The 288358-nt window shown below is 38.1% G+C and overlaps 2 protein-coding genes and 1 non-coding gene across 3 annotated transcripts in view; all 3 read left to right on the top strand.

Annotated features, from left to right (window-relative positions):
• The first annotated feature begins 236141 nt into the window (after positions 1–236141).
• LOC110630413 ((S)-hydroxynitrile lyase-like) lies at positions 236142–237945 on the top strand. The gene is made up of 3 exons (XM_021777906.2): positions 236142–236577; positions 236717–236851; positions 237433–237945. Exons 1-3 carry the CDS (start codon positions 236218–236220, stop codon positions 237712–237714), a joined length of 777 nt encoding a protein of 258 aa, XP_021633598.1. The 5' UTR covers positions 236142–236217; the 3' UTR covers positions 237715–237945.
• A 43215-nt stretch (positions 237946–281160) lies between these two features.
• On the top strand, positions 281161–281266 carry LOC122721632. Its single transcript, XR_006348336.1, has one exon. It is a non-coding gene; the product is annotated as a small nucleolar RNA R71 (small nucleolar RNA).
• A 6608-nt stretch (positions 281267–287874) lies between these two features.
• Positions 287875–288358, top strand: part of LOC110629067 ((S)-hydroxynitrile lyase) — a 1110-nt gene continuing 626 nt past the window's right edge. The window contains exon 1 of the mRNA XM_021775917.1: positions 287875–288267. Within this exon, the coding sequence (XP_021631609.1) occupies positions 287875–288267 (393 nt within the window). The remainder of the gene's footprint in view (positions 288268–288358) is intronic.

The following is a 288358-nucleotide window of genomic DNA, read 5'->3' as shown; positions in this document are numbered from 1 at the left end:
ATATTTTGCAGTTGATCATTGGTTAGAAACAAAATATTTCATATTATTATCTATTGCTTGGTTATAGTGGTCAAACACGCGAATCCCACCAATTCTTCCTTATGAATAAATTAATCCGCTTCACGCTTAAATTAATTCCTAGTTAACTAACAATCCTAACACGCGTGTAGATTTAATTAGTCAACTATATTAAGAGAGAAGAACCCAAACTTGATCAATAAAAACACGCATTTTATTTAAATCAAATATACTAATTTCTTAATATAAACTAATATATTAATTGCTACTTATTATTAACCCAATTAAACAATTACGGATTTAATTAGATTAATTAGCAATATGTTCAATGGGCCCCTTGAATTCTCAAGAAAACAATAATGGATGTAGTATTCCTCGAATTCAGAAATTAATAGAAAATAGAAATAAGATGAAGACAGTTGTAGTGGATAACCTCACAACTTGAACAAACCTTAAATTAATTTAACCTTCAACTGAAAAATAATTGTTTAGCCACTCATAGCCATAATAAAATTATAACAACTAAGCAAAGGAAGAAGAAAAAAATGGAGAAGAGAGTGGGGGCAGCAAGAGAGGAAATGAGAGTGAGAGGTAGAATATTATTCTCCAGGTTGAATGCTAGGAGCCTTTATATAGGCACAAAAAGATAAAATTTAAAATAAAATATATTATCCCTATCTTATCTCTATCATAATCTTATCTCTATCCTCATCTTATCTCTATCCTAATATGATCTTTATCCTCATCTGATTGAGTTTGATTCAATTTGACCCCACTTGAAGCTGATCTTATCCTTGCTTAGGTGGCAAAATCTATCTTATCTCCCCATCGCCTCGGGTTACAGGTTTGGTCAAGATTGTAGCCTCCCAATATAAAAAAAAAATCCTTTAATTCAGCATTTTTTCTTCCTTTTCTCAACTTTTGCTCACTAACCTGTCCAAAATCAAATTCAAATTAAAATTAAATATTTATATCAAAATTATAGTAAAATCAAGGAATTAAATAAGAAAAAAATTGTGAGTTTTTGCAACTCATCAGCAGCTCGTCCCTCCAATCACTCATTCTGCCAATAGCTCTCACTTGCTCCACAACTCATCTCGCTTGGTTTGGCAGATTGTCTTAGCCAATCCGACTTTAGCTGACTAACTTGTCTGCTAGATTCCAAAACCTTGCCCTGTCTATAAATTTGCCATGAATTCATAGTTATTCTATTTCAATCCTTTCTGTAGATGTGAAGGCAAAAGCCACAATCTTATCCTCATTATATCTTGAAGGAGGTGACTCGCGGTTGTCGAAGCTGGTCAAAAATAACCTCTACGGTTATCAACAATTTTACAACTGCAGATAGTGGTAAAGGATCGAATCCACAAAGAATTGAATACTTATCTATTTTTCCCAAACAAGATCAACTGAAAGCACAATTGGAGGTAAGTAATTGAAGGCAGATCAAAAGTAAAATGCAATAAAGTAAAAAAAGGGGGGTTTTGAGATTGAATTGACTAACCACTATTGAAAGCAATTAAAACAGCAAGTAATTAAAATAAAAGAGGAAATCAATATGAGAAAGGTCTAGTTGAAGATATGAATCCACTTTGGTTGTTAGGGTTGATCATTGAAACTTATGTTCTTCTTGATTGGTTCAATAGATTAGTTATGGGGACGGAAAACGCTTCTCACCACCAAGTCTCTCCTTATGATTAAATCAATTAGGGAACGTCCTCTAATCAATTACTAATTAACAAATTGCCAAGGAACGTCCTTGGGCCTTAGGCATCAAAACAATTATCAATTGCATGAAGAATGAGAGAGATCCAACCCTAGCTACTCAAACTCATGAGATGTTGCTAGATCATACAATTCCTTAGTTTTTACACCAAGTGTTCTTAGGTCAGAATATTTCCAGCAATTACGGACTAACAAATATCCCAACTAACAATCAATTAACTTTGTAATTAAGAATCAAGTGGCCAATTTGATCAAAACAACAAAGCAATCTTAGATTTAAGCACACAATTGCATGAATATTGAACAAACCAAAAGCAAACACTTTATGTTCAGATCTCACAACCCTTTAAACAACCTTAGTTTCAACCAAACTTCAACTAGAATTAGGGGTTTCAGCCACTCATGGCTGAACCAAAACATAAAATAGAAGAAGAGAAGAGGAGAAGGTGGAACCGGCGGTGGCACAAGTTGGAGGAGTTCGGCGGCCGAACCCTTGGAGAGGTGGGGATCTTGTATTCTTGAAATCTGCCACTTCTTATCTTCATAAGGCCTTTAAATATGTCTTGAGAGGTTGCCTAGGATTTCTTGGGTGTCCATGCATCTTTTAGAGGTTCCCCAAAGTGCCCTTGGTCTTATATGTGCCTTCTAGGTGCATGTGTGGAGTTGCAAGGACTTTTTAGTCTTTTTATTGCTGCCCAAGTGTGTTCAAGAAGACTTTTTCACATTATTCTTGCCATTCATGCACTAAAGAGGAAGGTGGAGCCTCCTTTTGAATTTTGAATATGCATGGCATGAAGTGGGAAACATGTGATCTCTAAGATTTGGCTTCTTAAATAAGGAAGAGGCAATTCGGGGGGACTTTCGGCCGCCTAAGCTTAGTTTCGGAGGCTGGACTATCGGCTCTGGAGCAGACTTTCGGCCGCCGAAGGTGTCGCCGAAGATGGGTGACTTTTGGTGTAATACCCGGTTAGAGTCCGGCACCGGAATTCCTGTTGTCTGGTGGACTCCGGGGTGTTGGGATTCTATCTAAGGGTAGGAGTTATGTTTTCTAAGTGTTATGAGGTGTTTTATGGTTTACAGTTTTACAGTTTTGAGTTGAAATGAACCAAGGCAGAGGAGCCAAGTTCGGCCGCCGAAGAGAAGTTCGGCCGCCGAAAGTGCTCAATGTTTGGCTTCCGAAGTTCAGGTTCGGCCCCCGAATGTTGCATGGTTTTGCATGCGATTCGGCAGCCGAAGCTGTGTTGGTCAGCCAGCTTTTGAGCCATCCTTAGTCAGCATTGTGGACAGGTGTTATGTCCAACTTGTTGCCAGAAGTTGGCCACGTCTCCCTTGGTTTATTTGCTGAGTTTGAGCAGCTCATGCAGGAGTTTGCTCGTTTACCAAGTTTTGAAGGTTGTGAAGCAAAAAGTGAGTTTGAGAGAGTTTGAGAGTGTGAGAGGAGGTGATCCGTTTTCCCTTGTTCAGAGTGTGTAGCTTCTTACTACAGGAGGTAAGTGATGCTCTTAAATATGTTTTGATGTGTTCTGAAGGTTTTAGTGGGATTTGTGGAAGGAGATGCATGTTTAGGTTTTTAATGGGAGTTTAGATGATTTATGCATGTATACATGATGATGTGTTATGTTGGTTTTGTTGTTTGGGGTTATTAGATAGTTTTGGACCCCTGTGATCATATACATGAGTATATGTGTGTTGAGGAGTTGGAGTAGATATGGTTTGAGAGATTGAAGGGAAGGAGAAGATGGTTTGCCGTTGAAGCTGAGTTCTGGATGAACTCAGGTTCGGCAGCCGAAGGTTCATTCGGCCGCCGAACCTCTTGCATGGTGGCTTAGGCTGCCACAGCTTGCCCCCGCGAGTTGTACATGTTCGGCTCTGTGTGGGGGATTCGGCCGCCGAAGGTGCCGCCGAAGGTGCTTGAGTTTCGTCTCTGGAGAGGACATTCGGCCGCCGAACCTGCCGCCGAAAGTGTTCTGTCCAGCTTTTCTTTTGCATGGTTTGCATGAGTTTAGAGTGAGATTAAGGGGTTTCTTGGGTAGTTTAAACGAGTTATGCTTAAGATAAGTTGGTCCCGCATGTGAATCTATCTGTATAGGTACAGACCAGAGGAACCAGAGAGAGCAGCAGTGAGTACTGCTCCAGAGGTTCAGAACCTGCAGAGTCAGTCAGTCCAGATAGCCAGAGGTGAATGGAACTAAACTTATGACTTTTAATTGAACCACAAACTGCTTTTAGCATATCTCATGCATCATGTTTATGCCATAGGTTGATTGCATTAGTATTCACGAATATGTTGCATTGCATCGTTATTTGGTAATGTGAGTGAATGCTGAATGATCCAATAGTCTCAGACAGGAAGTCCAGGAGCCTTTGACTACGCCCTGGCAGGTATAGTGAAGTCCAGGAGCCTTTGACTACGCCCTGGCAGGTATAGCAAAGTCCAGGAGCCTTTGACTACGCCCTGGCAATGGTAAGTACAGAGGTGTTATATACACATATACATATATGACAGGAAGACCAGGTGCTCGATTCTACGCCCTGGCACAGAGTTACTGGGACTATGTGGTGACAGGTTTACTCTTGATGTGGCTTGTCTGTGATATGGTGCATTCCATGAGATCATATTTTACTGAGATGTTTTACTGTTCTACTCACTGGGCTATAGAGCTCATCCCACTCCCTTAACCCCAGTTTTGCAGGTTCAGTGTACAGTGTACAGGGACATTCCAGCAGAGTACAGGAAAAGTGAAGAGATCTGTAATAGCTTAGAGTGGACATGTAATAGTAAAGAGATGTAATAGTTGTTGCTTGCCCTAGTGATGTTTGATTTGTACATGATCTGTATATGTATATATGTTTTCCTGTATGTGAAAACCAGGCTTAACAGGTATGAGTTAACCCATCTAGAGCAAGCTCTAGTCAGGGATACAGAGTACAGAGTACATGAGTACAGAGTACAGAGATAGTGCATGCACAGGTTAAGCCTTGGTTCAGAAAAGAGTTTTATTTTCACAGAAAATGTATGATCATGTATGAGGTTTACAAGGACACAGAGAGTATAGCAGGCTTGCTACGGGTTCTGGCGGCCTTAAGCCGACCTGAATCCTAGCGCCGGTGACGGTCCATTTTGGGGTCGTTACAGATTGGTATCAGAGCCCTAGGTTCACATGATCGGACCTATAGAGACAGTGTTGGGCTCAGACAGGTTAGAGTGGTCAAGCACAATAGGAAATCATGTCCACTAGGATAGGGTCGTGAGTCCTATCTGCTATGATATGCCATGAGTGTTGCTTATGTATGATTGATATGTGATGTTTATGTGCTAAGTGGTATGTTCTATGTTGTGTGTCCAGAGTAAAGATGCGAGGAACTCGTCGATCAGCTCGATTGACTGGAGTCCCATCAGAGAATGAGAGACCAGCTGCTCATCCTCCTGCATTGCCAAGGGCAAGGTCTCAGAGATCTAGCAGGGAAGGTATGTCAATAGACCCTAGAAGGTCTGTCGACGAGAGCAGAAGAGGAACAGCTAGGGGAGGAAGATCAGAGGAAAGGAGGGAAGCTATGGAGATTGATCAGTCTAGAGATGATAGTATGGGTATAGGCAGTTTTGAGGAAGGTATGGGAGAGTCGCAGGGAGGTGCTCAGACCTCAGGTTTTCGCTATCCAGAGTATCCGATGGGAGGTATGTCGGAGTACTCGAGTTTTGTGCCATATCCTCCTTATATGCCTTATATGCCTTATCCTTACTATCCACCATATCCTATGTATCCCTCTTCCCCTATCCATCCAAGTGCAGCACACCTAGAGCCAAATGAACCAGTACTACCACCAGAACCAGTAGCCCCTGTTGTTGATAGACATGAACCTAGCTCATCTGGAGGTAAAGTCCAAATGACGGAGTACTTGAAATTGGATGCTCCTAAATACAACACGGGAGATGATCCATTTGATTACCTCAGAGCAGTTAGGATGATAACGAGTGAATTGGGAGCGGATGATAGGAGAGCCATTGAGATGGCAGGTTTCACATTAAAATGCAAGAAAGCCAGAGAATGGTTTAAGAATTATGTGGAGCCTAGAATGGACAGCATGTCATGGGGAGAGTTCGCCAATGAGTTTGCAGGGTGGGCTTTTCCTGACAGTTCGAGGGAGATGAAAGTAATTGAATTTGAACAGTTGAGACAGACAGATGAGATGAGTGTTGATGAATTCACAGATAAGTTCCTGGATCTGCTTCAGTACGTGGGTCAAGCCTATGATACTGATCAGAAGAAAGCAAGGAGATATACTATGAGACTGCATCCCAGGTATGCTTCCTTGATTCTTCCAGCAGAAAAGGAGAGTTTCCATACCATAGTAGACGCAGCCAGGAAAATGGAAGCTAGTGCCAATATTCAGAAACAGTCAAAGGCACAGGCTTCGGGTTCTAAAGCCCCCACACCAAGCAGTAAAAGATGGGATAGAGCAAAAGGAACAAAGAATAAGTTCTGGAGTAAAGTCAAGTCAGGTCTGGGAATAGGTAGTGGCTCAAGCTCTGGCACAGCTCCAGTCTGCAGACGATGCGGAAAACCACATGGAGGAGTTTGTCGGTTGGGATCTACAGCTTGTTTTCGATGTGGACAGGAAGGGCATATTGCTCGGGATTGTCCGCAGATGACTTTTGCACCATCCCAGCAGATGAGTTCAGGCAGTGTGGTACAGCCAGTTGTACGGCCAGCAGCTCCAGTCATGCCTCAGACTAGTGGCAGAGGTAGAGGGAAAGGGGTAGCCTCTACTTCAGCAGCAGGTTCCCGAGGTGGAAATCCGGTAGCCCCAGCACGGATTTTCACAGTGACACAGGAGGAGGCTAACACGTCGAACACAGTGGTGTCAGGTAATCTCATCATTGGGTGTTCAGATGTGTATGCTTTGATGGACCCCGGTGCTTCTCATTCCTTTATTGCTTCGAGAGCCATAGAGCGGTTGGGTTTGATCAGTTCTGAGTTAGAGTATCCTCTCTGGGTCAATGGACCTAGATGTGACCCATCAGTGGCAGTGTCAGTCTGTCGTTTCAGTCCAGTGTTTATCGAGGGTAGATGCCTTCCAGCTGACCTTGTGGTTCTAGACTTGACAGATTTTGATGTCATTCTAGGGATGGATTGGCTATCTGCATATAGTGCTACGTTGGACTGTCGAGAGAAGTTAGTGAGTCTCAGAGACCAGGGTGGGTCAGAGTGTGTCTTCAGAGGAGACAGGAGAGGTACACCCAGAGGTATGATTTCAGCCCTTCAGGCTCGTCGTTTGCTTAGGAGGGGGTGTCAGGGGTTTCTAGCTCATGTGAGAGAGCTAGATAGTCAGGTTAGGGAACCAGCCACAGTACCAGTAGTCCGAGAGTTTCTCGATGTGTTCCCAGACGATTTGCCAGGACTACCACCTGAGAGGGAGATAGGGTTTGAAATTGAATTACTGCCAGATACTAGACCTATCTCTATTCCTCCCTATAGGATGGCGCCAGCTGAGTTAATAGAGTTGAAAGAACAGTTGCAGGACTTGGTAGATAAGGGTTTCATCCGCCCTAGTACCTCACCTTGGGGTGCTCCAGTGCTCTTTGTCAGAAAGAAGGATGGCTCCCTTAGACTTTGTATCGACTACAGACAGTTGAACAAGGTCACTATCAAGAATAGGTATCCTTTACCTAGGATTGATGATCTATTTGACCAGCTAGCTGGAGCAGGTTGTTTCTCGAAAATAGATCTGAGATCTGGGTATCATCAGTTGAGAGTCAGAGAGGCAGATGTGCCTAAGACAGCTTTCCGGACCAGATATGGGCATTATGAGTTCTTAGTGATGCCGTTCGGGTTGACTAACGCCCCTGCAGCATTTATGGATCTCATGAACAGGGTATTCAGTGAGTTTCTGGATCACTTTGTCATTGTGTTTATCGATGATATCTTAGTGTATTCCAGAGATGCAGAGGAACATGCCCAGCATCTGAGGATTGTTCTGCAGACACTGAGAGAGCATGGTTTATATGCCAAGTTCTCAAAGTGTGAGTTTTGGTTACGGAGCATTGCCTTCTTGGGACATGTGGTATCAGCAGAGGGTATTGAGGTAGACCCCAAGAAGATAGAGGCTGTAGCTAACTGGCCCAGACCCATGACAGTGACTGAGATTAAAAGCTTTCTGGGACTGGCAGGTTACTATAGGAGGTTCGTTCAGAACTTCTCAAAGATAGCAGCTCCTATGACCAAATTAACTCAGAAGAACCAGAAGTTTATCTGGTCAGACCAGTGTGAAGAGAGCTTTGAGGAGCTCAAGAGGAGATTGACAACAGCACCAGTGTTAGCTCTGCCTGTCAGTAATGAAGAGTTCACAGTGTTCTGTGATGCATCTCGAGTAGGATTGGGTTGTGTATTGATGCAGAGTGATAGAGTAATAGCTTATGCTTCGAGACAGTTGAAGAAGCACGAGTTGAATTACCCTACCCATGACCTAGTGATGGCAGCAGTTATCTTTGCACTTAAGATGTGGCGGCATTACCTCTACGGGGTTAAATGCGAGATCTTCACTGATCACAAGAGTTTACAGTACATCTTAAGTCAGAGAGAGCTGAATTTGCGGCAGAGAAGATGGGTCGAATTGCTCAGTGATTATGATTGTAAAATCCAGTATCATCCGGGTAAGGCGAATGTTGTCGCAGACGCCCTAAGCCGGAAGTCACTAGGCAGTTTAGCCCATATAGCAGCAGAGCGGAGACCAGTTGTGATGGAGCTTTATAAGCTCTTTGACGAGGGATTACAGCTAGAGTTGTCTGGTACAGGTGCGTTGATAGCACAGATGAGAGTGACACCTGTGTTTCTGGAGCAGATAGCTCAGAGACAGCATGAGGACCCTGAGTTGATGAAAATTGCCAGAACTGTTCCGTCAGGCAATAATGCAGAGTTCAGATTTGACAGTAAAGGGATCCTTCGCTATGGGAGTCGACTTTGTGTACCAGATAGGGGCAGTGTGAAGAAAGACATTATGAGGGAAGCTCATAATGCGAGGTATAGTGTTCACCCAGGAACCACCAAGATGTATCAGGATCTGAAAAGGGTCTATTGGTGGCCAGCCATGAAGAAAGAAGTGGCGCAGTTCGTGACAACCTGTGAGGTTTGTCAAAGGGTGAAATTAGAGCATCAGAAACCAGCCGAAATGCTTAACCCATTACCGATTCCAGAGTGGAAATGGGAGAACATAGCCATGGATTTTGTAGTGGGTTTACCAGTAGCATCCAACAGGATAGACTCGATATGGGTGATTGTGGACAGACTCACGAAATCTGCTCATTTTCTTCCAGTACGGAGTAACTATTCTGTGGATAAGTTGGCACAGGTCTATCTGGATGAGATAGTGAGATTACATGGAGTTCCAGTGTCTATAATTTCAGACAGAGGACCTCAGTTTACCTCTCGCTTTTGGCGGAGTCTGCAAAGTGCGATGGGCACGAGATTAGATTTTAGTACTGCTTTCCACCCACAGACTGATGGACAGTCAGAAAGGACCATCCAGACCATAGAAGATATGCTTCGACTATGTGTGTTAGACTTTGGCGGTTCTTGGAGGCAGCATCTACCTTTGGTGGAGTTTGCCTACAATAACAGCCATCATGCTAGCATAGGGATGGCTCCTTATGAAGCTTTGTATGGGAGGAAGTGCAGATCCCCTGTTTGCTGGGAAGAGGTAGGAGAGAAGGCTCTTGCAGGGCCAGAGTTAGTAGACATTACCAGTAGAATGGTGCCCATGATCAGAGAGAGAATCAGAACAGCTCAGAGTAGACAGAAAAGTTATGCAGACGTTCGCAGGAAGCAGTTAGAGTTTCAAGAGGGTAATTGGGTATTGCTGAAAGTGTCTCCAATGAAAGGAGTGGTTCGGTTTGGGAAGAAAGGTAAATTGGCTCCACGGTACATTGGACCCTTTGAGGTGTTGCAGAGGATCGAAAATGTGTCGTATAAGCTGGATTTACCTGCTTCTATGGAGAGGATTCACCCGGTATTTCATGTTTCTATGCTACGACAGTTTGTGTCAGATCCGAATCAGGTTCTGAGTGAGCCTGAGGTAGAGATTCATACAGATCTCACCTATATAGAGCAGCCAGTGCGGATTCTGGACACGCAGATCAGACAGCTAAGGAACAAGGAGATTCCGATGGTGAAAGTCCTATGGAACCACCACAACCTAGAAGAGTGCACGTGGGAGACGCGGGAGTCTATGCTCCAGCAATATCCATATTTGTTTTAAGGTTCGTTTTCTCCGTTTCATGTGTTCATTGTGTGTTTTAGGAACATCTGAGGACGAATGTTCTTAAGGAGGGGAGAATGTAATACCCGGTTAGAGTCCGGCACCGGAATTCCTGTTGTCTGGTGGACTCCGGGGTGTTGGGATTCTATCTAAGGGTAGGAGTTATGTTTTCTAAGTATTATGAGGTGTTTTATGGTTTACAGTTTTACAGTTTTGAGTTGAAATGAACCAAGGCAGAGGAGCCAAGTTCGGCCGCCGAAGAGAAGTTCGGCCGCCGAAAGTGCTCAATGTTTGGCTTCCGAAGTTCAGGTTCGGCCCCCGAATGTTGCATGGTTTTGCATGCGATTCGGCAGCCGAAGCTGTGTTGGTCAGCCAGCTTTTGAGCCATCCTTAGTCAGCATTGTGGACAGGTGTTATGTCCAACTTGTTGCCAGAAGTTGGCCACGTCTCCCTTGGTTTATTTGCTGAGTTTGAGCAGCTCATGCAGGAGTTTGCTCGTTTACCAAGTTTTGAAGGTTGTGAAGCAAAAAGTGAGTTTGAGAGAGTTTGAGAGTGTGAGAGGAGGTGATCCGTTTTCCCTTGTTCAGAGTGTGTAGCTTCTTACTACAGGAGGTAAGTGATGCTCTTAAATATGTTTTGATGTGTTCTGAAGGTTTTAGTGGGATTTGTGGAAGGAGATGCATGTTTAGGTTTTTAATGGGAGTTTAGATGATTTATGCATGTATACATGATGATGTGTTATGTTGGTTTTGTTGTTTGGGGTTATTAGATAGTTTTGGACCCCTGTGATCATATACATGAGTATATGTGTGTTGAGGAGTTGGAGTAGATATGGTTTGAGAGATTGAAGGGAAGGAGAAGATGGTTTGCCGTTGAAGCTGAGTTCTGGATGAACTCAGGTTCAGCAGCCGAAGGTTCATTCGGCCGCCGAACCTCTTGCATGGTGGCTTAGGCTGCCACAGCTTGCCCCCGCGAGTTGTACATGTTCGGCTCTGTGTGGGGGATTCGGCCGCCGAAGGTGCCGCCGAAGGTGCTTGAGTTTCGTCTCTGGAGAGGACATTCGGCCGCCGAACCTGCCGCCGAAAGTGTTCTGTCCAGCTTTTCTTTTGCATGGTTTGCATGAGTTTAGAGTGAGATTAAGGGGTTTTTTGGGTAGTTTAAACGAGTTATGCTTAAGATAAGTTGGTCCCGCATGTGAATCTATCTGTATAGGTACAGACCAGAGGAACCAGAGAGAGCAGCAGTGAGTACTGCTCCAGAGGTTCAGAACCTGCAGAGTCAGTCAGTCCAGATAGCCAGAGGTGAGTGGAACTAAACTTATGACTTTTAATTGAACCACAAACTGCTTTTAGCATATCTCATGCATCATGTTTATGCCATAGGTTGATTGCATTAGTATTCACGAATATGTTGCATTGCATCGTTATTTGGTAATGTGAGTGAATGCTGAATGATCCAATAGTCTCAGACAGGAAGTCCAGGAGCCTTTGACTACGCCCTGGCAGGTATAGTGAAGTCCAGGAGCCTTTGACTACGCCCTGGCAGGTATAGCAAAGTCCAGGAGCCTTTGACTACGCCCTGGCAATGGTAAGTACAGAGGTGTTATATACACATATACATATATGACAGGAAGACCAGGTGCTCGATTCTACGCCCTGGCACAGAGTTACTGGGACTATGTGGTGACAGGTTTACTCTTGATGTGGCTTGTCTGTGATATGGTGCATTCCATGAGATCATATTTTACTGAGATGTTTTACTGTTCTACTCACTGGGCTATAGAGCTCATCCCACTCCCTTAACCCCAGTTTTGCAGGTTCAGTGTACAGTGTACAGGGACATTCCAGCAGAGTACAGGAAAAGTGAAGAGATCTGTAATAGCTTAGAGTGGACATGTAATAGTAAAGAGATGTAATAGTTGTTGCTTGCCCTAGTGATGTTTGATTTGTACATGATCTGTATATGTATATATGTTTTCCTGTATGTGAAAACCAGGCTTAACAGGTATGAGTTAACCCATCTAGAGCAAGCTCTAGTCAGGGATACAGAGTACAGAGTACATGAGTACAGAGTACAGAGATAGTGCATGCACAGGTTAAGCCTTGGTTCAGAAAAGAGTTTTATTTTCACAGAAAATGTATGATCATGTATGAGGTTTACAAGGACACAGAGAGTATAGCAGGCTTGCTACGGGTTCTAGCGGCCTTAAGCCGACCTGAATCCTAGCGCCGGTGACGGTCCATTTTGGGGTCGTTACATTTGGCTCTGGACGAGACTTTCGGCTTCCGAAGGTGCTTCCAAAGGTGGTTGAGTTTCGGCTCTGGATGAGACTTTTGGCTTCCGAAGGTGCTTCCAAAGGTGGTTTTTCCAGATTTGGCAATTTTTGGCATTTTTGAGAGCATTTTTTCTTGATTGTCTCTTTACATCTAATATCTGCAAAACATGATTAAAACCACAAAATTAGGTAGGAAAGGTGTAAATAAACATCAATAAGATCATGATAATATTGACTAAAATATGCTCTATCAAATACCCCCACACTTAGCCTTTTACTTGTCCTCAAGCAAATAAACACAGTCAAATAAGCTTTCTTTGCTCTAGATCCTTATTTCCACTTAAGCTCTTACTCTAAACACCTATTTTGAATCATTGCAGTGAAGAATATATGCATGAAGATTACTTACCTTCTTTCCTTGTTTCCCTTTGCTTACCACGACTAGGATTTGTTTTCCTCAAGAGAGACCATACATGCACATTAATTTGTTTAGACTTTTTCTAGTTTTTGGATTGACTTGCCCTTACCTTGAAGTACTTTATTCAGGCTTTTGCACTTAGATTTTCCTTGAAAAAATCACCAACCTTTTGACGTGAAGGTACATATTTGTGATACCCACCCCCAGTTACTCAGTTGGTCACCTTTCCAAGTGGCTACTAGCTTTGTTCTTAGTCTTTTGACCATTGGAACAGTTTTTGATTTTGTGCTTTTGAGATCTTTGCCTTTGCTGAATTTTCTTTCTCTCAATGATTTGGGCAAATCAACACCAATCGCTAAAACAAGTCACATTAAGTTTATTCACACAACTTTCAATTTATTCTCTCTAATGAGGGTCATCAATATATTTTTTACCATGGCAAACTCAAAGATTCAATTCAGAAGGCAATTCTCAAGCATGAATACAACTCACTGCAATTGATTTAACATAAGTTTAAAGAGTCATCACATCAATGGGGTCATGGAAAGAAAAACTCATCCAACATAGTTCATCAGTTTGAGTAGAGCAAAACAAAAAGAGAAGAAGGTTGTGGTTGTGTGTGTTTTATTGAAAGCATAGATAACAAAAAAAAAAATTTGCCTAATGCAAGCAAACTAAAGATTAAAGCAAAAATAAACTTAAAAGTAAAAATTCAGAGATATGCACCCCCACACCTAAATCATGCATTGTCCTCAATGTATAAGAAACATAAAAGAACAAAGGAAACTGAGTACTCCCCTGGGTGTGGTGTGCACGGTGCAATCTACTTGATAAAGGCTCAAGTAATTGGAGAAGGGAAAAGGGTCCCAACTGAATTGAGTAAAAAGTGTAGCACTCCTTTTGATTTGGTCATAGGCCATCCTATTTTTTCCATGTACTCATGAACCAACATGATTAGCCTCTCCTCTTTTAGATAAGGTGTGCCTCTAGCCCTTATGTTTGCATTTTTGAGATGATTGGGCAACATTTTGAACTCCAATTGATGTTTCTCTATGGCTAGCTGCAATTTAGTACTGAATTCAGGCAAAACAAACTCTACCTTATCCGGAGGTTTGGGAAGGCATTGATCCGCATGGTCCTTTGGTTTAGGTGCTTGGAATACCATTTGTTCCTTGTGAGCAAGGGCTATTTGCATTGGAAGGCTGAAAGGAGTTTCAGGCGATGGAAGCTGTGTTGAGAGGTTCGGCGTCTGGAAGGTAGTCATGTTCGGCGGCTGAAATTTGTCTGTATTCAGCGGCCGAAAGTCTTTAATCTGCGCAAGGCTGATCTGAAGAGGTATGATTGGCTCTCTTTTATTCTGCGCATGTTTGCAGTCTACCTGTTGGATGCAATAGTCAGTTTCTTTCAGTTCTGGCTCTTTCTGGCTCTCTTCCCTGCAAAGATTATTGTTTATAATATCATCTTGATTCCTATAAAAAATATCTTTGCTCAAATAATCAATGACATCTAAATCAACAACATGTTCTGTTTGACCAGTTTGTTTGGACAAACAGTTTTCTGGTTGTTTCTCTTCAGCAGCTTGTTCTTGAACTTGTGAACTTTCATCATCTGTCTCATCATCTTGAAACTCTTCCTCTCCTCTCAATATGATTGCATTCATTGAGGTGACTACTTGATCCATCTGCTGTTGGAGATTTTGCACAGAATTTGCCAATGATTTTATCTTCTCCTCAAGGTGCGTTTCGGAACTCGGAGGTTCTTCTTGGGCTTGATTTCCTTGATAATTTTGGTAGTCGTTAGCCTCTGCATAACTGAAGTCTGGATAGTCTCCCCAATCTGGATTGTATGTGTGATGGTAGATATTTTGGTTGTTCGTAGTATCCTCCAAATGCATGTACTTGTTGGTCATCCTCATAAAGTGTAGGACATCGGGAAGTTAGGTGTCCCACATGTGCACAGATCCTACATGGCTGGGATTGCTGAAGTCGTCGAGCCTGTAGAGCTATGACATAGCTTTCCACAATAGAGGTTAGGTCAGGAATTTGAGGAGGGAGATTATATGTACTTACCTCATCCATGATTTAGATCTGCAATGGTGACTGTGCCATTTGGTGAGGTGTTCGGCTGCTGGAGAAGGGAAGGTTCGGCAGCCGAAGGTTGGGCAGAATGCCCGGCAGCTTGCTTTCCTAGTCTTCTGAGGGTGTGTTCAATTTCTGGATCAAAGGGCAGAGTGTCCCTGTGTTCAGATCTGGTCATGAAAGAAAAATAAATAAGTTAAATCAATTCCCCGGCAACGGCGCCAATTTTTTGACTCGCGGTTGTCGAAGCCGGTCAAAAATAACCTCTACGGTTATCAACAATTTTACAACTGCAGATAGTGGTAAAGGATCGAATCCAAAGAAAATTAAATACTTATCTATTTTTCCAAACAAGATCAACTGAAAGCACAATTGGAGGTAAGTAATTGAAGGCAGATCAAAAGTAAAATGCAATAAAGTAAAAAAAGGGGGGGTTTTGAGATTGAATTGACAAACCACTATTGAAAGCAATTAAAACAACAAGTAATTAAAATAAAAGAGGAAATCAATATGAGAAAGGTCTAGTTGAAGATATGGATCCACTTTGGTTGTTAGGGTTGATCATTGAAACTTATGTTCTTCTTGATTGGTTCAATAGATTAGTTATGGGGATGGAAAACGCTTCTCACCACCAAGTCTTTCCTTATGATTAAATCAATTAGGGAACATCCTCTAATCAATTACTAATTAACAAATTGCCAAGGAACGTCCTTGGGCCTTAGGCATCAAAACAATTGTAAATTGCATAAAGAATGAGAGAGATCCAACCCTAGCTACTCAAATGCATGAGATGTTGCTAGATCATACAATTCCTTAGTTTTTACACCAAGTGTTCTTAGGTCAGAATATTTCCAGCAATTACGGACTAACAAATATCCCAACTAACAATCAATTAACTTTATAATTAAGAATCAAGTGGCCAATTTGATCAAAACAACAAAGCAATCTTAGATTTAAGCACACAATTGCATGAATATTGAACAAACCAAAAGCAAACACTTTATGTTCAGATCTCACAACCCTTTAAACAACCTTAGTTTCAACCAAACTTCAACTAGAATTAGGGGTTTCAGCCACTCATGGCTGAACCAAAACAGAAAATAGAAGAAGAGAAGAGGAGAAGGTGGAACCGGCGGTGGCACAAGGTGGAGGAGTTCGGCGGCTGAACCCTTGGAGAGGTGGGGATCTTGTATTCTTGAAATCTGCCACTTCTTGTCTTCATAAGGCCTTTAAATATGTCTTGAGAGGTTGCCTAGGGTTTCTTGGGTGTCCATGCATCTTTTAGAGGTTTCCCAAAGTGCCCTTGGTCTTATATGTGCCTTCTAGGTGCATGTGTGGAGTTGCAAGGACTTTTTGGTCTTTTAATTGCTGTCCAAGTGTGTTCAAGAAGTCTTCTTCACATTATTCTTGCCATTCATGCACTAAAGAGGAAGGTGGAGCCTCCTTTTGAATTTTGAATGTGCATGGCATGAAGTGGGAAACATGTGATCTCCAAGATTTGGCTTCTTGAATAAGGAAGAGGCAATTCGGGGGGACTTTCGGCCGCCTAAGCTTAGTTTCGGAGGCTGGACTTTCGGCTCTTGAGCAGACTTTCGGCCGTCGAAGGTGCCGCCGAAGATGGGTGACTTTCGGCTCTGAACGAGACTTTCGGCTCTGAACGAGACTTTCGGCTTCCGAAGGTGCTTCCGAAGGTGGTTTTTCCAGATTTGGCACTTTTTGGCATTTTTGAGAGCATTTTCTCTTGATTGTCTCTTTACACCTAATATCTGCAAAACATGATTAAAACCACAAAATTAGGTTGGAAAGGTGTAAATAAACATCAGTAAGATCATGATAATATGGAGTAAAATATGCTCTATCAGGAGGTTTGATTTCTCTTCTACATTTATCCCTTGCAAGCATATAATCACTAAGATCTTCTTGCTTGGAATCCACCTCTTCCTCTAGCCTTTGTCCCGATTTTTTATATTCAGTGTTCTCAGATTCATCATCTAAAGAGATGTCCTTCTCTTTAGATCCGGATGAACTCTCGATTGTTCTCTAAGGAACTCTACCTTGATCTTTAGTCCAGTTAGTGTTCTTAATATGCGCAGCAGGAACATGAAGAGTAACCGTCTCTTTTCCCGAGATTTGCGTTGTAACCTCTTCCTCTTTCTCTTCCTCCATATCCTTGAACATCTGTTCTTCATTGAATCTAACATCTCTGCTAATGACACATTTCTTCTCCTCCAACAACCAGATCCTGTAACTCTTGACTTCTTAAGGATATCCAATGAATATCCCCTTCCTTGCTCTCAGCAATAGTTTACCCTAATCTGTATGAATGTAAGCCACATAACCAAACCTCCTCAAGTGTGAATAGAAAGGCTCAGTCCCTGACCATATTTGTTCTGGAAAATTCAACTCAATAGCAGTAGATGGTGACTTATTAATCAGGTACACACACGTAGATGCAGATTTAGCCCATAAATTTTGAGATAAACCCGCTCACTAAGCAAGCTTCTGACCTTTTTCATTATTGTCCTACTCATCCTTTCTGCAACACCATTCTGCTGTGGTGTACAAGCATATGTTTTGTACCTCTGGATTCCCTGCTTCCTACAAAATGAATCAAACATTTTATTACAGAATTCAAGACCATTGTCTATCCTCAATGTCTTGATCTTCTTTCCTGTCTAATTTTCCACTAAACATTTCCATTCCACAAACTTCTCAAAAGCTTCATCCTTTGATTTCAGAAAAAGAATCCAAATCTTTCTCGAGTAATCATCAATAAAAGAGATGAAATACTGACATTTTGACAGAGAGAAAGGAATATTTGGTGATCCCTATAAATCTGAGTGAATGTAGTCAAGAATTTCCTTTGTTGTATGCTTTCCAGTCTCAAGGGACAATCGGTGAGATTTACCAAGATACAATTTTCATAAAAACTTACAGATGATAGATTGGTACCTTGAAGCAAACGCTTTTTGACTAGAGTCTCTATTTCCTTCTGACTCATGTGTCCAAGCCTGCTGTGCCAAAGGTAGGTTTGATCCCGAGTAGCCTCGGATGGATTTGCTTCACCAGAAACTATTTTGTCTTGCAAAACTTATAGACCTTCTATTAGCTCTCCTTTCATGATAACTCTACAACCTTTGACAATCTTCATTGTACCCTTCTGAGCCTTATACTAGCAATCCTTCCATTCAAGTGCACAATGAGAAATGAGATTTCTTTTGAGTTTAGGAATATACCTTACTTGAGTTAACATCACAATCGTGCCATCATGTATCATGATCGATACTATTCCGACTCCTTTGACGTCGGAGGTTATTGTTTTCCATCTTGACTCTGCCTTCATCTTTTTCTGCAAATGTGGCAAACCATTCTTTTCTCAGGGTCATGTGGAATGTGTAGCCTGAATCCAATATCTACTGTTCTTTAATCTTTGACTCGATGATGGACAATACCTCTGAAGTTTCTACAGTTAAAACTTTAGAATCTTACATATTGCTATTTGCAATTGCTGCTTCACCCTTGTCATTCCAAGAAGCCTTCTGATTGTTTTTGCTCGAGTAGTAGTTCTTCTTAAAGTGACCTTTCTTGCCACAATACCAGCATTCTGCTTTGCCCTTGGTCCCTCGATTTGCTCTTTCCCCTCTTCTTGTTGTCTCTATACTCAGATCTTCCTCTTACTATAAGACCTTCACCCTGATTTCTTGTACCCTTCTGAGCATTGAGCTCTGCTTCTTTGGACCTTGGTATAGTCTTTACCTCTTCAATCGTGATACTGGTTCTTGAATATTTTAGAACCTCCCTCAACTGTTCATAAAGGGAAGGCAAATAATTCAACAGATACATTGCTTTGAATTCTTCCTCCACTTTAACCTGAAGATTCTACAAGTTGGACAATATCTTCTAGAAATTGTCCAAGTTCTCCTCAATGGTCTTACCCTCGTCCATCTTGAAGGCTGAAACCCTCTACATCAGGTAACATTCTATTAGGCAAATATTGTTCCAGGTAGAGTTTCTCCAAAGGTCTCTAGATTTCAAAAGTAATCTTCTCATTGTTCACTTTTTTGAGAATCTAATCCGAGAGCTATAGAACTATCAAGTTCTTGGCCTTTCTACTCCATTCTCTTCTTGACCATTTGATCGGCTCCTCAATCTTTTTCTTTTTGGATCTTGCTTCTTGATCCGAGGTGATGATTGAAGCAGCCTTAGAAGATCCTGTGGTTTCAGGAATTAAATAAAGAATTCTTTTCTAGACTGGAGTTCTTGGTTCCTTTAATTCATTTTTTTCCTTAAGATTCCATGTTTTTGGATCATAATTGAGAGCATCTTGCAACCCCATGATCTTGAGACTTATCTCGATCCTTTCTTTCCAAAGCATGAAATCTCCTCTCCCATCAAACTTTTCAACATCAAGTTTCTACATTGTGAACGTCATTATTTTCTCAACTAGACTTCAAGAAAACTGACCAGCAACGAACCTCGCCGCTCTAATACCACTGACCGGTGATGATCTTCCCTATTTGCAACCGCAGCTTTGATACCACTTGTTGTTACTGGAGGCTTAAACTCCAATCTCCGGTGAGTGACGTAACAAAAAATAAGAAAAGAAAGAAAAGAAAGAAAAGAAAGAGGAAACAAATAGAGAAGAAGAAGAAACACAGAGGTTTAATGAGTTCGAATCGATTTTTGTGGATCGTCCTACATCTCAGAAGAGGGAATCATTTATTCACGATGAGTTACAGAGAGAGAACAACCACACATGAGCACAAGCTTGATTATAGATCAGCAATGACAGAGAAAAACAATCTTGGCGCTCTTTACACTTTGCATACTTCTTCACACTTAAAATAAAGGGATGACTATTCCTTAAATAGCAGACTCAATGACCTTGGCCCTTAAAATAAAAGACTGAAAAATCCCTAAAATCTTTTAAATGAAGGCAGGAAAACAATACGCTATCGTTCTTTTTAATCCTCTCAAACATTCCGACTTCTTTAAAGGATCTGCGTGTCAGAAGAGCACTTTGAGAAATCTGTGCATTTTGAACTTTCGAACATTCTGAACTTTCGCATTCGGACTACTCTTGCCCTTGCGAGTCCTCAAGCTTCCATACTATTTTTGGCCTCTAGCCTTTTGGGCTTCCGAGCTCTCAAGCCTTAGCGAGTCTTCAAGCCTCCGGACTTTCCTTGTTGCCTTGCAAGCTTCCGAGTATCCGAACTATTTTGGACACCTGGCCTGCCTTGATGAGCATCTGGGCTCCACCAGCCCTACGAGCATCTCGGGCACTCCAACTCTTCTTTCATCAGGCCTACCTTTCTTAGCCCTGCTTCTATCAGGCAGGTCGGCCCTTTCTTCAAGCAGGTTTGCTCTTCAGCAAATCACCCCATCAACAGGTCGTCATACCTCGTCATAGGTTGTCACCTCGTTTGACAATCTATCAAGCCATCTACTGATCGTCTGATTTCTCTATTTGTTTTTACTCAAAAGTTTTGAGCACTTTTGAAGAATTCGAGCATCAATCCTACTGTAATGGTCAGCTGTCTGCTTGTGGAATTCCGTCCTACATTGGCGAAATACGGCAAATCCAAATTGTATAGAATAGCTAGCACGAAACTACTAAATAACTTGGATTAACCATTTTGGGTCAAGTAGAAAGTGGCTCCAAAAGTTATTTGGGTCAGTTTGGGCCGGCTTGTTTCAATTGGTATCAAAACCACCCGGGTCAGAAAAATTGTACAGAGCTAGTGGACCTGCGAGGAAAGGACTACCCACGTGAGACGAGATGGGGCCGCCCGAGGTGCTAGCGAACCACAATACCCAAAAGTCTGATCCCGGTTTAGCAATTGTATCCGATTCAATTGCGATGAGAATGTCGCAAATTTAGCAGGATATAGTGTAACGGTCAGCTGTCTGCTTGTGGGATTTCGTCCCACATCGGCGGAATACGGCAAACCCGAATTGTATATAATAGCTAGCACGAAACTACTAAATAACTTGAGTTAACCATTTTGGGTCAAGTGAAAAGTGGATCCAAAAGTTATTTGAATCAGTTTGGGCCGGGCTGTTTCACCTACAATGGAAAATGCTAATGTATGCATCGTTCCGTATAAACTCATTTTGAACTCTAATGATAAATAAATTTAACGAAAATTGCTATATGTGTGCAATTCATCACTTTATCTAAACACTTCTTGTGATCCTTTTGAAGCTGCATGATCCTTTTTAAAATTATTCACAATGCAAACAGTATCTCTAGATTTTGGCTGTGATGCAAACTGATCGATGAGAATTTTCAGAACCCATTTACAAGTGGACTATATTTGTACTTGCATATTGCTGGGGTTTAGATTCACCATAAAAAATGGACTATCAACGATGGATTTAGCGACGGAAATTACTTCCGTCGAAAAAAAAATTAGCGACAGATCAGCGACAAATACTTTATGTTTATATTTCTAACGAATTTGCGACAGATTAGCGACGAATTTTAAAAATATTAGCGATGGAATTTATTCCGTCGCTAATCCGTCAGAAAATGTGAAGAATATATTAAAAAACCTAATCCATCTCTTTTGGGACTCTTTAATTTCAGCCGCACTCTCTTCTCTCCTCTCCCCTCCCCGGCACCACACCCTTGTCCTTGCCACTGTCGCCGCTGCTGTTGCTACTGTTGCCGCTGCCACCACTGCCGTCGCCCGTTGCCGCTACTGGACGCTCATTTCAGAATACGCCGCTGCCGCTGCTAGAAGTTGGAGCATTTTTGTTTTGCTGTTTCGTACACACAGGAGATATTCTCAGGTGTAGATTGAGAAAGAAAGGTAAAAATGGACATGACTTCATCTGTCTTAGCTACTTATTCTTTATTGTTGTTAATTTTTGTTCTTCTGTTTTCTTTTTTTTTTCGCTAATAGATCTGTCATTAGATTGGTATGATTTGTTAGCATTATATTACTGCATCTGATCCATTTTCCTCTTGCTTGGATTTTCTTTGGTTTTGCTCTAGATCTGAACTTTTGCTGGCAACTCTTTGTTTTCTTTCCTTTTTTGATTCCCTAATTATAATTTTGCAGAATTTCTCTAGTTATTTTCATGTTATTGTTGTGCATTTTTTGCATGCTGCTGCACAGCAGCAGCAGTAAGCATGCTGCACAGGTGCAGTAAGCATGCTGCACAGGTGCAACATGCTTGTGCTGCAGAGCTTAATTTAATTGAATACAATTAAAATTAAAATTACACTTTCATGGCTAAACAAGTCAATTCAAAAATACTAAATCAACACAGTAATATAGCTTAATTTAAAAAATACTATAATCATGAAAAAATCTTAAAAGGTCTTTAAAAAAAAAGGTATTGTTTGTTTTACACCTTAATTTAAAAAATACTATGATCATGAAAAAATACTATCAACACAGTAATATAATTATTTTTTTTTAAATTATTGTAAACAATAAGAAAGAAAATGAGCTTTCTCTTTATCAACTTTCCTTTCCCATTTACAACATTGGCTTTCTTTATTTCCATACCTTCAAAATGATTTCAAATGTGCTTTTGGATGCACTTTTATATATATATATATATATATATATATATATATATAATCAAAGATAGCTTGTTATTGTCCAATATTATATTCCTTTCTTATACTGCCTGTGACCTTAATTCATCTTAGATTCTCTAAAATCATCTAAGATTACAGTACTTTCACTCGCAAAAATTTTAACTTTTATCTATTTTTTATTAGTAAACAAAAAAAAAATCAGAACAATCTTGTGTCATCCCCCTTTATATGAAAAATAATTACATTTTATTTCATGCATAAAACTTTATAAAATACATTTATTTAATTAATTACATTTATATGAAAAATTATTCAGTTTTTTTATAACTCATTTTTATAACTTTTGATATGTATAGTTCGGCTTGGTCGATTTACTTTACATGCCTTCATTCAACTCTACTTTGATATGTATTGTTAAATTGATTAGTGTGTTTGATTTGTTAAATTAGTATATAATTAGAGTTGAATTTGTTTATATTTTAGAATATATTTATCATGTCGGTAGATCGTAGTTGGATGTATGAGCGACTAGATCAAAATGGCTTCCTTAATTCTGAATTTGAGATTGGAGTAGAGATATTTCTAAATTTTGCCTATGCACAAGTACAATTTACATGCCAAGATAAAATTCATTGTCCATATTCTAAGTGTCAGAATAGAAAATTTCAAAATAGGCAAGATGTTACTTATCACCTTTGCAAAAATGGATTTGTTGGAGGATATACTAAGTGGATTGCGCATGGTGAATCTATCACTCATGAAATAAATTCTGAACAACTTGAGGAACAGTCTACTGATTATCTTGCTACAACCAACAATGTTAATGATTATAGAAGCATGGTCATAGAAGCAATGGATATAAATTGTGGTACATTTGGAATTGGTAGTTCTGAAATGAACAATCAAACTATGGAGCCGAATTTAGAAGTTTCAAAATTCTATGAATTGTTACATGATGCAGATGTGCCATTATGGGAAGGCTGCAATAATCATACCAAGTTATCTGCTGTATCTCAATTATTAAACTTAATGTCAGAATTTCACATTAGTCATAGTTGTTTTAATAAGTTTATGGGAACAGTAAAAAGTATGCTACCAGAAGGAAACCTCTTACCAGATAATTTTTATAATACGAAGAAGATGATGTCCACTCTAGGCCTTGGTTATACAAAAATTGATGTTTGTGTAAATAATTGTATGTTGTACTTTCAAGAAAACATCGACAGAACATCATGTACAATATGTGGTCACCCTCGATATAAACCAATACAATCATTTATGGGGCGATGGAGAAAGAGACCATTTAAAGTGTTGCGATATCTGCCTTTGATTCCCAGACTCTAAAGACTTTTTATGTCATCCAAAACTGCTCTGCATATGGTTTGGCATGCTTCTAACCAACATGTAGATGGTAGTATGGTGCATCCTATTGATAGTGAGGCATGGAAACATTTTGATTGCACCCATTCTTGGTTTGCATCTGATCCAAGAAATGTTCGGCTTGGATTATGTACCGATGGATTCAATCCTTTTGGGCAACTGTCTAGGCCATATTCTTGTTGGCCTGTAATTGTTGTAGTTTACAATTTACCTCCATGGATGGCAATGAAAAAACCTTACATATTTCTGAATATGATAATTCTAGGTCTTAAAAGCCCTGGAAAAAGTTTGGATGTTTTTTTGAGACCTTTGATTGATGAGTTGAAATTATTGTGGCATGAAGGAATTTGGACTCATGATGCTAATTCTAACCAAAACTTTCAAATGAAAGCAGCACTATTATGGACAATAAGTGATTTTCCTACATATGATATGTTATCTAGATGTAACACACATGGTAGAATGTCATGTCCATATTGTATGGAAAATAGTAAGGCTTTTGTACTTCAACATGGTGGAAAGCCATCTTTTTTTTACTGTCATCATCAATTCCTTCCTATTAACCATCCATATCAAAGACAGAAAGATAAATTTAGAAAAGGTTTCATTGAAAAAACTCCTCCTCCTTCTCGTATGGTAGGTGATGTTATATAACATCGAGTTAATTTGTTGAGTGATGTTGTGTTTGAAACAACTACTGGCAAGCAAACAATACCGGGGTTTGGAGTACAGCATAATTGGGTAAAAAAGAGTATATTTTGGGAGCTTCCATATTGACAGTCAAATTTACTTCGACATAATTTGGATGTTATGCATATAGAAAAGAATGTGTTTGATAATATATTCTACACAGTTATGGATGTGAATGGAAAATCAAAGGACAATATCAAGGCAAGACAAGATTTGAAAATCTATTGCAATCGTCCTGAGTTAGAATTGTTGTATAATAATGGTAAAGTATAAAAACCTAAAGCCACTTATTCTTTGAATAAAGAATAGAAACGGTCAATTTGTCAGTGGCTTAAGGATTTGAGGTTGCTTGACGGTTATGCTTCGAACATTGCTCAGTCTGTTAGTGTGAATGATTATAAATTTTATGGATTAAAAAGTCATGATTACCACATATTGATGCAAAGACTGATACCAATTACATTTCGTGACATATTGCCTAAAGCAGTTTGGGATGCTTTGACTGAGTTGAGTCATTTTTTTAGACATAATTGCAACCACACTCATAGAAGAAAATATGAATATCTTAGAAAAAAAATATTGTTGAGAGCATTTGCAAGATGGAGAAGATATTCCCACCCGATTTCTTTGACTTAATGGAGCATTTACCTATTCACTTGACATACGAGGCAAAAGTAGATGGAACTGTGCAATATCGTTGGATGTATCCCTTTGAATGGTAAATGCAAGACTAAATTTTTACATATGGTGTATTGTAAATAAATGTCAAATAAATCAACTAACAGTCTAATTATTCTTTTACTAGATACCTCTTTGACTTGAAGAAAAAAGTAAAAAATAAAGCTTCTGTTGAGGGTTCAATTCTTGAGGCATATCTTATTGAGGAAATTTCATCTTTTTGCTCACACTACTTTGAGCCATCTATCTCGACAAGGCTAAATAGAGTTTCAAGAAATGATGATGGTGGACATGTAGAACCTATGGGACGCCTTTCGATTTTCACTTATGCAGGTCGGCCTTTTGGGCATTTAGAACATGGCAGAATGTTGTCAAATTAAGAGTACTGTGCAGCACATTTATATGTGTTGTTGAATTATCCTGAAATTGATCCACTTATTGAGTAAGTGATTTAAATTAAGTATTAACATATTAATCATATAAAATAAATTATGATACAAAAAAATTAATTTTTTTGTGTAGGATTTTTTATTCTCATTTACGAGAAACAATACCAAATATCAGCAATCAACAAATTGAGTGAATGCGAGAGCGAGAACTGGCTAATTGGTTAAAAGACTATGTAAGTATTGCAAGTGATGATTTTAACATGTGCATTATTGTTGACTTCTAACTTAATGTTTCAACATTAGGTGGGAAGGAAAGAAGTTGATAATTGCATTTATCAAATAGCTCAAGGGCCCAGCCAAAAAGTACATTCATATAAAGGATAATTTGTGAATGGATTTAAATTCCATCGACATGATTACGGCAGAGAGCGAAAAATATTAAATAGTGGTGTATGGGTCAAAGGAAGTTGTTATAATGAATATGAAAGTGATTACTATAGCTTGCTGAATGAGGTATTAGAATTAGAGTACTTTGGAGAGAGAAACAAGATAATCCTTTTCAAGTGTGAATGGTTGGACACTAATAAAGGGGTAAGAGTCCATCCTCAACATAGTCTTGTGGAAATCAATGTCAAATTAAGGCTAGCATCATCTGATCCATTTATTTTAGCTCAACAAGCTCATCAAGTTTGTTATATTAAATATCCTAAAATCAATAAAGTCAGAGTTAATTGGTGTGTGGTTTTCAAAACCAAAGCTAGGAGCACTTACAATATTGGACCTTCCATGGTTAACAACAATTCAAATGAGCAAAACTCCAATGATGTTGCTTATCAAGATGATGATGTCTCAAGACCTCAAGAAATTGTACCAACAACCGAACTTGATGATCCCACAATGTTACTTGATTCAAGTATTATAGTTGAGGTGGATGTTAATGAATTGCAACAAGTGCAACAACCACTTGGAGTGGTGGAAGATGAAGATGAGGATGTAGAGGAAGAGGATGAGGAAGAGGAAGAGGAAGAGGGCACTGAAGAGTCAGATGACGATTTAGAAGTTGATGGTGTTGATAGTGATGATGATGTCAACTTAGAAGATGATTCTGAATGATACATTGTAAAGTATATCATATTTTTATATATATTCATAGACTTAATATTTGATTAAGGTTTTATATATTGTTTGTCTTTATTGTTAATTGAAACTAATGGACAATTATTTTTTCAGATGCCTCGAAGAGCAGTATCATCTAGAGGTAGAGGACATAGCCAGCAGCTCTCTATGAATGAAACAGATGAGGCAGTACAGGTGCAAGAGGAAACACTATAGCACACTCCACAAGCATTAGGGGGGCAAGCAAATGCATCCTCATCATCATCAGTTCGAACTAGAGGTCCGAACTTGGGACATCCTATCCCATCAAACCCGTCTGATCGACAATTGATTAGATTAAAAGGAAATGTGTAAGTCATATACAACTTCTTGCTATTGATTTAATATGTATTATTACTTACAACTACTCATTATATATAAAAATATTGTAGTTTTTTAGATTCTACAGTTACTAGATCAATCACTAATGATATTAAGATGCGCTACACTGCTCCATGGAAAACTTGGTCAGAAATACCTTTAAAGACAAAAGACGAGCTCTTAGGACTTTTTTGGGTAAATACAACTTATATTCTAAAATTTCTAATATGCATTTTAAGTTTTTTAAATTTACATAACACTTATTGTTATTTGTAGAGTCGATATATATGGGATGAGAGTGAAGAAGATATGGTTTGAATTGCTTGAGAAAAGGTAGGTAAAGAAAGACTGCGAGACATTCTTAATAGAGTTAGGAGCGAATTGTTGCGCAAGCACAAGAAAACAGATGTTGCTTATCTATACAATTTAGGACCAGATTGGATGGAGGCAGAGATATGGAATGAACTTATTGCATATTTGTAATACCCGGCTAGACCCCGGCATCGGAATTCCTGTTTTCCGGTGGAATCTCGGATGTCGGAACCCTCTAGAAGGGTAAAATCATGTTTTTCTAAAATGTTTTCATGTATTTTAAGGTTTTAAGTAAAAAAGAAATTGAGTTTTTGAAAGAAAAGCACCAAGGAAGGAAAGCCAGGTTCGGCAGCCGAACCCCAAGTTCAGCCGCCGAACATGGTGAAGTTTAGGAAGCACCTTTGGCCTCCGAGGGTGGTCTGGGCAGCCACTTATAAAAGGCCCCATGTCCGAAAATGGACGAGTTTTCTTCCCCATTTTCGGGCAAAGGTGAGTCCATACCCTTCCATGGTTAGTTTTGATGTTTTCCTTCAAATCTTTCCACCTTTTAACAAGCTTTCATCTTGTTTTGAAGTTTTAAGCTCAAAATCGAAGTTGTGAAGCTTGGAGACCTCCGAAACTCGTTTTCTCCAAATCTCCAAGTTGGGTCACGCCTTCTCTCGATCTTCAAGAGGTAAGCGTCGATCCTCACCGTCTTTGATGTTTTGAGCAAGTGTTATGAAGGGTTATGGGGTAAAGATGCATGATTAGGCTAGTTATAAAAATGGTAGGGTTTATGGTAGTTTAAGGATAAATGCATGTTAAATGTGTTGCTATGTTAATGTTTGTGGGGGTATAGGCTAGTTTGAGACCCCTATATGCTTGAGAATGTGTTTATGCATGTTTTTGCATGAGTTGATATGAGTTTGGAGGGTTTGGAAGGCAAATGTGCCTGTGAGGCTTGAGTTCTACCATTCTGGAAGAACTCAGGTTCGGTAGCCGAAGCCATGTTCGACCGCCGAACCTACCTGTGGAGGCAAATTGGTCGCCTAAACTTGCCCCCGAAAGTTTGGACTTTCAGCTCTAGAGAGGAGTTTTCGCCGCCGAACCTGTCCCCGAAAGTGGGTGACTTTCGGCTTTGGAAGCACTTTCGGCCGCCGAAAGTGGCTGACTTTTGGCTCTGGAGGCACTTTCGACCGCTGAACCTGCCGCCGAAAGTGCCCTGTTCAGCCTTTATTTGCATGTTTTCTATGAGTGTTTTATGATGCTTTAGGGGGTTTTTGGGGAGATGTTTAGAGTCATGTTAGTTTATGTTTGGTCCCTCATTTGAGTCCACCTGTGTAGGTTCGAACCTGAGGAACCGAGGACCCCAGTAGTGAGATAGCTGCTTCAGAGTCAGTCCAGTATCTGTCAGAGGTGAGTAGAACTGAATTATGTTTCAAAGTAAACTAAATTGTTAAGCATGTTCATGCATCATGAATGATATGTTATGTATTAGGATGTTTGCATTAGAAACTCACGAAGATGATGCATTGCATAATATGATTGTTGATGTGGATGGATATTGGATGACCCATTAGCCCTCAATATGCTAAGAAAGTCCAGGGCTGTCCATGCCACGCGTCCTGGCATAGTGTAAGAAAGTCTAGGGCTGCCCATGCTACGCGTCCTGGCACCATGTAAGAAAGTCCAGGGCTGCCCAGTCCACGCATCCTGGCATTTTGTTACGAGTAAGAGTAAAGAGGGTTATTGGTGACAAGTCCATCTGTGATGTGAATTATTTGTGATGTGACGCATTTCATGATGGCATATCTATATAAACTGTTTTATATGTTCTACTCACTGGGCTCTAGTAGCTCACCCCTTTTCCTTAACCCCCAGGTTTGCAGGATCGGGATAGACGAGGGAGTCAGTAAGAGTAAAAGTGTTCTGTGTGTAATAGTTAGCTGTGGACATGAAAGATAATGTAATGTAATGTAATGTAAGATATTTTACAGTTTTATATTGAAGATTAGTATTGTGCTTGACCCTAGAGTTAATGGTTAATCCCTATGATACATGATCTTTATGTAATGTTTTATTAATGTAATGTAAACCAAGCTTGATGTATGTAATATTGACCTAACTAGAGCATTTGATGAGGGCTCTAGTGTGGGGTTTTTATGTATCCAGTTTCAGTGCATGCACAGGTCAGGCTTGGTAAATGGAAAGTTTAAAATTTTATATAAATGTTTGATCATGTATGGGATTTATCATGTATGACAGGTTGTATGTTAGGCTTGCTACGGGTCCCGGCGATCTTAAGTCGATCTGAATCCTAGCGCCGGTAGCGGTTCGATTTTGGGTCGTTACAGATTGGTATCAGAGCCCTAGATTCATATGGTCGGACCTAGAGAGTGTCGGGCTCATAGAGGTTCTAGAAGGGCAAGCACAATAGGAAAATCATGTCCACTAGGATAGGATGTAGAGTCCTATCTTGAATGATGATGTGAAATGCCATGAATTTATGCATGTGCATTAATGTTATGCTATGTATGTGATGCGGGTTCATGTGTTTCCACATGAACAATATGATGCTGATGTTTTGTGTATGTGTTGTTTTTCAGTATTCAGGATGAGAGGCACTCGTCGATCTACACGATTGACTGGAGTCCCACCAGAAAATGAGGGTATGGATGCCCGTCCCACTGCATTGTCAAGGGCAATGTCCTGTAGATCTAGCAGGGAGAGAGTGTCAAGGGACCCTAGAAGGTCTTTTGATGTAAGCAGAAGGGGAGTAGTTCAGGGAGGAGAGTCAGCTGAGGGGGATGAAATGGATGTTGATCAGAGAAGGGATGGAAGTTTAGGAGTGAGCATGTCTGAAGAGGGCATGGGAGAATCTCAAGGAGGCACTCAGGCCTCGGGGTTTGTTCAACCACCCCAATACCAACCCTTTCCACAGGGCCCCGGGTATTCGATGGGAGGTACATCAGATTACCCCAGCTTTAACCCTTATCCCTCTTTCATGCCATATCCTCCTTTCTACCCACCATACCCCCAGTACCCCCATGTATCCACCCTCACCTTTCTATCCAAATGTAACAAACCCTAATCCAGGGAATGTTGCACCTCCTCCACCACCCCCTGAACCTGTAGCTCCTGAAGTCCAAGTACCTAAACCTAGCTCATCTAGAGGGAGCAGAGTTAAGATGACAGATTACTTAAAGCTGGATGCTCCCAAGTTCAAGATGGGAGATGATCAATTTGAGTACCTGAAGACAGTAAAAAATGATTACAGATGAGCTAGGGGCAGATGATTGTAGAGCCATTCAGATGGCGGGGTTCACTTTTAAATGCAAAAAGGCTTGTGAGTGGTTTAAAAACTACGTGGACCCGAGATTGGACAGTTTGACCTGGGAAGAGTTTGCTAATGAATTTGCTGGATGGGCTTTCCCTGATAGCTCAAGGGAATTGAAGATAATTGAGTTTGAACAGTTGAGGCAGACTGAGGAGATGAGTATGGATGAGTTTACAGATAAGTTCTTGGAGCTGTTGCCGTTTGTGGAACAAACTTATGATACAGATCAGAAGAAGGCCAGGAGGTATACCATGAGGCTCCACCCTAGGTATTCCTCCCTAATTCTTGCAAAAGAGAGGGAGAGCTTCCACACTATAGTGGATGCAGCACGAAAGATGGAGGCTAGTGCCATTATTCAGGGGACGGTCAAACAGTCAGTGGCACAGTCCTTGGGTTCTAAGACCCCCGGCTGGGAAAGTTAGATCCCTCTTCCCTGAGTGCAGCAGCTTCAGGCAGTAAAAAGTGGGGCAGATCCAAGAACAAGAAGAGCAACTTCTGGAACCGTTTGAAATCAGGTCTGGGACTCGGTGGTGGCTTGAGCTCGGGTTCAGATGGTTCAGAATGCATGAGGTGTGGAAAGCTGCACAAGGGAGTGTGTCGATTTGGGACGACAGCCTGTTTCAGGTGTGGGCAGGAGGGACACATGGCTCGGGAGTGTCCTAGGGTACCTTTTATAGCACCATCCCAGCAGACAGCTTTTGGTAGTGTGGCTCAGCCAGTAGCTCCAGCCGTGGCACAAGGCAGTGGCAGAGGCCGAGGGAGAGGGACAGCCTCTTCTTCAGCAGGTTCCTGAGGTGAAGGTCCATCAGTTCCAGCTCGGATCTTCACTATGACTCAGCAGGAGGTGAACACATCCAACACCGTGGTGTCAGGTAATCTCATCATTAGTTGTTCAGATGTGTATGCTTTAATGGACCCCGGTGCATCTCATTCTTTTATTGCTCCGAGAGCCATTATGAGGTTGGGTTTGATAGTCTCTGGGTTAGAGTGTCCCCTCTGGGTCAGTGGATCCAAGTGTGATCCATCAGTGGCAGAGTCAGTCTGCCAGTATAGTCCAGTGTTTGTGGAGTGTAGATGCCTTCCAATCGACCTTGTGGTCCTAGACTTGATGGATTTCGATGTCATTCTAGGGATGGATTGGCTATTTGCTCATGGTGCTACCTTGGACTGCAGAGACAAGGTAGTCAGGTTCAGAGATCGGGATGGGTCAGAGGTTGTCTTCAAAAGTGACAGGAGGGGTACGCCTAGAGGTCTGATATCAGCCCTACAGGCTCGTAGGTTGCTCAGGAGAGGTTGTCAGGGGTTTCTAGCTCTTGTGAGAGAGCTGGATAGTCAGGTTAGGGAGCCCGCCTCAGTGCCCGTGGTCAGAGAGTTTCCAGATGTCTTCCCAGATGAGCTTCCAGGACTACCACCTGCTAGGGAGATAGAGTTTGAAATAGAATTGATGCCTGGAACCAGACCAATCTCTATCCCTCCCTACAAGATGGCACCAGCAGAGTTGAAGGAGCTAAAGGAGCAGTTGCAAGAGTTGGTAGACAAGGGTTTCATCCGACCGAGTACCTCATCTTAGGGTGCTCCAATGCTGTTTGTAAGGAAGAAGGATGGATCCTTGAGACTTTGTATCGACTACAGGCAGTTGAACAAAGTCACTACCAAGAATAAGTATCCGTTACCTAGGATCGACGATCTATTTGACCAGCTAGCAGGAGCAGGTTGTTTCTCCAAGATAGATCTGAGATCCGGGTACCACCAGCTGAGAATAAGAGAAGAACATGTGCCGAAGACGGCTTTCAGGACCAGATATGGGCACTATGAGTTCCTAGTGATGCCGTTCGGGCTAACCAATGCCCCTGCAGCATTCATGGACCTCATGAACAGAGTTTTTAGCCAGTATCTGGATCACTTTGTTATTGTCTTCATTGATGATATCTTAGTGTATTCCAGAAATGCAGAGGAGCATGCCCATCATCTGAGGTTAGTTTTGCAGACCCTGAGGGAGCACGGCTTGTATGCCAAGTTCTCCAAATGTGAGTTCTGGTTAAGGAGCATCTCATTCTTGGGGCATGTTGTGTCAGAACGGGGAATTGAAGTGGACCCCAAGAAGGTAGAAGCTGTAGCTAACTAGCCCAGACCCACTACAGTAACAGAGATCAAAAGCTTTTTGGGTTTGGTAGGTTACTACAGGAGGTTCGTTCAGGACTTCTCTAAAATTGCCGCTCCCATGACCAGATTAACCAAGAAGAATTAGAAGTTTGTGCGGTCTGATCAGTGCGAGGAAAGCTTTGAAGAGCTGAAGAAAAGATTGACGTCAGCACCAGTGTTAGCTCTGCCTACCAGTAATGAAGACTTCATAGTGTTTTGTGATGCATCCCGTGTGGGACTGGGTTGTGTGTTGATGCAAAATGAGAGGGTAATTGCTTATGCTTCTAGACAGCTGAAGAAGCATGAGTTGAATTATCCTGCACATGACCTAGAGATGGCAGCTGTGATCTTTGCACTCAAGATGTGGAGGCATTACCTGTATGGGGTCAAATGTGAGATCTTCACAGATTATAAAAGGTTGCAATACATCTTGAGTCAGAGAGAGTTGAACCTGAGGTAGAGAAGATGGGTAGAACTGCTCAGTGACTATGATTGCAAGATTCAGTACCATCCGGGTAAGGCAAATGTTGTGGCAATGTAATACCCGGCTAGACTCCGGTATCGGAATCCCTACCGTCCGGTGGGACCTCGGATATCGGAAACCTCTAGAAGGGTAAAACTATGATTTTATGAAATGTTTTCATGTATTTCATGTTTTTAAGTAAGAAATTAAATGAGTTTTTGCATGAAAAAATCTTTGGAGGAAAACCCAGGTTCGGCCGCCGAACTCCGAAGTTCGACCGCCGAACATTCATGCTTTCGGAGGGACTTTAGGCGCCCGAAAATTTTGAGTGAGGGAAATGCAGGTTCGGCCGCCGAACTCCAAGTTCGGCCGCCGAACCTTGCATGCATACGGAGGCACTTTCGGCCCTCGAACGTGGCCTGGCCAGCCACCTATAAAAGGGGCACTTAGCCGAAACGGGAGAGTTTTCTCCCATTTTCAGCCACAGCAAGCTTCCGACCTCCCTCTCCCGAATCTTGTGTTTTTCCTTCAATCCCCACCATTTTCTTTGAGTTTTAAGGTTCCACAAAAGTTTTTGAGTGTTTTTAAGCAAGTTTGGAGCTTGGAAGTCTTGGAGCTAAATCCCTCCATTTTCCGAGCTAGGGTCGTTCTTCCTCTCGATCTTCAAGAGGTAAGCTTCGATCTATGCTTCTTTTATGTTTTATGAAAGTTTTATGCAAGTTGATGGGGTAGAATGCATGTTTAGGCTTGTTGTTAGGTTTATGGGTTTATGTTGTGATTTGAACAATGTATGTTGGAAATGTGTTGTTTGAAGTGTTGTAGTTGGGGTATATTATAGTTTGAGACCCCTAGGTGTGATGTATGATGTGTATGCATGTGTAGAAACAAGTTTATGCATGTTTTGAGGCGTTTTGGAGGCTGTGGACACAAGGGAGCCAAGTTTCTGCCCTTCGGCAGAAACTCAGGTTCGGCCGCCGAAGTGACTTTCGGCCGCCGAACCCCCTTGTGGAGGCAGTTTCGGCTGCCGAAGCCTGCCCCCGAAACTCAAGTTTCGTCTCTGTCTGGGAGGTTCGGCCGCCGAAAGTGCCGCCGAACCTGCATGACTTTCGGCTGCAGAGGGACTTTCGGCCGCCGAACCTGCCGCCGAAAGTGCCCTGTTCAGCCATTTCTTGCATGTTTTCATGTGATGTTTTCATGATATTTTAGGGGGTTTTTGGGGAGTATTTTAGAGTCATATTCATGTATGTTTGGTCCCTCATTTGAGTCCACCTGTGTAGGTTCGGACCCGAGGAACCGAGACCCCCAGCAGTGAGCCAGCTGCTTCAGAGTCTCTTCAGAGCTAGCCAGAGGTGAGTGGAATAAACTTTAAGTTTTAAAGCAAATTAATGAAATGTTTTAGCATGATTCACGCATCATGAATGCCATGAGATATATTAGGTTGTTTGCATTAGAATTCACGACTATGTTGCATTGCATACTTTGTTGTTGATGTGGATGAATGTTGAATGATCCATTAGCCCTTGTATGTCATGATAGCCTATGTGAGTCCAGGTGTGCCTGCTACGGCTCTACGCCCCTGGCACTATGACAGATTATGGAAGTCCGGGTGTGCCTGCTACGGCTCTACGCCCCCGGCATGTATAAGTAAGAAAGATAGGGGCTAAATGGTGACAAGTTCATCCTTGTTGTGAAATGTTTGTGTTATGGCGCATACATGAAAGCATGATTTAAATTGATGTTTTATTATTCTGCTCACTGGGCTCTAGTAGCTCACCCCACTCCCTTTATCCCCAGAGTTGCAGGTACAGGATAGATCAGGAAGTCGGCTAGAGTGAAGTTAAGTCATGTATGTTGTAATAGATAGTAGTGGACATGAACATGATGTAATGAGTATTTATGACCATGTAATGTAATGAATGATTTGATGATGTATTGAGGATTATAGTAGTGCTTGACCTAGAGGTGTGTGAATCCCCATTATGTACAGAGTGTTTAATGAGTAATGATGTTAATGACCATGATTATCCAAGCTGATATGTATGGTGATGATACCCCATTGGAGTATTTGATGAGGACTCCAGTGTGGGGTTTATGTATGATTTTGTGCATGCACAGGGTTTGCTTGGATAAGAGAAAAGAAAATTTTTTACAGATCATGTATATGTTGTTATGTATGGGATTCCACAGGTTTACAGGAGGTATGTAGGCTTGCTACGGGTCCCGGCGGCCTTAAGCCGATCTGGATCCTAACGCCGGTAACGGGTCGGATTTCCGGGTCGTTACAGAGTGGTATCAGAGCCCTAGGTTCATATGGTCGGACCTAGTGTGTCGGGCTCATAGATGTTCTAGAATGTCAAGCACACTAGGAAAATCATGTCCACTAGGATAGGATGTAGAGTCCTGTCTATATGATGATATGATATGCCATGATGATATGCATGTGCATAAATGCTATGTATGTGATGAGGGTTCATGTGTTTCCACATGAACCATATGATGCTAATGATTGCTTATACTATGTGCTGTTTTTCAGAAGATAGAATGAGAGGAACTCGTCGATCTGCACGATTGACTGGAGTGCCACCTCAGGACGAGGGCGCTGATGCCCGTCCTCCAGCATTGCCTAGGGCAATGTCCAGTAGGTCCAACAGAGACAGAGTAGCTAGAGACCCTAGAAGGTCTTTGGATCTGGGTAGAAGCAGATCAGTAAGGGGAACAGTGCAGGGAGGAATGTCTGAGGATATGGAAGTAGATCAGAGGAGGGATGGCAGTCTCGGTGTGAGCATGCCGGGAGAGGGCATGGGAGAATCAGAAGGAGGCACTCAGGCCTCGAGTTATGTCCAGCCACATCACTACCCACCCTATTCACACCATCCAGGGTATTCGATGGGAGGTACATCGGATTACCCCAGTTTTAGCCCTTATCCTCCACATATGCCATACCCACCTTACTACCCACCATACTCTCAGTACCCCATGTACCCACCTCCACCTCCCTATACCAGTACAGCAAACCCTACCCCAGGGGATGTTGCACCTCCACCACCACCAGTACCTACTGTCCCGGAAACACAAGTACCCAAACCTACCTCATCTGGAGGGAGCAAGGTCAAGATGACCGATTACATGAAGTTGGGTGCTCCTCAGTACAAAGCAGGCGATGACCCATTTGAGTATCTGAGCAGGGTCAAAACTATTACAGATGAGATAGGGGCTGATGACAGTAGAGCCATTCAGATGGCTGGGTTCACACTGGAGTGCAAGAAGGCACGTGGTTGGTTTAAGAACTATGTGAACCCGAGAGCGGACAGTATGTCCTGGGAGGAGTTCGCAAATGAGTTTGCAGGATGGGCTTTCCCTGAGAGCTCTAGAGAGCAGAAGATGATAGAATTCGAACAGTTGAGGCAGACTGAACAGATGAGTGTGGAGGAGTACACAGACAGGTTCCTGGAGTTGTTGCCATATGCTGGGCAGAATTTGGACACAGATCAAAAGAAGTCAAGGAGATATATTATGAGGCTACACTCCAGGTATTCCTCTTTGATACAGTCAGCAGAGAGGGAGAGTTTCCATGCCATAGTGGATATGGCTAGGAGAATGGAGGCTAGTGCTATCGTTGAGGGGAAGGTAAAACAGTCAGTGGCACAGTCTTCTGGTTCCAAGACCCCAGGTGGGGAAAGGTTAGACTCTTCTTCTCTGAGTGCAGCAGTTGCAGGCAGTAAGAAATGGGACAGAGGCCACAGAAAATCTAAGAAGAATAAGTTCTGGAACAAGATCAAGTCAGGTCTGGGTTTAGGCAGTGGCTCAAGCTCTGGCGCAGAGGTTACAGCATGTATGAGATGTGGGAGACCACACAAGGGAGTATGTCTGGCAGGGACAAACACCTGTTTCAGATGCGGACAGGCGGGTCATTTGGCTCGAGATTGTCCTAGAGCAGCCTTTGCAGCACCGTCTCAGCAGACAGCCTCCGGCAGTGTGGTGCAGCCAGTAGCTCCAGCCGCAACACAGGCCAGTGGCAGAGGCAGAGGGAGAGGGTCAGCCTCTTCATCAGCAGGATACAGAGGTGAAGGTCCATCAGCTCCGGCACGGATCTTCACTATGACTCAGCAGGAGGCCAACACATCCAACACTGTGGTGGCAGGTAATCTCATCATTGGTTGTTCTGATGTGTATGCCTTAATGGACCCGGGTGCATCTCATTCTTTTATTGCTCCGAGAGTCGTGGAGAGGGTAGGATTGATGGTCTCTGGGTTAGAGTGTCCCCTATGGGTCAGTGGACCCAAGTGTGACCCGTCAGTGGCAGAGGCAGTCTGCCAATGTAGTCCAGTTTTCATAGAGGGAAGATGCCTTTCCGCCGACCTCGTGGTTCTAGATTTGACAGATTTTGACGTCATTCTAGGGATGGATTGGTTATCGACCCATGGTGCTACCTTGGACTGTAGAGACAAGGTAGTCAGATTCAGAGATCAGGATGGGTCAGAGGTTGTCTTCAGAGGAGACAAGAGGGGTACACCTAGAGGTCTGATCTCAGCTCTTCAGGCTCGTAGGTTGCTTAGGAGGGGATGTCAGGGGTTTCTAGCTCATGTGAGGGAGTTAGATAGTCATGTCAGAGAGCCCGCCTCAGTGCCTGTGGTGAGTGAGTTCTTAGATGTTTTCCCAGACGAGCTGCCAGGGTTACCACCTGCTAGGGAGATAGAGTTCGAGATTGAGTTAATGCCTGGAACCCGACCGATCTCTATCCCTCCCTACAGGATGGCACCAGCTGAATTGAAAGAACTGAAGGAATAGTTGCAAGAGCTGGTAGATAAGGGTTTCATCCGACCGAGTACTTCACCTTGGGGTGCTCCGGTTTTGTTTGTGAGGAAGAAGGATGGATCCCTCAGACTTTGTATCGACTACAGACAGTTGAACAAGGTCACTACCAAGAACAAGTACCCTTTGCCGAGGATCGACGATCTATTCGACCAGCTAGCAGGAGCAGGTTGTTTCTCCAAAATAGATCTGAGATCAGGGTACCATCAGTTGAGGATAAGGAATGAAGATGTACCGAAGACAGCTTTCAGGACCAGGTATGGGCACTATGAGTTCCTTGTGATGCCGTTTGGGTTGACCAACGCCCCTGCAGCATTCATGGACCTCATGAACAGAGTATTCAGTCAGTATCTGGATCACTTCGTTATTGTCTTCATAGATGATATCTTAGTGTATTCCAGAAATGCAGAGGAGCATGCCCATCACCTGAGGACAGTTTTGCAGACCTTGAGAGAGCATGGCTTGTATGCCAAGTTCTCCAAGTGTGAGTTTTGGCTTAGGAGCATTTCATTCTTGGGGCACATTGTGTCAGAACAGGGTATTGAAGTAGACCCCAAGAAGGTAGAGGCTGTAGCTAACTGGCCTAGACCCACCACAGTGACCGAGATCAAGAGTTTTCTGGGTTTAGCAGGTTACTACAGGAGGTTCGTTCAGGACTTCTCAAAGATTGCTGCTCCTATGACCAAATTGACAAAGAAGAATCAGAAGTTCATATGGACCGATCAGTGTGAGGAAAGCTTTGAGGAGCTTAAGAGGAGGTTGACTTCAGCACCGGTGTTAGCTCTGCCAAAAAGTGATGATGACTTCTCAGTATATTGTGATGCGTCCCGTGTGGGACTGGGTTGTGTGCTAATGCAAAATGAGAGGGTGATCGCTTATGCTTCTAGGCAGCTGAAGAAGCATGAGCTGAATTACCCCACACATGACCTCGAGATGGCAGCAGTGATCTTTGCACTCAAGATGTGAAGGCATTACCTTTATGGGGTAAAGTGTGAGATCTTCACAGATCATAAGAGCCTGCAGTACATCCTGAGTCAGAGAGAACTGAACTTGAGGCAGAGGAGATGGGTAGAGCTGTTGAGTGACTATGATTGCAAGATTCAGTACCATCCGGGTAAGGCGAATGTTGTGGCAGACGCCCTAAGCCGGAAATCACTCGGCAGTCTATCTCACATTTCAGCAGAGAGGAGGCCGGTGGTGAAGGAGTTTCACAGACTTATGAGTGAGGGATTACAGTTGGAGTTGTCTGGCACAGGTGCCTTAGTGGCTCAGATGAGAGTGACACCCGTGTTTCTAGAGCAGGTAGCTCAGAAACAGCATGAGGACCCAGAGTTGGTCAGGATAGCCAGAACGGTTCAGTCAGGCCAGAGTAATGAGTTCAAGTTTGATGATAAGGGGATCCTCCGCTACGGGAACAGATTATGTGTGCCAGATGACATTGGTCTGAAGGGAGATATTATGGGGGAAGCCCATAATACCAGGTATAGTGTTCACCCTGGAGCCACCAAGATGTATCAGGATCTGAAGAGAGTGTATTGGTGGCCAGCTATGAAGAAGGACGTGGCACTGTTCGTGTCAGCCTGCGATGTGTGTCAGAGGGTGAAACTAGAGCATCAGAAGCCGGCTGGAATGTTGAATCCACTACCGATTCCAGAGTGGAAATGGGAGAATATAGCTATGGACTTCGTAGTGGGGTTACCGGCGACGTCCAACAGATTGGACTCCATATGGGTGATTGTGGACAGACTCACCAAATCTGCTCACTTCATCCCTGTCAGGAGTGGTTACTCTGTGGACAAGTTGGCGCAGGTGTACGTAGATGAGATTGTCAGACTGCATGGGGTCCCGGTATCTATAGTGTCAGATAGAGGGCCCCAGTTCACCTCCAGGTTTTGGCGGAGTCTGCAGAACGCTATGGGTACCAGATTAGACTTTAGTACTGCCTTCCACCCACAGACAGACGGACAGTCAGAGAGGACCATCCAGACAATAGAGGATATGCTCAGAATGTGTGTGCTAGATTTTGGCGGTTCTTGGAGGCAGCATCTACCTTTGGTGGAGTTTGCCTACAATAACAGCTATCATGCTAGCATAGGGATGGCTCCATATGAAGCTTTGTATGGGAGGAAGTGCAGATCACCTATCTGCTGGGAGGAAGTAGGAGAGAGGACTCTTGCGGGTCCGGAGTTAGTAGAGCTTACCAGCAGGGTGGTACCTATAATCAGAGAGAGGATCAAGACTGCTGCTAGTCGGCAGAAGAGTTATGCAGATATCCGCAGAAGACAGCTAGAGTTTCAGGAGGGGGATTTGGTTCTGCTCAAGGTGTCTCCTATGAAAGGAGTGGTTCGGTTCGGGAAGAAGGGTAAGTTAGCTCCACGGTACATCGGTCCTTTCGAGGTGCTTCAGAGGGTCGGTAATGTGTCGTACAAGCTAGACTTGCCTGCTTCGATGGAGAGAATCCACCCGGTTTTCCATGTTTCTCTGTTACGGAAGTTCGTGTCGGATCCTGGAAAGGTTCTTAGTGAGCCTGATATGGAGATCCATGAGGATCTCACCTATGTAGAACAGCCAGTGTGGATCCTAGACACTCAGATCAGAAAGCTGAGGAACAAGGAAATCCCGATGGTGAAAGTCCTTTGGAACCACCACAATATTGAAGAATGCACCTGGGAGACACGGGAGTCCATGCTCCAGCAATACCCCCATCTGTTTTGAGGTGAGTGTTAGTTGTTCTATGTGTTGCATGTATGATATATTGTATGCTATGTTGTATGTTATGATTGATGCCATGCTTTGTATGTTAGTTGAGGAACATTCGGGGACGAATGTTCTTAAGGGGGGGAGAATGTAATACCCGGCTAGACTCCGGTATCGGAATCCCTACCGTCCGGTGGGACCTCGGATATCGGAAACCTCTAGAAGGGTAAAACTATGATTTTATGAAATGTTTTCATGTATTTCATGTTTTTAAGTAAGAAATTAAATGAGTTTTTGCATGAAAAATCTTTGGAGGAAAACCCAGGTTCGGCCGCCGAACTCCGAAGTTCGGCCGCCGAACATGCATGCTTTCGGAGGGACTTTAGGCGCCCGAAAATTTTAAGTGAGGGAAATGCAGGTTCGGCCGCCGAACTCCAAGTTCGGCCGCCGAACCTTGCATGCATACGGAGGCACTTTCGGCCCCCGAACGTGGCCTGGCCAGCCACCTATAAAAGGGGCACTTAGCCGAAACGGGAGAGTTTTCTCCCATTTTCAGCCACAGCAAGCTTCCGACCTCCCTCTCCCGAATCTTGTGTTTTTCCTTCAATCCCCACCATTTTCTTTGAGTTTTAAGGTTCCACAAAAGTTTTTGAGTGTTTTTAAGCAAGTTTGGAGCTTGGAAGTCTTGGAGCTAAATCCCTCCATTTTCCGAGCTAGGGTCGTTCTTCCTCTCGATCTTCAAGAGGTAAGCTTCGATCTATGCTTCTTTTATGTTTTATGAAAGTTTTATGCAAGTTGATGGGGTAGAATGCATGTTTAGGCTTGTTGTTAGGTTTATGGGTTTATGTTGTGATTTGAACAATGTATGTTGGAAATGTGTTGTTTGAAGTGTTGTAGTTGGGGTATATTATAGTTTGAGACCCCTAGGTGTGATGTATGATGTGTATGCATGTGTAGAAACAAGTTTATGCATGTTTTGAGGCGTTTTGGAGGCTGTGGACACAAGGGAGCCAAGTTTCTGCCCTTCGGCAGAAACTCAGGTTCGGCCGCCGAAGTGACTTTCGGCCGCCGAACCCCCTTGTGGAGGCAGTTTCGGCTGCCGAAGCCTGCCCCCGAAACTCAAGTTTCGTCTCTGTCTGGGAGGTTCGGCCGCCGAAAGTGCCGCCGAACCTGCATGACTTTCGGCTGCAGAGGGACTTTCGGCCGCCGAACCTGCCGCCGAAAGTGCCCTGTTCAGCCATTTCTTGCATGTTTTCATGTGATGTTTTCAGGATGTTTTAGGGGGTTTTTGGGGAGTATTTTAGAGTCATATTCATGTATGTTTGGTCCCTCATTTGAGTCCACCTGTGTAGGTTCGGACCCGAGGAACCGAGACCCCCAGCAGTGAGCCAGCTGCTTCAGAGTCTCTTCAGAGCTAGCCAGAGGTGAGTGGAATAAACTTTAAGTTTTAAAGCAAATTAATGAAATGTTTTAGCATGATTCACGCATCATGAATGCCATGAGATATATTAGGTTGTTTGCATTAGAATTCACGAATATGTTGCATTGCATACTTTGTTGTTGATGTGGATGAATGTTGAATGATCCATTAGCCCTTGTATGTCATGATAGCCTATGTGAGTCCAGGTGTGCCTGCTACGGCTCTACGCCCCTGGCACTATGACAGATTATGGAAGTCCGGGTGTGCCTGCTACGGCTCTACGCCCCCGGCATGTATAAGTAAGAAAGATAGGGGCTAAATGGTGACAAGTTCATCCTTGTTGTGAAATGTTTGTGTTATGGCGCATACATGAAAGCATGATTTAAATTGATGTTTTATTATTCTGCTCACTGGGCTCTAGTAGCTCACCCCACTCCCTTTATCCCCAGAGTTGCAGGTACAGGATAGATCAGGAAGTCAGCTAGAGTGAAGTTAAGTCATGTATGTTGTAATAGATAGTAGTGGACATGAACATGATGTAATGAGTATTTATGACCATGTAATGTAATGAATGATTTGATGATGTATTGAGGATTATAGTAGTGCTTGACCTAGAGGTGTGTGAATCCCCATTATGTACAGAGTGTTTAATGAGTAATGATGTTAATGACCATGATTATCCAAGCTGATATGTATGGTGATGATACCCCATTGGAGTATTTGATGAGGACTCCAGTGTGGGGTTTATGTATGATTTTGTGCATGCACAGGTTTTGCTTGGATAAGAGAAAAGAAAAATTTTTACAGATCATGTATATGTTGTTATGTATGGGATTCCACAGGTTTACAGGAGGTATGTAGGCTTGCTACGGGTCCCGGCGGCCTTAAGCCGATCTGGATCCTAGCGCCGGTAACGGGTCGGATTTCCGGGTCGTTACACAGATACCCTAAGCTGGAAATCACTTGGCAGTCTATCCCATATTACAGCAGAAAGGAGACCGGTAGTGAGGGAGTTCTATAAGCTCATTAATGAAGGGTTGCAGTTAGAGTTGTCTGGTATAGGTGCTTTGATAGCCCAGATGAGGGTGACACCTGTGTTTCTAGAGCAGGTGGCTTAGAAACAGCATGAGGACCCCGAATTGGTGAAGATAGCAAGAGCAGTTCAAGCAGGCAAGAATGAAGAGTTCAGATTTGACAGCAAGGGGATCCTTCGCTATGGGAGCAGATTATGTGTACCAGATGACGTGAGTCTAAAGGGAGACATTATGAGGGAAGCTCATAATGCTAGATACAGTGTTCACCCTGGAGCTACCAAGATGTATCAAGATCTGAAAGGAGTGTATTGGTGGCCAGCTATGAAGAGAGAAGTGGCACAGTTCGTGTTCCCCTGTGAAGTATGTCAGAGGGTGAAGCTGGAACATCAGAAGCCGGCTGGAATGCTTAACCCACTGCCGATTCCAGAGTGGAAATGGGAGAATATAGCTATGTATTTCGTGGTGGGGTTACCGGCAACGTCCAATAGATTGGACTCCATATGGGTGATTGTGGACAGGCTGACCAAATCTGCTCACTTCATCCCTGTCAAGAGTGGCTACTCTATGGATAAATTGGCGCAGATGTTTGTTGATGAAGTGGTCAGGCTGCATGGGGCTCCTGTTTCAATAGTGTCTGATAGAGGACCCCAATTCACCTCCAGGTTTTTTCGGAGTGTGTAGAATGCTATGGGTACCAAACTGGACTTTAGCACGGCTTTTCATCCACAGACTGACAGACAGTTAGAGAGGACCATCCAGACAATTGAAGACATGCTCAGAATGTGTGTGCTAGATTTTAGCGGTTCTTGGAGGCAGCATCTACCCTTGGTGGAGTTTGCCTACAATAACAGCTATCATGCTAGCATAGGGATGGCTCCATATGAAGCTTTGTATGGAAGGAAGTGCAGGTCACCTGTCTGCTGGGAAGAAGTTGGAGAAAGGGCTCTGGTAGGGCCTGAGTTGGTAGAGATCACCAGCAGAGTAGTGCCCATTATTAGAGAAAGGATTAGAACTACTGTGAGCAAGCAAAAGAGTTATGCAGATGTCCGCAGAAAGCATATAGAGTTTCAGGAGGGAGATTTGGTGTTGCTCAAGGTGTCTCCTATGAAAGGGGTGATTCGTTTTGGGAAGAAAGATAAGCTGGCTCCACAGTACATCGGACCCTTTGAAATCTTGCAAAAGATTGGGAACGTATCGTACAAGCTAGACCTACCTGCTTCAATGGAGAGAATCCATCCGGTTTTCCATGTTTCCATGTTACGAAAGTTCGTGTCAGATCTGGGTAAGGTTCTTAGTGAGCCTAATGTGAAGATCCTAGGAGATCTCACCTATGTTGAGCAGCCAGTGCGGATTCTAGCCACGCAGATCAGAAAGTTGAGGAACAAGGAAATCCCGATGGTGAAAGTCCTTTGGAATCACCATAATGTAGAAGAATGTACCTAGGAGACATATGAGTCTATGCTCCAGCAATACCCTACCTCTTTTAAGGTTAGTATCTATGTGTTTTTATGTCTTTGTGTGTGCTATGTCATGCTTAGTTTGTTTGTTGAACATTCGGGGACGAATGTTCTTAAGGGGGAGAGAATGTAATACCCGGCTAGACCCCGGCATCGGAATTTCTGCTTTCCGGCAGAATCTCGGATGTCGGAACCCTCTAGAAGGGTAAAATCATATTTTTCTAAAATATTTTCATGTATTTTAAGGTTTTAAGTAAAAAAGAAATTGAGTTTTTGAAAGAAAAGCACCAAGGAAGGAAAGCCAGGTTCGGCCGCCGAACATGGCGAAGTTTAGGGAGCACCTTTGGCCTTCGAAGGTGGTCTGGCCAGCCACCTATAAAAGGCCCCATATCCGAAAATGGGCGAGTTTTCTTCCCAATTTTCGGGCAAAGGTGAGTCCATACCCTTTCATGGTTAGTTTTGATGTTTTCCTTCAAATCTTTCAAGCTTTTAACAAGCTTTCATCTTGTTTTGAAGTTTTAAGCTCAAAATCGAAGTTGTGAAGCTTGGAGACCTCTAGAACTCGTTTTTCCCAAATCTCCAAGTTGGGTCACGCCTTCTCTCGATCTTCAAGAGGTAAGCGTTGATCCTCACCGTCTTTGATGTTTTGAGCAAGTGTTATGAAGGGTTATGGGATAAAGATGCATGATTAGGCTAGTTATAAAAATGGTAGGGTTTATGGTAGTTTAAGGATAAATGCATGTTAAATGTGTTGCTATGTTAATGTTTGTGGGGGTATAGGCTAGTTTGAGACCCCTATATGCTTGAGAATGTGTTTATGCATGTTTTTGCATGAGTTGATTTGAGTTTGGAGGGTTTGGAAGGCAAATGTGCATGTGAGGCTTGAGTTCTGCCATTCTGGAAGAACTCAGGTTCGGCAGCCGAAGCCATGTTCGGCCACCGAACCTGCCTGTGGAGGCAGATTGGCCGCCTAAACTTGCCCCCGAAAGTTTGGACTTTCGGCTCTGGAGGGGAGTTTCGGCCATCGAACCTGCTCTCGAAAGTGGGTGACTTTCGGCTCTGGAAGCACTTTCGGCTCTGGAAGCACTTTCGGCCGCCAAACCTGCTGCCGAAAGTGGCTGACTTTCGGCTCTGGAGGCACTTTCGACCGTCGAACCTGCCGCCGAAAGTGCCCTGTTCAGCCTTTATTTGCATGTTTTCTATGAGTGTTTTATGATGTTTTAGGGGGTTTTTGGGGAGATGTTTAGAGTCATGTTAGTTTATGTTTGGTCCCTCATTTGAGTCCACCTGTGTAGGTTCGGACCCGAGGAACCGAGGACCCCAGCAGTGAGATAGCTGCTTCAGAGTCAGTCCAGTATCTGCCAGAGGTGAGTAGAACTGAATTATGTTTCAAAGTAAACTAAATTGTTAAGCATGTTCATGCATCATGAATGATATGTTATGTATTAGGATGTTTGCATTAGAAACTCACGAAGATGATGCATTGCATAATATGATTGTTGATGTGGATGGATGTTGGATGACCCATTAGCCCTCAATATGCTAAGAAAGTCCAGGGCTGCCCATGCCACGCGTCCTGGCACCATATAAGAAAGTCCAGGGCTGCCCAGTCCACGCATCCTGGCATTTTGTTATGAGTAAGAGTAAAGAGGGTTATTGGTGACAAGTCCATCTGTGATGTGAATTGTTTGTGATGTGACGCATTTCATGATGGCATATCTATATAAACTGTTTTATATGTTCTACTCACTAGACTCTAGTAGCTCACCCCTTTCCCTTAACCCCCAGGTTTGCAGGATCGGGATAGACCAGGGAGTCAGCAAGAGTAAAAGTGTTCTATATGTAATAGTTAGCTGTGAACATGAAAGATAATGTAATGTAATGTAATGTAATGTAAGATATTGTACAGTTTTATATTGAAGATTAATATTGTGCTTGACCCTAGAGTTCATGGTTAATCCTTATGATACATGATCTTTATGTAATGTTTTATTAATGTAATGTAAACCAAGTTTGATGTATGTAATGTTAACCCAACTAGAGCATTTGATGAGGGCTCATGTGGGGTTTTTATGTATCCAGTTTCAGTGCATGCACAGGTCAGGCTTGGTAAATGGAAAGTTTAAAATTTTATGTAAATGTTTGATCATGTATGGGATTTATCATGTATGACAGGTTGTATGTTAGGCTTGCTACGGGCCCGGCGACCTTAAGTCGATCTAGATCCTAGCGCCGATAGCGGTCCGATTTTGGGTCGTTACAATATTGGAGTACACCAGAGTAGAGAAAGAAACCATAAGCTAGGAAAGCAAATAGAAACGTAGAAAAAGATGGGACTATTACGAAATACTCTGGAGGTTCATGAGAATAGATTGGTATAACTCTTTTATTTCTTACTTTTATTTATACAATTCGATTTTTATATAGATGGCTAGAAATTATTCATGCATCTTGTGTTGTGTGATTATTTTTTTTATAGGCAAAGAAGTTAGGTAGGCAACCAACTCAACTTGAACTATTTCGTGCAACTCACACAAAAAAGGGGAGTCAAGGTGTTTTCATTGATGGAAAATTACGACGAGTTGATGTAAGTTACTTTTTGCTTATTTTTTGTTATCATATTATTTTTCTATTTGTTATGTTATCATTAGTTGTGTATAGTTAATGAAATGTTTATTATGATTTCTTTTTTTACTTAGGGAGCTTATTTGAGTGTCATTGCTGAAAATGTGAATGACAATTGTGAGAGTCAGTCTGCTTTTGATTTGAATAAGTGGATTGAAATTTCTAGAAGTAGTAAAGGGAGGGTTTATGGTTTTGGATCTTTTGATATTGCAAAATTATAAACTCCAACTACTTCTTTCTCATGCACATCAGCTCATCCTGGAGGACCTTCTCAAACTATGTTTTTCTTTAGATGAAGTTGAACAAATATTAGAGCAAAACCGGATCAAAATGAAACAAGACATGGAGCAAATGCAAGAGCAAATGCGAGTGCAGATAGAAAAGCAAATAAAAGATCAGATGAAATCATTGAAGAACAAAAAAAGATCTTCACCGCATAACACAACTGCAGATTCTACTTCTCTATCAGATGGTTCAACAAATTCATATATCAGGTTTAAATTTTATGAATATTGTTAAGTATTATGGATTTATTTTAAATTTTATGACCATTGTTAAGTATTATGAATTTATTTTAAATTTTATTACCATTGTTAAGTATTATGAATTTATTTTAAATTTTATGAATATTATTAAATATTATGAATTTATTTTAAATTTTATGAATATTGTTAAGTATTATGAACATTAATTATAATTATTATAAATGATATTTGATTTATATGCAAAATGATTCTTAATTATAAATTATTTGATTATACAGGAAATATTTAAATAAAAGTAGGAAATTATTTTTTGTGATCGAATTTTAATAGATTAGCGACGGATTTGTGAGAATATTTTGTTAAAATGTGTTAACATTTCCGACAGATTTCCGACAGAAAATTTTCATAGCTAATTATTTCAGACAGATTAGCGACGAATTGTTCATAGAATGAATTTGGAATTTCCGACGGAGTTGTTCGTCGCTAAATTTTTTCGACGGAATTATCTATCAGAAAAGCTATTATAAATTTATCCGACAGAGTTCAAATCTGTCAGAAATCTATCACTAATATTTCTAATGAAATTTTGATTCATCGGAAAAAATTAGCGACATGGCTTTAAGCGACAGATTTGAGTCCATCGGAAATCCATCACTAAAAGTTTTAGCGACGGATTTCAAACTATCAGCAACCGAAAAAGTGTAATTTTACAGAGGGGAGAGAGATAAGGGTACGAAGAAAATGCCTCTAATGGGATAAGAGATAGAGAAAGGTAATTTAAAAAGTAAATTTAAAGTAGAGATTTGGAGTTAAAATCCGGACAATGAAAAGCAAATTTTTTGAAAAAGGGTAAAGAACGAAGAGGAACTAAACTCTATGATGTGCATAATTCAAAATATATAAATTAAATAATATAAATATTTAAGACCGCTAATAAAAAAAAACTAATGGGTTTAATTTTATAAAATGTGAGACATTTTAATTAATTAATTTTAAAATAAGAATAAAGTAATAAATTTATTAATATTACAAGGACTTGATAATAATTTTTTTTATTATTTATATTTTTAAAAAAATAATCTAATTGATCTAAATAATTTAAAAAATTTTAGGTGATCATAATCTCTTCGCCCATTGCTACTTCTGCGACGACCTTAGAGGATGATATGAATTAAATTAAGTGGGGTTGTGAAAGATCATAATCCAATTTTGTACACTGATATTTCATTGTTGTGATTATTGCTTGGTCATCCCTACATAATTTCTTCTACATATTAAATGTCACCCATGAATTCTACTCTCTCTTTAATTTTTTTTTTTCTTTTTACTTTAACTCTTGTCTTCAAAATTGTCTATACATTGTTTTTATATTTAAAAAGGAAAAATTAATGCTTTATTACTGAGAACTAGAGTTTAATTATAATGAATATAGTTTAGCTATAATTTATTTGTTTTATGAAAAAAATATTTTTTATATGAAAAATGTTTTTAAGAAAAAAATTGAGATTTTTTATGCTATACTAATCTTAAATGTTATTCAATCACTTATGAAACTTCTAGACATTCTTTTGGAATTTAAAGTGTTATTGCTAATAATTAAGATTGAGCGTAGTCTAATTTTGTTAATTAATTTTATTTTTATACATAATCATTTATTAGTTATATATTTAAAGCTAAAAAAACTAATTATTCTATGTTTAGAAAAAAAAAATAATGCATTATAAATGAGAATAGTGCTTTCTTCGAGGATTAATGTTGCCTATAGTGCTTAATTAAAAGACATTAAAAATAAGATATATAATGTATTAGTTAAAATTATAATAATTTTTCAAAATTTTTTATTTTTTATTTATTTATTTTTCTTCCATTAAAATTAAACCATATACTTGCGTTCTTAATTGCCAAAGATTTTAATTTCTACAGCCAGCCCATACGTGCAATTACGTACGAAGCTAGGAACAGCCATGGCATTATTTCTACTGAAGCCCATGACATTAATTATTCTTTTAATTTTGAAAAATTTATAATTTAATTCCTAAATATTATCATTATTAACAAGACAGTATCTATATTTTCAGAAATTTATTAAAATATCCTTATCTTTTCTCTTTGTCAACAAAATAATTATTTCATCTATTTCTGCCGTTAAAAATATAGCAAAAGATCAAATTACTCTTTTTTTTTTTTTCTTCTCCAACTCCTTTTTCTTTTTCTTCTTTTTAATAGATTCTTCCTTCTCTTCTTCTTCTTTAATTCTTCTTTTTCTTCTTCTTTTTCTTTGATTCTTTTTCGATTTTTCTTTTTATTCTTTTTTTTTAAAAAGGAGAAGGATGAGACGATTTTGATTCTTCTTCTTTTTCATCATCATCATCTTCTTTTCCTTCTTCTTCTTCTTTTTTCTTCTTCTTCCCCTTCATCATCATCATCATTTTCTTCTTCTTCTTCTTCTTCTTCTTCTTCTTTTTTCTTCTTTTTGGAGGTGGAGGAGGAGGAGGATGAGGGACTATTTCGTTGACGAAAAGAAACGATAAGAACATTTTAATAGATATAAAAAAAAATAAGAACGTTTTAATAGATTTCTGAAAATGTAAGAATTGATTTGTTAATAATAACAATATCTAAGAACTAAATAAGGGGTTTTATTTGAGAGCAAAATTAGATTTTAAAAATTTTCTCCCTCATCCTTTATCTATTTTTAACGGAAAAGACGACAAAATGACTATTTAGTTGACGGAGAGAAAAGATAAGGACATTTTAATATGTTTCTAAAAATGCAGATACTAACTTGTTAATAATGATAATACTAAGAGACTAAACAGTAAATCTCTCTTTATTTTTTTTCTTATTTATGATATAAATAAAATTAATTATTTATGCGAAAAACAGATCAATAAGCGTTGGTATGAGTGGTTCGATAATTTTTTTCTCAAGTGAAATTGATTGAGATAAAATAAATACTCGTTGAAAATATTTTATCTTTTAATGAGTAGATCTGTTTAAAATATAATAATAATTATAGTAATATTAAAAATAATTATAAAAAATATAATATAAAAGATTTGAAAGATACGATGAAACTAATCACTTGTTATGCAAAGGAAAATTTTAAATTTTTATCAATTTGATCCTAATTATTTGTATTTATTTCATTTTTAATGACTTATTTAATAAATTAAAGTATATGAAATAACTCACATGTCATGCTGATTTTGAAAAAAAAAATATTATTGCGTTTTCGTATATAATTATTAGTTAATTTTTTAATTTTAAAAATTATATTAAAATATTAATTTATTATTTAATTTATATAATATAAAAAATATATTAATAGTTAGTTCTTTATTCTAAAAGCATTTTAAACTTTTCACTCCCATTTAAAGGTATTAATAAAGAGAAATGGGAGAATCACTTTTGATCTGTCACTCTCTCCTTTCCATATCTACCTCAATTTGTTTCTCTGACTTTTTATAATAACCTGATTTTTTAAAATTAAAATATTATGATATAAGTATTAGTTTTATTAATTGTATGATTATTGGGAATTTTTAAATTTTAGTAAAATTAAATTAATCTTTGAATTTAATAATTTGTTTATTTTATCATTTTATTATGTATTTATTCTATTTAATTTGTAATTTTAATATTTTAAATATAATAATTTTTAAGAAACTAGTCACCTATAAATAAATATATTAGATCTCTACAAGAATAAATAATTTGTTCTAGTATTTTATTATAATAGGTTAATTATATTCTTTAGTTTCAATTTTTATTAATAATTTCAATATTTATTTATTTATTTTATTTAAAGTTTATTTTATAACTAATTTGTGAATAAATAAATTTTACTTTTATTTTTAATTTCATATTTATTATTTTAAAGTTTAATTATATTTCATTTCATTTATCTCTTATTTATTCCTGCCATTAACTTTTATCATTTTTCCTTTTATTTTCTCTAAAAGTTCTTTATTATGTCTATTAATTCAAATTTATATGGAGTATATTCACTAAAAAATAAAATATTATTTTTCTAATTTAAAAATTATCCATAGCCATAACTTAAATTTAAATCTTTAATTAAAGGAAAACGTGCCATAACATATTAAAATAACTTTTTTAATTTTATTATTTATTTTTATTAATATTTTTCTTCTTATTTTTCTTATTTCACTCTTCTCTTGCTTTATATCTCATTATCTTCCTTTTATCTTCATATCATTAGTCTCTTATATTTTCTTTTCATTATTCTTTTTATTTGATTTTTCTCTCATTTCAATTTTTTGCATACATTTTCTTTCATTTCATTTTTTGTATTTTTAGATAACCCTTTCTCTATTTAATTTCTTTTGTAAGTTTCTTTTAGTAATTTTATTATAGTATATTAATATTTTCCTTTCCTCTATTTTATTTGTAATTTTAAAATAATATTTTTTATATTTATTTAATTTATAGTAATTAATGTGCTCGAAACGAAACTATGCTGCGATTGGTCAACCTGCAAGAAAAAGAATGCGAAGTGGTTATTGCATATAATAGCCACTCAAATGTTTAAGTCAGTAAACTGAAAACAATGACGAATGTAAAGAATTGCTTAGAATTCAAGAGTAGTTGTATTAAAATTGCATACATTAGTCCCTTCGATTATTAATTTTTATACTATAAGAAGATAGAGTTAATGATAGCATTTCCTAAAAATTCGGTGGGATCATCGGCTAATTGATAGGGGATCCCGCCGACTAGTTGATCAGGGATCTTGTGATCATAGACGTAATGGGGATCTCCTAGATTATTTATTGCTAACAGTAACTTTATGTGAAGACTCGACTTATTCAGGAGTGGGCGAGTCTTAATGAAGTACCGAGTGCTATGGTGTTTGGGTCTTTCTTTCCATGGGTAGGACCGCATATCAGCTTATTAGATTCTTGTCATGTGGCCCTGTCTTATAGTGACAGCTCACGGCTTACTTTGGGCAATTTTTGTGTAGCATCAGAGGTCCTCCTGCTGGTCTTCGATTCTTCATATTCGAAGGTGATAGTTGTCTTTACAATATGGGGCACGTGTCCTGTTTAGATTTCACTTCCATGCTCGTGTCGCTTTATCTGCTCCTGCCCATAGATGAGGATTGTCCTATTTTTAATAAAAAAAAATTTTTGTGTCTTATTTAGATTGCACTTCCATGCTCGTGTCACTTTATCTGCTCTACCCATAGATGAGGATTGTCCTATTTTTAATAAGAAATCTTTTTTTCTATACTTTTCGTCATTATTTTCGCTAAGTGTTTGTATGCTCGATGCTCGACCATAACCCTCATTCGACCATAGCCAAATAATAATTTATAAAAAATTGCTAAGGGGTTAATACTCGGCCAAAAGAGAACTTGGTAATCGTTGTCTTTACCAGAAAGTGACTAAAACAGATTTGCTATCTAGATATATCACTCGGTCACTAGTCTAATTAGCGACCGTAAAATAAAATAAATAACTTGAAAATTTTGTAGAATGGGATTAACATCTGGACATGTGGCCTAGCGATTTTCCGTCTCGTAACAATTTTCTATAAAAACTCGCATCTGTCTTTTGGGACTAGTGTCTAAAGACTTGCTTAGTAGTTACCCGCTTCGTGGCACTTTTTGGCAGAAACTTATCTTTGTCTTTTTGGACTAATGCCGGAAGGCTCGCCTAGCGGTTACCCACCTTATAGTGTTTTCCAGCAGAAAATTATCTTAGTCTTTTAGAATTAACATCTGGAATATAGCTTGGCAGATACTCACCTCGTGGCCTTGGCATGAAATGCCTTAAAAACTTTTTGTGAAATGGCGCTAACACTCGCCTCATGGCTCGGCTAACACTCGCCTCGTGGCCTTGATATTAAATGTCTTAGAAACTTTTTGTAAAATAGCATTAACACCCGATCGCGTGGCTTGGCTAACACTCGCATCGTGGCCTTAGCATTAAATGCTTTAGAAACTTTTTAAGAAATGGGACTACTATCTGGTCGTGTGGCATGGCTAACACTCGCCACGTGGCCTTAGCATGAAATGTCTTGGAAACTTTTTGCGAAATGGAACTAACACTCACCTTATGGTCTGGGCATAAGATGCCTTAGAAACTTTTTGCAAAGTGAGACTAACACTCGGTCATGTAGCCTGGCTAACACTCGCCTTATTGCATGGACATTAAATGATTTAGAAATTTTTTGTGAAATGGGACTAACACTTGATCGCGTGGCCTAGCTAACACTTGCCAGCCCTACCATAGGATGCTTGAAAAACTTTTTGTGAAGCGGGACTAACAGTTGGTCATGTAGCCTGGCTAACACTCGCTTTATGGCTTGGGTATAAAATTTCTTAGAAACTTTTTGTGAAATGGGACTAGCACCCGATCATGTGGCCTGCCTAATACTCGCCTTGTGGTCTGACATAGTATGCCTTGTTTAGTGGCACTAACACCCATACTATAGCCTGATGGATTTTTCATCTTATGGTCTAGCATAGGATGCCTTGTTTAGCTGGACTAACACCCGAATTATGGCCTGATAGATTTCCATCTTGTAGCCTGGCATAGAATGCCTTGTTTAGTGGGACTAACACCCGTATTATGGTCTGTTCGCCTTATGGCCTTGAATGCTCTTTAATCTTTTTGAAAAAGGTAACCCCATTATTCCTTGTCACTAGATAACACAACATATGAAAAAATATATCGTTAACTGTTATTGATAAAATATTCTCAGATTACAAATATTCTAAAAGTAGAGAATAACTCAGCCATCTAATTTGGCCTGTTTATAAGATCCTGAATGAATAACTTTCAGGACCTACCCTAAATGGTCTATTTCAGTTTTCACTCAACTTACTAGACCTGAAATTACTTTCTGTTACATTTATTCTTTTAAGGACTAAGTATTACCCATTAAAGACATGACTAACTTAGCTGTTTGATCATTCTAGACATCTTATTTCTGTAAACTGTCATTCTGATTGCAGCCTATCCATGTAAAAACTCGGCTTGATCCAATTTGAATTGTATTTCTTTAGGGTTTCCTGAGATTTAAGAGTGTTGGTTCAGGTTTTATGTGAGAATCAGGTTTCTCCAGCAAGTCGATGGACATCGTCCTTTTTTCTAAGGCCTTTTGTGGAGTGTCTATAGCATTCCTAGGCTGACCTATGTTTACCTTGAAAGACCGCCAATCCTCTTGGAGTTGGCAACTTAAGACACATAGCATGCATATTAATAACTATACCATGGCAGTTCAGGACTAGGCGACCTAATATTACATTGTATGTGAGCGGGATATCTACCACCATGAACTTCGCATATAGCTCCCGCGTTTGCTTTTCATCACCCAACACATGGGGGAGGTTGATGGTACCTAGTACTGTCACGGTAGTGTCTCCTAATCCCACTAACGGATAGGAGACCTTGGCAAGATTATTTTTATTCAAGCCCAATTTATTAAAAATATTTAAAGCGAGGAGATCAACGAAACTACCTGTATCCACCAAGACTTGCCTTACCTCATACTTGTTTAGATGGATATTGACGACCAACGGGTCATTTTGAAAAAATCTTATCGCCTTATTTACAGGTCTGAACCTTACCTCTTGTTTTGTCCATGGTTCCTGCCCAACTGAAAGGACATCTTCTGCGACACATTTATGTTTTTCCCCTGTCATTGCTAGGTCCTTCTGCAATTACATGTATAATCCCTACAATTCACTGTCAATGGTAGTTTCAGAAATTGTTACCTTGGGTTCGGCCCTCCTTTTTTCACTATTCTTTCTTGGAAACTTACAAAGTGTGTCGTCTTTTATTAATCTCTCGATCTTATCTTTTAATTATTGGTAATCCTCCATTGTATGTCTATGGTCTTCATAAAGCGGCAGTACTTGGTCTTGTCTCACCTTTTGGCTCTCTCAGGGTTGAGCTTAGGAGGCCACCTAATCTCCTTATTGTTTTTTCTAATCCACATTAGAATACATGTTCCTGAGTTATCTAATGGAGTATAGTTCTTATACTTACTTCGGTCATCCCTTCTTCGGGAGACTGGGTAATTTATGTTATCTTCTTCATATCCATGCCTCTCTTTGTCTTTTCTCAACATTTGGACTTTTTTATATAGCCTGATGTACTTTTGGGATTTGTCCATTAGCTGTTGGTATGTAGCGGCTGGATTCTTAATTAGGAAATCCATGAACTTGATGTTGTATGTTCCTTTCTTCAATGCTTCACATGCTATCTCATTATTTAATTCCTCCACCTATATTGCTTCTGCATTAAACCGTGAGATAAAACTCTTTAAAGACTCGCTCTTTCTATGACAGATCTTCTGCAAGTCAAAGGAGAGCATTTTAGGAAGTATATAAGTAATAAACATGGATTTAAACAACATAGCGAATTACTTAAAGTTCTATATTAAACCTGAGCTCAAATGTTAGTACTATTTCTGAGTCAAACTTGTGAGTGTTAATAGAAACACTCAGCAAACATGAAGTTGTTGACATCCTGAAGTTGCTGACATCCTGAAATTGCATGATTGTCTTAAGATCGTCAGGTGACTCCTGGGATCTATTGTCCCATCATATTTGTCCAAACTTGGGAGTTTGAACTTAGCGGGGAATGTCTCTGCTAAGATTTCTTCTAAAAGAGATGAGGCATCATCCAGGCTAAAGTCCTCTTCTTGCTCCTTTTGGTACCTTTGAATAGTTCGCATCAGCTTTCAATCGACATCCTTCGGAGCATCGTCTGATGAATCTTCTTTCTAGAACTTGACCTTCCCTTTATACCACGTCTGGATCACCTCTATCTGAGTCCTTAGGGTATCAACAGAGGCTTCCTCCCTTCCTCTGGGAGCCATAAATAAGGCCTTCTCCTGGGCCTTATACTGTCCGAGAGTGGTCTGCAATCTTTTTATGTATTGGAGCATCTACTTATTATTTAGGTTGCTCAGATCAGCCTCATAGACTATCGATGGGGTATTTTGTCCACTACTAGGAGTGGAGAAAATAATTACGCTCTTGTTGGCAGCAGTCTTAGTAGTAACTCGTGAATTATCAACCATTTAGAGAATAGAATAGGGAATAAGAGATCGGTTTTCATCCAAATGAATAATGAGAATTAAATGGATTTTGCAGCAACAGAACCAAATGTTATGACCAAAACAAAACTGTGCTGTGATTGGTCTACCTGCAAGAAAGAGAACGTGAGGTGATTGGCGCCTATGGCAGCCACTCTGACGCTCAAGTCAGTAAACTGAAAATAAGAGCGAATGTAAGGAATTGCTTAGAATTCGAGAGTGATTATATCAAAATTACATACTTTAGTCTCTGCGATCATTGGCTTTTATATTGTAAGAAGATAAGTTAATTATAGCATTTCGTAGAAATCCAGTGTGATCACTAGCTAATTAATAGGGAATCTCGTCGACTAGTTGATCGGAAATCTCACGATCACAAGCGTAATCGGAGTCTGCTGGATTATTTCCTGCTAACGATAATTTTATGTGAAAACTCGACTTATTTAAGAAAGGACGAGTCTTAATGAAAAAATCAGATGCTACAATGTCTGGATCTTCCTTTTTACGGGAGAAATCGTATATCAGTTTATCAGACTCTTGTCACATAACCCTATTTTATAATAACAACTCCGATTTACTTTAAATGACTGTTGCATAACATCAATATTTTATTTTTTAATTAATTTATTACTAATATTATTGTTTAAGAAATTTGCTTGTCGTATTTTGCTATAATAGCTTAATTATATTATTTAGTTTCAATTTTTACTGATTCCATTATTTATTTATTTTATTTAAAGTTTATTTTATAAAAATTTGTAAATGAATAAATTTTACTTTTATTTTTAATTTCATATTTATTATTTTAAATTTTATTTATATTTCATTTCATTTATCTCTTGTTTGTTCTTGCCATTAACTTTTCTCACTTTTCCTTTTATTTTCTCTCGCCTTTATGTTTAATTTGCATTTTTTTACTCCATTTGTCTTTTCTAAATCATTCTAGCTTTTTTATATGCTTATTAATTTGAATTTGTATCGAGTAAATATATTTAAAAAATAAAATATTATTTTAATAATTTTAAAATTATCCATAGCTATAACTTAAACTTAAATATTTAATTAAAGAAAAACGTATCATAACATATTAAAATAACTTTTTTAAATTTTATTATTTATTTTTATTAATATTTTTCTTCTCATTTTTCTCATTTCACTCTTATATCTCACTCTTATAATTATTATTATTCAAATACTAATTATAAACTTTTAATTAATTATATAAAATATATTTAATATAAGATTAACGATATAATATACTAAATTTAATAATTATTTATTTAAATATTTATATTACATAAAAAAATTAATTAAAATATATATAATAAATATATAAATATATATATAAATAATTTATACAGGCGTGGAAAAGAATTTTTTTAAATTATATAATTCTTTTTAAATTATATAATTCTTTTTAAATTATATAATTTTAATTAAATCTATATGATTTTATTGTTAGTATCAATATATATTTTTATATAAAATTTATTAATATATTATTATGAATTATTCATATATTATCATTTTATTATTCATATATCATTATTTATTTTCATTTAAATATATAATTTATATTAAATTATTTTATTATATAAAAAATATTATACATATAATATAAATATAAAATATAAAATAAAATAAATAAAATAAATATATTAATATAAGTATAATCAATTTAAATTATATAATTATATATATATATATACATTACACTTAAATTTTATCAATACAATTATATTGATTTATATTTAAATTATATAAAAATTTTAATTTATAAAATTAAACAAATAATATTAAATAAGAAAATAATCATACAAATATATATATAAATATATGAAAGTAATAATAATAACAATAATTTATTAAGAGATTTAATAGTTTAAAAAGAGTCTACACATATAGTGAAAAATAAATATATAAATTAATAATATAATTATATAATTAAGGGATAGAAATATAAAAATTAATAATATATATGATAAACAAATTAAGTGGCTTAAATAGGGGTGTAATCGAATCGAGCCGAGTTTCTTAATAAATCAGCTCGATGAACATCTTAACGAGTCTGTTCACGAGTCTCTTAACGAGTCTATTCACGAGTCTGTTAACGAGTTTGTTCACAAGTCTTTTAATGGGTCCCTTCACGAGCCTCTTAACGAGTTCGTTTACGAGTCTTTTAACGAGTCAACGTACGAAACTTAACGAATTGAATGCTATGGAGTTCAAGTTTATCTTGTTTAATAAACGGGTCTAAAAATTAAGTTCGAGTTCGACTCGTTTAGAAATCGAATCAAGCCCGATCAATATTTTATCGAGTCTTTTATCGAGTTGAGTCTCGAATTGGCCACGAATACAGGGGCGGAGGGAAGGTACGGCAAGGGGGGCACGTGCCGTACCGGCGACCGGAAAATGCTTTGAAGGGGGATGAAGGTGCCGCAGCGTCGCAGCCGGTACCCTACCAAAGGGAAGCTCCTGGCTCCGCCACTGAAATAGATTGGTTCGTTTACAGCTCTACTTCAACTCTTATCTTCAAAATTGTAATACATTGTTTTTATATTTAAAAAGGAAAAATTAATGCGTTATTACTGAGAAATTTAATTATAATAGCTATAGTTTAGCTATAATTTATTTATTTTATGGAAGAAAATATTTTTTATGTGAAAAATATTTTTAAGAAAATAATTGAAATTTTTCATGCTATACTAATCTTAAATGTTATTCAATTTTTTTTTGAAATTTAAAGTGTCATTGCTAATAATTAAGATTGAGCGAACTCTAATTTTGTTAATTAATTTTATTTTTATACATAACCATTTATTAGTTATATATTTGAAGTTAAAAAAATTAATTATTCTATGTTTAGAAAAAAAAATAATGAATTATGAATGAGAATAGTGCTTTCTTCGAGGATTAATGTTGCCTATAGTGCTTAATTAAAAGACATTAAAAATAAGATATATAATGTATTAGTTAAAATTATAATAATTTTTCAAAATTTTTTATATTTTATTTTTTATTTATTTATTTTTCTTCCATTAAAATTAAACCACATACTTCGTTCATCTCAGGATTGCGTTCTTAATTGTCAAATATTTCAATTTCTACGACCAGCTCTTTCTTTAATTTCTTTTTCTTATTTTTGACATAAATGAAATTAATTATTTATATAAAAAATAAATCAATGAATATTGATACAGTGGTTGGATATTTTTTTTAAATAAAGTCGATGATTCAATCTCGATAAAATAAATACTTTTTGAAAATATTTGATTAGCCAATCTGTTTAAAATATAATAATAATTATAATAATACTAAAAATAATTATAAAAAGTATAATATAAAAAATTTGAAAAATACGATGATATTAATAAAGCATGTAGATCCGCAAATATTCTAAGACGAAACTAATCACTTGTCATACAAAAGGCAAATTTTAAATTTTTATTAATTTGATCCTAATTATTCCTATTTATTTCATTTTTAATGACTTATTTAATAAATTAAAGTATATGAAATAACTCACATGGCGTGCTGATTTTGAAAAAAAAAAATATTGTTGCATTTTCATATATAATTATTAATTAATTTTTTAATTTTTAAAATTATATTACATAATTTTAATGATTAAATATTTATTTTTTAATTTATATAATATAAAAAAATATATTAATAGTTAGTTCTTTATTTTAAAAGCATTTTAAACTTTTCATTACTGCACTCACAAATTTAATTTAGTACTAAAATATATTTAAATAAATAAATTTGATAATTCTCAAATTCTACTCCTATCTCCATTTAAAAATAGAAAAAAACCTTTTCAATACCATTTAAAGTATTGATAAAGAGAAATGGGAGAATCACTTTTGATCTGTCACTCTTTCCTTTCCATATCTACTTTTTTATTAATAGTATGATTATTGGGAATTTTTAAATTTTAGTAAAATTAAATTAATCTTTGAATTTAATAATTTGTTTATTTTATCATTTTATTATGTATTTTATTATAATAGGTTAATTATATTCTTTAGTTTCAATTTTTATTAATAATTTCAATATTTATTTATTTATTTTATTTAAAGTTTATTTTATAACTAATTTGTGAATAAATAAATTTTACTTTTATTTTTAATTTCATATTTATTATTTTAAAGTTTAATTATATTTCATTTCATTTATCTCTTATTTATTCCTGCCATTAACTTTTATCATTTTTCCTTTTATTTTCTCTCTATTATATTTTGAAAGTTCTTTATTATGTCTATTAATTCAAATTTATATGGAGTATATTCACTAAAAATTAAAATACTATTTTTCTAATTTTAAAATTATCCATATTCATAACTTAAATTTAAATCTTTAATTTAAATATTTAATTAAAGAAAAACATGCCATAACATATAAAAAATTTTAAGGTAAAAATACAAATTAGAGAGGGATAAGGAAGAGTATGATCAACACAAAGATTTATAGAGGTTCAGCTATCTCAAACCTACGTCCTCTCCTCAAGGCCCACCTTGAGAGTTCAACTCCACTATCAAATTTTTTGGGTGAATATTAAAACCCTTACAATCTTAGAGCAAGCTTTTGTGTTAGTAAGGGACCTACAAACTCAACACAAACACTTTTGAAGATAATTAGTAGCACACCAATTATTTATTAATCATCAAAACAAGGATTAAGACATTTAGATTCAACAATATTAAAATAACTTTTTTTTTAATTTTATTATTTATTTTTATTAATATTTTTCTTCTCATTTTTCTCATTTCACTCTTCTCTTGCTTTATATCTCATTATCTTCCTTTTATCTTCATATCATTACTCTCTTATATTTTCTTTTCATTATTCTTTTTATTTGATTTTTCTCTCATTTCAATTTTTACTCTCTTATATTTTCTTTTCATTATTCTTTTTATTTGATTTTTCTCTCATTTCAATTTTTTCCATACATTTCCTTTCATTTCATTTTTTGTTTTTTTAGATAACCCTTTCTCTATTTAATTTCTTTTGTAAGTTTCTTTTAGTAATTTTATTATAGTATATTAATATTTTCGTTTACTCTATTTTATTTGTAATTTTAAAATAACATTTTTTATATTTATTTAATTTATAGTAATTAATGTGCTCGAAACAAAACTATGCTGCGATTGGTCAACCTGCAAGAAGAAGAATGTGAAGTGGTTAGCGCTTATGATAGTCACTCCAATGTTCAAGTCAGTAAACTGAAGACAATGACAAATGTAAAGAATTGCTTAGAACTCAAGAGTAGTTATGTTAAAATTGCATATATTGGTCCCTCCGATCATTAGTTTTTATACTATAAAAAGATAGAGTTAATTATAACATTTTCTAGAAATTCGGTGGATCACCGGCTAATTGATAGGGGATCCCGCCGACTAGTTAATCGGGGATCCCGTGATCACAGACGTAATGGAGATCTGCTAGATTATTTCCTACTAACAGTAACTTTATGTGAATACTCGACTTATTTAGGAGTGGGCGAGTCTTGATGAAGAACTGAGTGCTACGGTGTTTGGGTCTTTCTTTCTATGGGTAGGACCGCATATTGGCTTATCATACTCTTGTCATGTGGCACTGTCTTATAGTGACAATTCATGGCTTATTTTGGGCGATTTTTGTGTAGCACCCAATCATGTGGCCTGGCTAATACTCACTTTGTGGCCTGACATAGTATGCCTTGTTTAGTGGCACTAACACCCAGATTATAGCCTGATGGATTTTCATCTTATGGTCTAGCATAGGATGCCTTGTTTAGCTGGACTAACACCCAAATTATGGCCTAATAGATTTTCATCTTGTAGCCTAGCATAGAATGCCTTGTTTAGTGGGACTAACACCCGTATATGGTCTGTTCGCCTTGTGGCCTTGAATGCTCTTTAATTTTTTTGAAAGAGGTAACCCCATTATTCCTTGTCACTAGATAACATAACATATGAAAAAATACATCGTTAACTGTTATTGATAAAATATTCTCAGATTACAAATATTCTAAAAGTGGATAATAACTCAGCCATCTAATTTGGCCTGCTTATAAGACCCTGGACGAATAACTTTCGGGACCTACCCTAAATGGTCCATTTCAGTTTTCACTCAACTTACTAGACCTAAAATTACCTTCTGTTACATTTATTCTTTTAAGGACTAAGTATTACCCATTAAAGACATGACTAACTTAGCTATTTGATCATTCTAGACATCTTATTTCTGTAAACTGTCATTCTGATTGCAGCCTATCCATGTAAAAACTCGGCTTGATCTAATTTAAATTACATTTCTTTAGGGTTTCCTAAGATTTAAGAGTGTTGGTTCTGGTTTTATGTGAGAATCAGGTTTCTCCAGCAAGTCGATGGGCATCATCCTTTTTCTAAGGCCTTTTGTGGAGCATCTATAGCATTCCTATGCTGACCTCTGTTTACCTCAAAAGACCGCCAATCCTCTTGGAGCTGGCAACTTAAGACACATAGCATGCATATTAATAACTATACCATGGCAGTTCAGGACTAGGCGACCTAATATTACATTGTATGTGAGCGGGATATCTACCACCATGAACTTCGCATATAGCTTCCGCATTTGCTTTTCATCACCCAACACATGGGGGAGGTTGATGGTACCTAGCACTGTCACGGTCCTATCTCCTAATCCCACTAACGGATAAGAGACCTTGACAGGATTATTTTTATCCAAGTCCAATTTATTAAAAATATTTAAGGTGAGGAGATCAATGGAACTACCTATATCCACCAAGACTCGCCTCACCTCATACTTGTTTAGATGGATATTGACGACCAATGGGTCATTGTGAAAAAACCTTATCGCCTTATCTACAGGTCTGAACCTTACCTCTTGTTTGGTCCATGGTTCCTATCCAACTGATAGGACATCTTCTGCGATACATTTATTTTTTCCCTTATCATTGCTAGGTCCTTCTGCAATTACATGTATAATTCACTGTCAATGGTAGTTTCAGAAATTATTACCTCGGGTTCGGCCCTCCTTTTTTCTCTATTCTTTCTAGGAAACTTGCAAAGTGTGTCGTCTCTTATTAACCTCTCGATCTTATCTTTCAGTTGTTGGTAATCCTCCATTGTATGTCTATGGTCTTCATAAAAGCGGCAGTACTTGGTCCTGTCTCACCTTTTGGCTCTCTCAAGGTTGAGCTTGGGAGGCCACCTAACCTCCTTATTGTTTTTCCTGATCCACACTAGAATACATGTTCGTGAGTTATCTAATGGAGTATAGTTCTTATACTTACTTTGGTCATCCCTTCTTCGAGAGACTGGATAATTTATGTTATCTCCTTCATATCCATGTCTCTCTTTGTCTTTTCTCAATATTTGGACTTTTTTATATAGCCTAATGTACTTTTGAGATTTGTCCATTAGCTGTTGGTACGTAGCGGCTGGGTTATTAATTAGAGAATCCATGAACTTGATGTTGTGTGTTCCTTTCTTCAATGCTTCACACGTTATCTCATTATTTAATTCCTCCACCTATATTGCTTTTGCATTAAACCGTGAGATAAAACTCTCTAAAGACTCGCTCTTTCTATGACATATCTTTTGCAAGTTAGAGGAGAGTATTTTAGGAAGTATATAAGTAATAAACATGGATTTAAACAACATAGCGAATTGCTTAAAGTTCTGTATTAAACCTGAGCTCAAATGTTAGTACTATTTCTGAGTCAAACTTGTGAGTGTTAATGGAAACACTCGGCAAACACGAAGTTGTTGACATCTTGAAGTTGCTGACATCTTGAAGTTGCTGACATCCTGAAGTTGCATGATCGTCTTAAGATCGTCAGGTGACTCTTGGGATCTATTGTCCCATCATATTTGTCCAAATTTGAGAGTTTGAACTTAGCAGGGAATGTCTCTGCTAAGATTTCTTCTAAAAGAGGTGAGGCATCATCCAGGCTAAAGTCCTCTTCTTACTCCTTTTGGTACCTTTGAATAGTCCGCACCAGCTTTCAATCGGCATCTTTCTGAGCATCGTTTGATGAATCTTCTTTCTAGAACTCGACCTTCCCTTTAGACCACGTATGGATTACCTCTATCTGAGTCTTTAGGGTATCAACAGAGGCTTTCTCCCTTCCTCTGGGAGCCATAAATAAGGCTTTCTCCTGAGCCTTATACTGCCCGAGAGTGGTCTGCAATCTTTTTATGTATTGGAGTATCTACTTATTAGTTAGGTTGCTCATATCAGCCTCATATACTATCAATGGAGTATTTTGTCCACTACTAGGAGTGGAGAAAATGATTACGCCCTTGTTGGTAGCAGTCTTAGTAGTAACTCGTGAATTATCAGCCATTTAGAGAATAGAATAGGAAATAAGAGATCAGTTTTAATCCAAATGAATAATGAGAATTAAATAGATTTTTCAGCAACAGAACAAAATGATATGACCGAAACGAAACTGTGTTGTGATTGGTCTACCTGAAAGAAAGAGAACGTGAGGTGATTGACGCCTATGACAGCCACTCCGACGCTCAAATCAGTAAACTGAAGATAAGAGCGAATGTAATGAATTGCTTAGAACTCGAGAGTGATTGTATCAAAATTATATACTTTAGTATCTGCGATCATTAGCTTTTATATTGTAAGGAGATGAGTTAATTATAGCATTTCGTAGAAATCCGGTGTGATCACTAGCTAATTGATAGGGAATCCCGTCAACTAGTTGATCGGGAATCTCACGATCACAAGTATAATCAGAGTCTGCTGGATTATTTCCTGCTAACAATAATTTTATGTAAAAACTCGACTTATTTAGGAAAGGACGAGTCTTAATGAAGAATCAGATGCTACAGTGTCTGGATCTTTCTTTTTACAGGAAGAATCACATATTGGCTTATTAGACTCTTGTCCCATAACCCTATTTCATGGATAACAATTCCGATTTACTTTAAATCACTGTTGTGTAACATCAATATTTTATTTTTTTCAATTAATTTATTACTAATATTATTGTTTAAGAAATTTGCTTGTAGTATTTTACTATAATAGGTTAATTATATTATTTAGTTTCAATTTTTACTGATTTCATTATTTATTTATTTTATTTAAAGTTTATTTTATAAAAATTTGTAAATGAATAAATTTTACTTTTATTTTTAATTTCATATTTATTTTTTTAAATTTTAATTATATTTCATTTCATTTATCTCTTATTTGTTCTTGCCATTAACTTTTCTCACTTTTCCTTTTATTTTCTCTCGCCTTTATGTTTAATTTGCATTTTTTTTACTCCATTTTTCTTTTCTAAATCATTCTAGTTTTTTTATATGCTTATTAATTTCAATTTGTATCGAGTAAATATATTTAAAAAATAAAATATTATTTTAATAATTTTAAAATTATCCATAGCCATAACTTAAATTTAAATCTTTAATTAAATATAAACGTGCCATAACATATTAAAATAACTTTTTTAAATTTTATTATTTATTTTTATTAATATTTTTCTTCTCATTTTTCTCATTTCACTCATATGAATAATACTAATTATAAACTTTAATTAATTATATAAAATATATTTATTATAAGACTAACGATCTAATACTAAATTTAATAATTATTTATTTAAATATTTATATTACATAAAAAAATTAATTAAAAAATATATAATAAATATATAAATATATATATATAAATAGTTTATACAGGTGTGGAAGAGAGAATTTCTTTTTAAATTATATAATTTTTTTAAATTATATAATTTTAATTAAATCTGTATAATTTTATTGGTAGTATCAATAGATATTTTTATATAAAATTTATTAATATATTATTATGAATTATTTATATATTATTATTTCATTATTCATATATCATTATTTATTTTTATTTAAATATGTAATTTATATTTAATTATTTTATTGTATAAAAAATATTATAATATAATAGAAATATAAAATATTACATAAAATAAATATATTAATATAAGTATAATAAATTTAAATTATATAATTATATATATATACATTATACTTAAATTTTATCAATATAATCATATTAATTTATATTTAAATTATATAAAAAATTTAATTTGTAAAATTAAATAAATAATATTAAATAAAAAAATAATCATGAAAATATATATATATATATATATATATATATATAAAGATATAAAAGTAATAATAATAATAATAATAATAACTTATTAAGAGATTTAATAGTTTAAAAAAAGTGTCTAAAATAAATATATAAATTAATAATATAGTTATATAATTAAAGAATAAAAATATAAAAATTTAAGTGGTTTAAATAGGGGTGTAATCGAATCGAATCGAATTTCTTAACAAATCTGCTCGATGAGTTTCTTAACGAGTCTGTTCATGAGTTTCTTAACGAGTCTGTTCACGAGTCTTTTAACGAGTCCATTCACAAACCTCTTAACGAGTCCGTTCACGAGTTTTTCAACGAGTAACTTACGAATGTTAACGAGTCGAATGCTACGGAACTCAAATTTGTCTCGTTTAATAAACGAGCCTAGAAATTAAGTTTGAGGTCGACTCGTTTAGAAATCGAATCGAGTCCGATCAATCTTTTATCGAGTTGAGTCTCAAATAGTTCACAAATAGCTTGATTCGTGTACGGTCGTACTTCAACTCTTATCTTCAAAATTGTAATACATTGTTTTTATATTTAAAAAGGGGAAATTAATGCATTATTAATGAGAGTTTAATTATAATAGCTATAGTTTAACTATAATTTATTTATTTTATGAAAAAAATATTTTTTATGTGAAAAATGTTTTTAAGAAAAAAATTGAAATTTCGAGACATTCCTTTCGAATTTAAAGTGTCATTCCTTTCGAATTCAATCACTTATGTTTTGTTAATTAATTTTATTTTTATACATAACCATTTATTACTTATATATTTAAAGTTAAAACAATTAATTATTCTATGTTTAGAAAAAAAAATGCATTATGAATGAGAATAGTGCTTTGTTCGAGGATTAATGTCGCCTATAGTGCTTAATTTATTATTACGTTTTCGTATATAATTATTAGTTGATTTTTTTATTTTAAAATTATATTAAAATATTAATTTATTATTTAATTTATATAATATAAAGATATATTAATAGTTAGTTCTTTATTTTAAAAGTATTGTAAACTTTTCACTACCATTTAAAGGTATTGATAAAGAGAAACGGGAGAATCACTTTTGATCTGTCACTCTGTCCTCTCCATATCTACCTCAATTATTTCTCTGACTTTTTTTATAATAATCTTATTTTTTTAAATTAAAATATTATGATATAAGTATTAGTTTTATTAATAGTATGATTATTGGGAATTTTTAAATTTTAGTAAAATTAAATTAACCTTTGAATTTAATAATTTGTTTAATTTATCATTTTATTATGTATTTATTTTATTTACTTTGTAATTTTAATATTTTAAATATAATAATTTTTAAGAAACTAGTCACCTATAAATAAATATATTAAATCACTATAAAAATAAATAATAAATTTATTTATTAAATTATAAAAAAATTAATTAATAAAATAAATTATTAACTATTTATCAATCATTTAAAATATTAGCTATTGAATTATAAACTTACGAAATTTCATGATTATATTAAATCACTATAAGAATAAATAATAAATTTATTTATTAAATTATAAAAAAATTAATTAATAAAATAAATTATTGACTACTTATCCATACCTAAAATATCAGCTATTGAATTAACAACTATTTACTGACGAAATCTCATGACTATATTTTATTTTTTTTATTGAATTAAATATAACTTTAATTCTATGAAATTTTAGGTGATTAAACCATTGATTTTTTTAGAATATATTTACTTTGTATTACTTTTGACAGACTAAATGATTTGATAAGATTAATTGAATTATTTACAAAAAATTAATATTATTTTAAATTATATTTTCGAAAAGATATTTTCAGTTTATTATGAGAAAATGATTTTTTGAATGGGACCTAATAAATAGTGGAAGTATTTGAAATTTTGCTTAATAAAATAAAAAAATAAAAACTATTAAAAAAATAAATAGGCACATCCCCAGCCTGAACGTTTTTAGTAATAATTTATTTTTATAGTTAATTTATTACTAATTTTTAAAATAATTTGTAATAATAGGTTAATTATATTCTTTAGTTTTAATTTTATTAATAATTTTTAATATATTTATTTTATTTTAAATTTATTTTATAATTAATTTGTGAATATACTCATAAATTTAGTCTGATGATAAGTATATATGAATAGATCCGAGAGATTTAAATTCTATTCTCCTAATTTTTGATTTTCGGTTAAAAAAAATTAATTTGTGAATAAATAAATTTTACTTTTATTTTTAATTTCATACTTATTATTTTAAAATTTAATTATATTTCATTTCATTTATCTCTTATTTATTCCTGCCATTAACTTTTATCATTTTTCCTTTTATTTTCTCTCCAAAAGTTCTTTATTATGTCTATTAATTCAAATTTATATGGAGTATATTCACTAAAAAATAAAATACTACTTTTCTAATTTTAAAATTATCCATATTCATAACTTAAATTTAAATCTTTAATTAAAAAAAAACGTGCCATAACATATTAAAATAACTTTTTTAATTTTATTATTTATTTTTATTAATATTTTTCTTCTTATTATTCTCATTTCACTCTTCCTTTTATCTCCATATCATTAGTCTCTTATCTTTTCTTTTTCATTATTCTTTTTATTTGATTTTTCTCTCATTTCATTTTTTTGCATACATTTTCTTTCATTTCACTTTTTGTTTTTTTAGATAACCCTTTCTCTATTTAATTTCTTTTGTAAGTTTCTTTTAGTAATTTTATTATAGTATATTAATATTTATGTTTACTCTATTTTATTTGTAACTTTAAAATAATATTTTTTATATTTATTTAATTTATAGTAATTAATATGTTCAAAATGAAACTATGCTACGACTAGTTAACGTGCAAAAAAGAGAATGTGAAGTACTTGGCGCCTATGATAGCTACTCTGATATTCAAGTCAGTAAACTAAAGATAATGGCGAATGTAAAGAATTGTTCAGAACTCAAAAGTAGTTGTGTTAGAATTGCATATATTGGTCTCTGCGATCATTAGTTTTTATACTATAAGAAAATAGAGTTAATTATAATATTTTCTAGAAATTCAGTGGGATCACCAGGGGATTCCGCCGACTAGTTGATTGAGAATCCCGTAATCATAGACGTAATAGGGATCTGCTAGATTATTTCCTACTAACGATAACTTTATATGAAGACTCATGTAATACCCGGCTAGACTCCGGTATTAGAATTCCTACCGTCCGGTGGAATCTCGGGTGTCGGAAGCCTCTAGTGGGATAAAAACATGTTTTATAAAATGTTTTCATGAATTTTAATGGTTTTAAGTATGAAATTAAATGAGTTTTTGCAAGAAAAGTCCTTGGAGGAAAACCCAGGTTCGGCCGCCGAAAGTCAAGTTCGGCCGCCGAACATGCATGCGTTTTGGAGGCACGTTAGGCCCCCGAAAGCATGAGTGAGGGAAGTCCAGGTTCGGCCGCCGAAACTCAAGTTCGGTCGCCGAACATGGCATGCATGCGGAAGCACTTTCGGCCCCCGAACGTGGCCTGGCCAGCCACCTATAAAAAGGGTCACTTGGCCGAAATGGGCGAGCTTTCTCCCATTTTCGGCCACAGCTAGCTTCCGACCTCCCTCTTCCAAATCTAGTGTTCTTCCTTCAAATCCCCACCATTTTTCTTGAGTTTTAAGCTTGCATTGAAGGTTTTGAACTTTTGAAACAAGTTTTGGAGCTTTGGGAACTCAGGAGCTCATTTTCATGGATCTCCAAGTTTAGGTCGTCTCCCTCTCGATCTTCAAGAGGTAAGAGCCGATCTTAAGCTCTTTATGTGTTTTAAGTAAGATTTTATGAGTTCTTTGGGTAGAAATGCATGTTAGGTTATATGTTGAGTTATGGGTTAATATTGAGGTTTTGAACAATGTGTGTTGATTGTGTGTGTTTGAAGTGTTGTAGTTGGAGTATTTGATTGTTTGAGACCCCTAGGAACTTGTATGCATGTCCTAGTTAAGCTTTATGCATGATTTGAGGTTTTGGGAGGCAAGAGGCTCATGTGAACCAAGTTTCTGCCCTTTTGGGAAGAAACCAGGTTCGGCAGTCGAAGGAACTTTCGGCCGCCGAACCCCCTTGTGGAGGCAGCATTCGGCTGCCGAAGCTTGCCCCCGAAAGCAGACTTTCGGATCTGTCTGGGACTTTCGGCCGCCGAAGGTGCCGCCGAAAGTGCCTGACTTTCGGCTCTGGAGGGACTTTCGGCCGCCGAACCTGCCGCCAAAAGTGCCCTGTTCAGCCATTTCTTGCATGTTTTTATGTGACGTTTTCATGATGTTTTAGGGGGTTTTTGGGGAATAGTTTGTAGTTATGTTCAGGTATGTTTGGTCCCTCATTTGAGTCCACCTGTGTAGGTTCGGACCCGAGGAACCGAGGACCCCAGCAGTGAGTCCAGCTGCTTCGGTGTTGTCAGAGTCTGCCAGAGGTGAGTGGAACTAAACTTAATCTTTTAAATTAAATGTTTTATCATGTTTCATGCATCATGATTATGCAATAGGATGATTGCATTAGTATTCACGAATATGCCGCATTGCATCGATTGTTGTTGATGTGGGTGAATGTTGGATGACCCAATTAGTCCATGACAGGAAGACTAGGACCCCATTCTACGGCCTGGCACGGAAATGAAAGACCAGGACCCCATTCTATGGCCTGGCACGGAAATGAAAGACCAGGACCCCATTCTACGGCCTGGCACGATTGTGGACTCGAAGACTAGGAGCCCAGAGGAGGCCCTGGAATAATGGTAAGTAATGTATGTATGACAGGAAGACCAGGACCCCATGCTACGGCCTGGCACCATGTTAGCTTGGACTAATTGGTGACAAGTTCACCCAACCTTTATGTGAATTGTCTGTGTTATGATGCATTTCATTAAAGCATAGTGTTAATATGTTTTATAGTTCAGCTCACTGGGCTTTTAGCTCACCCCTCTCCCTTTACCCCCAGGCTTGCAGGTACAGTATAGTGCGGGAGTCCGGATAGAGTAAAGAAGTCATGCTTATGTAATAGCTAGCAATGGACATGATCAAATTGTAATGTAAAAGTACAATATAGTTATGTAATGAGATTTATGGATGTTAGTGTGTGCTTGACCATAGATTGTGCTATCCCTTTAACACATGATCCTAGAGATTTTTTTGATGTTTATGTAAACCAACTCAACGTATGTTATGCCACCCCTTGGGGGCATTGTTGAGATTCCACAGAGGGATCAATGTTATGTTAATGTTTATGCACAGGTTGAGTTTGGTTGATGTTCATGAAAAGAAAAGTTTTAATTTTTTTTATGTATGTTGTGGATCATGAATGGGATTATACAGGTTTACAGGTTATATGTCAGGCTTGCTACGGGTCCCGGTGGCCTTAAGCCGATCTGGATCCTAGCGCCGGTAGCGGTCCGATTTTCGGGTCATTACAGAATGGTATCAGAGCCCTAGGTTCATATGGTCGGACCTAGAGTGTCGGGCTCATAGATGTTATAGAAGGTCAAGCACAATAGGAAAAGATCATGTCCACTAGGATAGGATGTGGAGTCCTGTCTTGCATGATGATGTGAAATGCCATGATAATATGCATGTGCATTAATGATATGCTATGATATGTGATGTATGTGATGCGGGTTCATGTGTGCCCACATGAACCATATGATGCTAATGTTTATGTGTTGTGCACTGTTTTTCAGAAAACAGGATGAGAGGAACTCGTCGATCAGCAAGATTGACTGGAGTACCACCAGAGGATGAGGGCATGAGCGCCCGTCCTCCAGCATTGCCTAGGGCAATGTCTAGTAGGTCTAATCGAGAAAGAACAGCAAGAGACCCTAGAAGGTCTTTGGATCTGGGTAGAAGCAGATCAGTCAGAGGAACAGTTCAGGGAGGAATGTCTGAGGGCATGGGGGATGATATGGATGTAGAACAGAGAAGGGATGGCAGTCTGGGAGTTAGCATGTCAGAGGAAGGTATGGGAGAGTCCCAAGGAGGCACTCAGGCCTCGGGATTTGTTCAGCCACCTCACTACCCACATTTCTCACAACATCCCGGGTATTCGATGGGAGGTACATCGAATTACCCTAGTTTCACCCCTTATCCCACACAGATGCCATACCCACCATACTACCCACCATACTCTCAGTACCCAATGTATCCACCTCCACCCTACTATCCAAATCCAGCAAACCCTACCTCAGAAAATGTTGCACCACCTGCAGAACCAGCAGCCCCAGTTGTTCAGCCACCTAGACCTAGCTCAGCCAGTGGGAGCAAGGTTAAGTTGACCGACTACATGAAATTGGGTGCTCCTCAGTATGAAAAAGGGGATGACCCATTTGTGTATCTTGAAAGGGTTAAAGTAATTACAAATGAGATTGGGGCTGATGATAGTAGAGCCATTCAGATGGCCGGGTTCACGCTTAAGTGCAAGAAGGCACGGGAGTGGTTCAAGAATTATGTGAACCCGAGAGTGGACAGCATGACTTGGGAAGAGTTTACAAACGAGTTTGCAGGATGGGCTTTTCCCGATAGTTCAAGGGAGCTAAAGATGTTAGAGTTTGAACAGTTGAGGCAGACGGACGAAATGAGTGTAGAGGAGTACACCGACAGATTCTTGGAGCTGTTGCCTTTTGCTGGGCAGAGTCTGGATACAGATTCGAAGAGGTCAAGGAGGTACGTCATGAAACTCCATTCCAGGTATTCCTCCTTGATTCAGTCAGTGGACAGGGAGAGCTTCCATGCCATAGTAGATATGGCCAGGAAAATGGAGGCCAGTGCCATCGTTCAGGGGACAGTTAAGCAGTCAGTGGCACAGTCTTCCGGTTCTAAAACTCTGGGTGGGGGAAGATTAGATCCCTCTACTCTGAGTGCAGCAGCTTCAGGCAGTAAGAGATGGGGTAAGCCCAAGGGTAAGAGGAACAAGTTCTGGAATAAAGTCAAGTCTAGTCTGGGATTTGGGAGTGGCTCAAGCTCTGGTGCGGATAATGCAGTTTGTGCGAGGTGTGGTAAGCCACACAGGGGAGTATGTCGGTTTGGGACAAACGCCTGTTTCAGATGTGGTCAAGAGGGGCATATGGCTCGAGATTGTCCAAGAGCAGTCCCGATGGCTCAGTCCCAGCAGACAGCTTCAAGCAGTGTAGCGCAGCCAGCAGCTCCAGCCATGACTCAGGCCAGTGGCAGAGGCAGAGGGAGAGGGGCAGCCTCTTCTTCAGCGGGCTTCAGAGGTGAAGGTCCATCAGCTCCAGCTCGGATCTTCACAATGACACAACAGGAGGCAGATGCATCTAACACCGAGGTGGCAGGTAACTTAATTATTGGTTGTTCAGATGTATATGCCTTGATGGACCCTGGTGCATCTCATTCTTTTATCGCTCCAAGAGCCGTGGGGAGGTTGGGTCTGATGACTTCTGGGTTAGAGTGTCCTCTCTGGGTCAGTGGACCCAAGTGTGATCCATCAGTGGCAGAGTCAGTCTGCCAGTGTAGTCTTGTGTTTGTTGAGGGAAGATGCTTGTCCGCCGACCTAGTGGTTCTAGATTTGACAGACTTTGACGTCATTCTAGGGATGGACTGGTTATCTACCCATGGTGCTACCTTGGACTGCAGGGACAAGGTAGTCAGGTTCAGAGGTCAGGATGGGTCTGAGGTTGTCTTCAGAGGAGACAGGAGGGGTACACCTAGAGGTCTGATATCAGCTCTTCAGGCTCGTAGGTTGCTCAGGAGGGGATGTCAGGGGTATTTGGCTCATGTGAGAGAGCTTAGCAGTCAGGTTAGAGAGCCCGCCTCGGTGCCAGTGGTTAGAGAGTTCTTAGATGTATTCCCAGACGAACTGCCAGGTTTACCACCTGCTAGGGAGATAGAGTTCGAGATAGAACTGATGCCTGGAACCCGACCGATCTCTATCCCTCCCTACAGGATGGCGCCAGCAGAATTGAAAGAGTTGAAGGAGCAGTTACAGGAGTTGGTAGACAAGGGCTTCATCCGACCGAGTACCTCACCCTGGGGTGCTCCAGTTTTGTTTGTGAGAAAGAAGGATGGATCCCTTAGGCTTTGTATCGACTACAGACAGTTGAACAAAGTCACTACCAAGAACAAGTACCCATTGCCAAGGATCGACGATCTATTCGACCAGCTAGCAGGAGCGGGTTGTTTCTCCAAAATAGATCTGAGGTTCGGGTATCATCAGTTGAGGATCAGGGAAGAGGACATACCAAGGACAGCTTTCAGGACCAGATATGGGCATTTTGAGTTCCTTGTAATGCCGTTCGGGTTAACCAACACCCCTGCAGCATTCATGGACCTCATGAACAGAGTGTTTAGCCAGTACCTGGATCACTTCGTTATTGTCTTCATAGATGATATCTTGGTGTATTCCAGGAATGCAGAGGAGCATGCCCATCATTTGAGGTTAGTTCTACAGACCTTGAGGGAACATGGCTTGTATGCCAAGTTCTCTAAGTGTGAGTTCTGGCTGAGGAGCATTTCATTCTTGGGGCATGTGGTGTCAGAAAATGGAATAGAGGTAGACCCCAAGAAGGTAGAAGCTATGGCTAACTGGCCTAGACCCACTTCAGTAATAGAGATCAGGAGTTTCTTGGGTTTGGCAGGTTACTACAGGAGGTTCGTTTAGGACTTCTCAAAAATTGCAGCTCCTCTGACCAGACTAACCAGGAAGAATCAGAAATTTGTGTGGATCGACCAGTGCGAAGAGAGTTTTGAAGAGCTTAAGAAGAGGTTGACTTCAGCACCAGTGTTAGCTCTGCCAGCTAGTGATGCAGACTTTACAGTCTTTTGTGATGCGTCCCGTGTGGGACTGGGTTGTGTGCTTATGCAGAATGGGAGGGTGATTGCTTATGCTTCTAGGCAGCTAAAGAAGCATGAGTTGAATTACCCCACACATGACCTTGAGATGGCAGCAGTAATTTTTGCACTCAAGATGTGGAGGCACTACATCTATGGGGTAAAATGTGAGATCTTCACAGATCATAAAAGCTTGCAGTACATCTTGAGTCAGAGGGATTTGAACTTGAGGCAGAGGAGATGGGTAGAGTTGCTGAGTGACTATGATTGCAAGATTCAGTATCATCCGGGTAAGGCGAATGTTGTGGCAGACGCCCTAAGCCGAAAGTCACTAGGCAGTCTATCCCACATCACGGCAGAGAGGAGACCAGTGGTGAAGGAGTTTTACAAGCTCATTGATGAAGGTCTACAGTTGGAGTTGTCTGGTACAGGTGCCTTGGTCGCTCAGATGAAAGTGACACCCGTGTTTCTAGAGCAAGTGGCTCAGAAACAGCATGAGGACCCAGAGTTAGTGAAGATTGCCAGGACTGTTCAGTCAGGCAATGGCAGTGAGTTCAGATTCGACAATAAGGGGATCCTCCGCTATGGGAGTCGTTTGTGTGTACCAGATGACATAGGGCTAAAAGGAGACATTATGAGAGAGGCTCATAATGCAAGATACAACATCCACCCCGGGGCCACCAAGATGTATCAAGATCTGAAGAAAGTTTACTGGTGGCCAACTATGAAGAGAGAAGTGGCACAGTTTGTGTCAGCCTGCGAAATATGTCAGAGGGTGAAGCTGGAACATCAGAAGCCGGCTGGAATGCTTAACCCGCTACCTATTCCAGAGTGAAAATGGGAGAATATAGCTATGGATTTCGTAGTGGGGTTACCGGCGACGTCCAACAGATTGGACTCCATATGGGTGATTGTGGACAGACTCACCAAATCTGCTCATTTCGTCCCTGTCAGGAGTGGCTATTCTGTGGACAAGTTGGCGCAGGTGTACGTTGATGAGATAGTCAGACTGCATGGGGTTCCTGTTTCTATAGTGTTAGATAGAGGACCCCAGTTCACCTCCAGGTTTTGGCGGAGTCTACAGGATGCCATGGGTACCAGGTTAGATTTTAGCACTGCCTTCCATCCACAGACAGACGGACAGTCATAGAGGACCATCCAGACCATAGAAGATATGCTAAGGATGTGTGTGCTGGACTTTGGCGGTTCTTGGAGGCAACATGTAACAGCCCGGAAATCGCCACCTCCTGTAACGGCCCGAACCGCCACTGGCACTAGGATCCAGATCGGCTTAAGGCCGCCGGGACCCGTAGCAAGCCGACTCTACTCTCCGTGTACCTGAAAAATCCTGTACATGATCCCACATAACTATAAAAAACTGTAAAACTTTTCTATGACTAACCAGGCTTAACCATAGCATACACTCAGATGTACAAATCTGGAACAGCCCTCAGGGCTTACACTAGTGGATACTGTCCACCTAGGGTCAAGGGAATAAAACCCTTTCTTCCCATCACACTCTACATATGCCATACATTAAACCTGGTTCAGCACATTCCTCATCAAAACTGTACAACAGGATACATGTACAAAGGGATTCTCCATACACTAGGGCAAAGCACAACTCTATCCATTATATGACATAACATAACTATACATTATATTACTAACAAATCTTAGGATACATCATGTCCACTATTCTATTACAAAGATACATGCATATCCTTCCTCATTACTCTTGCTGACTCTGACGTCCCATAGCTATCTCAGCACCTGCAAAACTGGGGTTAAGGGAGAGGGATGAGCTCTATAGCCCAGTGAGTAGGAACAATAAAACAGTTCATTAATTACATGCTGTCATGAAATGCATCACATCACAAACATATCATCAAACGGATGAACTTGTCACCAATAGCCCTCTACTATATACCCTGCTTGCTAGGGAGGCGGAGCCTTCACCTAGACTTCCATGCCCAACTATGCTAGGGAGGTAAAACCATCACCTAGGCTTCTCTGGATTATCTGTCTATTTGACTCATCTGTCTATCTGTCTCATAGTACCAGGAGCGACCTGGACTATCCAGGTGCGACCTGGAATGGCTATCTCATGCCATATCTCTATCATAGTGTTTCATTTCCTATCAAGGGCTAAGGATCATCCAACAGTCATCCACAACAACAACAACTTGTGCAATGCATCAGATTCGTGACTTCTAATGCAACACAACCTACTATATATAACATGGCATTTAATGATGCATGGATCATGCTAAGATCGTGTCATTTCTCAATTGAAAACATTAAGTTTGGTTCCACTCACCTCTGCTCTTCAAGCAGTTACTGACTGACTCTGCAACTACTAATCCTGACGACTTCCTCGATCTCTCGGGTCCAAACCTACACAAATGGACTCGAATGAGGTGCCAAATATCCGCTAAACAACACATAAACAACTCTTAAGCAACTCCCCAAAACCCCTCTAAAAGCTCATAAAACCAACACATAAAGCATGCAAAAGAAGGCTGGACAGGACACTTTCGGCGGCAGGTTCGGCGGCCGAATGTCCTCTCCAGAGACGAAACTCGCCTACTTTCGGCGGCCGAAACTTCTCTTTCGGCGGCCGAACCCCTTCGGGGCCACCTTCGGCGGCCGAACCTCCCCTCCAGAGACGAAAGTCCAATCCTTCGGGGGCAGGCTTAGGCAGCCGAAACCACCTCCTCAACACCTTCGGCGGCCGAACCCTTCTTCGGCGGCCGAAGCTGGGTTCTCCCGTTAGGCAGAACCTAGCTCACCTCATGTACAACTCCCCCAAATCTTGCTCAAACATGCATACAAACACTCCACAACACACATATACTCAGGTATATGCACAAAGGGGTCCAAAACTAGCCAACAAAACACACTCAAAACAACAAATAGCACATAATCACCTCCAAACCCTCAAAACTCAAAACATGCAACTAACCATGAAAACTCCTTAAAACCTTCAAAATCATGAAAACATGTGAGAAAGCTCCATAATCCTCTTGTAAACAAAAGGATAGAAATTTCTCACGTGAAGAAATGGAGGAAACCCTCTCCAAATCATCACACCTTCAAAACTCACCCTTTTTACTTAAAACCCTCAAAACTTCCATAAATCTTTGTAAAACTCTCAAAGATTGGAAAGAACACATAAAAATCACTTAGAGGAGGAAAGGAACGCACCTAAGGCGGCTGGGGATCAGAAAACTCTACCTTGACCGACCTAAGGGCCTCCTTAAATAAGAGCTGGCCAAACCACCTTCGGCAGCCGGACGTGCCTCCTAAACCTCGTTCGGCGGCCGAAAGTCCACTTTCGGCGGCCGAACCTGGCAATTCTCCTCTATGCAATTTCTTGCCAAAACGCAATTCCTTTAACATCGTAAAATACATTTAAATACTTAAAACCTCTGAAAACATTTACAAATCTTTTAGAAAACCTTCATTCTACCCTTCTAGAAACCTCTGACATCCTTGAATCCCACCGGACGGTAAGAATTCCGATGCCTGGTCTAGCCGGGTATTACATTCTTCCCCCCTTTAAAAACATTCGTCCTCGAATGTTAAAACTAAACAAACAAACGAGCAAACAAAATCTAACACTTCCTTCGAAAGAAAGAACTCCTGGGTCTCCTTATCACACTTCTCTATCCGAACTCCTTGCTCCTTAACTTTTCTGATCTGTGTCATAGGGGATCTTTCCTAAACTTCTTATCTCTGATTATTTAAAAACTGCATTTCGATCCCACACAACTTCTATACTCAAAATCCTAGCCTTTTCCTGAACTTCACAGCTTCCGCTGCACTACTCTGATCTTTACTCTTTTCCCTTCTTGTCTGCTTTGACTCTTCTCTTCTACCTTCTTCTATTCTTACTCTTCTCTTCTCTACTCTTCTTTTCTACTCTTACTCTCCTCTTCTCACTCTCTTCTAGCTTTCAATCTCTAACTCTTAATAGGTAGTATCCTCATCTCTGCTCATACTACAACCCTAACCAGTTTTTCCTAGCTGTTTTCCTAGATCATCAATCTTACCTAGGAAAACCTAGCCTTAGTAGTGACCTTGTTAACTGCGTACAGTCACAACAAAGTCTGCAAGATCTATCCTTCATTTCCCACAACAACACTGGAACCTTCCAGGGTGAGGTACTAAGTCGGATAAAATCTTTATCTACTAAGCTTCTACACTATTCTAACTATGCTCTTAACTCTGCAGGTGCCATCCTGTAGGGTAGAAGGAAATAAATGGTTCCGCATCCAGACACCACTCCTATTCCATACTCTACTTCCCGAACAGATGGAAAACCTGACAGGTCGTCTGAGAAACATCTAGAGCAATGGGCACTGAGGCTAATTCCCTGTCCTGACTGCTACGCTCGCTCACAAGAGCTAGAACCCTCGGACAACCTTTCCTGAGTAACTATGAGCCTGCGGGATTGATACTAACTTCTAGGCAGTTATACTATACTCTGTTCCCCTAACAGTTTTCCTCTGATCCATCCTGAGCTCTAAACTCTCCTACCTTGTCTCTGCAGACACAGGTAGTACTATGAGTAGCTAGCCAATCCGCCCTAGAATGACATCAAACAGTCAACTCTAGAACCATAAGGTCAGCTGGATCACATCTACTCACTATAAACTCTGAACTGCACTAACTAACTAACTCTGCTTCAGATGGATCATACTCAGGTCTAGTGACCCAACAAAACATTAGAAGCCCAGAAGTCATCAAACCTACTCTATCAACGGCTCACAAACAACAAGGAAAGCGAAACACTGGGGTCCAAACAATAGCATACACATCCGAACACCCTCAAGTGAACGTCTCTGACGTCACCGTGTACGATGCGTTAGCCTCCTACTGAGTCAGGGTGAAGATCCAAGCCACAGCTAATGGAACTTCCCTCGGGAATCTTCTGAAGAAAAGGCTTACCCTTTTTCCTCTGCCTCAACCACCACTAAAACCCAGACTACTTCTAATCTCTTTCTCAGCTCCTTCTTCCTTCCTCTTTTACTTTTACTCTGATCTATCTTATTCGTCTGCTTTATCTTACTTCTTACTTTTTTTTATCTAATTCACTTACTCTTTTGTTCTCTCTCATTTTCTTTCTTCTCCTTACTCTTTTCTTACTTTTCTGCTTTTTTTTCTCTTATCTTTGTACTTACGCTATCTCTTCTTCTTCTTTCTCGTATCTTATACTTACTCTTTCTCTTCTTTATTCCTTCTTCGGCGCTATCTTACGTCCTCTTAGTCTTACTCTTCGTGAGAAATCAATTCTCACTATACCTGGGGCCATGAAAACCTGAAACCATAATATCTCATAACAACTCTCTCTCTAGTTCTCTTCGTTCATTCTCTAACCTCTCTTCTCTGAACCTGCATCTCTTAACGTCCATTTTGAACATCTAACTCTCTTACATTCTACGATTCTCATATCAACTTCCTCGAGCTCTTCTCTCGTTGGCTAACCTCTTAGCTACTAATCCTTTTCTGAACTTCTATCCGACTATCTCACTATGCTATTCTTACCTTAACTGACATCCTCCTAGAGTCCACAAAACATACACATCAGAATACTAAAAACAAAAAATGAGCATACCTGGTACCACTGGGTCTGATGTGGCTGCCTCCTGCTGAACAGCTCTCCCTGAAAATGTCTGCTGGGACTGTGTTCTCCGAGGCGCAGTAGGACACTCACGTATGAAATGCCCCTCTTGTCCGCACCCATAACAAGCTGTTGTCCCATACCGGCAGACTTCTCTGTGTGGTCTTCCACACCTCGTACATCTAGAACTGCCCCTACTAGACCTCACATCATCACAAAAACTCAAACCAGACTTTAACCTATTCCAAAACTCCTTCTTCTTTGACCCTTTAAGGCCTCTGACTTTCTTTTTACTCCTTGCAGCAACCTCACTTAGAGGGAAAAGATCAATATTCGCCGTATATTCATCTACACTCTTGTTTTCTGTCTGCCTTAATTGTTCAAATGCACTTTCCTTACACTCTCTTGAGCGATCTGGCAAAGCCCATTCTACAAACTCATTGGCAAACTGCTCCCAAGATAAACTTTCTACCCTCGGGTTCACATACTGATTAAACCATTCCCTTGCCTCCTTACATTTCAATGTGACCCCTGCCATCTGAATGGCTCTACTCTCACTGGCTCCTAACTCATCAGTTAACATCTTAACCGTTCTGAGATACTCCAAAGGGGCATCACCCATTTCAAACTTAGGGCCATCTAACCTCAAATACTCTATCATCCTTACCTCACTTCCTCCAGATGAACTAGGCTTAGATGGTTGCACAACTGGGGCTACTGGTGGTGGAGGATGTGCAACGTTTCCTGGATTAAGGTTGGCTGAACCTGGGTAACAAAAGAAAGGTGGAAATATGGTATACTGTGGATATGGATAGGGCATAAAGGTGGGATATGGGGTATACTGAGGGAAATCCAATGTACCACTCATCGGATACCCTGTCCCCCACGGGTAGGGTGGATACTGAGGTGGAACAAATCCTGAGGCCTGAGTGCCTCCTTGGGACTCACCCATATCCTCTCCTAACATACTCATGCTCACGCTACTATCTCTTCTCTGCTCATCCTCCTCTACTGCCCTCATATCTGCTGACCTACCACCTTGAACTACTCCTCTTCTACTCTCATCAAAAGACCGTCTAGGAGCCCTTGATGTACCTTCTCTACTGGAACTACCAGACGTTGCCCTTTGCAGAACAGGGAACTGGGCATCCATGCCCTCATTCTCTGGTGGAGCTCCTGTCAATCTCGCAGATCGACGGGTTCCTCTCATCCTGGTTCTGAAAAGCACAACAGCACACAACACATCAAATGATCCATGTGTGAACACATGAATCCCTAACACATATATAACATATCAATAATGCACATGCATCTCATCATGGCATTCCACATCAGCATGCAATACAACACGCCACATCCTATCCTAGTGGACATGAGTTTACCTATTGTGCTTGCCCTCCTATAACCTCTAAACCAACCTCTTTCCGATGTGGGTTCTCTCTCATCCTTGAACAACTTGACTGACCACACCGTACTTATGAGGCCCTAGGCTCTGATACCACTCTGTAACAGCCTGGAAACCGCCACCCTCCTGTAACGGCCCGAACCGCCACTGGCACTAGGATCCAGATCGGCTTAAGGCCGCCGGGACCCATAGCAAGCCGACTCTACTCTCCGTGTACCTGAAAAATCCTGTACATGATCCCACATAACTATAAAAAACTGTAAAACTTTTCTATGACTAACCAGGCTTAACCATAGCATACACTCAGATGTACAAATCTGGAACAGCCCTCAGGGCTTACACTAGTGGATACTGTCCACCTAGGGTCAAGGGAATAAAACCCTTTCTTCCCATCACACTCTACATATGCCATACATTAAACCTGGTTCAGCACATTCCTCATCAAAACTATACAACAGGATACATGTACAAAGGGATTCTCCATACACTAGGGCAAAGCACAACTCTATCCATTATATGACATAACATAACTATACATTATATTACTAACAAATCTTAGGATACATCATGTCCACTATTCTATTACAAAGATACATGCATATCCTTCCTCATTACTCTTGCTGACTCTGACGTCCCATAGCTATCTCAGCACCTGCAAAACTAGGGTTAAGGGAGAGGGATGAGCTCTATAGCCCAGTGAGTAGGAACAATAAAACAGTTCATTAATTACATGCTGTCATGAAATGCATCACATCACAAACATATCATCAAACGGATGAACTTGTCACCAATAGCCCTCTACTATATACCCTGCTTGCTAGGGAGGCGGAGCCTTCACCTAGACTTCCATGCCCAACTATGCTAGGGAGGTAAAACCATCACCTAGGCTTCTCTGGATTATCTGTCTATTTGACTCATCTGTCTATCTGTCTCATAGTACCAGGAGCGACCTGGACTATCCAGGTGCGACCTGGAATGGCTATCTCATGCCATATCTCTATCATAGTGTTTCATTTCCTATCAAGGGCTAAGGATCATCCAACAGTCAACCACAACAACAACAACTTGTGCAATGCATCAGATTCGTGACTTCTAATGCAACACAACCTACTATATATAACATGGCATTTAATGATGCATGGATCATGCTAAGATCGTGTCATTTCTCAATTGAAAACATTAAGTTTGGTTCCACTCACCTCTGCTCTTCAAGCAGTTACTGACTGACTCTGCAACTACTAATCCTGACGACTTCCTCGATCTCTCGGGTCCAAACCTACACAAATGGACTCGAATGAGGTGCCAAATATCCGCTAAACAACACATAAACAACTCTTAAGCAACTCCCCAAAACCCCTCTAAAAGCTCATAAAACCAACACATAAAGCATGCAAAAGAAGGCTGGACAGGACACTTTCGGCGGCAGGTTCGGCGGCCGAATGTCCTCTCCAGAGACGAAACTCGCCTACTTTCGGCGGCCGAAACTTCTCTTTCGACGGCCGAACCCCTTCGGGGCCACCTTCGGCGGCCGAACCTCCCCTCCAGAGACGAAAGTCCAATCCTTCGGGGGCAGGCTTAGGCAGCCGAAACCACCTCCTCAACACCTTCGGCGGCCGAACCCTTCTTCGGCGGCCGAAGCTGGGTTCTCCCGTTAGGCAGAACCTAGCTCACCTCATGTACAACTCCCCCAAATCTTGCTCAAACATGCATACAAACACTCCACAACACACATATACTCAGGTATATGCACAAAGGGGTCCAAAACTAGCCAACAAAACACACTCAAAACAACAAATAGCACATAATCACCTCCAAACCCTCAAAACTCAAAACATGCAACTAACCATGAAAACTCCTTAAAACCTTCAAAATCATGAAAACATGTGAGAAAGCTCCATAATCCTCTTGTAAACAAAAGGATAGAAATTTCTCACATGAAGAAATGGAGGAAACCCTCTCCAAATCATCACACCTTCAAAACTCACCCTTTTTGCTTAAAACCCTCAAAACTTCCATAAATCTTTGTAAAACTCTCAAAGATTGGAAAGAACACATAAAAATCACTTAGAGGAGGAAAGGAACGCACCTAAGGCGGCTGGGGATCAGAAAACTCTCCCTTGACCGACCTAAGGGCCCCCTTAAATAAGAGCTGGCCAAACCACCTTCGGCAGCCGGACGTGCCTCCTAAACCTCGTTCGGCGGCCGAAAGTCCACTTTCGGCGGCCGAACCTGGCAATTCTCCTCTATGCAATTTCTTGCCAAAACGCAATTCCTTTAACATCGTAAAATACATTTAAATACTTAAAACCTCTGAAAACATTTACAAATCTTTTAGAAAACCTTCATTCTACCCTTCTAGAAACCTCTGACATCCTCGAATCCCACCGGACGGTAAGAATTCCGATGCCTGGTCTAGCCGGGTATTACACAACATCTACCCTTGGTGGAGTTTGCCTACAATAACAGCCATCATGCTAGCATCGGGATGGCTCCATATGAAGCTTTATATGGAAGGAAGTGCAGGTCACCTGTTTGCTGGGAAGAAGTTGGAGAAAAGGCCTTGGCAGGGCCTGAGATAGTAGAGATCACCAGTAGGGTGGTACCCTTAATCAGAGAGAGAATCAAGACTGCTGCAAGCAGACAAAAGAGTTATGCAGACATCCGCAGAAGGCTAGTAGAGTTCCAGGAGGGGGATCTGGTATTGCTCAAGGTGTCTCCAATGAAAGGAGTGGTTCGGTTCGGGAAGAAGGGTAAGCTGGCTCCGCGGTACATCGAACCCTTTGAAGTCTTGCAAAAGATTGGGAATGTATCGTACAAGCTGGATTTACCTGCTTCAATGGAGAGAATCCATCCGGTTTTCCATGTTTCTATGTTGAGAAAATTCGTGTCAGATCCGGGCAAGGTTCTTAGTGAGCCTGATGTGGAGATCCAAGAGGATCTCACCTATGTTGAACAGCCAATACGGATCCTAGACACCCAGATCAGGAAGCTGAGGAACAAGGAAATCCCAATGGTGAAATTCCTTTGGAACCACCACAATCTGGAAGAGTGCACTTGGGAGACACGGGAGTCTATGCTCTGGCAATATCCTCATCTCTTTTAAGGTTAGTCTCTATGTGTTTTATGTGTATGATATGTTGTTTGCCTTGCATATGCTAGTTGAGGAACATTCGGGGACGAATGTTCTTAAGGGGGGGAGAATGTAATACCCGGCTAGACTCCGGTATCGGAATTCCTACCGTCCGGTAGAATCTCGGGTGTCGGAAGCCTCTAGTGGGGTAAAAACATGTTTTATAAAATGTTTTCATGAATTTTAATGGTTTTAAGTATGAAATTAAATGAGTTTTTGCATGAAAAGTCCTTGGAGGAAAACCCAGGTTCGGCCGCCGAAGATGCATGCGTTTTGGAGGCACGTTAGGCCCCCGAAAGCATGAGTGAGGGAAGTCCAGGTTCGGCCGCCGAAACTCAAGTTCGGCCGCCGAACATGGCATGCATGCGGAAGCACTTTCGGCCCCCGAACGTGGCCTGGCCAGCCACCTATAAAAAGGGTCACTTGGCCGAAATGGGCGAGCTTTCTCCCATTTTCGGCCACAGCTAGCTTCCGACCTCCCTCTTCCAAATCTAGTGTTCTTCCTTCAAATCCCCACCATTTTTCTTGAGTTTTAAGCTTGCATTGAAGGTTTTGAACTTTTGAAACAAGTTTTGGAGCTTTGGGAACTCAGGAGCTCATTTTCGTGGATCTCCAAGTTTAGGTCGTCTCCCTCTCGATCTTCAAGAGGTAAGAGCCGATCTTAAGCTCCTTATGTGTTTTAAGTAAGATTTTATGAGTTCTTTGGGTAGAAATGCATGTTAGGTTATATGTTGAGTTATGGGTTAATATTGAGGTTTTGAACAATGTGTGTTGATTGTGTGTGTTTGAAGTGTTGTAGTTGGGGTATTTGATTGTTTGAGACCCCTAGGAACTTGTATGCATGTCCTAGTTAAGCTTTATGCATGATTTGAGGTTTTGGGAGGCAAGAGGCTCATGTGAACCAAGTTTCTGCCCTTTTGGGAAGAAACCAGGTTCGGCAGCCGAAGGAACTTTCGGCCGCCGAACCCCCTTGTGGAGGCAGCATTCGGCTGCCGAAGCTTGCCCCCGAAAGCAGACTTTCGGATCTGTCTGGGACTTTCGGCCGCCGAATGTGCCGCCGAAAGTGCCTGACTTTCGGCTCTGGAGGGACTTTGGCCGCCGAACCTGCCGCCGAAAGTGCCCTATTCAGCCATTTCTTGCATGTTTTTATGTGACGTTTTCATGATGTTTTAGGGGGTTTTTGGGGAATAGTTTGTAGTTATGTTCAGGTATGTTTGGTCCCTCATTTGAGTCCACCTGTGTAGGTTCGGACCCGAGGAACCGAGGACCCCAGCAGTGAGTCCAGCTGCTTCGGTGTTGTCAGAGTCTGCCAGAGGTGAGTGGAACTAAACTTAATCTTTTAAATTAAATGTTTTATCATGTTTCATGCATCATGATTATGCAATAGGATGATTGCATTAGTATTCACGAATATGCCGCATTGCATCGATTGTTGTTGATGTGGGTGAATGTTGGATGACCCAATTAGTCCATGACAGGAAGACCAGGACCCCATTCTACGGCCTGGCACGGAAATGAAAGACCAGGACCCCATTCTACGGCCTGGCACGATTGTGGACTCGAAGACCAGGAGCCCAGAGGAGGCCCTGGAATAATGGTAAGTAATGTATGTATGACAGGAAGACCAGAACCCCATGCTACGGCCTGGCACCATGTTAGCTTGGACTAATTGGTGACAAGTTCACCCAACCCTTATGTGAATTGTCTGTGTTATGATGCATTTCATTAAAGCATAGTGTTAATATGTTTTATAGTTCAGCTCACTGGGCTTTTAGCTCACCCCTCTCCCTTTACCCCCAGGCTTGCAGGTACAGTATAGTGCGGGAGTCCGGATAGAGTAAAGAAGTCATGCTTATGTAATAGCTAGCAATGGACATGATCAAATTGTAATGTAAAAGTACAATATAGTTATGTAATGAGATTTATGGATGTTAGTGTGTGCTTGACCATAGATTGTGCTATCCCTTTAACACATGATCCTAGAGATTTTTTTGATGTTTATGTAAACCAACTCAACGTATGTTATGCCACCCCTTGGGGGCATTGTTGAGATTCCACAGAGGGATCAATGTTATGTTAATGTTTATGCACAGGTTGAGTTTGGTTGATGTTCATGAAAAGAAAAGTTTTAATTTTTTTTATGTATGTTGTGGATCATGAATGGGATTATACAGGTTTACAGGTTATATGTCAGGCTTGCTACGGGTCCCGGTGGCCTTAAGCCGATCTGGATCCTAGCGCCGGTAGCGGTCCGATTTTTGGGTCGTTACAGAATGGTATCAGAGCCCTAGGTTCATATGGTCGGACCTAGAGTGTCGGGCTCATAGATGTTATAGAAGGTCAAGCACAATAGGAAAAGATCATGTCCACTAGGAAAAGATCATGTCCACTAGGATAGGATGTGGAGTCCTGTCTTGCATGATGATGTGAAATGCCATGATAATATGCATGTGCATTAATGATATGCTATGATATGTGATGTATGTGATGCGGGTTCATGTGTGCCCACATGAACCATATGATGCTAATGTTTATGTGTTGTGCACTGTTTTTCAGAAAACAGGATGAGAGGAACTCGTCGATCAGCAAGATTGACTGGAGTACCACCTGAGGATGAGGGCATGAGCGCCCGTCCTCCAGCATTGCCTAGGGCAATGTCTAGTAGGTCTAATCGAGAAAGAACAGCAAGAGACCCTAGAAGGTCTTTGGATCTGGGTAGAAGCAGATCAGTCAGAGGAACAGTTCAGGGAGGAATGTCTGAGGGCATGGGGGATGATATGGATGTAGAACAGAGAAGGGAAGGCAGTCTGGGAGTTAGCATGTCAGAGGAAGGTATGGGAGAGTCCCAAGGAGGCACTCAGGCCTCGGGATTTGTTCAGCCACCTCACTACCCACATTTCTCACAACATCCCGGGTATTCGATGGGAGGTACATCGAATTACCCTAGTTTCACCCCTTATCCCACACAGATGCCATACCCACCATACTACCCACCATACTCTCAGTACCCAATGTATCCACCTCCACCCTACTATCCAAATCCAGCAAACCCTACCTCAGAAAATGTTGCACCACCTGCAGAACCAGCAGCCCCAGTTGTTCAGCCACCTAGACCTAGCTCAGCCAGTGGGAGCAAGGTTAAGATGACCGACTACATGAAATTGGGTGCTCCTCAGTATGAAAAAGGGGATGACCCATTTGTGTATCTTGAAAGGGTTAAAGTAATTACAAATGAGATTGGGGCTGATGATAGTAGAGCCATTCAGATGGCCGGGTTCACGCTTAAGTGCAAGAAGGCACGGGAGTGGTTCAAGAATTATGTGAACCCGAGAGTGGACAGCATGACTTGGGAAGAGTTTGCAAACGAGTTTGCAGGATGGGCTTTTCCCGACAGTTCAAGGGAGATAAAGATGTTAGAGTTTGAACAGTTGAGGCAGACAGACGAAATGAGTGTAGAGGAGTACACCGACAGATTCTTGGAGCTGTTGCCTTTTGCTGGGCAGAGTCTGGATACAGATTCGAAGAGGTCAAGGAGGTACGTCATGAAACTCCATTCCAGGTATTCCTCCTTGATTCAGTCAGTGGACAGGGAGAGCTTCCATGCCATAGTAGATATGGCCAGGAAAATGGAGGCCAGTGCCATCGTTCAGGGGACAGTTAAGCAGTCAGTGGCACAGTCTTCCGGTTCTAAAACTCCGGGTGGGGGAAGATTAGATCCCTCTACCCTCAGTGCAGCAGCTTCAGGCAGTAAGAGATGGGGTAAGCCCAAGGGTAAGAGGAACAAGTTCTGGAATAAAGTCAAGTCTAGTCTGGGATTTGGGAGTGGCTCAAGCTCTGGTGCGGATAATGCAGTTTGTGCGAGGTGTGGTAAGCCACACAGGGGAGTATGTCGGTTTGGGACAAACGCCTATTTCAGATGTGGTCAAGAGGGGCATATGGCTCGAGATTGTCCAAGAGCAGTCCCGATGGCTCAGTCCCAGCAGATAGCTTCAAGCAGTGTAGCGCAGCCAGCAGCTCCAGCCATGACTCAGGCCAGTGGCAGAGGCAGAGGGAGAGGGGCAGCCTCTTCTTCAGCGGGCTTCAGAGGTGAAGGTCCATCAGCTCCAGCTCGGATCTTCATAATGACACAGCAGGAGGCAGATGCATCTAACACCGTGGTGGCAGGTAACTTAATTATTGGTTGTTCAGATGTATATGCCTTGATGGACCCTGGTGCATCTCATTCTTTTATCGCTCCAAGAGCCGTGGGGAGGTTGGGTCTGATGACTTCTGGGTTAGAGTGTCCTCTCTGGGTCAGTGGACCCAAGTGTGATCCATCAGTGGCAGAGTCAATCTGCCAGTGTAGTCCTGTGTTTGTTGAGGGAAGATGCTTGTCCACCGACCTAGTGGTTCTAGATTTGACAGACTTTGACGTCATTCTAGGGATGGACTGGTTATCTACCCATGGTGCTACCTTGGACTGCAGGGACAAGGTAGTCAGGTTCAGAGGTCAGGATGGGTCTGAGGTTGTCTTCAGAGGAGACAGGAGGGGTACACCTAGAGGTCTGATATCAGCTCTTCAGGCTCGTAGGTTGCTCAGGAGGGGATGTCAGGGGTATTTGGCTCATGTGAGAGAGCTTAGCAGTCAGGTTAGAGAGCCCGCCTCGGTGCCAGTGGTTAGTGTAATACCCGGCTAGACCCCGGTATCGGAATTCCTACGTTCCGGCGGATTTTCCGTTGGAAGTCGGGATTCGAGGATGTCGGAGCTTGCCCTAAGGGTAGAAGAAAGGTTTTTAAGATGTTTTTAAGTGTTTTTCTCATGTTTGCATGTTTTGAGTTAAGAAAATTGAGTTTTGAAATGAAAAGGCCAAGGGGACAAAAGCCAGGTTCGGCCGCCGAAGGTGAAGTTCGGCCGCCGAAAGTTGCATGGTTTCGCATGCACGTTAGGCCGCCGAAGGAAGAGTCGGTTGGTCACTACAAAAGCCCCTTTGCCCGAGACTTGAGTGTTAAACACTCTGTTTTTGGGTCAAAGGTAGGTTCAAGCTCTCCTTGGTGTGATTTCTCATGTTTTCCTCAAATCTTGCATGTTTTAACTTGATTTGAGTTTTGTTTTAGAGTTTTGAGCAAAGTTGAGTACTTGGAGATTTTGAGTGAGTTTTCCCCCATCTCCAAGCTTGGATCATCAATCCTCTAGTTCTTCAAGAGGTAAGCATGGATCCTCACCTCCCCTTATGTTTAAAGCAAGTTTTAAGAGTTTTAGAGAGTTTTTTGGCATGTTTTGGGGTATAAGCATGAGTTTGAGCATATGTTAATCATATGAGTTCGTATGAGTTTTGTTGTTGTTTTTGGGGTTTGAGCTAGTTTTTAGGCCCCTATATGCATGAGATATGTTGTGTGTTAGTTGAGAAGTGTTGGTATGCATGTTATGGGTGTTTGATAGGATTTTGGAGGCTGAGAGCATGAGTTGTGCTCGGATTCTGCCTTTCTGGAGAATCCAGGTTCGGCCGCCGAAGCAAGGTTCGGCCGCCGAACCCCTTGTGGAGGCAGTTTCGGCTGCCAAACCTTGCCCCCGAAAGCTAGGCTTTTGGGTGAGAAAGAGGCTTTCGGCCGCCGAAAGAGGGAGTTCGGCCGCCGAAAGTGCATGAGTTTCGTCTCTGGACGAGACTTTCGGCCGCCGAAGGTGCCGCCGAACATGCATGAGTTTCGTCTCTGGAGGGAGGTTTCGGCCGCCGAACCAGCCGCCGAAAGTGCCCAGTCCAGCCTTCTTTTGCCCATTTTTCCATGCATGCCTATGATGTTTTAGAGGGGTTTTGGGGAGATATTAAGAGTTATGTTTAAGTAAGTTTGGTCCTCATTTGAGTCCACCTGTGTAGGAACGGACCCGAGAGACCAAGGAGGCCCACAGAGTTAGAGTTACAGAGACTGCCCAGCAGTTGACAGAGGTGAGTGGAACAGAACTTTATTTTAAAAAGTTAAGAACTGTTTTAGCATGATTCATGCATCATTAATGCCATGTTTATGTAGGATGCTTTGCATTAGTATTCACCAAGTTGAGGCATTGCATTATTACTTGTATATGTGGATTGGACCGAGGCGATCTCAATAGCCCATAAGTCTGTCATTATTGTATGTCCTGTGTGAGCTCCTTTGGGGGCCGGGCATTTACCTTGGATGAGTCCTGTGAGAGCCCTTATAGGGTCGGGCACCATGAGTAGTTAGTGAAAGACCTGTGTGAGCTCCTTTGGGGGCCGGGCACTGACAGAGGGAGTTTTGGGATCATGTCTAATCCGAGATGTGAAATGTTTGTGCAGTGATGCATCATATGATAGCATGTTTTAAATGTGATTTTTTATAGATTCCGCTCACTGGGCTTTAGCAGCTCATCCCTCTCCCTAACCCCATTTTTCAGGGCCTCAGAGAAGAGAAAGAGAAAGAGAAAGCAAGGGTAAAGGCATATGTAATAGTATAGAATAGTGGACATGATAATGATGTACAGTACAGTGTTTATGTAATGTATAGAAAGGATGTAATAACCAGTTATGTATTGAGTTATAGAATTGTGCTTGGCCCTAGTGTATGTTTATCCCTTTGCACATGATCATTGTATGTTTGAGATAATGTTGTTATGATGAGCTAAACTTGGTGCATGGTAGTTTCTCTATCTCTGTAGTTACTGTATGGTACCATAGCAGGTATCACTCTTCGAGTGCATACAGACAGAGCATGCATAGTCCAGGCTTAGTGAAAGTTATACAGAAAGAAAAGATAGTCAAGCAAAGAAAAAAAAAAATAAGTAACAGTTTTAAGCTTAAGTATGATCATGTATGGGATTTATCAGGTACACAGAGTTAACAGTAGGCTTACTACGGGTCCCGGCGGCCTTAAGCCGATCTGGATCCTAGTGCCGGTGATGGTCCGGTAAGCGGGCTGTTACAGATTGGTATCAGAGCATAGGGCCTCTAGAGTACGGTGTGCTGAGCTAAGATGCTCAGGGATTAGAGACATCTCACATCGGAAAAAGGTTGTTTTAGAGGGCAAGCACAATAGGAAGATCATGTCCACTAGGATAGGATGTTGAGTCCTGTCTTGATGTGTAATGCCATGATGTTATGCATGTGCATTTAAATGCTATGATATGCTATGCTAAGAGTTGAGGGTTCATGTTGTTACATGGATCATATGATGCTAAAGTTTATGTTATGTTTTCAGAAGCTAAGATGAGAGGAACCCGTCGATCAGCTAGATTGACTGGAGCTCCGCCCGAGAATGAGGGTATGGAAGGGCGTCCCCCTGCTTTGCCAAGAGCTATGTCCCAAAGGGCAGGCAGAGAAAGATCATCAAGGGACCCTAGAAGGTCTTTTGATGAAAGCAGGAGGGAGACAGAACAGAGAAGAAGATCTAGTGATACAAGGGAAGAGATGGATGTGGATCCAAGAAGGGATGGAGGGTTAGGTGTTGGCACTACAGAGGAGGATGTGGGATCATCACAGGGAGGCGGTCAGGCCTCGGGGTATGGTTATCCACCCCATTATCAGCCCTACCCACAGGGCCCAGGATATTCGATGGGAGGTACATCGGATCATCCTAGTTTTCACCCATATCCCACATATATGCCTTATCCACCGTATTTCCCCCCATATCCACCATATCCCATGTATCCACCCTCACCTTTTTACCCCAGTCCAGCATACTCTACACCAGAAAGTTCTGCACCTCCCCCACCACCACCAGTGGTACAACCAGAAGCCCCAGTTATCCAAACACCTCAACCTGGCCCATCTGTGAGGAGCAAGGTAAAGATGACTGATTACCTAAAGTTAGATGCTCCTAAGTACCAATCAGGAGATGATCCGTTTGAGTACATTAAAGCAGTCAAGATGATAGCAGATGAGTTAGGGGCAGATGATACCAGAGCCATTCAGATGGCAGGGTTCACTTTAAAATGTAAGAAGGCGAAGGAATGGTTTGGCGTCTATGTGGACCCTAGGTTGGATAACATGTCTTGGGAGGAGTTTGCTAATGAGTTTGCCGGATGGGCATTCCCAGATAGTTCGAAAGAGCTAAGGATGATAGAGTTTGAGCAGCTCAAGCAGACTGAGGATATGAGTATTGATGAGTTTACTGACAGGTTTCTGGAGTTGCTGCGGTATGCAGGACAGGCCTATGATACGGAACAGAAAAAGGCTAGGAGGTATGCTATGAAATTGCATTCCAGGTATTCCTCTTTGATCCATGCAGCCGAGAGGGAGAGTTTCCACACCGTGGTGGATTTAGCACGGAGGATGGAGGCTAGTGCCATTATACAGGGTACAGTGAAACAGCAGCCAGCACAGTCTTCAGGTTCTAAGACCCCAGGTAGGGGTAAGTCAGATCCCTCTTCACAGGGTGCAGCAACTTCCAGTGGTAAGAAGTGGAGTGTTTCCACGCAGAAGTCGAGGAAGAATAAGTTCTGGAACAAGATTAAAGCAGGTCTGGGATTGGGCAGTGGCATGAGTTCAGGTTCAGAGGTTCCAGTGTGTAGTAGGTGCGGTAAAGCGCATAGAGGAGTTTGTCGCTTTGGGATTACAGGATGTTACAGGTGCGGCCAGGAGGGACACATGGCTCGTGAATGCCCTCAGGCAGTTTTCACGGTACCATCCCAGCAGACAGCTCCAGCTAGCATGCCACAGCCACCAGTTTCAGTTATGACGCAGGGCAGAGGCAGAGGGAGAGGGTCAGCCTCTTCATCTGCAGGTCCCAGAGGTGGAGGTCCGTCAGCTCCGGCGCGGATTTTCACGATGACACAGCAGGAGGCAAACACTTCTAACACCGTGGTGTCAGGTAATCTCCTCATTGGGTGTTCTGAGGTATATGCTTTGTTAGACCCTGGTGCTTCGCATTCCTTTGTTGCTCCCAGAGCCATAGAGAGAGTGGGTTTGATGACGTCTGGGTTAGAGTGTCCCCTATGGGTCAGTGGCCCTAAGTGTGATCCATCGTTGGCAGAGACAGTCTGTCGACATAGTCCAGTGTTTATAGATGGTAGATGCCTTCCAGCTGACCTTGTGGTTCTAGAGTTGACAGATTTTGACGTCATTCTAGGGATGGATTGGCTATCTGCATATGGTGCTACCTTGGACTGCAGAGACAAGGTAGTTAAGTTCAGAGATGAGGATGGATCTGAGTTTGTCTTCAGAGGAGACAGGAGGGGCACGCCTAGAGGTCTGATATCAGCCCTACAGGCTCGTAGGTTGCTCCGGAGGGGATGTCAGGGGTATCTAGCTCATGTGAGAGAGCTAGACAGTCAGGTTAGGGACCCCAGTTCAGTGCCCGTAGTCAGAGAGTTCCCAGATGTGTTTCCAGATGAGCTTCCAGGACTACCACCTGATAGGGAAATAGAGTTCAAGATTGAGTTAGTGCCTGGTACCAGACCGATCTCTATTCCTCCCTACAGGATGGCACCAGCAGAGCTTAAGGAGTTGAAAGAGCAGCTACAGGAGTTGGTAGACAAGGGTTTCATCCGTCCGAGTACCTCACCCTGGGGTGCTCCAGTGTTGTTTGTCAAGAAGAAGGATGGATCCCTTAGACTTTGTACCGACTACAGGCAGTTGAACAAAGTCACTACCAAGAATAAGTATCCTCTACCCAGGATCGATGATCTATTCGACCAGCTAGCAGGAGCAGGTTGTTTTTCTAAGATAGATCTGAGATCGGGCTATCATCAGCTGAGAATCAGGGAAGAGGATGTACCTAAGACAGCTTTCAGGACCAGATATGGGCATTATGAGTTCTTAGTGATGCCGTTCGGGTTGACTAACGCCCCTGCAGCATTCATGGATCTCATGAACCGAGTTTTCAGAGAACACCTGGATCACTTTGTTATTGTCTTCATAGATGATATCTTAGTGTATTCCAGGAATGCAGAGGAGCATGCCCATCATCTGAGGATAGTCCTGCAGATCTTGAGAGAACATGGTTTATATGCCAAGTTCTCCAAGTGTGAGTTCTGGCTAAGGAGCATTTCATTCTTGGGGCATGTAGTGTCAGATCAAGGTATAGCAGTGGACCCCAAGAAGATAGAAGCTGTAGCCAATTGGCCTAGACCCACCACAGTGACAGAGGTCAAGAGTTTCTTGGGTTTGGCAGGCTACTACAGGAGGTTCGTTCAGGACTTCTCCAAGATAGCGGCTCCTATGACCAGATTAACCAGAAAGAACCAGAGATTCACATGGTCTGACCAATGTGAAGAGAGTTTCGAAGAGCTAAAGAGACGATTAACTTCAGCACCGGTGTTAGCTCTGCCTACTAGTGATGAAGACTTCACAGTGTTCTGTGATGTGTCCCGAGTGGGATTAGGTTGTGTGTTAATGCAGAATGACAGAGTAATAGCTTATGCTTCTAGACAGCTGAAGAAGCACGAGCTGAACTATCCGACACACGATCTTGAGATGGCAGCTGTTATCTTTGCACTCAAGATGTGGAGGCATTACCTCTATGGGGTGAAATGTGAGATCTTTACAGATCATAAGAGCCTACAGCACATCCTGAGTCAGAGAGAGTTAAACTTGAGGCAGAGACGGTGGGTGGAATTGCTTAGTGATTATGATTGCAGGATCCAGTATCATCCGGGAAAGGCAAATGTTGTAGCCGATGCCTTGAGCCGGAAATCACTAGGCAGTTTATCTCACATTACAGCAGAGAGGAGACCGGTGGTGAAGGACTTCTACAGGTTAGTCGAGGAAGGGCTACAGTTAGAGGTAACTGGTACAGGTGCTTTGATTGCACAGATGAGAGTTACACCCGTGTTTCTGGAGCAGGTGGCTCAGAAACAACATGAGGATCCAGTGTTGGTCAAGATTGCCAGGACTGTTCAGTCAGGCAAGAGCGAAGAGTTCAGATTCGACGACCAAGGGATTCTCCGCTACGGGTATAGACTATGTGTACCAGATGACATTAGCGTGAAAGGAGACATTATGAGAGAAGCTCATAATGCGAGATATAGCATTCACCCTGGAGCCACCAAGATGTATCAAGATCTGAAGAGAGTGTATTGGTGGCCAGCAATGAAGAGAGAAGTGGCACAGTTTGTGTCAGCCTGCGAGATATGTCAAAGGGTGAAGCTAGAGCACCAGAAGCCGGCTGGAATGCTTAACCCACTGCCGATTCCAGAATGGAAATGGGAGAACATAGCGATGGATTTTGTAGTGGGGTTACCGGCGACGTCCAACAGACTAGACTCCATATGGGTGATTGTGGATAGACTGACTAAATCTGCTCACTTCATTCCTGTCAGGAGTGGCTACTCTGTGGACAAGCTAGCGCAGGTGTATCTTGAGGAAGTTGTGAGGTTGCATGGGGCGCCTATTTCTATAGTGTCTGACAGAGGACCCCAGTTTACCTCCAGGTTTTGGCGAAGTCTGCAAGAGGCTATGGGCACAAGATTAGACTTCAGCACTGCTTTCCATCCACAGACTGACGGACAGTCAGAGAGGACCATCCAGACCATAGAAGATATGCTTCGAATGTGTGTGCTAGATTTTGGCGGATCTTGGAGGCAGCATCTACCCTTAGTGGAGTTTGCCTACAACAATAGTCATCATGCTAGCATAGGGATGGCCCCATATGAAGCTCTGTATGGGAGGAAGTGCAGGTCACCAGTGTGTTGGGAAGAGGTTGGAGAAAGGTCCCTAGCAGGGCCTGAGTTAGTAGAGATCACGAACAGGGTAGTGCCCATTATCAGAGAGAGGCTCAAGACTGCTGTTAGTCGGCAGAAGAGCTATGCAGACGTTCGCAGAAAGCACATAGAGTTTGAGGAGGGGGATCTGGTCTTGTTGAAGGTGTCTCCAATGAAAGGGGTGGTTCGTTTTGGGAGGAAAGGTAAGCTGGCTCCGCGGTACATTGGACCTTTTGAGATTTTGCAGAAGGTCGGAAATGTATCGTATAAGCTTGATTTGCCTATGTCTATGGAAAGAATCCATCCAGTCTTCCATGTTTCGATGCTAAGGAAGTTTGTGTCAGATCCGAGTAAGGTTCTCAGTGAACCAGATGTGGAGATCCTAGGAGATCTCACGTATGTAGAACAACCAGTGCGGATCATTGACACCCAGATCAGAAAGCTAAGGAACAAGGAGATCCCGATGGTGAAAGTCCTCTGGAACCACCATAACATCGAAGAGTGCACCTGGGAGACACGGGAGTCTATGCTCCAACAGTACCCCCATCTCTTTTGAGGTTAGTTCTAGTTTCTTTTGTTCTTTATGTGCCCTATGTTATGTTATGAGTATGTTTGAGTTAGAGAGGAACATTCGGGGACAAATGTTCTTAAGGGGGGGAGAATGTAATACCCGGCTAGACCCCGGTATCGGAATTCCTACGTTCCGGCGGATTTTCCGTTGGAAGTCGGGATTCGAGGATGTCGGAGCTTGCCCTAAGGGTAGAAGAAAGGTTTTTAAGATGTTTTTAAGTGTTTTTCTCATGTTTGCATGTTTTGAGTTAAGAAAATTGAGTTTTGAAATGAAAAGGCCAAGGGGACAAAAGCCAGGTTCGGCCGCCGAAGGTGAAGTTCGGCCGCCGAAAGTTGCATGGTTTCGCATGCACGTTAGGCCGCCGAAGGAAGAGTCGGTTGGTCACTACAAAAGCCCCTTTGCCCGAGACTTGAGTGTTAAACACTCTGTTTTTGGGTCAAAGGTAGGTTCAAGCTCTCCTTGGTGTGATTTCTCATGTTTTCCTCAAATCTTGCATGTTTTAACTTGATTTGAGTTTTGTTTTAGAGTTTTGAGCAAAGTTGAGTACTTGGAGATTTTGAGTGAGTTTTCCCCCATCTCCAAGCTTGGATCATCAATCCTCTAGTTCTTCAAGAGGTAAGCATGGATCCTCACCTCCCCTTATGTTTAAAGCAAGTTTTAAGAGTTTTAGAGAGTTTTTTGGCATGTTTTGGGGTATAAGCATGAGTTTGAGCATATGTTAATCATATGAGTTCGTATGAGTTTTGTTGTTGTTTTTGGGGTTTGAGCTAGTTTTTAGGCCCCTATATGCATGAGATATGTTGTGTGTTAGTTGAGAAGTGTTGGTATGCATGTTATGGGTGTTTGATAGGATTTTGGAGGCTGAGAGCATGAGTTGTGCTCGGATTCTGCCTTTCTGGAGAATCCAGGTTCGGCCGCCGAAGCAAGGTTCGGCCGCCGAACCCCTTGTGGAGGCAGTTTCGGCTGCCAAACCTTGCCCCCGAAAGCTAGGCTTTTGGGTGAGAAAGAGGCTTTCGGCCGCCGAAAGAGGGAGTTCGGCCGCCGAAAGTGCATGAGTTTCGTCTCTGGACGAGACTTTCGGCCGCCGAAGGTGCCGCCGAACATGCATGAGTTTCGTCTCTGGAGGGAGGTTTCGGCCGCCGAACCAGCCGCCGAAAGTGCCCAGTCCAGCCTTCTTTTGCCCATTTTTCCATGCATGCCTATGATGTTTTAGAGGGGTTTTGGGGAGATATTAAGAGTTATGTTTAAGTAAGTTTGGTCCTCATTTGAGTCCACCTGTGTAGGAACGGACCCGAGAGACCAAGGAGGCCCACAGAGTTAGAGTTACAGAGACTGCCCAGCAGTTGACAGAGGTGAGTGGAACAGAACTTTATTTTAAAAAGTTAAGAACTGTTTTAGCATGATTCATGCATCATTAATGCCATGTTTATGTAGGATGCTTTGCATTAGTATTCACCAAGTTGAGGCATTGCATTATTACTTGTATATGTGGATTGGACCGAGGCGATCTCAATAGCCCATAAGTCTGTCATTATTGTATGTCCTGTGTGAGCTCCTTTGGGGGCCGGGCATTTACCTTGGATGAGTCCTGTGAGAGCCCTTATAGGGTCGGGCACCATGAGTAGTTAGTGAAAGACCTGTGTGAGCTCCTTTGGGGGCCGGGCACTGACAGAGGGAGTTTTGGGATCATGTCTAATCCGAGATGTGAAATGTTTGTGCAGTGATGCATCATATGATAGCATGTTTTAAATGTGATTTTTTATAGATTCCGCTCACTGGGCTTTAGCAGCTCATCCCTCTCCCTAACCCCATTTTTCAGGGCCTCAGAGAAGAGAAAGAGAAAGAGAAAGCAAGGGTAAAGGCATATGTAATAGTATAGAATAGTGGACATGATAATGATGTACAGTACAGTGTTTATGTAATGTATAGAAAGGATGTAATAACCAGTTATGTATTGAGTTATAGAATTGTGCTTGGCCCTAGTGTATGTTTATCCCTTTGCACATGATCATTGTATGTTTGAGATAATGTTGTTATGATGAGCTAAACTTGGTGCATGGTAGTTTCTCTATCTCTGTAGTTACTGTATGGTACCATAGCAGGTATCACTCTTCGAGTGCATACAGACAGAGCATGCATAGTCCAGGCTTAGTGAAAGTTATACAGAAAGAAAAGATAGTCAAGCAAAGAAAAAAAAAAAAATAAGTAACAGTTTTAAGCTTAAGTATGATCATGTATGGGATTTATCAGGTACACAGAGTTAACAGTAGGCTTACTACGGGTCCCGGCGGCCTTAAGCCGATTTGGATCCTAGTGCCGGTGATGGTCCGGTAAGCGGGCTGTTACAGTTAGAGAGTTCTTAGATGTGTTCCCAGACGAACTGCCAGGTTTACCACCTGCTAGGGAGATAGAGTTTGAGATAGAACTGATGCCTGGAACCCGACCGATCTCTATCCCTCCCTACAGGATGGCGCCAGCAGAATTGAAAGAGTTGAAGGAGCAGTTACAGGAGTTGGTAGACAAGGGCTTCATCCGACCGAGTACCTCACCCTGGGGTGCTCCAGTTTTGTTTGTGAGAAAGAAGGATGGATCCCTTAGGCTTTGTATCGACTACAGACAGTTGAACAAAGTCACTACCAAGAACAAGTACCCATTGCCAAGGATCGACGATCTATTCGACCAGCTAGCAGGAGCGGGTTGTTTCTCCAAAATAGATCTGAGGTCCGGGTATCATCAGTTGAGGATCAGGGAAGAGGACGTACCAAGGACAGCTTTCAGGACCAGATATGGGCATTTTGAGTTCCTTGTAATGTCGTTCGGGTTAACCAACGCCCCTGCAGCATTCATGGACCTCATGAACAGAGTGTTTAGCCAGTACCTGGATCACTTCGTTATTGTCTTCATAGATGATATCTTGGTGTATTCCAGGAATGCAGAGGAGCATGCCCATCATCTGAGGTTAGTTCTACAGACCTTGAGGGAACATGGCTTGTATGCCAAGTTCTCTAAGTGTGAGTTCTGGCTGAGGAGCATTTCATTCTTGGGGCATGTGGTGTCAGAAAATGGAATAGAGGTAGACCCCAAGAAGGTAGAAGCTGTGGCTAACTGGCCTAGACCCACTTCAGTAACAGAGATCAGGAGTTTCTTGGGTTTGGCAGGTTACTACAGGAGGTTCGTTCAGGACTTCTCAAAAATTGCAGCTCCTCTGATCAGACTAACCAGGAAGAATCAGAAATTTGTGTGGACCGACCAGTGCGAAGAGAGTTTTGAAGAGCTTAAGAAGAGGTTGACTTCAGCACCAGTGTTAGCTCTGCCAGCTAGTGATGCAGACTTTACAGTCTTTTGTGATGCGTCCCGTGTGGGACTGGGTTGTGTGCTTATGCAGAATGGGAGGGTGATTGCTTATGCTTCTAGGCAGCTAAAGAAGCATGAGTTGAATTACCCCACACATGACCTTGAGATGGCAGCAGTAATTTTTGCACTCAAGATGTGGAGGCACTACCTCTATGGGGTAAAATGTGAGATCTTCACAGATCATAAAAGCTTGCAGTACATCTTGAGTCAGAGGGATTTGAACTTGAGGCAGAGGAGATGGGTAGAGTTGCTGAGTGACTATGATTGCAAGATTCAGTATCATCCGGGTAAGGCGAATGTTGTGGCAGACGCCCTAAGCCGAAAGTCACTAGGCAGTCTATCCCACATCACGGCAGAGAGGAGACCAGTGGTGAAGGAGTTTTACAAGCTCATTGATGAAGGTCTACAGTTGGAGTTGTCTGGTACAGGTGCCTTGGTCGCTCAGATGAAAGTGACACCCGTGTTTCTAGAGCAAGTGGCTCAGAAACAGCATGAGGACCCAGAGTTAGTGAAGATTGCCAGGATTGTTCAGTCAGGCAATGGCAGTGAGTTCAGATTCGACAATAAGGGAATCCTCCGCTATGGGAGTCGTTTGTGTGTACCAGATGACATAGGGTTAAAAGGAGACATTATGAGAGAGGCTCATAATGCAAGATACAGCATCCACCTCGGGGCCACCAAGATGTATCAAGATCTGAAGAAAGTTTACTGGTGGCCAACTATGAAGAGAGAAGTGGCACAGTTTGTGTCAGCCTGCGAAATATGTCAGAGGGTGAAGCTGGAACATCAGAAGCCGGCTGGAATGCTTAACCCGCTACCTATTCCAGAGTGAAAATGGGAGAATATAGCTATAGATTTTGTAGTGGGGTTACCGGCGACGTCCAACAGATTGGACTCCATATGGGTGATTGTGGACAGACTCACCAAATCTGCTCATTTCGTCCCTGTCAGGAGTGGCTATTCTGTGGACAAGTTGGCGCAGGTGTACGTTGATGAGATAGTCAGACTGCATGGGGTTCCTGTTTCTATAGTGTCAGATAGAGGACCCCAGTTCACCTCCAGGTTTTTGGCGGAGTCTACAGGATGCCATGGGTACCAGGTTAGATTTTAGCACTGCCTTCCATCCACAGACAGACGGACAGTCAGAGAGGACCATCCAGACCATAGAAGATATGCTAAGGATGTGTGTGCTGGACTTTGGCGGTTCTTGGAGGCAACATCTACCCTTGGTGGAGTTTGCCTACAATAACAGCCATCATGCTAGCATCGGGATGGCTCCATATGAAGCTTTATATGGAAGGAAGTGCAGGTCACCTGTTTGCTGGGAAGAAGTTGGAGAAAAGGCCTTGGCAGGGCCTGAGATAGTAGAGATCACCAGCAGGGTGGTACCCTTAATCAGAGAGAGAATCAAGACTGCTGCAAGCAGACAAAAGAGTTATGCAGACATCCGCAGAAGGCTAGTAGAGTTCCAGGAGGGGGATCTGGTATTGCTCAAGGTGTCTCCAATGAAAGGAGTGGTTCGGTTCGGGAAGAAGGGTAAGCTGGCTTCGCGGTACATCGAACCCTTTGAAGTCTTGCAAAAGATTGGGAATGTATCGTACAAGCTGGATTTACCTGCTTCAATGGAGAGAATCCATCCGGTTTTCCATGTTTCTATGTTGAGAAAATTCGTGTCAGATCCGGGCAAGGTTCTTAGTGAGCCTGATGTGGAGATCCAAGAGGATCTCACCTATGTTGAACAGCCAATACGGATCCTAGACACCCAGATCAGGAAGCTGAGGAACAAGGAAATCCCAATGGTGAAATTCCTTTGGAACCACCACAATCTGGAAGAGTGCACTTGGGAGACACGGGAGTCTATGCTCCGGCAATATCCTCATCTCTTTTAAGGTTAGTCTCTATGTGTTTTATGTGTATGATATGTTGTTTGCCTTGCATATGCTAGTTGAGGAACATTCGGGGACGAATGTTCTTAAGGGGGGGAGAATGTAATACCCGGCTAGACTCCGTTATCGGAATTCCTACCGTCCGGTGGAATCTCGAGTGTCGGAAGCCTCTAGTGGGGTAAAAACATGTTTTATAAAATGTTTTCATGAATTTTAATGGTTTTAAGTATGAAATTAAATGAGTTTTTGCATGAAAAGTCCTTGGAGGAAAACCCAGGTTCGGCCGCCGAAAGTCAAGTTCGGCCGCCGAACATGCATGCGTTTTGGAGGCACGTTAGGCCCCCGAAAGCATGAGTGAGGGAAGTCCAGGTTCGGCCGCCGAAACTCAAGTTCGGCCGCCGAACATGGCATGCATGCGGAAGCACTTTCGGCCCCCGAACGTGGCCTGGCCAGCCACCTATAAAAAGGGTCACTTGGCCGAAATGGGCGAGCTTTCTCCCATTTTCGGCCACAGCTAGCTTCCGACCTCCCTCTTCCAAATCTAGTGTTCTTCCTTCAAATCCCCACCATTTTTCTTGAGTTTTAAGCTTGCATTGAAGGTTTTGAACTTTTGAAACAAGTTTTGGAGCTTTGGGAACTCAGGAGCTCATTTTCGTGGATCTCCAAGTTTAGGTCGTCTCCCTCTCGATCTTCAAGAGGTAAGAGCCGATCTTAAGCTCCTTATGTGTTTTAAGTAAGATTTTATGAGTTCTTTGGGTAGAAATGCATGTTAGGTTATATGTTGAGTTATGGGTTAATATTGAGGTTTTGAACAATGTGTGTTGATTGTGTGTGTTTGAAGTGTTGTAGTTGGGGTATTTGATTGTTTGAGACCCCTAGGAACTTGTATGCATGTCCTAGTTAAGCTTTATGCATGATTTGAGGTTTTGGGAGGCAAGAGGCTCACGTGAACCAAGTTTCTGCCCTTTTGGGAAGAAACCAGGTTCGGCAGCCGAAGGAACTTTCGGCCGCCGAACCCCCTTGTGGAGGCAGCATTCGGCTGCCGAAGCTTGCCCCCGAAAGCAGACTTTCGGATCTGTCTGGGACTTTCGGCCGCCGAAGGTGCCGCCGAAAGTGCCTGACTTTCGGCTCTGGAGGGACTTTCGGCCGCCGAACCTGCCGCCGAAAGTGCCCTGTTCAGCCATTTCTTGCATGTTTTTATATGACGTTTTCATGATGTTTTAGGGGGGTTTTGGGGAATAGTTTGTAGTTATGTTCAGGTATGTTTGGTCCCTCATTTGAGTCCACCTGTGTAGGTTCGGACCCGAGGAACCGAGGACCCCAGCAGTGAGTCCAGCTGCTTCGGTGTTGTCAGAGTCTGCCAGAGGTGAGTGGAACTAAACTTAATCTTTTAAATTAAATGTTTTATCATGTTTCATGCATCATGATTATGCAATAGGATGATTGCATTAGTATTCACGAATATGCCGCATTGCATCGATTGTTGTTGATGTGGGTGAATGTTGGATGACCCAATTAGTCCATGACAGGAAGACCAGGACCCCATTCTATGGCCTGGCACGGAAATGAAAGACCAGGACCCCATTCTACGGCCTGGCACGATTGTGGACTCGAAGACCAGGAGCCCAGAGGAGGCCCTGGAATAATGGTAAGTAATGTATGTATGACAGGAAGACCAGGACCCCATGCTACGGCCTGGCACCATGTTAGCTTGGACTAATTGGTGACAAGTTCACCCAACCCTTATGTGAATTGTCTGTGTTATGATGCATTTCATTAAAGCATAGTGTTAATATGTTTTATAGTTCAGCTCACTGGGCTTTTAGCTCACCCCTCTCCCTTTACCCCCAGGCTTGCAGGTACAGTATAGTGCGGGAGTCCGGATAGAGTAAAGAAGTCATGCTTATGTAATAGCTAGCAATGGACATGATCAAATTGTAATGTAAAAGTACAGTATAGTTATGTAATGAGATTTATGGATGTTAGTGTGTGCTTGACCATAGATTGTGCTATCCCTTTAACACATGATCCTAGAGATTTTTTTGATGTTTATGTAAACCAACTCAACGTATGTTATGCCACCCCTTGGGGGCATTGTTGAGATTCCACAGAGGGATCAATGTTATGTTAATGTTTATGCACAGGTTGAGTTTGGTTGATGTTCATGAAAAGAAAAGTTTTAATTTTTTTTATGTATGTTGTGGATCATGAATGGGATTATACAGGTTTACAGGTTATATGTCAGGCTTGCTACGGGTCCCGGCGGCCTTAAGCCGATCTGGATCCTAGCGCCGGTAGCGGTCCAATTTTTGGGTCGTTACAACTCAGCTTATTCATGAGAGGACGAGTCTTGATGAAGAACCGGGTGCTACGGTGTCTTGGTCTTCCTTTCTATGGGTAGAACCGCATGTCGGCTAATCAGACCCTTTCATGTGGTCATGTCTTATGGTGACAATTCATAACTTATTTTAGGCAATTCTTATGTAGCATCAGGGGTCCACTGCTAGTCTTCAATTCTTTATATTTGAAGGAGGCAGTTGTCTTTACAATCTAGGACACGTGTCCTATTTAGATTGCCCTTCAATACTCATGTTGCTTTATCTGCTCCTGCCTATAGATGAGGATTGCCCTATTTTTAATAAGAAATCTTTTTTTTTGTACTTTTTGTCATTATTTTTGCTAAATGTTTATATGCTCGGTACTCGACTATAACCCTCGTCTAGACTTTCCTTCCTGCCTTGTAAGCTTTCGAGTATCCGAGCTCTTTTGGACACCTAGCTTTCCTTGATGAGCTTCTGGTCTCCACCAGCCCTACGAGCATCTCGGGCACTCCAGCCCTTCTTTCATCAGGCTTGCCTTGCTTAGCCCTACTTCTATCAGGCAGGTCGGCCCCTTCTTAAGGCAGTTCTGGCCTTCAATAAATCACCCCGTCAACAAATTGTCATACCTCGTCATAGGTCGTCAGCTCGTCTGACTATCTGCCAGGCCATCTACTGATCGTCTGATTTCTCTCTCTATATTTACCCAGAAGTTTCAAGCACTTTTAAAAAATTCGAGCATCAGTCCTACAATGGGAAACTTTGATGTACGCATCGATTCCATGCTTTTCTTTGTGTAAACTCACTTTGAACTCTAATGATAAATAAATTTAATGAAAATTGCTATATGCAGGCAATTCACCACTTTATCTAGCTGCATGATCCTTTTTAAAATTATTCACAATGTGAACAATATCTCTAGATTTTGGCTGCGATGCAAATTGATCGATGAGAATTTTCAAAATCCATTTACAAGTGGACTATATTTGTACTTGCAGATTGCTGGGGTTTAGATTCTTTGGGTTAAGATTTATAAAAAGATAAAATAACTACAAACAAATAAAAGAAAATTTTAGAATGATTAGGTTTAGATTTCAGTAGAGAATGAATGTGAATATTGAGGGAGAGAAAGATGGTGGAGAAAGGAAAGGAATGTGTAGTTTTACAGAGGAAAGAGAGACAAAGGGTAAGAAGAGAATGCCTCTAATGGAATAAGAGATAGAGAAAGATAATTTAAAAAGTAAATTTAAGTAGAGATTTGGAGTTGAAATCTTGACCACTAATAAAAAAAAAAAACTAATGGGTTTGATTTTATAAAATGTGAGACATTTTAATTAACTAATTTTGAAATAGGGATAAATTAATGAATTTATTAATATTACATAGACTTGATAGTAAATCTTTTATTATTATTTATATTTTAAAGAAAATTATTTAACTGATCTAAATAATTTAAAAAATTTTAGGTGATCCATAGCCTTTTCACCTATTGCTAGTTCTGTGAGCGACCTTAAAGGATGATATGAATTAAATTAAGTAGGGGATGTGAAAGATCATAATCCAATTTTGTGTTGTAAAATTAATTTAGATTTTAAAAGATTTTGTGGTCGTTGAAGATTTTATTTATGAGATTTCTTGGCTGTTGTAGGTTTGATATTTAAATCTAATATTAAATCTGACTATTATGATTTTATTATATTATCTCAAGATTTTTATAATCGCTTACAACAACCACTTTTTCTACTATAAATAGCCTCTATTTTTACAAAGAAATATACTCCCATGTTTTTTACTTTATTCTTTATCTTCTCTATATTTTCTGCTGGGTATAAATTAGAGATAAATTCTTATTGTTCTGATCCTGTGAATTAAATTTCAGAAAAACCTGTTTAATCCTGGAGGATTACAAAATAAATCCTTAAGGATAGTGTTCAACACGACTTAGATTTTATTATTTTATCCTATTTTCCCAACAATCTTAAGGATTTTCAAATTTTACACAAATGGAACCAAACGTTGTCACTATCTCTGCTTCTGCACTGCCTGCTTCCAATGACATTGTCACTGCCTCTGCTTTTGCTGTGCTTCCTGCTACCACACTTCCTGCTACTGTAAATGGTGGGCTTCTTCTACCTGCTGTTTTATATGTCAAACCTTTTCCTGACATATCGAAGATTGAAGATACAAACAGGAGGGAACTTAAAGCTGCAAAAGGTAAAGAGTTGGCTACAAGAGCAAATATTGTACAAGGAAAAGCACACAAATCAAATAACAGGTATGAAAATAAGAAACCTGATTACAAACCTAAGTTTAATAATCCCACCTTTAAAAACAAAGAACATTGTTTTGTATGTAGTAAACCGGGTCATCATGCACCTCAGTGCAGGAAAAGAGTGATAAATGACAATTCTCCTAAACCAAAAGTGAATTTAGTTGAAGGAGATGACATTATTGTTGCAGTCATTTCTCAAACTTTTCTTGTAGCTAATGTGCACGAATGGGTAGTAGACTTTGGCACTACTAGCCATATTTGTACAAACAGAAATGCATTTACCTCCTACACTACAATGGAGGAAGGAGAAAAACATGTGTATTTAAGTGATTCTAGGACTGTAAGTGTCCTTGGTAAAGGGAAAGTTCTTCTCAAACTCACATCTGGCAAGACCTTGGCACTTAATGAAGTACTTCATGTGCCTAATATAAGAGCTAATTTAATTTATGTAACTCTATTGAAAAAGGTTGGGATTAAGGTGTATTTTGAGTCAGACAAAATTGTGCTGACTAAAAATAATATTTTTGTTTGAAAAAGTTATTGTAATCAGGGACTTTTTGTTCTTAATATTTCTGCAATAACAAATGAAAATGTATCTTTTTATGCTTATTTGCTTGATTCTTTTGATTTATGGCATGTTAGATTAGGATATGTTAGTACTTATTATATTAAAAAAATGCAATATCTTGGTATAATATCTGGCACTCGTAATACATATTTAAATAAATGTGAGATTTGTGTAGAATCTAAGTCAACTAAAAAATCATATACAATTACACATAGAGAATCTGAATTGCTTAGGTTAATATACACAGACTTGGGGGATTTAAAACAAACTATGACTAGAGGTGGTAAAAAATATTATGTAACTTTTATTGATGACTATTTTAGATATACTAAAGTATAATTCCTTAGAAACAAAGATGAAGCATTTGATATGTTTCAATTATATAAAGCTGAAGTAGAAAATTAATTAAATAGGAAAATGAAAAGAATTAGATCAGATAGAGGTGGAGAATATATCTTATTTAATGACTTTTGTGAAAAAGAAGGAATAATTCATGAATTTACTCCACTTTATTTACCTGAATCCAATGGAGTAGCGGAAAGAAAAAATAGAAAATTAAAAGAAATGATGAATGCTTTAATAATAAGTTTTTCCTCACCTGATAACTTTTGGGGGGAAACTTTATTATCTACTTGTCATCTACAAAATATGATACCTTATAAGAAAACAGATAAAATCCCTTATGAACTTTGAAAAGTTTATAATGCTATCATAAGAGCATTTTGTTTAGAAGCTTCTAAGGAAGTTTGGACATTTCAATGTCAAACCAGTGAGTACCCCTTATGATCCTAACTGTCAATTAAAGAAAAATAGAGATGACTCTATTGCTCAATCTGAATATGCACAAATCATTGGGAGTCTGTTGCATTTAATGAATTTTTCACAACATGATATAACTTATGCTGTCCGTAGATTGAGTAGGTATGCATATAATCCCAATAACGATCATTGGGCTGCATTAGTTAGACTAATAAAATATTTGAGAGGTACCATGAACTATGGTATCTTATATAGTGGATTTTCCCCTATATTAGAAAAATACAGTGATGCTAACTGGATTTCAGATTCAGATGAGATAAAATCCACTAGTGGTTATATATTCACTTTAGGAGGTGGTGCAATTACATGGAAATCAACCAAACAAAATATCATTGCTAAATCCACTATGGAGTAAGAGTTTATTGCTCTGGAATTAGCTGGAACTGAAGCTGAGTGGCTAAGAAACTTCTTGGCAAACATTCTGTTAGGAATAAAACCAACACCATCTGTATCAATGCATTGTGATTGCCAAGCGGCAATAGCAATTGTAAAGAATAAAACTTTCAATGGTAAGAATAGACATATTCGTCTAAGACATAATGTTATTAAACAGCTGCTGAAAGATATAACCGTTTCCATTGATTATATGAAGTCAGAAGTGAATTTGACCGATCCTCTTACTAAACCTTTGAGGAGAAAACTAATAGATGAAACATCAAGGGGAATGGAACTTGAGCTAATTTGAAATTAATAGTGATAGAAACCCAACCTTTGTGATTGGAGATCCCATAAAAAAGGTTCATATGGGTAATAACATGTCACTTGCTAGTTCTGCTAACACTATTTGTCGTTGTCCCTTCCTATGGTGTGAGAAGTGCTAGACTGCATTAATGAGAGGATGAGATGAAAGCTTTTAATGATATTTATATCCCTTATAGATGGTGTATAAATTGCAATATACACTTAATGATATCACCTATATAAGTGTGGAGTGGGGCTGCTTCTATGATATTGTGACATAATCTCTAGAGCACTTATGTACTACCAGGCACGTGCATGGCCTATTAGTGCAAAACTACATTGACAGCAAGATTTATAGAGTGTTATGAGATTGATGGGATATTTGCATACAAAAAAGAGTTTTTTATTCATAGAAATAAAAGTTTCACCGATTGCTCTATATGTTAAGTCTTATTAATATAGGTTTGGTTCATAGTCCAAAAGACACAAGATTCAAAACATATACACTAAATTAAAATTTTATGGTCGTTGAAGATTTTATGATTATTAAATATTTTATTTATGAGATTTCTTGACTGTTGCAATTTTGATATTTAAATCTAATATTAAATCTGACCGTTATGATTTTATTATATTATCTCAAAATTTTTATAACCGCTTACAACTACTATTTTCTCCACTATAAATAGCCTCCATTTTTACAAAGAAATATACTTTCATTTTTTTACTTTATTTTTTCTCTTTTTTATGTTTTCTACAGAATTATAAATTAGAGATAAATTCTTATTGTTATGATCCAGAAAATTAAATTCCAGAAAAATGTATTTAATTCTGAAATATTACAAAATAAATTTTTAAGGATAATGTCTAACACGACTCAAATTTTATTATTTTATCCTATTTTTTTAATATTTTATACAATGAAATATCATTGTTGTGATTATTGCTTGGTCATCCCTACATAATTTCTTCTACATATTAAATGTCACCCATGAATCCTACTCTTTAATTTTTTTCTTGTTTATGACATAAATGAAATTAATTATTTTGTTTAAAATATAATAATAATAATTATCGTAATACTAAAAATAATTATTAAAAGTATAATATAAAAGATTTGAAAGATACGATGATATTAATACAGCATGTAGATTCGCAAATATTCTAAGATGAAACTAATCACTTGTCATGCAAAAGGCCAAATTTAAATTTTTATTAATTTGATCCTAATCATTCCTATTTATTTCATTTTTAATGATTTATTTAATAAATTAAAGTATATGAAATAACTCACATGGCGTGCTGATTTTGAAAAAAAAATATTATTGCATTTTCGTATATAATTATTAATTGATTTTTTTAATTTTAAAAATTATATTACATAATTTTAATGATTAAATATTTATTTTTTAATTTATATAATATAAAAAAATATATTAATAGTAAGTTCTTTATTTTTAAATTTTTTATCACCGCACTTGGACCTTTAATCTGATAGTAAAATATATCTAATTAAATTTGATAATTTTCAAGATTTTATTTTTTTAATTTCCGGTTTTTTTAATAAAAAAAAAAAAAAAAAAAAAAAAAAAAAAAAAAAAAAACTTTTCACTACCATTTAAAGGTATTGATAAAGAGAAACGGGAGAATCACTTTTGATCTGTCACTCTTTCCTTTCCATATCTACCTCAATTTGTTTCTCTGACTTTTTTATAATAACCTGATTTTTTTAAATTAAAATATTATATATAAGTATTAGTTTTATTAATAGTATGATTATTGGGCATTTTTAAATTTTAATAAAATTAAATTAATCTTTGAATATAATAATTTGTTTATTGTATCATTTTATTATGTATTTATTCTATTTACTTTGTAATTTTAATATTTTAAATATAATAATTTTTACTATAAATAAATATATTAAATCACTATAAAAATAAATAATAAATTTATTTATTAAATTATATAAAATTAATTAATAAAATAAATTATTAACTATTTATTCATCATTTAAAATATCAACTACTGAATTAATAACTATTTGTTAAATCTCACCGAAAAGAAAGAGATAATGTACCTCTTATTTGGGTCGTAAATACTCCTCCCCTTTAAATTAGTTTTTAGAGTGAGTTAGGTCTGTCCTAAATTTAATATAGTATCGAAGTCTCCTCATTCGATATTAAGACTCCCATAAATATATTAAGCACCAATAAAATTTTTGGTGTGAGGGATGTGTTGAATCACACGTCGATTGTAGAAAGGGGTAATATAACCCTTATATGAGTTATAGACACTTCTTCTCTTCAATTAATTTTTAAGATAAATTAAAACTAATATAAATTTAACATTATTCATTGACAAAATCTCATGACTATAGTTTAGTTCTCTTTTTATTGAATTAAATATAACTTTAATTCTATGAAATTTTAGGTGATTAAACCATTTTTTCAATGTTATATACTTACTTTTTATTACTTTTGACGGACTAAATGATTTGATAAGATTAATTGAATTATTTAAAAAAAATAAATATTATTTTAAATTATATTTTTCGAAAAGATATTTTCAGTTTATTATGAGAAAATGATTTTTTGAATGGGACCTAAAAAATAGAGGAAGTATTTGAAACTTTGCAACAAAATAAAAAAATAAATAGGTACATCCCCCGCCCGAACGTTTTTAGTAATAATTTATTTTTATAGTTAATGTATTACTAATTTTTTAAATAATTTGTTCTAGTATTTTATTATAATAGGTTAATTATATTCTTTAGTTTCTATTTTTATTAATAATTTAAATATTTATTTATTTATTTTATTTAAAGTTTATTTTATAACTAATTTGTGAATAAATAAATTTTACTTTTATTTTTAATTTCATACTTATTATTTTAAATTTTAATTATATTTCATTTCATTTATCTCTTATTTATTCCTGCCATTAACTTTTATCATTTTTCTTTTTATTTTCTATCTATTCTATTTTGAAAGTTCTTTATTATGTCTATTAATTCAAATTTATATGGAGTATATTCACTAAAAAATAAAATATTATTTTTTAAATTTTAAAATTATCCATATCCATAACTTAAATTTAAATCTTTAATTAAAGAAAAATGTGTCATAACATATTAAAATAATATTTTTTAAAATTTTATTATTTATTTTTATTAATATTTTTCTTCTCGTTTTTCTCGTTTCACTCTTCTCTTGCTTGATTTTTCTCTCATTTCAATTTTTTGCATACATTTTCTTTCATTTCATTTTTTGTTTTTTTAGATAACCCTTTCTCTATATAATTTCTTTTGTAAGTTTCTTTTAGTAATTTTATTATAGTATATTAATATTTCCGTTTACTCTATTTTATTTGTAATTTTAAAATAATATTTTTTGCATTTATTTAATTTATAGTAATTAATGTGCTCCAAACGAAATTATGTTGCAATTGGTCAACCTGCAAGAAAGAGAATCTGAAGTGGTTAGCGCCTATATAGCCACTCCAATATTCAAGTCAATAAACTAAAGATAAGGACGAATGTAAAACATTGCTTAGAACTCAAGAGTAGTTGTGTTAAAATTGCATACATTGGTCCCTCTGATAATTAGTTTTTATACTATAAGAAGATAGAGTTAATTATAGCATTTCCTAGAAATTCGGTGGGATCACCGGCTAATTGATAAGGGATCCCGCCGACTAGTTGATCGAGAATCCCATAATCACAGACGTAATGTAGATCTGCTAGATTATTTCCTGCTAATAGTAACTTTATGTGAAGACTCGACTTATTCAGGAGTGGGCGAGTCTTGATGAAGAACCGAGTGCCACGGTGTCTGGGTCTTTTTTTCCATAGGTAGGACCGCATATCAGCTTATCAGACTCTTGTCATGTTGCCCTGTCTTATAGTGACAGCTCACGGCTTACTTTGGACGATTTTTGTGTAGCATCAGGGGTCCTCCTGTTGGTCTATGATTCTTCATATTCGAAGATGATAGTTGTCTTTACAATATGGGGCACGTGTCCTGTTTAGATTGCACTTCCATGCTCGCATTGCTTTATCTGCTCCTGCCCATAGATGAGGATTGTCCTATTTTTAATAAGAAATCTTTTATGTTACTTGTTAGATTGCATTTCCATGCTCGTGTCGCTTTATCTGCTCCTATCCATAGATGAGGATTGTCCTATTTTTAATAAGAAATCTTTTTTCTGTAGTTTTCATCATTATTTTCGCTAAGTGTTTATATGCTCGATACTCGACCATAACCCTCGTTCGACCATAGCCAAATAATAATTTATAAAAAATTGCTAAGGGGTTAACACCCGACTAAAAGAGAACCTGGTAATCATTGCCTTTACCAGAAAGTGACTAAAACAGACTTGCTAACTAGATATATCACCCGGTCACTGGTCTAATTTGTGACCGTAAAATAAAATAAATAAATTGAAAATTTTGTAGAATGGGATTAACATCCGAACATGTGGCCTAGCGATTTTCTGCCTCGTAACAATTTTCTATAAAAGCGCGCCTCTGTCTTTTGGGACTAGTGTCTAAAGACTCGCTTAACAGTTACTCGCTTCGTGGCACTTTTCAGCAGACTTGTCTTTATCTTTTTGGACTAATGCTGAAAGGCTCGTCTAGCGGTTACCCACCTTGTAGTGTTTTCCAGCAGAAAATTCTCTTAGTCTTTTGGAATTAACATCTAGACATGTAGCTTGGCGGATACGCACCTCGTGGCCTTGGCATGGAATGCCTTAGAAAGTTTTTGCGAAATGGCGCTAACACTCGCCTCGTGGCCTTGGAATTAAATGCCTTAGAAACTTTTTGCAAAATGGCACTAACACCTGATCGCGTGGCTTAGCTAACACTCGCCTCGTAGCCTTAGCATTAAATGCCTTAGAAACTTTTTAAGAAATGGGACCACCATCCAGTCGTGTGGCCTGGACTAACACTCGATCGCATGGCCTGGCTAACACTCACCTTATAGCCTGGGCATAAGATGCCTTAGAAACTTTTTGTAAAGTGAGACTAACACTCGGTCATGTAGCCTGGCTAACACTCGCCTTATTGCATGGACATTGAATGCTTTAGAAACTTTTTGTGAAACGGGACTAATACTTGATTGCATGGCCTAGCTAACACTTGCCATATGGCCTACCATAGGATGCTTGAAAAACTGTTTGTGAAGCGGGAGTAATAGCTGGTCATGTAGCCTGGCTAACACTTGCTTTATGGCTTAGGTATAAAATTTCTTAGAAACTTTTTGTGAAATGGGACTAGCACCCGATCATGTGGCCTGACTAATACTCGCCTTGTGGCTTGACATAGTATGCCTTATTTAGTGGCACTAACACCCAGATTATAGCCTGATAGATTTTCATCTTGTGGTCTAGCATAGGATGTCTTGTTTAGCTAGACCAACGCTCGAATTATGCCCTGATAAATTTTCATCTTGTAGTCTGGCATAGAATGCCTTATTTAGTGGGACTAACACCCGTATTATGGTATGTTCGCCTTGTGGCCTTGAATGCTCTTTAATCTTTTTGAAAAAGGTAATCCCATCATTCCTTGTCACTCGATAACACAACATATGAAAAAATACATCATTAACTGTTATTGATAAAATATTCTCACATTACAAATATTCTAAAAGTGGAGAATAACTCAGCCATCTAATTTGGCCTGCTTATAAGACTCTAGACGAATAACTTTCGGGACCCTAAATGGTCCATTTTAGTTTTCGCTCAACTTACTAGACCTGAAATTACCTTCTGTTATATTTACTCTTTTAAGGACTAAGTATTACCCATTAAAGACATGACCTAACTTAGCTGTTTGATCATTCTAGACATCTTATTTCTGTAAACTGCCATTCTGATTGCAGCCTATCCATGTAAAAACTCAGCTTGATCCAATTTGAATTGCATTTATTTAGGGTTTCCTGAGATTTAAGAGTGTTGGTTCTGATTTTATGTGAGAATCAGGTTTCTCTAGCAAGTCGATGGGCATCGTCCTTTTTCTAAGGCCTTTTGTGGAGCATCTATAGCATTCCTAGGCTAACCTCTGTTTACCTTGAAAGATCGCCAATCCTCTTGGAGCTGGCAACTTAAGACACATAGCATGCATATTAATAACTATACCATGGCAATTCAGGACTCGGCGACCTAATATTACATTGTATATGAGCGGGATATCTACCACCATGAACTCCGCATATAGCTCCCGCGTTTGCTTTTCATCACCCAACACATGGGGAGGTTGATGGTACCTAGCACTGTCAGAGTCCTATCTCCTAATCCCACTAACGGATAGGAGACCTTGGCAAGATTATTTTTATCCAAGCCCAATTTATTAAAAATATTTAAGGTGAGGAGATCAATGGAACTACCTGTATCCACCAAGACTCGCCTCATCTCATACTTGTTTAGATAGATATTGACGACCAATGGGTCATTTTGAAAAAATCTTATCGCCTTATCTACAGGTCTAAACCTTGCCTCTTGTTTGGCCCATGGTTCCTGCCCAACCGACAGGACATCTTCTGCGACACATTTAATTTTTCCCTTGTCATTGCTAGGTCCTCCTGCAATTACATGTATAACCCCTACAGTTCACTGTCAATGGTAGTTTCAGAAATTGTTATCTCGGGTTCGGCCCTCCTTTTTTTACTATTCTTTCTAGGAAACTTGCAAAGTGTGTCGTCTATTATTAACCTTTTGATCTTATCTTTCAGTTGTTGGTAATCCTCCATTGTATGTCTGTGGTCTTCATAAAGCGGCAGTAATTGGTCCTGTCTCACCTTTTGGCTCTCTCAGGATTGAGCTTGGGAGGCCACCTAACCTCTTTCATGTTTTTCCTGATACACATTCGAATACATGTTCGTGAGTTATCTAATGAAGTATAGTTCTTATACTTATGTTGGTCATCCCTTCTTCTGGAGACTGGGTAATTTATGTTATCTCCTTCATATCCATGCCTCTCTTTGTCTTTTCTCAACATTTGGACTTTTCTATACAGCCTAATGTACTTTTGGGATTTGTCCATTAGTTGTTGGTACGTAGTGGCTGGGTTCTTAATTAGGGAATCCATGAACTTGATGTTGTGTGTTCCTTTCTTTAATGCTTCACATGCTATCTCATTATTTAATTCCTTCACCTATATTGCTTCTGCATTAAACCGTGAGATAAATCTCCTTAAAGACTCGCTTTTTGTATGGCAGATCTTCTGCAAGTTAGAGGAGAGCATTTTAGGAGGTATATAAGTAATAAACATAGATTTAAACGACATAGCGAATTGCTTAAAATTTTGTATTAAACCTGAGCTCAAATGTTAGTACTATTTCTGAGTCAAACTTGTGAGCGTTAATGGAAACACTCGGCAAATACGAAGTTATTAACATCCTGAAGTTGCATGATTGTCTTAAGATCATCAGGTGACTCTTGGGATCTATTGTCCCATCATATTTGTCCAAACTTGGGAGTTTGAACTTAGCGGAGAATGTCTCTGCTAAGATTTCTTCTAAAAGAGGTGAGACATCATCCAGGCTAAAGTCCTCTTCTTACTCCTTTTTGTACCTTTGAACAGTCCGCACCAGCTTTCAATCGACATCCTTCGGAGCATCGTCTGATGAATCTTCTTTCTAGAACTCGACCTTCCCTTTAGACCACGTCTGGATCACCTCTATCTAAGTCCTTAGGGTATCAACAAAGGCTTCCTCCCTTCCTCTGGGAGCCATAAATAAGGCCTTCTCCTCAGCCTTATACTATTCGAGAGTGGCCTGCAACCTTTTTATGTATTGGAACATCTGCTTATTATTTAGGTTGCTCAGATCAACCTCATAGACTATCGATGGGGTATTTTATCCACTATTAGGAGTGGAGGAAATGATTACGCCCTTGTTGGCAGCAGTCTTAGTAGTAACTCGTGAATTATCAGCCATTTAGAGAATAGAATAGGGAATAAGATATCACTTTTAATCCAAATGAATAATGAGAATTAAATGAATTTTTCAACAACAGAACCAAATGATATGACCGAAACGAAATTGTGTTGTGATTGGTCTATCTGCAAGAAAGAGAAGGTGAGGTGATTGACGCCTATGGCAGCCACTCCGACGCTCAAGACAGTAAACTGAAGACAAGAGCGAATGTAAAAAATTGCTTAGAACTCAAGAGTGATTGTATCAAAATTACATATTTTAGTCTCTGCGATCATTAGTTTTTATATTGTAAGAAGATGAGTTAATTATAGCATTTCGTAGAAATCCGGTGTGATCACTAGCTAATTGATACGGAATCCCGTCGACTAGTTGATCGGGAATCTCACGATTACAAGTGTAATCGGAGTTTGCTGGATTATTTCCTGCTAATGATAATTTTATGTGAAAACTTGACTTATTTAGGAAAGGACGAGTATTAATGAAGAACCGGATGCTACAGTGTCTGGATCTTCCTTTCTACAAAAGGAATCACATATCAGCATATTAGACTCTACATGACCCTATTTTATGATAATAACTCCGATTTACTTTAAATGACTATTATGTAACATCACTATTTTATTTTTTTTCAATTAATTTATTACTAATATTATTGTTTAAGAAATTTGCTTGTAGTATTTTACTATAATAGGTTAATTATATTATTTAGCTTCAATTTTTTACTGATTTCATTATTTAAAGTTTATTTTATAAAAATTTGTAAATGAATAAATTTTACTTTTATTTCTAATTTCATATTTATTATTTTAAATTTTAATTATATTTCATTTCATTTATCTCTTATTTGTTCTTGCCATTAACTTTTCTCACTTTTCCTTTTATTTTCTCTCGCCTTTATGTTTAATTTGAAATTTTTTACTCCATTTGTCTTTTCTAAATCATTCTAGTTTTTTTATATGCTTATTAATTTGAATTTGTATCGAGTAAATATATTTAAAAAATAAAATATTATTTTAATAATTTTAAAATTATCCATAACCATAACTTAAATTTAAGTCTTTAATTAAAGAAAAGCGTGCCATAACATATTAAAATAATTTTTTTTAAATTTTATTATTTATTTTTATTAATATTTTTCTTCTCATTTTTCTCATTTCACTCTTATAATTAGTATTATTCAAATACTAATTATAACCTTTTAATTAATTATATAAAATATATTTAATATAAAATTAAGGATATAATATTAAATTTAATAACTATTTATTTAAATATTTATATTGCATAAAAAAATTAATTGAAATATATATAATAAATATATAAATCTATATATAAATAGTTTATATAGGTGTGTGAGAGGGAGTTTTTTTTTTAAATTATATAATTTTAATTAAATCTGTATAATTTTATTGTTAGTATCGAGAAATATTTTTATATAAAATTTATTAATATATTATTATGGATTATTCATATATTATCATTTCATTATTCATATATCATTATTTCTTTTTATTTAAATATATAATTTATATTAAATTATTTTATTATATAAAAAATATTATACATATAATATAAATATAAAATATTACATAAAATAAATATATTAATATAAATAAAATCAATTTAAATTATATAATTATGTATATATACATTAGACTTAAATTTTATCAATACAATCATATTGATTTATATTTAAATTATATAAAAATTTTAATTTATAAAATTAAATAAATAATATTAAATAAAAAATAATCATATAAATATATATACAAACATATGAATGTAATAATAATAATAATAATAGCTTATTAAGAGATTTAATAGTTTAAAAAGAGTGTCTAAGCATATAGTGAAAAATAAATATATAAATTAATAATATAGTTATATAATTAAGATATAGAAATATAAAAATTAACAATATAGATTAAGTCGCTTAAATAGGGGTGTAATCGAATCGAGTTGAGCCTCTTAATAAATCTGATCGATGAGTATCTTAACGAGTCTGTTCATGAGTCTCTTAACGAGTTTGTTCACGAGTCTCTTAACGGGTCTGTTCACGAATCTCTTAATGGGTCTGTTCACGAATCTCTTAACGGATCTGTTCATGAGCCTTTTAACAAGTCAACTTACAAAACTTAACGAATCGAATGCTATGGAGCTCAAACTTGTCTCGTTTAATGAACGAGATTAAAAATTAAGTTCGAACTTAACTCGTTTAGAAATCGAATCGAGTCCGATCAATTTTTAATCGAGTTGAGTCTCGAATAGTTTACAAATAGTTTGGTTCATTTATGATCCTACTTTAACTCTTATCTTCAAAATTGTAATACATTATTTTTATATTTAAAAGGAAAAATTAATGCATTAGTACTGAGAAGTTTAATTATAATAGCTTTAGTTTAGCTATAATTTATTTATTTTATGGAAAAAAATATTTTTTTTGTGAAAAATATTTTTAAGAAAAAAATTGAGATTTTTCATGGTATATTAATCTTAAATGTTATTTAATTTTCTTTTTGAATTTAAAGTGTCATTGCTAATAATTAAGATTCAGCGTACTCTAATTTTATTAATTAATTTTATTTTTATTCATAACCATTTATTACATATATATTTAAAGTTAAAAAAAATTAATTATTCTATGTTTAGAAAAAAAATAATGCGTTATGAATGAGAATAGTGCTTTCTTCGAGGATTAATGTTGCCTATAATGCTTAATTAAAAGATATTAAAAATAAGATATATAATGTATTAGTTAAAATTATAATAATTTTTCAAAATTTTTTATTTTTTATTTATTTATTTTTCTTCCATTAAAATTAAACTATATACTTCGATCATCTGGTTCTTAATTGTCAAATATTTCAATTTCTACAACCAGCTCTTTCTTTAATTTCTTTTTCTTATTTATGACATAAATGAAATTAATTATTTATACGAAAAATAGTTCAATAAATATTAATACGAGTGGTTCGATATTTTTTTAAAGTAAAATTGATGATTCAATCTTTATGAAATAAACACTAATGAAATTCATGGCATTAATTATTCTTTTAATTCTTTTTTTATGACATAAATGAAATTAATTATTTATATGAAAAATAAATCAATGAATATTGATTTGAGTGGTTGGATATTTTTTTTAAATAAAATCAATGATTCAATCTCGATAAAATAAATATTTTTTTGAAAATATTTGATTAGTCAATCTGTTTAGAATATAATAATAATTATAATAATAATAAAAATAATTATAAAAAGAATAATATAAAAGATTTGAAAGATACGATGATATTAGTAGAGCATGTAAATCCGGAAATATTCTAAGATGAAACTAATCACTTGTCATACAAAAGGCAAAATTTAAATTTTTATCAATTTGATCCTAATTATTCGTATTTATTTCATTTTTAATGACTTATTTAATAAATTAAAGTATATGAAATAACTCACATGGCCTGCTGATTTTGAAAAAAAAAGTATTATTGCATTTTCGTATATAATTATTAATTGATTTTTTTATTTTAAAAATTATATTACATAATTTTAATGATTAAATATTTATTTTTTAATTTATATAATATAAAAAAATATATATTAATAATTAGTTCTTTATTTTAAACCCATTTTAAACTTTTCACTATCGCATTCACAGGTTTAATCTAATTACAAAATATATATGAGTAAAACTAATTATTCTCATATCCTATTCCTTCGATTTTTGGCATTATTTCTCAAAAAAAAAAAAAAAAAAAAACTTTTCTCTGCCATTTGAAGGTATTGATAAAGAGAAATGGGAGAATCACTTTTGATCTGTCTCTCTGTCCTCTCCATATCTACCTCAATTTGTTTCTCTTACTTTTTATAATAACCTGATTTTTTTAAATTAAAATATTATGATATAAGTATTAGTTTTATTAATAGTATGATTATTGAGAATTTTTAAATTTTAGTAAAATTAAATTAATCTTTGAATTTAATAATTTGTTTATTTTATCATTTTATTATGTATTTATTCTATTTAATTTGTAATTTTAATATTTTAAATATAATAATTTTTAAGAAACTAGTCACCTATAAATAAATATATTAGATCACTACAAGAATAAATAATTTGTTCTAGTATTTTATTATAATAGGTTAATTATATTCTTTAGTTTCAATTTTTATAAATAATTTCAAGATTTATTTATTTATTTTATTTAAAGTTTATTTTATAACTAATTTGTGAATAAATAAATTTTACTTTTATTTTTATTTTTAATTTCATATTTATTATTTTTAATTTTAATTATATTTCATTTCATTTATCTCTTATTTATTCCTGCCATTAACTTTTATCATTTTTCTTTTTATTTTCTATCTATTCTATTTTGAAAGTTCTTTATTATGTCTATTAATTCAAATTTATATGGATTATATTCACTAAAAAATAAAATACTATTTTTCTAATTTTAAAATTATCCATATTCATAACTTAAATTTAAATCTTTAATTAAAGAAAAACATGCCATAACATATTTGTTGTCCCCTAACGCAACCCAAGAGGGGATAAATTGGGTTTATAAAAAATTTAAAAGCAAAAACACAAATTAGAGAGGGACCTACAAGCTCAAGCCTACGTCCTCTCCTCAAGCCACACCTTGAGAGTTCAACTCCACTATCAAATCTTCTTTGGGTGAAAATTAAAACTCTTACAATCTTAGAGCAATCTTTTGTGTTAGTAAGGGACCTACAAGCTCAACACAAACACTTTTGAAGATAATTAGTAACACACCAATTGTTTATTAATCATCAAAACAAGGATTAAGACATTTAGGTCCAACAATATTAAAATAATTTTTTTTAATTTTATTATTTATTTTTATTAATATTTTTCTTCTCATTTTTCTCATTTCACTCTTCTCTTGCTTTATATCTCATTATCTTCCTTTTATCTTCATATCATTAGTCTCTTATATTTTCTTTTCATTATTCTTTTTATTTGATTTTTCTCTCATTTCAATTTTTTCCATACATTTTCTTTCATTTCATTTTTTGTTTTTTTAGATAACCCTTTCTCTATTTAATTTCTTTTGTAAGTTTCTTTTAGTAATTTTATTATAGTATATTAATATTTTCGTTTACTCTATTTTATTTGTAATTTTAAAATAACATTTTTTATATTTATTTAATTTATAGTAATTAATGTGCTCGAAACAAAACTATGCTGCGATTGGTCAACCTGCAAGAAGAAGAATGTGAAGTGGTTAGCGCTTATAATAGTCACTCCAATGTTCAAGTCAGTAAACTGAAAACAATGACGAATGTAAAGAATTGCTTATAACTCAAGAGTAGTTGTGTTAAAATTGCATACATTGGTCCCTCCGATCATTAGTTTTTATATTATAAGAAGATAGAGTTAATTATAACATTTCCTAAAAATTAGGTGGATCACCCAGCTTCATGTAGTCGGTCATCTTGACCTTGCTCCCTCCAGATGAGCTAGGCTTAGGTATTTGAGTTTCTGGAACTGTGGGTCCTACTGATGGTGGAGGAGGTGCAACATTTTCTGAGGTAGGGTTAGCTGGATTTGGATAGTAAGGTGGGGGTGGATACATTGGGTACTGTGGATATGGTGGGTAGTAGGGTGGGTATGGCATCTGTGTGGGATAAGGGGTAAAGCTAGGGTAATTCGATGTCCCATCGAATACCCGGGATTTTATGAGAAGTATGGGTAGTGGGGTGGCTGAACAAATCCCGAGGCCTGAGTGCCTCCTTGGGACTCTCCCATTCCCTCTTCTGACATGCTAACTCCCAGACTGCCATCTCTCCTCTGCTCTACATCCATATCATCCCCCATGTCCTCTGACATTCCTCCCTGAACTGTTCCCCTCACTGATCTGCTTCTACCCAGATCCAGAGACCTTCTAGGGTCTCTTGCTGCTCTTTCTCTGCTAGCCCTACTAGACATTGCCCTAGGCAATGCAGGAGGACGGACGCTCATGCCCTCATCCTCAGGTGGCACTCCAGTCAATCGTGCAGATCGACGAGTTCCTCTCATCCTGTTTTTTGAAAAACAGTACACATCACATAAACGTTAGCATCATATGGTTCATGTGGGCACACATGAACCCGCATCACATACATATCATTCATATCATAGCATTAATGCACATGTATATAATCATGACATTTCACATCATCATACAAGACAGGACTCCACATCCTATCCTAGTGGACATGACCTTTCCTATTGTGCTTGACCTTCTATAACATCTATGAGCCCGACACTCTAGGTCCGACCATATGAACCTAGGGCTCTGATACCATTCTGTAATGACCCGAAAATCGGACCGCTGCCGGCGCTAGGATCCAGGTCGGCATAAGGCCGCCGGGACCCGTAGCAAGCCTAACATTCAACCTGTGAACCTGTTTAATCCCATACATGATCAACAACATACATAAAAATTTGAACTTTTCTTTTCTTTTACCAAGCCCAACCTGTGCATGCATATAAACATATACATAAACATAAACATAAACATAAACCTCACATTGGAGCTCTCATCAAATGCTCCAATGGGGTATCTCATCATACACAAGCTTGGTAGAACATAACCATCATAAAACATCCTATAGATCATGTATCAAGGGGGGATAACAATACTCATAGGGTCAAGCACAATTTCTAATCCTCATTATCATTATACATAACATGTCTATTCAAAACTTTACATTACAACTTTTTACAATTTATCATGTCCACATTCTAACTATTACATACAACAGACTTTACTCCTACTGACCTCCTGGTCTACCCTGTACCTGCAAACCTGGGAGATAAGGGGAGAGGGGTGAGCTACAAGAGCCCAGTGAGCAGAATAATAACAATTAAAACACATGCTATCATGTAATGCATCACATCACAACCATATCACATCAAGGATGGACTTGTCACCAAGGGTCCTCTACATAGTCCAACTGTGCCAGGGGCGTAGTGCAGGCCACACCTGGTCTTTCCCTTACATATCTCATAACATACATGTCCAACTGTGCCGGAGGCGTAGTGCAGGCCACACCCGGACTTTCACTTACATAGTGCCAGGGGCGTAGTGCAGGCCACACCTGGACTTCCATATCATATCATATCATGTCTCATCATACTGAGGAGCAATGGGCCATCCAACATCCATCCACATCAACATCAAGATATGCAATGCAACATATTCGTGAATTCTAATGCAAGCAACCTAGGATATCACATGGCATTTATGATGCATGATTCATGCTAAAATTTTCATTTATTAAAAGATAAGAGTTTATTCTACTCACCTCTGGCTAGCTCTGACACTGACTGAAGCAGTTGACTCACTGCTGGGGTCCTCGGTTCCTCGGGTCCGAACCTACACAGGTGGACTCAATTGAGGGACCAAACAACTAGAACATAACTCTAAAAACATCCCCCAAAAACCCTCTAAAACACCTCAAACATCCATGCAAAAACATGCAAAGGAAGGCTGAACATGGCACTTTCGGCGGCAGGTTCGGCGGCCGAAAGTCCCTCCAGAGCCGAAAGCCAGACAGGTTCGGCGGCACCTTCGGCGGCCGAAAATGCCCTCCAGAGACGAAAGTCTCTTTTCGGGGGCAGGCTTCGGCAGCCGAAAGGCTGGCCTCCCAGGCAGGTTCGGCGGCCGAAAGTCCTTCGGCTGCCGAACCTGGTTTCTACCAAAGGGCAGAAACTTGGCTCCTCATGCACATTTGCCTCCCAAAACCATCCAAACATGCATTTTTCCTAATCTACAACATACATACTCAAGCATACAAGTTCCTAGGGGCTTCAAACTATCTTAAACCCCATCTACAACACATCAAACATCCACATTGTCCAAAAACATAACATAAACCCATAAACCTAACCATAAGCTAAACATGCATTCTACTCCATAGATCTACTTAAAACTTACTTAAAACATGCCATAAGCTCAAGATCGACCCTTACCTCTTGAAGATCGAGAGGAGAATGACCCTAGCTCGGAAAATGGGAGAGAGAGAGTTCCTTGAACCTCCAAGCTCCAAAACTTGCTCAAATGCTCAAAATCTTCAAAACAAGGGTAAAACTAATGAAAATCGAGAAAGATTTGAAGGAAGGAACTCAAAACCGGCGAGGGATGGCGGAGAGCTCACCTTGGCCGAAAATGGGGAGAAAAGCTCGCCCGTTTTCGGCTAAGGGACCCCTTTATAGGTGGCTGGTCAGGCCACGTTCGGGAGCCAAAAGTGCCTCCGCATGCATGCCATGTTCGGCGGCCGAACATAAGGTTCGGCGGCCGAACCTGGTTTCCCTCACTTATGCTTTCGGGGGCCTAAGGCACACCCGAAACGCATGCATGTTCGGCGGCCGAACTTGAGGTTCGGCGGCCGAACCTGAGTTTTCCTCCAAGGTTGTTTTCATGCAAAAACTTATTTTCTTTCATGCTTAAAACATAAAACACATTAAAATATTTTATGAAAACATAGTTTTACCCTTCTAGAGGTCTCCGACACCCGAGATTCCACCGGACGGTAGGAATTCCGATACCAGAGTCTAGCCGGGTATTACAGACTAGTTAATCGGGGATCCCGTGATCACAGACGTAATGGAGATTTGCTAGATTATTTCGTACTAACAGTAACTTTATGTGAAGACTCGACTTATTTAGGAGTGGGCGAGTCTTGATGAAGAACTGAGTGCTACGGTGTTTGGGTCTTTCTTTCTATGGGTAGGACCGCATATTGGCTTATCATACTCTTGTCATGTGGCACTGTCTTATAGTGACAACTCACGGCTTATTTTGGGCGATTTTTGTGTAGCATCAGGGATCCTCCTGCTGGTCTTCGATTCTTCATATTCGAAGGTGATAGTTGTCTTTACAATCTGGGGCACGTTTCCTATTTAGATTGCACTTCCATGCTCGCGTCGGTTTATCTGCTTCTGCCCATAAATGAAGATTGTCCTATTTTTAATAAGAAATCTTTTTTTGTGTCTTGTTTAGATTGCACTTCCATGCTCGTGTCGCTTTATCTGCTTTGCCCATAGATGAGGATTGTCCTATTTTTAATAAGAAATCTTTTTTTCTGTACTTTTCGTCATTATTTTCGCTAGGTGTTTATATGCTCGATACTCGACCATAACCCTCGTTCGACCATAGCCAAATAATAATTTATAAAAAATTGCTAAAGGGTTAACACTCGGCCAAAAGAGAACTTGGTAATCGTTGCCTTTACCAGAAAGTGACTAAAACAGACTTGCTAACTAGATATATCACTCGGTCACTGGTCTAATTAGTGACCGTAAAATAAAATAAATAACTTAAAAATTTTATAGAATGGGATTAACATCTGGACATGTGGCCTAGCGATTTTCTGCCTCGTAACAATTTTCTATAAAATCTCGCATTTTTCTTTTGGGACTAGTGTCTAAAGACTTGCTTAGCAGTTACCTGCTTCGTGGCACTTTTCGGCAGAAACATGTCTTTGTCTTTTTGGACTAATGCCGGAAGGCTCGCCTAGCGGTTACCCACCTTGTAGTTTTTTCCAGCAGAAAATTATCTTAGTCTTTTAGAATTAACATCTGGACATGTAACTTGGTGGATACTCACCTCATTGCCTTGGCATGAAATACCTTAGAAACTTTTTGCGAAATGGCACTAACACTCGCCTCATGGCTCGACTAACACTCACCTCGTAGCCTTGACATTAAATGCCTTAGAAACTTTTTGTAAAACAACACTAACACCTGATCGCGTGGCTTGGCTAACACTCGCCTCGTGGCCTTTGCATTAAATGCCTTAGAAACTTTTTAAGAAATGAGACTACTATCCGGTCGTGTGGCCTGGCTAATACTCACCACGTGGCCTTAGCATGAAATGCCTTGGAAACTTTTTGCGAAATGGTACTAACACTCGATCGTGTGGCCTGGCTAACACTCACCTTATGGCCTGGGCATAAGATGTCTTAGAAACTTTTTTGCAAAGTGAGACTAACACTCGATCATGTAGCTTGACTAACACTCGCCTTATTGCATAGACATTAAATGCTTTAGAAATTTTTTGTGAAACAAGACTAACACTTGATCGCGTGGCCTAGCTAACACTTGCCATATGGCCTACCATAGGATGCTTGAAAAACTTTTTGTGAAGCGGGACTAACAGCTGGTCATGTAGCTTGGCTAACACTCGCTTTATGGCTTGGATATAAAATTTCTTAGAATTTTTTTGTGAAATTGGACTAGCACCCAATCATGTGGCCTGGCTAATACTCACCTTGTGGCCTGACATAGTATGCCTTGTTTAGTGGCACTAACACCCAGATTATAGCCTGATGGATTTTCATCTTATGATCTAGCATAGGATGCCTTGTTTAGCTGGACTAACACCCAAATTATGGCCTAATAGATTTTCATCTTGTAGTCTAGCATAGAATGCCTTGTTTAGTGGGACTAACACCCGTATATGGTCTGTTCGCCTTATGGCCTTGAATGCTCTTTAATTTTTTTGAAAGAGGTAACCCCATTATTCCTTGTCACTAGATAACATAACATATGAAAAAATACACCGTTAACTGTTATTGATAAAATATTCTCAGATTACAAATATTCTAAAAGTGGAGAATAACTCAGCCATCTAATTTGGCCTGCTTATAAGACCCTGGACGAATAACTTTCGGGACCTACCCTAAATGGTCCATTTCAGTTTTCACTCAACTTACTAGACCTGAAATTACCTTCTGTTACATTTATTCTTTTAAGGACTAAGTATTACCCATTAAAGACATGACTAACTTAGCTATTTGATCATTCTAGACGTCTTATTTCTGTAAACTGTCATTCTGATTGCAGCCTATCCATGTAAAAACTCGGCTTGATCCAATTTGAATTACATTTCTTTAGGGTTTCCTAAGATTTAAGAGTGTTGGTTCTGGTTTTATGTGAGAATCAGGTTTCTCCAGCAAGTCGATGGGCATCGTCCTTTTTCTAAGGCCTTTTGTGGAGCATCTATAGCATTCCTATGCTGACCTCTGTTTACCTCAAAAGACCGCCAATCCTCTTGGAGCTGGCAACTTAAGACACATAGCATGCATATTAATAACTATACCATGGCAGTTCAGGACTAGGCGACCTAATATTACATTGTATGTGAGCGGGATATCTACCACCATGAACTTCGCATATAGCTCCCGCATTTGCTTTTCATCACCCAACACATGGGGGAGGTTGATTGTACCTAGCACTGTCACGGTCCTATCTCCTAATCCCACTAACGGATAAGAGACCTTGGCAGGATTATTTTTATCCAAGTCCAATTTATTAAAAATATTTAAGGTGAGGAGATCAATGGAACTACCTATATCCACCAAGACTCGCCTCACCTCATACTTGTTTAGATGGATATTGACGACCAATGGGTCATTGTGAAAAAACCTTATCGCCTTATCTACAGGTCTGAACCTTACCTCTTGTTTGGTCCATGGTTCCTGTCCAACTGATAGGACATCTTCTGCGATACATTTATTTTTTCCCTTATCATTGCTAGGTCCTTCTGCAATTACATGTATAACCCCTACAATTCACTGTCAATGGTAGTTTCAGAAATTATTACCTCGAGTTCGACCCTCCTTTTTTCTCTATTCTTTCTAGGAAACTTGCAAAGTGTGTCGTCTCTTATTAACCTCTCGATCTTATTTTTCAGTTGTTGGTAATCCTCCATTATATGTCTATGGTCTTCATAAAGCGGCAGTACTTGGTCCTGTCTCACCTTTTGGCTCTCTCAAGGTTGAGCTTAGGAGGCCACCTAACCTCTTTATTGTATTTCCTGATCCACACTAGAATACATGTTCGTGAGTTATCTAATGGAGTATAGTTCTTATACTTACTTTGGTCATCCCTTCGAGAGAGACTGGGTAATTTATGTTATCTCCTTTATATCCATGTCTCTCTTTGTCTTTTCTCAATATTTAGACTTTTTTATATAGCCTGATGTACTTTTGAGATTTGTCCATTAGCTGTTGGTACATAGCGGCTGGGTTATTAATTAAAGAATCCATGAACTTGATGTTGTGTGTTCCTTTCTTCAATGCTTCACATGTTATCTCATTATTTAATTCCTCCACCTATATTGCTTTTGCATTAAACCGTGAGATAAAACTCTCTAAAGACTCGCTCTTTCTATGACACATCTTCTGCAAGTCAGAGGAGAGCATTTTAGAAAGTATATAAGTAATAAACATGGATTTAAACAACATAGCGAATTGCTTAAAGTTCTGTATTAAACCTGAGCTCAAATGTTAGTACTATTTCTGAGTCAAACTTGTGAGTGTTAATGGAAACACTCGGCAAACACGAAGTTGTTGACATCTTGAAGTTGCTGACATCCTGAAGTTGTATGATCGTCTTAAGATCGTCAGGTGACTCCTGGGATCTATTGTCCCATCATATTTGTCCAAACTTGAGAGTTTGAACTTAGCAGGGAATGTCTCTGCTAAGATTTCTTCTAAAAGAGGTGAGGCATCATCCAGGCTAAAGTCCTCTTCTTGCTCCTTTTGGTACCTTTGAACAGTCCGCACCAGCTTTCAATCGGCATCTTTCAGAGCATCGTCTGATGAATCTTCTTTCTAGAACTCGACCTTCCCTTTAGACCACGTCTGGATTACCTCTATCTGAGTCTTTAGGGTATCAACAGAGGCTTTCTCCCTTCCTCTGGGAGCCATAAATAAGGCCTTCTCCTGAGCCTTATACTGCCCGAGAGTGGTCTGCAATCTTTTTATGTATTGGAGTATCTGTTTATTATTTAGGTTGCTCATATCAGCCTCATAGACTATCAATGGGGTATTTTGTCCACTACTAGGAGTGGAGAAAATGATTACGCCTTTGTTGGTAGCAGTCTTAGTAGTAACTCGTGAATTATCAGCCATATAGAGAATAGAATAGGAAATAAGAGATCGATTTTAATCCAAATGAATAATGAGAATTAAATGGATTTTTCAGCAACAGAACAAAATGATATGATCGAAACGAAACTGTGTTGTGATTGGTCTACCTGAAAGAAAGAGAACGTGAGGTGATTGGCGCCTATGACAGCCACTCCGACGCTCAAATCAGTAAACTGAAGATAAGAGCGAATGTAAGGAATTGTATCAAAATTATATATTTTAGTCTCTGCGATCATTAGTTTTTATATTGTAAGGAGATGAGTTAATTATAGCATTTTGTAGAAATCCGGTGTGATCACTAGCTAATTGATAGGGAATCCCGTCGACTAGTTGATCGGGAATCTCACGATCACAAGTGTAATCAGAGTCTGCTGGATTATTTCCTGCTAACAATAATTTTATATAAAAACTCGACTTATTTAGGAAAGGACGAGTCTTAATAAAGAATCGTATGCTACAGTATCTGGATCTTCCTTTTTACAGGAAGAATCACATATTGGCTTATTAGACTCTTGTCCCATAACCCTATTTTATAGATAACAACTCCGATTTACTTTAAATCACTGTTGTGTAACATCAATATTTTATTTTTTTCAATTAATTTATTACTAATATTATTGTTTAAGAAATTTGCTTGTAGTATTTTACTATAATAGGTTAATTATATTATTTAGTTTCAATTTTTACTGATTTCATTATTTATTTATTTTATTTAAAGTTTATTTTATAAAAATTTGTAAATGAATAAATTTTACTTTTATTTTTAATTTCATGTTTATTATTTTAAACTTTAATTATATTTCATTTCATTTATCTCTTATTTGTTCTTGCCATTAACTTTTCTGACTTTTCCTTTTATTTTCTCTCGCCTTTATGTTTAATTTGCATTTTTTTTACTCCATTTTTCTTTTCTAAATCATTCTAGTTTTTTTATATGTTTAATTTACATTTTTTTTACTCCATTTTTCTTTTCTAAATCATTCTAGTTTTTTATATGCTTATTAATTTCAATTTGTATCGAGTAAATATATTTAAAAAATAAAATATTATTTTAATAATTTTAAAATTATCCATAACCATAACTTAAATTTAAATCTTTAATTAAAAAAAAACCGTGCCATAACATATTAAAATAACTTTTTTAAATTTTATTATTTATTTTTATTAATATTTTTCTTCTCATTTTTCTCATTTCACTCTTATAATTAGTAATATTCAAATACTAATTATAAACTTTAATTAATTATATAAAATATATTTAATATAAGACTAACGATCTAATACTAAATTTAATAATTATTTATTTAAATATTTATATTACATAAAAAAATTAATTAAAAAATATATAATAAATATATAAATATATATATAAATAGTTTATACGGGAGAGAAATTTTCTTTTTAAATTATATAATTTTTTTAAATTATATAATTTTAATTAAATCTGTATAATTTTATTGTTAGTATCAATAGATATTTTTATATAAAATTTATTAATATATTATTATGAATTATTTATATATTATTATTTCATTATTCATATATCATTATTTATTTTATTTAAATATGTAATTTATATTAAATTATTTTATTATATAAAAAATATTATACATATAATATAAATATAAAATATTACATAAAATAAATATATTAATATAAGGATAATCAATTTAAATTATATAATTATATATATATACATTATACTTAAATTTTATCAATACAATCATATTAATTTATATTTAAATTATATAAAAATTTTAATTTATAAAATTAAATAAATAATATTAAATAAAAAAATAATCATACAAATATATATATATAAACATATGAAATTAATAATAATAATAATAACTTATTAAGAGATTTACTAGTTTAAAAAAGTGTCTAAAATAAATATATAAATTAATAATATAGTTATATAATTAAAGAATAAAAATATAAAAATTTAAGTGGCTTAAATAGGGGTGTAATCAAATCGAGTCGAATTTCTTAACAAATCTGCTCGATGAGCATCTTAACGAGTCTGTTCATGAGTTTCTTAACGAGTCTATATACGAGTTTCTTAACAAGCATGTTCACGAGTCTTTTAACGGGTCCGTTCATGAGTCTCTTAACGAGTCCATTCATGAGTTTTTTAACGAGTCAACTTACGAATCTTAATGAGTCGAATGCTACGGAACTCAAATTTGTGTTGTTTAATAAACGAGCCTAGAAATTAAGTTCGAGGTCGACTCGTTTAGAAATCGAATCGAGTTTGATCAATCTTTTATCATGTGGTCATGTCTTATGGTGACAATTCATAACTTATTTTAGGCGATTCTTATGTAGCATCAGGGGTCCACTGCTGGTCTTCAATTCTTTGTCTTTATAATCTGGGACACGTGTCCTATTTAGATTGCCCTTCAATACTCATGTTGCTTTATCTGCTCCTGTCTATAGATGAGGATTGCCCTATTTTTAATAAGAAATCTTTTTTTTGTACTTTTTGTCATTATTTTTGCTAAATGCTTATATGCTCGGTACTCGACTATAACCCTCGTCCAGACTTTCCTTTCTGCCTTGTAAGCTTTCGAGTATCCGAGCTCTTTTGGACACCTAGCTTTCCTTGATGAGCTTCTAGTCTCCACCAGCCCTACGAGCATCCCGGGCACTCCAGCCCTTCTTTCATCAGGCTTGCCTAGCTTAGCCCTACTTCTATCAGGCAGGTCGACCCCTTCTTAAGGCAGTTCTAGCCTTTAACAAATCACCCCATCAACAAATTGTCATACCTCGTCATACGTCGTCAGCTTGTCTGACCATCTGCCAGGCCATCTACTGATCGTCTGATTTCTCTCTCTATTTTTACCCAGAAGTTTCAAGCACTTTTAAAAAATTCGAGCATCAGTCCTACAATGGGAAATTTTGATGTACGCATCGATTCCATGCTTTTCTTTGTGTAAACTCACTTTGAACTCTAATGATAAATAAATTTAATGAAAATTGCTATATGCATGCAATTCACCACTTTATCTAGCTACATGATCCTTTTTAAAATTATTCACAATGTGAACAATATCTCTAGATTTTGGCTGCGATGCAAATTGATCGATGAGAATTTTCAAAATCCATTTAAAAGTGGACTATATTTGTACTTGCAGATCGCTGGGGTTTAGATTCTTTGGGTTAAGATTTATAAAAAGATAAAATAACTACAAACAAATAAAAGAAAATTTTAGAATGATTAGGTTTAGGTTTCAGTAGAGAATGAATGTGAATATTGAGGAAGAGAAAGATGGTGGAGAAAGGAAAGAAATGTGTAGTTTTACAGAGGAAAGAGAGACAAGGGTAAGAAGAGAATGCCTCTAATGGAATAAGAGATAGAGAAAGATAATTTAAAAAGTAAATTTAAGTAGAGATTTGGAGTTGAAATCTTGACAATGAAAAAGCAAATTTTTTGGATTGAAAAAGAGTAAAGAACAAAGAGGAATTAAATAGTATGATATGCATAATTCAAATTATATAAATTAAATAATATAAATATTTAAGACCGCTAATAAAAAAAAAAACTAATGGGTTTGATTTTATAAAATGTGAGACATTTTAATTAACTAATTCTGAAATAGGGATAAATTAATGAATTTATTAATATTACATAGACTTGATAGTAAAATTTTTTTTATTATTTATATTTTAAAGAAAATTATTTAACTGATCTAAATAATTTAAAAAATTTTAGGTGATCCATAGCCTTTTCGCCTATTGCTAGTTCTGTGAGCGACCTTAAAGGATGATATGAATTAAATTAAGTAGGGGATGTGACAGATCATAATCCAATTTTGTGTTGTAAAATTAGTTTAGATTTTAAAAGATTTTGTAGTCGTTGAAGATTTTATTTATGAGATTTCTTGGCTGTTGTAGGTTTGATATTTAAATCTAATATTAAATCTGACTATTATGATTTTATTATATTATCTCAAGATTTTTATAATCGCTTACAACGACCATTTTTTCTACTATAAATAGCCTCCATTTTTACAAAGAAATATACTCCCATGTTTTTTACTTTATTCTTTCTATTCTCTATATTTTCTGCTGGGTATGTTCTGATACTGTGAATTAAATTCCAGAAAAACTTGTTTAATCCTGGAGGATTACAAAATAAATCCTTAAGGACAGTGTCCAACACGACTCAGGTTTTATTATTTTATCCTATTTTTCCAACAATCTTAAGGATTTTCAAATTTTACACAAATGGAACCAAACGTTGTCATTATCTCTGCTTCTGCACTGCCTGCTTCCAATGACATTGTCACTGCCTTTGCTTTTGCTGTGCTTCCTGCTGCCACACTTCCTGCTACTGTAAATGGCGGGCTTCTTCTACCTGCTGTTTTATATGTCAAACGTTTTCCTGACATATCGAAGATTGAAGATACAAACAGGAGGGAACTTAAAGCTGCAAAAGGTAAAGAGTTGGCTACAAGAGCAAATCTTGTACAAGGAAAAGCACACAAATCAAATAACAGGTATGAAAATAAGAAACTTGATTACAAACCTAAGTTTAATAATCCCACCTTTAAAAAGAAAGGACATTGTTTTGTATGTGGTAAACCGGGTCATCATGCACCTCAGTGCAGGAAAAGAGTGATAAATGACAATTCTCCTAAACCAAAAGTGAATTTAGTTGAAGGAGATGACATTATTGTTGCAGTCATTTCTCAAACTTTTCTTGTAGCTAATGTGCACGAATGGGTAGTAAACTCTGGTACTACTAGGCATATCTATACAAATAGAAATGCATTTACCTCCTACACTACAGTGGAGGAAGGAGAAAAACATGTGTATTTAAGTGATTCTAGGACTGTAAGTGTCCTTGGTAAAGGGAAAGTACTTCTCAAACTCACATCTGGCAAGACCTTAGCACTTAATGAAGTACTTTATGTACCTAATATAAGAGCTAATTTAATTTCTGTAACTCTATTGAGAAAGGTTGGGATTAAGATGTATTTTGAGTCAGACAAAATTGTGCTGACTAAAAATAACATTTTTGTTGGAAAAGGTTATTGTAATCAGGGACTTTTTGTTCTTAATATTTCTGCAATAACAAATGAAAATGTATCTTTTTATGCTTATTTGCTTGATTCTTTTGATTTATGGTATGTTAGATTAGGACATGTTAGTACTTCTTATATTAAAAAAAATGCAATATCTTGGTATAATATCTGGCACTGGTAATACATATTTAAATAAATGTGAGATTTGTGTAGAATCTAAGTCAACCAAAAAATCATATACAATTACACATAGAGAATCTGAATTGCTTAGGTTAATATACACAGACTTGGGGGATTTAAAACAAACTATGACTAGAGGTAGTAAAAAATATTATGTAACTTTTATTGATGACTATTTTAGATATACTAAAGTATAATTGCTTAGAAACAAAGATGAAACATTTGATATGTTTCAATTATATAAAGCTGAAGTAGAAAATCAATTAAATAGGAAAATGAAAAGAATTAGATCAGATAGAGGTGGAGAATATATCTTATTTAATGACTTTTGTGAAAAAGAAGGAATAATTCATGAATTTACTCCACTTTATTCACCTGAATCCAATGGAGCAGCGGAAAGAAAAAAAATAGAACATTAAAAGAAATGATGAATGCTTTAATAATAAGTTTTTCCTGACCTAATAAATTTTGGGGGGAAGCTTTATTATCTACTTGTCATCTACAAAATATGATACCTTATAAGAAAACGGATAAAATACCTTATGAACTTTGGAAAGTTTATAATGCTATCACAAGAGCATTTTGTTGAGAAGCTTCTAAGGAAGTTTGGACATTTCAATGTCAAACCAGTGAGTACCTCTTATGATCTAACTGTCAATTAAAGAAAAATAGAGATGACTCTATTGCTCAATCTGAATATGCACAAATCATTGGGAGTCTGTTGCATTTAATGAATTTTTCACAATATGATATAACTTATGTTGTCCATAGATTGAGTAGGTATGCACATAATCCCAATAACGATCATTGGGCTGCATTAGTTAGACTAATAAAATATTTGAGAGGTATCATGAACTATGGTATTTTATATAGTGGATTTTCCGCTGTATTAGAAAGATACAGTGATGCTAACTGGATTTCAGATTCATATGAGATAAAATCCACTAGTGGTTATATATTTACTTTAGGAGGTAGTGCAATTACATGGAAATCAACCAAACAAAATATCATTGCTAAATCCACTATGGAGTAAGAGTTTATTGCTCTGGAATTAGCTGGAACTGAAGCTGAGTGGCTAAGAAACTTCTTGGCAAACATTCTGTTAGGAATAAAACCAACACCATCTGTATCAATGCATTGTGATTGCCAAGCGGCAATAGCAATTGTAAAGAATAAAACTTTCAATGGTAAGAATAAATATATTCGTCTAAGACATAATATTATTAAGCAGCTGCTGAAAGATAGAACCATTTCCATTAATTATGTGAAGTCAGAAGTGAATTTGACCGATCCTCTTACTAAACCTTTGAAGAGAAAACTAATAGATGAAACATCAAGGGGAATGAAACTTGAGCCAATTTGAAATTAATAGTGATAGAAACCCAACCTTTGTGATTGGAGATCCCATGAAAAATGTTCATATGGGTAATAACAAGTCACTTGTTAGTTCTGCTAACACTATTTGTCGTTGTCCCTTCCTATGGTGTGAGAAGTGCTAGACTGCATTAATGAGAGGATGAGATGAAAGGTTTTAATGATATTTATATCCCTTATGGATGGTGTACAAATTGCAATATACACTTAATGATATCACCTATATAAGTGTGGAGTGGGGCTGCTTCTATGAGATTGTGACATAATCTCTAGAGCACGTATGTACTACCAGGCACGTACATGGCCTATTAGCGCAAAACAACATTGACAACAAGATTTATGGAGTGTTATGAGCTTGATAGGATATTTGCATACAAAAAAGAGTTTTTGGTTCATAGAAATAAAAGTTTCACCGACTGCTCTATATGTTAAGTCTTATTAATATAGGTTTGGTTCATAGTCCAAAAGACACGAGATTCAAAACATATACACTAAATTAAAATTTTATGGTCGTTGAAGATTTTATGATTATTAAATATTTTATTTATGAGATTTCTTAACTGTTGCAGTTTTGATATTTAAATCTAATATTAAATCTGACCGTTATGATTTTATTATATTATCTCAAGATTTTTATAACCGCTTATAACTACTATTTTCTCCACTATAAATAGCCTCTATTTTTACAAAGAAATATACTTTCATTTTTTTACTTTATTTTTTCTCTTCTTTATGTTTTTTACTGAATTATAAATTAGAGATAAATTTTTATTGTTATGATCCTGGAAATTAAATTCCAGAAAAATATATTTAATTCTAAAATATTACAAAATAATTTTTTAAGGATAATGTCTAACACGACTCAAATTTTATTATTTTATCCTATTTTTTTAATATTTTATACAATGAAATATCATTGTTGTGGTTATTGCTTGATCATCCCTACATAATTTCTTCTACATATTAAATGTCACCCATGAATTTTTTTTTTTACTTCAACTCTTGTCTTCAAAATTGCCTATATATTATTTTTATATTTAAAAAGAAAAAATTAATGCATTATTACTGAGAACTAGAGTTTAATTATAATAGCTATATGAAAAAAAAAAAATTTTATGTGAAAAATATTTTTAAGAAAAAAATTGAGATTTTTCATACTATACTAATTTTAAATGTTATTCATTCACTTGTGAAACTTCGAGACATTCGTTTCGAATTTAAAGTGTCATTGCTAATAATTAAGATTGAGCTTACTCTAATTTTGTTAAATAATTTTATTTTTATACATAACCATTTATTAGTTATATATTTAAAGCTAAAAAAATTAATTATTCTATGTTTAGAAAAAAAAAATGCATTATGAATGAGAATAGTGCTTTCTTCGGGGATTAATGTTGCCTATAGTGCTTAATTAAAAGATATTAAAATAAGATATATAATGTATTAGTTAAAATTATAATAATTTTTTAAAATTTTTTATTTTTTATTTATTTATTTTTCTTCCATTAAAATTAAACCACATATTTCCATCATCTCTGCGTTCTTAATTGCCAAAGATTTCAATTTCTACAACCTGCCCATACGCTGCAATTACGTATGAAGCTAGGAACAGCCATGGCATTATTTCTACTGAAGTCCATGGCATTAATTATTCTTTTAATTTTTTTTCTTGTTTATGACATAAATGAAATTAATTATTTATACAAAAAATAGATCAATAAATTTTTTTTAAGTGAAATTGATAATTTAATTTTAATAAAATAAATATTAATCGAAAATATTTTATTTTTTAATAAATTTAGAATATAATAATAATAATTATTGTAATACTAAAAGTAATTATTAAAAGTATAATATAAAAGATTTAAAAGATACGATGATATTAATACAGCGTGTAGATCCGCAAATATTCTAAGATGAAACTAATCACTTGTCATACAAAAGGCAAAATTTAAATTTTTATTAATTTGATCCTAATTATTCCTATTTATTTCATTTTTAATGACTTATTTAATAAATTAAAGTATATGAAATAACTCACATGGCGTGCTGATTTTTTTAAAAAAAATATTATTGCATTTTCGTATATAATTATTAATTGATTTTTTAATTTTAAAAATTATATTACATGATTTTAATGATTAAATATTTATTTTTTAATTTATATAATATAAAAAAATATAGTAATAGTTAGTTCTTTATTTTAAAAGCATTTTAAACTTTTCATTACCACACTCACAAATTTAATTTGGTATTAAAATATATCTAAATAAATAAATTTGATAATTTTCAAGTTCTACTCCAATTCCCCATTTAAAAATTAAAATAAAAAAAAACTTTTCACTACCATTTAAAGGTATTGATAAAGAGAAACGGGAGAATCACTTTTGATCTGTCACTCTTTCCTTTCCATATCTACCTCAATTTGTTTCTCTGACTTTTTTATAATAACCTGATTTTTTTAAATTAAAATATTATATATAAGTATTAGTTTTATTAATAGTATGATTATTGGGCATTTTTAAATTTTAGTAAAATTAAATTAATCTTTGAATATAATAATTTGTTTATTGTATCATTTTATTATGTATTTATTCTATTTACTTTGTAATTTTAATATTTTAAATATAATAATTTTTAAGAAACTATTCACCTATAAATAAATATATTAGATCACTACAAGAATAAATAATTTGTTTTAGTATTTTATTATAATAGGCTAATTATATTCTTTAGTTTCAATTTTTATTAATAATTTCAATATTTATTTATTTATTTTATTTAAAGTTTATTTTATAACTAATTTGTGAATAAATAAATTTTAATTTTATTTTTAATTTCATATTTATTATTTTAAAGTTTAATTATATTTCATTTCATTTATCTCTTATTTATTCCTGCCATTAACTTTTATCATTTTTCCTTTTATTTTCTCTCCATTCTATTTTGAAAGTTCTTTATTATGTCTATTAATTCAAATTTATATGGAGTATATTCACTAAAAAATAAAATACTATTTTTCTAATTTTAAAATTATCCATAGCCATAACTTAAATTTAAATCTTTAATTAAAGAAAACCGTTGCATAACATATTAAAATAACTTTTTTTAAATTTTATTATTTATTTTTATTAATATTTTTCTTCTCATTTTTCTCATTTCACTCTTCTCTTGCTTTATATCTCATTATCTTCCTTTTATCTTCATATCATTAGTCTCTTATATTTTCTTTTCATTATTCTTTTTATTTGATTTTTCTCTCATTTCAATTTTTTGCATACATTTTCTTTCATTTCATATTTTGTTTTTTTAGATAACCCATTCTCTATTTAATTTCTTTTGTAAGTTTCTTTTAGTAATTTTATTATAGTATATTAATATTTTCGTTTACTCTATTTTATTTATAATTTTAAAATAATATTTTTTATATTTATTTAATTTATAGTAATTAATGTGCTCGAAACGAAACTATGCTGCGATTGGTCAATCTGCAAGAAAAAGAATGTGAAGTGATTAGCGCCTATAATAGCCACTCCAATGTTCAAGTCAGTAAACTAAAAATAAGGACAAATGTAAAGAATTGCTTAGAATTCAAAAATAGCTTTGTTAAAATTGCATACATTGGTCCCTCCGATCATTAGTTTTTATACAATAAAAAGATAGAATTAATTATAGCATTTCCTAGAAATTTGGTGGGATCACCGGCTAATTGATAGGGGATCCCGCCGACTAGTTGATCGGGGATCCCGTGATCATAGACGTAATGGGGATCTGCTAGATTATTTCCTGCTAACAGTAACTTTATGTGAAGACTCGACTTATTCAGGAGTGGGCGAGTCTTGATGAAGAACCGAGTGCTAAGGTATTTGGGTCTTTCTTTCCATGGGTAGGACCGCATATCAGCTTATCAGACTCTTGTCATGTGGCACTGTCTTATAGTGACAGCTCATGGCTTACTTTGGGCGATTTTTGTGTAGCATCAGAGGTGTTGGAAAATCCCGAGATTATTGCAACCCAAATTGCACAGCGAAAAAATAAAAATCTCGGATTTCCTTTTCCCAGAATCCGAGTGTTTCATTTATTTTATAAGAAAGATGTGAGACTAACCTGTTAATCTCGTCGAGAAGATACAATGACGGACTGATGGTGCTGCTTTTCCAAACGAACACCCTCTATGGTATCTACACGAACGTCTTCTATCCTTCTAGAGTGCTAGCTCTCTCAAAGATGGATAGATTATGTGCTTCACAATCTGCAATAGTTAGACTGAATTTTTCTCAAAAATTAACATTACCACCACAATTCGTAGAAGGAGTATTTATATATTTTAGTCTTTTGTTTTCCCACAACTCTTTTCCCAAAAGAGTTGTGTTCAGAACCCACTATCACAATCTCGCAGATACTCAAATATCTTATGTGATAGAGTCCTTTATCTGTAACAGTTACAGATAGATTTGTAGATCTTTTAAATATTATTATCTCATAATAATAAATAATTAATAATTAATATTATTAATAATAATAACACTTTATTATTATTAATTATATTAATAATTAATAATAATAACGCTTTATTATTATTAATTATATTAATGGGCTTTTAGCCCATTAATATGTCATAGCACATCAACAACGTTCTTTTATGTGTGACCCAATAGGCTCACATTAATTGGTAATAGGCCCAGTCCTACAAGACCCATAAGTCATAAGTGGCATCTAGCAAAACATTATGACTATCCAACTAATATGAGGATCAATAGTCCGATAAAGCCTAATAAATAGAACATGTATTAATCCCTTTGTCACACGATATCTAGTTTGAACATAAGTCATGGTCAATGTCAAACTTATAATGTTCAAACTTCTGATTTCTCGATCTCTAAATAGACTGATAAATTCAAATGATATTGATCTCACTATCAATTCATTTGAGCACGGCCATGCATTTCTCAGTCTCACTTATCGAGGGGCCCAGAAGATATCTATCTCAGAGAGAGGGACAATGTAACGCCCCGGAAATTCGGACCGCTACCGGCGCTAGGATTCAGGTCGGCTTAAGGCCGCCGGAACCCGTAGCAAGCCTACATACATCCTGTTTACCTGTTTAATCCCATACATGATCAACATACATACATAAGAATTAAAAACTTTTCTCTTTCTTCATTCACCAAACTCAACCTGTGCATGCACTATACTCGTCATATACATAAACATTAATCCCTCTGTGGGATTTCAGCAAAGCCTCAATGGGCAATATATATATCCTGTGTTGAGTTGGTTCACATATACATCATAAAATAAGATCATGTACATACCAAGGGATTAACATATACTATGGTCAAGCACAACTCTATCCTTAATAACATAATTACATTACATTCTTATCACTTGTCATGTCCACGTACTCTAGCTATTACATACATATGACTTTTCTCTTCTTTTCTTCTCTACCAATCCCGTACCTGCAAACCTGGGGTTAGGGGAGAGGGGTGAGCTAAAAGCCCAGTGAGCAGAAACTAAAAACATTATATTAAAGTTCATGCTTTCATGAAATGCATCATATCACAGACAATCCACATCAAGGGTGAACCTGTCACCAATTAGTCCCAACATAGTCTCGTGCCAGGCCGTAGCATGGGGTCCTGGTCTTCCTGTCATAACATACATAAAGTCTCGTGCCAGGCCGTAGCATGGGGTCCTGGTCTTCCTGTCATATCATATATAAAGCCTCGTGCCAGGCCGTAGCATGGGGTCCTGGTCTTCCTGTCATATCATATATAAAGCCTCGTGCCAGGCCGTAGCATGGGGTCCTGGTCTTCCTGTCATATCATACATAAAGTCTCGTGCCAGGCCGTAGCATGGGGTCCTGGTCTTCCTGTCATATCATACATAAAGTCTCGTGGACTAATTGGATCATACAGCATTCACCCACAACCACAAAGTAAAATGCAATGCGACATATTCGTGAACTAATGCAATCAGCCTATTACATGTCATCATGATGCATGAAACATGCTCAAAACATTTAATTGCTTGATTTAAAACATTAAGCTTGTTTCCACTCACCTCTGGTTAGCTCTGACCAGACACTGAAGCAGCTCACTCACTGCTGGGGTCCTCGGTTCCTCGGGTCCGAACCTACACAGGTGGACTCCAATGAGGGACCAAACATATATAAACACAACTCTAATATATCCCCCAAAAACCCCCTAAAACATCATAAAAACATCACAGAAAATATGCATGAAATGGCTAAACAGGGCACCTTCGGCGGCACCTTCGGCGGCCGAAAGCCCCAGACAGAGACGAAACTCAGCTAGGTTCGGCGGCACCTTCGGCGGCCGAAAGTGCCAGACAGAGACGAAAGTCTCTTTTCGGGGGCACCTTCGGCAGCCGAAAGCTGCCTTCACAAGAGGGGTTCGGCGGCCGAAACTCCCTTCGGCTGCCGAACCTGGTTTCTGCCAAACGGCAGAAACTTGGTTCAAATGAACCTCCTACCTCCCAAAACCATAGATCATGCATATTTCTCAACCAAAACACACATACAAGTTCCTAGGGGTCTCAAACATGCATATACCCCATCTACAACACTTCATTCACACACAATCAAGCTACATTGCTCAAACATCATCAAAACCCATAAACTCAACATATGTCCTAACATGCATTTCTACCCATAGATCTTGCTTAAAACTTGTTTAAAACATAAAAAGGGTTCAAGATCGACCCTTACCTCTTGAAGAAACGAGAGGAAAGCGATCCTAGCTTGGAGATGGAGAGATTAAGCTCTTTGAACCTCCAAGCACTCAAAACTTGCTCAAAGCTCACAAATCTTCAAAACAAAGTTATAAACTTGTTAAAACCATGAAAGATCTAGAGGAAACACTCGAGATCGAGGGAGGAACGGTGGAGACTCACCTTGGCCGACAATGGGAGAGAAAAAGCTCGCCCGTGCGGACCAAGGGGACCCTTTTATAGTGGCTGGCCAGGCCACGTTCGGGGGCCGAATGTGCCTCCGCATCCATGCAATGTTCGGCGGCCGAACCTGCACTTCCCTCATTTAGACTTTCGGGGGCCTAACGTGCCTCCCAAAGTCCATGCATGTTCGGCGGCCGAAAGTGAGTTTCGGCGGCCGAACCTGAGTTTTTCCTTAAAGAATTTTCATGCAAAAACTTATTTAAAATCATACTTAAAACATTAAAATACATGAAAACATTTTATAAAAACATGCTTTTACCCTTCTAGAGGTTTCCGACACCCAAATTCCACCGGACGGTAGGAATTCCGATACCGGAGTCTAGCCGAGTATTACATTCTCCCCCCCTTAAGAACATTCGTCCCCGAATGTTCCTCAACTAGTACATGCATAGCGAAAAAAGCATAACATACACACATATAGCACATGGAACACATCTCAACTAACCTTAGAAGAGGTGGGGGTACTGCTGGAGCATGGACTCCCGGGTCTCCCAAGTGCATTCTTCCAAATTGTGGTGGTTCCAAAGGACTTTCACCATCGGGATTTCCTTGTTCCTCAACTTTCTGATCTGAGTGTCAAGAATCCGCACTGGCTGTTCAACATAAGTGAGATCCTCTTGGATCTCCACATCAGGCTCGCTAAGAACCTTGCCCGGATCTGACACGAACTTCCTCAACATGGAAACATGGAAAACCGGATGGATTCTCTCCATAGAAGCAGGCAAGTCCAGCTTGTACGATACATTCCCAATCCTTTGCAGGACTTCAAAGGGTCCAATGTACCGCGGAGCTAGCTTACCCTTCTTACCAAATCGAACCACCCCTTTCATTGGAGACACCTTGAGCAATACTAGATCCCCCTCCTGAAACTCTACCTGTTTCCTGCGGATGTCTGCATAACTTTTCTGCCTGCTGGTGGCAGTCTTTATCCTTTCTCTGATAATGGGCACCACCCTGCTGGTGATCTCAACAAGCTCAGGCCCTGCTAAGGACCTCTCTCCAACCTCTTCCCAGCAAACGGGTGACCTGCACTTCCTCCCATACAAAGCTTCATATGGAGCCATCCCTATGCTAGCATGATAGCTGTTATTGTAGGCAAACTCCACCAAAGGTAGATGTTGCTTCCAAGAACCGCCAAAATCTAGCACACACATTCTGAGCATATCTTCTATGGTCTGGATGGTCCTCTCTGACTGTCCGTCTGTCTGTGGATGGAAGGCAGTGCTAAAATCCAACCTAGTACCCATAGCACTCTGCAGACTCCACCAAAACCTGGAGGTAAACTGGGGCCCTCTATCTGACACTATAGATACCGGGACCCCATGTAGTCTGACAATCTCCTCAACATACACCTGCGCTAATTTATCCACAGAGTAGTTGCTCCTAACTGGAATGAAGTGAGCAGATTTGGTGAGTCTGTCCACAATCACCCATATGGAGTCTAGTCTGTTGGACGTTGCCGGTAACCCCACTACAAAATCCATAGCTATGTTCTCCCATTTCCACTCTGGAATCGGCAGTGGGTTAAGCATTCCAGCCGGCTTCTGATGTTCCAGCTTCACCCTCTGACATATTTCGCAGGCTGACACGAACTGTGCCACTTCCCTCTTCATAGCTGGCCACCAATAAACCTTCTTCAGATCTTGATACATCTTGGTGGCTCCAGGGTGAACACTGTATCTTGCATTATGAGCCTCTCTCATAATGTCTCCTTTAAGCCCGATGTCATCTGGTACACATAGTCTGTTCCCATAGCGGAGGATCCCCTTATCATCGAATCTGAACTCACTATCTTTGCCTGACTGAACAGTCCTGGCAATCTTCACTAACTCTGGGTCCTCGTGCTGTTTCTGAGCCACCTGCTCCAGAAACACGGGGGTTACTTTCATCTGTGCAATCAAAGCACCTGTACCAGACAACTCCATCTGTAGACCCTCCTCAATGAGCTTATAAAATTCCTTCACCACCGGTCTCCTCTCTGCCGTGATGTGGGATAGACTGCCAAGTGATTTCCGGCTTAAGGCATCAGCTACTACATTAGCCTTACCCGGATGGTACTGTATCTTACAATCATAGTCACTGAGCAGTTCTACCCATCTCCTCTGCCTCAAGTTCAAATCTCTCTGACTCAAGATGTGCTGCAGGCTCTTATGATCTGTGAAGATTTCACATTTTACCCCATAGAGGTAATGCCTCCACATCTTGAGGGCAAAGATAACCGCTGCCATCTCCAGATCGTGTGTGGGGTAATTCATCTCATGCCTCTTTAGCTGTCTAGAAGCATAAGCGATCACCCTACCATTCTGCATCAACACACAACCCAAGCCTACTCTGGATGCATCACAGAATACTGTGAAGTCCTCATTGCTGGTTGGCAGAGCTAACACTGGTGCTGAAGTCAACCTCTTCTTGAGCTCTTCGAAGCTTTCCTCACACTGGTCGGTCCAATCGAACCTCTGATTCTTTCTGGTCAATCTGGTTAAAGGAGCTGCAATTTTGGAGAAGTCCTGTACGAACCTCCTGTAATAACCAGCCAAACCCAAGAAACTTCTGATCTCCGTCACTGAGGTGGGTCTGGGCCAGTTAGTCACAGCCTCTACTTTCTTGGGGTCTACCTCTATTCCATTCTCTGACACTATATGCCCCAAGAATGATATGCTCCTTAACCAGAACTCACACTTGGAGAACTTGGCATACAAGCCATGTTCCCTCAAGGTCTGCAAAACTATCCTCAGATGATGGGCATGCTCCTCTGCATTCCTGGAATACACTAGGATATCATCTATGAAGACAATAACGAAGTGATCCAGGTATGGTCTGAATATTCTGTTCATGAGGTCCATGAATGCTGCAGGGGCGTTGGTTAACCCAAACGGCATTACAAGGAACTCATAGTGCCCATATCTGGTCCTGAAGGCCGTCTTTGGCACGTCCTCCTCTCTGATTCTCAACTGATGGTACCCGGATCTCAGATCTATTTTGGAGAAACAACCCGCTCCTGCTAGCTGGTCGAATAGATCGTCGATCCTTGGCAATGGGTACTTATTCTTGATGGTGACTTTGTTCAACTGCCTGTAGTCGATACAAAGCCTGAGGGATCCATCCTTTTTCTTTACAAAGAGTACTGGAGCACCCCAAGGTGAGGTACTCGGTCGGATGAAACCCTTGTCTACCAGTTCCTGCAACTGTTCTTTTAACTCTTTCATCTCGGCTGGTGCCATCCTGTAGGGAGGGATAGAGATCGGTCTGGTACCAGGCATTAACTCAATTTCGAACTCTATCTCCCTAGCAGGTGGTAACCCTGGCAGCTCGTCTGGGAAAACATCTAAGAACTCACTCACCACAGGCACTGAGGCGGGCTCTCTAACATGACTATCCAACTCCCTCACATGAGCTAGAAACCCCTGACATCCCCTCCTAAGCAACCTACGAGCCTGAAGAGCTGAAATTAGACCTCTAGGTGTACCCCTCTTGTCTCCTCTGAAGACGACCTCTGACCCATCCTGACATCTGAACTTAACTACCTTGTCCCTGCAGTCCAAGGTAGCACCATGGGTAGATAGCCAATCCATCCCTAGAATGACGTCAAAGTCTGTCAAATCTAGAACCACAAGGTCGGCGGACAAGCATCTTCCCTCTATAAAAACTGGACTACACTGGCAGACTGCCTCTGCCACTGACGGGTCGCACTTGGGTCCACTGACCCATAGGGGACACTCTAACTCAGAGACCATCAATCCTAACCTCTGAACGGCTCTCGGTGCAATAAAAGAGTGAGATGCACCCGGGTCCATTAATGCATACACATCAGAACACCCAATGATGAGATTACCTGACACCACGGTGTTGGATGTGTTAGCCTCCTGCTGCGTCATGGTGAAGATCCTGGCTGGAGCTGACGGACCCTCACCTCTGAACCCTGCTGAAGAAGAGGCTGACCCTCTCCCTCTGCCTCTGCCACTGGCCTGTGTAGCAGCTGGAGCTACTGGCTGTGCCACACTTCCTGAAGCTGTCTGCTGTGTCTGTGCCGTAGGAACTGCTTTAGGACATTGCCATGACATATGCCCCTCTTGCCCACATCTGTAGCAGGTCGTTGTCCCAAACCGGCATAAACCCCTGTGTGGCCTACCACACTTCGCACAAGCTGCATTATCTGCCCCAGAACTAGAACCACTGCCAAACCCCAGACTAGACTTGACCTTGTTCCAGAACTTATTCTTCTTACCCTTGGGCTTACCCCATCTCTTACTGCCTGAAGCTGCTGCACTCAAGGTAGAGGGATCTAACCTTCCCCCACCCGGAGTTTTAGAACCAGAAGCTTGTGCCACTGTCTGTTTGACTGTCCCCTGAACGATGGCACTAGCCTCCATTCTCCTAGCCATGTCTACTATGGCGTGAAAACTCTCTCTATCTGCTGACTGTACCAAGGAGGAATACCTGGGATGGAGCTTCATGATATACCTTCTCGACTTCTTCTGGTCTGTGCTAAGGTCTTGCCCAGCAAAAGGCAGCAACTCCATAAACCTGTCAGTATACTCGTCTACACTCATGTCATCGGTTTGCCTCAACTGCTCGAATTCTATCATCTTCAATTCCCTTGAACTATCAGGGAAAGCCCATCCTGCAAATTCATTAGCGAACTCCTCCCACGATAGGCTATCCACCCTCGGCTTCACATAGTTTTTGAACCACTCACGGGCCTTTTTGCATTTCAAGGTGAAACCAGCCATCTGAATGGCTCTACTATCGTCAGCTCCGATCTCCTCTGTGATCATCTTGACCTTCTCCAAATACACAAACGGGTCATCACCTGACTCAAACTGGGGAGCACCCAACTTCATGTAATCTGTCATTTTAGCCTTACTTCCCCCAGATGAGCTAGGCTGAGGTATCTGGGTATCTGGGCATGTAGGTGCTGGTGGTGGTGGAGGTACAGCATCCCCCGGAGTGGGGTTTGCTGGATTTGGATAGTATGGTGGAGGTGGGTACATTGGGTACTGTGGATATGGTGGGTAGTATGGTGGGTATGGCATCTGTGTGGAATAAGGGTTAAAACTAGGGTAATCCGATGTACCTCCCATCGAATACCCGGGATTTTGGGTGTAGGGCGGATAGTGAGGTGGCTGAACAAATCCCGAGGCCTGAGTGCCTCCTTGGGATTCCCCCATACCCTCTTCTGACATACTGACGCCCAAACTGCCATCCCTCCTTTGATCAACATCCATCTGATCCCCCATATCTTCTGACATACCTCTCTGCACTGTTCCTCTGACTGATCTGCTTCTTCCCAGATCTAAAGACCTTCTAGGGTCTCTCACTGCTCGGTCCCTGTTGGACCTACTTGACATTGCCCTAGGCAATGTTGAAGGACGGGCATCAATGCCCTCGTCCTGAGGTGGTAATCCAGTCAATCGTGCAGATCGACGGGTTCCTCTCATCCTGTTTTCTGAGAAACAGTAAACATCACATAAACATCAGCATTAAATGGTTCATGTCGGCAAGCATGAACCTCACAGCTACATTACACACATAGCATATCATCATGGCATATCATACAATCATAGCAAGACAGGACTCTACATCCTATCCTAGTGGACATGATTTTTGCCTATTGTGCTTGACCTTCTATAACATCTATGAGCCCGACACTCTAGGTCCGACCATATGAACCTAGGGCTCTGATACCACTCTGTAACGCCCCGGAAATCCGGACCGCTACCGGCGCTAGGATTCAGGTCGGCTTAAGGCCGCCGGAACCCGTAGCAAGCCTACATACATCCTGTTTACCTGTTTAATCCCATACATGATCAACATACATACATAAGAATTAAAAACTTTTCTCTTTCTTCATTCACCAAACTCAACCTGTGCATGCACTATACTCGTCATATACATAAACATTAATCCCTCTGCGGGATTTCATCAAAGCCTCAATGGGCAATATATATATCCTGTGTTGAGTTGGTTCACATATACATCATAAAATAAGATCATGTACATACCAAGGGATTAACATATACTATGGTCAAGCACAACTCTATCCTTAATAACATAATTACATTACATTCTTATCACTTGTCATGTCCACGTACTCTAGCTATTACATACATATGACTTTTCTCTTCTTTTCTTCTCTACCAATCCCGTACCTGCAAACCTGGGGTTAGGGGAGAGGGGTGAGCTAAAAGCCCAGTGAGCAGAAACTAAAAACATTATATTAAAGTTCATGCTTTCATGAAATGCATCATATCACAGACAATCCACATCAAGGGTGAACCTGTCACCAATTAGTCCCAACATAGTCTCGTGCCAGGCCGTAGCATGGGGTCCTGGTCTTCCTGTCATAACATACATAAAGTCTCGTGCCAGGCCGTAGCATGGGGTCCTGGTCTTCCTGTCATATCATATATAAAGCCTCGTGCCAGGCCGTAGCATGGGGTCCTGGTCTTCCTGTCATATCATATATAAAGCCTCGTGCCAGGCCGTAGCATGGGGTCCTGGTCTTCCTGTCATATCATACATAAAGTCTCGTGCCAGGCCGTAGCATGGGGTCCTGGTCTTCCTGTCATATCATACATAAAGTCTCGTGGACTAATTGGATCATACAGCATTCACCCACAACCACAAAGTAAAATGCAATGCGACATATTCGTGAACTAATGCAATCAGCCTATTACATGTCATCATGATGCATGAAACATGCTCAAAACATTTAATTGCTTGATTTAAAACATTAAGCTTGTTTCCACTCACCTCTGGTTAGCTCTGACCAGACACTGAAGCAGCTCACTCACTGCTGGGGTCCTCGGTTCCTCGGGTCCGAACCTACACAGGTGGACTCCAATGAGGGACCAAACATATATAAACACAACTCTAATATATCCCCCAAAAACCCCCTAAAACATCATAAAAACATCACAGAAAATATGCATGAAATGGCTAAACAGGGCACCTTCGGCGGCACCTTCGGCGGCCGAAAGCCCCAGACAGAGACGAAACTCAGCTAGGTTCGGCGGCACCTTCGGCGGCCGAAAGTGCCAGACAGAGACGAAAGTCTCTTTTCGGGGGCACCTTCGGCAGCCGAAAGCTGCCTTCACAAGAGGGGTTCGGCGGCCGAAACTCCCTTCGGCTGCCGAACCTGGTTTCTGCCAAACGGCAGAAACTTGGTTCAAATGAACCTCCTACCTCCCAAAACCATAGATCATGCATATTTCTCAACCAAAACACACATACAAGTTCCTAGGGGTCTCAAACATGCATATACCCCATCTACAACACTTCATTCACACACAATCAAGCTACATTGCTCAAACATCATCAAAACCCATAAACTCAACATATGTCCTAACATGCATTTCTACCCATAGATCTTACTTAAAACTTGTTTAAAACATAAAAAGGGTTCAAGATCGACCCTTACCTCTTGAAGAAACGAGAGGAAAGCGATCCTAGCTTGGAGATGGAGAGATTAAGCTCTTTGAACCTCCAAGCACTCAAAACTTGCTCAAAGCTCACAAATCTTCAAAACAAAGTTATAAACTTGTTAAAACCATGAAAGATCTAGAGGAAACACTCGAGATCGAGGGAGGAACGGTGGAGACTCACCTTGGCCGACAATGGGAGAGAAAAAGCTCGCCCGTGCGGACCAAGGGGACCCTTTTATAGTGGCTGGCCAGGCCACGTTCGGGGGCCGAATGTGCCTCCGCATCCATGCAATGTTCGGCGGCCGAACATAAGGTTCGGCGGCCGAACCTGCACTTCCCTCATTTAGACTTTCGGGGGCCTAACGTGCCTCCCAAAGTCCATGCATGTTCGGCGGCCGAAAGTGAGTTTCGGCGGCCGAACCTGAGTTTTTCCTTAAAGAATTTTCATGCAAAAACTTATTTAAAATCATACTTAAAACATTAAAATACATGAAAACATTTTATAAAAACATGCTTTTACCCTTCTAGAGGTTTCCGACACCCAAATTCCACCGGACGGTAGGAATTCCGATACCGGAGTCTAGCCGGGTATTACAGACAAATCCTATCTTGATTGTTCATCATCCTCTACATAATTTCTATTATGCTCAATCATAACCTTTATGATTGTTCGATTAAAGACAATGTTTGGTTATGTCAAAACATAATAGTCCTTATGTTGGAAACTATGACAATATCAAGTCAAAGGATTAAGACATAACTACTTTGAGATTCACTTATGACAATAACCTATGTAGTGATCTCAATACGGGTCCATCCAATACTTTGTTCTCTAACAAGTATCTATGATTATTGAATTATATCAACATATACATAATCATCTCATGATTATCAATCAATAATCATACTAGCTATATTTTATTATTATCAATATAATAATAAGTAACCAGGGATGATAATCATTATTATGTAACATGCAGATAAATAATAATGATAAAAACCTCTTTTATTAATAACCAAAACGACATATAAAAGGCCCAAGATAATGGCCTAGGGCATATACACTGACAATCTCCCACTTGCACTAGGCCTAATCACACAAGTATCTAATATCCATAGACCTAGTGTGCTGATCATGCTTGACTTGTGAAAGAGGCTTGGTCAGTGGATCTGCAATGTTGTCATTTGTGTCTATTTTGTATATTTTGATATCTCCTCTATCAATGATCTCTCGAATAAGGTGATATCGTCTGAGTATGTGTTTAGATCTCTAATGAGATCTGCGCTCCTTTGCCTATGCTATGCACCGTTGTTATCACAACAAAGGTCCATAGGATTTGCAATGCTGGGAACCACTCCCAACTCTGAGATGAATTTCTTCAACCAGACTGCCTCTTTAGCTGCATCTGATGCTGGTATATACTCAGCTTCTGTTGTAGAATCTGCTATAATGCTCTGCTTGAAACTTTTTCAGCTAACAGCTCCACCATTTAAAGTGAATACAAATCTTGACTGCGATCTGAAGTCATCTATGTCGGTTTGGAAATTAGCATCTGTGTAACCACTTACAACTAGCTCGTCTTCCAGACCTTCATAAACTAGGAATGCATCCTTAGTCCTTCTAAGGTACTTTAGGATATTCTTAACAGCTGTCCAGTGACTTTCACTGGGATCTGCCTGATATCTGCTCGTTGTGCTCAAGGCATATGAGACGTCTCGTCTAGTACATAACATGGCATACATGATAGATCCAATAGCAGAAGCATAAGGGATCTTATTCATCCGTTCTCACTCATCAGATGTCATAGGACATTGATTCTTGCTGAGATGAATACCATGAGACATGGGCAATAATCCTCTTTTGGAATCTTGCATGCTGAACCTTTTCAGCACCTTGTCAATATAAGTATTTTGACTCAGACCGATTATTCTCTTGGATCTATCCCTATAGATCTTAATACCAAGGATATATGCAGCCTCACCTAAGTTCTTCATTGAAAAAGAATTCCCTAACCAAGTCTTAACCTTTTGCAAGGTAGGGATATCATTTCCAATGAGTAATATGTCATCCACATATAGGATTAGAAACACAACTGCACTCCCACTAACCATCTTGTAAACACAAGGTTCATCTTCATTTTTTATGAAATCAAAGTCCCTGACTGTCTCATCAAAACGAAGATTCTAGCTCTGAGAAGCTTGCTTCAATCCATAAATGGATCTCTGAATCTTGTAAATCTTTCCAGAATTCTCAGGGATTACAAAACCCTCAGTTTGTGTCATGTACACATCCTCGAGCAAGTTTCCATTAAGGAAAGCTGTTTTGACATCCATTTGTCATATCTCGTAATCATAGTACAGAGCAATGGCAATGATAATTCTAACCGACTTAAGCATTGCAACTGGCGAAAAGGTCTCATCATAGTCTATACCATGAGTTTACTTGAAACCTTTTGCAATAAGCCTTGCTTTGTAGGTATGCACATTTCCATCCATGTCAGTTTTCTTCCTGAAAATCCATTTACAACCAATGGTCTTAACACCCTCAGGGGGATTAATTAATGACCAAACTCGATTGTCATACATGGATTGCATTTCAGATTTCATGGCGGAAAGCCATTTCTCAGAATCTGGACCTGACACAGCCTCTTGATAGGTAGTAGGCTCATCTTGATCAATGAGCAAAAGTTCACGACTATCAGTCATGATAAATCCATATCTCTCAGGCTGATGACGTGTCCTATCAGATCTACATGGGACTTGTGTCATCCTTTCAGTTTTCACAACTGTTTGTGGTTCTGAAAGTGGTTCTACTAGCAGTTCAATGCTCTCTTGTGGTGCTTGAGTTTCCTCAAGTCGCACTGTACTCCCACTGAATCTCTGAGAGATAAATTCCTTTTCCAAAAAGGTACCATTTCGAGCAACAAACACTTTGTTCTCTAAGGGAATATAGAAATAGTATCCTTTGGTTTCCTTAGGATACCCCACAAAATTGCATTTGATAGATTTTGGAGCTAGCTTATATGAAATTGGGCGTTTCACATAAGCCTCACAACTCCAAATCTTAAAAAAAGACAAACTGGGCATTTTGCCAGTCCATAACTCATATGGTGTCTTTTCAACTGCTTTTGATGGTACTCGGTTTAAAATGAATTCAATTGTTTCCAAGGCATAACCCCAAAATGATAAAGGGAGATTTGTTTGACTCATCATAGACCGAACCATATCTAATAAAGTTCGATTTCTCCTTTCAGAAACACCATTCCATTGTGAAATTCCTGGAGGAGTCAATTATGAAACAATTCCACAGTTTCTAAGATGTTCATCAAACTCTTGGCTCAAATGTTCATCACCTCGATCAGATCGAAGCATCTTAATAGTTCTACCAAGTTGATTTCATACTTCATTTTGAAAAGTTCTAAACATTTCAAAAGATTCATGCTTAAGTTTCATTAGGTAGACATAACCATACCTACTGAAATCATCAGTGAATGTAATGAAGTACTGATAACCTCCCCTGGCACTAATGCTTAGTGGGCCACATACATCTGTATGTACTAAGCCCAATAAGTCTGAAGCCCTTTGACCTTGTCCAATAAAAGGGTCCTTTGTCATCTTACCAAGAAAACAAGATTCACAATTTTCAAATGATTCAAAATCAAATGAATCTAATAAACTAAGGGGTCCTCTTGCTGGTCTTCGATTCTTCATATTCGAAGGTGATAGTTGTCTTTACAATCTGGGGCATGTATCCTGTTTAGATTGCACTTCCATGCTTGCGTCGCTTTATCTGCTCCTGCCCATAGATGAGGATTGTCCTATTTTTAATAAGAAATCTTTTTTGTGTCTTATTTAGATTGCACTTCCATACTCATGTCGCTTTATCTGCTCTGCCCATAGATGAGGATTGTCCTATTTTTAATAAGAAATCTTTTTTTTCTATACTTTTCGTCATTATTTTCGCTAAGTGTTTGTATGCTCGATACTCGACCATAACCCTCGTTCGACCATAGCCAAATAATAATTTATAAAAAGTTGCTAAGGGGTGAATACTCGGCCAAAAGAGAACTTGGTAATCGTTGCCTTCACCAGAAAGTGACTAAAACAAACTTGCTATCTAGATATATCACTCGGTCACTGGTCTAATTAGTGACCTTAAAATAAAATAAATAACTTGAAAATTTTGTAGAATGGGATTAACATCTGGACATGTGGCCTAGCTATTTTCTGTCTCGTAACAATTTTCTATAAAAACTCGCATTTGTCTTTTGGGACTAGTGTCTAAAGACTTGCTTAGCAGTTACCCGCTTCGTGGCACTTTTCGGTAGAAACTTGTCTTTTTCTTTTTGGACTAAAGCCGAAAGGCTCGCCTAACGGTTACCCACCTTGTAGTGTTTTCCAGCAGAAAATTATCTTAGTCTTTTAACATCTGGACATGTAGCTTGACGGATACTTACCTCGTGGCCTTGGCATGCCTTAGAAACTTTTTGTGAAATGGCGCTAACACTCGCCTCATGGCTCGGCTAACACCCGCCTCGTGGCCTTGACATTAAATATTTTAGAAACTTTTTGTAAAACAGCACTAACACCCGATCGCGTGGCTTGGCTAACACTCACCTCGTGGCCTTAGTATTAAATGCCTTAGAAACTTTTAAGAAATGGGACTACTATCCGGTCGTGTGGCCTGGCTAACACTCGCCATATGGCCTTAGCATGAAATGTCTTAGAAACTTTTTGCGAAATGGGACTAACACTCGATCGCGTAGTGACTGTCAGTTGTTGAAGCCGGTCAAAAATAACCTTTTCAATTATCAACAATATTACTACTGCAGATAGTGGTGAAAGGATCGAATCCACAGGGAATTGAAAACTTACCAATCTTCCTTATCAAGACCAAGAAAATAAACTGAAAGCAAATAAACTGAAAGCGAAATAAACTGATAATAAAAGTAAAAGGGGGATTTTGATATTGATTTGGTTAAACTAATAAAGAAAGCAATAAAGTAAGCTAATAATAAAAGTAAAGAGAAATCAATAATAAGACAGGTCTAGTTGAAGAATTGGATCCATTTCAGTTGTTGGGATTGATCTTTGATACTTAGGTTCCTTTGTTTGATTCAATAAATTAGTTATGGAGATGGAAGACGCTTCTCACCACCATATCTCTTCTTAAGCATAAATTAATTAGGGAACGTCCTCTAACCAATCACTAATCAACAAGTTGCCAAGGAACGTCCTTGGCCTTGGGCATCAAAACAAATGTCAATTGCATTAAGAAATAGAGAGATCTAATTTTAGCTACCCAAACGCATGGAGATATCGCTAGATCATGCAACTTCCTTAGTTTTTACACTAAGTGTTCTTGTGTTTGAATAATCCAAGCAATTACGGACTTAAAACTATTCAAACTAACAATATATCACCTTGAAATCAAGAATCAACTGGCCACATTGATCAAAATAACAAAGCAATAATGGAATCAAGTATGAAATTGCATAAATAATGAATAAACAAAAGTTAAACAATGTGTGTTCAGATCTCCCAATCCATAAAACAACCAAAGTATCACCTAATCTTCAACTAGAAATAAAAGGTTTCAGCCACTCATGACTGAAATAAAAACCAAAAACAAGAAAAGAAGAAGAAGAGAAGGAACCGAAGCCTTTGGAGAGAAGCCTTGTGCGCCAGCCGAAAGTGAAGAGAAGGAGGGAAGAGTCTAGAGAGGTTTGGCGCCTTTGAAGAGAGGCTTATATTGTAATACCCGGCTAGACTTCGGTATCAGAATTCCTACCGTCCGGTGGAATCTCGGATGTCGGAGACCTCTAGAAGGGTAAAACCATGTTTTCATAAAATGTTTTAATGTATTTGATGCTTTTAAGTAAAAAGGAAATGAGTTTTTGCATGAAAACAACCTCGGAGGAAAACCCAGGTTCGGCCGCCGAACCTCAAGTTCGGCCGCCGAACATGCAGGCATTTCGGGTGTGCCTTAGGCCCCCGAAGGCATATGTGAGGGAAGTCCAGGTTCGGCCGCCGAACCTCAAGTTCGGCCGCCGAACATGGCATGCATGCGGAGGCACGTTCGGCCCCCGAACGTGGCCTGGCCAGCCACTATAAAAGGGTCCCTTAGCCGAAATGGGCGAGCTTTTCTCCCCATTTTCGGCCAAGGTGAGCTCTCCGCCGTCCCTCACCAATCTTTGAGTTCTTCCATCAAATCTTTCACGATTTTCACAAGTTTTCATCTTATTTTGAAGATTTTCAAGTTTTGAGCAAGTTTTGAGCTTGGAGACCCAAGGAAGTTGAAAATCTCCCATCTCCAAGATTTGGTCGTCTCTCTCTCTCGATCTTCAAGAGGTAAGAGCCGATCTTAAGCTCATGGCATGTTTTAAGTAAGTTTTATGAAGATTTATGGGGTAGAATGCATGTTTAGCTTATGGTTGGGTTTATGAGTTTATGTTGTGTTTCTGAAAAATGTGGCTTGCCAATGCATGTTTGATGTGTTGTAGATGGGGCTTAGGATAGTTTGAAGCCCTTAGGAGCTTGTATGCTTGTGTATGTGTGTTGTAGAATAGGTTTATGCATGTTTGAATGGAATGGGAGGCGTATATGCATAGAAGAGCTGAGTTTCTGCCACTGAGGGAGAAATCAGGTTCGGCAGCCGAAGGAACTTTCGGCCGCCGAACATGCTTGTGGAAGCAGCCTTCGGCTGCCGAAAGCTTGCCCCCGAAAGGAGACTTTCGTCTCTGTCTGGGAGTTTCGGCCGCCGAAAGTGCCGCCGAACATGCATGAGTTTCGCCTCTATCTGGGAGTTTCGGCCGCCGAAGGTGCCGCCGAACCTGCCTGACTTTCGGCTCTGGAGGGAATTTCGGCCGCCGAACCTGCCGCCGAAAGTGCCCAGTCCAGCCTTCCTTTGCATGTTCTTGCATGGATGTTTTGAGGTGTTTTAGAGGGTTTTTGGGGGATGTTTTCAAAGTCACGTTATAGTATGTTGGTCCCTCATTTGAGTCCACCTGTGTAGGTTCGGACCCGAGGAACCGAAGACCTCAGCAGTGAGTCAGCTGCTTCAGTCAGTGTTAGAGCTAGCCAGAGGTGAGTAGAATAACTCTTTATGTTTCAAGAAAATAAATCAGTTTTGAGCATGTTCATGCATCACGGATGCCATGTGATATTTTAGGTTGTTTGCATTAGAAATCACGAATATGTTGCATTGCATAATATGTTGTTGATGTGGATGAATGTTGAATGATCCATGAGCCCTTATATGTTATGACGTGATGATTTGACATGGAAGTCCAGGTGTGGCCTGTACTACGCCCCTGGCACTATGTAAGAGAAAGACCGGATGTGGCCTGCACTACGCCCCCGGCACTATTGGTTATGTATGTTATGTTATGTATAAGGGAAAGACCAGGTGTGGCCTGCACTACGCCCCTGGCATGATTGGAATATGTAGAGGGCTGAATGGTGACAAGTTCATCCTTAATATGATTAGTTGTGATGTGATACATTTCATGATAGCATGTGTTTTAAATGCTTTATTATTCTGCTCACTAGGCTCTAGTAGCTCACCCCTCTCCCAATTTCCCCAGGTTTGCAGGTACAGGGTAGACCAGGAGGTCGGCAAGTGTATTGAAGTCAATTGTATGTAATAGATAGAATGTGGACATGATAAAAATGTAAAATTTTGAATAGTTATGTAATGTAATGATGTTGAGGATTAGAGGTTGTGCTTGACCTATGTGTAAGGTATCCCTTTTAATGCATGATCCTTGATCTTTTATGATGTTTATGCAGACCAACTCAACGCATGTTGTAATTGCCCATTGGGACATTGTTGAGATCCCACAGAGGGGTCGATGTTTATGATTATGTCTATGTTCAGTGCATGCGCAGGTTGAGTTTGGTGTTTGAATGAAAGAAAAGTTTTTAATTTTTATGTATGTTGTTGATCATGTATGGGATTAAACAGGTTTACAGGTTGCATGTCAGGCTTGCTACGGGTCCCGGCGGCATTAAGCCGACCTGGATCCTAGCGCCGGTAGCGGTCCGATTTTCGGGTCGTTACAGAATGGTATCAGAGCCCTAGGTTCATATGGTCGGACCTAGAGTGTCGGGCTCATAGATGTTATAGAAGGTCAAGCACAATAGGAAGATCATGTCCACTAGGATAGGATGTGGAGTCCTGTCTAGCATGATGATGTGAAATGCCATGATTATATACATGTGCATTAATGATATGTGATGTATGTGATGAGGGTTCATGTGTGCCCGCATGAACCATATGATGCTAATGTTTATGTGCTTTGTGCTGTTTTTCAGAAAACAGGATGAGAGGAACTCGTCGATCTGCACGATTGACTGGAGTGCCACCTGAGGATGAGGGCACGAGCGCCCGTCCTCCTACATTGCCTAGGGCAATGTTTAGTAGGTCTAGCAGAGAAAGAGCAGTAAGAGACCCTAGAAGGTCTCTGGATCTGGGTAGAAGCAGATCAGTGAGGGGAACAGTTTAGGGAGGAATGTCAGAAGACATGGGGGATGATATGGATGTAGAGCAGAGGAGGGATGGCAGTCTGGGAGTTAGCATGTCATAAGAGGGAATGGGAGAGTCCCAAGGAGGCACTCAGGCTTCGGGATTTGTTCAGCCACCCCACTACCCACACTTCTCACAAAATCCCGGGTATTCGATGGGAGGTACATCGGATTACCCTAGCTTCACCCCTTATCCCACACAGATGCCATACCCACCCTACTACCCACCATATTCACAATACCCAATGTATCCACCCCCACCTTACTATCCAAACCCAGCAAACCCTACCTCAGAAAATGTTGCACCACCTCCACCACCTACAGAACCAGCAGCCCCAGTTACTCAACCTTCTAGACCTAACTCAGCCAGTGGGAGCAAGGTCAAGATGACCGACTACATGAAGTTGGGTGCTCCTCAGTATGAAAAAGGGGATGACCCATTTGTGTATCTTGAAAGGGTTAAGGTGATCACAGATGAGATTGGGGCTGATGACAGTAGAGCCATTCAGATGGCTGGATTCACGCTTAAGTGCAAGAAGGCACGAGAGTGGTTCAAGAATTATGTGAACCCGAGAGTGGACAGCATGTCTTGGGAGGAGTTTGCAAACGAGTTTGCAGGATGGGCTTTTCCTGATAGTTCAAGGGAGCTGAGGATGATCGAGTTTGAGCAGTTAAGGCAGACCGATGAGATGAGTGTAGAGGAATTCACAGACAGATTCTTGGAGCTGTTGCCATTTGCAGGGCAAAATCTTGACTCGGACCAGAAAAGGTCAAGGAGGTATATCATGAAACTCCACTCCAGATATTCCTCCTTGATCCAGTCAGCAGATAGGGAGAGCTTTCATGCCATAGTGGATATGGCCCGGAAAATGGAGGCCAGTGCCATCGTTCAGGGGACAGTTAAGCAGTCAGTGGCACAGCCTTCTGGTTCTAAGACCCCAGGCTCTTCTTCTATGAGTGCAGCAGCTTCAGGTAGTGTAGCGCAGCCAGCAGCTAGGAAGTGGGACAGAGGCCCTAGGAAGTCGAAGAAGAACAAGTTCTGGAACAAGGTTAAGTTCAATCTGGGATTTGGAAGTGGCTCAAGCTCTGGTGCGGATAATGCAGTTTGTGCAAGGTGTGGTAAGCCACACAGGGGAGTATGTCGGTTTGGGACGACAGCCTGTTACAGATGTGGTTAGGAGGGGCATATGTCTCGAGAATGTCCAAGAGCAGCCCCGGTGGCACAGTCCCGGCTAGACTCCGGTATCGGAATTCCTACCGTCCGGTGGAATCTCGGATGTCGGAGACCTCTAGAAGGGTAAAACCATGTTTTCATAAAATGTTTTAATGTATTTGATGCTTTTAAGTAAAAAGGAAATGAGTTTTTGCATGAAAACAACCTTGGAGGAAAACCCAGGTTCAGCCGCCGAACCTCAAGTTCGGCCGCCGAACATGCAGGCATTTCGGGTGTGCCTTAGGCCCCCGAAGGCATATGTGAGGGAAGTCCAGGTTCGGCCGCCGAACCTCAAGTTCGGCCGCCGAACATGGCATGCATGCGGAGGCACGTTCGGCCCTCGAACGTGGCCTGGCCAGCCATTATAAAAGGGTCCCTTAGCAGAAATGGGCGAGCTTTTCTCCCCATTTTCAGCCAAGGTGAGCTCTCCGCCGTCCCTCACCAATCTTTGAGTTCCTCCTTCAAATCTTTCACGATTTTCACAAGTTTTCATCTTATTTTGAAGATTTTCAAGTTTTGAGCAAGTTTTGAGCTTGGAGACCCAAGGAAGTTGAAAATCTCCCATCTCCAAGATTTGGTCGTCTCTCTCTCTCGATCTTCAAGAGGTAAGAGCCGATCTTAAGCCCATGGCATGTTTTAAGTAAGTTTTATGAAGATTTATGGGGTAGAATGCATGTTTAGCTTATGGTTGGGTTTATGAGTTTATGTTGTGTTTCTGAAAAATGTGGCTTGCCAATGCATGTTTGATGTGTTGTAGATGGGGCTTAGGATAGTTTGAAGCCCCTAGGAGCTTGTATGCTTGTGTATATGTGTTGTAGAATAGGTTTATGCATGTTTGAATGGAATGGGAGGCGTATATGCATAGAAGAGCTGAGTTTCTGCCACTGAGGGAGAAACCAGGTTCGGCAGCCGAAGGAACTTTCGGCGGCCGAAAGTTCCTTCGGCTGCCGAACCTGGTTTCTCCCTCAGTGGCAGAAACTCAGCTCTTCTATGCATATACGCCTCCCATTCCATTCAAACATGCATAAACCTATTCTACAACACATATACAGAAGCAGCCTTCGGCTGCCGAAGCTTGCCCCCAAAAGGAGACTTTCGTCTCTGTCTGGGAGTTTCGGCCGCCGAACATGCATGAGTTTCGCCTCTGTCTGGGAGTTTCGGCCGCCGAAGGTGCCGCCGAACCTGCCTGACTTTCGGCTCTGGAGGGACTTTCGGCCGCCGAACCTGCCGCCGAAAGTGCCCAGTCCAGCCTTCCTTTGCATGTTCTTGCATGGATGTTTTGAGGTGTTTTAGAGGGTTTTTGGAGGATGTTTTCATAGTCATGTTATAGTATGTTGGTCCCTCATTTGAGTCCACCTGTGTAGGTTCGGACCCGAGGAACCGAGGACCTCAGCAGTGAGTCAGCTGCTTCAGTCAGTGTCAGAGCTAGCCAGAGGTGAGTAGAATAACTCTTTATGTTTCAAGAAAATAAATCAGTTTTGAGCATGTTCATGCATCACGGATGCCATGTGATATTTTAGGTTGTTTGCATTAGAAATCACGAATATGTTGCATTGCATAATATGTTGTTGATGTGGATGAATGTTGAATGATCCATAAGCCCTCATATGTTATGACGTGATGATTTGACATGGAAGTCCAGGTGTGGCCTGTACTACGCCCCTGGCACTATGTAAGAGAAAGACCGGATGTGGCCTGCACTACGCCCCCGGCACTATTGGTTATGTATGTTATGTTATGTATAAGGGAAAGACCAGGTGTGGCCTGCACTATGCCCCTGGCATGATTGGAATATGTAGAGGGCTGAATGGTGACAAGTTCATCCTTGATATGATTAGTTGTGATGTGATACATTTCATGATAGCATGTGTTTTAAATGCTTTATTATTCTGCTCACTGGGCTCTAATAGCTCACCCCTCTCCCAATTTCCCCAGGTTTGCAGGTATAGGGTAGACCAAGAGGTCGGCAAGAGTATTGAAGTCAATTGTATGTAATAGATAGAATGTGGACATGATAAAAATGTAAAATTTTGAATAGTTATGTAATGTAATGATGTTGAGGATTAGAGGTTGTGCTTGACCTATGTGTAAGGTATCCCTTTTAATGCATGATCCTTGATCTTTTATGATGTTTATGCAGACCAACTCAACGCATGTTGTAATTGCCCATTGGGGCATTGTTGAGATCCCACAAAGGGGTCGATGTTTATGATTATGTCTATGTTCAGTGCATGCGCAGGTTGAGTTTGGTGTTTGAATGAAAGAAAAGTTTTTAATTTTTATGTATGTTGTTGATCATGTATGGGATTAAACAGGTTTACAGGTTGCATGTCAGGCTTGCTACGGGTCCCGGCGACCTTAAGCCGACCTGGATCCTAGCGCCGGTAGCGGTCCGATTTTCGGGTCGTTACAGAATGGAACAATTGGTACTCACTCTCACCAGACTATTCCCTTAAAGTGGGAGGTCAAGGGTTCGAGTAGTGGGGGAGGCGACCTAATTTCCAAAGGGATATTTGGGCCAAATCCACTTGGGGAAGGATGCGATGCGAGAACCTAAGGGGACAAATCCTGCCAGGAACCCGTGAGGGTGAATGGATGTTAAAAGCTGTTCACGATGCCAGTGGAAAGCCCAAGGTGGCACGAGGCCAGGCGAGGGATAGCCCTGGGCCGTGAACGGTAACAGTGCCGGTGGAAGGGCCGGGCTGTTACATATATAGCCTTTAAGTGTTGCCCTAGTTGCTGCCCAAGTTGCTGCCCAAGCCTTGCCCTAGTCTCTCTCCTTGCCGCCCATATCCTTGCATTGATGAGGTGGAGCCTCTCTTTTGAATTTTGAATTTTGAATGTGCAAGACTTGAGATGGCATGTGTGTCTTCTTTGGCTTCCTTGACAAGCTGAATTTGAATTTCCAATTTGAATGTGCATCTTTTAGAGATTTGGCTTCTTCAATAAGGAAAAGAGGTTCTTGAAGATTTGAATTTCAAATTGCTATGCACTTTCCTTGTTTGCCACTTTCCTTGATAAGCTGAATCATGGATTTTGAATGCTCTTGGAGATTTGAAATTTGAATTTCAAATTACGTTCCTCATTTGTCTCCTCTTCAATTGCAACTTGGCATGCTTGCTCTCCTTTGTTCTATTTTAGGCAGTTTTAAGGGCATTTTCTCCAAATTACCTCTTGTTGGGAAATTCCGAGATTATTGCAACCCAAATTGCGCAGCGGAAAAATAAAATCTCGGATTTCCTTTTCCCAGAATCTGAGTGCTTCGTTTAATTCAAAAGATGGATATGAGACTAACCTATTAATCTCGTCGAGAAGATACAATGGCGGACTGATGATGCTGCTTTTTCAAACGAACACCCTCTATGGTATCCACACGAACGTCTTCTATCCTTCTAGTGTGCTAGCTCTCTTAATGATGGATAGATTATGTGCTCTGTAATACCCGGCTAGACTCCGATATCGAAATTCCTACCGTCCGGTGGGATCTCGGGTGTCGGAGACCTCTAGAAGGGGTAAAACCATGTTTTTATAAAATGTTTTAATGTGTTTTATGTTTTTAAAACTAGAAAGAAAATGAGTTTTTGCATGAAAAAATAATCTTGGAGGAAGACCCAGGTTCGGCCGCCGAACATGCATGCCCTTCGGGAGTGCTTTAGGCCCCCGAAAGCATAAGTGAGGGAAGCCCAGGTTCAGCCGCTGAACCTCATGTTCGGCCGCCGAACATGGCATGCATGCGGAGGCACGTTCGGCCCCCGAATGTGGCCTGGCCAGCCACCTATAAAGGGGTCCCTTAGCCGAAACGGGTGAGCTTTTCTCCCCATTTTCGGCCAAGGTGAGCTCTCCGCCATCCCTCGCCGATTTTGAGTTTCTTCCTTCCATTCTTCATGATTTTTATGAGTTTACAACTTTATTTTGAAGATTTTTGAGCATAAAGCAAGTTTTGAAGCTTGGAAGACTTAGGAGCCCTCTCCCTCCGTTCTCCAAGTTTAGGTCGCCTCCCCTCTCGATCTTCAAGAGGTAAGGGTCGATCTTGAACTCTTTTTATGTTTTAAGTAAGTTTTAAGTTGATTCATGGGGTAGAAATGCATGTTTAGGTTAGATGAGCATGGTTAGGTTTTATGTGAACTTGTGGACAATGTGAGTTAATGTGTTGTTTGCTATGTGTTGTAGTTGGGGTTTAAGATAGTTTGAAGCCCCTAGGAGCTTATGTATGTTTCTATGCATGTTTTGGTTGAGTTATATGCATGATTGAAGGTTGGGAGGCGTTTGTGCATGTGTGAGCCGAGTTTCTGCCCTTTTGGCAGAAACCAGGTTCGGCAGCCGAAGGAGTTTCGGCCGCCGAACCTGCCTGGGAGGCAAGCCTTTCAGCTTCCAAAGCATGCCCCCGAAAATGGACTTTCGTCTCTGGAGGGCACTTTGGGCCACCGAACCTGCCTGACTTTCGGCTCCGGAGGGACTTTCGGCTGCCGAACCTGCCGCCGAAAGTGCCCTGTTCAGCCTTCCTTTACATGTTTTGCATGATTGTGTTGAGGTGTTTTAGGAGGTTTTTGGGGAATGTTTTTAGAGTCATGTTCTAGTATGTTGGTCCCTCATTTAAGTCCACCTGTGTAGGTTCGGACCCGAGGAACCGAGGACCCAGCAGTGAGTCAGCTGCTTCAGTCATTGTCAGAGCTAGCTGAGGTGAGTAGAATAAACCTTTATGTTTTAAAGCAAATAAATTATAAAGTTGGAGCATGTTCATGCATCATGAATGCCATGTGATATCCTAGGTTGTTTGCATTAGAATTCACGAATATGCTGCATTGCATAATTCTATGATGGATGTGGATGGATGTTGGATGATCCTTAGTCCTCGATATGATGCGATGTGATATGATACGGTATGGTATGGTATGGAAGTCCGGTTGACCCATTCTACGTCATGGCACTATGTAAGAGAAAGACCGGTTGACCCATTCTACGTCCCGGCATCTTGGAATGTTATGTTATGTTATGTTTAAGAGAAAGCCGGTTGACCCATTCTACGTCCCGGCACTTTGGAATGTAGAGGACTATAGGTGACAACACCATCCTTGATGTGATTTACCTATGATGTGATGCATTCCATGATAGCATGTATTTTAAATGTTTTATTATTCTGCTCATTGGGCTCTAGTAGCTCACCCGATTTTCCTAATCCCCCAGGTTTGCAGGTACGGGATAGACTAGGAGGTCAGCTAGAGTAAAGTCTTGTTTATGTAATAGCTAGTGGTGGACATGACGGATATTGAAATGTATTGTATTGAATAGTTATGTAATGAAATGATGTTGTTGAGAATTAGAATGTGCTTGACCCTAGTTTGTATGGTTATCCCTTTTGATACATGATCTCTCCAAAGTAATGATTTATGAATGTTTTATGTAAACCAAACTTAATGTATGAATGTTACCCCATTGGAGCATTGATGAGGATTCCAATGTGGGGTCAATGATTATAGTTATGATTTTATGCATGCACAGGTTGAGTTTGGTAATTGAATGAGAAAAGTTCAAATTTTTATGTATATGTTGATCATGTATGGAATTAAACAGGTTTACAAGTTGTTTGTCAGGCTTGCTACGGGTCCCGGCGACCTTAAGCCGATCTGGATTCTAGAGCCGGTAACGGTCCGATTTTCGGGTCGTTACAGAGTGGTATCAGAGCCCTAGGTTCATATGGTCGGACCTATAGTGTGTTGGGCTTATAGATGTCATAGAAAGTCAAGCACAATAGGAAAGGTCATGTCCACTAGGATAGGATGTGGAGTCCTGTCTTGTATGATGATGTGAAATGCCATGATTATATACATGTGCATTAATGCTATGATATGAATGATATGTATGTGATGCGGGTTCATGTGTTCTCACATGAACCATATGATGCTAATGTTTATGTGATGTGTACTGTTTTTCAGAAAACAGGATGGGAGGAACTCGTCGATCTGCACGATTGACTGGAGTACCACCCCAGGACGAGGGCACTGGTGCCTGTCCTCCAGCATTGCCTAGGGCAATGTCAAGTAGGTCTAGTAGAGAAAGAGCAATAAGAGACCCTAGAAGGTCTTTGGATCTGGGTAGAAGCAGATCAATGAGGGGAACAGTTCAGGGAGGAATGTCAGTTGATTTGGGGGATGAGATGGATCTGGACCAGAGGAGGGATGGCAGTTTAGGAGTGAGCATGTCGGAAGAGGGAATGGGAGAGTCCCAAGGAGGCACCCAGGCCTCGGGATTTGTTCAGCCACCTCACTACCCACCCTTTTCACAAAATCCCGGGTATTCGATGGGAGGTACATCGGATTACCCCAGCTTTAATCCTTACCCTTCTCACATGCCATACCCACAGTACCCCATGTACCCACCTCCACCTTACTATCCAGATACAACAAACCCTACCCCAGGGGATGCTGCACCTCCTCCTCCACCCTCAGCAGCACCAGCTGTCCCAGAAACCCCAGTACCTAAACCTAGCTCATCTGGAGGGAGCAAGGTCAAGATGACCGACTACTTGAAGCTTGGTGCCCCTCAGTATGAAAAAGGGGATGACCCGTTTGTGTATCTTGAGGGTCAAAGTGATTACTGATGAGATAGGAGCTGATGACAGTAGAGCCATTCAGATGGCTGGGTTCACACTCAAATGCAAAAAGGCCCGTGAGTGGTTTAAGAATTATGTGAACCCGAGGGTGGATAGTATGTCTTGGGAAGAATTTGCTAATGAGTTTGCTGGATGGGCTTTCCCTGATAGCTCAAGGGAATTGAAGATGATAGAGTTTGAACAGTTGAGGTAGACTGATGATATGAGCGTAGATGAGTTCACAGACAGATTCTTGGAGCTGTTGCCGTTTGCAGGGCAAAATCTTGACTCAGACCAGAAGAAGTTAAGGAGGTATATCATGAAGCTTCATTCCAGGTATTCCTCCTTGATTCAGTCAGCAAATAGGGAGAGCTTCCATGCCATAGTGGATATGGCCCGGAAAATGGAGGCTAGTGCCATCATTCAGGGGACGATTAAGCAGTCAGTGGCACAACTGTAACGACCCGGAAAACCGACCCGTTACCGGCACTAGGGTCCAGATCGGCTTAAGGCCGCCGGGACCCGTAGCAAGCCTACATACATCCTGTATACCTGTTTAATCCCATACATGATCAACAAACATACTTAAGAATTAAAACTTTTCTTTTTCTTCATACACCAAACTCAACCTGTGCATGCACTGTATTCATCATATACATAAACATTAATCCCTCTGTGGGATTTCATCAAAGCCTCAATGGCAATATAAAAATCTGTGTTGAGTTGGTTCACATACACATCATATAATAAGATCATGTACATACCAAGGGATTAACATATACTATGGTCAAGCACAAATCTATCCTCAATAACATAATTACATAAACATAACGGTTCAAATTTTACATTTCATTCTTATCATATGTCATGTCCACATACTCTAGCTATTACATACATATGACTTGACTTCACTCTAGCCGACTTCTTGATCTCTCCTGTACCTGCAACTGTGGGGATAATGGGAGTGGGGTGAGCTAAAAGCCCAGTGAGCAGAAACTAAAAACATTTGTTTTAATTCCTCCATTTTTAGGTATATTATTATTCATTTTATTATTATTTAACTTTTTCTCATTCATGCTTTCATGTATGCGCCATAACACAAACATTTCACAACAAGGATGAACTTGTCACCATTTAGCCCCTATCCTTCTTACTTATACATGCCGGGGGCGTAGAGCCGTAGCAGGCACACCCGGACTTCCATCATCAATCATAGTGCCAGGGGCGTAGAGCCGTAGCAGGCACACCTGGACTCACATAGGCTATCATGTCATACGAGGGCTAATGGATCATTCAACATTCATCCACATCAACAACAAAGTATGCAATGCAACATATTCGTGAATTCTAGTGCAACAACCTAATATTGCATGGCATAATGATGCATGGGAAATGCTTTATGATTCATTCATTTATTTATTTACTTTAAAGCTTAAGAGGTTGTTCCACTCACCTGGTAACTGAAGCTTGACAACGAACTCTGAACAACTATCTCACAACCGGGGGTCTCGGTTCCTCGGGTCCGAACCTACACAGGTGGACTCAGATGAGGCACCAAACATACATGAACGTGACTCTGAAAAGCCCCCCAAAAACCCCCTAAAACATCCTGAAAACATCACATGAAAACATGCAAGAAATGGCTGAACAGGGCACTTTCGGCGGCAGGTTCGGCGGCCGAAAGTCCCTCTGCAGCCGAAAGTCATGCAGGTTCGGCGGCACTTTCGGCGGCCGAACCTCCCAGACAGAGACGAACCTTGAGTTTCGGGGGCAGGCTTCGGCAGCCGAAACTGCCTCCACAAGGGGGTTCGGCGGCCGAAAGTCACTTCGGCGGCCGAACCTGAGTTTCTGCCGAAGGGCAGAAACTTGGCTCCCTTGTGTCCACAGCCTCCAAAACGCCTCAAAACCTGCATAAACTTGATTCTACTCATGCATACACATCATACCAGTTCCTAGGGGCCTCATACAAACATATGCCCCAACTACAACACTTCAAACACACATCAAGCAAGCCACATTGTTCAAAAAAAATCACATAAACCTAACATATGCTCAACTAACTCTAACATGCTTCTCTACCCCTTAAAACTTCATGAAACTCATTTGAAACATACATTGAGCTTAAGATCGGCTCTTACCTCTTGAAGATCGAGGAAGAGACGACTCAACTCGGAGATCCAAGCACGAGAGCTCCTGAGTTTCCAAAGCTCCAAAACTTGCCTTTAAAGCTTAAAACTTGCAATGAGGGTTTAAAACTCAAGAAAGATGGAGGAGATCTAGTGAAAGAACACAAGATTTGAGGAGAGGGAGATCGGAAGCTTGTTGTGGCCGAAAATGGGAGAAAACCTCGCCCATTTCAGCTAAGGGTCCCTTTTATAGTGGCTGGCCAGGCCACGTTCGGGGGCCGAAGGTGCCTCCGCATGCATGCAAGGTTCGGCAGCCGAACATGAGGTTCGGCGGCCGAACCTTGACTTCCCTCACTCAAAACTTTCGGGCGCCTAAAGTCCCTCCGAAAGCATGCATGTTCGGCGGCCGAACCTCAAAGTTCGGCGGCCGAACCTGGGTTTTCCTCCAAAGATTTTTCATGCAAAAACTCATTTAAATCTTACTTAAAAAATATGAAAACATTTCATAAAATCATGGTTTTACCCTTCTAGAGGTTTCCGACATCCGAGGTCCCACCGGACGGTAGGGATTCCGATACCGGATTCTAGCCGGGTATTACATTCTCCCCCCCTTAAGAACATTCGTCCCCGAATGTTCCTCAACTAACATACAAAGCATGGCATCAATCATAGCATACGACATGGCATACAATATCTCATACATGCAACACATAGAACAACTAACACTCACCTCAAAACAGATGGGGGTACTGCTGGAGCATGGACTCCCGTGTCTCCCAGGTGCATTCCTCTAAGTTGTGGTGGTTCCAAAGGACCTTTACCATCGGGATTTCCTTGTTCCTCAGCTTCCTGATCTGAGTGTCTAGGATCCGCACTGGCTGTTCTACATAGGTGAGATCCTCATGGATCTCCATATCAGGCTCACTAAGAACCTTTCCAGGATCCGACACGTACTTCCGTAACAGAGAAACATGGAAAACCGGATGGATTCTCTCCATCGAAGCAGGCAAGTCTAGCTTGTACGACACATTACCGACCCTCTGAAGCACCTCGAAAGGACCGATGTACCGTGGAGCTAACTTACCCTTCTTCCCGAACCGAACCACTCCTTTCATAGGAGACACCTTGAGCAAAACTAAATCCCCCTCCTGAAACTCTAGCTGTCTTCTACGGATATCTGCATAACTCTTCTGCCGACTAGCAGCAGTCTTGATCCTCTCTCTGATTATGGGTACCACCCTACTGGTAAGCTCTACTAACTCCGGACCCGCAAGAGTCCTCTCTCCTACTTCCTCCCAGCAGATAGGTGATCTGCACTTCCTCCCATACAAAGCTTCATATGGAGCCATCCCTATGCTAGCATGATAGCTGTTATTGTAGGCAAACTCCACCAAAGGTAGATGCTGCCTCCAAGAACCGCCAAAATCTAGCACACACATTCTGAGCATATCCTCTATTGTCTGGATGGTCCTCTCTGACTGTCCGTCCGTCTGTGGGTGGAAGGCAGTACTGAAGTCTAATCTGGTACCCATAGCGTTCTGCAGACTCCGCCAAAACCTGGAGGTGAACTGGGGCCCTCTATCTGACACTATAGATACCGGGACCCCATGCAGTCTGACAATCTCATCTACGTACACCTGCGCCAACTTGTCCACAGAGTAACCACTCCTGACAGGGATGAAGTGAGCAGATTTGGTGAGTCTGTCCACAATCACCCATATGGAGTCCAATCTGTTGGACGTCGCCGGTAACCCCACTACGAAGTCCATAGCTATATTCTCCCATTTCCACTCTGGAATAGGTAGCGGGTTCAACATTCCAGCCGGCTTCTGATGCTCTAGTTTCACCCTCTGACACACATCGCAGGCTGACACGAACAGTGCCACGTCCTTCTTCATAGCTGGCCACCAATACACTCTCTTCAGATCCTGATACATCTTGGTGGCTCCAGGGTGAACACTATACCTGGTATTATGGGCTTCCCCCATAATATCTCCCTTCAGACCAATGTCATCTGGCACACATAATCTGTTCCCGTAGCGGAGGATCCCCTTATCATCAAATCTGAACTCACTATCTTTGCCTGACTGAACCGTCCTGGCAATCTTCACTAACTCTGGGTCCTCATGCTGTTTCTGAGCTACCTGCTCCAGAAACACGGGTGTCACTCTCATCTGAGCCACTAAGGCACCTGTGCCAGACAACTCCAACTGTAATCCCTCACTCATAAGTCTGTGGAACTCCTTCACCACCGGCCTCCTCTCTGCTGAAATGTGGGATAGACTGCCGAGTGATTTCCGGCTTAGGGCGTCTGCCACAACATTCGCCTTACCCGGATGGTACTGAATCTTACAATCATAGTCACTCAACAGCTCTACCCATCTCCTCTGCCTCATGTTCAGTTCTCTCTGACTCAAGATGTACTGCAGGCTCTTATGATCTGTGAAGATCTCACACCTTACCCCATAAAGGTAATGCCTCCACATCTTGAGTGCAAAGATCACTGCTGCCATCTCTAGGTCATGTGTGGGGTAATTCAGCTCATGCTTCTTCAACTGCCTAGAAGCATAAGCGATCACCCTCTCATTTTGCATCAGCACACAACCCAGTCCCACACGGGACGCATCACAATATACTGAGAAGTCATCATCACTTTTTGGCAGAGCTAACACCGGTGCTGAAGTCAACCTCCTCTTAAGCTCCTCAAAGCTTTCCTCACACTGATCGGTCCATATAAACTTCTGATTCTTCTTTGTCAATTTGGTCATAGGAGCAGCAATCTTTGAGAAGTCCTGAACGAACCTCCTGTAGTAACCTGCTAAACCCAGAAAACTTTTGATCTCGGTCACTGTGGTGGGTCTAGGCCAGTTAGCTACAGCCTCTACCTTCTTGGGGTCTACTTCAATACCCTGTTCTGACACAATGTGCCCCAAGAATGAAATGCTCCTAAGCCAAAACTCACACTTGGAGAACTTGGCATACAAGCCATGCTCTCTCAAGGTCTGCAAAACTGTCCTCAGGTGATGGGCATGCTCTTCTGCATTTCTGGAATACACTAGGATATCATCTATGAAGACAATAACGAAGTGATCCAGATACTGACTGAATACTCTGTTCATGAGGTCCATGAATGCTGCAGGGGCGTTGGTCAACCCAAACGGCATCACAAGGAACTCATAGTGCCCATACCTGGTCCTGAAAGCTGTCTTCGGTACATCTTCATTCCTTATCCTCAACTGATGGTACCCTGATCTCAGATCTATTTTGGAGAAACAACCTGCTCCTGCTAGCTGGTCGAATAGATCGTCGATCCTCGGCAAAGGGTACTTGTTCTTGATGGTGGCTTTGTTCAACTGTCTGTAGTCGATACAAAGCCTAAGGGATCCATCCTTCTTCTTTACAAAGAGCACTGGAGCACCCCAAGGTGAGGTACTCGGTCGGATGAAACCCTTGTCCACCAGTTCTTGCAACTGTTCCTTCAGTTCCTTCAATTCAGCTGGTGCCATCCTGTAGGGAGGGATAGAGATCGGTCTGGTACCAGGCATTAACTCAATCTCGAACTCTATCTCCCTAGCAGGTGGTAACCCTGGCAGCTCGTCTGGGAAAACATCTAAGAACTCACTCACCACAGGCACTGAGGCGGGCTCTCTGACATGACTATCTAACTCCCTCACATGAGCTAGAAACCCCTGACATCCCCTCCTAAGCAACCTACGAGCCTGAAGAGCTGAGATCAGACCTCTAGGTGTACCCCTCTTGTCTCCTCTGAAGACGACCTCTGACCCATCCTGATCTCTGAATCTGACTACCTTGTCTCTACAGTCCAAGGTAGCACCATGAGTCGATAACCAATCCATCCCTAGAATGACGTCAAAATCTGTCAAATCTAGAACCACGAGGTCGGCGGAAAGGCATCTTCCCTCTATGAAAACTGGACTACATTGGCAGACTGCCTCTGCCACTGACGGGTCACACTTGGGTCCACTGACCCGTAGGGGACACTCTAACCCAGAGACCATCAATCCTACCCTCTCCACGACTCTCGAAGCAATAAAAGAATGAGATGCACCCGGGTCCATTAAGGCATACACATCTGAACAACCAATGATGAGATTACCTGCCACCACGGTGTTGGATGTGTTGCCCTCCTGCTGAGTCATAGTGAAGATCCGTGCCGGAGCTGATGGACCTTCACCTCTGTATCCTGCTGATGAAGAGGCTGACCCTCTCTCTCTGCCTCTGCCACTGGCCTGTGTTGTGGCTGGAGCTACTGGCTGCACCACACTGCCGGAGGTTGTCTGCTGAGACGGTGCTGTAAAGGCTCCTCTAGGACAGTCTCGAGCCAAATGACCCGCCTGTCCGCATCTGAAACATGTGTTTGTCCCTGCCAGACATACTCCCTTGTGTGGTCTCCCACATCTCATACATGCTGGAACCTCTGCGCCAGAGCTTGAGCCACTGCCTAAACCCAGACCTGACTTGATCTTGTTCCAGAACTTATTCTTCTTAGATTTTCTGTGGCCTCTGTCCCACTTCTTACTGCCTGCAACTGCTGCACTTAGAGAAGAAGAGTCTACCCTTTCCCCACCTGGGGTCTTGGAACCAGAAGACTGTGCCACTGACTGTTTTACCTTCCCCTCAACGATAGCACTAGCCTCCATTCTCCTAGCCATATCCACTATGGCATGGAAACTCTCTCTCTCTGCTGACTGTACCAAAGAGGAATACCTGGAGTGCAGCCTCATAATATATCTCCTTGACTTCTTTTGATCTGTGTCCAAATTCAGCCCAGCATATGGCAACAACTCCAGGAACCTGTCTGTGTACTCGTCTACACTCATGTCATCAGTTTGCCTCAACTGTTCGAATTCTATCATCTTCAATTCCCTTGAACTATCAGGGAAAGCCCATCCTGCAAACTCGTTTGAAAACTCTTCCCAATTCATGCTGTCCACTCTCGGGTTCACATAATTCTTGAACCACTCCCGTGCCTTCTTGCACTTAAGCGTGAACCCGGCCATCTGAATGGCTCTACTGTCATCAGCCCCTATCTCATCTGTAATTGCCTTGACCCGCTCCAAGTACACGAACGGATCATCACCGGTCTCAAACTGGGGAGCACCCAGCTTCATATAATCGGTCATCTTGACCTTGCTCCCTCCAGATGAGGTAGGTTTGGGTACTTGTGTTTCCGGGACAGTAGATACTGGTGGTGGTGGAGGTACAACATCCCCTGGGGTAGGGTTTGCTGTACTAGTATAGGGAGGTGGAGGTGGGTACATGGGGTACTGAGAGTATGGTGGGTAGTAAGGTGGGTATGGCATATGTGGAGGATAAGGGCTAAAACTGGGGTAATCCGATGCACCTCCCATCGAATACCCTGGATGGTGTGAATAGGGTGGGTAGTGATGTGGCTGGACATAACTCGAGGCCTGAGTGCCTCCTTCTGATTCTCCCATGCCCTCTTCCGGCATGCTCACACCGAGACTGCCATCCCTCCTCTGATCTACCTCCATATCCTCAGACATTCCTCCCTGCACTGTTCCCCTTACTGATCTGCTTCTTCCAAGATCCAAAGACCTTCTAGGGTCTCTAGCTACTCTGTCTCTGTTGGACCTACTGGACATTGCCCTAGGCAAAGCTAAAGGACGGGCATCAGCGCCCTCGTCCTGAGGTGGCACTCCAGTCAATCGTGCAGATCGACGAGTTCCTCTCATTCTATCTTCTGAAAAACAGCACATAGCACAAGCAATCATTAGCATCATATGGTTCGTGTGGAAACACATGAACCCTCATCACATACATAGCATCACATCATAGCATTTATGCACATGCATATCATCATGGCATATCATATCATCATATAGACAGGACTCTACATCCTATCCTAGTGGACATGATTTTCCCTAGTGTGCTTGACCTTCTAGAACATCTATGAGCCCGACACTCTAGGTCCGATCATATGAACCTAGGGCTCTGATACCACTCTGTAACGACCCGGAAAACCGACCCGTTACCGGCACTAGGGTCCAGATCGGCTTAAGGCCGCCGGGACCCGTAGCAAGCCTACATACATCCTGTATACCTGTTTAATCCCATACATGATCAACAAACATACTTAAGAATTAAAACTTTTCTTTTTCTTCATACACCAAACTCAACCTGTGCATGCACTGTATTCATCATATACATAAACATTAATCCCTCTGTGGGATTTCATCAAAGCCTCAATGGCAATATAAAAATCTGTGTTGAGTTGGTTCACATACACATCATATAATAAGATCATGTACATACCAAGGGATTAACATATACTATGGTCAAGCACAAATCTATCCTCAATAACATAATTACATAAACATAACGGTTCAAATTTTACATTTCATTCTTATCATATGTCATGTCCACATACTCTAGCTATTACATACATATGACTTGACTTCACTCTAGCCGACTTCTTGATCTCTCCTGTACCTGCAACTGTGGGGATAATGGGAGTGGGGTGAGCTAAAAGCCCAGTGAGCAGAAACTAAAAACATTTGTTTTAATTCCTCCATTTTTAGGTATATTATTATTCATTTTATTATTATTTAACTTTTTCTCATTCATGCTTTCATGTATGCGCCATAACACAAACATTTCACAACAAGGATGAACTTGTCACCATTTAGCCCCTATCCTTCTTACTTATACATGCCGGGGGCGTAGAGCCGTAGCAGGCACACCCGGACTTCCATCATCAATCATAGTGCCAGGGGCGTAGAGCCGTAGCAGGCACACCTGGACTCACATAGGCTATCATGTCATACGAGGGCTAATGGATCATTCAACATTCATCCACATCAACAACAAAGTATGCAATGCAACATATTCGTGAATTCTAGTGCAACAACCTAATATTGCATGGCATAATGATGCATGGGAAATGCTTTATGATTCATTCATTTATTTATTTACTTTAAAGCTTAAGAGGTTGTTCCACTCACCTGGTAACTGAAGCTTGACAACGAACTCTGAACAACTATCTCACAACCGGGGGTCTCGGTTCCTCGGGTCCGAACCTACACAGGTGGACTCAGATGAGGCACCAAACATACATGAACGTGACTCTGAAAAGCCCCCCAAAAACCCCCTAAAACATCCTGAAAACATCACATGAAAACATGCAAGAAATGGCTGAACAGGGCACTTTCGGCGGCAGGTTCGGCGGCCGAAAGTCCCTCTGCAGCCGAAAGTCATGCAGGTTCGGCGGCACTTTCGGCGGCCGAACCTCCCAGACAGAGACGAACCTTGAGTTTCGGGGGCAGGCTTCGGCAGCCGAAACTGCCTCCACAAGGGGGTTCGGCGGCCGAAAGTCACTTCGGCGGCCGAACCTGAGTTTCTGCCGAAGGGCAGAAACTTGGCTCCCTTGTGTCCACAGCCTCCAAAACGCCTCAAAACCTGCATAAACTTGATTCTACTCATGCATACACATCATACCAGTTCCTAGGGGCCTCATACAAACATATGCCCCAACTACAACACTTCAAACACACATCAAGCAAGCCACATTGTTCAAAAAAAATCACATAAACCTAACATATGCTCAACTAACTCTAACATGCTTCTCTACCCCTTAAAACTTCATGAAACTCATTTGAAACATACATTGAGCTTAAGATCGGCTCTTACCTCTTGAAGATCGAGGAAGAGACGACTCAACTCGGAGATCCAAGCACGAGAGCTCCTGAGTTTCCAAAGCTCCAAAACTTGCCTTTAAAGCTTAAAACTTGCAATGAGGGTTTAAAACTCAAGAAAGATGGAGGAGATCTAGTGAAAGAACACAAGATTTGAGGAGAGGGAGATCGGAAGCTTGTTGTGGCCGAAAATGGGAGAAAACCTCGCCCATTTCAGCTAAGGGTCCCTTTTATAGTGGCTGGCCAGGCCACGTTCGGGGGCCGAAGGTGCCTCCGCATGCATGCAAGGTTCGGCGGCCGAACATGAGGTTCGGCGGCCGAACCTTGACTTCCCTCACTCAAAACTTTCGGGCGCCTAAAGTCCCTCCGAAAGCATGCATGTTCGGCGGCCGAACCTCAAAGTTCGGCGGCCGAACCTGGGTTTTCCTCCAAAGATTTTTCATGCAAAAACTCATTTAAATCTTACTTAAAAAATATGAAAACATTTCATAAAATCATGGTTTTACCCTTCTAGAGGTTTCCGACATCCGAGGTCCCACCGGACGGTAGGGATTCCGATACCGGAGTCTAGCCGGGTATTACAACAACCTTCTGGTTCTAAGACCCCAGGCTCTTCTTCTCTGAGTGCAGCAGCTTCAGGTAGCAAAAAGTGGGGTAACACCACTAGGAAGCCGAAGAAGAACAAGTTCTGGAATAAGATCAAGTCCAGTCTGGGATTAGGGAGTGGCTCAAGCTCTGGTGCGGATAATGCAGTATGTGCAAGGTGTGGTAAGCCACACAAGGGAGTTTGCCAGGCTGGGATAGCAGCTTGCTTCAAATGCGGACAAGAGGGACACATGGCTCAGGAGTGTCCTAGGATAGTACCTATGGCTCAGTCCCAGCAGACAGCTTCAAGTAGTGTAGCGCAGCCAGCAGCTCCAGCCACGACTCAGGTCAGTGGCAGAGGCAGAGGGAGAGGGTCAGCCTCTTCTTTAGCGGGTTTCAGAGGTGAAGGTCCATCAGCTCCAGCGCGGATCTTCACGATGACTCAGCAGGAGGCAGATGCATCTAACACCGTGGTGGCAGGTAATCTCGTCATTGGTTGTTCAGATGTATATGCCTTGATGGACCTTGGTGCATCTCATTCTTTTATTGCTCCGAGAGCCGTCGAGATGTTGGGTCTGATGATCTCTGGGTTAGAGTGTCCTCTCTGGGTCAGTGGACCCAAGTGTGATCCATCAATGGCAGAGACAGTCTGCCAGTGCAGTCCAGTTTTTGTTGAGGGGAGATGCCTTTCCGCCGACCTTGTGGTTCTAGACTTGACAGATTTTGACGTCATTCTAGGGATGGACTGGTTATCTACCCATGGTGCTACCTTGGACTGCAGGGACAAGGTAGTCAGGTTCAGAGGTCAGGATGGGTCAGAGTTTGTCTTCAGGGGAGACAGGAGGGGTACACCTAGAGGTCTAATATCAGCTCTTCAGGCTCGTAGGTTCCTTAGGAAGGGATGTCAGGGGTATTTGGCTCACGTGAGAGAGCTTAGCAGTCAGGTTAGAGAGTCCGCCTCGGTGCCAGTGGTTAGAGAGTTCTTAGATGTCTTCCCAGATGAGCTGCCAGGTTTACCACCTGCCAGGGAGATAGAGTTCGAGATAGAATTAATGCCTGGAACCAGACCGATCTCTATCCCTCCCTACTGGATGGCACCAGCAGAATTGAAGGAGCTTAAGGAGCAGTTGCAAGAGCTGGTAGACAAGGGCTTCATCCTACCGAGTACCTCACCTTAGGGTGCTCCAGTATTATTTGTGAGAAAGAAGGATGGATCCCTTAGACTTTGTATCGACTATAGGCAGTTGAACAAGGTCACTACCAAGAATAAGTACCCATTGCCAAGGATCGATGATCTATTCGACCAGCTAGCAGGAGCGGGTTGTTTCTCCAAAATAGATCTGAGATCTGGGTACCATCACCTGAGGATAAGAGAGGAAGATGTGCCAAAGACAGCTTTCAGGACCAGATATGGGCATTTTGAGTTCCTTGTTATGCCGTTCGGGTTAACCAATGCCCCTGCAGCATTCATGGATCTCATGAACAGAGTGTTTAGCCAATACCTGGATCACTTTGTTATTGTCTTCATAGATGATATCTTAGTGTATTCTAGGAATACAGAGGAGCATGCCCATCATCTGAGGACGGTTTTGTAGACCTTGAGAGAACACGGCTTGTATGCCAAGTTCTCTAAGTGTGAGTTCTGGCTGAGGAGCATTTCATTCTTGGGGCATGTAGTGTCAGAAAATGGAATAGAGGTGGACCCCAAGAAGGTAAAAGCTGTGGCTAACTGGCCTAGACCCACTTCAGTGACAGAAATCAGGAGTTTCTTGGGTTTGGCGGTTACTACAGGAGGTTCGTTCAGGACTTCTCTAAGATCACGGTTCCTCTGACTAGATTGACCAGGAAGAATCAGAAGTTTGTGTGGACCGACCAATGCGAAGAGAGTTTTGAAGAGCTTAAGAAGAGGTTAACGTCGGCACCAGTGTTAGCTCTACCAGCTAGCAATGAAGATTTCACAGTGTTCTGTGATGCATCCCGAGTGGGATTGGATTGTGTGCTAATGCAGAATGAAAGGGTGATTGCTTATGCTTCTAGACAGCTGAAGAAGCATGAGTTGAATTACCCTACACATGACCTGGAAATGGCAGCAGTGATCTTTGCACTCAAGATGTGGAGGCACTACCTTTATGGGGTAAAATGTGAGATCTTTACAGATCATAAGAGCCTGCAGTACATCCTGAGTCAGAGAGAGCTGAATTTGAGGCAAAGGAGATGGGTAGAACTGCTAAGTGATTATGATTGCAAGATTCAGTACCATCCGGGTAAGGCGAATATTGTGGCAGACGCCTTAAGCCGGAAATCACTCGGCAGTTTGTCCCATATATCGGTAGAGAGGAGACCGGTGGTGAAGGAGTTTTACAAGCTCATTGATGAAGGTCTACAGCTTGAGTTGTCTAGTACAGGTGCTTTGATAGCCCAGTTGAGAGTGACACCTATGTTTCTGGAGCAGGTGGCTCAGAAACAGCACGAAGACCCAGAGTTAGTAAAGATTGCCCGGACTGTTTAGTCAGGCAAAGATAGTGAATTCAGATTTGACAGCAAGGGGATCCTCCGCTATGAGAGCAGATTATGTGTACCAGATGACATCAGTCTAAAGGGAGACATTATGAGGGAAGCTCATAATGCCAGGTACAGTGTTCACCCAGGGGCCACCAAGATTTATCAAGATTTGAAGAAAGTTTATTGGTGGCCAGCTATGAAGAAGGAAGTGGCACAGTTTGTGTCAGCCTGCGAAGTATGTCAAAGGGTGAAGCTGGAACATCAGAAGCCGGCTGGAATGCTTAACCCACTACCTATTCCAGAGTGGAAATGGGAGAATATAGCTATGGACTTCGTGGTGGGGTTACCGGCAACATCCAACAGAGTAGACTCCATATGGGTGATTGTGGACAGACTCACCAAATCTGCTCACTTCATCCCTGTCAGGAGCAACTCTCTGTGGATAAATTAGTGCAGGTGTATGTTGATGAAGTGGTAAGGCTGCATGGGGTTCCTGTTTCGATAGTGTCAGATAGAGGGCCCCAGTTCACCTCCAGATTTTGGCGGAGTCTGCAGGATGCTATGGATACCAGGTTGGATTTCAGTACTGCCTTCCACCCCCAGACTGACGGACAGTCAGAAAGGACCATCCAGACTATCGAAGATATGCTCAGTATGAGTGTGCTAGATTTTGGCGGTTCTTGGAGGCAACATCTACCCTTGGTGGAGTTTGCCTACAACAACAGCTATCATGCTAGCATAGGGATGGCTCCGTATGAAGCTTTGTATGGAAGGAAGTGCAGGTCACCTGTCTGTTGGGAAGAAGTTGGAGAGAGGTCCTTAGCAGAGCCAGAGTTAGTTGAGATCACCAGCAGGGTGGTGCCCATGATCAGAGAGAGGATCAAGACTGCTGCAAGCAGGCAGAAGAGTTATGCAGACATCCGCAGAAGGCAGGTAGAGTTTCAGGAGGGAGATCTGGTATTGCTCAACGTGTCTCCAATGAAAGGAGTCGTTCGTTTTGGAAAGAAAGGTAAACTAGCCCCACGATACATCAGACCCTTTGAAATCTTGCAGAAGATTGGGAATGTGTCGTACAAGCTAGATTTACCTGCTTCAATGGAAAGAATCCATTCGGTTTTCCATGTTTCCATGTTGAGGAAGTTCGTGTCAGATCCGGGCAAGGTTCTTAGTGAGCCTGATATGGAGATCCAAGAAGATCTCACCTATGTTGAACAGCCAGTACGGATCATAGACACCCAGATCAGAAAGTTGAGGAACAAGGAAATTCCGATGGTGAAAGTCCTTTGGAACCACCACAATTTGGAAGAATGCACTTGGGAGACACGGGAGTCCATGCTCCAGCAATACCCTTATCTTTTCTAAGGTTAATTCTTGTGTGTTTTATGTGTATGATATGTTTTATGCCTTCCTTGTACTAGTTGAGGAACATTCGGGGACGAATGTTCTTAAGCGGAGGAGAATGTAATACCCGGCTAGACTCCGGTATCGGAATTTCTACCGTCCGGTGGGATCTCGGGTGTCGGAGACCTCTAGAAGGGGTAAAACCATGTTTTTTTATAAAATGTTTTAATGTGTTTTATGTTTTTAAAACTAGAAAGAAAATGAGTTTTTGCATGAAAAAATAATCTTGGAGGAAGACCCAGGTTCAGCCGCCGAACCTCAAGTTCGGCCGCCGAACATGCATGCCCTTCGGGAGTGCTTTAGGCCCCCGAAAGCATAAGTGAGGGAAGCCCAGGTTCGGCCGCCGAACCTCATGTTCGGCCGCCGAACATGGCATGCATGCGGAGGCACGTTTGGCCCCCGAATGTGGCCTGGCCAGCCACCTATAAAGGGGTCCCTTAGCCGAAACGGGTGAGCTTTTCTCTCCATTTTCGGCCAAGGTGAGCTCTCCGCCGTCCCTCGCCGATTTTGAGTTTCTGCCTTCCATTCTTCATGATTTTTATGAGTTTACAACTTTGTTTTGAAGATTTTTGAGCATAAAGCAAGTTTTGAAGCTTGGAAGACTCAGGAGCCCTCTCCCTCCGTTCTCCAAGTTTAGGTCGCCTCCCCTCTCGATCTTCAAGAGGTAAGGGTCGATCTTGAACTCTTTTTATGTTTTAAGTAAGTTTTAAGTTGATTCATAGGGTAGAAATGCATGTTTAGGTTAGATGAGCATGGTTAGGTTTTATGTGAACTTGTGGACAATGTGAGTTGATGTGTTGTTTGCTATGTGTTGTAGTTGGGGTTTAGGATAGTTTGAAGCCCCTAGGAGCTGATGTATATTTCTATGCATGTTTTGGTTGAGTTATATGCATGATTGAAGGTTGGGAGGCGTTTGTGCATGTGTGAGTCGAGTTTCTGCCCTTTTGGCAGAAACCAGGTTCGGCAGCCGAAGGAGTTTCAGCCGCCGAACCTGCCTGGGAGGCAAGCCTTTCGGCTGCCGAAGGATGCCCCCGAAAATGGACTTTCGTCTTTGGAGCGCACTTTCGGCCGCCGAAGGTGCTGCCGAACCTGCCTGACTTTCGGCTCTGGAGGGACTTTCGGCCGCCGAACCTGCCGCCGAAAGTGCCATGTTCAGCCTTCCTTTGCATGTTTTGCATGATTGTGTTGAGGTGTTTTAGGGGGTTTTTGGGGGATGTTTTTAGAGTCATATTCTAGTATGTTGGTCCCTCATTTGAGTCCACCTGTGTAGGTTCGGACCTGAGGAACCGAGGACCCCAGCAGTGAGTCAGCTGCTTCAGTCATTGTCAGAGCTAGCTGAGGTGAGTAGAATAAACCTTTATTGTAACGACCCGAAAATCAGACCGCTACCGGCGCTAGGATCCAGATCGGCTTAAGGCCGCCGGGACCCATAGCAAGCCTTACATGTAACCTGTAAACCTGTTTAATCCCATACATGATCAACAATCATACATAAAAATTTAAAACTTTTCTTTCATACATTCTATCATACACCAAACTCAACCTGTGCATGCACTATACATAATCATAATCATAAACTTGACCCCTCTGAGGGATCTCATCAATGCCCCCAAAAACCCCCCTAAAACATCTCAAAACATCCATGCAAGAACATGCAAAGGAAGGCTGAACAGGGCACTTTCGGCGGCAGGTTCGGCGGCCGAAAGTCCCTCCAGAGCCGAAAGTCAGGCAAGTTCGGCGGCACCTTCGGCGGCCGAAACTCCCAGACAGAGGCGAAACTCATGCATGTTCGGCAGCACTTTCGGCGGCCGAAACTCCCAGACAGAGATGAAAGTCTCCTTTCGGGGGCAAGCTTCGGCAGCCGAAGGCTGCCTCCACAAGAGGGTTTGGCGGTCGAAAGTCCCTTCGGCTGCCGAACCTGGTTTCTCCCAAAGGGCAGAAACTTGGTTCAAACATGCACAAATGCCTCCAAACTCAAACCATCATGCATTTAGCTCAACCAAAACATGCATACAAGCTCCTAGGGGTCTCAAACTACCTTAAACTCCAACTACAACACATCAAACACACATTACAAGCCACATTGCTCAAAAACTCATCAAAAATCCATAAACTCAACATAAGCTTACTCATGCATTTTCTACCCTATGAACTTGCATAAAACTTGTTTAAAACATAATGTAAGCTAGAGATCGACTCTTACCTCTTGAAGATCGAGAGAGAGAGACGACCTAAAACTCGGAGGTGGGAGAGATTGGGTTCTTGAATCTCCAAGCTCCAAAACTTTGCTCAAAAGCTCAAATCTTCAAAACAAAGTTAAAACAAATGAAAAACTTAAAAGATCTAGAGGAAAAACATCAAAGATCGGTGAGGGACGGCGGAGAGCTCACCTTGGCCGAAAATGGGGAAAAAGCTCGCCCGTTTTCGGCTAAGGGACCCTTTTATAGTGGCTGTCCAGGCCACGTTCGGGGGCCGAATGTGCCTCCGCATGCATGCCATGTTCGGCGGCCGAACTTGAGGTTCAGTGGCCGAACCTGGATTCCCCTCACTTATGCCTTCGGGGGCCTAAGGCTCACCCGAAATGCATGCATGTTCGGCGGCCGAACTTTGAGTTTCGGCGGCCGAACCTGAGCTTTCCTCTAAGGTTGTTTTTATTCAAAAACACATTTCCTTTTTACTTAAAATCATCAAAAACATTAAAACATTTCATGAAAACATGGTTTTACCCTTCTAGAGGTCTCCGACATCCGAGATTCCACCGGACGGTAGGAATTTCGATACCGGAGTCTAGCCGGGTATTACATTTATGTTTTAAAGCAAATAAAATATAAAGTTGGAGCATGTTCATGCATCATGAATGCCATGTGATATCCTAGGTTGTTTGCATTAGAATTCACGAATATGCTGCATTGTATAATTCTATGATGGATGTGGATGGATGTTGGATGATCCTTAGTCCTCGATATGATGCGATGTGATATGATACGGTATGGTATGGTATGGAAGTCCGGTTGACCCATTCTACGTCCCGGCACTATGTAAGAGAAAGACCGGTTGACCCATTCTACGTCCCGGCATCTTGGAATGTTATGTTATGTTATGTTTAAGAGAAAGACCGGTTGACCCATTCTACGTCCCGGCACTTTGGAATGTAGAGGACTATAGGTAACAACACCATCCTTGATGTGATTTACCTGTGATGTGATGCATTCCATGATAGCATGTATTTTAAATGTTTTATTAATCTGCTCACTGGGCTCTAGTAGCTCACCCCATTTCCCTAATCCCCCAGGTTTGCAGGTACGAGATAGACTAGGAGGTCAGCTAGAGTAAAGTCTTGTTTATGTAATAGCTAGTGGTGGACATGACGGATATTGAAATGTATTGTATTGAATAGTTATGTAATGAAATGATGTTGTTAAGGATTAGAATGTGCTTGACCCTAGTTTTTATGGTTATTTCTTTTGATACATGATCTCTCCAAAGTAATGATTTATGAATGTTTTATGTAAACCAAACTTAATGTATGAATGTTACCCCATTGGAGCATTGATGAGGATTCCAATATGGGGTCAATGATTATAGTTATGATTTTATGCATGCACAGGTTGAGTTTGGTAATTGAATGAGAAAAGTTCAAATTTTTATGTATCTGTTGATCATGTATGGGATTAAACAGGTTTACAGGTTGTATGTCAGGCTTGCTACGGGTCCCGGCGGCCTTAAGCCGATCTGGATCCTAGCGCCGGTAGCGGTCCGATTTTCGGGTCGTTACATGCTCCACAATCTGCAGCTTTTTGACTGAATTTCTAAAAACTAACATCGCCTTCACAATTCATAGAATGAGTATTTATATATTTCAGTCTTTTTGTTTTCCTACAACTCTTTTCCTAAAAGAGTTGTGTTCAGAACCCACTATCACAATCTCGCAGATACTCAAATATCTTTATGTGATAGAGTTCTTTATCTGTAACAGTTACAGATAGACTGCAGATCTTTTAAATATTATTATCTTATAATAATTAATAATTAATAATAATAACATTTTATTATTATTAATTAATATAATAATAACACTTTATTATTATTAATTATACTAATGGGCTTTTAGCCCATTAATATGGCACATCAACAACGTTCTTGTGTGTGACCCAATAGGCTCATATTAATTGGCAATAGGCCCAGTCTCACAAGACCCATAAGTCATAAGTGGCTTCTAGCAAGACATTATGACTACCCAACTAATATAAGGATCAATAGTCCAATAAAGCCTAATAAATAGAACATGAATTAATCCATTTGTCACACGATATCTAGCTTGAACATAAGTCATGGTCAATGTCAAACTTATAATGTTCAAACTTATGATTTCTCGATCTCTAAGTAGACTGATAAATTCAAATGATATTGATCACACTATCAATTCATTTGAGCACGGCCATGCATTTCTCAGTCTCACTTATCGAGGGGCCCAGAAGATATCTCTCTCAGAGAGAGGAACAAATCCTATCTTGATTGTTCATTATCCTCTAAATAATTTCTATTATGCTCAATCATAACCTTTATGATTATCTAATTAAAGACAATGTTTGGTTATGTCAAAACATAACAGTCCTTATGTTGGAAACTATGACAATCTCAAGTCAAAGGATTAAGACATAACTACTTTGAGATTCACTTATGACAATGACCCATGTAGTGATCTCAATATGGGTCCATCCAATACTTTGTTCTCTAACAAGTATCTATGATTATTGAATTATATCAACATATACATAATCATCTCATGATTATCAATCAATAATCATACCAGTTATATTTTATTATTATCAACATAATAATAAGTAACCAGTGATGATAATCATTATTATGTAACATGCAAACAAATAATAATGATAAAAATCTCTTTTATTAATAACCAAAACGATATACAAAAAGGCCCAAGATAATGGCCTAGAGCATATACACTAACATCTCTTTACACCATTTTCTGCAGAATAATATCAAAATCACAAAATTAGACAGAAAAAATGTAAATTAACATCTATAACATCATGATAAAATGGTCTAAATTTGGACTGATTACGTAGCTTGGCTAATACTCACCTTATGGCCTAGGCATAAGATGCCTTAGAAACTTTGTGCAAAGTGAGACTAACACTCGGTCATGTAGCCTGGCTAACACTCGCCTTATTGCATGGACATTAAATGCTTTAGAAATTTTTTGTGAAACGGGACTAACACATGATCGCGTGGCCTAGCTAACACTTGCCATATGGCCTACCATAGGATGCTTGAAAAACTTTTTGTGAAGCGGGACTAACAGCTGGTCATGTAGCCTGGCTAACACTCGCTTTATGGGTTGGGTACAAAATTTCTTAGAAACTTTTTGTGAAATGGGACTAGCACCCGATCATGTGGCTTGGCTAATACTCGCCTTGTGGCCTGACATAGTATGCCTTGTTTAGTGGCACTAACACCCAAATGATAGCCTGATGGATTTTTCATCTTATGGTCTAGCATAGGATGCCTTATTTAGCTGGACTAACACCCGAATTATGGCCTGATAGATTTCCATCTTGTAGCCTGGCATAGAATGCCTTGTTTAGTGGGACTAACATCTATATTATGGTCTGTTCGCCTTGTGGCCTTGAATACTCTTTAATCTTTTTGAAAAAGGTAATCCCATCATTCCTTGTCACTAGATAACACAACATATGAAAAAATACATTGTTAACTGTTATTGATAAAATATTCTCAGATTACAAATATTCTAAAAGTGGAGAATAACTCAGCCATCTAATTTGGCCTGCTTATAAGACTTTGAACGAATAACTTTCGGGACCTACCCTAAATGGTCCATTTCAGTTTTCACTCAACTTACTAGACCTGAAATTACCTGTTATATTTATTCTTTTAAGGACTAAGTATTAACCATTAAAGACATGACTAACTTAGCTGTTTGATCATTCTAGATATCTTATTTCTGTAAACTGCCATTTTGATTGCAGCCTATCTATGTAAAAACTCAGCTTGATCCAATTTGAATTGTATTTCTTTAGGGTTTCCTGAGATTTAAGAGTGTTGGTTCAGGTTTTATGTGAGAATCAGGTTTCTCCAGCAAGTTGATGGGCATCGTCCTTTTTTCTAAGGCCTTTTGTGGAGCGTCTATAGCATTCCTAGGCTGACCTATGTTTACCTCGAAAGATCGTCAATCCTCTTGGAGCTGGCAACTTAAGACACATAGCATGCATATGAATAACTATACCATGGCAGTTCAGGACTAGGCGACCTAATATTACATTGTATGTGAGCGGGATATCTACCACCATGAACTTCGCATATAGCTCCCGCGTTTGCTTTTCATCACCTAACACATGGGGGAGGTTGATGGTACCTAGCACTGTCACGGTACTATCTCCTAATTCCACTAACAGATAGGAGACCTTGGCAAGATTATTTTTATCCAAGCCCAATTTATTAAAAATATTTAAGGTGAGGAGATCAACGAAACTACCTGTATCCACCAAGACTCGCCTCACCTCATACTTGTTTAGATGGATATTGACGACCAATGGGTCATTTTGAAAAAATCTTATCGCTTTATCTACAGGTTTGAACCTTACCTCTTGTTTGGTCCATGTTTCCTACCTAACTGACAGGACATCTTCTGCGACACATTTATTTTTTTCCCTGTCATTGCTAGGTCATTCTGCAATTACATGTATAACCCCTACAGTTCACTGTCAATGATAGTTTCAGAAATTGTTACCTCGGGTTCGACCCTCCTTTTTTCACTATTCTTTCTAGGAAACTTGCAAAATGTGTCGTCTCTTATTAACCTCTCAATCTTATCTTTCAGTTGTTGGTAATCCTCCATTGTATGTCTGTGGTCTTCATAAAGCGGCAGTACTTGGTCCTGTCTCACCTTTTGGCTCTCTCAGGGTTGAGCTTGGGAGACCACCTAACCTCCTTATTGTTTTTCCTGATCCACATTAGAATACATGTTCGTGAGTTATCTAATGGAGTATAGTTCTTATACTTACTTTGGTCATCCCTTCTTCGGGAGACTAAGTAATTTATGTTATCTCCTTCATATCCATGCCTCTCTTTGTCTTTTCTCATTTGGACTTTTTTATACAACCTGGTGTACTTTTGGGATTTGTCCATTAGCTGTTGGTACGTAGCGGCAGGATTCTTAATTAGGGAATCCATGAACTTGATGTTGTGTGTTCCTTTCTTCAATGCTTCACATGCTATCTCATTATTTAATTCCTCCATCTATATTGCTTCTACATTAAACCGTGAGATAAAACTCTTTAAAGACTCGCTCTTTCTATGACAGATCTTCTGCAAGTCAGAGGAGAGCATTTTAGGAAGTATATAAGTAATAAACATGGATTTAAACAACATAGCGAATTGCTTAAAGTTCTGTATTAAACCTGAGCTCAAATATTAGTACTATTTCTGAGTCAAACTTGTGAGTGTTAATGGAAACACTTGGCAAACATGAAGTTGCTGACATCCTGAAGTTGCATGATCGTCTTAAGATTGTCAGGTGACTCCTGGGATCTATTGTCCCATCATATTTGTCCAAACTTGGGAGTTTGAACTTAGTGGGAATGTCTCTACTAAGATTTCTTCTAAAAAAGGTGAGGCATCATCCAGGCTAAAGTCCTCTTCTTGCTCCTTTTGGTACCTTTGAACAGTTCGCACCAGCTTTCAATCGACATCCTTCGGATCATCGTCTGATGAATCTTCTTTCTAAAACTCGACCTTCCCTTTAGACCACGTCTGGATCACCTCTATCTGAGTCCTTAAGGTATCAACAGAGGCTTCCTCCCTTCCTCTGGGAGCCATAAATAAGGCCTTCTCCTGAGCCTTATACTGCCCGAGAGTGGTCTACAATCTTTTTATGTATTGGAGCATCTGCTTATTATTTAGGTTGCTCAGATCAGCCTCATAGACTATCGATGGGGTATTTTATCCACTACTAAGAGTGGAGGAAATGATTACGCCCTTGTTGGCAGCAGTCTTAGTAGTAACTCGTGAATTATCAGCCATTTAGAGAATAGAATAGGGAATAAGAGATCGGTTTTAATCCAAATGAATAATGATAATTAAATGGATTTTCCAGCAACAGAACCAAATGATATGACCGAAACGAAACTGTGTTGTGATTGGTCTACTTGCAAGAAAGAGAACGTGAGGTGATTGGCACCTATGACAGCCACTCTGACGCTCAAGTCAATAAATTGAAGACAAGAACGAATGTAAGGAATTGCTTAGAACTCGAGAGTGATTGTATCAAAATTACATTCTTTAGTCTCTGCGATCATTGGCTTTTATATTGTAAGAAAATGAGTTAATTATAGCATTTCATAGAAATCTGGTGTGATCACTAGCTAATTAATAGAGAATCCCGTCGACTAGTTGATCGGGAATCTCACGATCACAAGTGTAATCGGACTCTGCTGGATTATTTTCTGCTAACGATAATTTTATGTGAAGACTCAACTTATTTAGGAAAGAACGAGTCTTAATGAAGAATTGGCTATTACAGTGTCTGAATCTTCCTTTTTACAGGAGGAATCGCATATCGGCTTATCAGACTCTTGTCCCATGACCCTATTTTATGGATAACAACTCCGATTTACTTTAAATCACTCTTGTATAACATCAATATTTTATTTTTTTTAATTAATTTATTACTAATATTATTGTTTAAGAAATTTGCTTGTAGTATTTTACTATAATAGGTTAATTATATTATTTAGTTTCAATTTTTACTGATTTCATTATTTATTTATTTTATTTAAAGTTTATTTTATAAAAATTTGTAAATGAATAAATTTTACTTTTATTTTTAATTTCATATTTATTATTTTAAATTTTAATTATATTTCATTTCATTTATCTCTTATTTGTTCTTGCCATTAACTTTTCTCACTTTTCCTTTTATTTTCTCTCGCCTTTATGTTTAATTTGCATTTTTTTACTCCATTTGTCCTTTCTAAATCATTCTAGTTTTTTTATATGCTTATTAATTTCAATTTGTATCGAGTAAATATATTTAAAAAATAAAATATTATTTTAATAATTTTAAAATTATCCATAGCCATAATTTAAATTTAAATCTTTAATTAAATAAAAACGTGCCGTAACATATTAAAATAACTTTTTAAAATTTTATTATTTATTTTTATTAATATTTTTCTTCTCATTTTTCTCATTTCACACTTATATCTCACTCTTATAATTAGTATTATTCAAATACTAATTATAAACTTTTAATTAATTATATAAAAAATATTTAATATAAGATTAACGATATAATAATAAATTTAATAATTATTTATTTAAATATTTATATTACATAAAAAAATTAATTGAAATATATATAATAAATATATAAATTTATATATAAATAATTTATACAGCTGTGTGAAAAGGAGTTTTTTTTAAATTATATAATTCTCTTTAAATTATATAATTTTAATTAAATTTATATAATTTTATTGTTAGTATCAATAAATATTTTTATATAAAATTTATTAATATATTATTATGGATTATTCATATATTATCATTTCATTATTCATATATCATTACATATTTTTATTTAAATATATAATTTATATTAAATTATTTTATTGTATAAAAAATATTACAAATATAATATAAATATAAAATATTACATAAAATAAATATATTAATATAAGTATAATCAATTTAAATTATATAATTATATATATACGTTATACTTAAATTTTATCAATACAATCATATTAATTTATATTAAATTATATAAAAATTTTAATTTATAAAATTAAACAAATAATATTAAATAAGAAAATAATCATACAAATATATATATAAACATATGAAAGTAATAATAATAATAATTGTTTATTAAGAAATTTAATAGTTTAAAAGGAGTGTCTAAATATATAGTAAAAAATAAATATATAAATTAATAATATAGTTTTATAATTAAGGAATAGAAATATAAAAATTAACAGTATATATGGTAAATAGATTAAGTGGCTTTAATAGGGATATAATCGAATCGATCTGAGTCTCTTAACAAATTTGCTCGATGATCATCTTAACGAGTTTGTTCATGATTCTTTTAACGAGTTTGTTTATGATTCTTTTAACAAGTCTGTTCACAAATCTCTTAACGAGCCTGTTCACGAGTTCTTTAACGAGTCCGTTCACGAGTCTCTTAATGAGTCAATTTACGAAACTTAACGAGTCAATTTACGAAACTTAACGAGTCGAATACTACGGAGTTCAAGTTTGTCTTATTTAATAAACGAGGCTAAAAATTAAGTTCGAGTTCGACTCATTTAGAAATCGAATCGAGCCCGATTAATCTTTTATCGAGTTGAGTCTCGAATAATTCACGAATAACTTAGTTCGTTTTAAGCCTACTTCAACTCTTATCTTCAAAATTGTAATACATTGTTTCTATATTTAAAAAGGAAAAATTAATGCATTATTTCTGAGAAATTTAATTATAATAGCTATAGTTTAGCTATAATTTATTTATTTTATGGAAGAAAATATTTTTTATGTGAAAAATGTTTTTAAGAAAAAAATTGAAATTTTTCATCCTATACTAATCTTAAATGTTATTCAATCACTTATGAAATTTCGAGACATTCCTTTGGAATTTAAAGTGTCATTGCTAATAATTAAAATTGAGCGTACTCTAATTTTGTTAATTAATTTTATTTTTATACATAACCATTTATTAGTTATATATTTAAAGTTAAAAAAATTAATTATTCTATGTTTAGAAAAAAAAAATAATGCATTGTGAATGAGAATAGTGTTTTCTTCGAGGATTAATGTTGCCTATAGTGCTTAATTAAAAGATATTAAAAATAAGATAAATATATAATGTATTAGTTAAAATTATAATATTTTTCAAAAAATTTTATTATTTATTTATTTATTTATTTTTCTTCCATTAAAATTAAACCATATATTTTCATTACGGGTGAGCAGTATTCGGTTCAAACCGAAAAAATCGACCGAATTAAATTGATTTAAAAATTCAGTTTGGTTTTTTTCATTTCGGTTTGATTCGATTTTTAATTTTAAAAATTTCAGTTATTTCAATTCGGTTCGGTTCTAATCAGAAAAAATTGAAAAAACCGAACCGAACCGATTAGGGATAATAATATGTTTCTTCAATAATATAGAAAAATTAAATCATATTAAGATTAAAATATTTTAATTAAATTTTAAAATACTAAAAAGAAAGTTTAAAAAATAAAAAATTTATTAAAAATCGAAACCGATCAAACTGAACCTAATCGAACCGAATCAGACCGGTTCAGTTCGATTCGGTTTCTGATCAAAATCAGTTCGGTTCGGTTTTTATAAATTCTAAAATTTCAATTTTCAGTTTATTCAGTTCGGTTCGGTTCAAAACCGAACCGACCGAATGCTCACCCCTAATTTCCATCATCTCTGTGTTCTTAATTGCCAAAGATTTCAATTTCTACAAGCAGCCCATACGTGCAATTATGTACGAAGCCTGAAACCGAATTAATTTAAAAATTCAATTCGGTTTCTTATTTATTTCGGTTCGATTTTTAATTTTAGAAATTTCAGTTATTTTGGTTTGATTCGATTTTGATCAGAAAAAAATCAAAAAAATAGAACCGAACTGATTAGTGATAATAATATGTTTTTTCAATAATATTGAGAAATTAAATCATATTGAAATTAAAATATTTTAATTAAATTTTAAAATACTAAAAATAAAGTGTAAAAAATAAAAAATTTATTAAAAATCGAAACTGATCAAATCGAATCGAATCGAACTGACTCAATTTGATTCAATTTCTGATCAAAATCAGTTCGATTCAATTTTTATAAATACTAAAATTTTTGTTTTCAGTTTATTCGATTCAGTTTGACTTTAAACTAAACCGATCAAATGCTCACCTAACCATGGCATTACTTCTACTGAAATCTATAACATTAATTATTTTTTTAATTTTTTCTTATTTATGACATAAATGAAATTAATTATTTATACGAAAAATAGATTAACAAATTATTATTTTTAAGTAAAATCGATGATTCAATTTTGGTGAAATAAATATTCGTCGAAAATATTTTATTTTTTATGAATCGATCTGTTTAAAATATAATAATAATAATTATCATAATACTAAAAATAATTATTAAAAGTATAATATAAGAGATTTGAAAGATACGATGATATTAATTGAGCATGTAGATCCGCAAATATTATAAGATGAAACTAATCACTTGTCATACAAAAGGCAAAATTTAAATTTTTATCAATTTGATCCTAATTATTGTATTTATTTCATTTTTAATGACTTATTTAATAAATTAAAGTATATGAAATAACTCACATGGCGTGCTGATTTTTTTTTAAAAAATATTATTGCATTTTCGTACATAATTATTAATTGATTTTTTAATTTTAAAAATTATATTACATAACTTTAATAATTAAATATTTATTTATTTTTTTAAAGTAAAATTACTGATTGTATTAATAAAATTCTATCAAATAAAGAGAAATATAATTCCAAACAGAGACGATTATGTCTAATAGATTCTCTAACCAAAATATGAGCAGCTAAAATAGTATTACGACGAACTCATCTAACAGAAATATCAGTTCTAGGGTCTAACAAAGATTTACAATCATTTAAAATCAAATCTCTACATAAAATAATTTGGCAAAAATACTCCTCATGTACCTATTTAAGATTTACAATCATTTAAAATCAAACCCCCTGCATAAAATAATTTAACAAAAATGCTTCTCAAGTACCTATTTAAACCCCTGCATAAGATAATTTGATAAAAATACTCCTCTTTCTTTCTCATCTCTTGAGCATAAATCATTAAAGTCTCCCGAACAAAGTCACGGAAGAGAACTTCTACGAAATAAAGTTCGAATAAGGTTCCAAGACTGACGTCATCGTTGTGATTCTAGAAACTCATAATAACTAGTAAATCTCTATTGAACATTACCTGTCGAAACAACCGAATCAATAATATTTGAAGAAAAGCTAACCACAGAAACAGACACATGACTCTTTCACATTAACGAAAGACCTCCTCCTAATCATTGTCTATTGACTGAGAAGCAACCATCAAAATGTAAAAAACTACGAAAAAATTTCATATGAGAACTAAGAGTTTTTGTTTTCATAAAAAATAAAATGTCCGGCTTGTAACTAGTAACCAAATCCTTTAATGCATTAACTGTCTAATGATTGCCGAGTCCTCGACAGTTCCAACACAGGACGATCATTGCTTTCGGCTATTCCGACCTTTTGACGGGATGAACCACTTCACTGTTGCCTGTCAAATTAACATTCCCTGTATTTTCAAAATCAACATTATTAAAAAACCGAAATAAATATGCTTTTGTCTCTAATTTCATAATAGATACCCCTCTAAAGGATGCCATAAATCTGTCAAAGAGATCTGTATATTTTAAAAATTAATTGGATTGTATGTGAGAAACATCTCATCATACAGAAATCATAAGTGACGATCGGAATATCTCTGGAGCTCTTAATAGGGACAACAACATCTTCTTCTTCATCGATAATCAATTGACGCAGATCTTCTTTCATGAAAAGGGGGAAGAAGAAATTAAATTTAAGGAAGAGAAAAAGGCGAGAGCATCGAGTTACAAAAGGACTACATAGCGAAACTTAATGATTAAATATTTATTATTTAATTTATATAAAATAAAAAAAATATATTAATAGTTAGTTCTTTATTTTAAAAACATTTTAAACTTTTCGCTATCACACTCACAAGTTTAAATCTGGTGATAAAGTGTATCTGAGTAAATCTTATAGTTTTCAAATTCTACTCTTCCGATTTTCTGTCTCTCATTTCAAAAAAAAAAAAAAAAACTTTTCACTGCCATCTAAAGGTATTGATAAAAGAGAAATGGGAGAGAAATGGGAGAATCACTTTTGTTCTGTCACTCTGTCCTTTCCATATACTACCTCAATTTGTTTCTCTGACTTTTTTTATAATAACCTTATTTTTTAAAATTAAAATATTATGATATAAGTATTAGTTTTATTAATAGTATGATTATTGGGAATTTTTAAATTTTAGTAAAATTAAATTAATCTTTGAATTTAATAATTTGTTTATTTTATCATTTTATTATGTATTTATTCTCTTTAATTTGTAGTTTTAATATTTTAAATATAATAATTTTTAGGAAACTAGTCACCTATAAATAAATATATTAGATCCCTACAAGAATAAATAATTTGTTCTAGTATTTTATTATAATAGGTTAATTATATTCTTTAGTTTCAATTTTTATTAATAATTTCAAGATTTATTTATTTATTTTATTTAAAGTTTATTTTATAACTAATTTGTGAATAAATAAATTTTACTTTTATTTTTAATTTCATATTTATTATTTTAAATTTTAATTATATTTCATTTCATTTATTCTTATTTATTCCTGCCATTAACTTTTATCATTTTTCTTTTTTATTTTCTATCTATTCTATTTTGAACGTTCTGTATTATGTCTATTAATTCAAATTTATATGGAGTATATTCACTAAAAAATAAAATACTATTTTTTTAATTTTAAAATTATCCATATCCATAACTTAAATTTAAATCTTTAATTAAAGAAAAACGTGCCATAACATATTAAAATAACTTTTTAAAATTTTATTATTTATTTTTATTAATATTTTTCTTCTCATTTTTCTAGTTTCACTCTTCTCTTGCTTGATTTTTCTCTCATTTCAATTTTTTGCATACATTTTCTTTCATTTCACTTTTTGTTTTTTTAGATAACCCTTTCTCTATTTAATTTCTTTTGTAAGTTTTTTTTAGTAATTTTATTATAGTATATTAATATGGTCGCTTACTCTATTTTATTTGTAATTTTAAAATAATATCTTTTATATTTATTTAATTTATAGTAATTAATGGGGTCGAAACGAAATTATAATATGATTGGTTAACCTGCAAAAAAGAAAATGTGAGGTGGTTTTGTCCACTACCAGGAGTGGAGGAAATGATTACACCTTTGTTAGCAGCAACTTTAGTAGTAACTCATAAATTGTTAGCCATTTTAGATAATAGCATAGGGAATAAGAGATCATGATATGACAAAAAAAAAATTGTGTTGCGATTAGTCTACTTGCAAGAAAGAGAACGTGGGGTGGTTGGCAGTTATGGCAGCCATCCTAACGCTCAAATCAATAAACTGAATATAAGGGCAAATGTAAGAAATTGCTTAGAACTCAAGAATAGTTGTATTAAAATTTCATATTTTAATCTCTGCGATCATTAGTTTTTATACTTTAAAAAGATTAAGTTAATTATAACATTTTGTGAAAATCTAGTGGGATCACTGGCTAATTGATAGGGAATTCCATCGACTAGTTGATTAGGAATCTCACGATTATAGACATAATGGGGAACTACTGGATTATTTTCTGCTAACAATAATTTTATGTGAAAACTTGATTTATTTAGGAGAGGATGAGTTTTAATGAAAAATTGAGTGATATAGTGTCTGGGTCTTCCTTCCTACAGATTAAATTGCATACAGCTTATCAAACTCTTGTCATCTAAGCCTATTTTATAATAACAATTCCGATTTACTTTAAGTGAGGGTGGGGTAACATCCAGAATATTTTATTTTTTTAATTAATTTATTACTAATTTTATTGTTTAAAATTGCTTGTAGTATTTTATTATAATAAGTTAATTATATTATTTAGTTTCAATTTTTATTGATAATTTCATTATTTATTTATTTTATAAATAATTTGTAAATAAATAAATTTTACTTTTATTTTTAATTTCATATTTATTATTTTAAATTTTAATTATATTTCATTTCATTTATCTCTTATTTGTTTTTGCCATTAACTTTTCTCACTTTTCCTTTTATTTTCTCTCTTCTCTATGTTTAATTTGCATCTTTTTTACTCCATTTGTCTTTTCTAAATCATTCTAGTTTTTTTTTTATATGCTTATTAATTTGAATTTATGTCGAGTAAATATATTAAAATAATAAAATATTATTTTTTAATTTTAAAATTATCCATATTCATAATTTAAATTTAAAACTTTAATTAAAGAAAAACGTGCCATAACATACTAAAATAACTTTTTTAAATTTTATTATTTATTTTTATTAATATTTTTCTTCTCATTTTTCTCATTTCACTCTTCTTTTGCTTTGTATCTCATTATCTTCCTTTTATCTTCATATCATTAGTCTCATATATTTATTTAATTTATAGTAATATTTTATTTTTACAATTAATTTATTACTAATATTATTGTTTATTTGCTTGTAGTATTTTGTTATAATAGGTTAATTATATTATTTAGTTTCAATATTTATTTATTTTATTTAAAGTATATTTTATAAATACTTTTTGAATAAATAAATTTTATTTTTAATTTCATATTTATATTTATTATTTATTATTTTAAATTTTAATCATATTTTATTTCATTTATCTCTTATTTATTATTGCCATTAACTTTTATCATTTTTCCTTTTATTTTTTCTCTCCTTTATATTTAATTTGCATCTTTTTTACTCCATTTGTCTTTTCCACATCACTATTTTTAATTTTTTTTATTATGTTATTAATTCAAATTTATGTTGACTAAATTCATTAAAAAATAAAATAATATATATATATATTTTTAATTTTAAAATTATATTAATACTTAAATTTAAATCTCTAATTAAAAAAACGTGCCATAACATATTGAAATCACTTTTTTTAATTTTATTATTTATTTTTATTAATATTTTTCTTCTCATTTTTCTCATTTCACTTTTCTCTTGTATTTTATATCTCAATATCTTCTTTTTATCCTTCATATCACGAGTCTCTTATCTTGTCTTTTCATTATTCTTTTCATTTGATTTTTCTCTCATTTCAATTTTTTGCATACCTTTTCTTTTATTTATTAATTAATTACTCTATTAATTTTATCTATTAAATATTTTATTATTTAATTTTTATAATGAATTAGAAAAATAAATTAATAATTTTTTAAAAAAAAAATTTCTAATTCTTAATGAATTAAAATTTTCTATTAGAAGTGGAAAAGGTTTCCTCATTTAGTTTCGGTTTGTAGAAATGGAAAAGATTTTTGTAATTCAGTTTCTGGAGAAAGCGAATTGAAATGGAATATATTAGAGACAAAATTAAAAAGTATAATATTCTTTTTCTAATTAAAAACAAAATAAATTACAGTTCAACTTCAAATTCAAGTTCGATAAAAAAAAAAAAAAACCCTCCAAATTCAAGTATGGAAAAGACACTTTTGTCCATTTCTAACTCGATTACAAAGACGTGTCGTAAAAGCAGACAAAATTTCATTTCAAATCCATTTCGAGAAGAACCAGAAATTGATGGATCATAATTGGAAAGTAGATATTTTCATTTCTAATCCAGAAAAGTTTGTGGTGTCGTTTTCTCCCATTTGCTTTTGCTATTTTCTATACCTTGGCTTACGTTTTTTTTATTCCAAATAAAAATTAAATTTAATTAATTTTAAAATAAATGATATTCTAATTTTTAAATTTTAGTGTAATTTATAGATAATTTTTATATTTTTAAAATTAATTATTTAAATTTTTATAATTAATTTATTAAAATAAAAAAATCATATAGTTAATAGATTAATTTTTATATTTTTAAATTATCTCTATATAATCAGTATATTTTTTTAATTATAATTTAAATTTTTAATACTTTATTTTTTATTTAAAATAATACTTAAAATTCTATTGATTTTTATTTATAATATTTCATTTAATTAATTTTTAATATTTTTTATTTTTTAATTTTTATTTATTAAAATACTTTAATATTTATAATTTTAAAATTTTTAAAAAATATTTACAATTTCAGCTAAATTTAAATCATACTAAATCACTTTTAAATAAATTATAAATTTTATAAAAAATATATTTTTTAAAAAATTATAATTTAAAAATAAATTTAATTATCTATTAATTTTAAATTAATTTCTATAATAGGAATAACTAACTCTAATTTTAAATGGATTAAATATAAAAAAATTTAAAAATTTAGTTTTAAAAATACAGAAAATTATCCATTAATTATATTAAAATTTAAAAATTAAAATAAAAATTTATATAATATAAAATTTTCTCATATTAAATAAATTTTTAAATATTTATAAGAGTATTTTAAATATTTAAAATATTTTTTTTATCAATTCACTATAAAATTATATATAAAAAAATTTTTAATTTAAACAGATTAATTATATAAAAATATATAAAAATTTAAGTGTTTGATTTTAAAAATATAAAAATTCAACTATTAATTATATTAAAATTTAGAAATTACAGAATAATTTATTTTTAATTTTAAATAAAAAACTTAATAATAATGTTCAAATTAAATCTCGACTAATAGCAGTTCTCTTCACTTATAATCAATTTAAAGCTCAAATTATATAAAGAGCTCGAGAACTCAGATTAAATGATAGAGCTATTATGAAAAGGAATAATTTTAGCTAAAACCTAGATAACTAAAGGTGCGTATGGTAAAAGTGTAAGATTTTTTTTTTTAATTAAAAATAGGTTTTTTGATTTTTATTATATATTTTTAAAAACTGTTTTTTAAAAATTATTTATAAAAAAATAAATTTATGCTTTATTACATAAAATTAAGTAACAAAATTTTTTTATTAAAATATAATATAAATAATTTTATAAATAATTATATATAAAAATAATATTAAATAGTTTTTAAATATTATAATAAAAAAATATCAATCGATTAGTTGATCAATTTTAAAAATATATTAAAATATTTTTAAAATTTTAAAAATTGATTAATTTATTTATTTATTTATTTTAACCGTGTTAAAAAAATAAAAATTATTATTTAATTTTTTGATATATAAAATTTATTAATTAGTAATTTAATTTTAAAAAATAAATTAAAATATCTCTAAAATTTTAAAAAATATTAATTAATTTCTCTAGAAATTTTAACTATTATGTATTAAAAAAAATTAAAATGCTTTCAATATATAGAAATTAATTAGTAAATTTTTTATAAAATCAAAAAACCAATGAATTTTCTCTTATTATTAAGACTAAATATTTAATTTTTAACGACTAAATTAATATAAAAATTAATTAATATATTTTTTAATACTTTATAGACCTTTTAATATATTTTTAAAAATAAAAAAATTCACTAACAAATTTTATCATATCACGTAAATTAAAGTGTAAAATAAATTTTATCAACAGTGTAAAAAAAAAAAATCACCTCCCTTGAAACAAGAATAAGAGAGACCAGATTTTTTTGACAGCAAAGTTTGTTAGGTAGAAGGCATTTAACCCATATCAAAGATTCCACATGACCATCCAAATCTTAGCCTGTAAACCCATATCAACATGTTTAGAAATACAGGAACATCTCAAAAAAGGCATTTAAGTTAGGTAGAAGCCAAGTGGATATCCAAACACTCAGCACCCACTGGGCAGATAATAAATATATGTACTTCATCCACCTTAAAAGATCATAAATAGCATGGCCTCCGTCTGTACTGATGCCCTTACTAATCGATCTAGAAAAAATTATTATTTAATCTCTATATTATAAGAAAATTTATTAGTTAGTCATTTGATTTTAAAAAATATATTAAACGGTCTTAACATTTTAAAAAAATTTATTAGTTAGTCTCTCTGTTAATTATATCATTAAGTATTTTATTATTTAGATTCTATAATTTTTAAAAATTTATTAGTTGATTTCTCATATTTTTAAAAAATTTACTAATTAATTTTTTTATATCAAAGATATTTTGAAATTTGTTATAATATTTAACAGTTAAAACTAACGGATGAATTAATTAATAAACTTTTTAAAACGTTATAAATATTTTAATATATTTTTTAAAATTAAAAGACTGATTAGTAAATTTTTTTCATATTATAGAGGCTAAATAGTAATTTTTCCATCAATTGATATACAGTGAGATTAATATCTCGAGCTACTCTCTGAAAAATTTTGTACCTGTTATATTTATGACTTTTAATTTTAGTAAACTCTCTTTTTCTAATTAGATTGAAAGATCTATTTTTCAATAAGTAGAAAACTAAATAGAATATATTTTATATTTATTTGTTAAATTAAATGAAATTTTTATAATAATTTTGATGATCTGAGATCCAATAGAATAGGGTTTTATAAGGGTTTTTGTATTGAAAAATAAACTTAAACTTTCTGGGAGGGGGTTCCCCCTTTTATCCATTTCGCTATGCTTGCTGGTGACGTGTAAAGGCCTTTCCATGATTGGGACACGCGTCTCTGACATACAGATTCGGGTGTACGAGGGTATCAGCAGCCTGCTCCATGCGTAACGGCCTCTGATTCTCCTCGCGCGTACGTTCGAGCGGATCTGCTAGGCTGTCTTAGTGTGGCTCTGGATACTGGGCTGGGCCGAGAGTCGGGCCGGACGCTGAGTCTAAGAGGAGAGGGCCTGCTAGTCACGGACTGGGCCGTTCTAAGTGAAGAAGCTTGGTTGAGCCCGGCCTTAAAGGTGGCACGAACCAGGCTTGTCTCGTGTATCAGGTGTGTGGGCCTCTACAAGATGGGCTTTTGGCTATGATCAAGGCCTTGGGCCAGGATGGAGAAATCCAGCGGTCATCAATTGCCCCTTCACCTTCTCGGTAGTTATTGCCCCTACTGCCGAGGGGGTGAATATCAAGAACCATTATGACCGCGCCTGTTCGTGTTCAGGTGCCTTAATAACATCCTTTCATCTTTCTGTCGTTGTGCAGTTTCCGAATCCTATCCGCTCTTTCCCTTTTCTGGCTTTTCTTCATTCTTCGTGTTCTTTGCTGTCTTCGTTTTCCTGTCATCATTATCTGGACATGTCCTTTCTTTTCTTTTCCATGACTATTTTTTTAAAATTCTGACACCGTTAGCTTAGGGCATAGCTCTGCTCCGTGCTAAGGCCTCAGGCTCCGAGTACATATCAATGCTAACTTTTCTTCATTCTCAAATCTTCTGCTGGAACAAGAGGTTCTTTCTTTCCGTTTCTCTGCAAAGGATCCATTTGACGCCTTCTTCAAACGGAATGAGGTGAGCTTGAGTTTGCATTGCTTTGTTGCCCCAAAGGTTAATCTTGCTTTTATCATCTTGATGGAGAATTGTTTCCGACTTGTCTCTGTTTTGAAACTTTTTGCAGTACCTGAGATAAGAATGGGTCAGTTCAAAATTCTTGAAAATTTGATGTTACCTCTAAGGAGTCTGGATGGTGCTTTGGAAATCCTGCTGGTAGGACGGCCGATGTATGGGATTATTCGGCAAGCTATGGAAACTGTTTTACCCAGGTTGTCTAGCCGGTCTCCTCCTCAGTTTGCTGTCCGAGCTCCAAAGAGGTTCTGGGCCGATGAAAGGTCTGCTCCCTTTTCCGAGAAGAAAAAGAAAATTTCCTTAATGCCCCCGTCGTCTTCTTTTGATATAAATGGAAGTGGAGAGAATGATCAACTTATTGTTCCTTTTGATGTGAAGTACCAGTATTATGCAAGACTTTGGTGTGAAGTACCAGTATTATGCGAGACTGAGATCTGCTGTACTCAGTCAAGCTTCTGGCGATACCTTCGAATGTATGCTCAGCGATCTCCTTGGAGCCGTAACCAGAAAGCTCGTGTTTTCAGGGTACATTCGGACAAGCTCGGATATTATATCATGTCCGTATGTATCGTGAATCACATCTGGGCAATCAGGGTGTCGACCTATTATAGGGGATCAGTGAGAAATACTTATGGGAATCAACTTGTTCAATTCCCCTATGATAGCGAGACAGATCTTGGCCTTTTCTGCCAAACTCACATTCCGAGCTGCGAGAGTTCTTCCGAGCTGAAGATTAGAATAGTAGGATAGGTGGTGAAATATCCGGACATGTAAATCCCTTAAGGATAGTCTTCCATTCTGTAATGTACTTTTCTTTTAATGAAATTCTTGTTTTCCGTTCATACTTGAGCTTATTCTTTTCTTTGTTGTGGATGAAGTACTGGTACTGTTCTCTTCGTAGTTTTAACCAACTAAACTTTGTTTCGTTTCGTCCGAGCTGAACTGACCGTACTTATGAACTCTCGCCTTTAATCAATGAGCCGAGCTTTGGACCTACTTAGCCAACTGGGAGGTCAGTTTGCTTTTCCGAGCTGAACCAACCGACCTGTAAGCTCGGTCCTTATTTGATGGATTGAGCTCTGAACCTCCTTAGCCGGCTGAGCTCTCAAGTTTCGTTTTCCGGACTGGACTGGCCGACCTGTGAGCTCTATAAGTTGAACTCAGAGTCCTTAGCTCTGTATGATTTCGAGGTGCCCTTATTGCCTCCGATCTCGCAGTATTTGTTCAATAACAATCGAGTCAGAACTTATAACTTTTTAAATAGTAAGCAGGTTTGACCTTTATCATGCTTCCATTTGCAGGCTAAGTTGCTCTGATTGCCGAGTTGGGCTTGTGGACAGCAAATGGGCTCTTGAGTGATGGGCTGTTATCACGAATTTGGCCTTTAACGGATGTGGAGGAGTCTAGCGATTATCTCTTTGCCCCTTTACCTTCTCACCAGTTATTTATCTAACCGTTGAGAGGGTAAACTTCGAGAGTAATTAATGATCGCGCCGCTCCAAGACAAAACCGTTCAGATCAACGTTCCGTCTCATTATTGCCTTTCATTTCGAATTCCTTCTGTCTTCTGAAGAAACAAGTTCTTTTCTGCTCTCTGTCTCCCTGCAACTCCTTCTGCTTTCTTCACCTTATTGCATTTTCAGGTACGCTTCCTTGTTCTTCCATGGCCCTTTCAAAGCTTCCTGACGTTGTTAACATTGAATCACGTATTACTCCTTCCAACATAACTAAGTACATTTCTTGGAGCCTCTTAGATACTCCTCTGTATCTGATTTGAGCCCCCCTTTCAAACGAAAGGATAGTCCTTCCTTATCCTCCCCCTCCGGGTTTGGTGGATCCCCAAGAGAATCGTAGTATAGTGTTTTTCTTGAAGCAGAGAGAATTCGGTTTATCACTTCCTTTTACCCCTTTCTTTGTTGAGGTTTTTGAATACTTCGGGGTGACTCCTCGGATGTTATCCCCAAACTCTATTTTGTTCATGTCCTGTTTCGAGTCCATCTGCCTGAGTTGGGGTTTTACACCCACAGCATGTCTGTTTGTTACTTTTTTCCGTTTGGTTAAGGCGGTTCAAAACTTCTATTACTTTTCCCCCCGTAGGGGGTTATCTCTTCTCACGGGCTACAAGGATTCTATAAAGGGATGGGTAGAGAATTTCCTTGTGGCGGAGCTAAAATTAGGGTCCGCTCGGACATGGGAGGTGGATCTAAGTTGGGGAGAGATTTATCCGGGTTGCAACGACCTGCCCCAATTGAGTCTTATTGAGCAAGTGGGGTTGCTTCGACTGACTTCCGTTGAAAGGAAGTATGATGTCGAGAAGTGTTTGTTCGTGTCCAATCGTAGGGACGTCCGGGCCATGGGTATAGCACTTTGTCCAGTTATTCTGTTTTCTCTTTGTCCGTAATATCAGAAAGTATGCTGACTCTTCATAATTTTGTATTTTTGCAGCTTCCGAAGTAAAAATGGACGACATAAAGTTTCCCAAGAACTTTGTCCTCTCTCGGGACAATATGCATGCAATTTTTGATGCCTTTGGGGATGGGCGTTCGGTAACTGAGATTGCTGCGGAGTTGGTTCAGGCTGCTTCCTCCAAGGAGGTTAGCCGACCTCCCGCCAAAGCTTCTTCTCAAGCTTCAAAGCCGAGCTCCCGCAACACCAAATCGTCTCAGCCATCTAGCTGTGGTGGGTCGAGCTCAGCTCTTAGGCCTGTTGAAGGGTCTAGGTCTGCTCCAGCCTCCTCAGAGGGCGTGAGGGAAGCTTCCCTGGCTATTGCGGAGCAGACCTCCGTTGTTGAACAAGTGGAGCGGGGTACTGCCCATTCTTCTGGAGAGGTATCGGGGGGAAAATCTAAGTCCCCTATTGAAGACAAAGAGGCCTCAGGGACAGGGCTGGAGATCGTCCTTATAGAGGACTCAGCTCCAGAGGTTCCTACCCAAGATGCCTCTGCCCCTGCGAGGACTGAACCTGAGGGTTCTGAGGGCGTTCCGTCAAAGACCGGGGACAAACGCCCAGCCCCTTCTAGAACAGCTGCCCCATCTCCTGCTCGGAAGAAGTCCAGGGCTGCTGCAGGGTCTTCTCCGGCTCTTCCTTCCATTGGGAAAGGAAAAAGTGTGGCTGCCGAGCCTCCGTTGTTTTCTTCTGACAATTCTCTGAAAGCATCGGGCATTACCTCCGAGTCTCCGGCCAGTGCTGTTGCTGACTTTCTCAGAGAGCAAATGTTTGGTGGAGTTACAGAGGCTTCGGACCCTCGCCTTCTTGCCCTGACTGGTCTCTTAGCCAGTTCTACTAAGGAGCAAGCATCCTTCCAGTCTCGCTCTCGTGAGGAGCTCGGATCCTCGATTAGGGAAATGCTTCTGATGGTAAATTATTTTGCCCCTTTTTTTTTCAGTTTGTTCTTTTTCCTTTTCCTAACATTTGCTCTCCTGTACTAGGTGACGGGCCTCCTTATGGAGGTGGATATCCGTGATCGTTCCCTCCGGGAGTCCGTAGACCGCCGGATTGAAGAGGCGCGTCTGGAGGAGAACATATCTGCAACCAATGATGCGAGGGGGAATCTGGTAGCCGCTCGGGAGCAGATCCAGTCCCTCCAAGTGGAATTGCACTCTGCACTGGAAGCCCTAAAAAAGGCTGAGGAAAAAGCAGCTGAGACAGCAAAGCATACCTCGTCCTTAGAAGCAGAGCTGTCTCAGACTCGTGGGGTCCTCAAAGTGTCTGATGAGAGGGCAGCTGCCTTGGAGGTTCGCTGCAAAGGAGTTTCGGAGCAGCTGTCCTCTATGGCAGATGCTCTTCAAGAGAGGAATGAGGCTTTGAGCCAAAAAGCTGAGGTCCAGCGCCAGTATGATGCCTTAAAGGCAGATCTTGAAGGACTTCAGACTCGTCTGAATGAAGTGGAAACTCAAAGAGAGATGGCCCTAGCTCGGGTACAGGTACTTGAGCAGGAGTTGAGCACGAGCTCTGACCGTATCAGAGACCTGACTTCATCGGCTGAAGAGTCCAACCTTCGCCATCAACAGCTCAATCACGAAGTCAGGACCTTGGAGCGCAAGTGCTCAGCCCTGCTTGAGGTAGTGAAGCACTCTGAAGATAAGGCTCGGCTAGTGCGCGAGCAATGCATAGCGGAGTATCAGGAGTCTGATGAGCTGAAAAGGAAGATCGAGCAGGCCTGTGAGGCTCATCTGCATGACTACAAAGACTCTCCTGAGTTTAAGGAATTTGTGGCTGGGGCCTGTGAAGCAAATCTTAATGAGTATAAAGCCTCTGGTGAAATGGGAGCGGCTATTCTTAAGAAAGCCTTCCGCATGTATGTGACCGGCTATAATCGTGGTTTAAGAGAAGCCAGACACGCTCCTGATACTCCTTTGGCCGAGCTTCGCAAGTACGAAGTGGACTCAGATGGTGAGCCAGTGTTGTATGGAGAGGATGATTTCCCTATGCCTCGAGGAGATTGCCGGAGGAACATATGCCAGCCAGCTGAGATTTCTTCGGAAGAGTCCGAGTTAGAGGGGGAGGATGTGGAAGTCCTTGGGTCGAAGGATGATGACCCTGTTTCTGAGGGGGAGAACCCTAACCTTGGGTCAGAGGTTGATCCTGCTGTTAATATTGAGAGCTCTGATCCAAGGGATACCGAGCTTCCTGCAGATATGACTACCAATAGAGATAATGTAGGCGAGGAGGTTTTAACTGATGTAAGTCCTTTAAGGACTATATATCCCCCCACCTCGTCAGAGAGATAAACTGTGATACTTATTTCTAATGAGATATCAATTTTTCTTTTTTCTCAAACTTCTATTGTTCTACGTATATCTTGGAATTTAACTCTACTTTTAATGTATGCCACGTATGCACAAAACTTTGAATTGATCTTAAGTTACGGGCTCAGCTCTTAGCTAATAGTCTGAGGAATCAAATTTCATACCTTTTGATGGCGATTAGCATGTCTGCCTTTTGCTTTTAGCCCTTTCTTCTTGGTTGTGAATTTAGATGTTTGTTCCAGATAAACAAGTTTCTTCGTTTATGAACCTTTTGAGAGAGGGAGCTCGGCCTTTTGTTTTGGCTTTCATGCCTTGGGTTTTTGATGATGCAAGTCTATCCGAGCTGGGAGCTCGGCCTTTTGCTCGATAGCCAAACTTTTAGCGTTAGCATCTGTTTTGAGGTCGGCGCTTCTTTAACTATTGTGCCCCGAACCTCTTCATGAGGTCGGAACCTGCTTTTGTCTTGGTAGCTCTGGGCTCCTTTTTTTTTTTTTTTTTTTTTTTTTTTTTTTTTGAGGTCGGAACTGTGTTTTTATGAGTTTGTCCCTGCATGGAAAATTTTTCATTTCGAGAGGCTTTTAAGCCCTTTACCGACCATTTTTGTTTTCAGGGGATCTTACGAGATCCTGGCCGTTGTTGTTCCGGGGTGACCTCAGGGCCCTTCCCGCAGTTTTTGTTTTTCCGGGAGTTCTGGGGGATCCCGGTCTTCTTTGTTTACCCGGGAGTTCTAGGGGATCCCGGTCTTCATGCTCCGGGAGGCATCTTTATGATCCTCACCGGCCGTTCCGGGGTGACCTCGGGGCCCCGCCGGCTGTTTTTTGTTTTGTTTTGTTTTCCCGGGAGTTCTGGGGGATCCCGGTCTTCTTTGTTTACCCGGGAGTTCTAGGGGATCCCGGTCTTCATGCTCCGGGAGGCATCTTTATGATCCTCACCGGCCGTTCCGGGGTGACCTCGGGGCCCCGCCGGCTGTTTTTTGTTTTGTTTTGTTTTCCCGGGAGTTCTGGGGGATCCCGGTCTTCTTTGTTTACCCGGGAGTTCTAGGGGATCCCGGTCTTCATGCTCCGGGAGGCATCTTTATGATCCTCACCGGCCGTTCCGGGGTGACCTCGGGGCCCCGCCGGCTGTTTTTTGTTTTGTTTTGTTTTCCCGGGAGTTCTGGGGGATCCCGGTCTTCTTTGTTTACCCGGGAGTTCTAGGGGATCCTGGTCTTCATGCTCTGGGAGGCATCTTTATGATCCTCACCGGCCGTTCCGGGGTGACCTCGGGGCCCCGCCGGCTGTTTTTTGTACCTTTTTGAGGTTTTGCGCAAGATTCAGGCTCATTGGCCTTACTGTCGCTTCGTCATCTCAGCTGGTTTTGGACCTAATTGAGGTCTCATTTTTTTCAAGGGATCTCTCTGAGCCCTGTTCTTTTCTTTTTTATGGAAGAATATTATTCATAGAGACAATCATGTTGAATAAACAATTTTATTTACTCATATTCATCAAAATACAATGTTTTTCTTTACAATTACTTCAAGGAAAATACCTCTTTAGGTGCTGGATGTTTCAAGCGTGGGGCTCGGGGTTTCCTTGCATATCTTCGATTCGGTATACCCCTGGCTTGACCACTTTTGTCACCTTGAAAGGACCTTCCTAGGTCGGTGCTAATTTGCCCGCGCCACTCTTTTTCCTGTAGCTTCCAGGTTTCTTAGGGTCAGGTCTCCCACTTTTAAGCTTCTTTCTCTGACTTTTTGGTTGTAATATCTTGCTGTGCGTTGTTGATAAGCGGCAGTTCGGACTTGGGCTTCTTCCCTGACTTCCTCCAGAGCATCCAGGTTGCTTCTTAACTTATCCTCATTGGTATTCCCATCAGCAAATTGGACTCGATGAGTGGGGATCTGCAGTTCAACTGGGACTACGGCTTCTGTGCCATAAGCAAGTGCAAACGGTGTTTCTTTAGTGGGCGCTCTGGGAGTGGTTCAGAGTGCCCATAGTATGCTATTGAGTTCTTCTGCCCAATTCTCCTTTGCGCCATCTAGCCGTTTCTTTAATCCTTGAAGGATAGCTCTGTTAGTGACTTCTGTTTGGCCATTAGTCTGAGGGTGAGCCACGGAGGAGAACTTATGCCAGATGCCTATGTTCGTCGTGAAGGCTCTGAAAACGCTGCAGTCGAATTGTCTGCCATTGTCCGAGATAAGCACTCTAGGTATGCCGAATCTACAGATGACATGTCCCCACACGAAATCTATCATTTTTCGAGCCGTGATTGTAGCTATTGCCTCTGCCTCTGGCCATTTTGAGAAGTATTCCACAGCCACCACGATAAATTTTCTTTGCCCCGTAGTCTTGGGGAAAGGTCCCAGGATGTCGATTCCCCATTGTGAGAAAGGCCATGGACTGGATATGCTTGCTTGAGGAGTGGTGGGGGTTCTGATGGCATTAGCAAATCGCTGACATACGTCGCACCTCCGGACAAACTCTTCTGCTTCTTTTTTGACAGTAGGCCAGTAGTACCCTTGCCTGAATATTTTGTTGGCTAATGTCCCTGCTCCCTCGTGAGCCCCACATAGGCCTCTATGTATTTCCTCCATTACCTTTGTAGCTTCTTCCGGACTCACACACTGGAGCCATGGGCTGGACTTCCCTTTTCTGTATAGGGTTCCCCTTATTGCTTGGTAGTTGGCAGCACGAGCTGCTATCTTTCTGGCTTCATCTTTATCTTCGGGGAGCTTGCCCTCCTCCAAGTATCTCAGGTATGGGGTCATCCAAGTTGGGCTCTGTTCTACCTGTAGTATCGTGTTTGTCTTTTTAAAATCAGGTGTGTGGACATGCTATATATATACTTCATCGGGAAGCTGTTCTAACTCCTCTTTGGTCAATCGACTAAGCAGGTCTGCTTCCTCATTTTCATCCCGGGGTATTCTTTGAAATTTGACGATAACTCCCCGACCCGTGAGCTCGGCTTCTATAGTTTTTACTTTATCGAGATAATTCTGCATGATGGGGTCCCTAGCCTGATATACTCCCTTCACCTGGTTGATTACCAATTGAGAGTCGCTATTCACCTCGAGGTCTGTTACCCCGACCTCCGAAGCTACCAACATTCCATTTACCAGGGCTTCGTATTCGGCCATATTATTAGAAGCCGTGAATTCCAGACGCAAGGCATAACATACTTTAAAACCGTCTGGCCCCTTAAGCATTATCCCAGCGCCACTACCCTCAGCACCTGATGCTCCATCTACATACAGCTTCCAGCTAAATTCTTGGGGGGGCTCTCTTTCTTCCTCCGTTCTTGATAACTCTGAGGATGATCCTCCTTTCTCCTCATTGAATGCGCATTCGGCTATGAAGTCAGCCAGAGCTTGGGATTTTATAGCTGTTCGAGGTCGGTACTCTAGACAATAAGGGCTAATCTCTACAGACCATGCCAACATCCGCCCTGAGGTTTCCGGCCTATGTAGAATTTTCTTTAAGGGTTGGTCTGTCATCACGACTCCTTGGTGGCCTTCTAGATAAACTCTGAATTTCCGGACTGCTAACAATAAGGCGTAAGCCAATTTTTCAATGTTAGAATATCTGACCTCAGTGTCTCTGAGTACCTTGCTAACGTAGAAAACGGGCTTCTGTTCTTCTTCTTCCACCCTTACTAGCACTGCGCTGATTGCTTGTTCTGAGGCCGCCAGGTATATCAGAAGTTCTTCTCCTTTTATGGGACTGCTGAGCACGTGAGGCGAGCTGAGATATTTTTTAAGCTCTACGAAGGCCTTTTGGCAATCTTCTGTCCATTCGAAATACGGTACTTTTCTCAACTTTTTGAAGAATGGCAAGCATTTCTCTGCCGACCTCGACATGAATCTGTTAAGCGCTACTACTCTCCCGGTTAGTCTCTGAACATCTCTTACACAGGTCGGTTCTGGCATATTCAGTATGGCTTCCACTTTCTCCGGATTAGGCTCGATGCCTTTACCGCTCACCATGTACCCCAAAAATTTTCCTCCCCTAATGAAAAAGGCACATTTTGCCGGGTTCAACTTCATTCTGTACTGATCTAACACCCCGAAGACCTCCCTCAGATCTGCTATGTGTTGTTGGAAAGTGGAACTTTTGACCACCATATCGTCTACATACACTTCCAGATTTCTACCGATCTGGTTTTTGAAGATTTTATTCATCAACCTCTGATACGTTGCCCCGGCATTTCTCAATCCAAAGGGCATAGCCCTATAACAATAAGTTCCATCTTCAGTTATGAATGAGGTCTTTTCCTCATCCGACCTTTCCATTGGGATTTGATGATAACCCGACATAGCATCCAAAGAAGACATATAATCAAAACCGGCCGTTGAGTCGACCATTTTATTAATATCGGGTAAGGGATAACAATCTTTAGGGCAGGCCTTATTTAGATCGGTAAAATCTATACACATCCTGTATTTGCCATTGGCTTTCTTGACTAACACAGGATTTGCCAACCACTGTGGGTACATAACTTCCCTAATAAAGCCTGCCTCTTCTAGCTTCTGCACTTCTTCCCGGGTGGCCTGCTGCTTCTCTCTTCCCACTACTCTCTTCTTCTGCTTTACTGGTTTGGTCTCGGGGAGAACATTCAATTGGTGTGCCATCACTTTGGGGTCAATTCCCGGCATGTCTGAAGGCTTTCATGCGAAGGTCGGCGCGTGACTTCGGATCAGGGCCATGACTTCACCTTTTTGTTCCTTGGTGAGGCTGGCATTAAGACTGAAGACCTTGTTTGCATCTGCTTCTGACAAGGGGAAGGTCTCCAATTCTCCAACTGGCTCTGTCCGGGCTTCTTTTGTTTCATCCCTGACCTCCAGAACTTCCGAGTTGAGTGCTTCTTCAGTTGAGCTCGGCTCTGTTACTGTGGCCAAGTATACTGCCCGTGCTTCATCCTGGCTACCTCGAACCATTCCCACTCCTTCCTCTGTTGGGAACTTGAGTGCTAAATATCTGATGCTGGTGACAACTTCAAAGTTGAACAGCGCAGGCCTCCCCAAAATCGCATTGTAGCTCAGTGGGAGTTTGACCACCAAAAACACCTCATGATGGGTGCGATCTCTGGGTGCTTCTCCCAAGGTAAGAGCCAGCTTTACCTTTCCCTCTACAAGAACCGGTGCTCCTCTGATCCCCTTGATTGGTGACTGGTCCCGAACCAGCTGTTCCTCTGGAATTCCCATCTGCTGAAACACTCGGTATGGTAGCAAGTTGACTTTACTCCCATCATCCACTAAGACCTTCTTTACCCGATAATTATGAATGACAGCTTCGATGACAAGCGCGTCATCATGGGGCATCTGAATACCCTGAGCATCTTCTGGGGAGAAGGTGATGATCATGGGAGAGTGGTTAACGATTTGCATGACTTCACTACTGCTGGTCTCTCCTTCCCGGTTTCTCTTCTTTCCTCGGCGGCTCATCCGTCCTCCCGTTCCTCCAACAATCATGTGGATGGTCCCACTGGACCCATCATTCACTGGTCCAGGTCCTATTCTTCTAGGCGTCTGAGTTGTCGAACCAGACTGAGGCCTTTGTCCCTCTGGTTTTTTCACAAAATTTTTGAGGTGTCCCCTTTTTATTAGCCTCTCAATCTCCGCGATTAACTGAAAACAGTTATTCGTATCGTGCCCATGGCTCCGGTGGTACTGACAATACTTGTCAGGATTTCTTTGATCTGCTTCCGACTTCATGGGTTTGGGCCACTGGAGGAACTCCTTATCCTGGACTGCCATGAGCACTTCGGCTCTGGAAGCGTTGAGGGGGGTTGGTTTCTCAGGAACCCAAGGAGGGAGCACTCTTGGTTCAAGAGCCCGAGGAGGAGGTGGAGGCCTTTGATCCCTTTTCTCCCAAGCCTGTTTGTACGGCTCAGGCCTCTTTCCATGTTTCTTCTCGTGTCTCTCCGGTCTTCTCTCCTCTGGGGCCTTTTCTTTTCCGGCCATCCCTTTAGCAAATCTACTCGTCACCAAGGCGTCATCCTGCCTTATATACTTCTCCGCTCTCTTCATCAACTCAGCCAGTGAGGTCGGAGGTTTTCTGCTCAAAGAACCAAAGAACTCGGCAGAGATTGTTCCCTTTTGCATGGCCTCCACCGCTCTTCCTTCATCCAGCTCGGGAATCTGCAGGGCCTCCGTATTGAAGCGGGCAACATACTCTCTGAGTGATTCACCTTCTTTCTGTTTCACTGTTTCTAGATAGCTCGTCTTCCTATCAGCTGGCACCTCGGCTATGAACCGGCTGATGAAGCGGGTGGCAAGATCTCCAAAACTTCTAATGCTTTCGGCCTCCAGGCTGTTGAACCACGCCCGCGCCGGTCCCGAGAGTGTTGTTGGGAACACCTTACACATTAAGGCATCTGACAGGGTTTGCAACTCCATAAAGGTCTTATAGTTCATGACATGCTCTCTCGGGTTACCAGCTCCATTATAGGCCGCCATTGGCGGCATCATAAACTTCTTGGGAACGGTTTCCTGCTGCACTATCTTTGAGAAAGGAGAAAAGGTGGGCAAAGAGGTTTGGCTCTGATCTTTCTTACCTAGCTCGGCTAAGAGCTGCTCTTTCAGCCTTTTCAGCTTTTGGTTCATTTTCTCGTCTTCCGGGCTGGATCCTTTGCCCCAGCTGTATTCCTCCTCCTCTGTTTCAGTTCTCGTTTCCCTGGTTGTTCCGGCAGAATAGTTGTCCGCCTCCTCATTTTCTATCAACTCTCTTGCCCTTCTCCCATGGATTCGGGCCTCCGGTTCTTCCTCTTCCCCGGCATCGTGGCTGTTAGTTTGGAGGCGGTCAAAGGTAGGTTGGGGTTCATTGGTTCTGGGTTCCTCCACTACTGGGAGTGCATTTACTGGGGTGCTAAGGCCCCTCTGTTGCATTATCTGCCCCAACCAGTGAGCAGTAGTCTATAGCTGGAGGGCCATAGTTTGAATGTCCTGGTTAGACAGAGTCATGGTGGGAGTATTCCCTGCCAAGCTTGGTGAGGGATTAAGAGGAATAGGCGTTTGGTTATTCAACGTTGTAGGGCTAGAGAAGGAGAACTGCTGCCCATCTTGGGCAAAGCTCAGGTCATTTGGAATGTTAAGGTTACTTTCTTGGTGGTTTGCCATCGTGGATCTCAGTGGGTTTTGAAAGTGAAAACTCCGGTGATGAAAAGATCTCCTTCGTTTCCCACAGACGGCGCCAGTTGATGATCTGAGATCCAATAGAATAGGGTTTTACAAGGGTTTTTGTATTGAAAAATAAACTTAAACTTTCTGGGAGGGGGTTCCCCCTTTTATCCATTTCGCTATGCTTGCTGGTGACGTGTAAAGGCCTTTCCATGATTGGGACACGCGTCTCTGACATACAGATTCGGGTGTACGAGGGTATCAGCAGCCTGCTCCATGCGTAACGGCCTCTGATTCTCCTCGCGCGTACGTTCGAGCGGATCTGCTATGCTGTCTTAGTGTGGCTCTGGATACTGGGCTGGGCCGAGAGTCGGGCCGGACGCTGAGTCTGAGAGGAGAGGGCCTGCTAGTCACGGACTGAGCCGTTCTAAGTGAAGAAGCTTGGTTGAGCCCGGCCTTAAAGGTGGCACGAACCAGGCTTGTCTCGTGTATCAGGTGTGTGGGCCTCTACAAGATGGGCTTTTGGCTATGATCAAGGCCTTGAGTCAGGATGGAGAAATCCAGCGGTCATCAAATTTTATTTTATTAATAAAGTAGTTATTTCATTAAAATTTACTATTAAACTTTAATGGTTTAGTTTTTAATAATAATAATAATAATAATAATAATAATAATAATAATAAGAATAAATATTATTATTATTATTATTATTATTATTATTATTATTATTATTGCTTGGAGAAAAAAAGATAAAAACTACCATTTAATTTCACACACTTGCTAAGTAGATTTTGTTATTTAATTTAGTGATAAAAAATTATGTAATGTCTTCTTATTAGTAAAATGAACTTTTTACGTCTAACTTGTTAATAAATATTGACATTACGTTTAAAATTCAAATAAATATTTTTTCATCTTTAAAATTTAGTTAAACATATAATTTATTCTCTATATTTTTAATATAATTAAAATATTTTATTTTATTAATGAAATAATTCTTTTAGTTATAATACATTCATATATCTTTATAAATTAATTCTTATATATTATAATTACTTATAAATAAGTATTTATATTTTTTACAAATAATTTCCTATATTTTTATTAAATTTTAATCCCATATATTTGAAAATAAATAAAATAAATTAAATAAAAAAGTTTGATGCAGTGTGTGTACAAATTCAAGTCTAAAAAAATACTTTCCTATTTAACCTTCTTCTTTTTCAGTGATTTTTTATTCAGGATATAAAATATTAAAATTAATTAACATAGAGATAAATTTGTAAATATAAGAAATTATTAATAATTATAATATGTAGGATCCGATTTATAAAAATATAGAATTAATTTTAATTAAAATTGTAAAGTTTAACTTAAGGGTTATCCTATTAATCGAAAAAAATTATAAATCATCCACCACACATAAATTAAATTTAAATATATGGATTATAATCTACGTTCATAATATAAAGAACGGTAATTTATATTAGCCGTTTATAATATAATCATATATATTTAATATGAATTAGACATATTAAAAATTTTGCGATTTAAATATATATTTTATTTACAGAACCAAAATACTATATTTAGTTATTTGATGATAGTTTTAAAATTAAAATTTTTTTTTTCACTTTCCTTCTATTGTCATTTTTTCATTTGGAATTGTATGATTGCACTTTGCTTAAGCGTTTTCATCCAAATGTGTAAGACAATAATATATATATAATTCAATAGTTATATATATTTCTTAATAGAAATACGCGTTTTGATGGAATGATTGACCTATGTATACGATGGATTTTAATTTTCAATATTAATAAAAAATAAATAATAACTAAATTTAAAATAAATGGATTAATATGCAAATTTCACTAAACAAATTAAATCACAAGATGAATAAAAAGTTATTAAATTAATTTTTTAAAAAATGAAAAGTCTTTTTATTATAAATTAAATCATATGTGATGTTATATAAAATTGTTTAAGGTAGGCCGTTAGCTATCATCGTAAAATAGAGTTACGTAATAAGAATCCGAGAATTCTATATGGGATCTCATCCGTAAAAAAAAAAGACTCGATTGCTTCAATTTTGTCTGAGGACATGTCGGATTCAGGATGGACGGACTCACTCTTTCAACTTCAGGATAAGACTCTATAAAAAAATTATCGTTAAACAATTACAATCCAGTAGATCTTTTTCACGCTTATGATCATGGAATTCCCAATCAATTAGCTAGCGAAAATCTCCTACCAACGAGCCAATCATATAATTATCGGAAATATTATATTTATTTTTACTTTTTTACGGTATAAAAGAGAATGATCACAGAAATAAAGGTAAACTATTCTCTAACACAAATACTTTTAAGTTTTTTATATTTGCTTTATTTTTTGTAATACTAACTTGAGCGTCGGAGAGGCTACTGTCGTCACCCACCACCTCACATTCTCTTTTTGACAGGTTTAATCGATTACAGTATAATTTTATTTCGACCACATTATCAATTTAATTTTTACAATATTAAAATAATTGTATTTGAAAACTCATTAAATTATATAAAAAAAACATATTAAAAATTTTTTTTATCAATGAGATTGAAATAAGTAATTTGGTACTGTTCAGATTAAGAGTTTGATTCTAATACTAATAGAATAAATACTTCTTGCGAATACCTTATTAAAATCATGTGCAAATAAATTTTAATTTTAATCTAATGAATTTACAATACCTAAGATTGAAATATTTAATTTAGTTTAAATCGAATGGATTTAAAACATCAGTGGTTAAAATGTTTTTTCTCCCCTTCTTTTCTCTGAGTTTCCTTATGATGAGTGGCCATCCCCCTCGTCATGATCCTGGGTTTCGTGTCGCTGAATGAGAAGCACTTCCCATCTTTGTGAGACAAGAGTTAACAGTACGGAAGGACAGATGGAAGGGGAAGACCTCCTTTATTAATGAGAGGATGACAAGGAAAATTAATAAGTGATATTAATTGATTTTCATTTTCTTTTTATTGCAAATGATGATTATAAAAATAAAATCTCTTGTTTATACTTTTCAAAAATATTTAAGTTTTTTTGTTTGTACTCCTTTATTTATTCTATAATTATTTAATGATATCTTTTATATTTGATTGTTTAACTAAACAAATTTCATCGGATAAATGATATAATTAATGTAATTAAGGGAATAATTTATATTACCGTATGAGCTGTTACTGTACGATAAAGTTACCGTTATTATTGTATAATAAATTCACATGATATTTAGATACAGGGCTTTCACCTATAAAAAAATATTATAATGGTCGATATATAAAATGATAGAAGATTCGCCCTCTCCTAGACTGCTCGAATCTTCCATGATATAAAGTTACTATTAAGAGAATATAAACTACTAGATCCCCATTACGCCTATAATCATGGAATCTTTTATCTATTAGCAGGTACCAGTCGAATTTTCAAGATATTCACCAACTGTCTCTATTTTCTTACAATATAAAAGTGACTCGCCCTCTCCTGAACCGGTCGAGTTTTCCATGATATAAAATTACCATTAAGAGGATATAATCTACTAGATCTCCATTACGTCTATAATCGCGAGATCTCTTATTCACTAGTAGGTACCAATTGGATTTCCAAGATATTCACCAATTGTCTCCATCTTCTTACAATATAAAAGTGACTCGCCCTCTCCTGTATCGGTCGAGTCTTCCATGATATAAAGTTATTGTTAAGAGGATATAATCTATTAGATCCTCATTACGCCTATAATCGTGGGATCTCTTATCCATTAACCGATATCAGTCGGATTTTCAAGATATTCACCAACTGTCTCTATTTTCTTACAATATAAAAGTAAAGCATCCATAGAGTTCAAAGTACTCATTTTTATAGACTCATTCTAAGCTCAAGTTTCTTTCTTACACTCGCCCTTTGTAAAAATTTAATGACTTAAACGTCAAAGTAATTCCCATAGGCGCCAATCACCTCACTCTTTCTCTTTTGTAGATTGGCTAGTCACATTTTAGCTCATTTTTTGCCACATTATTTAGTTCTATTACCGAGATACTCCATTGAATTTTTCCTGTTCATTTGAGTTACATTCGGTTCCTTATCCATTTCCTCACTAAAAATACCTTTCATTTCCCTTTATTCTCAAAATGGCTGAAAACTTACAAGTTGTTACTAAGTCTGCTGCCAATAATGGAGCCATCGTCTTCTCCACCCCTGGCAGTGGATAGAACACTCCTTTTATGGCCAATGAAGTAGACCTCCATAATCTGAACAATAAGCATATGCTACAATATATCAAAAAACTGCAGGCAACTCTCGAGCAATACAAAGCTTGGGAGGAGGCCTCATTTATGGCTTCCAGAATAAGGGAGGAAGCTTCCTTCGAAACTCTAAGGACTCAAATGAAAGCAATTCAAATGTAGTCCAAAGGGATGGCCAAGCTGAAAGATGAGGAGCCATTGGACGAGGCCCCAAAAGACGTCAACTGAAAGCTAGTTCATACAGTATAAAAGTACCAAAAGGAGCAAGAGGAGGATTACAGCTTGAACGACACTTCACCTCTGTTGGAGGAAATTCTTGTAGAGACATTTCCCAAGAAGTTTAAGCTGCCTAGTTTGGAAAAATATGATGGGACTGTAGACCTCAAGTGTCACCTGGCTATCTTTCAAACAACAATACAGCTCTAGAATGTCAATGATTTTGTACTGTGCCCAGTCTTTTCGTCCACGCTCACATGTTTGACTCAGAAGTGGTACCAACATCTGAGCCCAGGTTCTATTCAAAATTTTACACAATTTGTTATATTATTTAAGTCTAAATTTATTACCTGTATACCTCCTAAAAAGTTCTACTCAGAATTGTAAAAAATCCGATAAGGAGAGGGCAAGTGTTTAAGGAGTTTCATCTTATGTTTCAATGCTGAAGCAATATAGGTTGAAGAATTGAATCATGAAATAGTGTGCGAGACATTAAAGAAGGGAACTCACAATATAAATTTCATGGATTCTTTGATTAAGAATCCAGCCTCCACCTATCAGCAATTAATGGATAAAGCCCAGAAGTACATTCGGTTGGATGATGAAGTCCATGCGCTGAGAGAAGATTAGAGGATGAGTCAAAATAAAATTCAGAAGCCAGAAAGGCGAAGCTATGAAGGAGATCACAAGAGTTATCTCGTGTCCCGAGAAAGGGACAACCAAGATAAGTATAATAATTATACACCCTTGAATAAATCATGAATGCACATTTTGATGTCGATCAGGAAAAATGATAAAGAGGTTAAGTGGCCTTCCAAGCTCAACCCTGATAAGGCTAGTAAGCGAGATAGGACAAAATATTGTCGGTTCCACGAAGATCATTGGCATACAACCAAGGAATGGCGACAATTAAAAGATGAAATCGAGAGACTGATAAGGGATGGCATGCTCTGAAAGTTTGCCAGGACTAACAGAGAGGAAATGATACCTAAGCTTGAGGTAAGAACTCTTGAAAACGTCATTGATAATGAACCCGTTAGGGTTATACATATGCTTATAGGTGACCCTAGTGATTGGAAGGGTAAGAACAAGCGCGCCCCTGAGAATGTCTTATCTATATATCAATAGCCATGGACAAAATAAGAAATAAAGTTCAGGCCAACAAATAAGGTAACAGAGTATTTTCACAATGGCCCGTTAGTCATAAATGTTTGGTTGAATTTGTATGATGTGAGGAGAGTCTTGATAGACATAGGTAGTTCTATAAACCTTATTACTTTGGAAGTATTTAACAAATTAGGTTTAGATAAAAATAATTGCACTAAAGTCTCCTACTCGTTAATGGGATTAGGGGACAAAATCATGGCAGTTATGGGCACCATTAATCTCCCTTTTGTGTTGGGGGATGAGAAGCACAAGTGGGAGTTATATGTAGAATTCGCGATGGTAGTCTCCTATAATGTAATACTCGGTCGCTCGGTCATAAACTGCCATGGGATAGTTATTAACATGGGTGATATGTATTTAAAGCTAGCTCCAGAGGGATTGGCTGTTATTCGAGGCAGCCATAAGTCAGCACAGGAATGTTACAGGCACTATACGAAAAGCCTTGGAAGTCAATGATACCGATCGATTTGCTGGAAAAGCTAGATTCTCATACGAAGCCAGAACCGACAGTCCTAGTAGAAGAGGTCCAACTAGAAACTAATAAAGAGGTACGCTTTGGAATTACATTAGGTAGTGAAGTAAGAGATACTTTATTAAAATTACTAAAACACAGAATGACCATTTTTTCTTAATCTTCAGAAGATGTAACAGGTGTATATCTGACCCTAATCACCCACAAGTTGTCCATCGATGAGTCAATAAAATCAGTAAAGCAAAAGAAAAGAAAATTTCACCCAGAGAGACAGCAGGTGATTAAGGAAGAGTTTAACAAACTTAAGTATAGGTCTACTATAAGAGATCCAATATCCTACATGGCTCGCCAATATAGTATTGGTTAAAAAGGTAAACGAAAAGTGAAGGATGTACGTAGACTTCACTGATTTGAATAAGGCATGCCCAATATATCACTATCCACTTCCATCCATCGGCAGGTTAGTAGATTCTACCTCAGGCCACGCCGTGGTCTCTTTTTTAGATGCCAATTATGGTACCACTAAATCTTAATAGATCTCGGGGATGCTGAAAAACCGCTTTCATCATGGATGAAGGGGTTTTTTTATTACAAGATGAAGTCATTCGAGTTGAAAAATGCAGGTGCCACCTATCAAAGGTTGGTGTCGGGTATCTTCAAAGATATGGTGGGAATGATGGTTGAAGTGTAAATAGACGACATGGTGGTGAAAGACAAACATTAGAAGATCACCCAGGTGACATCCAGATGATTTTTGATGTGCTGGATATGGCAGGTATAAAACTCAACCCTGAGAAATTTACCTTTAGGGTAAGGGCTAGAAAATTTCTAAGGTATATAGTCTTTGAAAGAGGCATATAAGAAAACATAGATAAAATTAAGGCCATATAGGATATGGAAGCACCTAAATGTATAAATGACATATAAAAGCTAATGGGTGGGTTACAGCTCTTGGTCAATTTATATCATACTCGGCCAAGAGGTGTCTTCCATTCTTTAAAGCGCTAAAAGGTGAAAATAAATTTGTGTTGGGAAAGAGTGCATAGAGGCATTTATTAATTTGAAAAATTTGTTATCGTCTCCTACTTTGCTAAGCTCGCCTGTTGAAGGCAAGGTTTTATTTTTGTAATTATCATTACAAAGGAAACAGTAAGTGATCAAGCATAATTTAGCCACATTTTTATTATCATTATTACTGTTTAAATATGCATTTTTCTAGTTTAATTTATATTTTTATGATATTTTTGCAGAAAAGGAAGAAAATGGAAACTTGAGAAAATTTGTAGAAAAAGCTGGAAAATTGATTTGGCCAAATCACTTGCAGAAAGCTAAAGCAGAAACTTGGAAGTGACTCACAGAAACGATTTGGGCAAGTGATTTGCCCAAATCAACTGCCCAAATCAAACTAATGCCAACAAAATCCAGTAGCAGGGGGAAAAGAAGGAAATTCAAAATTCTAAAAGTATAAGAGTCCTATCCTACTTCAAACACCACAAGATCAATCCTATGACAATTCCAAGAGCCACACCAAAGAAAGTCATTCACCAAAAGAGTTTTATTCATGATAAAATACAAAAGCAAAGGAGGAATTAAAAGACCATTAAGAGACCAAGTCAAAATAGGATTCCAATTCCAAGAAGGATTAGGACTCTCTCACCTATAAAAAGGGATAGCAACTAAATAGCAAAATATCATCACAATACATCCAGATTTTTGGCAGCAACACAGCAGCTCTCTCCCTACTTTTCTTCTTTCTTTTTGTGTTTTTTGTCCACCATGAGTGGCTAAACATCTTTTTATCTAGTTGAAGTTGGAGAAATTTCAGTTTATGATGAATTGGGAGATTTAAAACTCCATTGTTAAACTTCTATTTTTTAATATTTATGTAACTTGATCATCATGTTATTATCGCCTTGCTTTTAGAATCAATTAACGCCTGTTGCTTTTAACTGCATGAGTAATACATTATTAGTTTGAATGATTTAGGTTCGTAATTGCTTAGATTATTTAAACACAAGTAAAATTAGTTGCATAATCTAAACTTGACCACGCGGTTGGCAAGGTTAGAATTGGATTTCTCTACGTCTTAATGCAGTCAACGGTTGAAAAGTAAAAAACCCCAAAGACGTTTCTTGGCGACTCATTGACTAGTGTTTGATTATTGAACATTTCCTAATCAAACTAAAACTAAGGAGGAATTTAGTTGTGAGAAGCGTCTTCCACAACCTAAACTAATTTATTGAAATAAATAGAAGTATCAAAGAATCAATGATCAATTCTAAAACTGAAATAGATCCCATACTTCAACTAGAGTCCTTCCACCATTGATTTAATCATCTTTTTTATTATTGCTTTCTTTTACTCAGTTTTAATTTTAGTCTACTATCATCTAAAACAAACCCCTTTTTTATTTTACTTTGATTTACCCAAGTCATAGTTAGGAGAGTCCTTAGTGTCAAGTCCATGTGGTTCGACCTTATTGCCACTATCTATAAGTTATTTTTATTGATTGATAATAGGTTTATTTTTGACGGCTTCGACAACCGCTATCAGTAAGCTTCGTGCTTATACAAGAGGACAAGGGAAAGCTAAGCCTATCTACTACGCCAGCCAAGTCTTGAAGGGTGCAAAATTGAATTATCTCCCTCTTGAGAAGCTGGCCTTCACAATTCTAATATCTTCTACAAAGTTGCATCCTTACTTTGAGTGTTATACCATAAAGGTAAGGACAAACTATCCTCTGCGTAAGGTACTTCATAAGCCGAAACTGTCATGGCAGTGATGCTATCAGCATATGACATCAGGTATGTCCCTAGAAATGAGATGAAAGTCTAGGCTTTAGCTGACTTTATTGCAAAAATGACTCCACTCTTGGAGACTTTCGAAAAGGCCGTTGAAGAATGGAAGATATGGGCAGATCGTGCCTGTGGAGCCTAGGGTTCCAAAATTGAAATTCTTCTACAAAGTCAAATGGCGGTACATAGCAAAGCTCGCCTTCAATACCACCAACAATGTGGTCAAGTATGAAGCTGTGATCATGGCACTCAGAGTCATCATAAAAATAAGTATACAAAGTTCCATTCTTTTTAGTGACTCACAATTGATTATTAATTAGTGTCAGGGACAATTTATAAAAAATTTTCCACATAAAATATTTTTATAAAAAATATTTTTTAAATATAAGTTATTTTCCATAAATCGCCGAAAGGTTAAACATAAAATATTATGTTGGATTGTATTATTTAATTGCCATGTTTTTTTTAAAAAAATTATTAATTATAAGGAAATTATTTTTCTTAAATATCTTAATTTTTTCTTTGACCAGAAAAATATTTTTTATTAACTAATGTTTCTGAATATCCCAAATACTATAAAATATGAAAAATATTTTTCATGAAACAAATAGAGCCTATATGTACTTTTGTTATGATCCATAGAAACTCGTTTTAGATGAGAATTAGGTATTTTAATCTTATTATTAATTGAAAAGGAAAATACTGAGTAATTAGTATTAACGTATTAATCTTATGGAGAGATAAGGGTCCCCTCACCTTGCGGAGAGATAAGGATGACAAGGCTCAAGTTATGAAGTCATAAGAATGATTTTTAATATTCAACAATAAAATTCAAAGAGGATTTGTGATTAGTAACAGCTAATTCAATTGTGATAAGTTTATCACTTGTGATACTCAAATTTAAACTGTGTAGCTTAGAGATTAGTTTTTCAGCAACCTATATATTGCAATCTTACAGTTGTGTATCAAGTACGATAAAAAATATATATTTTCTTTGAATAAAATCCCTTTCAAATAATTTCTTCTTTTCCTCTTTTTATTGTTTTACGTTTTCTATCTTGGTATTAGAGTAGTGTTCGCTTCTATTCATCATGTCTCTTTCATTAAATGTTGAAAATTTTGTTACCCTTAAAATCTCTCAAACTAATTAACAGTTATGGAGAGATTAGGTATTGGGTTTGGCTGAAAGTCAAGACTTAACTGATCACCTCATGAGTGAATCTTTAGCTCCACAATAATTCATTACTCCACTCACACCTATTATAGACAATTACGTACCATAGTGATAGCGGTTGTCGAAACTGTCAAAAATAAACCTATTATCAACCAACAAATTAAATTGCAGATAGTGGCAATAGGGTCGAACCACAGGGATTTGACACTATGAATTTTCCTATTACTGATTTGGACGAATAACAAAGTAAATAAAAGAGGGGGGCTTGTTTTGAAGAGTTAAAACTAAATAAAAGAAAGCAGTAATTAAATGAGTAAATCAATGGGAGAAGGATTCTAGTTGAAGCATGGATCTTATTTCAGTTTGTTTAGAATTGATCATTGACTCTTTAGTACTCCTGTTTATTTCAATAAATTAGTTTAGGATGTGGAAGACGCTTTTCACAATCCAAATTCCTCCTTAATTCTAGTTTGACTAGGAAACATTCACCAATCAAACACTAGTTAACAAGATGCCAAGGAACGTCCTTGGGACTTTTAGCATCGAACAACTGTTAACTGCGTTAGGATTTAGAGAAACCTAATTCTAACCTTGCCAACCGCGTGGTCAAGTTTAGATTATGCAACCGATTATACTTGAGTTTAAACAACCTAAGCAAGTACGGACCTAAGTCATTCAAACAATATATTACTTAAGCAATTAAAAGCAACATGCCTTAATTGATTCTAAAAGCAAAGCAATAATTATAGAAAGATCAAGTTGCATAAATATTGAAAGTAAACAAGAGTTTAATAATGGAGATTTAAATATCTCAATTCATCACAAATTGAATTTTTTCCAACTTCAACTAGAAAAGGAAAGTGTTTAGCCACTCATGGTGGACAAAATCACAAAAGGAAAGAAGAAAGAAAAGAATGGAGGAGCTGCTGCGGTAGTCCCTGCTGTGTTTCTGCAGAATTGCCGAAGATGAGAGATGATGTAGAAGATCTGACGATGCCTTGCTGGTTCGGGGCTGTCTCCTTTTATAGGTGAAGAGTCCTAGTCCAATTAGGATTTGGAATCCTAATTTGACTTGATCTTTTATAGTCTTTTATTCCTTCTTTGCTTTTGTATTTAATTATGAATGATCAATTCTTCTTCTTGAGAAAGTCTTTCTTGGGAGTGACTCTTGGAGATGTCCTAGGATTGATCTTGAAGTGTTTGAAGTAGGATAGGACTTCAATGCTTTTGAAATTTGAAATTTACCTCTTTCCCGCGCTGCTGTCCGCCTCTGCTTCAGTTTGATTTGGGCAGTTGATTTGCCTAAATCACTTGCCCCAATCGCTCGCGCAAGTCAGTCCCAGTTTTCTGCTTCAGCTCCCTGTGAGTGATTTGGCCAAATCACTTCGACCCAATCACTTTTCCAGCTTTTTCTGCACTTTTTCTCCAACTTTCCATTTTCTTCCTTTTCTACAAAAATATGATAAAAACCATAAATTAAGCTAAAAAATGTGTAATTAAACAGTAATAAAGATAATAAAAATGTGGCTAAATTATGTCTGATCACATAGCTTATAACGTATTTCATAACTTCGTGAAAGTCAAATCGTTCTCTTCGGGGTTGGTCGTTGGAACTCTATCTGAAGAGTCGCTTAGACTCGTCATTAGACTAGACATTACTTATGTCGTATGTTCTGCTTTGCAGGATGCTTATGCACAGAATTCTCAAGAGAGAGAATTTACACTATGTCAACAGTTGATTTATTTATGAAAAGATGAGAATAAAATCATAGAAGAACACATATGCATTTTCAAAGGTCTGTGTTATAGTCTAGCAAAAATCAGAAAACCTATTTCAGACAAAGAGAAGGTGTTTTGTCTTCTTACGAGTTCGGAACCTCAGTTTGAAATCTTCACAACGACCATGTTAAAACTGCTAAGGCCATCACATGCAGAGTTGATCTCGCAACTCCAAAACTTGGATCAATGACGGAGTTGGTTCATAAGTAAAATCGAATCACTATCTCAATTTATCTTCATATTTTGGCCTTTTATGGTCAACAACATAAGCAATCTGCTTCTAACCGAAACAACAACTTTAGTTCCTCATGTCGCAGTTTCCAAGCACAACAATCACAAAATCATAATAATTTGTTTGGCTCCTCAACGTCGACCACCACCATTAGGTCAACTACGAATGACAGCTGTTGAACGTGAGTTATATTGGAATGAAGTCTGTCAAATATGTGAAAAAATAGGACATATTGCAAAGATATGTTGGTAGTTGTCAAAGCACTTGAATCAGGGGGAAGACATACACAAGCCCTTGCAACGCTTATTTTGAATAATACTATTTCAGATACGAACATGGGCGTCAAATAACCTTACAGTTAAGAAATATATATTAGGTAATATTAATTATTATTATGGTTCTGATTCTATAGTTATTGGAGATGGTTCTTCTTTGTCTATAGACGTAATAGGTAATACTTGCATTAATCAGAAATCTAAGCTGTCACTTTCAGATGTGTTACTGGTTTTAGAATTAAAATAAAATTTTCTTTTTATTGGTCAATTAACTGAAGTTCTTCCGGCAGGGTCAATGAGGCGTAATTTATATGTTTTTTTTATACACCAACAACTTACTTTTCTAGCCATTTTAAGCTTGGTAATGCAGATATTTGGCATCAACGATTGGGTCATCCTCAGGCTTCACCTGTTTCAATTCTAAGTAATAAAAAGCTAATTGGTGTTATAGGTTCTTTGAAACTTAAATATCTGTGTGATAGCTGTCAGTTAGGCAAATTAAGTAAATTTTCATTTTGTTCTTCAGAACATTCTAATTTAGCTACTTTTGATAAAATTCATTGCGGTTTGTGAGGACTTGCTCCTGATGATTTTTTTAAGTTTACTTGGATTATTTCATTAAAGCATAAATCTAATTTTTTGTGGCTTATTTAGCTTTTGAGAAATACTTTGATAGAAAATTTGATAAAAAAATTAAAGTATACCACTCTGATGGAGGGGTGAATTTATTAACCCTAAGTTATCTTCACATTTTCTTGCTAATGGAATTATTCATCAACTTTCATGTCCCTATACTCCATAACAAATTGAAATGGTTGAGAAGAGACATCCTATAATTCTTGAGTTAGGGATAACGATGATGTTTCATAGTCATGAGTCGTTAGGTTTATGGGTTGAAGCTTTTAGTACGACAGTGTTTCTTCTTAATAGGTTGCCATCTTCATCTCTTACTTTTGACACGCCATATTCTAAGATGAATGGAATTCATTCTGATTATAATTCATTGCGTGTTTTTGGGTCGAAATTTTTTTCTTATGTTTGGGATAGTCGAACCAATATATTTGATATCAAAAATTGTTTATGTGTGTTTGTTGGATATAGTGAGAAATATAAAGGTTATAAATACCTTAATCCCATAACTAAGAAGTTCATTATTTCTCTTCATTTCCATTTAAATTAAATTTTGGTTTGTCAAGACATTCTCATGCTATTCAGGTCATTAATTCTTGGTTACCTTCAATTGTTGAAAATGATGCTACAAGTGCTGGTCAAGAACAACAGTCTTCATTACCATTTATTTCTTTGCCATCTAACTTTAATTTACAGGAAACTACTTATATTAACATTGCTGGACAGGGATTAGAAAATGTTAATGTAAATATTGACAAAAATGTTGCAGCATAAAATGTTATAAAAAACCAATAAGGAGATGTTGGTGAAATCGATGGAATTCAGGCAGCAGCGTCTTCTAAAATTGTTACTGCAATACCTGATTTTGTGTTGGGTTTTTTAATCAAATACAGCTACTGCTGGTCTTGAACCAGACCTGACAGAAGTTTTTTTCTACAAGTGTGGCTACTAATTCTGTTCCATCATCTTATGTGTTTGCAGGTTCGGATGTGCCTCATTCCACAACTTCAGCAGCACCATCAAATCATCCTATGATCACTAGGTCTCAAGTGGGTGTTTTCAAACTAAATTCCAAATATGCCTTGGCTGTTCAGGTGTCTATAATTATACCAAGTGAATCTAAGTGCGTTAAACCAGTGTTAGCTCATCCGGGATGGAAGGCTACCATGGTAGAAGAACTTGATGCTTTACATAAAAATGATACTTGGAGGTTAGTTCCTTGAACTTCTAGTTTAAATGTTATAAGGTCTAAATGGGTTTTCAAAGCAAAAATTAAACCTGATGGGTCACTAGATTGGCTAAAAGCTCGTTTAGTTGCTAAGGGCTATCATCAGCTAGATGGGGTTGAATATTTAGAATATTTTCATTGGCAATTAAGCTAGGTACAATCCATTTAGTTTTATATGTTTCTCTTATTAAAAATTGACCTATTCATCAACTTGACATTAAAAATGCATTTTCACATGATTATATTACTGAAGATATATACATGGATCAATCACCAGGTATGGTTGATTTTAGGTGTCCATCTTATGTTTGTAAACTTCAATGCGTACTTTATGGTCTTAAGCAGGCGCCTCGTGCATAATTTGATAGGCAAAGTAAATTTCTTTTAGAATCTACTTTATTTGTATTCTAGTTGACCCATAACTCTTTATTTCACATATTTCTAAATGGAATTCTAGTGTTATTTTTATATGTTAATGGTATGCTACTCATAGGGTCTTTCCTAGAGCTTGTCTATTCTTTTATACAGGTATTAAGTCTTGAGTTTTTAATGAAAGATCTTGAACAAATTTATCATTTCTTAGGTGTCGCGATTTCACCCACAGTTGACGAGTTGCATCTTTCACAAACACGTTATGCTTGTTCCATTCTTGATCATGCACAAATGCTTGATTGTTAACCTATGCCCACACCATTAGGATCAAAGGCTGTTACTCTTCGTAATTCAAACCCTATAAATGATCCTAGTCATTTTCATGGCATTGTAGGCGTATTACAGTATCTCTTGCTTACGCGACCGGATCTTTCTTAAAATATCAATTTTGTATCTCAGTTTATGAATTCTCTAATAATTCAACATTTCAGGCTTGTTAGTCGAATTTTGCAGTACTTGAAAGGACTATCAATTTTGGATTGCTCCTCACCTCGAAGACTAATCTTGATTTGACTGCATTTTCTGATGCTGATTGGGCTGGTTGCCCATCCACAAGACGTTCTACAACATAGTATTGCACATTTCTTAGATCTAATATTATTTCATAGTGTGCGAAGAAGCAATCTACGGTCGCTCGTTCCAACATAGAAGCAAAATATCACGCCATGGCTTATACTATTGCTAAATTGACTTGGCTCACCTATATTCCTAAAGATCTTCACATTCCGTTACATAGTGCTCCTATTCTTTATGGTGATAACATCAGTGCTTTAGACTTAACTGTGAATTCTATTTTCCATGCATGGAGTAAGCATATGGACTTAGATTATCACTATGTGCGTGAACGAGTTGCACTTGGATTGCTTGTTATTAAACATATTTCCTCCACTCATCAAGTTGCTGATATTTTTACAAAACCTATTCCTAAGGCTAGCCTTCCATTTTTTAGAGACAAACTATGCCTTCAACCTCGGCTAAGTTTGAGGAGGGATATTAACGTATTAATAGGGTCCCCTCACCTCATAGACAGATAAAGATGATAAGGCTCAAGTTATGGAGTGTAAGATGATTTTAATATTCAACAATTAAATTCAAAGAGGATATGTGATTAGTAGCAACTAATTCAAGCATGATAAAGTTTATCACTTCTGATAATCAAATTTAAATTTAAACCGTATAACTTAGCAATTAATCTTTCAATAATATATATAGTGCAAACTTACAGTTGTGTATTAAGTACGATAAAAAACATATATTTCCAGTTAATAAAATGCCTTCCAAATCGTTTCTTCTTTTTCCTCTACTTACTTTTTTACATTTTCTATTTATTAGAAGACATGAATTGGAAGAATCTCAATTACTTTTTTCCTTTTTGCTTTTGGCCTAACAAACATAGAGCTAAGCTAATTAAATTCAGCAGAAACCACCAATTTCCTTTTCTTTTATTCTTATCATATTTAGAATTCATTTATTTTATGAAAAATATTTTTCAAAAAGACCTCTTACACATTTTTTAGTATTTGAAATATTTAAAAAAATTAGTCAATGAAAAATATTTTTTTTTTCAAAAAACAAATTAAGCCATATAACTATTTTTTTATATTTTGAGAATATTATTAATTTTTTTATATAAATTTGTTAATATATTTTATTTTTAAATTAAAATTAAAAAATAAAAAATAAATTATTTTATTAAAAAATATTTTTTACGAAAAATAATTTACACAGAAAATATTTTTATAGAAAATACTTTTCAAATACAAGTTATTTTTTGTCCACAATAAAAAAAATGAAACATAAAATATTATACTGAAATTTATTATTTAATTGTAATTTTTTAAAAAATTATTATTTATAACAAAGTCATTTTTAAAAAAATTATTAGCTATAACAATGTCATTTTTTTTAAAATGACAGAATTTTTTTAAAAAAATATTTTTTATTAATTATTTTTTATAATGTCTTAAATATTAAAAAATATAAAAATATTTTTAAAAAAAATTATTTTCGGTGAAACAAATGCATATAAACCGTTTCTGGTGAGAATTATGAGTTTGGTATTTTAATTTCTTTATTATTTGAAAAGGAAAATATTGAATAATGAAGAATCTCAATGTTTTTTTTTTCTTTTTTTTTTTTTCATTTTTTCTTTTTGCCTAACAAACATATAGATGAGCTAATTAAATTCAGCGGAAACTACCAATTTCCTTTTCTTTCGTTGCTATTAAATTTAGATTTTATTTATTTTACGGAAAATATTTTTAAAAAAACATTTTATACATTTTTTAATATTTAAATATTTAAAAAAATTAGTTAATGAAAAATATTTTTGTTCAAAAAAAATTAAATTGTTTAGCCATTTTTTCTATATTTTAAGAATATTATTAAGATCTTTATATATAAATTTATTAATATATTTTATTTTTTAAATTAAAATTAAATAATAAAAATAAATTATTATATTAAAAATAATTTTATAAAAAATATTTTTTAAATACAAATTATTTTCTATAAATAAGCAGAAGAATAAACATAAAATATTATGTTGGATTGTATTATTTAATTTTCTTTTTCCTAAAAAATTACTAGTTATCATGAAGTTATTTTTTTAAATAATTTATTTTTTTAATAAAAAATATTTTTTATTGGCTTTTTTTTTATATCTCAAATGCTAAAAAATATTAAAAATTATTTTTTGTGAAATAAACAGACGTATATTTATTTATTCTATGAATCTATATAAATTAATTTTCAATGAGAATTATGAGATGGTATTTTAATTTTATTATTAATTGAAAAGGAAAATATTGAACGATTAGAAGATATGAATAGGAAGAATCTCAATGTTTTTTTACATTTTTTTACTCTTTTGCTTTTTGCCTCACAAATATATAGCTGAGCTAATTAATATTTTTTTTTCTTTTGTTTTTATCATACTTAGTATCCATTTATTTTTCTGAAAATATTTTTACATACTTTTTTAGTATTTAAGATATTTAAAAAAATTAGTATTTGAGATATTTAGAAAAATTAATTAACGAAAAATATTTTTTTACTCAAATAAAAAATGAAGTTATTTAGACATTTTTTCACATTTTGAGAATATTATTAATATTTTTATATATAAATTTATTAATATATTTTATTTTTTAAATTAAAATTAAATAATTTAAAATAAATTATTTTATTGAGAAATATTTTTATGAAAAATATAATTTTATAAAAAATATTTTTACAGAAAATATTTTTTAAATACAAATTATTTTCAGTAAACAACTAAAACATGAATAGGAAGAATCTCAATGTTTTCTTTCTTTTTTTTTTTTTTTTTCCTTTTTGGCTTTTGGCCTAACAAACATATAGCTAAGCAGAAACCACCAATTTCCCCTCTATCAAACAGCACACAATCTAGGACCACTCTTCAACGCTTCTATCTCAAGAGACATTTCAATTTCTACAACCAGCCCACATATTGTAATTACTCGCTAAGTTACAATTACACATAAATTGGTAGGAACAGCCTTTGTTGTCTTCAAGTCAATGGCATTTTGTTGCAGATGCTCTTGCAAGACAAAGTGTTCATACTACTGAGGATTTTATTACTCGATTTTGATTAGTTTTGTCTACTTTATAAAATTTTGTTACTTGTATTAGTTTGTAGGGTGTGTAGTTTTAGATTCAAAACGAAAAAATTAATCGAACTGAATTAATTTAAAATTTTAATTTGATTTTTTATTCTAGTTCAGTTCTGTTTGATTTTTAATTTCAAAAATTTTAATTATTTTAATTCGATTCAATTTTGATAAGAAAAAAATTAAAAAAATTAAAGTGAATCCATTAGTGATAATAGTATATTATTTTCAATAATATAGAGATATTAGATCATATGAAAGTTAAAATATTTCAATTAAATTTTAAAATAGTAAAAAAATAAAAAATTTATTAAAAATTCAAATCAATCAAATTGAATCGAATCAAATAAATTCAATTCGATTCGGTTTCTTATCAAAATTGATTCGATTCGATTTTTATAAATACCAAAATTTTAATTTTCAATTTATTTGATTTTAAATGAAACCTACCCAATGCTCACCCTTATCTGTTTGTCGATATATCTTTTGTGTCGTTTTTTTCAATTAGCATGTGTTATTTTAAGTAGGATATTTTTGAAAGTCTGCATAATTAAATGTAACTGGATTTCTCAAGCTAAGTTTTTTCTTATTTATTAGTAATATTTTGCTTTAAAAAAAATCAATAGCATTTTTTTTGGCACCATTAATTTTATAGAAAATATTAAAAGAAAAATAATTAAATTTCTGTTAATTGAGAATTTTATTAACACAAATGGATAAATTTATTAACTTTTTTTTAAAATTAAAACTAAAACATGAAAAATAAGTCGTTTAATTTGCAGAAAAATATTAATTTTCTATAAATTATATTTTAAATACACTCTTTTTTTTTTCTTCTTCCACTGTGGATTGTAATTAAACAAATGATCTATTTGGTGGTCAATTGCTTGTTTACCCTTCTTCTTCTTTGGATTTTTGAAAATGAAATCGAGGATTATGTTGACATTTATTAAAGAAGAAGAATACAAGACGATTTTGCCAAGAAGAATACAAGACGATTTTGCCAAGAAGAATCCCAAGAGGCTAAAAAATTGTAAATGAGAAAATAGAAGCACGGAGAAACGTATGAAAAAGGAAATCATGAAACTGATGGACAGCTACACTTATCCTAAAGTCTCCCACATCTAATTAATCCTAAATTGACAATATAGCAGCTGGCGTAATAAGAGATAGCCACTGATTCTAAGGAGACTAGTTTTTCATGAATCAAAAAAAATAGATACATAGAAATACTAAAAAGAGGCGACTTTGATATAATAATTAGCGATAATTAATCTATTTATAAAATTAAAAATAATAAAAGACCTACTTATAGCATATTTCTATCAATTTCAAAAATAAAAAAATAAATAAATAAAAGTCATTGGTTAATATATAATTTACAACAAAATAATTTTTACCTAGATGATTTTCATTCTATTTTCCTTTTAATTTATAAATTATGAAATAATTTAATATATCTGTAATCGTAATATGATATTTACTTACTCTATAAGATATCAATTATTTCTCTGGGTTCTTAAAAGTTACATATTAATTATAGAGTGTGTGAATATAATTTATATAAAATTAAAATTTTTATTAAAATTATTATATTTTTTTATAACAGTTTAATTTTATTTTTAAATTTAGTGTGTGTAATTTTTTTTTTTAAAAATACACGGGCTCTTATGTTATAAAAATTAAATTATTCATCATTTAAAAGTAAATAATAAGAAAATAAAATATGTGACGTAAAAAAACTTTTGTTCGAAAGATGGGAGGGTAAAAATTTATAAAAAAAAAAAATTATTATTTAATTAAGTAACTCATTAGTTATTTTTTAATTTTAAAAAAATATATTATAGCATATTTAATATTTTAAAAAATATATTTATTAATCTCTCTACCATCTAATCTCCATAGTTTTAAAATAATTTATTAATTGATCTATTGAATTTGTAAAAAATTTATTAATTATTTTCTTTATATTAAAGATATTTAAAATTTTTTTTAATATTTAACGGAGAAAATTAATAAATTTTTTAAAATATAAAAATCGTTTTAAAATATTTTTTAAAATTAACCATCTAATTAATAATTTTTTTTTATATAGAGTGTCTAAATAATAAATTTTCGGTAAAGAAAAAAAGGAAAATTGGCAAATGCATTCTACAATTTTTACTGGAGCACGAGTTGCATGAAAGAAAGGACTCCTGACATCTAATTAAGAGTTGGTTGAACCACCCAATTACAATGAGCCGACATAAACAGCAAGACTTTTTTATGAGCATTCACAACTCCTTCTCTATAAATAGCGACTCATGCAAAGCAACTCTGCACCACTCACAGAAAAATCCAAAGATCACACACGATTCTAAAAGAGTTAGATATCATTTCCAAAATGGTAACTGCACATTTTGTTCTGATTCATACCATTTGCCATGGTGCATGGATTTGGCATAAGCTCAAACCAGCCCTTGAGAGAGCTGGCCACAAAGTCACTGCACTGGACATGGCAGCCAGTGGCATTGACCCAAGGCAAATTGAGCAGATTAATTCATTTGATGAATACTCTGAACCCTTATTGACTTTCTTGGAGAAACTCCCTCAAGGGGAAAAGGTCATCATTGTTGGTGAGAGCTGTGCAGGGCTGAATATTGCTATTGCTGCTGATAGATACGTTGACAAAATTGCAGCTGGTGTTTTCCACAATTCCTTATTGCCAGACACCGTTCATAGCCCATCTTACACTGTGGAAAAGGTAATCTAAAAAAAATTTAATTTCGCTCGTAGCGAATTTGTTTTAATTTGATAGTATTGAATTTATGTTTAAGGCTATGCGTTTTATGTTCGAAAACAAATTAGAAATTTATTTGTTTTTCTCTCATGTGGTTATACAGCTTTTGGAGTCGTTTCCTGACTGGAGAGACACAGAGTATTTTACGTTCACTAATATCACTGGAGAGACAATTACAACAATGAAGCTGGGCTTCGTACTTCTGAGGGAAAATTTATTTACCAAATGCACTGATGGGGTATATCATCTATCAGAGTTTTTATTCATAATTTTAAAAATTTTATATGGTTTAATCACTTTCTTTTATTTTCTCAACCTAAAGATTTTTACAAAGAGAATAAGGAAAATAAATAGAAAACAAAAGAATTGATCAATAGTGCTCAATTTAAAATTGTGAATAGTATTTTAGACGGTATTCTAATTAAGCCACATAAATAAAGTTTAATGATTTTAAATTTACAAATTAAAATTAAGTGGTAATATGGAAAATATTTACAAAATTAACTTTTAAATGTTGTTAGGCTATAATTTTTTGTTTATAATTTTTTTTAAAGAAAAATTGGTAGACAAATTTATTAACTTAATTTAGGCATTAGGAATGATAATGCATCATAGACATTTTAGAGAATGGAAAAATAACAGAAAAGTATTTTTTAATTTTTTTTTTTGAAAATCATAAGAAATTATCAAATTATCAAGTGATTCTGACGTATTTATATTATCTCTCAATCATATGTGACACTTTGTTTTATATATTATTATTTTTTTATTTTTAATTATATAAAATGACTAATGTATATACCGCATGTTTTGTGTAAGGAATATGAACTGGCAAAAATGGTAATGAGGAAGGGATCACTGTTTCAAAATGTTTTGGCTCAGAGACCGAAGTTCACCGAAAAAGGTTACGGATCAATTAAGAAAGTTTATATTTGGACCGATCAAGACAAAATATTTTTACCAGACTTTCAACGCTGGCAAATTGCAAACTACAAACCAGACAAGGTTTATCAGGTTCAAGGTGGAGATCATAAGCTCCAGCTTACAAAAACTGAGGAGGTAGCTCATATTCTCCAAGAGGTGGCTGATGCATATGCTTGAAGCTTTTAGCTCCTATTAAGTTAACCTGGGTGCAGTTATAAATAATCTCACATTTTCATGTGAGAATTCAATTGCACTAAAATAAAGTTTGCGTTTTTTTTTTTTTTTTTTAAATATGGGAGAGTTCCACGTTGGTGTCTCTTCATTTGCTGAGATGTGTGTATTTAAGGGAATGTTATCCCTATTATGTAATCTTTAAATTAAATAAATAAATATCTTATTAAGTGAGTATTTGCTAGCATTTTCTTTTTAAATATGAGATTTGGGTTATAATGCCATTCAAATTCTAATTAATGTTGGATATTTAGGTTATTCTAAGAATATTACTGTAATTTAATGCCAACCCTGCTGACTCAACAATGAATAAATGATGATCACTTATCCACTAAAGCTAAGGTTGAAATTTGTCCGACATCTATGGACCAGCAAGAAATAATAAGACAATAACAACAGAAGAGGCTCTTGATTCTACCCAGTTGAGCTTTCTTTTGTGAAAGCTATAATTTGTCAAGGACCAACGCCGGGGGGGACCAATGTGCCTGTCAAAAACTCAACCGAAAAATTAATCCTCTTGAATTCAATGCAATTCAATAAACAAGAGATCCACATCACAAAATGAACAAAGTCCATTGAACAACTTGAAGACTGAGTTTTCCAATATCTTCTTTCTTTACAGTCATCTCCCATGGAGTCCGCTTATCATGTTGGTTGCCTAAGCTTAGCCAATTTTGTGGCTTTCTCTCCAAGGGTTTGCTATAGTCGGCATCCCTTTTTATATTTTTTTTATAAGCAAATTTTTATTAAAATAGAATTCAAGAAAAACTTAACATGTTATATCATAACTAAAACCTAGTCATCAGGCTTCTCCATAATATAACACGGAGAATAAAGTCTTTAGAAAAGTAAAATCCAGTGATCTCATGGGGTTTAGCCTTTTGATACTTATTTGCAGTACACTTGTTTCTGGTGCCTCTTTTTGAAGGAATTCTCAGCAGGAATTGGTTCCTTTCTCTTACAAAAGCAGGTGCTTGTGTTCACTCTGGCATCATTCTTTTCATTGGTGTTACAGAACTAATTTGTTCAGATCGTCCTCCTCTTTCTGTGCATCTCTTTTGTTTTAAACATATGTTTTTAGCTTTCTTCAGTTTTGGTGGATGTGTTTTCTGTGGTTTGGGATCTTTTTTCTTCTTCTACCAGGTCTCTTTCTTGACCATTTGATTAATAAATAAAAGCATGATAGATTACATAGATATATAAATAAAATTCTATTAGATGATAGAATTTAGACTATAACATATTGACATCTCCTTGAGTGATTTGCATCAAGTCTTTAGTTGGGATATGCAAGGAGTTGTTTCTGCTTCTATCTGGGATATAGTTAACTGGGTAATAATTATCTCATGTGTTTATTGTGTTTTGTTCAATGTGTTTTCCTCCTTTTTGTTATGTACTGTAATATCCCAATTTTTTATGAGAAATAATATTTATAGTTATTATTAGAAATAAAAATACAAATTATGAAAGTTTGAAAAGAATATTTAACTTAAATTTGAACCTAAAAAAAAAAATTGAAGTGTTGAGTGAAAAAAAAAAAGGTTTGAAGAGCTAAAAACACTAAAATGAATTTTTTTTTTAAAGGAAGGATTAAAGTGTAATTTTAAAAAATAAAACTACAACAGCTTTTTTTTTCTTTTTTTACCTCTAGCCACGTTTACCTTTTCTCCCGACATAAATTTTTTTGATAAAAAAAAAAGGAAATTAAGTCAGAAGAATCGGGGAGAAAGAAGAGGGAGAAAAAGAAAAGGAAAGAGAGAGAGAAAGAAAGAAGAAGAGGAAAAAGGTAGGAGGAAGGAAGGAAGGAAGGAAGAAAGAAAAGATATTCACGTCATTTGGCAATGGGCCTACGGAGGGGATGAAATTAAAACGTCATTTTTAAAGGGTCAACAAAGTAATAGAATTACATGTTATTTATTGTTTTCAATTTACTTATATTTATAAAAGAAATATATTTTTTAAAAATATATATAAGATATTTCTAATAAAATTATATTAGAATTTCATGAAAATGGTCAACTATATATATATAAAAGAATTGAAAAAAATACTACGTAACTTATTTTTCAAAAAATAAACTTTTTTATTTATAAAATTTTACTTTAATATTTTAATAATATATAAAAATTTCATATCTACATAAAATATTTTTATGTTTAAAATCTCGTAATAAGAAAATGGTCCTAATTTATAATTATTACTTTAATATTTTAATTCACTAAAAAAAACAATGGCAAAATGTCTTAATTTATTATTTTTTGAAATTAATTTCTTATGTTCTAAGTATTTCAAATTTTAATTGATATATATATATATATATATATATATATATATATATATATATATATATATATATATATATATATATATATATTCGATTTTAAAATATCATGATATTTTTATTGAAGGATAAAGTGTGATAGTCCATAATATCAATATTCATTCCTTATTTTAAACATATTTGCATATTTTTTTAATTTTTTTGACTCTAAAAAGTTTAATAAAATTAGGTAAGATATTCTTTTCAATATCCCATGCATGGGTACGTAAAATTCGGTTGCAGATTTTAGAGTTTTTTTTTTTTTTTGAAATGAAAAGTGAGGGATTAAACTCGAAATCTCTCAGATTTACTCGGATGCATTTACCACCAGGCTAAGTCTATGAGTGCGCAAATCTTAGAGTTATAATCCTTTTCTTTTGATCCTAAGAAGAGTGAGTAAATGAGTTTTATAATATAATCAAGTTATCATAGAGCCATCTTCTTTAGAATTTACATTCATATGTGTTGGTTAGGGGAAATCTTACCAGTGTTTCAAATTTCTTTCATTATTAATTATAGGCTAAGGAACAAGTGTAGCATCCAGGTTTTTTTCACTTGTCATGCTATTGATAAAGGGTGGATACAATAGGGATCACACATTATGGATAAGCATGCTTTTCTTGAATTATTCATTAAAAATTTTTCTGGGATACTTTCCTTCTGCAAAGTAAAGGTTTCATAATTGGTAAAATTGGTATAAGTGTGAAGAATTAATAGAAATCCCCCAGAGCTTTTTTCTTTTCTTTTATTTTAGGGTAGTTTACTGTGTATTCTTTAGTTTGTATATCACTAATAATGAATTAGTTTTTATATTTTAGAAATTTGACTATTAAGTTCTTAAATTTTACTTTTATTATCCAATACTTTAAATATTTTCATCTATCTTTTCGTTAGTTTTTAAAAATTAAATTACTATTAAACCTTGAATGTATTAATCAATTATAATTTCATATCTCATATTTATCTATTCATCTCTTTTGCTCTCACTATATATATCTCGTTAACTAGTGAGAGAGTAAAAATAAAAAGAATAACGTAATGTGTGAAATTAATTGGAAATTAAAAAAATAAAATTTTAAATAATGAATTCAATAGAAATTTAATTTCAAAAACTAATTGAAAAATGAATGAAATGACCTAATTGTGCACGGAACATAGAAGTATAAATAATCGAGGGATTAAGTCCTCTAATTTTTAAAATAAAATGATCAAATTATTATTAGTGATAAAATTTAAAAACTAAATTGTAAATTTATAAATTTACCCTTTTTTTTTTCTTCCAACAAACTTATAGCATGAGCTAATTAAATTCAGTAGCAACCACCATATCCCCAGTTTGATCATACTGCAGCCGACACTCTTAGGACCGGTTTTGAACAACTCTATCTATGCAGACGGATAGTTACCCGCAAAATTGAGAGTATTCAAATCTGAATCCAATTATATATAAAATTTTTAAATTCATCCCAAACTCGTTTGGTATTTTAATTTTGCTACCCATATTCATTCCAAATTTGTTTAACAATACCCGCATAATACCCGAATTCGATCGAACCTGATTTTTTTACTTCAATTCAATGATAAAAAAATTTAAGAATTTGGATATTATAATCCAAATAGCAAACCTGAATGCTATGCATAAAATTATATCAAGGAAATTTAAATATAAATATATTTCAAATTTTTTTAACACAAACATTAATCAATTCTCTATTCAGCACAAAATTTTGAACAAATAAAAAGTTTCAAAAAGTTTATTAAACTATATTGATTGAATATAAAATATATTTGATCGGCCATTTCAATCTCCGATATCAAATTGTGCTCGAAAACCTTCAAATAAACAAATACAGAAAAATTAGAATATCACAGTTGCAAAATAATACACATTATTATAAAAAATAATAAAATAAAAATCAAACTTACATATTACAATTGTGAGAGGCATGATTTAATTCACATTATCCTCAACATTACATAAACAATATATACTCTCATTTGAACAACCAACTACATAGTAATATAGAAAAAAATTATTAACATTTATTAGCTTTACATTAAAATAAAATAAAATAAAAATAAGAGTTTATTGTTCTAATTACCTTCAATTTCTGACTATAACCAATTTTGTGAGTACATCGATGCTTCCAAAGTATCTTCACGAAGTCTACTTGGATGAATACTAACAACTCTACCTCCAGTACTAAAAGCAGACTCAGATGCAACTGAAACACATAGTGATAGAATCAAAATTAGATCCATTTTTCATGTTGTTATTTATGTTAATTTATACATTTCTCTACCTAATATTGTGGTTTTAATCTTACTTTGCAGAAAATAGTGTAAAAGGGGCAATTTGGTAAAAATGACCTTAAAACTGCCCAAAAGAAAGCAAAAGAGAACAAGTTGGTTTGCCTAAGTCCGTTTGCCCAAGTCCAAGTTGAAGCTGAAATGGGAGAAGAATAATCTGCTGTTTGACCAGACTATTTACCCAAACAGACTGGGCAAATAGACTAGCAGGACAGAAGCAGTGCACAGACAGCAGGGAAAATAGACTGTTTACCTGAGCAGTTTGCCCAAACAACCCGGGCAAACAGCACTTGCACTAGTAGACAGCAGATTGCGGGAAATTCAAATTTTGAATCTTCAAGAAGTCTTCTTCACACCAAACACGTGAGGATAGCTCAGTAACCCTTCAAGGCACTTCAATGCTCAATCCCATATATTTAGAAAGCCAAATCTCATCAAGATACAATTACCTTCCAAGAATTCAACTCTAATTGGGAAAAAGAATCCAATCCAAACAAGGAAACTAGGGCAGCCCTTTATCTATAAATAGACAGTAAACCAGCAATCAAAGATATCTCCAATCTTGGGAATCAAGGCCAGCAGCCTCGCGCACCTCCAGCCGCACCAGCCGGCTCTTTTTCTACCTTTTTCTTGCTTTCTTTCTTTTTTTTTTTATGTTTGTTTCAGCCATGAGTGGCTGAAGCCATTATTTCTAGTTGAAGATTAGGTGAAACTTTAGTTGTTTATGGATTGAGAGAACTGAACATATTATGTTAATCTTTTATTTATCAATATTTATGCAATTTGATGCTTAATTCTATTGTTGCTTTGTTATTTAGATCAATAGGGCCCATTGATTCTTGATTGCAAAGTGATAATTTATTAGTTTGGATAGTTTGAAGTCCGTAATTGCTTGAATTATTCAAACACAAGTAACCCTCGGTGTAAAAACCTAGAAAATTGCATGATCTAGCAACATCACCATACGTTTGGGTAGCTAGAATTAGGTCTCTCTATTTCTTAATGCAATTAACAGTTATTAGATGCCAAAGGCCTAAGGACGTTCCTTGGCAACTTGTTGATTAGTGGTTAATTAGAGGACGTTCCCTAATTAACCTATGCTTAAGGAGGGATATGGAGGTGAGAAGCGTCTTCCACCTCCTTAACTAATTTATTGAATCAAATAAAGGAATCCTTGTGTCAATGATCAATTCCAACAACTAAAGTGGATCCAATTCTTCAACTAGAGCTTTTCTCATATTGAATTCTCTTTACTTTATTACTTGCTTTACTTTGTTGTTTTTAATTCTAGTTTAGTCATCAAACTTCAAAACTCTCAATTTACTTTTATTGTCTATTTATTTACTTGGTCTTGATTAGGAAAATAAATAAGTATCAATTCCCTGTGGATTCGATCATTTTACTACTATCTACAGTTGTAAAATTGTGGATAACTAAAAAGGTTATTTTTGACCGGCTTCGACAACCGCACAGTCAAAAATTGACGCCGTTGCTGGGAAATTGATTTAACTAATTTATTTTTATTTCATGACCAGGGCTGGATGCAAAGATACTCTATTTTACAATCCAGAAATAGAGCGTACGGCCAAGCAACTAAGGAAGCAAGCCAATCCGAGGAACCAAGCCTTAAAGCCATCCTCATCAACAGCAGCAACCAACATCGAGGTAGCCATAAATACTGCTGTCAATAATCCAGAACCTGCTGCCGTCCAAGAAACAACACCTGCTGTCCAAAAACTAGAATTTGTTGCTGTTCAAGCTGCTGAAAACAGAGACAGCAACTGCTGCCCACCTGCCGCGTTCACTGCTGTCCGCAAGACAGCATCTGCCAAAGCACAACTTGCATCCCCTGCTGCTGTCCAAAAAACAGCAACCTCAGAAACTACCCCATCTGAAGCAGAAATTGCTAAACTTGCTAAACCAGCACAGCCCCCTGCTAAAATAGAATCATCAACTGCAGTAACAGCACATCACACTGCTGTGTTTGCCCAAACAGCTGCTGATATGGCAGAATACAACATGCAACATGCTGCCCCTCCCCAAAGACCAGTAGAACCTGCTGTATATGCTGAAATCCAACCAGAAAATCAAGCATTAAGGGCACCAATTCCAAGGGAAAGAACTCTAAGAGAGTTAGCAGCCCCTATAGGTGACCAAGCACCTCTTTGCATAGCCTATCCGCCCTTGACAATACCTTTTGAGCTAAAAACAGGTTTGATACACCTCCTACCTAAATTCAGAGGTTTGGAGAATGAAGACCCCCTATAAACACTTGAAGGAATTTCACATAGTTTGTTCTACCATGAGGCTGCAAGGCATATCTGAAGAACATGTGAAATTAAGAGTATTCCTATTCTCCCTTGATGATTATGCCAAAGATTGGCTATTCTACCTACCACTTGGATCAATCACATCTTGAGATGGTATGGTAAGAGCTTTTTTGAACAAGTATTTCCCAGCTTCTAAAGCTATAGGCATAAGGAGAGAAATAAGTGGCATCAAGCAAAAAGACACTGAGGATTTGTATGACTATTGGGAAAGATTCAAGAGACTATTCACAAGCTGTCCACAACATGATATCTCAGATAAATCACTCATAGAATACTTCTATGGTGGTTTGCTACTATCCGAAAGAAAATTCATTAATGTAGCATATGGAGGCTCAATTGAAGATAGAACACCTCAAGCAATTCGAGATTTGATTTCAAAACTTGCAGCCGCATCTACACAATATGGAGATGAAAGGTAGCTATCAAGGAGAGTCAATGAGGTAAGTACATCTTCTCTCACTTCTCAAATTTCTGAACTAATCTCTGTTGTGAGGAGTCTTGTTATAGGTCAATCCCAATAAGCTCAACAACTTAAGCAAATTAGGCCATGTGGGATATGTGTACATGTGGAACACCTAACTGATCAATGTCCCACTCTTCAAGAGGATATCCAGCAAGTAAATGCCACTGGAGGATTCAATGGGCAACCAAGACATAATCCATACTCCAACACTTACAATCCAGATTGAAGGGACCATCCAAACTTCAGCTATGCTAGGGCTAACAACTACCAAAATTATCAAAGCAATCCAGCCCAAGTAGCACCTCAAAACTCCAACATGCACCTTAAGGAGATGATGAAGTCATTGGCAAATTTTGTCCAAAGTCTCTAACAACAAATGGGTCAAATTGCCACCTCTAAACCCTAAACCCTAAACCCTAAACCCTAATTGCCACAACATGGGCGTTCTTCTTAGCAAGAATTATTGCAGTAGGATAATGGCTAGGAGGATTTGAAAGGCATTATGGCATTAAGGTTTCCAAAGTTTAGCCAAGGCTTAGCTCAGGACCCCACGGCGAGCCCATGCAAAGGGTTTGGTTAAGATATGCCAGATTCCACCAAGTATACAAATGGAACCTAACCATACATGCCCTCCAATTATATCTTCCAAATCGTCCACACTAACAATCCATCCTTCTCCTCCAAAGGAGGATTTTAGTAAATAACCAAAGCAAAATGTGAGTGCCATAATGTTAAGAAGTGGGAAAGAACTTCAAGATGTCAAGGCTGATGATGGAGGTTCACAATTGCAAAAACGAGCTGCTGAAGAAAATCTGCCGGAAACTGAAACTGACTGTTGTTTGCCCAAATAGACTGGGCAAACAAGCAGACAGAATGCAGAAAGGGACAGTCTGCCCAAGCAGCCAGAACACTGTTTGCCCAAATAGACTGGAAAAACAGCACCAGAACAGCAGCAAAGTGCAAACCAGTAACCAAGCTTCAAGATTCCTCCTCCCTTTCCAAAAAGGTTTGAAAAGTCACAAAAAGAAAAAGAGGAAAGAGAGATCCTTAAAACTTTTAGGAAGGTGGAAATCAACATACCTTTGCTTGATGCGGTTAAACAAATACCAAGGTATGCAAAATTCTTGAAAGAGTTGTGCACCAACCGAAGGAAGCTAAGGAGAGCTGAAATGGACAACAATGGTCTGCTGCACACAGCAAGTAGACTGCTGTCTGCCCAAACAGCCAGCAAAGGCCGAACAGGCAAACTTCTGTTTGCCCAAACATGACCAGCAGCCAACTAAGACAGAACATGGACTGCCCATACCACTATAGCAAGAAGAACACAGTTTGCCCAGACCAGTTGGGCAAACTGTTCACCTGAACAGCCAGTAGAGAAGCAACAAGCAAATTGTTGTTTGCCCAAACAGCGTGAAAGGGCAGAATCCAGTATGATCAGAATTCTAACACAGGTGAGTTGTTGTTCGACTAAACAAGCAGCAGAAGCAAAGCAAGCAAAATCCTGTTTGCCCAAACAGCAACCAATAGAACAAAAAAGTTCAGAACTAGATTTGAAGCCCCTTCCTAGACACTTGAAATACATGTACCTTGGAGCTGAAAAGACACATCCAGTAATAGTGTCAAATCAATTGAGCCCACATGAAGAAGAAAGCCTCCTACAAGTACTAAAGAAGCATAAGGGAGCAATTGGATGGACCATAGATGACATAAAAGGCGTCTCACTTGCCACATGCATGCATATGATACATATGGAAGAAGATTGCAAGCCTGTTCGAGATGCTCAAAGGAGACTAAATCCTCCCATGATGGAAGTGGTGAAAAAGGAGATAGTCAAGCTACTAGACGCAGGAATCATCTACCCAATCTCTGATAGCAAATGGGTAAACCCTGTACACGTAGTCCCGAAGAAAACTGAGATCACCATTTTTCCAAACTCCGAGGGAGAACTAGTTCCAACTCGTGTTCAGAATGGATGGAGAGTATGCATGGACTATAGGAAGCTAAATGCAGCAACAAGGAAAGATTACTTCCCTCTACCTTTCATAGATCAGATGCTAGAGAGGCTTGCAGGTAAGTCACACTATTGCTGTTTGGATGGTTATTCAGGATTTTATCAGATTCCAGTGGCCCCAGAAGACCAAGAGAAGACCACCTTCACTTGCCCTTTTGTACCTTTGCATTTAGAAGAATGCCATTCGGACTATGCAATGCACCTGCTACCTTCCAATGCTATATGATGAGCATATTTTCTGATTATGTGGAGAAAATTATTGAAGTCTTCATGGATGACTTCACGGTATACGGTAACTCCTTCGAAGAATGCCTTGCTAATTTAGAAAAGATCCTACAGAGATGCCTTGAATCGAATCTTGTGCTTAACTATGAAAAATGCCACTTTATGGTTAACCAAGGTTTGATCCTAAACCATGTTTTTCAGCCAAAGGAATTGAAGTGGATAAAGCCAAGGTAGACACCATAAAAAATCTGCCATACCTAGGGGTGAGCAGTATTCGGTTTAAACCGAAATAATCGATCGAACCGATTAATTTTGAAAATTCGGTTCAGTTTTAATTTTTTATTCGGTTCGGTTCGAGTTTAATTTTTTAAAAAATCGGTGATTTCGGTTCAGTTTTGGATCCAAAAATTTCGATTAAACCGAACCGAACCGAAATCAGCAATACTACGTCGTTTTCAGTAGTTCCTTTATTTGCCCTAGATCTAAAAGTCATCTCCTCTCGTTCTCGTCTGCCACATCCCACACAGAGTCACGCTCACGCATTCACGTTGTCCCCCTTCTCCAGATTCCACGCCGCCTATGCCTCCATCCATCCACCACTTCCAGCGGTGTTTTCACCGTCCAACCTCCACTCTCTTCCCGGCGACATTGACTGATTGACCATCGTCGGGTAACTCGGCTTGTACGTTGCGGCTGCGTGACCCAGCGACCCGAATCCTCCTTGCCTCATTCCTCCGGCAGCGACGCCGACTCCTCCTTGCCTCATTCCTCCGGCTGCATGACCCAGTGACGCCGACTCCTCCTTGACTCATTCCTCCGTCGCTCTCTAGTCTTTCTCTTCGCGCAATCGTCGGCCGTCGCCTATCGCTGCTGTCGTGTGCTGTTGTGTGACTTGAACCGATCGAATCGAATCAGATCAGTTCGAAATCGAGATAACTGAACTTAAAAATCCCATTTCAAAAAAAAAAAAGAAAAGGTTAAAAATCGGTTTAACTGATTGAACCGACTGAATCGAACTGAATCAGATCGGTTCGGTTCGATTCGGTTATCCCTCTTATTCAGTTCGGTTCGGTTTTTATAAAGTTATTCAATTCGGTTTTCTGTTATTTCGGTTCGATTCAGTTTTGAACCGAACCGATCGAATGCTCACCCCTAGCCATACCCTACAAATGTTAGAGAAATCCACTCCTTCCTTGGCCATGCAGGATTCTACAGAAGATTTATAAAGAATTTCTCCAAAATCACGCAACCATTATGCAGATTGCTCTAACAAGATGTAACGTTTGATTTTGATGAAAGTTGCAAGGCAGCATTTGATCTGATAAAGGAATTGCTAGTAACTGCCCCAATCATTCAAGTACCTGATTGGAACTTGCCTTTTGAAATCATGTGCGATGCAAGCAACTACGCTGTGGGGGCAGTTTTGGGACAATGAGTGGGCAACACACCTCATGTGATTCATTATGCATCATGAACTCTAGGCGCTGCCCAAAGCAACTACTCAACAACAGAAAAAGAGCTCTTAGCTGTTGTCTTTGCTCTGGAAAAATTCAAACCATACCTCCTGGGGACCAAAGTTATAATCTACTCAGACCATGCTGCCCTACGATACTTGATCAAGAAAAAGGAGGCAAAACTGAGGCTCATTGGATGGATTTTGCTCTTACAAGATCGATCTGGAGATACGAGATAAGTAAGGGAAGGAGAATCTAGTGGCTGATCATCTAAGCCGACTCCCCACTAGTTTAGAACCTTATCCAATCAAGGAAGATTTTCCAGACGAACACTTGTTCGCCTCTCAGCTAGCTTAATAATTATTTTTAAATAAAAAAAACAGAGATATATGTTTGTTTGCCCAAATAGCAGGGGCAAACCATACCAGATATGCAGAAAGCAGATGCTGTAACCCACTTTCAGGTTTTCACCATTTTTGCAGGAGGAAGATGTTAGGCCAATTGTTTGCCCAAACGAACTGGGCAACCAGCCGAAGGAGGATGTTGGCACACTGTGCACCCGAACAGTAGTAGCCTCACGCACAGCACGTTGCAACAAGCCTCAAACTTGTTCGACCAGCCTATTTGCCCGCTCAACTAGGCAAAAAACAGGCCCGTGCGAGAAGACTTCCAGACCACACCACATATCACTGTTCGACCAAGTGTTTGCCCACACAGACTGGGCAAACAACCGAGGCAGAGAAAATCAACAAGAGGAAAATAAACAGGGCAGTACTTTTTCCATTTGAATTCAGTGTTTTATTCTTTCCTCTGCACTTCAACACTTCTTCTTCTTCCCAAAACTTCTCTCTCGCACAAGCTCAGAGCTACAAGATTATTGTTGCACAAGGAGCAGCATATCAGCAAAGCAGCCCAGCGCGCAGCAACATATCAGCAGATCAGCAAGCATATCAGTAGGCCTACCAGCAAACAGCAACCCACCACCCAGCAGCCCCACAATAGACAGACCCACAGAAACACCTGCAGCACCCAGTTCGAGCCAGCTGTTTGCTCAAACAGACTGGGCAAACAACTACACCAGGGGAGCAATCCATTTTTCACTTAAGCTTTAATTTTTCCATACATTGAGGACAATGCATGATTTAGGTGTGGGGGTGCATATCTCTGAATTTTGATGCTTCATGCATTCTTTTTTATTTCTTTTAGGTCCATTAGGCTTTAATTTTTAATTAGCACACATTAAGTGAAATTTTTTCATTTTTTGCTTTCAATTCACACACATATTCACATAGCCACAGTCTTCACATACATGTAGCCACATTTTTTTTTATTTTTGTATGCTTTACTTAAACACATTTCTTTCCATGACCCCATTGATGTGATGACTCTTTAAACCTAAGTTGAATCAATTGCAATGAGTTGTATTCATTCTTGGGAATTTCCTTTTGAATTGAATTTTTGAGCTTGCCATGGTGAAAAATATATGACATTACTCATTAGAGAGCATAATAAAGATGTGTGAAAAACTAAACATGACTTATTTTAGCAATTGGTGTTGATTTGCCCAAATCATTGAGAAAAAGAAAATTCAGCAAAAGGCAAAGACCTTAAAAGCACAAAATAAAAACTGTTCCAATGGTTAAAGACTATGAATAGAGCTAGTAGCCACTTGGACAAGTGACCAACTGAGTAACCGGAGGCGGGTATCACAAATATGTACCTTCGCATCAAAAGGTTGGTGACTTTTTCAAGCAAGGATAAAAGTGTAAAAAACTGAATAAAGTGCTTCAAGTCAAGGGCAAGTCACTCCGAAAGCTAGAAAGAGTATAAACTAAATAAAAATGCGTGCATGTATAATCTCTCTCTTGAGGAAAACAAATACTAACCATGGTAGGTAAAAGGAGACAAGGAAAGAAGGAGAGTAACCTTAGTGCATACACTCTTCACTGCAATGCTTCAAAGTAGGGGTCTAGGGTGAGAGCTTAACTGGAAATAAAGGATTAAGTAGTAAAGAGAGCTTGTTTGACTAAGTCTATTTGCTTGAGGACAAGCAAAGAACTAGGTGTGGGGGTATTTGATAGAGCCAAAATTAGACCCATTTTCCATGTTGTTATTTATGTTAATTTACACATTTCTCTACCTAATTTTGTGGTTTTAATCTTACTTTGCAGAAAATAGTGTAAAAGGTGCAATTTGGTAAAAATGGCCTTAAAACTACCCAAAAGAAAGCAAAAGAGAACAAGCTGGTTTGCCTAAGTCCATTTGCCCAAGTTCAAGTTGAAGCTGAAATGGGAGAAGAATAATCTGCTGTTTGACCAGACTATTTGCCCAAACAGACTGGGCAAACAGACTAGCAGGACAGAAGTAGTGCACAGGCAGCAGGGAAAACAGACTATTTGTCCGAGCTGTTTGCCCAAACAACCCGGACAAACAGCACTTGCACCAGCAGACAGCAGATTGCGGGAAATTCAAATTTTGAATCTTCAAGAAGTTTTCTTCACACCAAACACGTGAGGACAGCTCAGCAACCCTTCAAGGCACTTCAATGCTCAATCCCACATATTTAGGAAGCCAAATCTCATCAAGATATAATTACCTTCCAAGAATTCAACTCCAATTAGGAAAAGGAATCCAATCCAAACAAGAAAACTAGGGCAGCCTTTTATCTATAAATAGACAGCAAACCAGCAATCAAAGATATCTCCAATCTTGGGAATCAAGGCCAGCAGCCTCGCGCACCTCTAGCCGCACCAGCCGGCTCTTCTTCTACCTTTTTCTTGCTTTCTTTCTTTTCTTTTATGTTTGTTTCAGCCATGAATGGCTGAAACCATTATTTCTAGTTGAAGATTAGGTGAAACTTTAGTTGTTTATGGATTGGGAGATCTGAACATATTATGTTAATCTTTTATTTATCAATATTTATGCAATTTGATGCTTAATTCTATTGTTGCTTTGTTATTTAGATCAATAGGGCTCATTGATTCTTGATTGCAAAGTGATAATTTGTTAGTTTGGATAGTTTGAAGTCCGTAATTGCTTGAATTATTCAAACACAAATAACTATTGGTATAAAAATCTAGGAAATTGCATGATCTAGCAACATCACCATACGTTTGGGTAGCTAGAATTAGGACTCTCTATTTCTTAATGCAATTAACAGTTGTTAGATGCCAAAGGCCCAAGGACGTTCCTTGGCAACTTGTTGATTAGTGGTTAATTAGAGGACGTTCCCTAATTAACCTATGCTTAAGGAGGGATATGGAGGTGAGAAGCGTCTTCCACCTTCATAACTAATTTATTGAATCAAATAAAGGAATCCTTTTGTCAATGATCAATCCCAACAACTAAAGTGGATTCAATTCTTCAATTAGAGCTTTTCTCATATTGAATTCTCTTTACTTTATTACTTGCTTTACTTTGATATTTTTAATTCTAGTTTAGTCATCAAACTTCAAAACCCTTAATTTACTTTTACTGTCTTATTATTTACTTGGTCTTGATTAGGAAAATAAGTAAGTATCAATTTCTTGTGGATTCAATCCTTTTGCCACTATCTACAGTTGTAAAATTGTGGATAACCAAAAAGGTTATTTTTGACCGGCTTCGACAACCGCACAGTCACACAGGCACAACAAAAAAATTGTAACAGCCCGGAAACCGGTACCCCTCTAGTAACGGCCCGACCTGCTCGGCGCTAGGATTCAGATCGGCTTAAGGCCGCCGGAACCCGTAGCAAGCCTGCTAAACATCCTGAACTCTAGGTATAATCCCGTGCATGATCAAACTTTTCATAAAACTTAAGCTTTGGTCTCATAAAAACTTTAAACTTGTTTTCCTTACCTCAGCTTGACCTATGCATGAAAACATAGAACCTCATACCAAATGGGTCATCAAGCTTGCTTTAAAACATATCCGCTTTGGGTCAAGGGATTGGAACCCTTTCTCCCCTCACGGGCCATTCAAAACTCATAACGTTTAAAACGTTTTCTCAAGATCATGCCTAACGAAAAGGGATTTACCAACACTCTAGGCAAAGCACAATTCTATACATCTCATGCTACAACATATGGCATATCTATACTTTTCTTAACTTTACTCTATCTCTTTACAACATGCTCTTTCCATTCAAATCCTTATACATAAGGACCATACATCAAGTCCATCTATCATCATGTCCATAACTAAGCTATACAAGCAGACAAACATACATAGCATTACATAACATAACATCTCTTGTACATAAACAATACACAACTAAGCTATTACAATCAAACATGGCAACCCATGCTTGAACCTCTTCTTTCCCCATAGCTTACTCTGACTGAACTCTGGCTTACTTACTCTGGCCCTGCAAAACTGGGGTTAAGGGAATGGGGTGAGCTACAAGAGCCCAGTGAGTAGAAACAGAGAAAAACAGTTCATTAATTACATGCTCTCATGAAATGCGTCATATCACAAAGAAATCACATAACTGTCTCTGGTCCGTCTCGGGGCTCATACTATTCCCCACGGAATGTTTTTAGAGAGTTCCTTTTTGCTAGCATCCTTTACTCTCAAGGATCAGACATGACCTCAAAAATCCCTCTGTCGGTGCCCGGCTCCCCCAAAGGAGCTCACACAGGACTTTCACATACATGACAGGGTGCCTAGTCCACAGAGAGCTCACAAGGACTTTCCTATATGTACTTGTCCGGCTCTCAAAAAGACTCACCCAAGACTCAATGACAGATATGGGCTATTGAAGTCGCCTTGGTCCGAACCTCCTGAATCAACATCAAATAATGCAATGCGCCATATTCGTGAAACTAGTGCAAACAACCTATTACATATAAACATGATGCATGAGCATGCTTTAGGCATTATATTTCGTACATAAAAGATTAGGTTTAGTTCTACTCACCTGGAGTCACTGCTCAGCTAACTCTACTGGCCAACTAGCACTGAAGCTAGACACCTCGATGTCTCAGGTCCGATTCTACACAGATGGACTCACATGAGGTACCAAACACACTCTAACAACTCATAAGAAACTCCCCAAAAACCCCTCTAAACATCACTTAAACATGCATAGAAAACAGCCATGAAAAGGCTGGACAGGCACTTTCGGCGGCACCTTCGGCGGCCGAAAGTCTCTTCCAGAGACGAAACTCGGGTAGGTTCGGCGGCACCTTCGGCGGCCGAACCCTCTCTCCAGAGACGAAAGTCAGGCACTTTCGGCGGCCGAACATTACCTTCGGCGGCCGAAAGTCTGCTTTCAAGCCACAACTCAACTTTCGGGGGTAAGGTTAGGCGGCCAAACCTATGCATCCTCAGGCACGTTCGGCGGCCGAAACCACCTTCGGCGGCCGAACCTGAGTTCATCCAGAACTCAGCCTTCGTGCACATCAGCCTTCCAAACCTCACAAAACATCCCCAAACCTCACATACTCTCTCCCAAGCATGCATACACACTCCCACAAGCATAGGAAGCAAGGAAACTAACTCAAACTCCTCAACACATCATCACATAATATACATTGGGCATAAAACCCACATAAACCTAAACATGCATATCTACCCATACTCAACCATAAAACCTCCACAAAACTTACTTAAAACTTTATTAAAACTCAAGGAAAACAAGGATCTACACTTACCTCTTCAAGATTGAGGATTGGTGCGACCCAAAGCTTGAGGTGTGGAGAATCCAAGCTCCAAAAGCTCCAAGCTCTCCAAACCTCCGATCTAAGCTTTAAAACTACAAACCAAGGATAGAACCCATGAAAAACTTGAGGGATTTGAAGGAAAGACATACAAACAACCAAGGGAGGGCATACACTCACCTGAGCTCGGGAATGGGGAGAAAACTCGCCCATTTCCGATCTGAGGGCTCTTTATAGGTGGCCTGGTCAACAACCTTCGGCAGCCTAACGTGCCCCCTAAACTCATGCAAGTTCGGCGGCCGAACCTCACTTTCGGCGGCCGAACCTTGGCTCGTTCAAACAAGACTTTCGGAGGCCAAAGGCACTCCCGAAGCCTTTCCACGTTCGGCGGCCGAACTTACCTTCGGCGGCCGAACCTCTGATTGTCCCTCCTTGGTCTTTTCTCTTCAAAAACCCAAAACCTTTTCCATTTAAAACCATAAAACACTTAAAAACATTTTAGAAAATCTTTTAGAAAACCCTTACTATACCCCTCAGAAGGATCCGACACCCGAGATTCCACCGGACGGTAGGAATTCCGATGTCTGAACGAGCGGGGTCTTACATTCTTCCCCCCTTACAGAACATTCGTCCCCGAATGTTCAAACAAAAACACAAACTTGGGCTTGAACGCCACAAGCTTCCGCTGCGCTACTCTGATCCTTCTCTTCTTCTTCCTCTTTCACTGATCTTACTTCTCTCTTCTGCCTTCTTTTCTACTCTTACTCTTCTCTGCTATACTCTTACTCTCTGCAGGTACCATCCCGTAAGGAAAGAGAAATGGTTCTGGTACCAAGTACCACCTCTAAACCAAACTCTACCTCCCTGATTGATGGCCAACCTGACACTAGCCTGAAACCTCTGAACACTCGCTCTATCTATGGCACCAGGGCTGGTTCCTAGACCTGCCTGCTGCCCTCTCGAACTCAACGAGAACTCTCTACCAACCACTCCTACACACTCTCCGAGCCTGACAGCTGACATCAAACTTCTAGGCATCCTACTTGGTCCCCTCTGAAGTCTACCTCAGACCCATCCTGCATTTCGATCCCGACCACCTTGCGCTGCAGACGCAAGTATCACCAGCTCCACAAGTAGAAAACCAATCCATCCCCCGGCTGACATCCAGACAATCAAGTCTAGGACCTCATGCTCGGGTGGAAAGCATCTACCCTCATCGGACACTGGCCTGAATCTCAGCCACAGATGGATCCTATCCGGTCTACTAACCCAAAGAGAACACTCTACACCCAGAAGCTATCAACTCAACCTCTCAAAGGCTCCTAGAGCAACAACAGAAAAGGGAAACACACTAGAGCACAAACACACACATCAGAACATGAACAAGTGAGCGTACCTGGCATCACTGCGTTCGATGTGTCTGCTCCCCTTCCTGGAACACTGGCTTGGGCCACAGCACCTGAAACTCGCTGCTGGGACCACACCCTCCTGGGCGCAGTAGGACATTCACGTGCTATGTGCCCTTCCTGTCCGCACCTGAAGCATGCCGTTGTCCCAACTCGACAAACTCCTTTGTGTGGTCTCCCACACCTCAAACATCCTGTAGCTCCTCGGCCAGAACTCGAACCATCCTCAGCATCTAGCCTAAACCTCTTCCATAGCCTACCCTTTCTAGTTCTGCCCCATTGCTTAGGGGTTCTTCTCCCCCGTCTACCTCTCTTGGTAGCTGTACTCATCATGGAGGGATCAACTTCTTTTGAACTTGAACTCTTAGACTCTCCCATACTTCATCCATATTCACTTGCAGACCTACATCCCTCCTCTGCACCATAACTTCTCTACTGACTTCAACAGACCTTTCAGGGTCTCTTGCTCTGTCATCTCCACCTGACCTTGCAAAGGGAAAAGGCTCACTTTCCCACTCAGATGGATCTGACTCCATAGAGCTCCTAGCACCTTGCATCTCAGCTTGTCTGAAACACAACGGGCACACAAGAACACATAAGCATCACATCATATCATGTGGTCCATGACAAACACATGAACTCACAACACATAGCATAGCATCATAACGTATAGCATGCATCATATCATATGGTCCATGTGACAAACACATGATCCCTCATGCAACATATATCATGGATGAACCTGTCACCAATAGCCTACAACATAGCAGAACATGCCATGACCAACTATGCCAAGGGCCATACTTGGTCTCTCAGCTCATCTCATATCAGTACATATCATGCCATCTCGTAGCTATGGGACTATCAACATCCATAATACGACATAAATGCACATGCACCACACATGGCATTACACATCAGCATGCAAGACAAGACTCCTCATCCTATCCTAGTGGACATGATCTTACTCTTAATCTCTCTTAATGTGCTTGCCCTCCTAACATCTAGCACAACCTCTTTCCGATGTCTGAGCACCTTCGCATCAAAACACCGTACTCTCGAGGAACCTATGCTCTGATACCAACTGTAACAGCCCGGAAACCGGTACCCCTCTAGTAACGGCCCGACCTGCTCGGCGCTAGGATTCAGATCGGCTTAAGGCCGCCAGAACCCGTAGCAAGCCTGCTAAACATCCTGAACTCTAGGTATAATCCCGTGCATGATCAAACTTTTCATAAAACTTAAGCTTTGGTCTCATAAAAACTTTAAACTTGTTTTCCTTACCTCAGCTTGACCTATGCATGAAAACATAGAACCTCATACCAAATGGGTCATCAAGCTTGCTTTAAAACATATCCGCTTTGGGTCAAGGGATTGGAACCCTTTCTCCCCTCACGGGCCATTCAAAACTCATAACGTTTAAAACGTTTTCTCAAGATCATGCCTAACGAAAAGGGATTTACCAACACTCTAGGCAAAGCACAATTCTATACATCTCATGCTACAACATATGGCATATCTATACTTTTCTTAACTTTACTCTATCTCTTTACAACATGCTCTTTCCATTCAAATCCTTATACATAAGGACCATACATCAAGTCCATCTATCATCATGTCCATAACTAAGCTATACAAGCAGACAAACATACATAGCATTACATAACATAACATCTCTTGTACATAAACAATACACAACTAAGCTATTACAATCAAACATGGCAACCCATGCTTGAACCTCTTCTTTCCCCATAGCTTACTCTGACTGAACTCTGGCTTACTTACTCTGGCCCTGCAAAACTGGGGTTAAGGGAATGGGGTGAGCTACAAGAGCCCAGTGAGTAGAAACAGAGAAAAACAGTTCATTAATTACATGCTCTCATGAAATGCGTCATATCACAAAGAAATCACATAACTGTCTCTGGTCCGTCTCGGGGCTCATGCTATTCCCCACGGAATGTTTTTAGAGAGTTCCTTTTTGCTAGCATCCTTTACTCTCAAGGATCAGACATGACCTCAAAAATCCCTCTGTCGGTGCCCGGCTCCCCCAAAGGAGCTCACACAGGACTTTCACATACATGACAGGGTGCCTAGTCCACAGAGAGCTCACAAGGACTTTCCTATATGTACTTGTCCGGCTCTCAAAAAGACTCACCCAAGACTCAATGACAGATATGGGCTATTGAAGTCGCCTTGGTCCGAACCTCCTGAATCAACATCAAATAATGCAATGCGCCATATTCGTGAAACTAGTGCAAACAACCTATTACATATAAACATGATGCATGAGCATGCTTTAGGCATTATATTTCGTACATAAAAGATTAGGTTTAGTTCTACTCACCTGGAGTCACTGCTCAGCTAACTCTACTGGCCAACTAGCACTGAAGCTAGACACCTCGATGTCTCAGGTCCGATCCTACACAGATGGACTCACATGAGGTACCAAACACACTCTAACAACTCATAAGAAACTCCCCAAAAACCCCTCTAAACATCACTTAAACATGCATAGAAAACAGCCATGAAAAGGCTGGACAGGCACTTTCGGCCGCACCTTCGGCGGCCGAAAGTCTCTTCCAGAGACGAAACTCGGGTAGGTTCGGCGGCACCTTCGGCGGCCGAACCCTCTCTCCAGAGACGAAAGTCAGGCACTTTCGGCGGCCGAACATTACCTTCGGCGGTCGAAAGTCTGCTTTCAAGCCACAACTCAACTTTCGGGGGTAAGGTTAGGCGGCCAAACCTATGCATCCTCAGGCACGTTCGGCGGCCGAAACCACCTTCGGCGGCCGAACCTGAGTTCATCCAGAACTCAGCCTTCGTGCACATTAGCCTTCCAAACCTCACAAAACATCCCCAAACCTCACATACTCTCTCCCAAGCATGCATACACACTCCCACAAGCATAGGAAGCAAGGAAACTAACTCAAACTCCTCAACACATCATCACATAACATACATTGGGCATAAAACCCACATAAATCTAAACATGCATATCTACCCATACTCAACCATAAAACCTCCACAAAACTTACTTAAAACTTTATTAAAACTCAAGGAAAACAAGGATCTACACTTACCTCTTCAAGATTGAGGATTGGTGCGACCCAAAGCTTGAGGTGTGGAGAATCCAAGCTCCAAAAGCTCCAAGCTCTCCAAACCTCCGATCTAAGCTTTAAAACTACAAACCAAGGATAGAACCCATGAAAAACTTGAGGGATTTGAAGGAAAGACATACAAACAACCAAGGGAGGGCATACACTCACCTGAGCTCGGGAATGGGGAGAAAACTCGCCCATTTCCGATCTGAGGGCTCTTTATAGGTGGCCTGGTCAACAACCTTCGGCAGCCTAACGTGCCCCCTAAACTCATGCAAGTTCGGCGGCCGAACCTCACTTTCGGCGGCCGAACCTTGGCTCGTTCAAACAAGACTTTCGGAGGCCAAAGGCACTCCCGAAGCCTTTCCACGTTCGGCGGCCGAACTTACCTTCGGCGGCCGAACCTCTGATTGTCCCTCCTTGGTCTTTTCTCTTCAAAAACCCAAAACCTTTTCCATTTAAAACCATAAAACACTTAAAAACATTTTAGAAAACCTTTTAGAAAACCCTTACTATACCCCTCAGAAGGATCCGACACCCGAGATTCCACCGGACGGTAGGAATTCCGATGTCTGAACGAGTGGGGTCTTACAAAAATCTCTAGCAATCATTTGTAATGTAGGATATTTTATTCCATTTATCTTCCACCAATTAAGAATATCAAATTCTTGCATCCATGGCAAAACAGATTCTTCAAGATAATGATCTAATTCAGATTTCACATGAACACTAGTGGAAGAAGAGTTAAGAAATGCCACTAGATTACTAAGATCTTTCTGTAAAGAACCTTGATTTTCTAAAATTGAAATAGGTGAAATTGAAGATGAACTTTGAGATTTTGGCCTGGAAGCTCGAGATTAGTAATCATTAAGTTGTAATAAGTAACCTTAACTTGTTCAATCTCATTCGACGCATCATCATCATAAATCATTGGAAAATAGTATTCCACCATTTTTATCTTATATCGTGGATCCAATATGACAGCAACAGCCAAAACAATGTGAACCACACTCCAATATTTTTCAAAATTTTCTAACATTCTAGCATAAATTGACTTTATAACATCATCATCAGAACTCATCCATTCCATTATTGAATTTAGCAATTGACAAATGGAAATAAAAAATAATTAGAAGTTGGGTATTTCCTTCCAGAAAATATTTAGGTGATGCTATGAAAAGTTTCTAATTTTTCTGCAACTCTTTTTGCCATTTCCCAATCATCATCAGTGGACACATCCTTGTAACTTTTTCCCCAATTCTCAATCTAGAAAAAACATCTTTGTACTCAATTGTAGTTTGAAGCATAAGATATGTTGAGGTCCACCTTGTTTTACAATCTAAACTCAACTTTTTTGTACAAGTAATCTTCAATTGTCTAATCATTTCTTCAAAATTTTCCACTCATTGAGGAGAAACTACCCAAAATACTACACTATCCCTAATCCTTCAAAATGAACTCTCAATAGTGGTTAACCCATCCTTAACAATAAGATTTAAAATATGTGCACAACACCTCATATGCAATATAGCCCCATCACATAAAAATATCACTAAACAATTTATTAATAACAATAGAAACCATACCATCATTAGTAGAGCAATTATTTACAGTGATTGTAGAAATTTTTGTCTCTATATTTGTAATACCCGGCTAGACTCCGGTATCGGAATTCCTACCGTCCGGTGGAATCTCAGATGTCGGAAGCCTCTAGTAGGGTAGAAACATGTTTTCATAAAATGTTTTAAGGTATTTCATGGCTTTAAGTATGAAAATTAAATGAGTTTTTTTTGCATGAAAAGTCTTTGGAGGAAAACCCAGGTTTGGCCGCCGAAAGTCAAGTTCGGCCGCCGAAAGTCAAGTTCGGCCGCCGAACGTGCATGCGTTTTGGAGGCACGTTAGGCCCCCGAAAGCATGAGTGAGGGAAGTCCAGGTTCGGCCGCCGAAAGTCAAGTTCGGCCGCCGAACATGGCATGCATGCGGAGGCACATTCGGCCCCCGAACGTGGCCTGGCCAGCCACCTATAAAAGGGTCCCTTAGGTCCGCACGGGCGAGCTTTTTCTCCCCCGTTGACGGCCAAGGTGAGCCTCCGCCACCCCTTCCTCGATCTTGAGTGTTTTCCTTAGATCCTCCATGATTTTCACGGGTTTTAACTTCTGTTTTGAAGATCTGTGAGTAAAGAGCAAGTTTTGGGTACTTGGAGGTTCAAAGAGCTCAATCTCTCCATCTCCAAGCTAGGATCGCCTTTCCTCTCGTTTCTTCAAGAGGTAAGCTCGGATCCACCCTTGTTATGTGTTGTAAACAAGCATTAAGTTGTTTTATGGGTAGAGATGCATGTTTAAGCTTGTTGATGAGTTTATGGGTTTTAATGTTTTGATGAACAATGTATGTTGATTTTTGTGTGTTTGAAGTGTTGTAGTTGGGGTATTTGTTTGTTTGAGACCCCTAGGTGTGATGTATGATATGTATGCATGTTTTAGAACAAGTTTATGCATGATTTGAGAGTTGGGAGGCAAATGTGCATAAAGGAGCCAAGTTTCTGCCCTTTGGCAGAAACCAGGTTCGGCAGCCGAAGGAGCTTTCGGCCGCCGAACATGGCTGGGGAGGCAGGCCTTTCGGCTGCCGAAGTTGCCCCCGAAAAGAGACTTTCGTCTCTGTCTGGGACTTTCGGCCGCCGAAGGTGCCGCCGAACATGCATGAGTTTCGCCTCTGTCTGGGAGTTTCGGCCGCCGAAGGTGCCGCTGAACCTGCCTGACTTTCGGCTCTGGAGGGACTTTCGGCCGCCGAACCTGCCACCGAAAGTGCCCTGTTCAGCCATTTCTTGCATGTTTTTATGTGATGTTTTCATGATGTTTTAGGGGGTTTTTGGGGAGTATGTTAGAGTTATGTTTATGTATGTTTGGTCCCTCATTTGAGTCCACCTGTGTAGGTTCGGACCCGAGGAACCGAGGACCCCAGCAGTGAGCCTGTTGCCCCAGTGTCTGGTCAGAGCTATCCAGAGGTGAGTGGAATAACTATTATGCTTTTAAATAAATAAATCAGTTTAGCATGATTCACGCATCATGAATGCCATGAGATAATAGGGTGTTGCATTAGACTCACGAATATGTTGCATTGCATATTATGTTTGATGATGTGGATGGATGTTGAATGATCCATTAGTCCCCCTATGCTATGATGATGATGATACGGTATGGAAGACCAGTGAGGCCCATTCTATGCCCCTGGCACTATGTAAGAGAAAGACCAGTGAGGCCCATTCTACGCCCCTGGCACAGTTGGACCATGTTATGTTATGTTATGTAAGAGAAAGACCAGTGAGGCCCATTCTACGCCCCTGGCACAGTTGGTCCATGTAGGGGACTATTGGTGACAAGTTCATCCTTGAGGTGATTAGCTGTGATGTGATGCATTTCATGTTATCATATGTTTTAAATGTTTTACTATTCTGCTCACTGGGCTCTTGTAGCTCACCCCTCTCCCTTAACCCCCAGGCTTGCAGGTACAGGGTAGACCAGGAGGTCAGCAAGAGTAAAGAAATCCTTGTTTTGTAATAGATAGAAAGTGGACATGACAAACTTTGTAATGATTTAATGTTATGTTTAGCCATGTTATGTAATGATGGTATTAAGGTTTAGAAGTGTGCTTGACCATAGTCTATTGTAATCCCTTCTGTTATATACATGATCTTGATGTCTATTGATGTCTATGTTTTACCAACTCAACTTCTGATGTATCGCCCATTAGGGTAAATGATGAGATCCCATTGAGGGATTAATGTTTAAGTTATACTATGTTTAGTGCATGCACAGGTTGAGTATGGTGTATGATGAAAAGGAAAGTTTTAATTTTTATGTATGATTGTTGATCATGTATGGGATTAAACAGGTTCACAGGTTACATGTCAGGCTTGCTTCGGGTCGTTACAGAATGGTATCAGAGCCCTAGGTTCATATGGTCGGACCTAGAGTGTCGAGCTCATAGATGTTATAGAAGGTCAAGCACAGTAGGAAAGGTCATGTCCACTAGGATAGGATGTGGAGTCCTGTCTTACATGATGATGTGAAATGCTATGATATGAATGATATGCTATGATGTGTGATGCGGGTTCATGTGTGCCCACATGAACCATATGATGCTAATGTTTACGTGATGTGTACTGTTTTTCAGAAAACAGGATGAGAGGAACTCGTCGATCAGCAAGATTGACTGGAGTACCACCTGAGGATGAGGGCATGAACGCCCGTCCTCCAGCATTGCCTAGGGCAATGTCTAGTAGGTCTAACAGAGAAAGAGCAGTAAGAGACCCTAGAAGGTCTTTGGATCTGGGAAGAAGCAGATCAGTCAGAGGAACAGCTCAGGGAGGAGCGTCAGAAGACATGGGGGATGATATGGATGTAGAGCAGAGGAGGGATGGCAGTCTGGGAGTCAGTATGTCAGAAGAGGGAATGGGAGAATCCCAAGGAGGCACTCAGGCCTCGGGATTTGTTCAGCCACCCCACTACCCACACTTCTCACAACACCCCGGGTATTCGATGGGAGGCACATCGGATTACCATAGCTTTAGCCCTTATCCCACACAGATGCCATACCCACCCTACTACCCACCATATTCACAGTACCCAATGTATCCACCTCCACCTTATTATCCAAATCCAGCAAACCCTACCCCAGGGGATGCTGCACCTCCTCCTCCAGCAGAACCAGCAGCCCCAGTTACCCAACCTCCTAGACCTAGCTCAGCCAGTGGGAGCAAGGTCAAGATGACCGACTATATGAAGTTGGGTGCTCCCCAGTATGAAAAAGGGGATGACCCGTTTGTGTATCTGGAGAGGGTCAAGGTGATCACAGATGAGATTGGGGCTGACGATAGTAGAGCCATTCAGATGGCTGGGTTCACACTTAAGTGCAAGAAGGCACGAGAGTGGTTCAAGAATTATGTGAACCCGAAAGTGGATAACATGTCTTGGGAAGAGTTTGCAAACGAGTTTGCGGGATGGGCTTTCTCCGATAGCTTGAGGGAGCTAAAAATGATTGAGTTTGAGCAGTTGAGGCAAACTGATGAGATGGGTGTAGAGGAGTTCACAGACAGATTTTTGGAGCTGTTGCCTTTTTCAGGGCAAAGCCTTGACACGGATCAAAAAAAGTCAAGGAGGTATATCATGAAACTCCACTCCAGATATTCCTCCTTGATCCAGTCAGCAGATAGGGAGAGCTTCCATGCCATAGTGGATATGGCCCGAAAAATGGAGGCCAGTGCCATCGTTCAGGGAACAGTTAAACAGTCAGTGGCACAGCCTTCTGGTTCTAAGACTCCAGGCTCTTCTTCTTTTAGTGCAGCAGCTTCAGGCAGCAAGAGGTGGAGCAGTACCACCAAGAAGCCAAAGAAGAACAAGTTTTGGAACAAGGTTAAGTCCAGTCTGGGACTAGGGAGTGGCTCAAGCTCTGGTGCTGATAATGCAGTTTGTGCAAGGTGTGGTAAGCCACACAGAGGAGTATGTCGGTTTGGGACGATGGCCTGTTACAGATGTGGTCAGGAGGGGCATATGTCTCGAGATTGTCCAAGAGCAGCCCCGATGGCACAGTCCCAGCAGACAGCTTCAGGCAGTGTAGCGCAACCAGCAGCTCCAGCCATGACGCAGGCCAGTGGCAGAGGCAGAGGGAGAGGGGCAGCCTCTTCTTCAGCGGGTTTCAGAGGTGAAGGTCCATCAGCTCCAGAACGGATCTTCACGATGACTCAGCAGGAGGCATATGCATCTAACACCGTGGTGGCAGGTAACTTAGTCATTGGTTGTTCAGATGTGTATGCCTTGATGGACCCTGGTGCATCTCATTCTTTTGTTACACCGAGAGCCGTTCAGAGGTTGGGGTTGATGATCTCTGAGTTAGAGTGTCCTCTCTGGGTCAGTGGACCCAAGTGTGATCCATCAGTGGCAGAGTCAGTCTGCCAGTGTAGTCCTGTGTTTGTTGAGGGAAGATGCATGTCCGCCGACCTTGTGGTTCTAGATTTGACAGATTTTGACGTCATTCTAGGGATGGACTGGTTATCTACCCATGGTGCTACCTTGGACTGTAGGGACAAGGTAGTCAGGTTCAGAGGTCAGGATGGGTCTGAGGTTGTCTTCAGAGGAGACAAGAGGGGTACACCTAGAGGTCTGATATCAGCTCTTCAGGCTCGTAGGTTGCTTAGGAGGGGATGTCAGGGGTATTTGGCTCATGTGAGAGAGCTTAACAGTCAGGTTAGAGAGCCCGCCTCGGTGCCAGTGGTTAGAGAGTTTCTAGACGTCTTCCCAGACGAGCTGCCAGGTTTACCACCTGCTAGGGAGATAGAGTTCAAGATAGAATTGATGCCTGGAACCCGACCGATCTCTATCCCTCCCTACAGGATGGCTCCAGCCGAGTTGAAGGAATTGAAAGAACAGTTGCAAGAGCTGGTAGACAAGGGCTTCATTCGATCGAGTACCTCACCCTGGGGTGCTCCAGTTTTGTTTGTCAGAAAGAAGGATGGATCCCTTAGGCTTTGTATCGACTACAGGCAGTTGAACAAAGTCACTACCAAGAACAAGTACCCATTGCCAAGGATCGACGATCTATTTGACCAGCTAGCCGGAGCAGGTTTTTTCTCCAAAATAGATCTGAGATCGGGGTACCATCAGCTGAGGATCAGAGATGAGGATGTGCCAAAGACGGCTTTCAGGACCAGATATGGGCATTTTGAGTTCCTTGTAATGCCGTTTGGGTTAACTAACGCCCCTGCAGCATTCATGGATCTCATGAACAGAGTGTTTAGCCAGTACCTGGATCACTTCGTTATTGTCTTCATAGATGATATCCTAGTGTATTCCAGGAATGCAGAGGAGCATGCCCATCATCTGAGGATGGTTCTACAGACCTTGAGGGAGCATGGCTTGTATGCCAAGTTCTCTAAGTGTGAGTTCTGGCTGAGGAGCATTTCGTTCTTGGGGCATGTAGTGTCGGAGAATGGGATTGAGGTGGACCCCAAGAAGACAGAAACTTTGGCTAACTGGCCTAGACCCACTTCAGTGACAGAGATTAGAAGTTTCTTGGGTTTGGCAGGTTACTACAGGAGGTTCGTTCAGGACTTCTCAAAGATAGCAGCTCCTCTGACCAGACTAACCAGGAAGAATTAGAAGTTTCTGTGGACCGACCAGTGCGAAGAGAGTTTTGAAGAGCTTAAGAAGAGGTTGACTTCAGCACCAGTTTTAGCTCTGCCATCTAGTGATGAGGACTTTACAGTCTTTTGTGATGCGTCCCGTGTGGGACTGGGTTGTGTACTAATGCAGAATGAGAGGGTGATCGCTTATGCTTCTAGGCAGCTGAAGAAGCATGAGTTGAATTACCCCACACATGACCTGGAGATGGCAGCAGTAATCTTTGCACTCAAGATGTGGAGGCACTACCTCTATGGGGTTAAATGTGAGATCTTCACAGATCATAAAAGTCTGCAGTACATCTTGAGTCAGAGGGATCTGAATCTGAGGCAGATGAGATGGGTAGAGCTGCTGAGTGACTATGATTGCAAGATTCAGTACCATCCGGGTAAGGCGAATGTCGTGGCAGACGCCCTAAGCCGGAAGTCACTAGGCAGTCTATCCCACATCACGGCAGAGAGGAGACCAGTGGTGAAGGAGCTCTACAAGCTCATTGAGGAAGGTCTACAGATGGAGTTGTCTGGTACAGGTGCCTTGGTGGCCCAGATGAGAGTGGCACCCGTGTTTCTAGAGCAGGTGGCTCAGAAACAGCATGAGGACCCGGAGTTAGTGAAGATTGCCAGGACTGTTCAGTCAGGCAATGAGAGTGAGTTTAGATTCGACAGCAAGGGGATCCTCCGCTATGGGAGCAGACTATGTGTACCAGATGACATTGGGCTAAAAGGAGACATTATGAGAGAAGCTCATAATGCAAGATACAGCATTCACCCCGGAGCCACCAAGATGTATCAAGATTTGAAGAAGGTTTATTGGTGGCCAGCTATGAAGAAAGAAGTGGCACAGTTCGTGTCAGCCTGCGAAGTGTGTCAGAGGGTGAAGCTGGAACATCAGAAGCCGGCTGGAATGCTTAACCCGCTACCTATTCCAGAGTGGAAATGGGAGAATATAGCTATGGACTTCGTAGTGGGGTTACCGGCAGCGTCCAACAGATTGGACTCCATATGGGTGATTGTGGACAGACTCACCAAATCTGCTCACTTCATCCCTGTCAGGAGTGGCTACTCTGTGGACAAGTTGGCGCAGGTATATGTGGATGAGATCGTCAGGCTGCATGGGGTTCCGGTTTCGATAGTGTCGGACAGAGGGCCCCAGTTCACCTCCAGGTTTTGGCGGAGTCTGCAAAATGCCATGGGTACTAGGTTGGATTTCAGTACTGCCTTCCACCCCCAGACGGACGGACAGTCCGAAAGGACCATCCAGACTATCGAGGATATGCTTAGAATGTGTGTGCTGGACTTTGGCGGTTCTTGGAGGCAGCATCTACCTTTGGTGGAGTTTGCCTACAATAACAGCCATCATGCTAGCATCGGGATGGCTCCATATGAAGCTTTATATGGGAGAAAGTGCAGGTCACTTGTTTGCTGGGAGGAAGTTGGAGAAAAGGCCTTGGCAGGGCCTGAGCTAGTGGAGATCACCAGCAGGGTGGTACCCATAATCAGAGAGAGAATCAAGACTGCTGCAAGCAGACAGAAGAGTTATGCAGACATCCGCAGAAGACAGGTAGAGTTTCAGGAGGGGGATCTGGTATTGCTCAAGGTGTCTCCAATGAAAGGAGTGGTTCGCTTTGGGAAGAAAGGCAAACTAGCCCCACGATACATCGGACCCTTCGAAATCTCGCAGAAGATTGGGAATGTGTCGTACAAGCTAGATTTGCCTGCTTCAATGGCAAGAATCCATCTGGTTTTCCATGTTTCAATGTTGAGGAAATTTGTGTCAGATCCGGGCAAGGTTCTTAGTGAGCCTGATGTGGAGATCCAAGAGGATCTCACCTATGTTGAGCAGCCAGTGCGGATCATAGACACCCAGATCAGAAAGCTTAGAAACAAGGAAATCCCGATGGTGAAAGTCCTATGGAACCACCACAATTTGGAGGAATGTACTTGGGAGACACGGGAGTCTATGCTCCAGCAGTACCCTTATCTCTTTTAAGGTTAGATCTCTTTGTGTTTATGTGCTATGTATGTATGTTATGTTTTATGCCATACTATGTGTGCTAGTTGAGGAACATTCGGGGACGAATGTTCTTAAGGGGGGGAGAATGTAATACCCAGCTAGACTCCGGTATCGGAATTCCTACCGTCCGGTGGAATCTCGGATGTCGGAAACCTCTAGTAGGGTAGAAACATGTTTTCATAAAATGTTTTAAGGTATTTCATGGTTTTAAGTATGAAAATTAAATGAGTTTTTTTTGCATGAAAAGTCTTTGGAGGAAAACCCAGGTTCGGCCGCCGAAAGTCAAGTTCGGCCGCCGAACGTGCATGCGTTTTGGAGGCACGTTAGGCCCCCGAAAGCATGAGTGAGGGAAGTCCAGGTTCGGCCGCCGAAAGTCAAGTTCGGCCGCCGAACATGGCATGCATGCGGAGGCACATTCGGCCCCCGAACGTGGCTTGGCCAGCCACCTATAAAAGGGTCCCTTAGGTCCGCACGGGCGAGCTTTTTCTCCCCCGTTGACGGCCAAGGTGAGCCTCCGCCACCCCTTCCTCGATCTTGAGTGTTTTCCTTAGATCCTCCATGATTTTCACGGGTTTTAACTTCTGTTTTGAAGATCTGTGAGTAAAGAGCAAGTTTTGGGTACTTGGAGGTTCAAAGAGCTCAATCTCTCCATCTCCAAGCTAGGATCGCCTTTCCTCTCGTTTCTTCAAGAGGTAAGCTCGGATCCACCCTTGTTATGTGTTGTAAATAAGCATTAAGTTGTTTTATGGGTAGAGATGCATGTTTAAGCTTGTTGATGAGTTTATGGGTTTTGATGTTTTGATGAACAATGTATGTTGATTTTTGTGTGTTTGAAGTGTTGTAGTTGGGGTATTTGTTTGTTTGAGACCCCTAGGTGTGATGTATGATATGTATGCATGTTTTAGAACAAGTTTATGCATGATTTGAGAGTTGGGAGGCAAATGTGCATAAAGGAGCCAAGTTTCTGCCCTTTGGCAGAAACCAGGTTCGGCAGCCGAAGGAGCTTTCGGCCGCCGAACATGGCTGGGGAGGCAGGCCTTTCGGCTGCCGAAGTTGCCCCCGAAAAGAGACTTTCGTCTCTGTCTGGGACTTTCGGCCGCCGAAGGTGCCGCCGAACATGCATGAGTTTCGCCTCTGTCTGGGAGTTTCGGCCGCCGAAGGTGCCGCCGAACTTGCCTGACTTTCGGCTCTGGAGGGACTTTCGGCCGCCGAACCTGCCGCCGAAAGTGCCCTGTTCAGCCATTTCTTGCATGTTTTTATGTGATGTTTTCATGATGTTTTAGGGGGTTTTTGGGGAGTATGTTAGAGTTATGTTTATGTATGTTTGGTCCCTCATTTGAGTCCACCTGTGTAGGTTCGGACCCGAGGAACCGAGGTCCCCAGCAGTGAGCCTGTTGCCCCAGTGTCTGGTCAGAGCTATCCAGAGGTGAGTGGAATAACTATTATGCTTTTAAATAAATAAATCAGTTTAGCATGATTCACGCATCATGAATGCCATGAGATAATAGGGTGTTGCATTAGACTCACGAATATGTTGCATTGCATATTATGTTTGATGATGTGGATGGATGTTGAATGATCCATTAGTCCCCCTATGCTATGATGATGATGATACGGTACGGAAGACCAGTGAGGCCCATTCTACGCCCCTGGCACTATGTAAGAGAAAGACCAGTGAGGCCCATTCTACGCCCCTGGCACAGTTGGACCATGTTATGTTATGTTATGTAAGAGAAAGACCAGTGAGGCCCATTCTACGCCCTTGGCACAGTTAGTCCATGTAGGGGACTATTGGTGACAAGTTCATCCTTGAGGTGATTAGCTGTGATGTGATGCATTTCATGTTATCATATGTTTTAAATGTTTTACTATTCTGCTCACTGGGCTCTTGTAGCTCACCCCTCTCCCTTAACCCCCAGGCTTGCAGGTACAGGGTAGACCAGGAGGTCAGCAAGAGTAAAGAAATCCTTGTTTTGTAATAGATAGAAAGTGGACATGACAAACTTTGTAATGATTTAATGTTATGTTTAGCCATGTTATGTAATGATGGTATTAAGGTTTAGAAGTGTGCTTGACCATAGTCTATTGTAATCCCTTCTGTTATATACATGATCTTGATGTCTATTGATGTCTATGTTTTACCAACTCAACTTCTGATGTATCGCCCATTAGGGTAAATGATGAGATCCCATTGAGGGATTAATGTTTAAGTTATACTATGTTTAGTGCATGCACAGGTTGAGTATGGTGTATGATGAAAAGGAAAGTTTTAATTTTTGTGTATGATTGTTGATCATGTATGGGATTAAACAGGTTCACAGGTTACATGTCAGGCTTGCTACGGGTCCCGGCGGCCTTAAGCCAATCTGGATCCTAGCGCCGGTAGCGGTCCGATTTTCGGGTCGTTACAATATTTCACTTGCTAAAAGCCTCCATTAGATATTTGGCAAGCTCCTCCTTAGTATGAGGTGTTGGGACATACACAAATCTACATAATAAAAATGAGAAAACAAAATAAAGTATCAAATCAAATATTATTGAAAATAAATCTTCATAATAACAAAGATAGAGAGATAAGAAATTTATCGCAAAATCCAATTTTGTAGCACTAAGGAGTCATCAATATAATGTGCTGTGATGGACATGTAACCTTTCTTTTGATTTGATGTCTGACTGTGCGGTTGTCGAAGCCAGTCAAAAATAACCTTTTTAGTTATCAACAATCTTAGAACTACAGATAATGGTGAAAGGATCGAATCCACAGGGAATTGATATTTACCTATCTTTCTTATCAAGACCAATAAAACAAACTGAAAGTAAAATAAAAGTAAACTGCAAGCAAAGTAAAAAGGGGGAGTTTGAGATTGATTTAATTAAACTAATGATGAAAGCAATAAAGTAAGCGATTAATAAAAATAAAGAGACTCAATTATGAGAAAAGCTCTAGTTGAAGAATTGGATCCACTTCAATTGTTGGGATTGATCATTGATACTTTGGTTCTTTTGTTTGATTCAATAAATTAGTTATGGAGATGGAAGACGCTTCTCACCACCATATCTCTCCTTAACCATAAATTAATTAGGGAACGTCCTCTAACCAATCACTAATCAACAAGTTGCCAAGGAACGTCCTTGGGCCTTAAGCATCTAACAACTGTCAATTGCATTAAGAAATAGAGAGACTTAATTCTAGCTACCCAAACGCATGGTGATATCGCTAGATTATGCAATTTTCTTAGTTTTTACACCAAGAGTTACTTATGTTTGAACAATCCAAGCAATTACAGACTTAAAACTATCCAAACTAACAATTTATTACCTTGCAATCAAGAATTAATTGGCCATATTGATCAAAATAACAAAGCAACAATGGAATTAAGCATGAGATTGCATGAATATTGAAAAACAAAAATTAAACAATGTGTGTTCAGATCTCCCAATCCATAAAACAACTAAAGTATCAACCAATCTTCAACTAGAAAAAGGAGTTTCAGCCACTCATGGCTGAAACAAAACTCAAAAAGAAAGAGAAGAAGGAGAAGAGATGGAGCCGACGGTGGCTTGGCTTTGGAGAGGCGTTCGGCCGAATTGAAGAGTGAAGGGAGAGAGTGGGGCAGCACCTTGAAGAGATCTTTGATAGTGTTTATGTGCTGCCCTAAGTCTTTACTTGCTGTCCAAGTTGGTCTTTCTTGCTGTCCAAGTTGGTCTTCCTTGCTGTCCAAGTTGTTCTTCCTTGCTGCCCAAGTTGCTGCCCTTGCCACCCAAGTTGCATTGACGAGGTTGAGCCTCCTTTTGAATTTTGAATTTTGAATGTGCAAGACTTGGGGGGGCAAGTATGTCTTCTTGAGATTTGGCTTCCTTAACAAGCTGAATTTTGAATTTTGAATACTCTTGAAGATTTGAAATTTGAATTGCAAACTACTTTCCTTCTTTGTCTCCTCTCAAGTTGCAACTTGACATGCTTGCTCTCCTTTGTTCCATTTTAGACAGTTTTAAGGGCATTTTCTCCAAATTACCTCTTTACACCATTTTCTGCAGAATAAGATCAAAATCACAAAATTAGACAGAAAAAATGTAAATTAACATCAATAATATCATGATAAAAGGGTCTAAATTCGGACTGATCAATGTCCATATATCAGTAGTGATTGCTATTTGGCTATTGAGTTTTTGCAAAGATTTGTACAATTTATTAAACTTAAAATCGTAGATATCCAAAATATCTTTCTTAATGGTATTCCGAGAAACTATTTTGAAGGGTGGTTGAAGGCTGGCAACAAACTTTCTAAAGCCCACATACTCAATAAAGGAAAGTGGATACTCATCTAATATAATGGCACATGCTAACTCCCTTCTTGATTTTTCTTGATCAAATGTAAAGTTCCGAAATACACTTTTCCATCACTTCTTATATCCATAGAAATATGCTTTTGCTTCTCTAGACATTTGACTATGTCTTGATTGTCTTTCTTTGCACATTTTTCTATATGATTATGCAAAAGACTTAGTCCCATTTTTGCTATTAGCTTTGAGGCTTGTCTTATAATGATTACAAATTGCTCAATCATCTCCACTACGATGGACCTTTTCAAAATGATCCCAAACAGTTGATGTCAACTTCCTTTTCTTTTCCAAATCGCTAATTGGAGGAAGACTACCAGTTGGATTTGTATTGGCTGACAATGAATGAGAGGGATTGATTGGTATCGATGGCTCCAATCGAGAATGGGTGGAACTACTAGCGGCTGAGTAGTTGAAGAAGGTTGAGAAACAATAATAGCTTTACAACTAGCTACAACTTTGAAACTATTAAACGTTGACATTTTAAATATCCTAAATATGAAAAATAATAACATGTATTAGCAAACAATACATAACCATAAGAACAAATAATATATAGTAACTTAATCAATAAATAAATTTACTTAAGTCAATACATAACCACAAACTAAAATAATATATGGAAGGGATGCCTTTAGCTATGAATAAAGCATTCTAAACTATGCTAAAATTAATTATAAACCACAAACTAAAACATTGACGCCAATGTGCTCTCTTATGTCATGAATAAGAGCCAGAAGCCAAGGGGGGAGACACTAAACCAAAATCAATGAGTCAACTTCTGTGATAATCTATGTAAAACAACATCCGTATCTCATTGACCTTGTGATCAAATTCAAATGAAGAATTGTAATGTCCAACATTATACACGAAAGTAGCTCATGGCTTTTCTCGATTGCAGTGGCACCAAACAGCGCCTACAAGGCAGCAAATTCCTCTACAACATCTGAATTTGTTATAAATCTACTGAATTACCTTATTGCTACATATGCTTGTTTATATCTTTGAACATGGAAGCCCTCTAAAGAAGGTTGATTGCTAGGTTATTTTTGGAACATAGAAACTAACAGTGCACAAAGATTCACAAAAAGGTCCATCATCTAACTGGTCGTATCATCTCTATTGTTTTTCCTCCATAACTATTCTTCCTTCTAATAGTCCATAAATTCTAAAAATCTTTAATAGCAACTAAAAATTCTTTAACAACATGCACTTAAAAGATCTTGATTATCAAAATTTGATTACAAATCTGAAGAGAGATATCGCTGACTGGAGAGAGAGAAGATTTGTCGTCGACTGGGGAGAGAAAGGAGATGTCGCCGACGCCGACTGGAGAGAGGAAAGGGTTGTCTCCGACTGGGCTGCCAACAATCTCGGTACTCGTCAGTGAAGTGAGGGAGAGAGGCGTCGATTGGGAAATGGGAAAGGAAGTGGACGACAGCCTTGTATCTGAGTATCTTGATTCTGTCGAAGTGAAATTAAAAAGGAATTAGGATTTTTTTTTGTTGGTATAGCTAATTAGATTCAGATAACAGGTATTCGATCAATTAAACCTGAACCCTACCGAACCCGAGACGGGTAAAATTTTTCAAATCCGAACCCATCCAATCCATTTTGAAAAAACCCGAATCTGTCCTAATAGAATTTGGGCAGATTGGGTACCTGCGAAAACCCGTCCACCTGACATTCTTGATCTCAAGCAAGCTCAGCATTGCATTGTTAACTGTCAAAAATTTCAATTTCTACGATTAGCCCATATATGGAAAGGAAAAGCCTTTGTAATATTGAAATTAATGGCATTTATTCTTTGAGACCGCCTTTTAATAGTATTTCAAATAAATAAATAAACTTATTAAGCAAGTATTTGCTAGCATTTTATTTTTAAAATATGAGATTTAGTTCATAATGCCATTCAAATTATAATTGTCAAATAAAATTATGCTTAATCTAATGAGAAGATTGTAATTTAATGCCAAAACAAGTTACATGTTATTCCAGCTATCATATTGTAAGTGCATCTTTCCTTATGATGTGAATTGTCTTTTATTTCTTTTAAAAAGACAACTAGATTTCTAAAAGATTCTTTACAAAGGGAAAAACCTTTTAGGAGAGTAAATTGATAAAGATTTTATCCTTGCTTCCTCAAATGGATTTCATAACACGCGATCGTGTAAGTAGATTTATAAAATAGATAAAAAATGGTTAGGAGTCTGACGCTTAAGTCAAATATAAAAATATAAAGTCAAAAATTTCTTGATAGAAGAAGTTGCAGAGAAGAGAAGGGAGAACATAAGAGGAAGAAGAGGGGAGGAAGATCATGCAGAGGAGAAGCGAGCTGAAAAAGAAAATAGAGAGTTCCCTTTTTACCTATCTTGTCTTTTTTTTAAAGATATGTGAGCATATGCTAAGGCATATTTTTAGGTGAGGCTCATTCTTCAATTAAAATAATTTTACAATTTTTATATGTTAACACACATCTATCTTTTTCTTAATTTCTCTACTAGATTTTTCTCTATCTTTTTTAGTCACCATTGTTGTGATATTTGTTATGTATCTAAGTAATTAATTTCTTCCATTTGGATAAGTAATTTTTGAGGTTTAATTCACAAAAATTGTGAAATCAAATTAAACTTAATGCTCTATTATTATTTCTGATTTTGTTTGTGTATACTTGAAATCATTATTTGTTTGGTTGATTTAATGTAGCCAGTTTATTCAATTAAGTGAATAATATATTGTCATTCAAATTTTTTAAGTTTGTAATTATCCATCCAAAAATAGAGTTTGAAAATAAAATCGATAATATGGTTAATACCTTATTTGTAAAAGCATAGTTTTAATTCTAAAATTTATTTCAAATAGATTAAAAATTAATTTAATTAAAAAAATAAATCATGTTACTGTCCGCCATATAACTGCAAATAATGGGTGGTAGAGATAACTATCCACCAACTTATTTGAAACTCTTAAAATAAAAAGACAATAATTAAAGAATTCCTTGACAGGGAGTTTACTCTATTCTAAAAAGTCTACTAAGAATTAGACTGTTTTCGAAAAAAAATAAAATTTATTCTTATGATTTATTTTCATAGGCTATCTCTTACTCGGACGCCCTCCTATACTCTTGTGGAACGAAAGAGCATCACTCATGAAATCTGTAGATATCTAGATGTGTTCTTAAATTCTCAATAAGTTCAATTTTTCTTGTGAAATTGCATTGCAATTCTAGGTGATTCTTAAACTGTAAATTATATACATAATTTATTTTTATAATTATATATGGACTATATGATATAAGGTGTTAATTTTGATTATGAAAAATTATGATTTTTTCAACAAATATTTATAACAAGCTATATTTATTATTGTCGAATTACATATTCTAGTTACAATAGGTGTGTTGAGATGAGTTTTTTATTAGATTCAAATCTTCCTAAATTTTAATATTGTTGGCAAATTGAATCATAGAGCTGATCATAGTCATTTGTCAATTAGACTAGTTAGTAAGCTAATCATAATTAGTCTAATAAATAAGAGAAAATCAAGTTGTTAAATGTTTCAACAACTACAATCTATTTATCAAAAATTAAAATAGAAATATTTGTATTTGCAGTAAATCCTGTAAATTAATATTGAGATATTCTTAAAACTAGATATTTTTTATTTGATTAATTAATTTAATTATTTGTTTCTCAATTAGTTTATTTTCATTTTAATTAACTTTTTTATCAATTTAAAAGTCCTTATTTATTTTTTATTTTTAAAAAAATTACTATAAAATCTCTATATTTTAGTAAAATTGATTAGTTTATCCTTATAATTTTTGAAGTCAACTAAAATATCTCTCATTATTTTAAAAAACAACTAATTCCTTGATCAACAGATTCTGCCAATTTTGAGTAAAAATTAAGTCATATATACATTTATTAATTAAGCCTTTCAATTGGAGAGACTTGTAAATTCTTATTCCTAAATTAATATCTATCTAAAGCTTTCTCTCAATGAATCGAAGAAACTCATCTCCATTATCAACTCATCTTTGAACTGGAAACTCTTTCGTTCTTTCTTTTATTTTTCTCCAGCTCCTGTCCCTTTTTAATACTTCAAGAAAATTATAATCCTAAAGAAGGATTTTCTATTAATGAGAATGAATCGATATCAAATAAAGAAATCTGGGTTTTCTTTTTGGTCGATGATGATGGGTGTTAAAATCACAAAAAATAACTTATTCAAATCCAATAAATATAAATTACGTATAAGGTGAATAAGATCGAATCCACAAGCATTGATACTAAAAAATCTCTGATTAATAACTAGAAAAAAATAAACGAGTAAGTAAAAAAAGGATCTTGATTAAGAGTGAAACCCAAATAAAAATCAAAACAGTTAAAAGAAAACAAATATCAAGAGAAAATTAAATTAAAAACTTGAGAAAAAAAAATCAATACAAATAAATTCTAGTTGAAAAATAAGATCCATTTCAGTTGTGGAGATTAATCATAAAAGCAAAAATATCTTTATTCATTTCAATAAATTAGTTTTAGTTATGGAACACACTCCACGTAACCAATATCTTCTTAGGTGTAAATTAATTAGAAAATGTCAACTAATTAACCCTGGTCTACAAATAATCCAAAAAATGTCTATTGGATTTAATTTATCAACCGATTTAATAATTAGAGAGACCCAATTTTAACCAATAAACTAAACCACATTGTCAGTTTAAGTTAGATCATGCAATTTCTTAGTGAGTTACACTAATTGTTACTTATTGTTGAATAACCCAAGCAATTATAGATTTCAAGCATCCAAAGTAACTATATATTAGATTGAAAATATGAACAACATGCTCTATTGATCAATCAACAAATAATAATAAGAACTAAAATTGCATAAATATTAGAAGAATAAAGATGAACAATGATATTTAGATCTCACAATCCATGAAGAAACTGAAACTTCAACCTATCATCAATTAGAAATAAAGAAATTAGCCAAACATGGCTATAAGAAGATACAAAAGAAAGAAGAGAATTCGGCTGGATGAGAGATATGGGCTTCTGCTGTCAAAGAGGTGTTTAAATAGTAAAACCCTACAGAAATCTTCTTGAAATTTCTTCCTAAAAGAGTTTGATTTGAATATTTTCAATTAAATAACTCTCTTAATTTGTTTCCTAAGAGCGATGAAGATTCTCTGATCTTTGGGAGAGGTCATGCCGTAAAATCTGGATTGAAACGTGCGAGATCGCACATTTTTTAATAGGAAGATCTTTTTTTGTGTGTGTGTCAGATGTGCTTCTACTACTATTCGGAGGTTTGCCTAGAGACTTGGGCAAATCTTTGGTCAAGTCTGTTCAGCCACTGCATATAATCAACTTCTTTTCTCATTAATTTTGGCTCATCTTTTCTATTATTTGCTTTTCTGCAAAAACATGACAAAATGTGTAAAATTAATAGAAAATCACTTAGATTGGTGATAGAGATAAAGGAGAATATATGCTAAATTTATGCTCTATCAAATTCTCCCACACTTGAATCATACTTACTCTCAAGTATTCAAACAATTTAGATCATTAACTTCACTCTTTCATCTAGACTTTTGGATTGAAGCACAACAGTATATCAACATGCATATAACTAACAATTTCAGGAGTCACATTGCAAACAATAATCTCAATAAAATCTTTCACATAAATAGGAGAGCTCAAGCTATTCATACTCAATCACACAAATAGTCAAGTAGCATTCTTGAAGTAGTCACTAGACCTTACCTTAGCCAATTCCATTTTGGTTTAAAGCTAGTTCTTAAGTCTTAAAATAAAGTATTCAAGGCTTTTTTATTTATTATTTATGAGCACTTATTCACCTCTTACTTGGAATGTCTCAACTCTTTTGAATTCACCTCTTACTTGGAATGTCACTACCTTTTGACGTGAAGGTACATATTTGTGATATCTATTTACGTTTACACAATCGATCATAGTTTCAAGTGGCTACTAGCACTATTCATGGTCACTTAACCAACGAACTAGATTTACTTTGTGCTTTTTTTCTTTTCTTCTAGTATCTTGAATATCTTATTTCTTTGATAAAAGTTTCAGAAAAATTAAAAATTCATGTTTTTAGCAAATCTTAGTTAAACTCCATTAGTGCCTTAATCATGCAAGTACACACATCTTATTCAAACTTAACTATTTATACTTCAAGACAATTATCAAAGACTATTGTAAGCAATGTGAAAACCAAAACAATCACTTACATAAATACTAACATACTATTTATGATTCAATCTAAATTTCCAAGAATTAAGAAGTGAGTGGAATAATCAAATTACAATACTTAGCCAAAATTCCTAACAAAATGCATAAAAAGAAAGTAAAAGAAAATGCATGAAAATTAAAAATAAAAAAATACAAAATAAAATAAGAAAATGCAGCATATATAATTTTTCTCCCCCACACTTGACCAACACATTACTCTCAATGTATGAAAAAATAAAAAGTTATATGAAGAGGGTTAGAATAATACTCTCCTAGTCAAGTTGACGTAGGCAAGATATAAGGCAAGGCTCAAGTAACTGGTGGAAGGAAAGAAATCCCAGCATGATCAAGCAAAAAGTATAACATTCCTTTTGTGTTGGCTATAACTCATCTTATTGCTTCCTTGTACTCATGAAGTAATACGGTTAGTTTCTCCTCTTTTAAGTGAAGTGTGTCTCTAGTCCCTAGGTATGAATATTTGAGGTAATTGGGCAGCAACTTTAACTTTAATTTAAGTGCCTTTATGACAGATGACTGTAGTTGTGAGTTAGATTTGGGTAAATCTTTGGTCAAGGCTGACCTGAGCAGTGATAGAATGTTGTCTAAAGCATGAACAGTTTTGTGTAACTTTTTATCAGCAACAATTTGCTGATTTAATTGGTTTGAATTGTCCATGTCTATACCCATGCATAGAGCACTATTCAACTTGTCATCAACACTTAATTCAAATGTATTTTGGCTCAACTATGCCATTAACATGAGTTACATCACTAGGATATTTCAAAGAATTATAAACATTAAATTTAATCACTTTTCTATCAAATTTCATAGTGAGTGTACCATTATGCACATCTCTTTTAGTCATAACCGTGTTAAGAAAAGGCCTACCTAATAAAATATCATATGTAATATTAACTTTATCCTCTTTCATGTCGATAATGTAAAAGTCTGTAGGAAAGATTAACCCATCAACTTGGACTAGAACATTTTCCAAAATACCCTCATCATACACAATGGATCTTGGATGACAACACTTATTTTTTTAAGGGATCAACATTCAATGAGTTATAAATGGATAAAGACATGAAATTAATTGAGCCTTCAAGATCACACATAACCTTTTTAAATCCAACATTACAAATGGTGCTAGAAATAGCAAACATACTTCTATCATTGCATTTAGAAGGTAATTTCTTTTGAATAACTGCAGAAACATTTTCTCCCACACTTATCTTTTCATTCTTAGGTAACTTGTTCTTTTTGATACAAAACTCTTTAAAAAATTTTGCATATTTAGGCACTTGCTTAATAACATCAAATAAAAGAACGTTCACCTCAATTTTCTGAAAAGTCTCTAGAATTTCTTTTTCCTCTTTTTTCTCTTTTTATTTCTTAGATTTAACAAGCCTCTCGAAGAAAGGTGGTGGAATGATAAATTCTCTTTGCTGGTATATTTTTGAAGCAAGTTTTCTCCCTTTTTTCTATTGAATTTCTGTAGATGCATTCTGCAGTTTTGTCACTAAGATTTGCCCAAGTCTCTACCCAAGTGAAACTGTCTCCTTCTGCTGCTGAAATTTTGCAAGTGTATTTTGCAAATCTGCCACTGAGTTTTGCCCAAATCTCTACCCACGTGGAATTGTTTGCAACCCTTTTTTCACTCCTCAAAGTTATTGCACTTACATTTCACTTTGGATTGAGTACCATTTGAGATGGTAGCTTTCCTTGGGACTCCAATCTACTTATGGAGGTAGCAATTTAACTCATCTGATTTTTCAAACTTTACATAGAATTAGCAAGAGACTTAATAATATTTTCAAGTGGCATACCTTGCTTTTGAGGAGGTGCTTGTTGAGGGTAATAGTACTAGAAATTCTGAAAATTGTTAGACTTTGCATAACTGAAGTTAGGATGATCCCTCCATCTTAGATTGTATGTGTTGGAGTAAGGGTCATATCTCCTTTATTGTTAATGCCCCTCAAAGCTTCCTATGGCATTGACATGTTATTGATCTTCTCGGAGTATGGCACACATATCCATTGGATGTCCATAAGTTGCATAAATTCCACATGCTCTTACTTGTTACTTATTTTCTACAACAAGACTTTGCACCACAGATGTTAATTCATAAATTTTAGATTCAAAAGAAGACACATTTATCTCATTCACCTTTATAGGTTGCTCCTTTTGCTCTTCATATTGTTTGGAAGCTGCGACCATGATAGAAATCAACTCTCTTATGGCTTGAGGCGTTTTATCCTCAATAGATCCTCCACATGATGCATCAATGAGCTTTCTTTCTAAGGATAGAAGATCTCCATAGAAGTATTGTATAAGCGGTTAGTCGGAGATGTCATGTTATGGGCAACTTGTACACAATCTTTTGAACCTCTCCCAATATTCATATAGTTCTTCAGTATCTTTCTGTTTGATACTATTGATCTCTCTTCTAATGTCAATAACCTTTGAGGTTGGAAAATATTTGCCCAAGAAGGCTCTTACCATATCAATCCATGTAGTGATTAATTAAAGTGGTAAGTAAAATAACCAATATTTTATGGCTTCCTCAAGTGAAAAAAGAAATGTACGCAATTTGATATGTTCTTCGGCTATCTCTTGAGGTTTCATTCTTGAGCAAACAATGTGGAACTCTTTAAGTTGTTTATATGGATCTTCATTTTGTTTTTCCTCTAAACTTGGAAAGCAAGTGAATCAAACCTGATTTCAGCTGAAAAGGTGCTCCTAAGGCTGGATATGTGATGCAAAGTGGTGTTTGATTACCAACGGGGGCTGCTAGTTCACGCAAGGTTCTCTTTTGCGCCATAAGTGCTCTTTCTTCAATGTTTAAACTTCTAATTCAAGAATGACAGTAGTTCTTCAAGAGCAGTAACTGCTACGTTTTCTGCCTCTTCAGGTGTTGCTGCAACTGCTTCTATAGCATCTAATTCAGCTGCTGTTTTAGGAGCTATTTTTGAAGCTTTTTCAACAGAAATCTCCTATTTTTGGGCTAATTCTTTACATGCTATAGAAATGGATGCTAATGAGGCTTATTTCCTCAGTTTGGCTTATTTTCGCAAGCTTTTGGCAGTTTTTTCAATCTTTAGATCGCAAAGAAAATATTCTTCACGATCAAACCTAGTCATGAAAAGAAATAAGTTAGTTTAAATCAATTCTCCGGCAACGATACTAATTTTTGATGGGTGTCGAAGGCACAAAAAATAACCTATCCAAATCTAACAAATATAAATTGCGTGTAGGGTGAATAGGATCGAATCTACAAGGAATTGATACTAAAAAATCTCTAATCAATAACTAGGAAAAATAAAGGAGTAAGTGAAAAAAAGGAAAACTTTGATTAAGAGTGAAACCAAAATAAAAATTAAGACAATTAAAGAAAGCAAATATCAAGAGAAAATTAAATAAAAGACTTGAGAAAAAAACAATGCAAATAAATTCTAGTTGAAGAATAAGATCCATTTCAGTTGTGGGGATTAATCATAAAAAAATATATCTTTATTCATTCCAATAAATTAGTTCTAGTTATGAAAAATGCTCGCTAATTAACCCTGGTCAACAAACAATCCAAAAAACGTCTATTAAATTTCATTTATCAACCGCCTTAAGGATGAGAGAGATACAATTCTAACCAACAAACCAAATTGTATAGTGAGTTTAAATTAGATCATGCAATTTCTTAGTGGGTTACACTTATTATTGAATAAATCAAGTAATTACGGACTTCAAGTATCCAAACTAACAATATATTATCTTGAAAATATGAACAACGGGCTCTATTTATCAATTAATGAAGTAATAATAATAATAATAACTGAAATTGTATAAATATTAAAAGAATAATGTTTAGATCTCACGATCTATGAAAAAACTGAACTTCAACCTATCATCAACTAGAAATAAAGAAATTAGTCACACATGGCTGTAAGAAGACACAAAAGAAAGAAGAGAATTCGAATGGACGAGAGATGTGGGCTGCTGCTGTCGAAAAGGTGTTTAAATAGCAAAATCCTAAAGAAATCTTCTTGAAATTTCTTCCTAAAAGAGTTTGATTTAAATATTTTTAATGAAATAACTCTCTTGATTTATTTCCTAAGAGCGGTGGAGATTTCCTGATCTTTGGGAGAGGTCATGGTGTGAAATTTAGACTGAAACGAGTGATATCACATATTCTTTAATGGGAAGATCTAATTTTATTTCTTTTTTTCCGCGTCAGGTGTGCTTTTGCTGCTATTTGGAGGTTTGCCCAGAGACTTGGACATATCTTTGGTCAAGTTTGTTCAACCATCGCAAATAATCAACTTTTTTTCTCATTGATTTTGACTCATCTTTTCTATCTTCTGATTTTATACAAAAGTACATATTGTACACTAGTCATTAAAACTAATTATGATGATACTATAATCAGTCTTTAAAATTATAACAATAATGATAAATTTAGTTTTCGTTAATGATAATTAATATGATCGTAAAAAAATTGATAATAACAATGAAAATTAATGGTGCCGAAACTATCAAAAATAAATTTCTACTTTTATAAAACAAAATAAATTGTGATAGTGGCAACCAGTGTTGATCCTACAAAGACCAAAAGAAAATTAATTTTATTGAATAAATAAAAATAAAAATGGAAGATTTTAAATATAAGAGAATAAAAATTAATTCAATGAGAAAATAAACTAAATTAATTCAAAGAATTAAAGTAATTAAATTTGAGAGAGAAAATTAATATGAGATGTCAAAAGATTAATCTTAGTTTTAATTTTATGGATCGATCATAAATACAAAAATAATTCTAAATTATTTTTTTTTTTGAAAATGAAAAAAATATTATTAACTCAAAGCGATCAAGGAAACTATATGAGGAGGAGGGACATGACCTGACTCAGAATGAGCCGATGTTGCTAGAACATGAGCGAGATCATTTGCAGACCTGTGAATAAACTCGAATTATAAACTCGATATTAAAGACGTTTTAGATATCCAATCATTCCTTAGTTTTTAACCAGTTAACGGACGTTTGTTAACTAACTTTAACTTTTGGGCAACCGTTAGAGATACTCCTAAAATTTAATCCAATTACCGCATTAAATATTACAATGACCTGATTCTAACTAACAAACGCGAGACCTTGATTCATTTAAACTAGATTATATTATTTTTTAGGAAGGCTTTATGTAATCTAATTTACAACTTATTTCAGATTAAACAAAACAATTACAGATTTAATCAATCTGAATAGCAATATATTATCCTAATAATTACATAATGGACTCTTATTGTAACAATTAATAGAATAATAATAAATACTAGTCATAGGAACAATATAAATACCAAAAGATAATAAAAATAAAATAAAATCAATTAGATCTTACAACCAAGTTAAAATAAAATTTCAATTATCGTTCAACTGAAAAAAAAAAAATTTAACTACACATGTTCATGGTTGAAACACAATAAGAAAAAGAGCGTTTTTAGCCTCCTAAAATTAACTCAGAGGAAAATATAATGTTGTATATCAAAATATCATCTTTATATAGTACTAAAAATCCCAGTTCAACTTAAATACCAGTAAACAAAATCAAATGGGAAGGTTTTACCCAAAGGAGTTGAGTCTAGTATGTCTTGACAGATGATGATTTTCTTATCTCGTAATAGATTTGAAATTAGACTCTGATTCTTTTCATCAAGTATGTTATACCTATAATATAGTCCATAACATAGCACGTTTGAGAGTTAGAATTCAAATATAACTCTGCTTTCTTATACTCTTGTGAATTTAATTATATCCACGATTCTTTTTAATTTCAGAATAGAGTCCAAACATGATTTTTCTCTTATTATTCTTCAATCTTAGCTTAACCTACCAAAATACCAAAGATCAAATAAATCATAACTTAACCTAAAGATATCAAAAGTTAAACAAATTAACCTATCTTAAGTAGAATTGAACTCAAAATCTAAGTGTTTTAAAACATTAAAACTATACAAATATACATATTATCAAAAATTGACGTTAAAATTTAAATTAAAAAATTATTATTTTACGACATAATAATTTTAAAATAGTGATAATAATTAAAAATAATTATTAAAAAATAATAATAATTGAGTACGTAATATTTTCGGTAAAAAGGAAAAGTTCAATTTATACACATAGTAAGTTTACATAATTTACTAGCCATATTGCTAATTAATTTATAATGGTTCTAATTGATAATTCATTTCTTTTTTATTCAATATTAGATTTGAAAAAATATATATATATTTCATTTTTAACGGTTAACACTCTCATTTTTAATATGATAGTATTTTATAATTATAGTTAAAATTTGACAATTATATATATATCACTGATGAAATAAAGTTAAATTAGCCATCATTAAAAACTTTAATTCTTATTGTGTAAGGAACTGATTCACCTAGCAGCCTAAAAAAACTTTCATTCTCACTTGGGTTATATAGAGCAGGGTGCTTGGCACTGATTGTTCAGGTGGACTAATAGAGTTTGATGTAAGTTTCAATGGAGAAGACTTAAAGCCATTGACAAAGCCCATTAAATTTTATTTTGCTTAGCGAAAATGGTTAAAAAATTAAATTTACCTCTTAATCATATAGAGATTAACAATTTATTTTAGTTTAAATTTATTAATGAATTATCACTAAAATAAGACAAAAATAACACTATAAGAAAGTAAAAAATATGCATAGTTTGGAGGCAAATTTAAAAAATATATAAAACTCCCTCTATGTTCTCTATATATTCTATATACAGGAATAAAATAAGTTGATAGCATCCACTAAGAAGAAGAGATGATAAATACAAATCCTAGAGATAAAGGCTAATACATATTACTAATCATATAGCATATTGATATATTACGTTACACTAGTACAAATTAATATATCACAATCTTTTGTGAGCTCTATCATAATTTTAAATGGAACCCATTATAATTTTTAATATTCTAACAGGTAAGAGCTTCTTAATTTAATAATAATAAATTAAGAATCGTCATGAAGCATGCTTATAAAAGTTTGCTACTTGTCTTCATAGAACTTCAAAATTCCCAAGTGTCAAATTAAAAGATTACAAATTAATATCATATATTTTTAAAGAAAAAATCTAGATCAACCAAAAAATAATTATAAAAAAAAAATCAAATTGTATCCATTAATATAATAGATTTTTATTTAAATTAATTAATATACATGCTTATCAAAACACTTTGAAATTAATAATTTTATTGATTTATTTTTTTTGAAAGAATATTCTTGATTTATATTAATTCATGTAAAAAAAAATTAAAGGGGTTGAAATAATTTTTCACAATTCGAATAGAAATAAGGCTCTTCAAAATTTTACATCATGTGCTAAAACATTTCAAATTTTATTTGCACACAAAATACTCTTTAATGCACGTCCATTTAGATATAGAAATTTTATCTCCCTGATTTTTTTTTGGCCCGAAGCGTTTGGTTTTTTTTCCCTATCGTTCAACGGCTTCTCTTACTTTCGCTTGCCTCGAAAGTGGGTTTTACCCTCCCACTTCTAAGTGGGTTGTGCATATACAATAATTTTTTCTTTTTATTTTGATAAATCTGTATTTTTAAGGGGCTTTTTCTTCGATCTACCTTGCTTTGGAGATCGTCATTATAGCCTTCGCGTTGCTCTTGCCTGTGACTTAAATTTCCTCTTTGTCTGTTTTGTGTTATTTTCTTTAGGGGTGGGTACCTCAAGGATCTTCAGAAATACCACTAGAAGCATTTCTTCCCTCAATAGCTTTGGATGGAGGCAACAGCTCTACCTCCCTCGATTTGGCTGTCGTTTCATCTTGCATGGATCCATTTAATGCGCCTTGTATTCTTAGCTCCAAATCTTGGCCTTTGAAATAGGGTTCTTCGAGTTTATCTCTCTAGCCATCTCTTTAGGCATGACGTTTTTCATAGTGTTAAAAAACTTTTTTTCTGAACGACACTGATAATAATAATAATTGGTATATATTCCCCTCGAGTTGTTGGTATGGATTGAATCTTCTGAATTTTTTTAATTCATATGGTTAAGTTTAGGCTTTAGTCTTGGGTTAGATGTTGAGCTCTAAAACTTTTTTTTTTTGGAATAATGTAATATTTTTCCGGTTGGCTTGTACCCTAAGTTTAGCTTAGTCCCTATTCTGTTTGATATTATCTTGATCTTTGAAAAAAAAATTTGATGTCCATAAATGCTAAATGAGATTTATAGATAATTAAATTAATTATATCAAATTTCTAATAATACAGATTTAACTTATACCTACTGTTAATAGGGGAAAATTTTATAATAGAGTAATGCCCCATTGCCCTATGAAACCCTTCTGGTTATAAGGTTATTTTTACATTTGATTATTAAAAGTTACGTCTGCGTCATATTAATATTTTTCATTTAATAACTGACATTTTTATAAGCTAAAATTAGTATTATTAATAATGATATTTAATTTGGTTTATTTTCGGTAAGAGTGTTTTATTTTATTAATAAAAGTGAAACTGATTAGAAATGAATACTTAAATACGTATTAATCTCCTAATCACTAATTGCGATCAGTAATTTAATAAAATTTTATCTTTAAAAATTTCAGAAAATATAAAGATAAAAAATTATATTATTAAAATACAAATTAAATTATCCATGAACAAAATACCCAATTTTACTATGCATTTCTGCATTAATAAAATAAAATAGAAATACCATGCAAAAATCTCCGCGTAAATCTGATCTAATGGGGAAGGAAGCACGTCCTCACACGTTCTCATAAGAACGTGCTTTCGTAGAGACCACCCTAACACAGCATACGTAATCTCCCACCATCCTAATAACATTCTTAAAAATACATAGCATGCACTTAATGACAATTTTATTTATTTGATATATAATTTATTATTATTATTATTATTATTTTTTCCAAAGCATATTATCGTCATGGCATGGCATCAGCATTCAGAACTCTCTCTCTATAAATAGCTTTGCGTGCAATATCGCAACCTGCACCATTCACAAAGAAGAGCACATATGGATCGTGAAGAGTCAAGTATCATCAGAAAAAATACAACTGCCCATTTTGTTCTGATTCATACCATCTGCCATGGTGCTTGGATTTGGTACAAGCTCAAACCCCAACTTGAGGCAGCTGGCCACAAGGTCACTGCACTGGATCTTGCAGCTAGTGGCACTGACTCAAGGCAAATTGAGGACATTGGCTCATTTGATGACTACTCTGAACCCTTGATGACGTTTATGGAGTCACTCCCTGAAGGAAATAAGGTGATTCTGGTTGGCGAGAGCTGTGGTGGACTCAATATTGCTATTGCTGCTGAAAAGTACTCTAAAAAAATTGCAGCTGGTGTTTTTCTCAATTCACTAATGCCAGACATTGATCATAGTCCATCTTATGTCGTGGAAAAGGTAATTAAAAATATAAAATCTCGTAAATAATATCTTAAGCATAATTTTATATATTTCATTGGATTTATTTTTTTAATTAATTTATGTGCTT

The sequence above is a fragment of the Manihot esculenta genome, chromosome 13, assembly GCF_001659605.2.
Source record: "Manihot esculenta cultivar AM560-2 chromosome 13, M.esculenta_v8, whole genome shotgun sequence".
NCBI lineage: Eukaryota > Viridiplantae > Streptophyta > Magnoliopsida > Malpighiales > Euphorbiaceae > Manihot > Manihot esculenta.
Note: the sequence above shows the minus strand (reverse complement) of the source record. Positions and strands in the feature narration are given on the sequence as shown.

What these genes read in the sequence shown, in the direction of transcription:
- LOC110630413 (XM_021777906.2), top strand. Translation starts at nt 236,218, where the DNA reads ATGGTAACTGCACATTTTGTTCTGATTCATACCATTTGCCATGGTGCA. An exon ending in CATCTTACACTGTGGAAAAG is followed by an intron (nt 236,578 to 236,716) that starts GTAATCTAAAAA and finishes GTGGTTATACAG; the next exon opens with CTTTTGGAGTCGTTTCCTGA. An exon ending in TTACCAAATGCACTGATGGG is followed by an intron (nt 236,852 to 237,432) that starts GTATATCATCTA and finishes GTTTTGTGTAAG; the next exon opens with GAATATGAACTGGCAAAAAT.